At 38.9% G+C, this 207,203-nt stretch overlaps 7 protein-coding genes across 27 annotated transcripts; 2 read left to right on the top strand and 5 right to left on the bottom strand.

Annotated features, from left to right (window-relative positions):
• The first annotated feature begins 22,605 nt into the window (after positions 1 to 22,605).
• Positions 22,606 to 32,386, top strand: adrb3a (adrenoceptor beta 3a). 2 transcript variants are annotated; one of them, XM_078952206.1, is made up of 3 exons: positions 22,606 to 24,372; positions 26,482 to 26,622; positions 31,465 to 32,386. In XM_078952206.1, the coding sequence occupies exons 1-2, from the start codon at positions 23,117 to 23,119 to the stop codon at positions 26,489 to 26,491; spliced, it is 1,266 nt and encodes a 421-aa protein (XP_078808332.1). In that variant the 5' UTR covers positions 22,606 to 23,116; the 3' UTR covers positions 26,492 to 26,622; positions 31,465 to 32,386. The 2 variants fall into 2 exon arrangements, with proteins under 2 accessions (XP_078808332.1, XP_004072718.2); XM_004072670.5 differs by lacking the exon at positions 26,482 to 26,622.
• Positions 32,387 to 53,650: 21,264 nt separating this feature from the next.
• prlhr2a (prolactin releasing hormone receptor 2a) lies at positions 53,651 to 59,112 on the top strand. Its single transcript, XM_004072671.5, has 3 exons — positions 53,651 to 53,955; positions 55,148 to 55,636; positions 56,259 to 59,112. Exons 2-3 carry the CDS (start codon positions 55,176 to 55,178, stop codon positions 56,893 to 56,895), a joined length of 1,098 nt encoding a protein of 365 aa, XP_004072719.3. The 5' UTR covers positions 53,651 to 53,955; positions 55,148 to 55,175; the 3' UTR covers positions 56,896 to 59,112.
• A 372-nt stretch (positions 59,113 to 59,484) lies between these two features.
• rab11fip1a (RAB11 family interacting protein 1 (class I) a) lies at positions 59,485 to 72,497 on the bottom strand. Of its 3 annotated transcripts, XM_011479343.4 has the most exons (6): positions 71,629 to 72,394; positions 65,909 to 66,348; positions 64,848 to 65,772; positions 62,019 to 63,722; positions 61,131 to 61,236; positions 59,485 to 60,716 (listed from the first exon to the last, which is right to left on the bottom strand). In XM_011479343.4, exons 1-6 carry the CDS (start codon positions 71,976 to 71,978, stop codon positions 60,513 to 60,515), a joined length of 3,729 nt encoding a protein of 1,242 aa, XP_011477645.1. In that variant the 5' UTR covers positions 71,979 to 72,394; the 3' UTR covers positions 59,485 to 60,512. The 3 variants fall into 3 exon arrangements, with proteins under 3 accessions (XP_011477645.1, XP_011477646.1, XP_078808913.1); XM_011479344.4 differs by lacking the exon at positions 62,019 to 63,722 and having other exon boundaries at positions 71,629 to 72,497; XM_078952787.1 differs by lacking the exons at positions 64,848 to 65,772; positions 65,909 to 66,348; positions 71,629 to 72,394 and adding an exon at positions 64,017 to 64,163.
• A 1,390-nt stretch (positions 72,498 to 73,887) lies between these two features.
• On the bottom strand, positions 73,888 to 115,621 carry adgra2 (adhesion G protein-coupled receptor A2). Of its 2 annotated transcripts, XM_011479347.4 has the most exons (20): positions 115,386 to 115,580; positions 114,635 to 114,998; positions 95,590 to 95,661; positions 86,540 to 86,611; positions 84,588 to 84,659; positions 84,412 to 84,483; positions 83,979 to 84,142; positions 83,043 to 83,256; positions 82,783 to 82,947; positions 82,492 to 82,690; positions 82,254 to 82,403; positions 82,004 to 82,165; positions 81,611 to 81,808; positions 80,863 to 81,052; positions 80,567 to 80,775; positions 80,353 to 80,480; positions 77,014 to 77,137; positions 76,780 to 76,928; positions 76,035 to 76,124; positions 73,888 to 75,891 (listed from the first exon to the last, which is right to left on the bottom strand). In XM_011479347.4, the coding sequence occupies exons 2-20, from the start codon at positions 114,910 to 114,912 to the stop codon at positions 74,493 to 74,495; spliced, it is 4,107 nt and encodes a 1,368-aa protein (XP_011477649.1). In that variant the 5' UTR covers positions 114,913 to 114,998; positions 115,386 to 115,580; the 3' UTR covers positions 73,888 to 74,492. The 2 variants fall into 2 exon arrangements, with proteins under 2 accessions (XP_011477649.1, XP_011477648.1); XM_011479346.4 differs by having other exon boundaries at positions 114,635 to 115,621.
• A 3,926-nt stretch (positions 115,622 to 119,547) lies between these two features.
• Positions 119,548 to 157,344, bottom strand: pdlim2 (PDZ and LIM domain 2 (mystique)). 5 transcript variants are annotated; one of them, XM_004072489.3, is made up of 10 exons: positions 157,079 to 157,344; positions 149,628 to 149,750; positions 146,176 to 146,327; positions 143,986 to 144,055; positions 143,452 to 143,591; positions 140,685 to 140,748; positions 128,497 to 128,615; positions 123,084 to 123,232; positions 121,970 to 122,081; positions 119,548 to 120,926 (listed from the first exon to the last, which is right to left on the bottom strand). In XM_004072489.3, exons 2-10 carry the CDS (start codon positions 149,718 to 149,720, stop codon positions 120,743 to 120,745), a joined length of 1,083 nt encoding a protein of 360 aa, XP_004072537.1. In that variant the 5' UTR covers positions 149,721 to 149,750; positions 157,079 to 157,344; the 3' UTR covers positions 119,548 to 120,742. The 5 variants fall into 5 exon arrangements, with proteins under 5 accessions (XP_004072537.1, XP_078808923.1, XP_011477651.1 ...); XM_078952797.1 differs by having other exon boundaries at positions 123,084 to 123,229; XM_011479349.4 differs by lacking the exon at positions 157,079 to 157,344 and adding an exon at positions 151,448 to 151,557.
• An 848-nt stretch (positions 157,345 to 158,192) lies between these two features.
• sorbs3 (sorbin and SH3 domain containing 3) lies at positions 158,193 to 180,885 on the bottom strand. 13 transcript variants are annotated; one of them, XM_078952789.1, is made up of 21 exons: positions 180,712 to 180,885; positions 170,608 to 170,677; positions 169,764 to 169,946; positions 169,517 to 169,589; positions 169,041 to 169,174; positions 168,888 to 168,951; positions 168,493 to 168,525; positions 168,323 to 168,410; positions 167,744 to 167,852; positions 166,060 to 166,113; positions 165,820 to 165,927; positions 165,145 to 165,200; positions 164,151 to 164,215; positions 163,674 to 163,735; positions 163,540 to 163,586; positions 163,297 to 163,411; positions 162,699 to 162,824; positions 161,527 to 162,030; positions 161,324 to 161,409; positions 161,139 to 161,245; positions 158,193 to 159,422 (listed from the first exon to the last, which is right to left on the bottom strand). In XM_078952789.1, exons 2-21 carry the CDS (start codon positions 170,617 to 170,619, stop codon positions 159,361 to 159,363), a joined length of 2,088 nt encoding a protein of 695 aa, XP_078808915.1. In that variant the 5' UTR covers positions 170,620 to 170,677; positions 180,712 to 180,885; the 3' UTR covers positions 158,193 to 159,360. The 13 variants fall into 13 exon arrangements, with proteins under 13 accessions (XP_078808915.1, XP_020561709.1, XP_078808916.1 ...); XM_020706050.3 differs by lacking the exon at positions 180,712 to 180,885 and adding an exon at positions 180,110 to 180,470; XM_078952790.1 differs by lacking the exon at positions 180,712 to 180,885 and adding an exon at positions 180,110 to 180,470 and having other exon boundaries at positions 158,193 to 159,329.
• Positions 180,886 to 182,735: 1,850 nt separating this feature from the next.
• On the bottom strand, positions 182,736 to 185,335 carry LOC101171339 (E3 ubiquitin-protein ligase NEURL3-like). Its single transcript, XM_004072490.5, has 4 exons — positions 185,189 to 185,335; positions 183,740 to 184,249; positions 183,463 to 183,624; positions 182,736 to 183,361 (listed from the first exon to the last, which is right to left on the bottom strand). The coding sequence occupies exons 1-4, from the start codon at positions 185,217 to 185,219 to the stop codon at positions 183,189 to 183,191; spliced, it is 876 nt and encodes a 291-aa protein (XP_004072538.1). The 5' UTR covers positions 185,220 to 185,335; the 3' UTR covers positions 182,736 to 183,188.
• Positions 185,336 to 207,203: the final 21,868 nt, after the last annotated feature.

Genomic DNA, 207,203 nt, shown 5'->3' with positions numbered 1-207,203 from the left:
TCTGGCATCGCATTGCGCCCGAGAAGGACTGGTCTAATGAAAAAAAAAAAAGTATAATTAAGGATTTGTCTGCGAGCCACATGTGACCATCAAAAGAGCCATATATGGCTCGCGAGCCATAGGTTCCCGACCCCTGCTGTAGATCATGAGAAAACTACAAGATTGCATCCATCTTTATCCCTTAAAACCCCCATATTAACAAACTCAAGGCCATGGCTGATAGAGGAGCAAAAAAACCTTGTTTTAAAGAAAAGCAGATTGCAAAAAAAAGGACAAAAAAAGAAAATGAGGTGGAGCGACCGGCTGCCATGAGCAACAGAAAATGTGAAAACCAGAAGAGCAACACATTTAACAACAGCAAACCCCACAAGGTCTAGAATACCTGCTGTGGAAACAAAATGAAAGAAACAAAGCCATCTATTGTAATGAAATGATTGGGGTGAAGAAGAAGAGAGGTGAGAAGCCATATGCATTTTTTGAATTCCTGCAACCTAATCTTATAAGAAGCGTAACTGAAGAGATGGCTAAGAGTCCCTTAGACTACCTCTAAATACGATCTTTGTCAAAAAAAAAAAAGTTTGAAGTCTAATCTTCAAGGTAGTCATGGTGTCTGTCTTCCAAAACCCAAGCAAAATATATGATTTACGGTATCACCCAAATGAACACATTGCTCTTTGACCGCCTGTTAAATGTTTTTGGAAACACATAAGTGCTTCTTTGTTAACAATAAGAATTTTCTTGCCTTGAAACAATACATTTGTGTAAATTGTACAGAAAAAAGCTTGATCATTCAGAGCTTTGTAATTAAGGAAACAATTTCTAACATCTCTGAAGTCAAGAAATTTGGAAAAAAGCTCAACCTTTAGAAATGTAACCTGACTTAAAGGGTTTTTAAATAATTTTTGATGTCACATTTTGCATAATTTACAGACATGCCAGACTTACTTCCAGGCTTTTCTATGCAGCTCCCACAGCTTTTGCCTATGGTGAACCTTTCTCAAGTCTGATTTACAAATTTGCAGATTTATGAAGAAGAGAAGTGTGAACAAAGACAAATATCTTAAGATGGCACAAAGCACAGAGCGGCACTGCAGACTGAAGATCCTTTTTACGTGACTTTAACACAGCTAAAGCAAGCCAACAGTTATAAAGTAACCATTTTTAAGTCTTGATAATCATCAAATTGGTCTAAAATTGGATTGAGAATCAGAAAGATTGCAGGTAAATTAAACAAAATGAAATCATTTACAAACTGCATTCACTAGATGTTGTATTTCTAAATATAGTCAACCTCACACAATTCAAACAATAATGGAGCATCATCAATCCCAAAAGCCCCACTTTCAGTGCAGTGCAATTTAAACTTCCCATTCTATGCGGTTCAACAAAAGATTTTAGCATTTTAATAGGTTAAAAGCATCACAAATAATGATGTTTATAAAGTTGGTGTAGTAGTATAAAATGAATAACAGTGTAGAAGTAGTTCCAAAGGAACAATCCATTAATACATAACTAATAGACAAGGAATCATTTTATTTGAAGAAAAAACATTTCACTGTTATAAGCTCATAATTCTTATTTAATAAAAGTATTTCTGTATCTACACCAGAATAGACAAATACAAAGCCCCCCTACTGTTATCTAAAACCAGTAACCATGATAAATACCTAAATGCCTAAAAGCCCAGCTGGTTTGATATTCCTAAAGCAGATAAGAACCTGTACATTTCACATGTTATTAAGTTAAGAAGAATTTTTGGATAAAGCTGAGACTCCCATCCTGTACAGTAGACTCATCCTCATTCAATTGAAGCAAGTTTGATTGTATCCCACTTTTTACTTGAGGGTTTATACACAAGCTTTGAAATCCTTGTAAATTAAGAAAAGGCCTTTTTTAATCCCAGAACACCTTGAACTGTAAGGTTTTAAATAAATTGTTTGACAGAATGAAACAGTACACTTTTCTTGTTACAACAAAAGGCAGTCTGACTGAAAGTAAAATCATTTGGATCATCAAACATGTTTTGCTTTTATTTAACAACATCATTTCTAAATACAATCCAACTTAAAGTCTTTCAGATAAAAAGAATGTATGAAGAAGAGTTGTAATGAGTTGCTGGGAAAACCTAAAAATGGACCTTGAAGTGCTTGAAAAGTCTTTAACTTTCACTTGAGGAAAAAATTCACATAGGGTTTGATGTAGCCTGCATGCATTTGATGAAAAGTCAAAAATAAAAATTGTATAAACCTTTCAGTCAATTTGTTCAATTAGAAAAATGTACAAATGCTATTAAGATGGAAAATGTATTTAGTGTTTCAAAGGCTGAAGTACCATTCACAAGTTCAAAGACACAGTGGCAACACTCCCCAGATGTGGGAGATTATTAATTAGTGCCACCAGATTCCTGAGGAAACAGTCAGTCAAAAGCCCTTCAGTGACTACAAAAGAGCATGACTTGGTGTCAGCATGCACTCAGGTTTTTGTTTTCACAGGAAATCCAAGGAAAAAGTGTATTCCAGCGTGTGAGGATGCAGAAACTTGCTGAAACTTTAAAGCAGACTGTGATCCCAGTACTTCACAATCCAACAAGACCATTGTTCAGAAGAGGTCTGGGTTGATATTTCAGACAAATTGTTCATTTTGTGGTTCTAGCACCAACTTTGGCATAGATGTACATTAGGATCCCCTCTGTCAGAAAAGCACATTAGCCAGGAGAAAAATCCAGACTGGTGGTCATTTGTAAAGATGGCGGCCATACACATTTAATTGTTACAAAAAATTTCAATGTCTATTTGCCTCAGTCTCAGCAATATTGGCTGTTCATGCACAAAATGCACTCTTTAAACTTGAGGGGTACCTACAGAATACTATTATACATATATTTTATGTACTGTATATATATTTCAAATCTTGGATTTTCTCCTGGCTGTGTTTTTCTGAATGAGGGGACCCTAAGGTACATCCATGGAGAATTTGGTGCTTGTACCACAAAATGCACGATTATTTTAATAACTGGCTCTACTAGTCCTAATGCACTCTGGACTAACATCATTTTGATTTGACTTGAACCCTGCTGGTGAGATTTAGTTTTAGTATCCATTTGCAGTAGTAGTATCCATTCTCAATTTATGGTCATTGCAACCAGTTAAACCAATAGTTACCTGAAATTAATATTTTTGAAAAATTTAAGCTTTTAATCAACTTTTAACCAACCCTAACTCTAATCCTTCAAACACAATTAAAATAATGTATATATAAAACACATGAAACAGACAAATTAAATAAATCATATTTTAATTGAAGAAAATCAACCTGCTACTTCACATCAGACCGACTTCCACATTGTCTCTCTTAGGGCCTTCTCAAAAACTTTTCTTTTGGGTTATAGTACCAAGTAAAACAGGTTTTTTATAATTATATCTTTATTTACTTATTCATGTTTATATTACTTTGATTTAATCACTTATAAAAAGTTAGATAGGAAAAGATTAGATTCGATAAAACTATAAACTTTCACAATAGTAATTTTGCATGGTTACTACAAAAAAGTTTTTTATTAAATTTAAAATCTTCGTTCCATCTTAGCATAACAAAGTCTTGCATATTGAACTATTTTGATAAAAAAATACAGTAGTGGTCAGGTACTTAGGTAACGATAAAAAGTATTGTCTTACTTTGCAGTTATTACTTGAGCTTCAATTACATCAAATACATCTCATTCATGCACCTTCACACTGCTTCATAGTATTATTTAATATTAGCAAATTCATTTTTTGTCTTTGTGGTATGATATAATTCTGAGCCATCATTTTTATTTAACAAAGACATGTGCATGCATTCCAAAAGTTTCTTTTAATATTGCTTTAATTTATGATGACTTGTTATCGAACAAGAAGCTTTTTTAAACGTTATCATAAATTGTAAAAAATGAAACAATGTTTTGCCCTAAATAAAAGATTTAATACCACAATTGCACACAATTTATAATCTGCCAGATGTGTATGCACGACCCTTAGATCGGTAAAAAGCTTTATGTTGCTTTCCTGGGTACTGCAGAAAAAAACTATGATTTGAGTCAAAGTTAAAGCTGGTTAGTGTCGTCTTCAGCTTTTTCCACTCAGATTGGTAGAGCTTTTGGCAAAAGACATGAATTTATCAATCTAGTAATGTTAGAGCAATAAACAGCATGGTACTGTTCTGCATAGATGCCAACATGACTTTTGTTTGTTTGGTTTAACTTTTTTGATTACATCTTGATATAAGACACATTCTGTTCTTGTGTCAACATGACTGATTATATTCCCAGTGTGTAGTACTGTGGGACTTTTGGGGTACTACTGATGAGATTTCATTTAGGTCCACCAACTGGATAAAGGGTCGCTGGCAGAATTATGAAAACAACATTCAGCTGAATTTTCGCACAGCTTTTTTTAATTATTTCCCAGCACACTGCTGCTGTAATCTGCTAAAAATATGACGTGAAGTACTGCAGGCTACAGCACTTCAGTGAGCCAGTTGAAAATGTATGCATTTTGCATAAAGTATCTTAACAGAGAATATTAGAGAGGCCAGACTTAGATGGTTTGGATTTGTCCAGAGGAGAGACAGTGAATATGTTGGATGAAGGATGCTGAGTCTAGAGCTGTCAGACAAGAGGTCTAGTGGAAGACCAAAGAAGAGGTTTACAGTGAACGAATACGTCAAGGTAGCTGCTGTTAGAGTAGAGGATGCAGAAGACAGGGTTAGATGGAGGAAGCTGATTCGCTGTGGTGTCCCCTGAAGCTAAAAGCAGAAAGGAAAAGAAGAACAGAGATTGAGATCAAGAAACCTGATGGTGTTGAAAAAGAACTTTACCTGGCTTATACATTAACAAAGTATTTGTTAAGATAAAACAATTACTTTATACTTTTCATAAACTACATTTAAAAGAAAGTCTAATAATAGGAACCTTGCAGAGCTCTTCTGAGTAAATTTTTATTTAAGAGATTACTACATATACCGATATTAACATTACTCCATTAAAACAGGGGTTAACCAAAAAAGCCATGAGGACCAGACACTGAACCACAGGAACCAAGCTGACAAAATAATAAGGGAATTGATGATGACAAATGAGGAACAGCTGAGAGACTGAATAACCCATTTGCAAGAGTGACATGGTGACATAAAGCAAACACAATGACAAAGAACATTTTCACATAAAAAAGTAGAGAATCATTCAGCATTTTTAGAAGCTTTAAAGTGAATTAAACAAATAAAGTTAAATCTAAAAAAACGTTAAATTCGTTTTAAAAGAAAATGTGCCAATCTTACACCACACTCATATGAGTGAGAGGCACATCTGCCGGTAATGAAGCCTCCTAAGGAGATAAACCAGCTCTTCTTACTTCAGTTTGCTTTATAGCAATAAAAAGCACAAGCAAACACAGTAAAATGTCAACTGTGATGAATTGCCTATTTGATGAACAAACTACCAACATGTAGAAAATAATTAAGTCAGTACTTTTACAAAGTGGGGCAACAGTTTTTTCAGTTTAAATTATACTTAGTTTTTGACCGCATCTTTAAACAATAACAAGCTTCTGTGTCTGCTCCAGATTTTCAGTCATTTGAATAAAGAAATACTCAGAAAAGCAAATTTAAGTTTAATTTTCTTTAAATATGTCCTCGATTATGAGAAATGTTTTAGAAGAACACTAAAAATATGCTAATTATTTATTAGAGTGGGTCTTTATAAAAAAGAAAAACACATGTTTTTAATCCTTTTTATCAGTTCATGCAATGTCAGGTTTCTTGCAGGGGCTCAATGCTTTCATAAACAACTTGAAGTGTAGGAAAGATTAATAATAACAATAATAATAATAATAATAATAATAATAATAATAATAATAATAATAATAATAATAATAATAATATTTAATAATAATAAAACAGAAGTATAAAAATGTGTGAATAAACACCAAAAAATTAACAATGGATCTAACCAGGTTTGCATCGATTTTCCTGTTGCTCATTTTTACTAGATAATCAAACTGTAAGCCTAAGTGCCAGAGGGCTTTGACTGTATGACGCTGAAGTAAAAATAAATGCAAACAATGACACTCAATTTAATCAAATATTTGACTAAAATGCACCAGACTTCAGTTGCTTCTCTCCACCTACACACCTGAAATTTTCTGCCACTATCTTTTCGTGTAGGTATGTTTTCATTTACACAGCATGTACCCCTGAGGCAATGTACACAGTCTGTTCATCTAGCTTGTGTGTGTGATGTTGACGTATTACAAGAGGAGGATTGATTGATTATGTAGAACTCCTTTTCTCAAGGGAAAGTAGTAGGACTTAGCCTCTGTTTCCATACGCAGGAATGGCCACACTTTTTGACTTGTGGGCCACAAAGTGTTCTACATTTGATAGAGGAGCCAGACCAGGAGTAGTTACATGAAACGTTTTGCTGCCAATCCACCTCATAAGATAAAGAAATGACATGAAATGAAATCATGCTTTCATTTTGAAAATTAATTTAAAACAGAACTTTTTATAGATTTCATTGTAAAACTTTTACTTTTGTTTTCATTATGGTGCCAATTGCACCAATGGGTTGATTTTCCTCTGGGGAAAATGCAAACTTAGAGAAATTCTGCATTCATGTGGTATCAGAATGATCAAAAAATGGCTGTTTCAACACAAATGAATAAAACAAAAAAATCTATACACACCACATGAATGCACAATAACTTTCTGCACCTAATCAAAGGTCTATGCATTTGTAATGCACCAACCATGGGGAGAAATCAGAATTTCTTGGAAAATAGTGAAAATAGGAAAAAAATGGTGATTAAATTATTAAATGGGCCACATATGGCCCCTGGGCCGTGGTTTGCTCACCCCTGCCATAGAAGGTACTGCGTTTTTTGTGAGACATTCTTATTGAAGCATATTGGTCTCAGTGATGGTTGCAGAGCTGCATTCACATCCTCTATTTAGACTTCCTGAACGTACTTCACCTAAACTTTGTAAATGGTCTTATTGGTTTCCATTGCTGGTGGCCATATTGGCCATTACTTTCAATCTGCTCAGGCTAATTACTGGGTCCCAATAGCTAATTTCAGAGTTTGATTTGTTATGATATCTCCTCTCTGACGTGTCATCTTTGCTCCACCACATTTGTGCAGTCTCTCTTTAGTCTGTACTTGAGAGTGTTAGACCTCTGGCTACCATATGGGTTTTTTTTACGTTGTTCCCGCATTCTCTTCATATAACCCTTCTCACTTGGGTAACTGGTATAAAAGTATTCCAACAATTAAATGTTCTCATCTCTTATCGATGTTTGACTAGTCAATTTCTCAACAACATGCAGCTGGATAATTCATTTGGTTAAGTGCAGGCCCGGTGCATGGGAAATCAGGGTTTGATTCTCAGGGGGGGTGATGGGCTTCATCCAGAGCGGGTGCTTGGGCAAGACCCTTGGTGCTACATCCAACCTGTGCAGGTACACAAGGAAGTCAAAGTCTGGGTACCCCTGTGACAGTCCAGGCTGGAAATTTCTCTACGTTCTTGTTCTTCATGATTTCAACATCACTTGGTATTGCCACAGTGGCTTTTCTGTCATTAATCCACCAATGTCTGATTGGTTCACCATTACCATCCTATCAATCTGTATGTGGAAGTCCCACAGGATCTTGCTTTCTCATTTTCTACCACTTTAGAGGTGTTTCCCACTTTGACATTTGGCTTCCAGTATCTTTGTATCTTTACATCTATGGTCTGTATGTCATCCTTTGGACATACTATTGTTTTTTCAGGTTTCCTGAACAATTGCAATGTGTAGCTGTTGTTGCATGGGCCATGTGTATGTTGAATGGGTAAATTTGGGTACTTTTTTGTTTTTCTTGTTTGCTTCTTTTTACATTTTTCTTATCAACATCTGCTTCATCAAGTAGCTTTTCAGATGATAACTATCATGCAAAAAAGTTCTGATTTCAAATCACGTGACCTCAGAAGCGTAGAAAAACAAAATTTACGACTTAAGACCCTAAAAATACGATAAATGAATTGGTGTGTAATAGCAACACTTTATTAAGGTGATGTGGTGTGTTCAAAATACAACTTGCCTTGAAACACTGTAGCTAGGCATGTTCACATGGCAAATGGGTGGAAACCTTTGGGTTTTACACTATGTTCTTTGAGCATGCTGGCCAATCAAAGGGTGCTCTGTACACTCATGTAAAGACTGTTTATGTGCTTTTCACTAAAAAGATCTAATTAACTCCTGCTTAATTTCATTAAGCAGAGGATTCTGGGAGTTACAACTTGAATTCTTAAGTGTACCCTAAAAGGGTATACAAGGATGGACTTTGTGAATGAATGGCAATCTCTCCTTCTTTTAGCAGAACTGCTAATCAGCATGCATGGACAGAATTACTGTTTTTCAAGTGTTTGGATAAAAAGTTAGGATTTGAAAATGAAGGCAAACTTCCTATTCTGAATCAGAACCAAATGTTCTTGCATGCAATTGAAAACCAAATAGTCTCAATATGCACATATGTGAGTGAATAGGTAAGTTAAGACAAATAATTCTAAAATTTAAAAGGGTGCAGAAGGATGATCTCTTATCTGAGCTACAGAGATTGTGTGGAGGATAGAGATGACTAACCAACATTGTTATTCCTAGAATAGCCCATATCTTCAAATCTGGAACTTAATGTTCATAAAGCAGTTCAAACCTGTCTCAGTTTTACAAACCATTGCTAGGAAAAGAATTTAACAGCTGATAACTCAAAGCACACATTGCAGAGGAGCCCTGAAGTCTAAAGAATTAAAAAAATCCGACATAAACGGGGTATTCCACTTCTTTTCAATTTTAAAAATGTAATAATCATGTGTCAATTGATTACTCTTTGCCTTTCCTATCTCCAAGATACGATCACAGTTTTTCCTGTAAAGAAAAGGGATATAGTTTGCTTTCAAATAAAACACTGGAGTAACAAAATAAACTGTTTAGGTTAGCTCTTTTGAATCTGAAAGTCCTTTTGTTGGTTTTCTTGGCTTACAATTCTTTCATCTGTCAAGATAAAAATAAAAATCCACGCTTTTTGCAAATAATCTCATATTATGTGTGTATGTGTCATGTCCAGTCCATGTTAGACCACCGTCTTAAGATCAATGCACACAATATTTAGTTGCGGGTCATGAAATGGAACAATGCAGAGACTTTTTATATTGTGGTAATCCTACTTTCATACAATGTATTTTTATTTGTATAGCAGTGTTAGCATGATCAATTTAAGGATCGCAAGTCTCAGCATGACCTTCCTATTAGAAGGGCCAAAGCGCTGTACAGTCACAGTCCCATTCAATCTTTCACACATTGCCGAGCACTAACGTCAACCTATAACCATCAGGGGCAATGAGCGGAAACTGAACCTGCAATCTTCTGATCAGACGTCGACCACTCTAACCATCAGAGAAATCAAAGAAAGACAGAAAATCAAATGAACTTATGGTTACTTGAAAATGTATTCTCACAAGTGGTGTACTCTTGTTAAACTGTTAATCTGTCTTAATAGTTTATGTTTCATATGTAATTTCTTTCAACAGGCATTTTCAGACCCTAAATGACTTCACCCACCAGAGGATCTCACCCCACACGGTCAAAATGTGAAGTGAAATCACGACAAGTAATAAGGTTATCCCAATGATGTCATTAATCTGTCTGACTGCAGATGGTCGACATGTTGGTGACACTATGGGTGATTCTTGCAGAACACCAGAAACCTTCTGCTTCTGTCTGTCTGAATCTCTGCGTCTGGCGCCAGCTTCCGCACCCCAGCTACAGAGTGATCACAGCCAAGATGTAAGATAAGATATGGAGCCAGTGTCAACCCTTTGTCACTAATTTATTGTTTGCCTTGAAACAATAACATCCGAACTTGTCATTGTAGGCATTTTTGATGGTGCGTTGTAATGACCAGCAGCATCATAAATTCACTTGTGCTGACCTTCTACATCTGGCCGAGGGTTTTGCAACTGTGAACACAAACAAAGGCTAAGGTCACCATTGTTTCTGTTTTAGTGTTTATCAAATAACTGCCAGTGTGGTTTTCACTCCAGATTTGTCGTGACAGAGCCTTGTTTTCAAACCAACCAAGCAAGTTACTTCATTACAGCCTGCTGCGTATTTCCTGTTTTGTACAAGGTCACTACTGATCATTAGAGGCGGTGTCCTGTCTGAGCATTTTCAAAGAAATCAAAGCTTCCTGCACATTGAAAAATGAACAATCACATGACTGCTGTGAAAAAAAAGAAGAGAGGAATTTCAAGAATTAGGTTAATGATGGGAATACAGGAAACCAATAACAATAAAAGCCTGAATGTATGTCCATATTTCCCTTCTGTTGACGTAGTCTACAAGCATAAAGAGACTATAGTCTGAGTCACGAAGTCAAGAAAGTTGACATCATACAAGTAAACTACCACCACCTTGAATACAATGAGTGATTAAAAAAAAAAAAAACAGGTGGATGCACTTCATGCAGTCTGGGTGTCTTCCAGATGGATAATTATAGAAGAACGGGGGCTTATGATGTAATCAGAACCGAGGACCGTTTTTATAACAAGACAGTAGGATGGACTTGGTTTGATTGGGTGATAAACACTAAAAATGATCACAAGTCTCATTTGATTTTGTTTACTTTCACACACCTAGAGGCAGTACTTTTCTCATAAGAAAAAAAAAAGGAATACAAAACAGCAAGAGCTAGACTGCAGAGCTTGTCCTATATTTCATTTGGATTGATAAATTGATTAGCACCTACACTCCTCACTACTATTGTTAAGACGAAAAATGGCGACTGAATTGACTTCATATGGTAAGAACTGGAAGTAAGTAACATTTTTCCTCCTCCAAAGGGGGTGAACAAGAGAAAAAGTTTCAGAACCACTGCTATGAGCCACAGACTCAAACTATACTGCCAAGTTTTAAATTGACGCACTTCAGCAGCACTCACTGCTGTGGCTCCAAAACTCAGATCCGAATGCTTCACCAAATCTATAACAAATGTATTCTTACCTTTACCAGTATTTAGGAACTGCTACAAACAGAAATCCTTCTTTCCTGAGTTCACTAAAACCTGGAATGAACTCCCGCAAGTCATCAGTACTTTAACATCACTAAGACTATTTAAAAGAACATCTATATTTTATTTAAAAGGCAGATACAGCTGCAACCACTGACGTTGCTTCTATTAGCCCCTCATACTGTCTCTTCTTGAACTGTTAATAATTGAATCGGTTAGTTCAAAAGGGGCCCAAGTCCACAATTTTTCAAAATAGAGATTTTATATGTTCTATGGTCTTCAAAGGAAAAGCTATCTGATTTTGTGCAAAAAAGTCCTAAGTCCATTGTAATGTATTGACTATGCTTGACATTTAAAATGCATCAAGTGCAAAGTTCCTGGACTTGGGCCTCTCTTGCATGAGTTTAGCTTTATCCCATAGATGGCAGCACTAGTTATCCAAAATGGCAGCGCCCCTGTTTAATTCAAGAAGGGCCCAAGTCCAGAGACTTTTGTTTGCTGGTCCTCTGAAATTATAAAAGTAAAGTGCTTCTTATTATAGCATTTGTAAGCTATGAACTGGTGCTAAAACTGGGTAAAGGATTAATCATTTGGTGTAGCCTCCCTTTAAGAAATGCAATTAAAATCATTTCCTGGAAAAACAAACCTCTTGGACTTGGGCCGCCTTTGAACTAACCAATTCAATTGTATGATTTTTCTGTTTTGTCTAGATTTGTACGATAAATGTCTTATGGTAATTGTTTTGCAGAGAAGGAACCTGCTAAAAAAACATCACCTTGAGGTGTTGTCTTTATATGAAAGGTGCTTTAGAAATAAAAATTAGTTTGAATTTGAATGAATGAATGAATAAATGGTCTGTCTCACAGCAGATTGCGCAATACCATTTAAAGTGGGTTTATTGTCGCTTTAGCTTTAGCCATTTAAGTAATACTTTATTAGTTTTTTTACAATATATTATGGACATTTGTATAACATATCCTCTCTTTCCATTCGAAAGGCTATGTAGGGTGACTATGGTGCAGTGGAAGAGCGGTCGACCTCTGATTGGAAGTTTTCGGGTTAGATTTCCGCTCTGCCTACCCATGTGTAAAAGTGTATTTAGGCAAGATACTGATCCCCACCTTGCCTCTGGTGGAAGGTTGGCGCCAGCATTCGGCAGCAAAGCCACCATCAGTGTGTCAATGTGTGAGTGGAACAGAGACTGTAAAGCGCTTTGTGCCATCTAAGAAAGCACTAAAGCGCTATATAAGTATTTACCATTACTTTGCATTTGTTTGTCGTTTATTCTGTGTTCTGGGGGGTATTCCAGGAAGCATGTTTAAACTACCCTGACTTTAATCCTGAACTCTGGCTGAAATCCGCCTGAACTTGCTTACTTTGGGTATGTCGGTTCCAAAAGACCAGATATAAGTTAGCGTAACAATATGAATTTGCAGTAAGAATTCATGTACTATTTCCTGGACTCTAACTTTACACCAAAAAGCAGTGAGGGTGCTAAATAAACTCATCATCATCTCCCTCCCTCTCACTGATGGTGATGAAAGAATTAAACATAACAGGACAAATAACAAGGCAAAACACAGTAAAACAGCTACAACTTAACACATTTGGTCAAAAACCCACACTTAAACCCAAATCCGTCCAGACAGGCAAAGGGAATGGTATCCCACAATCCTTTGCGGTGCCGATCTGACAGCAGCACCAAAGTTACACCCACTTAATTGAATTCATTTGAATGAAAGTAAAATAACTGTCTGAAAACTACGTGTTATTTTTACGTTGAATGAATTAAAAAAATAGATTGATCTTAACTGAAGCAAATAATTAAGTTAGATCAATGTAAAAAAGTTTATATTTCCAACATCCATATGTGGTCTTATCCCCCTCTCACGGTGGAAAAAGTTTTATCTGAGCTTCTTCATAGGACACACCATGCTGCTTCACCTTTCTTAAAACAAACTAACCTTCAACTATACCTGCTCCAGACCAGGTTATGTTCAGATGAGTTGCTATGGCAACTTGACATACCCATTAACATACCTCCATTTTTGGAACCGAAAGCTGAGGTTATCCGCTTCCTTAGCTTCAAACTTACCGTGGGAGCTAGCATAACCTGCTTTCTGGAATACCCCTCAGCTCTGACGTGAAGCTGCGCTAAAAAGACAGAATGAGGCAGGCAACAACTGTGCTTTTTGTGATGTTAAAATAAAATAAACAGATCATTTGTTTTATGAATATGTTTTTGGGAGGATTAATGCTAATGGTGTTGCTTCAATTTTCTTTTTAATACACAATTAGAAAAACACCAAATACTTTTTGGAGTAATCTCAGGTGATTTCTTTTTTTAATGTTTAATTTAAAACTTAGAAATTTTATATTCACAATAACAGACTTTTGAAATTGAAACTCCTCTTTATTATGTTTCCACAATGAGATTTGCTTATATTTTACCTCACCTAAATTCATAAAGAGTAAAAATAAGTACAGTTTCTACTTTTGTTCATGATAGGCTAATCATGAACAAAACTGTTTGAATTTTATTTCCCTTTCCCTTTCTTTATTTTTTCATGTTTTTAATTTTTTTTTCTGCTTTTAATATTTGGGAAAACATGTTGCCATTAATTCATTTTTGGCACTGACTTAATGCAAAAATTGTGGATCGATGCAATATCATTTTCAAAAAAAGTGTTAAGAGTTGGACTTTTAATCAAATCAAGAAGTAATACACAATTACTGCTAATTATGGCTAATAAATTACTGATTCATATTTTTGCCATGTTTTTGTCGGTCTAGTGTTTTTTGGATGCCCTTTGGCCTGGAAAACTATGACTTTATCAAGCAACACAGAATAAATGTTGATTCGAAGAAAATTTTTAAAAACTGGCGTATCTCAGCCGCTGTAAAAACAGGAAAAGGCAAAGAGAAAGCAAGAAATTTGTTGCCGTAACTATCCTAGGCACAGTGCGCTGAACCTTTTTCTTCAATAATTTGTGATCTTCACTGGTGTCCATGGATTACATGAAATCTTTCCACCTTTATCCACCTTTGTCATGGAAGGGAGAACACGTCAATGTAAGGGTGGGGTCATCTAAGATAGCACAAGGGTTACAACTAAAATGATTGGGAGACAGAACCCCCCATCCCTGTCCTACCCACTGCGCAGGACGCCCTTGATGCTGTTAAAGGGACAGGTGCGTGTTCTGTATGCGCAATCTCGCTGTTCGAAATGAGAAAAATAGACAGTCAGAGAGTAGTTTGTGTGGCCTTCCAACGGGAATCCCGTGTGCACTTACGGATCACGTGCATGTCCTGTGTGTAAAGCATTTGCGCGCGGTCAGGGAGTCAGTGCCAAAAAACCTGTTTAATCCCGGAACGGGTAACTAAGACTGAAGGGCCGTGCACACCGGGACGAATATCGGCACACGTTATTCGCCAGCGTTTTTCAACACGTTTTGTGTGTTCACAACCAAGCAATTTTCGCTGATGATGAGCAGAGTGAACATGCAAATTCATTCCCTGACATTAGATGGCGCTTAATGGAAAACAGAAATACCCCTGTACACAAGGTGGCACTGCGCAACTTTACGCTTCTTAAACTCACTTTTCAATCAGAAGAAGAGAGCAAGTATTTACGCGCTTGTAAGATTCATACAAAGAAAACATAAATATTTCAAGCACCAGTAGCTCCAGCGATGAAGAAATTATTGATCTGTTGAATGATGAAAGACGCCAGCAGTGTAGACGCTACTTGGCGTATATCTTCTTCGCCGTGACGTATGTGTGCTCAGCAAGACAGTTTTGTGTTTGAGCGCCCCCAAGTTTTGTTTTACTGTAACTTCAGAAGCTCCACACACGTGTGCAAAAGCGCCATTCTCATTGGTCGTATAGTTTTTGACGCGGCGCGTCAAGCCAAAAAAATGAACCCGAGGCGTTTTTAAAAAAATGACGCTTTTATGCCTGCCGTTTTTCGCGTCGGTGTGCACACTCACATTGGTGCCCTTTGTTTAGTCACGGGGCGTTAAACGTCGGCGAATATCGCGCGCGAAATTCGTCACGGTGTGCCTTAAGGCTTTAATGACCAGTGTTTTGTGGGATAAAATATTATCTGTGTTTCTACGTTATGTTAACAAGATGAAATTAACGTTTTTAAAATATGTAATTAAAATGAGTAAATAATATTTTGAACTTTTAATACTCATACTCAAAATACAAACATGGAAAAAGTGAAATCAAAATAGATGGATCCTTGTTGATATTTAAATTGAGAATGACAATCACAGTTGTAGATTGCGCACACACAAACAATGCGTTTACATAAACGAAGAATCCCAGTTATTATAATTGACAAATCAATCACCACAGGCTCTGCGGGCCAAAGTTATGGATCCTGCGATTGTTGCTTCAGCCTCAACCGATTCATTACTAAAAAAGGAAAATCAACTAGAAAAAAACAACTTTTAAGTGTATTCCGGCGTGAGAAATAGAAGTGTGGCGTGACAGTGTAAGAAATCAATCAAATGGGTGAGTCTCACGGTCAACGCCTTTTTATAATGAGCAAGAAAAGCCCTTCTACTGCCCCTAGCGGAATGATGATGAACTTCAGGACCGAAAACATGGACCAAATTATATACAATGAGTTTTTAAGAAAAGTTTGGATCATGCTATTGAGACAGGGGTCAAAATCAGGATCAGTTTGCAGATCCTGATTTTCTGTTGGACGCTGATCCGCTCATTTGGTGGGTTCAGGTAAAAATGACCAAAAAACAATAATGAAGTGTAAAATATAAAATGGGGAAGTTTAGAAAGCTGGCCAGCATGGAGCCACACTTCCCAGGAGACAAAACAATTCCTCCAGATAACAAAAGTGGACACAATCCAGTTTTGTAGTAAAACATTTGGGCACTTCAACAGTCTGTAGTTTTAATGTTTAGTTTAACTTGATGAGTGCCTTTATAAGGTTTTTGGGTAGATGCTTAGAAAACAGACAACAATGCAAAAAAAATAAATCAAAATCTTGCCAGATCTTTGTCCTGGAGCAATGCCATTTGTTTGGCCTTTATTAACCACCGGTAAGCTTAAATAGTGATCAAAACCAGTGAAACACACACCTGTGAGGGCTGTACCAATAGTCTGATAGTATGTGGAATGTCCCAAATCCAAAACAAGATTCAAAGAGAACAAACAGGTTCTTTGCATTGATTATGCATCAGCTGGATCTTTTGATGAAACTCAAAGGAGACACAGACACTTCTAGTAATATTTACTTGTGTTATGTTTCCAATTTCAACATTTTTTTTTATTGTGCTAACTGTCAAAAGGCCTACTTTTAATTTGATTTTTTTCCAATCAGGGAAACAAATATTAAGCGTAAGCAAGAAGCACCTTACCAAGCTGTTACTCAATTTTCCCCTGCACTCCTTTGCAGTAACCCTTGTGCTATTCTATAGGGTCAAGATGACCATTGACGTGTTCTCCCTACCATGACAAAGGTGGATAAAGGTGGAGAGGATTTCATGTAATCCATGGAAACCAGTGAAGATCACAAATCATTGAAGAAAAAAGTTCAGCGCACTGTCTTGTAGGGTCTAGATGACCCAACTCCCAATGTCAAAGTGCCTAGGATAGCACAAGAGTTAAGAACGCATGCTTGAGATTTCAAGCAGCTGTATTCATTCACAGGGGTTGACAGAATGAAATGCTTAGAATGGTTCCCAAAATAGTCATTGATCTGGGACATCTCTCCTGAGAGCTCTTTGTATGAGAGGACAGAGGCCATCAGTGCCCATAAACCCAAAGTATTCCCTGTATAGATCCCTTGGAAACCTAAGCATGTGGTTCCACTCAGCCCATAACGGGTGTGATTCAGTCACAACAGGATGAGGAGCTGCGGAAAAGCAAGCAGATTTGTTCATACGCCACTATCCTCTTACCTACAAACACTGAGGCAAGACAGCTTTTTGCCGTGCCAACCCACAACATAAAAAGTGTGAAACGTAATCTTCTATCATTTCCTCTGCAAAAAACGGAGTCATGCCAAATGTTACTTTTGCATTACATAAGGCATACATTTCTCCAAAAGATAAAGTCGAGCTATCATCACTGCCTGAGAGTCTGAAGTTTTGTTTTGTTTCTTGTAGCCACTCCTACTAGTCTTGATTAGCTTCTTCTGCTAATGGAGAGTTTCCTCTGAAGCATAAAAAAGAACAGAAAAGCTACCAAACAAAGTTCCAGGAAGTATTTTTGAACATCTGATGTACAAATAAATCACAATAATCTAAGCTTTGGGTGAGGAAGAAGAACTTTGTGTTCAGGGAACAATAAACCTAAATAAACTTTAAGAAAAAGTATGTTTTTGGTGTATTTAACGTGTTTTTATGGCATTTTTCCCTTGATGGAGGATATATATATATATATATATATATACCGGTATATATGGAGAGAGAGAGAGAGAGAGAGAGAGAGAGAGAGAGAGAGAGAGAGAGAGAGAGAGAGAGAGAGAGAGAGAGAAAATTCAGATTAAAACTGCATTTCTGAGGATTTCTCCTTATTCAAATTGTGTTGAATCAGGAGCAGATGACCAGTGGACGACCAGGTCCATGTACGTCGTTGTTTTCCTCGACTGAGCTGGCATTGGGATGAAAACTGTACGGCTGGATAGCTCTGATATTGCTCGCTTTTTTTGTTGCACTGATAATGTTAGGTTGGGGGTATGAAGGGCTGTAAGCTAGTGGGTGCCAGAGTTAAGATAGAGTGTAAACAAAGGCATGATGGGAAATGAGGGAAGGCTTACTCCGCACCAAAGGTCCCACCAACAACTCAGAGATGGATTTCTGATGTACTCCTTCCCCTCTGCAGAAACTTTGTCCTAAACAACACAGGCTTTTGATTTAGGCTAAAACAGCATGACCATAGTTAAAAGACCAAATACAATAGATCAAAAGATGGATGGTGCTAGACTTAAAGAGGTCCACATCGAATTACAACAGCAGCACTTTGTGATGGAAATAGAAGAAACAGCATATTTCTTTTTTGACAAATTATACAATACTGACAAGGATCAGATGAACTGAGAAGTAAAACATGGGTCCACATGACTGCCATGGATCCAGCCTGACCTTCATGTTTTCACATGTCAAAATACATTACAGCTTTTTGATGTTTACATGGAGTCGAGACAAACATTCCCCGCTTGCAGTGTTTGGAAACTTTGTAAAACTTAGTCCCTGTTTTGATGACCATACTGTCAAATGAACAGTTTTGTGAGCATCATGATTTCTGTTTTCTTTTAGATTAAGGTACGGTTAAAAAAGCAAAACTTTCCACTGTATTTAACTTACATAAGGTAATGTTTGTGATGGCTAGTTTTGGAAACAGGAAAACCAGATTCTTCTCAGGCCAAACTACTTGGTTATGTTTTTAACATCAAGTCTTAAAACATTAAATTTCTAAATAATCATGAAAGCACCACTTCAAAGAATATTTTAAGGTCTTTTTTTATTTAAGATGTATAATTACTTAAAACCTATACATTGTTCTAAAAGTGCAGGCACATGGGTGTCACGCTACACAAATCTATTGTTACCATTGCAGAGCTGTGTATGTTATGGTGAGAGAACCATCATGCTTGAATTCACTATCAACAGCTGTCCTTGTGCCATCTGCCAGACCGGACTGGACCAGGGCCAAGTCCAGATTCACCAATGACATCTTCTCACGCAAAGACAAATGAGAAGCTGTCAAGCTGTCAGTCCCCTCACCGACGTTCTGCAACAAAAATGCCGTCAGATAGGGTCTCTTAGTCATCAAGTTCAGAAATGCACCAGGATTTAACGTTTCCCTGCTTTTTCTGGTTCTAAATGCACGGCAACCTCCTAAGTGATGAGTGACAAAATGACCAACACAAAGACAAAGAAAAACAAGCTATTTCCAACTATCAGGAAGGAAGATGTATGCAATGGGAGCAAAATAAACATTTGCTTAAATACAAAAAGACAAAAGCTATTTTAAAACCCAAGTCTTTGGAAAAGATCATCAACAGGTTAAAAAAAATACATAAATGTAAACCATTTGTGTGCCAAATCCTTTTTGACGCTATTTTGAAAGGTAGACTTTTTGAATTGAGCTAAAACGGTTCTGGAACAAAAAAGGAAAAAGCAAAAGAAGAGCTTGTGATTAAAGACAAAAAAATGTCTGAAAGAGAAAAATAGGAGTGGCGGAAGGTTCAATCTCAGGCTTGACTGTCACTGAGTCCTTTGCCAAGACACTTAACTCCAATTTCCCTCTCTTGTGGGAAAAAGTTAAAAAAAATCTACGTCTTTAATTCTTTTGGGATACGTCAATTTTCAAAACAACTAATGCAAACGTAGAAAGAACCACAGTGGCATCAACCTCATTTCAGCTGAGAGTAAAGTGGTCAGAAAGATCACACAATCAAGTCTGTTTGAAGAATAGCCAGCAGGATTTGGAACACAGCAGGTTGTATTGGTCAAATAAGAATTAATCAACAGTGGTAGAGACTCAAATAAAACTCTTTGATTTCCAACAGTTTCAAATCTGTATTTGATTAATTGATTAATTTGGAGAAAATCCGAAAATTTGAATTTGCTGCAGATTATCCGCATATTCACAGTTTTGTACAGCAATTTAACTGTGCTGATTTGAACTTAAAGTTCCACTCCGATTATCTTTTGATCTATTGTAAAAGCATTCCATTAGAATTCTGTGTTTTTTAGCCCAAATCAAAAAACCTGTGTTTCTGCAGAGCAGCAGGAATTCATAAGAAATTCACATCTGACTGTTGGTGCAGAGCCAGTCTTCTGTTATGATCCCTTTGTTCACACTTTCCCACTATCTTACAGCCCCTTACAATCCAACCACTTAAATTACCGGGGTAACAAAACTGCTGAGCAATATTGGAGCTATCCAACTGTATAGTTTTGAGTCAGATTCCAGCTCAGACATGGAAATTGAAGAAATGGATCTTTAAATCCACAAGTGGATGTACTGGAATGGAGGGAGCTTGAGGCATGTTGGACAACTACAAGGTTTTTCCAAAAGCATTTATTTTATCTATTACATCACTTTCAAATGGATTTTAGAAATACTGAACAATTTAGTTTTGATGTTAACTTTCTTTATAAAGGTCCTCCATCATGAAAAAAAAATGCTAGACCATGTGACCATGTTAAAAACGCAATTTTTATTGGAGTGGGTCTTTAAAGTTGGCATATTTAACCCTTGTGCTATCCTAGGCACTTTAACATTGGGAGTTGGGTCATCTAGACCCACTAGACAGTGTGCTGAACCTTTTTTCTACAATGATTTGTGAACCTCACTGGTGTCCATGGATTACATGAAATTTTTCCACCTTTATCCACCTTTGTGATGGTTGGGAGAACACGTCAATGTGAGGGTGGGGTCATCTAAGATAGCACAAGAGTTAAACGGGAGAGAGAAATTGCATTTTTCCTGCTTGTCTACATTGTTAAGGAAGCATTCCAATACAGACACTAGATGATGTGAGAAAGAAACACGTACTATTATTTGGTTTTTAAAAAATGGTTGATTCATATTTACTGATAAAGATAAAAAACAATTAGTTTTTTCCCCCACATTGCCCCGTCCCATGGTTTAAGGGTCAATAGGAAGAAGATCATGTATAAATTACAGAGCATAGCTGAAAAATATAATTGGTTCAGGAAAAAAAGTTGCACGTGCCACAAAATAAACTCTATGATTGACAAGGTTAGAGATGCGTTCTTCACCAAATAATGCCTTTGGAAGAAGGCCAACATCTTTACCTTCTTTGAACAGTAAGACTGTTATTCAGAAGCATGGACTTTGCTTTAATGAGACAAACAACAGCTCTTCAAATAGAATGCCTACGGCAATACCGACAAGGTGTCTCCATTAACTGAGAAGGTGAGGAAACATCTGTAGAATCTACAACTGAATTTCCTGTTGGCAGGAAAGTAATGAGAAAGCAGCAAAGAAAAAGTGAAAATACTGACAAAACATAAAAAAATGATCATCAATGACTAAAAGTGGCGAAGTGGACGTGACATAAAATTTCAAGAACATTGAATTTGGCTGCATTAACATTATTAGATTTAATGAGAGTAAAATCTGCTCCAGCTAAGAACTATAAACAACAAGACTCACAGGGTGGTCAGAGATTGCTATGCAATCATGCAAGTGCACAGAAAATTTGAATGCATTCTTTTTTTCAATTTATTTTTTCTAGGAAAGTTAAATTCAAAGCATGAATGCAAACATCAGCTTCAGACATTAAGGCTGAGAAGTGACAGCTGAGCAGAACAGCACTGCCCTTGATATCTAAGTAGAATCGCATGTCAGGCATTTGCCTTGATTGTTCTTCTCCAGTGCATCGACTTGTGCAACAGCCCGATAGCCATCTATTATTTTTTTCTGCGCTAAGTCAAAGAGAGGACAAATCCTTCCTGTTCTGAGTGTCTGGGGATGCCTCGTTCCTTGTGGTCTGCAAAGGCGACCGCAAACCATGTTACAAAATAGCCTTTGGAGATTTATAAAACAAAAAGATGTACAGTCAGAGCTTTTCAATTAGGTTATTGGCAAGTGTGTGCATTATATCCATGTCAGAACTTTTTCTCAAACTTTAACTGATGTTGAGTTAGACACAGTTCAACATAATTGCACATTCATTCATCAAGTGAAACAAAAAATAAAAGAATATTCACATGAACAGCTGAGAACAAAAGCTCAGGGTTGTGATGGTAAAAGTTGAGTTCAGTAGCCACTTTAATGGGAAATTCATTAGATAAGTGCATTAATTTGGACTGATTAAATGTGGAAAGGGACTCATTGTTTAGTTTATCACACATAGTTAAGTTATGGCGTACTTTGAACTTTTTCAGAGGTTACAGAATATTTTTATTTCACTTCATTTGAGAAGGTGACAGCTGTAGTTGCTTTTAGAATGGAAAACTTATGTAAGAAAAAACACATATAGAACAATTTAAAGAGACAGTGTTCAAGAATTCAAAATGTTGACATGAGTTGGCTTGCAAAACATCCACATGTGTTCACAGCTGTCAGATGTCTATTAGCTGCTGAAAACTCAACTACAAACATATTTTCCTGTTAATGCTTAAAAAACACTTTTTTGTGTGAGTTTTAAACAACCCAACTACATGACAAAACAGCACAAATATCTATAATTACTTCTTTATTCTGCTTTATCTTTTCTTTTCATTTCTTTTTGGGGACTTAAACGTCCCTCATGCATATTGTGCATACAGCAGTGCTGAAGTAGTTCCTTGTTTTTTGCCAGCAGTATGAGTGTAAAATAGATTTCTGTGTGGTTGTTCACATCTGTAGAAGTGTTGATTCCCATGCGACTATACAGCGCACAGTGTAGCTCCGCCCCACTGCCTTCAGCCGCTGTGGGATTACAGCCAATGCAATCTTGAGCAACCTGCTCTGACAGAAAGAGAGAGAGAGAGGGGGGGGGGGGGGGGGGCAGACCAAAAGAAAAAGTGGGCAGTTCCTCTGGTGCACTCTGCTGGTTCCTGTAACAGTGTCACTGTTTGCTTCAGCTGCAAACAGTGCAACTGCTCCAGATGCATGCTGTGAAAGCTCTTCTTGACGGTGATACATTATTGGACAAAGCTAAATTGGGCATCAAAAACTTTTTTTTCATTAGATCCTTGAAGCTTTTTTAAATTTCGTTTTTTGTTTTTTGGGGGGGGGGACTCGTGAAAGAACTTTCAACTCCGTGGACAGTTTGGATAAATCTTTTCAGAGAACACCTTGATGACTGCCAGAGCATCCACAGATCACCGCGTCGTTGGTAATGATGAAGAGTCACTGCTTTGTTCTGAGAGCTGCTTTAGAAGACTTTCAAAAGGACTGAAAAGTTTTTTTTGATGAGGAACAAACTCAGAGATCTTCATCGTGAGCTGACAAGTCTCCATTATGTTTCTGGAGACTCAAGGTTTTTTAGGGTCATCGTGAAATTTAAACCTCTTCAGCTTGAGGTTTACTAAAGCAAGTGAAAGATGGATAACACGAACACAGATACTTACTTCCATCCTCCAGCGGATCCCTGGATCCTGGTTGTGTTGGTCAACATCATATTGATCACGGTGGTGGGAAACCTGCTGGTGATAATTGCTGTGGCCCGCACTCCTCAGCTTCAGACTTCCACAAACATCTTTATCATGTCCCTGGCTTGTGCGGATCTCATCATGGGAGTTCTTGTTGTCCCTCTTGGGGCTAGTTACGTGGTGATAGGTAAATGGGAACTTGGAACAACGCTGTGTGACATCTGGACTTCTATTGACGTTCTTTGTGTGACGGCCAGTATTGAAACACTTTGTGTCATTGCGGTGGATCGATACATAGCCATCACACGGCCGCTTAGACACAAAGTGCTACTGAGCAAGTTGCGTGCTAGAATAATAGTTTGTTTAGTGTGGCTTGTGTCCACCTTAATTTCATTTGTACCAATTATGCAAGGGTATTGGCATTCCAGTGATCACAAAGCAACAGAATGCTACGGAAATACTACCTGCTGTGACTTTGTGACCAACCCGTCTTATGCTATTTCCTCCTCTATAGTGTCTTTCTACATTCCTCTGCTCATAATGATATTTGTATACACCAGAGTCTTTGTAATAGCAGCGCGGCAGGTCAAGCTCATAGACCGGAGCAGGATGCGCTTCCAGAACGAGTGTCCTGCAGCTCAGATTGGTGCCAACATCTTGCCTTCGGTTTGTTTGAGCTCCAGCATCTGCAACAGTGCAACGAGGAAAAAGAGCACCAAGAGGAGGCCATCACGGCTAATACTTGTCAAGGAGCACAAGGCCCTAAAGACTTTGGGCATCATCATGGGGACATTCACTGTGTGCTGGCTGCCATTCTTTGTGGCCAACATCATTAATGCTTTTAAGAAAGACATTCCCGGGGATGATCTTTTTAGATTGTTGAACTGGCTGGGTTACATCAACTCTGGCCTCAATCCCATCATCTACTGCAGGAGTCCAGAGTTTCGCACTGCATTTAAGAACCTGATGGGCTGTCCTTGGTTGTCCACCATGTGGATAAATGCTTTCTATAAGGAACTGAGGACCCGCTGCTCCTGCTTTCTGTGGCAAACAGACTCAGACACAAACGGCTCTTTGCACAAATCTCCAAGTGGCAGAACTGAAGGCAGCAACAGTCTGGGCAGCCGAAGTGAGGAGGTTTCCCTTGGTCATGTGCAATCAAATGGCAGCACGCAGCTGAGTGACATCTCAGAACCAGAGCCCACATTGTAAGTTTTTATTCAATTACCTTTTCAACATTTAACTAAGTTGTCATTAGGAAAAGTTTTGTGTTGTTCTTTTTTCTCTAATATAAATATAATATAAATGTCTAATATTCCCTCTCAGAACAGCAGATTAAAACCAAAATTCAGTTTTATTGTACTCGTGATTTAAATGACCTGTTTCAATCAAAAGTGTCTGATGAAGTTCTTATTAGATATCACTGAAACAGAGAGAAGTCAGGGTGTGTTTCTTTTTGATTTTGGCTTCTGGTTTGAAACCCATCCTTCCTACTTTCTCTTGCATCAACAGTATAACATGTGACTGGAGGGAGTTCCTGGCAGGGCAGAACAGCTGTTAAAGAACAGAAAACAGTGAAGGCTGCAGACAATCAGTTTCAATTCCTTCTGTGTTTGCTTTTTTAAAAATGAAAACAGAAAAAATGAAACCATTACTATAAGGTTTTAAAAGTGTTTTAAGTTTTAAAATCCTAACATAAAGTTTTCACTGGAGGACCACAAAACAAATCTTAAAAAGTCTTATAGATACATAAGAATGCAAAAATATGTTTATTGATTATTTAAAGGTCATATTTATTCTAAAAAAATAAATTAAAGTGTTTAAGTCCACATTTGCACCCTCTGTTTGATTAGTCAACGGTGGTACAATTTATTTATAGATTCTTATAACACTGCATAGCTGATTATATTATACTATAATTTTCAGCTTTTAAAACACCAAATTCCACTATAAAGTAATAAAATGTTAAACACACAAGTCATGCTATATGTGCTGAGGCTGTAGTCAAAAGCAGTCAAGCCCTTACTCTTACAAGGCTGCACAGATGTGCGGAGGGAACCAGTTTAATTCCTAAAATAAGAAGTAGAAAAAGAGGAAGTGACACAAGACAGCAAAAAACTAAAAAGGACCCAAAGATTTTTTTAATGTAGAAGTTTTAGGGTTGACTTGATTATGATTGATCCTCAGAATAATATATTTAACTTTAAACTTCCACAACCTTTTCACCAAATTTTACAGAACATTGTAGTCAAAGTATTCAACAAATGTAGAAATACTTGCCTTGTTTTTTATTTAAATCAAGTATATTTGCATATATAAAAGCAGAACTTGTACTGATAAAATGGGGTAATGGGTATTTATAGATTAAAGGTAAAAAAAAAACTATGACACAGATCTGACCTTTTTAATAATTTCTGATTTCTTAATCTGAAATTGTTTGACATATTAGAAGACAGTGTTCTGTGATGTTAAAGAGGGAGCTAAATATTCTCTCAAGGTGCACCATGGGAAATGTTTAAGGTTGCATTGGCAGTCCTTATGACACATTCATGCTTGTTGCTAAATTTTGTCAGTCTATCAGTCTGCCTGTCAGTGGGCCTCAGTGCGCCCTGCCCAGCACCCCCTGCAGCAGATAAATCTTTATCACTCATGCTCAAGACTTCCCACAGAGCTAGACAAACTGTTTACAAGATTAACAACCAATGAAAATGTCGCTGGGTAGATTGGGCTAAGTGAGCCCTGATGACAGTACATTTGATTCATTACTGTTTTTATTCAGAAGCTGACAGCATAACCAGCTTTTGAACAGTGGAAGTGATCGTGTGATATGATGGCCACAGATTGTGGAATAACTGTGCCACTTATATAACTGTAAAACTTACCATGAAAATAATCAATTAATTTTTCTTAACTGCTAAACAGTTTTTGAAAATTAAAGAAAAAAGCATTCCAATATTTTTTACTTTTTTTTAAATAAGTTGCTTTAGCTGTTGATATTTTTAGATATTTTCTGTAGCAAAGAGTTAAAGGTTCCCCGGTTAAAAAGATTTGTACAAAGTCTTTGCTTGATGCATTTTTAATTCCTAAAACTCAAATTAAAATCAGTAAATTATTTGTGTGTTAGATCTTTAGTTTGATCGCCTAATGTTTCTTAAATGACTTTTTGATATCACTATTGGAGAGCTTAGTCTCAAAAAGCCGTTACACTGTCATGCGCACCCCCATAAAAAATCTAGTTTTATGGACAGAGGAAGTGTGGTCTTAAATATTTACCTCACAAGCTATATGTCTCTTTTTTTTCTTTTTTCTTTTCACAGACATCAATGAATGTACGTTACAAAGGATATTTAAAGGTTTCTAAATGTCTTCCATAAAAGGAGAGTGGTGTGGGCTGCTGTAAATCACCCCAAGGGGAAGGCTTAGCCGGCTCACCCGGCGCTTTAAGTAGGATAACAAATGTAAGTGAGAGCTGGCCTTTAAAGGCTGACAGGTTTAGAGGGGTAAATGAAAGGAAATGACACGTTGTCACTTTGGAGAGCCAACATTGCCAGCTTGAGCAGCTGGTAGAGGAACTCTTTTATTCATTTAAATATTTATTTACAGCGTCTGATCACATAAAAGCACAACTGGGGACTTTAAAGACTGATACAGCACGGGATAGCGGGGTTGTTGAGCCACAAGCTAAGGAATTGCTGGGCTGATAAAGTGAGAGATCCAGCCACTTAGATAAGTAGTAACGAAAGGAAGGGCTTCCTCGCTCTGTGAAGTACAGACCAATAGTTACTTTGGTCTCATGGAGTTACATGCTGGCACATCAGCACTGCCCTTATCAACATCCAGAGTAACCTTCTGCTTGTGTCACGCACATGCCAGGCCAGATGATATTCTCAGTTCTTCCCCTCACAGTATCCCCTTCTGCATGAATGCAAGTGTGTTTTTGAGTCAAGAATAAACATCATTAATCGAAAATTTTCAAACGTGGTTCGTGTTTGCGATGTTTTATGCCACTCACTAATCAAGGGGAACCAATAGTTTTATTTTAAAGAGTAAAATTGTCCAGAATATAAAAAAAGTCTGATCAAAGCATTTATCAGATAATTTCGTGTTCTTGCCTAAAGCTAGAATAGTGTTCTGCATCTGTCTACTTGAAAAACTGGAGCGATAAAAGCATAAATCAGTGAGTTCATGATTACCAAGCTCAACATGAAGTGAAAAATAGCATCACAGACACACACGTATCAGAAACAACCTATTAAAGAGAGTTAAAGCTATGAGTCTTAATGTTACTTAGTAAAAAATGTTTAGAAAAGCAAGACATTTAGTGTCTGTGAACTGGCATTATTATATTTGTTTTTTAACCCATAAGAACTAATGGTGACATCAATGTAATGCTACGTTCCCACCAGGCATGTGACGCACATTCAAGAACACGCTAAACATGCGTTCTTGAACGCGCTTTCAGCATTGGGTGTTCACACCAGACAAAGAGGGGGGGGGAGAGGTTCTTCTTCTTTTTCTTTTTTTACTGTTTACTAGCGCATGTCTTCCACCTACAGTTGGAAGACGCTTGGTGTGAAACGTCTAAGTGGTGCAAATCTTGCAAATCTTACTCCAGGCTTTTTCTTTTTGAAAGACTTGGTGTCACAGAATTCTGGTCGGACACAAACCACATTTATTAATTTCTCCTCCATGATACATTTTTAAATGGTTGGCACTTCTTCAAATTAAAAAGGACCCCACCCATACATCACTGCCAAATCTGAGGGGCCACTTGGTCTGTGGTATATCCCACTTAATTCTCTTTTTAGGAAAAACTGGTCTGGGTTCTTATGGGTTAAAATAGAAATTTCTAAATAAATAAAAGTAAACAAGCCAGTAGTTCCGGTATCTTTCATCCTGTCAGCTTGTGTCCCTGATGTGAATTTAAATATAAACTGATATGATTATGGAGAGTGATGTGGCAGGAAGACATTTGCAGTGTTAATGAGAGTTAAAGCATTAGGTTGATGACTTCTAATAATTTTTTCCAGTCAAATAATAACACTTCAAAAGTATTCAGCAGGAATGTGGTCTTAATAAACTTGGCATCATCAGCTTAGGCTTTGAGTGACTTTGCAAGGACAAGTTGTGTCATAATGTGAGCTAAATAAGTACTTATAATTGCATTTCCCCCTCAAGCATGACATATCTTCCCAGAGGGCTTCATTAATGAAGGTTTTGTTAAGCATAGAAATAACAAACAAAGACACTTTTAGAAAGTTTTTAATTGTTTTCGAGCCACTTTGCATGCAGCACAGGTTGATCTTGTGCAGAGCAAAAATGGTAATTTGTAAAGTGTTCGCTGCAGAGATAGCGAGTGACAGGTTTTTTCTGCTGTGCAACACTAAATTGCTGCTGAAGACGAAAGGGCCATGTGATCTAAACAGCAGCAAGACAGAGAATGTTCTGCACTGACCATATGTAATTAGGCACGCATTAACCCAGCTCTGTGTTTTGAATGTGTGACAGGCTGCTTCCTGTGCTATAAACTGTTAAATCTGAAGCATTTGTTTGCAGTAGGCTTGCGGTCCTTGCAATGAAGCTGTGAATGTTACCTTGTGAACCAAGTCATCACTTAGCTTAGAGTGAAACACACAAAAAAGGAGCTAAACAATGAATTGCACAACGCAAAACATAGAAGTGCTGCAGTACTTCCCTCCATGTTCAAGTGAAAGGGCTTGAGCCAAAACACTGAGAGGAACTTTAACCCTTGTGCTATCTTAGATTACCCCACCCTTACATTGACGTGTTCTCCCTACCATGACAAAGGTGGATAAAGGTGGAAAGATTTCATGTAATCCATGGAAACCAGTGAAGATCACAAATCATTGAAGAAAAAAGGTTCAGCGCACTGTCTAGTGGGTCTAGATGACCCAACTCCCAATGGTAAAGTGCCTAGGATAGCACAAGGGTTAAGCACAGGCACCCAGAGGCTGACAAAAAAACTGGCATGGCACAAGTTTGAGCTTTTCATGTTTACACAGATTTTTTTTTTAAAGCAAAATAAGTATAAACACTAGCCATCCTGTAGCTAATATTAGCAGCACATCAATTGTAATCTATGAGGAACAAGACTGTGAGTCAAAATATAAAACAATGTGATTCACTTAGTGATTCAATAAAAAAATTTAAAACAAGTAAAAAAAACAATTTTTCAAAAAAAGTTGAAAAAAATGACAATTGGTGAAATAGAATAATTTAAAGTAAAACTATTTATTTAAAATATTTAACAGGAAATTGTGGCTTAGATTAATTTCAAACTTTCTCGAGAGATTTGTTTGCTTTTTGAATTTTTTTTATCATCACATTTACTTTATCTTTTTGTATAATACAAAATTATTAGTTATGAATGACTTATACATAAAGTTTGTTTACAGATCTTGCCACACAGTTTCACTTTTAACTACATCAGGAAATATTTGACCTACAAAACTTGTTTATAAATTATTTTAACAGAGTATTATCCTTACAATGCCCATGCCAACTGATTTTCCCATCAGCTATAAGAGGTCAGATTCCAGAAAACAATAGAAATTCTGATGAAAGCACGGTACAAATGCTTTCCTGCATGCTCTTTTCCTACACACATTTGAACTTCTGTAAAGCTTACAGTTCAAGGTAGTTTATGTCTTCCTGTACAGACATGCAGAGTGACTGTGATACCATCAGAATGTGTGTCTCGTTGAGAGCAGATTTCACACAGAAGAGAAGGATCAAGGAATATTCTATAGTTAACAGAAAAAAGGGGAAAACTGAAGCAGTGATGCTCACACCGCTTAACACACATACGAACTCTCTCTCAAACACACAAACAGTTCCCACAAACAGTTTGTCAGCCAACAAACTGCGGCTGTTTGTTTATTTTTATGTCTGTTTGCTTGTTTTAATCTGATAACTTCTGTTCAGGGTTTGTCCAAGACATGCCACAAGATACAAAGTAAAGAAACTTGACACTTGATGTCGCACCCGACACCAGGAGCCCTAGGCCTATTTATACATGCACTGATATTTTTTGGGAAACTAGGTGAATATGCAAGAATGGGTTTGATTGTTCTCTTCATACATGATTGACTGGGGATAATAGCTTTTCTCTACGTGCAATGCATGAATACCATCCAACAGGTAAACCTGCATTTTACCTGTGATAGACTTCAGATCATTTACACAGCTCTAAAAAAAGAACTAAATAAATATACAAACTTCCTGGAGGGTGGGGCAGAAACTGAGTTTTGACCTGGACTTTGGGATTTCCACCCAAATTCTATTTCTGTCTAATACAAAGTTATGACAACCCTACTTACAAAAGTTTATGTTAGGCTTTATCTGCTTAATTAATGGACCATATATGGTTACATATATCAGAATCAGAATCAGAATTACTTTATTGATCCCACATGTGGGAAATTTGTTCGGTAAGTAGCAAATGACAGCATTGTAAACATAAGACCAAAAAAAAGAATAAGAATAGTATAAAAACAAAAAAATATAACATAAATGTAAAACAATAAGGTGGTATAATTTAAAATATAAAAAGCTATTTACAGACAGTGCAGTTAAATTATGTGCACAAAAAAATGTGCAAAAAAGAAAAAATGTGCAAAGGTTATCTGTTGCATTGTGAGTTATTGCACAGGGTTTTTGTATTGGGTATGAATGATTTCTGGTACTGGGCAGTTTTGGAGCGGAGCTGTCTGAGCCTCCTAGAGAGGAGCTCCACTGTTTGTCCAGAACAGGGTGGAGAGGATGCTCTTGGTTGTCCATGATGGATAAGAGCTTGTTCAGTTACCTCCTCTCCATCACTGCTTCAAATGTTTCCTGTTTGCAGCCAATTAGGCTCCTGCATGATGGGCTAAGGTGTTAGAGAGTTAGACTTTGGTTGGTTTAGGTTAGAGTCAGACTGCATATGTTGTAGTTAAAAGTTTAATGAGATGACTGCCCAAACATATATGTGTATGCTATGTGCCCTGAAAAGAAAATCTCCCACGATTCTTCAGCAATTCATGTTCCTCTGGAACCTTGGAAAATAACCATCCTTCTGCCTAAAAAGGCAAACATGTGTGAGATGCTCACATCATTATGAATGCTATTTTTGTTTGTTCCTCACATTAGATAAACAAATGTAAACAACATAGACAGGGCAAAAGTTAATTTCTCCCCACCAGTTTAGGAATGATCCTATGACAATGATCCTATGTACAAAGTGTATTTATATATTTGTCTCCATGTTAGGACGCCCTGTTAATATTTTGGTCTCTTTTCAGTTACATTTTACAAGAAAACCACGGATGAGCTGTAAGATGGACTTCTTCTCCAGAAGACTGTGATTCCTGCAAAGTCTGACGCCAAACAACAGTGAACAGTGAAGACAAGCTAAAAGACACGAATCCCAATAGAGAAAGACATTTAAGCACTGTGACTGCCTTTAATATTTTTTTTGTGGACCAGATATGGAATGGTTCTTTGCAGACATTTAATGAAACCCTGTGAGCGCCTCAGTCATTTACATATTGTTTACAAAAAATGAAAAAATAAACCCTTTGTAAGAAAAATGCAAATACTTTATGAGTTCCTGAAAATGCTCAGATGAAATGTACAGTGTGTTGCTTTCGGTTTCAAAAGTTTGTTATCGTGTAAGAATATATTATCTAATAAGTTATATATTTATTATACACTGAATCTGTAGCAAAGTACAAAGTTTGACTGGGCTGTCTTTAACTGTTGGAACCTTTTTATGTATTTTCAGTGTAGTAGTCAAACGTATGTGCTATTTCTTTAAACACTCTCTTACAATCTATTCAGTTCCATGTCTGTTTAAGCCAGGGCTGCATGTACGCACACACAGCTGATCTTCAACCCCTTTCGGGGCTTCATATACGCACAATTCATCTTCAACCCCCTCTGGGGCTTCATATACGCACAGTTGATCTTCAACCCCCTCATCTATCCTAAATTAAAATATGGCTGGTAGAAAACTGCTGATGAAATTTAAAGCTAAGACACTTGTTAGATAATATGGACAAGAGTTTGTCGTTGTATAGAATAGAACAAGGTACAGTATTCTAAACTGCAAGAACATGTATGAAAATGAATTACTTTATGCCATGATGTCAAACTTTTTGTGCCTTTTGTAAAGCGACTATATAAGCTCCATAAGACACTAAAATAAAGTAAATATAAAAATTAGTGTTTGTCTTTCAAGCTACCTTTTTCTGCAACAACGTATCAGATTAATGATTTCTTTTTTGAATATTTCTTTTTCTTCTTTCAGTTATTTTATATTTTTATTTTAACTAACTGTGATTACCTTACACAGGTCACGTGGAAAAAAATTCACTCAGGAAGTAAATTTTGTCTAAAAGGACTGAAATAATAAATACAATGACATTTTTTTTGTCAATTAAAAAAGACAATTGGCTTCAAAAATAACAATTAAATCAAATAACTAATTTACAATAGTTATTTGAGATTTACTAGTGTTAATCTCAAGTGTTTAAAGTTTACATTTACCACTTAATGTTTTTTTCTTATTGTTGTAATTTGTTTTTTTCTTGAAATTTTCTTGACACTGATTTAGAGAGAGCTGCAATTTGCAAGTAATACTTTTTTCCCTTCTTTAAAAAGAAGGGATAAAAAGAAGGAGGACAAAGTAATGAGGATTGTGTACCTTGCTTTCATTCCTGCTTCTTATCCTTAATGACCCCTTGGATTTATCTTGGGAGGCCCTCAGGAGTCCCGGATTGCACACCGGGAGCCACTGTTCCACAACATTAAGTTCCATAAAACAGTTCTCCATGTGAGTGCAAGATATTAAAGTGTCTGTTGTTTTTAATCACTTTAAGTAACCAGGACCACACTGGAATTACTCTCATCGCCTGTGTTTGTTTGGGGAGAAGGGATAGTCTTATATTTTAAGAAGAATTCATAAAATGTAGAACTCTACAAAAAGTAAACCACGACCAGAATACCAGACGTTTGAAAATAAACACTGACTGAGCTCAGCGCAGCCAGATGGGAGCGACTACACAAAGATCATCCAGCACGAGGCCACAATAACTTCAGAGTGGAAACAATTATCCTGTCTGAAGTAAGGCCGCAGTCTTATCAGCTGATTCCTGCTACAATGCTTGACAAGAGTACAAGTAGATTGGAATCAGCTTTTAATGTTTGTTTCAGGAAAATAAAAGATGGGATTTGATTTGCTATAGATACAAACTGTTGGTTGTTTTGTTTACATTTAATTCAAATTCAAATTCAAATTCAACTTTATTTATATAGCGCTTTTCATGCTTCATAGCATCTCAAAGTGCTTACCAAAGGAAAAAAAAACAAAAAAAAAACAAATAAGATAAAAAAATATATATTTTAGTTCAAATAATAAACAAAGTAAAAAGAATGAAAAAATAATAAAAATAAAAATAAATGCAAATAATGGAATAAGGTCTTCCTCCTGTGAGCACATGGGGTATGCTAATGGGGTATGCTAATGAAAATCAAAATACGTTTTTCCATTTTTCTTTCTTTTGTAAAGTTTTATTTAAAAATCCAATCCAAAAATAAATTTCAAACAGCAGCTTTCTTTTTTTCTTTTTTGGGTGGTGGTGGTGGTGGGGTGTGTGTGTGTAACCCTTGTGCTATCTTAGTCACTTTAACGTTGGGAGTTGGGTCATCTAGACACACTAGACAGTGCTCTGAACCTGTTTTCTTCAATGATTTGTGATCTTCACTGGTGTCCATGGGTTACATGAAATCTTTCCACCTTTATCCACCTTTGTTGTGGTAGGAATAACACGTCAATGTAAGGGTGGGGTCATCTAAGATAGCACAAGGGTCAAACCTCCTCAGGGAGGTGCAATACCCACTTCAACACCACTTCTATTTTGCTTTTCAAAATAAGAAAACATGTGAGTTCTTTTCAGGTTATCAATGCGATGCAATCAATCACCGGGAACCAGAGCAAGAAAAACTTTTTGCACTTCAAGTTACAGTTTATCAGTGTCAAGCGTGTCAAATAAAAAAATTGAGACTTCAATTGCATTTCTCACTCTGCTTTTTTATTTAACTGTTCTTTTTATATAAAGTAATGAAAACAAATGTTTCTAGGTTGTATTCTTAAGTGCTTTTCTTTAGAATTTCTTTGTTCTAAATATCTTTTCAGGTATCTGTTTTCTCATTGTATTAAAACCAACGTTTTGCAATAAAAAGCATTAAAAACACTAAGAATAAAGAATATTTTTTAAAGTAAAAAATATATTAAATAAGGCAGAAATTAATATGAAAAGTGATGAGTAACTTGGTCAACCTGATACTTAAACCAGTTAACGATTTATTTTTTTCTGAAATGTCACACAAATATAATATTTAAATATAAATAATAAAGGTTTTAAATATTTTCTGGGATTAGAAGAGGATTTTGTTTTTCATTTCTGTTAAAACCTCCAAATATTTTTGTTGTTTCATTATTTGAATCAAAGTTTTAAGCTCAACAGGAGAAACTGGAAGAACAGACACAACAAAGAGTCACAGCTCAAGCCTCAAGTAAATCATAAATCCCAACCAGCTTTTTTTTATTTTTGTCATTTTCAATCCTAATTAAAAAACAATAAAAATAATCATGCATGAGCTTAAACCTGAATAAATGTATGTACTGTTGTTTTACTGAACACTCATCAAATCAAAACAAGGCTGAGAAAAAAATGATGATCACTCAATGTCTGAACTGTTGAGACATCAGGGTAGACGAAAATATCGTTTGTTTTCCTTCATAAGTAACAATGGCTGATTCATGATGATTTCATGCAGGAATCAGTGTTGTGTACCATGGAGACCTTTTGCCCACTATTCTCAAGCTGTCTAATCAAGGTGGTTTTATGTTGTTGCTGTACACCTAATCGATTATGATTTACAGTGAGCCTCAAACTGGTCATGCATATGTTACATGTTATAAACATGTATGAACATTTTTGTGAGCAGACAGAGTTCTGCTCAGAGAGGCTGGAAGGAAAAAAAAAAAAACGTGAGTCTGGAACAAAGTTTTCCGTAACTGACATCCCCTTAATTTGGTTGCAAATCAATTCACCACTGTAGTAGCGTGCGCATTAAGATTCCTAAGCAATGATTTATTCAGTCTGATCTAATCACGCTGATAAAGACTTGATTAGTTCCTAATACAAGCATAGGAAGTCTGCAGTTTATCTCACACTAATCCATGCATTAAAAGTTGTAACTTTAATAAAAATAGTCAATGATTTTCTGGAAAATCTTTAGTCTTTTTCTTCTTTTCCTCGTCTTGTCTGTTCATGCAAATCTTACACTTGAGTAAATACAAATGTCTGTCTAATGCAACTATTTCAAAGGGATCTGAGCCTCAGATTTCCCACACCATCTTCCTCAGTACACATGTTTTTTCAGAAAACATTTTAAAAGAAAATCGTTTAACAACAGACCAAGCTATCAAATCCAGTGTGCATATTTTCTATTAAATATTTTATTTCTAGTTGTCAGTTTGTAAAAAAAAAAAGCACTTAAAAGCATTTTTCCTGCAATCAGAGAAATGTTGTTTTCCCTCCTTTGGGTAGTACCTTTTAGGACATAATGTGCTGCAGTGAGCAGCTGTGAAAACACTACATGTCTTTATCTGGAGCTAAAAAGAGTGTACAATCATCAGCTCAATGTATTTAAGCTAAAACCCATAATTCTGAGCTGTCACTCATTAATCATAAATAGAAATTCATGAGTTGAGAACTGTGTTAAAAGAGCACAATTCAAAACACTTCCCTTAAGAATTTGTTTTATTTTAGGAAAGGGTAAAATCAAATATCTGCTAACAACACTGACACCCCAATTCCCAGAGGCCTGCTCACGGTTGTCAGGAGCACAGCAGACAATACAATCTGATTAGCTGATTAATTCTTTCTTTTAAGACTCTTCTCCAACTAATTCATTCGTTCAAGTGGCAGCTAGACACAGCCATCTACTGCCACCTAGTGTAGTCATTTCTGAATCCCTGCTTCACACATTGAGGTAAAAATGCTGCTCTCTTTTTTGTATCAGAGCTGTGAGGTGTTAAATTTGACTTCAGATTTCCATCTACTGTGAAATTGCATTTCCCTTCTTATTAATTTGTTGCCCAAGTGGAAAAACTGAGCAAAGTCTCAGAAACATCCTGTCAGGGCTCACATTGTGTGTCAAATGTGTCTTTATTCAACAAGGAAAACTGCAATTACTTGGACTAACAAGGGAAAGATATTATTTTTGTTATCTTAAGTGAAGTAAAATCCTTTGTAATGAATAAAAAGCAGATTTCCTTTCTTTAAAATGATGCAAAGTCTTTGGGGGAAAAAAGCAGCATGTGAAGGAAATACCAATTTTATCGAGCTCTAATGCACATGAAGAAAACAAGGAGTTACAGTTTGGAATTTTGACTCTGCCCACTCCTTATTTATTATTTGTTAATGAGGAACCTTCAAACCGTAATGAGGACAGGAAGAGTTGATTATACAAATCATCTCCTGAGTCACCTGGACTGTTTTTATGTTCAATGAAATTGCAAACTAAAGCTTTCTTTTACAATGGCCCAACTTATCTATTGATGGGTCACTGTGAAAGCCAAGGTAAACTCACCAGAGCCACAAATTTACAGAGTGACAAACTTATCTGCCATCGTTGCCTTGGGGACAGTTTCCCAATACGTGCTGTGGCTTAGCAACAGGGCCTTTACAAAGACACGGCAGCTTGCACGCTGCTCTGTTTAACTGGGTTCAGCATGGGCTGACCCAGCAGCAGCCCTAATGAAAAGAGGGTCCTCCAAAACTTAGTCTAAAGAGACTGTCCATTCATGTTTACCATTAGTAAAAAACGAAAACAAAAAATCTAGGTGGCTGTCTACTTAAAATGAAGAATTCATGCTTGCTTCTCTGGTAGAGAGACATGAGTCTGCCTGTTTAATTGTGCAGTCATCCTTTTAATTGTATAATCAGGTTTTATTTGTTTACTTGGTTTCCAAAGAAAAGATGTAGCCTTATTGCAGTGGTTTGAGGTTGGGTTTTCTACCACAAATGCTGGGGCCTCCTGGTTTGCAAATAACAGATTATTTTCATTAAGGCCTGCATGAGAATGAGATGTGCTATCCTACATCCCACCTGTTCCCTATTCCCACTGCTGCAGTAAAGTTCCCACTGAGACTGAAATGACTATTAGAGGCAATGTTTGCAAGTGGTATTAATATTCATGAAACCCTTTATGTCCACAAACTCTATAAAGACTGATATATATTTAAAGACGGCAAGTAATAGAGTTCCGAAAAATCTCTTTTTCAGCGACTGTTCTTAAAGAAAATCTGATAACAATTGTACATTTGTGGATATTTCATCTATTTAAATATTACATTTTCATATTGAATACTGCTTAGATGACTTAAGTACAGTTGTGTCCATCTGTTCAAAAAATGATTATTTTCAAATAAAAGTGAAATTCTTTGAAATAAGATCAAGATAAGATTTTATTTTTGTAAAAAAAGGACTATCAGTGGTACGATTTCCTGTTCTTTTGTTTCATAAAAACATTACCAGGTAGAACTCCAGTTTCTCTTTTCCTCCCACAGTTGACGGTATTATAAAGGTTTTATAGGATCTGTTACATTGACAATAAAAGTTTGTTTTGTTTGTCTCAGCAATGCCCCCTAATGGATTGGTAGAACACATCGCCTATGTAAATTAAAGTCCACTGACAATTAAAGTTCCCTGACTAAAAAAGAAGTGTTGCCAAATTTCTAAAAGGTCTATTGCATTGTAGAAAAAAGGGACGATCTGATTTCCATTCAAAGATAATGTTTAAAAAGTAAAAAAATTTGACTTAAAAGCGGAACTTCCTCACAAAATGTGAAATAAAGACAAAAAATGAAAAAACAGATTCATGTTGTTTGAAGTCTATTTTTGAAGATGGGATGCTTTCATTTTCTAGTTGGTTTTCATTCATCTGTGCAAAGAACTCATGCCAAATTAATTTGTCAAATGAAATTAATAAAAAATACGCTGCCAACAAATTAAACTGTTGTTTTCTTTCTTTTTGTGCAGTGTGAATGTACTGACCCTCTATAAAACAAATAATATCTCAAATGTACATCATGCAAGCACAGTCCTTTACATCTTTTAGGTTTTGGGGAATGACTTTGTAAAATTTATTTTTTTTCAAAGCATATTCTGCTAAATGCAAACTGTTGAGCTATTCTAAAGTAGTTTTCTATGAGGTCTGATCTAAATCTTTTTGAATATCTAAGGAGCTGAAAGATGGCATCTAAAGGTGGTTCCCTTCAAAACTAATCATTTAGCAGTTTGCTCAAGAGAAGTGGACCACAGTATCTCCTCACAGTAGCAGAATTGTCATTGGTATCAAAATTACCAGAAAAAAAATATTGCGTATCTTAAAAGCTTTTGGAGTGTTTTTTTTTTTTTTGTCAAAGTATGTAAGTTGCGGTCTGTCAAACAATATTGAAAAACAATGTCTGATTTTATTTGGATGAGTTTCAGTTAACTTTTCTAATTTTTAAGATATTTCAGCAACAATTTTTACAGGGGGGTACCAGCAATTTGGAAATCTTAACTGTTCACTGGAGATATCAACAAGCTGAGACGTGTTGACATCCTGTGTATGACTTCATCGTTGTCAAGCGAATTAGTAAGTTAAAGTTAGTTTGAATTTTTCTGTAGAATTTATGAGTGCCATCTTTCCTTTTTCATTACATTTTTCATCTACTTTGCTAGCTGATGCACACTTACATGCCAGAAATAGCCACTTACCCAGTTAAGTTAATGAATTCTAATCACGTCCATGGCTGCAGGTGTTTGCAATTATGCACCTCTGCATGCAGAAAACATTTCTGAAAAACTGCCACGAAGAGCTAAGACTGAGCTGGGCCTTCTCGTGCAACACCAGTATCTAACCTCACAAATGGGCTTCTGGAAAAACAGCCAGCTACTTCAGGAAATGCATTTCTAAATCTACGGAAAGGAGGATTTTTAAGAAGCATTTTTAAAATAAACATTCTAACAAATAAGCATTTGGACTCTCTTTTTTGTTTCTTAACATAACAATTGTTGCTTTATATTTGTTTGCGGCTCATTTGTTTCTTCATTCCACCTCTGTTGACGTTGGCCGTTTTGGTTCAGCTGTTCCACCCAGAGGACAGATTGTATTCAGACTGAGGAATCTCAGAGGGAGCCAAAGCCCAGTCTGATTGGAAACAAACCAAGACCACCTCCAAAATGGGTTCGAGGGCCTTTCCTGGCCCCAGACCCGGGTCCACCTTGGATGTATTCAGACTGAAAATTTGTTTTGGATTATCAGGGGAAACGAACTCTGGTTCACTTTAAGTGAACCAAATGTGTCCAGTCTGAATACACCCTGAGTCTAATGCTTGCTAATATAGAAGTAGATCTGTCTTAACATCCAGAAACATGTCTTTTTTTTATTTCTGTGCTGCTTTACATTTTAAGATTTCTAATCTCTTAGTTTGTTATAAATTTGGGGTTTTTCCCCCCTCATTTTTTCTGATTTGAAGATACATTCTAAAAAGCATGATCTCATCAGGCCTCACCAGATTGTGACAAATGTTCTAAAAGAAGTTCAAAAATGGCTGAAAGCCTTTCAGGGGGTTGTCCTTTTTAAAATGAGAGTTGAAATGCACTTATACTGTCTCCATTTTAGAATTGAGAACTTTACCAAAACAATTTGTCATGACTTGTTAGACTAGATAGACCCAGACGCTGGAACCCGGAAGGAAGATACAGGTAAGTTAAGAGGGAAGTAATGGAGTTTATTATCTCTGGTGTGGTTTAGGAGTTGTGGTGGAACTTGATGTTGGAGGTTGGCTTGCGGCGAGGCTGGAGGTTTTGCTGTGGCTCGTGATGTGACTGGACGTTCTGCAGAGGCTCGTGACGTGGTAGGTAGATTCCGTGAAGAAATACTGCTCGGGTAGTCTGGAGACTCACGCGTCCACTCGTGGTTTGATAATCCTGACGACAAGGCAGAATGCAAATTAGACGAGAGCAAATACATGATAACTAGAATTACTAAGACAACCAGACTATGCACCATCTGGGGCAACGAACTGGCGATGAATACTGGTTGTGGATGTCCTCATGAAGGTATGATGAGTTGAGTGGACACAGCTGAGTCGTATCAGGAACCAAGCAGAGAGGGGAGGGGGAGGAGAGCTGCCAGAGGCACCATGACACAATTCTTCTGAAAGTAGTCACAAAAGAATGTCAAGCTTGCTTCTGTAATGAATTTAGATTTTAGTACATGAATTATATGAGAGAGCTACATGGGGACCCAGTGGTTAGCACATTCACTTTACAGTGAAAAGGCTCCCCGGTTCAAATCCCAGCTGGGATCTTTCTGTGTGGAGTTTGCATGTTCACCCCGAGCATGTGTGGGTTTTCTCCAGGCACTCTAGCTTCCTCTCACAATCTTAAGAGATGCTTTACGGGTTAGTTGGTTCCTCTCAATTGTCCCTGTTGGCATGACTAAGAGTGTGTCTGGGTGTGTGATTGAATGGCTTTGTCTGTCTGGTGACATGTCTGACAGTAGCCAGGTTAGGCTCTGGCAGCCGGTGACCTCGGAAAGGATGAGAAAACGGATGGAAATGCACGAGAAATCCGGAGCATTATTGATTTAATACTTTGGATGATTCATTTTACCAGTTTATTAAAAACTGTAACTATAAACTTTTACAATCTAAGGTACTTAAATAATAATTAATATTGGTCAAAGTGTAGTGACAAAACATACAACATAACAGCATGACTATGCTAATTGTCATATATGTTTTAACATAGACACAACAGTATTGTTTTCTAATCCCATTAATATCTGAGAATTTTTACAAACACAAAATGATCAGTTGTAAAATGTTGTAATTTTTCTTTCTTGACACAAAATTATCTAAAAAAATGGCAGGAGGGATCACTGCATTGACTTCTTGACAGATTAGGTAATTGAACTGCAGCATGATGTAGATGCAGCATGATAGCTGCAAAGAAGTGGTTCTTATCAGCATCACTTTCTTTTCTCCTTCACCAGGGGAAGCTGCTGGACGCGTCGCCTGCATGTTAAAGCACAACTCCCTTCTGTTGAGTGTTTTGTCTCAAGCTGATAAAAAAAAAAGGCCGGGTGAGACTTCTGCAGGAGAAACAAATGTTACAGCCAAGGAGCTCAGTAACTGAGGGCCAAGATGTAAACCTTAATTAAAAGACTGCAGTTTAAATGTTTTAGTCCGCAAAGGACTGATAAAAGGTGCTTTTCTTCTCGCTAAGTAACCACTTAACAGTTGAAGTGGTTGTGGGACAGGCACTTATCAAAAAACCCATGTGCAATCGTACATCTTCCTCAAAGCCAACTTTGTTTCTTCTTTTATTAAAATGTCAGTAACTGCACAAAGTAGAAAGATTATAATACTGAAGGGAGATGGATGTGGTTTATAGACAATATGAACAGAACAAATTATGACTTAGGTGATCTTCTTCAGATTAAAAGCATTATTTAATTCAACAAAGTGGCTTTTCATTTCTGCATCTATGAATGATGAGACAAAAAAACGGGGAAGTGAACCAAATTACAAATCAATAAATAAGTCATAAAAGGATACGATCCTATTGTATTTCCAAGTTTTTTGTGAGACTTTGCATCATCCTGTTGTAAAATATTCTTTGAAAAAAAATTGCGAGCCAGATCAATGTGTAAAGCGGTTTCCTACATGCAGTGACTAATTATTGGACTTAAATGAGTTTTCTTTGCTCATTTTGCAATAGCAAAACTTAATCTCAATATTATTAATAGCAAAACTATTTATTTTTCATGTTTTCTTCAAAAGGTAATAAGGTCTAGAGGAAGTTTTTTCAGTGTTCATGTCATTATTGTTAAATGTCAAATATTTGTCAACGTTATGATGACCTTTAACATACTGGTGTGAGATATTAATAGAATCTCATTCCAGTTAATTCATTTCATGGAATTGGGTCAGATCTCTGTTAGACAGAAGGAAGCTGCTTCCTCCTCTGACTGTCTCACCGACAGCACAGTCGGAAGCAGTGAACTCAGGTTCAGTAGTTTGCCTTCAAATACGACTAAAAGGACGTGCCCAGCTAGTGTATTTATATAGTTGATAAAACTTAAACATCAGAACCTTGTGACAATATATTTTCCACCTTCGCACTCAGTTCATTTCAATTCACTAAATGCAATATTTCTTTTTTTTTTTAAAAGCTACAAAAAGATCCTTTTTGTTTGCTTTTTTCTGCAGTACTGTTGTAACATTTGATCATATTATCACAGACATCAAAAGAGGATTCATTATGTCAAAGCCCCTCAAAACGTATTTCGCCAAAGTGACTCTCCTACAGCTGTAAACTAAAACAACAAGCCCAGCATAGAGAGCAAGGTTGGAGTGTTGCCGCTGCAGGATGATCAACATGCAGGTCACCTGTGGAGGAAGCTTGCAGCTCAGGCCACGCCCAGACAGCGCAAACAGAGGCACAATGGCAGAGGAGAAAAGGAAAAAGAAGGGAAGAAATAAAGGATATTATGTACCTTTATTTTTTTGCAAAATCCCACTCACAGGTGCATTGAATCTGTTTTTTTTGTTTGTTTTTGTTTTGTTTGAATAAAATACAGAAATGAATGGCACACATTTTAAGAGATTTTAAGAAACATATTATCGCCCTGACTAATGTGTTCTGGTTGTGTGTTCTTGCTGTAATTACAGTGGGATGAAAAACAAGCGCAGCACCACCAAAGCACAGCATTCTGTTTGCTTTGAATAACCTCTGATGCATTTGCTGCTTCCTCCCACTTCTCTGTTTTCTCACTTGTTCTTAATGAAATGACCTAAGACCGGCAATGACTGTGTGTGTGTGGGGGGGGGTATGGAACTTTTTACCTTGCTTTACCTTAAAGGCAAATTTTTAAAGTAAAAATACAGCTACTTTAAATGAAGTGAGCTGTTGTTAATTATTTTATTTTTTTATGCTGTTGCTTTTTCCTTTAAAATCCCACTCCAATCATATTTCGATCTATTGTAATAGTGTTCCCAGTGGGCTTTTAATTGTGATTATGATTTGTAGTTCAATTAAAAAAAAACTGAAATTTTCATCTGAGTTTTGGGCAGAGAGTAAGGCTGCACTTATTTCCCATCATCTCTTTTTTTTTTTTTACACCTTTTCCTGCTAGCTTACACCTCACACTCCCAACCTAACATTGCTGGTGCAACAAAAATGGCAAGCAATGTTCAAACTATCCAGATGTACATGCATCAGCTAGGGAGACGGGTTCTCCCTACCATGACAAAGGTGGATAAAGGTGGAAAGATTTCATGTAATCCATGGACACCAGTGAGGTTCACAAATCATTGAAGAAAAAAGGTTCAGCGCACTGTCTAGTGGGTCTAGATGACCCAACGCCCAATGTTAAAGTGCCTAGGATAGCACAAGGGTTACAATGTTCCACCCAAATGTTTTTGATTTTTGAAACCATAAGTATTTTATCTAATTCTGAGAGTAATTTTCTCTTTTCTTCCACAGAAAATAAAATTCTTTTTGTCAAAACATACAAATAACTTTTTTCTTAGGACAAGTATTTTTATTTGAAAGCTTCTATTTCTGGTATTATAGCTTTTAATTCACAAGAATGGGTTGTGACATGGTATTTAATGGAGGTAGTCTACTCGCTCTTTTCATTCGAGTGACCCAGAGCAAACAACTGAGCTAATCAGCAGGCGCCACCAAAAACGTTCACAGCCATTTCAGCCATAATTTGCATCTTAATGTGCTGGCATATATATGATGTCGCAGTCGTCTGTTCACGCTGCAGATGTCAGTTTCAAATGTAAAACAAATGTCCTTCAGTGGAGGATTTTCAAAAAGCACAAAATGCTATGAAGGTATGCTTTAGTAACTGAAATTAAGAAGGATTTTAATAAATAAGGAGGGCTAATTATAACATAATGAAACTCAGAAGCAGCACAAAAAGTCGGGCCAAATGTAATGTACAATTTGATCAATTAACCTAATTCACCAAAAAAATAGTTAACTAATGCTATTTTGGAAACTGATAATAATTTGGTTTCTACAAATTTGTGGACCTATTCTTAATTTAATCCATTTATTTTGAAAAAAAAACGTAAACAATGAAGAATAAAGCCTTTTTAGGCAATTTCACTCTGTTGTAATGAGCTGCAGAAGAGAGTTTTTTATTTGCAAGTCTGCAAGTAAAATCCGAGGTCAATCTCCTTGTGTTTCCATGCATGTCAGTGCAAGCATGGCTTTTTAGAAAATCTCCAGAGAATCTCATCAGCATCATGATGTGACTTTTAAAGCAGCACACTTGAAATTTGATATTGCTCTGTAAGCAGGTATTGTAGGATAAAAATTAAAAATTGTTTTGAAAAAATATTTCTACGGGTGAACCCTGCCTCTTTTAACGCTTGTGCTATCTTAGATGACCCCACCCTCACATTGACGTGTTCTCCCAACCATCACAAAGGTGGATAAAGGTGGAAAGATTTCATGTAATCCATGGACACCAGTGAGATTGACAAATCATTGTAGAAAAAAGGTTCAGCACACTGTCTAGTGGGTCTAGATGACCCAACTCCCAATGTTAAAGTGCCTAGGATAGCACAAGGGTTAATCTTGTCTAGTAACCTTAAACAAAGCAAAGGTTTAGGAAACAGATGAATGAATCTCCCATATTATGTTAGCACGTCTATTTTATGGCTATGAAGACTAGAAAAAGAATAAGAATAAGAAGTCCTTTATATGTCCGTCAGTGGGTTAATTGCATTGTTGCACAGGCGTAGAAAGAAAAAAAAAACAGTACACACAATAGGCAACATATGCCAGGATCTTCTTGAGATGGGACATTAAGAGCCACTGGCCTAAAACTGTTCAGGTCACTAGCCTATAAGGTGGTGTAGGTACTGGTTCTACACAAGAGGTTTTACAGAGGTGAGAGTTGTGGTACCAGCTTTAGCTTAAGGCTCAGGTTACCGTAAATTCATACTCCATAGCCTGACATAGTTTCTTTTTTTTCTTTTTTTTTTTACACAAGACTTGAAGAGCCTGGAGCAAATGCCATCAGGTCCACCCCCTTTTCTCATCTTTATCTTCCTCAGCTTAATATCTTATATAATAATAATAATATCTCTATGATAATATCTTGAACTTCTAAGTCACGTTGGGGATTAATGACGTTTCTTTAAATTGAATTGCATTGCAGTAAAACACGATTCCTTAAGAGAAAAAAGAGGAGAAAGCAGAAATATATACATTTTGGGTTTAATTGGATCACTGCTGTTGCTCCATTGTGTTTGAAAATTTATGTTCATGGAAAAAACAAAGCCATTCTTTATAATGTTACAAGAAATTTCAGTGTATTGATTCACTTAAGATGGCAAAAATTGCAGTTTTCTGTCATGCGTATGTTGTCCCTGATGGTCTCATTTCTGTGAATTCTTTCTCCAAGCACTGCATGCATTGATAGCCGTCTGTTGCAGCTAAGACCATGACTGCACTTAGACTTGTTTTTTTTTTTTTTGCTAATTCAGTGGATGCTTTTATCCAAAGTAACTTTAAAAAGAGAGCCACAGTCAAGCTCTAGGGACATGTGATGGAGATCTATAGAAAGTAATGTCAAGTAGAGCAGGGCCAATTTTACAGACAGAACGGTAAAAGCAGGATCACAGTCTCAATGTTGAAAGCAACTTTCTTTGTCAAATATGAGGGCAGTTCCACGTACATCATGATTATAGTCAAAGAATCAAAGTAAAATGATGATTTGTTAATAAAATGTTAATTTCAAGTAGTTTCCTCTTTTGTAGTGTAAACACGGCAATGTAATAATGACCTAGTTTTATCTAATGTTTTTTGAAGAAAAGATGCAGCTTGATTTTTTTTCAAGCAATAGCATTTCTTTCAATTGTTGAATTTTATCCGGTTATCATTGCATTGCAAAGCACTTTTTCCAGTTTTTATCATTCTGTAACTATAATTAAAATGCATTCTGGCTAATTAACCACGAATTATTTGATTTCTTTGTTGACTAAACTGAACTCTAGTAATTAATATAATATTTCCAACATTTCTGAGTTAAACAAATGAGAAAATGAAACATCACTTTTGCCAGATTTGAGTATTATTTGCAGTTGTGTTGTAGCTTGGCATGGGGCGCTCACATGGAGGACAGCAAGAAGAAGCAATTGCTCTGTAAATGGATCGAACAATTGTTTAACTATAGCTGTAGAGAAAAGTGTAGAAACCAAAATGCATGTGACCAGGCTTACATTGGCAAAGAGAGAGAAACCTACAAAAAAAGTAATATAAAAACTGATAACCCAATAACACTGAACTGAAAACCAGACGTTTACATATGCTCAGAACAGACTGGCTAAATGGTGAGAATATTATTAACGTGACTGACAAGGGAAAAGCACAAAAGCAGAAAATAACAGGAAAATCAAATGAAAATGGTCCAATCCCCACAGTTAAATAAAGTCGTAACTGCAGGAAAACATTTAGGAAATGCTATATGAGCGCTGCAGGTAAAAAGATTTATTTCCACCAGGGTATTTACCTTTATCTGCTTTCTCGAGGAACAAAGCCCAGACAATGATGTGCTGACAGGCAGCACAAAGTTCAGCAATTAGCTATGACTCATGTTCACTATTGAATAAATGCCATTAGAAAAGGGACTATTTTACAGTCTAAGTGGCATTTACTAATTGTCCTGCTGTATCACAGTCTTCCAGTGGAAGATGAACAGCACAGACATTTTCTGAACGGTGCTGATCCCTGGAAAAATGCAACGATAGTAATTAGAAACATGCACACCATTCTTCTGAACAATGTCGGCTAACCGCATTGATCATGATTAAATCCTTGTAATAAATAATCTTTTGATTGGCTGTGAAATAAACATTTGAAGGAATGCCTATTAACCACAAAAAATAGTTATATTTTGATGAAAAAAACTGGATCTGTTGTTTTAGAGGTGTAAGAAAGTTCGTTTGGAAAAAAAACAAATGACAAAAGCTTCATTTTGTTGTTGATTTTGATCTCTGAGATAGAGTCCTAGGAGAAAAAAAGTCCGTAATAAACTTAAAGTAATAAACCTGTGTGTTGTCCCTGTCACAGTCACACCAAGTTCAAGTTGTCAATTATCCAGCAGTCTTGATTTAATTATCTTCAGTGTTATTCATGTGTCTGGTTTTATAGTTCCCCATATTAATTATGGAGTCTCACACTATTCATAATTCAATTAATAATTAGAATTGTGTCATTTGTAACAAAGAAACCAATAAATCCCTTTTGAATATATAAAGAAATGTCGAGCATGAAATGGTGAAATAATTGCTCACAATTTTTGAATGACTGTAATATTACAGCATTATATTGAGAAGTTATTTAATGGTTAATTTATTTATATGAAAAATTTCTATTCATTGAGTTTTTTAAGTTTTAGTTCCTTTTGGTCCATCAAGCTCAGGCTTCTGCATTTTGGATTCTTCACCAACTGGTCTTGAAAGAGACAATTCTCTAAGCGAAGAACACAATGAAAAATAAAAAGTGTCATTCTTGCTGAATAAGACATTCTGGTTTTGTCCTTTGTTGTGTACTTTCTGTTCAGGCAGTTTGCAAAGATAATCTGGATAGACTGATCCCACATTTTATCCTTACACAGAAGGGTTCTGGATGATGACAGCACTGGTAACAAGAAGTCTGTTTGTAAATGATCTGAGTCACTTTTACAACTTAAGCAGTCACCATATAAGTACTGACAACATTTTACCTTATTCAATTTCTCCTACATCATTTACTTTTGTTTTATTTATATCATCCGTGTGGATGTGGATGTTCAAAAAGAACAGCTTCTTCCCCCAAGGCGTCACTCTGATAAACTCCTGACCAGTCACAGAGCACAAAACAGAAACACGAGAATTTCACACCAGAACTACTGTTACCTTTATCTTTATTTTATTTATCCTTATATTTATCTTCATTTTTTTATTTATTATTATTTATCTGTTTTGTCTTTACCCTTTCACACCTATTCTATACCTTGCTTGGTTTGCACAAGAGCATAAGACACCGCAGCCAAATTCCTTGTATATGCACTGTACTTCAATAAAGCTGATTCTGATTCTGACAAATACTACTTGAAAACCTTCAGATAATTAACTATTAAATGTTTCATGCTTCAAACAAGCTAAATCTCATCTTTGGTCAGAGTCTACTAAAATGAAAACAGATTTGCCTAAAGAAGTAGAAGATTGTATGGTTTGTCACCTCATAAAAGGTGACAAATTTTCCACTTGCGAGTGGATTCAAGCTATGCTGTCAGCAATATGGAAGCAGTTGATCCAGACAGGATTGTTTTGTCAACTGTCTGAATATTAAATCTCTTATTTATATGTTGTGCTTTCCTCCTGGCCACCTTTAGAGGTATCTGTGCTGTTTTGGATCTTCTGTTGTGTCTTGGTGAAGTTGTGTCTTTGTCATCTAACTTTTTTAATCAGGTTACCTTCCTTCCCCAGGGATGCATGGGAACCTGGAGGGCCGAGAATCCAGAATCTCCTGTGTTAATGTCCTGCTAAGGATAAATGCAGAAGCGGCTATTTATAATATCATCTTTGGCACGAACAATTTAGGTGCAAAACAGACAGTATACACTTCAGAAGATTCATGCAGTAAAAGATAATAAAACTCTCACTTTGGCCTTTTGTGTGGAATTAAAAAAGCAACTTTTCAGAATGAAATCTCTAAGTCAAACCTGTTTAGGTACAAATGAAGGAGAGGAGGATCAGAGATTGTCTACCCCCTGATTTTTCTATCCTTACCCTGTAATGACTCACCAAGAATGAGATTCTTAAAAACCATGAGATGAAGAAAGTTTTCAGCTGTAACAAAAGTTGTGGATATCGTATAATAAATGTCATGCTGAAGTTTTGTTATGAGACAATATAACAAGACAGTTGATTCCAAAACAATCCAACTGAGCATTTGTTGTCATTAAATGTAAAGTTAGAACTCTTAAAGGACACAGATTAAGACCAGAAAGGAGCCATAAAGAATCAGCACTCTTGCTTCACAGCAAGAAGCTTCTGGTTCAAATCCCAGCTGGGTCATTTCTTTGTGGAGTTTGCATAATCTCTGCATGCATGTGTGGATTTTGCCCTTGCACTCTGGCTTCCTCGCACATTCCAAAGACATGCTTCATTGATGATTCTAAATTGCACCCATAGGTGTGTGACAAGCTGGTGACCTGTTCAGGGTGTATCCCACGCTTTGCCCAACAGCAGCTGGGTTGGCTCCAGCAACCTTATGATCCCAAAAGGGATTCTGGTGGTTTAGAAGATGGATAGATGGACGGATGGCATAAAGTATCAAGTTATTGATATGGAGCAAAGGATTAGGGTTTAGACAGCAAAAGGGAAATAACTTGGGCATGGCCGTAAAAATACACCTGAGAAAAAGTTTCCGTAACTTTTGAGACAGCTGAAATGTTACACAAAATAGGTTGAAAGGAAAGGTTTCAAAAATGTCCCTTTAAACAGCACAAAGGGGAGCTACACGTTTCCATTTGAACACTTTGTTCAAAATTCCCTATCAGTGTCCATCACCTCATACATGTTCAGGGCCGGAAATCAAGCCAATGTGAGTGTGTATTGAACAAATGCAATTAAAATAAATTGGACTAAATTAAGATAAATTATTAGAATGGAACATAACTATTATATCTAAATTGGATTTCTCTAATTGGATTTTTATTTCAACCTTTTTAGTTTGTCTGACAGACGCCCTGAGGTGACTTTGCCAGTGAGGAAGCGCTGTATCATTATAAACGAATTGAAGGAGAAACTGTTGAAGGATCAAATAAAAAGCTAGAGATGCTCAGGCAGTGGAAGATCCTGCCCAGAAATCAGGAGCTGTGAAGCTTATCTGACCTGAACCGCAACTGAAGTAATCTCCACCATAAGAGCATGGGTGAAGGAAGGACATGATGGCGAAGAGGTCATGGTATTAAAAACTAAATCTCTGAAAAAGCGCCCACTGTGATGCCGACAGAGTCTGGCACGTGCTCACAGATGCATGCTGAGAGCTCCATAAATATATCCATATAACTGAATCTTTTTACATTCTAGAACATCACAGATACCAGAACTGCAATTATGTAATTAGAATGCATTACCCATGATTACCTCTGTCAAATATCTCTCAGTTTCCCTCTCTGTTCCTCTCCAGCCCCTAAACCACAACCCACAAGCATCATGTTAACCACATTACTAAGAATTATATCTATATCTTTGCAAATGAGAAATGTTATCCCAGTGGTAATGATAATGTAATTTCTTGTTTTTTTTTAATTAATCTACTGCTTCTTGAAGATATAACTAAGTTTCCGATGCAAAACCTTCTAAAATCTAAAATCAAAACCCTAAATTGTATGAGCATTGATTTCTCATCAGTGCCTTCTTTTTTTGTTTGAATTTTTTTATAGCAAAATTGCAATTGCAAATTAGAATTCCAAAGGTTCAAAACAATTTCTTGGTGCCAATTCTATCCCCAGGTGGGGACAAATCAACCATGGTGACTCATCAAATCAGCTACTCTTTGATTGATAGTTGGAGCAGAAATGTGTTTTTTTTTTTAACATTGGTATTTTGTTAAAAGTGGATGCAAAGGCAGAATTAGTTTAAAAAACAAACAAGGTGTTTTATAGTGGATTATTTGAATGGTTTTACTGATTGGCATTGAGCTGAGCAATCATTAAGTCAAGTGTTTGTTTCAGAAATGTGTTGGTATCAAAGGCACATTTGATGGCGCGTGTGCCACGGCACAACACGAGTTCCACATGCAAATTTTGGTTTTCCTGAAGAGTGTGCCTTTAATACTTTCAAGAGTTTGACAAAATAAACCTTACATAAAAATGTTCTTTAGTAAATGTCAAACATGTCATGGTTGTACATTTGGAACCTTTTTAAAATGTTTTCTGGGAAAAATTGTCGTCTATCAGAGAAGGCACAGATAACAATGTGACAACTCAGCTGTCTCTGAACATTTTTCAAGGCTTTTCTTTTCAAAAGCACATATGAAAGTTAATCTTTTTGCCTTTCACTGGGTTTCTAACCTTTAGGTGTTTTTTTTATGCAACCAAAGTATTTCTGTCTGCCTCTAGGTTTGGGTTGAATGTAAAGCGATGAACTCAAAGGTAAGGCAAACAGGTTATTTCTGAACATGAGCTGAATTCCCCATTTTTAGGGTCTCAGTTACTGAGACATGACAACAAAATAATATAAATAGAATTGTTGCAAATAATTATGAGTGTTTTTACCTGTCAGTTTTTTATTTTATTTAACAATAGCAGAAGACAAGGATATTTTGACACATTGCAGAGCTCCCTGCATAAAACTTGTAAAGCATACTTTTGGACTGTGGGAAGAAATTGGCGTGCCTGGAAAAAAAACCATGCATGATTGGGAAGAACATGCTAATTCCACACAGAAGGGTCCCAGCCAGGATTTGAACCTTGTCGCTGTGAAGCGAGAGCACCATGCAGCCCCAGCATTTTTCCAAGTTCCTGTATCTGAAGAAAAACAAAAACACAGCTTCAAAGGTTATAGTAAAAAAAAAAAAAAAAACAGGCTGGTTTAACCAGGTCTTACATTTAAATAAACCCAATTTTACATCAACAAAAAAAAAAGACATCCACAGCACAGAAAGATCTTTCAGGAAACAAACATATCCCGTCTGCAGAAAAAAGGTGTGAAAAACAATGTAGCATTCCCGCTTTCTGGAAGTTGACAGAGTGATTGCAGCAAGGTGCTAATGGCCGTCACAAAGTCTGTAAAGCTTTTGACATTTTGCTGGTCTCTTCAGGGATGTTAAAACAATCCAAAGTCAGAAATTCATCAGCAGTGAACTTCGTGAGTTCTGGCTGTCGATCAATATGTCAGGATAAAAGGGCAAAGAAAAAGAAAAAAACTTGCAGCTAATTTTTGGAAGAAAAGTGGAAAATACTTGAGGGGCAATTTTAATCTTTGCAGAGTCAAACGTCTAAAAAGAAGTCTGCTCCAAGATTAGAATTGTAATACTCAAAGGAATCATCGAAAGTCTTAAAAATCCATCACTTAGAATTTTAAAGGTTAAACTATCAATAAAAATGTAAAAGTAATTTTTTATGAATTTTTCTTTAGTTCAGTCAGATAAGCAGATTTCAAGGTATAATATCCTTGTAGAAAAAAAAGTAATAAGGGCTACATGGTGGAATAGGTGTTAGCAATCTTGCCTCACAGTTAAAAGTCCCTGGTCTATGTTTTTTCTGCATGGAGTTTGCGTGTTTTCCCTGTGCATGTGTGGGTTTTATCTGCGCACTTCAGCTTCCTTCCACAGTCCAAAAACAGGCTTCAATTGGTAACAGAAAAATTGTTCCATGGATGGATGGATGGATGGATGGATGGATGGATGGATGGATGAAAAAAATCAATATAGAAGACCATATCATTGGAATTGTGAAGATGAAATAAATTTAAAAAGTCCATAAATCTTTTTCTGGTTGAGACAAAAGCAGAAATCTTTGTTCATATATGGACAGTACTTGATGAAAATCAAACTCTGCATATGAGCACTAACACCGGGGGAGATGATTAAGGCTTATTTGGCTCTCTGTGTGCCAGAGCGTCTTTAAGTGAATCTAAAGTAAGTTCCAAAGTACTGCAGAGTCAAATAGGAGGGCGTATAAGGCTTTAAAAATAATGGAGACTGGGTCGAACAAAAAATGGACAAAAGAACAGAAGTGGGAGCGACTGCATGCAGACAGAAACGTGAGACAGATTTACTTCCATCGATAACATCTTAACAGTTGGGTCAATAAATGTACTAAAACCTCCACCTAAGATCCAACACCGACTGTGAGCTTTACTCCAGCATCAAGCCTGAGCATGTTAGCTTCACATGATCAGTGTCCAGAATGGGTCCATCGCTGACAACACACAGCCACACTTGTCTTGGCTCACTCCTATCTTGTTTTGGAGCAAAAAATAAAGTTAGAGTTGATTTTTTAATTAACACCCTCCCTCTCCTTCCAGCCAACGTCACCTGAAATGGTCCTCAGAAAGGTCACCTATTTGATTTCATTTTCTTAGGTTTGTTCCTGTGCACTAGAGCCAGCCCTTTTGGTCAAGATTCATGGCTGATTCACGCAGACATTTATGGTTCCTCTCCTGCTGGTAAAGCGAGGAATAACTACGGATGTATGCAAATATGAAATGATAAAAAAAATGCATTTTTTCCATTCAGCTTGCTGCATCAGCATGTTCTGGGTTGCAGTCTCAGCCAAATACACAAGATTAAAGTGTGGATTTTTTTTTCTTCACTTGTGGGGGTGTGGAGCTACTACCACACGGTTGGACAAAGGCAAGCACGCGCCGCAGATGGACCCCCCCCCCTCCCGAGCTGTCAGTCAAGTTTAAAGCAGCTATAAAAGACAGGGGTCTACACCAGGCGGACCTGTTGATCTCCAACAGCAGGCTTGGCGCCCCAGCGACAACAAAATACACAGCAACAATGCGTGCTTTCTGAAGATTTACGCGCGCTGATGGAAGTGTGAAGGCGGTGCGCGTGGCTGCCGCTCGGAGGCTCGTGCGCCTTTACGAGAAGCGCGCATCTCAGAGACGCGCGAATCCTGCAGGAAGCTCCCCTCAAACGGTAAGCCCGTGTTTTGGTTGAACCAAATATCTGAAATATAAAAACGGAATACTTCCTAAAGAATTGAATTTACGAATTGATTTAAAAAGAGTGTAAATTGTTTCTAATTGTTGGGCATCAGGGAGACTTTCATTTCATACTTCAACCACGGATTGTTTTAACCCCCCCAAAAAAAACTCAATTTTGGCGATGGTGTGTGATGGTGATGGTGTGTTGGACTCTAGGTGTGTATTTGACGGCATGTGAAAATCAGGTTCTTTCCTGCTCACTTCATTCACAGTGAAACAATTCTCTAATATTGTGGCTGCAGCAGCCTGCAGGACTGTTGAAAAATCTGGAGATAACAATAGTAACAATTAGTAGAGAAAAAAGAAAGCGGATATAAATTACTGGCCACATAACATTTAAATTGTCAGTTTTAGATTTTAATACATTTTTAAGTTAATGTGCACATTTAGATTAATTTATGTTTCTCGTGTTTTAATTTGACTTATTAACAATTACTGCATCTCACATATAAAAGATGTGTCTGCTAAGCTCAGAGGTCCTTCATTAGATGATCTAAAACATGTTTTCTTCCCATCTTTAATCTGGAGGACTGCTAAATGTCAAAAGAGTTTCATTGTTATTAATAATTGTTTTATTAATCCTCCTCACATGTCTCAGAAATCTCCTTGAGACTCCTTAGTTGAGCAGTTCGCCTTTAAGCAGCATCTTCTAGACAGCATGCAAACACTGTAATTCAGTCAAGAGCAGACATGCATCACAAAAGCTTTAATGTATTTTTTGATGTAGCTAAAAGAGTGCGAGTGGCTCAAAAAGACATTTGTGATGTCAGATTTATCCTGTTCCCTTTTTATCTGAATGCATTTTGCCATCAAATACATTCAGGTCAGATACTGAAGTGAACTTTTTTGAGTGGGTGACAGCAAGTTCTCAAAGAGGCTAATTTCCAGAAGACTGAAATTAACAGCAACGTATCCGCCAAAAAGATAATTGGACAGGAAAGCTGCTGTGTTTACAGGATTGTTGTCAAGGAGTAAATTATTTTCCCAATAGACTTACTACATGGATAAATGAGAACCTTCACTGATACTGTATGTGGATTTATCTGTCATTTTCTGCAAATAATCTGTGTACTGTTGAGCTATGTGGAATTATTTTTTCATTTTTTATTATGAACTGATTTCAGCTCTTCAGGTTGACAACACCCTGCCTGGATGGAGTGTACAGCCAGCGGTTGGGGGTCTGAGCTCAACACCCTGTGTGCTATGCATGACGGTGGCGGGAACGACTCTGGCCCTGCATTTGAGGTAGAACTGCAGAACAGCTCCTCGAAGCGCAGCGCTCAGTTTGTGGGAGTGGAGCTGCTGCAGTCTTTCAAGCTGCTCATCATCCCCTCCTACACTGTCGTGGCTCTGGTGGGAATCTTTGGCAACTACCTGCTCCTGTATGTCATCTGCCGTTCCCGCAAGATGCACAACGTCACCAACTTCTTCATTGGAAACTTGGCTTTCTCCGACATGCTGATGTGCGCCACGTGGGTCCCCTTCACTCTGGCCTATGCCTTTAACCCCCACGGTTGGGTCTTTGGCCGTTTCATGTGTTACCTGGTGTACCTCATTCAGCCAGTGACAGTGTATGTGTCAGTATTCACCCTTACTGCCATCGGCGTGGACAGGTGAGTCCTTTTTTCTCTCCGTGATCTTCATTTCTATCTTTCACAGCAAACTTGAAGGCTTTCGACTGGTAATATTAGCAAAAGGCAGTTCAAAATATGACATAAATGAAAGCCCGGAATAAATTCCCCAAAGAATGCCTACAGAAATCAAAAGGTTCACATGCATGTCTAACAAGATCCAACAGTTATTAGGTGCTTTTGAAAAGAAAATCCATATACATAATGGAGTTGCGGTTTACTGTGATTTAGGGTTATTTGCCTCTAAAAGAAACATAGAATATTTCAAAGAATATTGCTTTAAACACAACAATAAGTTGCATTTCTGTCAGCACTCGGATTTCTCATAAAGACTACTTTTGAAAAGGTTTTTTCTGCTGTTCCTCTCCAATTGTACTGCTCTGAAATGAAACTACCCACGAGTCTCACCCCTTTGGTTTGTTTGAATTCGTTCGAATGAAAAAGCAGACAGAGAGAGAAATGATTTACTTTTTCCGCTCTATCTGGATTTTTGGGACAAATATAATTATATTTTTTGTAGAAAACTGTCATAAATTAACCTCATGCAGGATTTTAAACACAAACTCATTTTGCCATCATATGTTAATAACCTGCTTCCTCTCAGATACTATGCCACCGTGCATCCATTGAAGAAGCGCATCTCGGTGTTGGCGTGCACCTACCTTCTGTCTGGGATCTGGCTGCTGTCCTGTGGCCTGGTGGCTCCTGCTGTGGCCCACACCTACCATGTGGAGTTTAAAAATGAAGGCTTCACCATCTGCGAAGAGTTCTGGATGGGCCAGGAAAGAGAGCGTTTGGCTTATGCCTACAGCACTCTTCTGATCACCTACGTCCTTCCCCTATCAACCCTCTGCATCTCCTACCTGTGCATCTCGGTCAAACTGCGGAGCTGTGTCGTACCTGGCCACCACACCCAGAGCCAGGCGGAGGCGCAGCGCATGCGCAAGCGGAAGACATTCCGCCTGGTGAGCCTGGTGGTGGCCGCGTTCGGTGTCTGCTGGATGCCCATCAGCGTCTTCAATGTCCTGCGTGACATTGACATCGATTTGATCGACAAGCGCTACTTCCTGCTCATCCAGCTGCTGTGTCACCTGTGCGCCATGAGCTCGTCCTGCTGTAACCCTTTCCTCTACGCCTGGCTTCACGACCGCTTCCGGGCAGAGCTGCGCAAGATGTTCACGTGCCGTCGCCGCATTGGCATCTCAGCTAACAACTGTGCCACAGCCAGTGTGGTGCTGTGAACAGTTCTTAGGATGAAGTGCTTTCATCTCCTTTGTAGTGGTTTTCCAATCACACTGAGGTGTAATAAGAATAATGGTCATCCGTTTATCACTCAGTCATTTGAGTTACTGTGTGTCAAGCATTCACCAGTTGTTGACCACAAGGGCTGCTCTGTGAAAACTCTGCACAAGCTCACTATTCCTAAAATAGGTTGTTTTTCCCACTATCACAGTGTATCTGTCAAACCGTGGAGTTTGCATTGCTAACACTCAACCCATTCGACGACAGCCTGACTGACTCAGAAACAGGAGAAGGTGAGGAGCAGCCGCAGCTGACATAAGCAGACACCAGATGTTCTCAGAACATCCTCAGCACTTTTCCCCAGCCTGCCAAAAGGTACAAAATACAGAAGTCCGCTGTAGCTCCGGATGGAGAATTTTTCACATTACACCGTCACAAAATGGACCATATTTTATCGTAAACAGACGATTGATCAGGCAGCACAGACACATGTGGGAGTTTCTCCAAGACACATTTTAGGGGACAAAGCCCTTGCTGAAAAGTGATCGCCTCCTACTCAGTTTTCTGCTGCCTGATGGCAAGAGTTCAAGGTGTTGGCCCTGCGAGATGCGTTACAGCTCTGTGGTTCAGCTCCAAACAGTCCAGGATGAGGTGGTTGATCTTGGATGAGACTGTTGGGATTTTTACAAGTGTGTTTCGACTGGTGGATGGAAAGCATGGTGTAAACACAGTGTGGAGAATTTTACTATTAAATAATCAAAACAGAAAGAATGGAGCAACAGAAAGAGCACAGTGTTTAGTGGAGGATGGATCTTTGCTGAGAGCATTTTTGAATGTCAGTGATTGTTAATCAAATCATAACGTCTGACTCGATAGTATTTGAAACGGTTAACCTGATGAAGTGCTCTGTTGTGGATGGAGATAGGCACCAGGCCAGGGGGTGGCGAGCCTGCAAAGTCTTTTATCCCCATACAGTTCCAAGAATTTGTCAAAACACAGCTGGGTCAAATGACGTACGAAAAGGTCGAAACCGCTTGTGCCACCAAGCAATGCAAGGATCGCAGATTTATCTCAGTATGCTGTAGTTGTAGGAGAGCTGATGAAGTCAATGGTGGGATGAGTGAATAGAAAAAGGCAGAGGACACCTAACTTACATGTGTAAATGTTTGCTAAAATGAGGCCATGTCATTGTGCAGAAATTATATTTTAAAGTTAGGGAAATGTACTTACATTGCAAACTCAATGTTCTAAAGCAAATGACAAAAATGAGAGAAGCTGCAACCGTATTTACTACTGTCAAATAACACATCGGAGTCTTTTTAGAACAGGCCATGCCTATTTTGCCTTTAATCTGCTTCCGTTTACTTGTGCTCTTAATTCAAATGTGGCCAAAGTGTTTTGTTTACATGCTCAAATACATCATTTTTTTAACATTTGTATAGATAGACCTTTGTTGAGATTTTGTCAGTTTGTCAGTATAAGTATATGCAGTGGGAGTGAGCATTAGTCTGGATTTCTGCACTTTTCTAACAAAGGGCAGGAACATCGACAGGATCAAAGTGTCAACGGCAGGTCCAACAGAAAACTGATAATGAATACGACAAAGATGGATATACATTTTTTTTTATATTTCAATTGCAACAACTAATGTAACCAAATGTTTGCATACGTGGAAGAATCATCAGGAAAGAAACTATTTTTGTAAACATGAGTCTTATTGTGAACCTTTAATCAACACTTGTGTGTGGACAAAACTGACCAAGATTTCACCTGTGACCACATTTATGCTATTAGTAGATAGATGCTTACCACAGGGGGCCATTAGAGCTCATTATTTTTCCCTACATTTCAAGATCGTTTTAAAATGGCAAAGATGACAAAACAACTGTTTGATTTTAAAGGTTTTCCGCTCCCCGTGGAGCAGAAAAGGCATTTTTTTCCACTTGTTTTAAGAAGTCATGCTCTGACTTTAAAAAATCACATAAAAATCCCAACATGGCAGATAAAGATTTATGTTTTGAGTTTGTGATGCATTTTCCAAAAGGCTTGCCTCTTGTGAATAAATTGATTTAATGTTGATATTTTTAATTGTCTTTCATACCAGTTGATTAGAAAATTTGATGTGGATTTTCTTGAATGTAGTGAGTGATGGAAAATAAACTGCATCCTTATAGTTTTAATAGTTGAAATTTCTAAATAAATTAAAGTACTAAACATGAAATCATATCCTGATTACAAAGTCATAACGATTGTAATTTTTAGCTTTTTAAAAGACTAAGTTGCAGTCAATTCCAAAAAACCTTCTTTGCCTTCCTTCTTGTTTGAAAAATTAAACTCTGTACAGTAAAGGCTGCAATGCATGTTTCCATGACGACCTCTACATATCTCCGATGCAGGTATTGTGTGACAAACTGTTTTATCTGATCCTCTATCGATGCGACAGCTGGTCACTGAAAATGAAGCCAGCCCTTAATGAAGAAAATGAATCGTTAAATGAGGCAATTTGAATTTAATATTAATTTTGAGTTTCATGAAGAAGAAGAAAAAACACTTTATTGAACAAGCAGTGATTTTCAATGCAGTCCATCTGGTGTCATATTTAGTGTGTTTATTTAAAATAAAAACAAACCAATTATACATTTCATTAACATGCATCATCTGTAGGTGATCAAGCTGGACATTATTTCAACTTTCACTCCAGTAAAAGATGAGGCCACACATTTTTAATCAAAGGTTTCTAACACCAAAACACAAGGCTGCTTAAAGGCACGGTTGCACAGAGGAATATTGCTGTACTTTTAGTAAGGCATTAGTGTTATTTAGACAAAAAGCAGCATAAAACACTTCTGACTAAATATCATTAATCTTTCTATCCTATTATGTACATACACAATTATGTAAATGCATTACATTTAAGTGATTAAAATCTTAAATGCATCTTAAAAACATTGCATCATGCAGAAATGCTTCATCATTTTATTCTTAACTGATGGGATGCAAAATTAAATGAAGGCTGAAGATTCTGCACTGATTTAAGCAAAGGAACACAGCAGAGAGGCTGCTTTTCTCTGCTCTGTGCTCTAAAGACACATTTTTACAGCAGCAACAGACAAATTCAGATAAAAGACATGTGGAATTCCTTTGTGGCCAACAACAAAAAAAACCTAAATAAAATCAGTTAGAGGGAAAAAAAAAAGACTTTAACAGTGAAGTAAAAAGAGTCGCATTGTTGAGAAATGTTTGTTTGATATAAAATATTGGAATGATGTATTGGGCAGCACTAAGCTGCAGCAAAACTCAAGGAATAAAACAAACAACACAAAAAAACGACTTAACTTATATGAAATAATATTAAATAGACATTCAGCCCAATTTGAAGTACGAGATATGTGAAAGATCAAAATTCTGAATAATATACCTAAAGTTAATTGCAGTACCTTAGTGTCAAAATGCGTACGATTCCCCATAAATGTAGGATTCTGAATATTTTGCAGCCTTTTCAAAGCTTTCCGACTTTGAAACTGAAAGTGCTCAACGCACCGACATCACTTAAAACATGTGCAACCTTCCCTCCCCAGCCTTAAGGAGAGGCACTCTCTTTCTAACAAGCATGCGCTCAAGCTTGCTTGGCAGAGTTGAGGGAAAACAGGATAGTGGGTTTCTCCTCCATCACACGGACAAGCAGATTGTCTATATACTGCTCCAGCTCACTGATCTTAGCATCCTTCTTGGAGAGGTCAGCCTGCTGCTTCACCACCAGCGAAATCAGCTCCTCTTGTGTCAGCTGACCATAAGGACCACTTGACACAGAATCAGCCATCTAAGAAAAGTAAAGAGTTGTGAATACATTATCTATAAAACACTCATTTATTTCAAGTAGAGGTTAACATATTCAGAGTTTTGGTCAATGCTAGAGAAAATAAACACTTGAAGCATTGGAAGCAGTAAGAAAATTTGATTTCCTGAAATTAGCTCATGTGGGATTTTTATTCTTTCAGCCAATGAAAAAAACTAAAAAAACATTCATTTTGGAGCTACATGAGTAAGATTTTTGGATTTTATGAACAACCTTTCAATGGACTTTCACAAAAATAGCCACCAGTAAATAACTGAGTAGAGAGATGGAAAGACATTTAATTTTATGCAGGTCTGGGTTTGTCCAACAAATCCAATTAAACCGCTTTATTAAAAACCTGGTTATTTTAAAGCTTATTTTTATGCCAACATAAAGTACCTTCATTATTGCAGGTGCACTGCTCACCACCTTTATTTCCTTCACAGCAGGAGGAATGGTGGGTTGCTGGATCTCCGGTGAGCTCATAGGCTTCACAGGATGTGGTCTGTAAAAAAAAAAAAAAATCAAAGTATAAATCAAAGTAAAGTTGGGGGAAATTAAGTCAAGAAAGGAGAAACAATAGTAAAAGTAGTCATGTTAATGTGTTAGTTAATTTGTATGATATATATTTGTGCACAGAGTGTCAACTAAGTTAAAACAGCCCAAAATCAACACCAAAGACGATAATTCTCTTCCACAGTTGCCTGAAAAGCCTCATTTTTTGATTTTCTGATATAAACAGCGTTTAGTCTGGCACGGTTTAGACAAACAGTTTGCACTCACAGTGCACTATTCTGGCTTAATTAAGTAACCATCAAGCAGTTAATCAACAGAATGAGGTTTTTTGAATGGAAAGGTCTTAAAAAAAAAAAACTAAAAAAAACTAAAACCAAGCGTTTCAGACAGAAGCCAACATCATAGTAACAGAACTGCACCACGTGGGAAAAGTGAAGAAATAAAAGGGAAAAACAAAAGGGAACTCACATTTATTTTAAAGCATATATCAAATAAAAGTAAGAAGCAAGAAATCACCAAAACTATCATATTTCAACAAATAAAATTGATTCTTTTTCCATGTTTTGATGGATTCAACATTCTTAAATAATAAGCAGAATACAGAAAGTTCCCAGGAGTCCAAGAATAAAATAAAATCTACCCCCCTCCCAATCTCAAAAATGTATTTGCATTGAACCAAAAGCCCATCGTGTTCCAAGATTTGTGATTCATGTGTAAATCTGGACTAAAGATCCAGAGTCGAGACTTTGGAGGTTGCCCGCTGAATCTCACCTGCGAGGAGTTAATGCTAGCCCACTTCCATTGCTATACTGAGTACTGACAGGCTGGGCTTCAGAGGGGGACACCCACGCTCTCAAAGGTGTCTTTCCCCCCCATATATTTCCAGTTTGAGCTTCTGGCTCCTCTGGGACAACTGGGAGGGGCTCAGAATAGGAAAAAGCTGAATGTCCTTGAAAAACTTCGGTTTGATTTTGATCCTTTGCCGCATTAAAACTGCTTTGTGTTCTGGCATCATACTGAGACTTGGGTTTTACGGAACCATCGACAACATCTCCTGAGGGCAAGTCTGGCATCTCATTAGATGCTGATTCTTGCTGAGACATGAAAGTTTTGTCGTCTGTGAGACTTCTCAGTGGAAGATTCTTCTTTGCTCTTTGTGAGTTTTTTCGTTGAAAAGAGGGACTTTGTGGCATTTGTTCCTCCTCTTTCCTGCTCTCACTCGTCTTTTCTGAATCACAATCATTTAGGGCAACATGATCAGCAGGATTTTCAATGCTAAAATCTTTTAAATAATCTTTTCTCATCAGTAGTTCCTCGGATTTCTGCTGCCGTTTTTCCTGCCTGCCAGTGAACAGGCCATCATCTTCTTGGTTCTGCTTTAGGTGTCCCGGTCCATCTTTGGACTTATGCTCCGTATAAGGAAGCTGATCCAACTCTGCAATGTTTTTCGTTGTTTTGTTGTCCGTTTTGCTCACACTAGACAATGTTTGGATGCTACTGCTCACAGCAGATGGCTCCTGCTGTGCAGGCTCTTTGGCACCAACCCTTTGTCTGGGTTTAGCTGTGGGTGGTTGTTTGTCCAAAGCAACTTGCACAGACCTTTGGTCAGCTGCTGGTGTTGGATCAAAAGTCTTCTGACTCTGTGGTCGGTGTGAAGGTGCGCCTTCGGTTGATGCTTTTGCCACATTGCCATCTCCCTCTCTGAACATTCTGTTGCTGGGGGAGCCCGTTTTTCTAAATGGTGGGACTACAGATGGACTATGTCTCGTTACAGACTGGGGGGTGACATTCTGTCTGTGTTTCTGGCTGAAGTCTACACCAGAAGATGCTTGTTTTGGTGGAGCAGGAGCGGCCGCTTTTTTTGACGACACCGGTTTCGTCGTAGGCTTCTTCTCAGCAGGAGTCTCCTGTGGCATGTGGGATTTAAGACTTGATGCATATTCTTCTGGCCCATCAACACTCATTTCAGGACCCACAAGTTCAGGTCCCCTGTCCCTTTGTTTCTGGTTGACCTCAGCAACTATATGATCCCAACGAGTTTGCCCTTGTACTCCATGTCTTCTCTGAGGAAAGAGGCTTTCATAATCAGGAAGTGGTAAAGACAACTTATTTCCTCGTGGAGGTCCATCTTCTTCTACATACACTGGATTTTTGACAGGAGCCAAACTTTCCTCAGTTGGGGTCCTATGTCCAGAATATGAGGGTGGTAGGATGGCTTTTCTCCTTTGGTCTGCCATAGCAGATGATGATGATCTCCCCAATTCAACAGATGACAAATCCTCTGTACTGCCACGGGGAGAACCAGGCCGGCTTGGGCTCCTGTTTGGTGGAGCCAACAGTAGGTGTAGATTGGAGAAAGCCTCAGAGGACTCTGCTGGGACTCTAGTGAAAGTGGACTCAGACCTGACTGAGAAGGAGTCTAGCTGAACCGGAGATTGACAGTCAGGGGTTTCAGACTCCGAACTTTGAGAGAGTCTGCCAAGAAGCGAAAACAAAAGGCCTAAAGGTCAGTGTGACCACAGTCACTTCACAACATAAAACCCAATCACCAATCTAACTGTGTAAACTATGTCCATTTTTTAGCCAATATATAACTATTAAAACACTATTTGAAATAGTTTCCTTTACAAAAAGAGTAAAAAATAAATCAGTTATGCAACAGAACTAGATTCTGATCAAATCCTTTTATTTTCTAGCAAATTCTCATCTCTTCTTGTTTTACATTTCTACTGATGGGAACAGAGACATTGATAACAAGAACAACCTTACCATCATAACAGAAGTTAGAACTCAGACAAATCCACAAAAAAGAAAAAAAATATATATTTTTAAAAAGGTAGCCACGCTGAAGATCCACACACACCAACACTGTGTTTCAGTCTGTGCGAGCTCTGTTAAGCCAACAACTTGTTCCACAGCATTTACCCAGACGCGCCCAGGTTTTCAGCAGCATCTAACCAAACAGGTCGCACAGGTCTGCCGACATGTGAGAAAGTAAAAAAGCTAAAAAATGCAGAGACTGCCAAATGGCAGAGTCATTGCAGGAGAGCAAAAAACCAAACATGAAATAGCTGAGAAATGTCTTTTGTTTTTGCAGATGGTTTTGACAAGAAGCTTAGACAAATAATGCAAAAGGGCAATGTTCAGAGTAAATTCGTAGTAGGAGATTTGTGGTAGTGGGTTACTACTGTTTCCTCCAGAGGAAACCTTTGTAATGTTAGAGAAAACAGACCAAGAAAAACCAGCTGAAGTAAACCAAACCGAATGTCAGTGTCACAAAACTGACAGATTTTGTTCAGATGCATACATTTGTGTATAATGTGCTAAAGGAACTCCAGACTGGTTTCAGTTGTGGTTCCACAACAGTACAGAGCAGAGAAACCACCGTCTGCACTAACAGACGTCAACATGGTTTGTTCTGTCAGCTGTAACTGAAACTAATGGTTTATTTAGTTATTGTGCTGCCTAACCACTTTGTAATTGCATGTCTGTGCTGCAGTTTCTTAAAACACTGGAGTTTGAATCTTGTCCTTTACTTTTGGGATTAAAGTGTCTGCTGAGTGTATCATGTAGGAGTATTCAGAGGAGACAAAGACATACCTGGGTTTGACGGCTGACACTTTAGCAGTCCGGCTGAGAAAAACTGTAGCAGAGGGGGCTTGTGGGTTGCGGTTGAACTTTTGGTTAGCGGCTGAACTTTCACTGTCGACAGTTGAAGGACCAGAGGTGTCTTCAAATGGGTTAGTGGAGTGATGGGACACGGACTGAGTGGGTGCTCCTGAGTTGGTGCGAGTTGCCGGGGTGGGGTGCTGCTCCACAGGAGCTTGCTGTTGTACATCTTCCTTTTTCTCCTCTTTCTTTCGGATCATCCCGAACAAAGACGTCAGCCTATCGCTCATGGAGGCCTCCTCTTGGCGTTTGCGCTCCTCTGCTCTTCCACGCTCGTCTTCAAGCCTTTGATTTTCAGCAGCTTCCAGCACTTTTCGCTCTTCTTCTCTTCTCCTCTCCTCCTCATTTTGTTTCTTCCTCCTTGCTTCATCTTCAATGACACGGCGTCTCCTCTCCTGCTCTTCCTGCTGCTTGCGCTGCTCTTCCTCCTGGAGTTTCTTGGCCTCTGCCCTGTATTTCTCCTCTTGCTCCAGTCTTCTCACCTCAGCAAGACGCTTCTCTTCTGCCTGCCTTCTTTCTTCTGCCTCTTGGTGGCGCTGTTGCTCTAATGAAACTTTATTGATTGGTTCAGATTTGAATGCAGGGACGTTTATAGTTTTGGAGGATTCTGCAGGAATGTCAGATGTGTTTTTGCGGATGTCCTCCAGGGAGCCTTTGCCAGAGCTGTTCAGACTCAGCGTAGACCCACTCTTGGTCTTTGATTCCTCAGTGTACACGTGGTTGCCATTTATGCACAAGTTGTTTTGGTCGTTTATGTTCTGCTTGGAGCGGCCCAGAACAGAAAAAGGACCAAGAGACGTTTTACTGTCAGAGCTTCCTGATCGCTTGTGTCCCAGAAATTTGAATTTCTTTTTACCTGTGGCAGGGAAGGTAGAGAAAGGCCGTCATTGTCGAAATACAAAACAACATTTTCTTAACTCAAACAGCAGAGCAGATAAAAGTCAGAGCCGTTAGTGTACGGAACACGCCAAAAAACACAAGGATGAAAATACCTTCAGGAGAATCTACATTGAGGCCAGAAGAGCGGCTGCCGCTGAGAGAGGAATTCTTTTCTGGGAGCGTTCCGAGAGTAGACATGGACTGTGAGATGTTGCGTTGCAGGTTTGACTTGGGGACAAACAGGGTTTTGAGCTTGGACTTCTTCTTTGCTCCAGGAGCCTGATTAAGAGACTTTGCGTCGGCGTCCTCCTCACTGTCTGTAAGGTCTGTCTTACTGACAGAGGGAACAATAGCTGAAGCAGAGTCAGAGAAGCCATCTTTTTTCTTCCCACGGACTTTGTCCTTCAGCTTGGAGATGCGAGATCGGGGTTTGTCTTGCATCGAAAGGTCAAGCATGCTCACTGACAGGTTGTTTCTCATAAACTGGATATCAAGCATCACCTCGCCTCGCACCTTGTCCTCCTTTCCATTTTTGTCCACTAGCTTGTACCACCTGAAATAAAATAAAAACAGAAAAAAAAGAACTTTTTAGAAAGAAAAGATGCCAGGATTTTACAGTAACGCTAATTAAAGGCTTTTATTTTCTTAATCACAATTACAGTATTTCCGCTATAAATACATATAAATATAGACTATATACTAAGCAGAGAAGATTCAACAAACTGCAGCATTCCAGATTTAATCCACTCACCATACTTTGGTAAAGATCAATCATTTAAATCTTAACTTTATTTAAAAAAATAAATAAACTCACCAAAAATACAAATCTATACTATGCAATAGCTATCAACTCAGTAATATTTCTGCAGACATTACTACAGTAATCAATCCTAAAAACAACACGTAAAAGGGCTTTTATCCACATTTTTAAAAAGTCTTTCCTTTAGATCACCATATGTTACTGTTTAAAGCGTGTTAATCTGTCTTTAATTGGGATTACTGAATTTAAACATTCTCAAATGTTATTATGAAGGTTATTATCCGCTGTTGTCTTAGCTTTGCACAGGGAAACATAGAAGCTCTGCATAAGATTATTTCTGCTACCACTAAATTTCTGTTCGTTTCTGCAAACAAACTGAACATTTCTATCAAGTATATTTATTTTATGTATATACACACTTTTGCACCTATTTATCCAATATCACTAATATGTTTAATATAGTTGCTTTTGTCAAATAAATTCTTATTGGTAATACTGTTGAATAAAGTAGATTAAAGTTAACATGATTAGGATTCACTTTTTTGTCAACTCTTTCCTAACAAAGCTAAGCTCAAAAAAAAGTGAAGGCTTTTCCAATGACTGAGTACTTCTACACACAATAAAGTTGTTTTTGTAATGATTCACAGTAATTTGTTACATTTCTAATGTTATTATAGCAGGTAATCCAACACACTGTCAGACCAACAGCAAAGCATTGTGGGTGGAGTTAAAAAAGCATACAAGTAAGAAGAAAGATTTTCTGTACATGCGTCCCAAATAAAATTTACCTGGTTTGAAATAACCATGACCAAAATATAAAAATGTGCTTCAAATGGGTAAAAATGAACTATATTTTTAGAGCTAAATAGGGACAGGTTTGTGTATCAGATGTTCTTGTGCTTAGATAACTGCAGCAAGAGTCAAGACAATAACAGGACTCTCATCTTATCGTCCTCTCTGCAGGGTTCTGCATGGCCTTGTACACACAAACTAAAACAAGCAATTTGGACCATTACAAACAAGCCTTTTGTGTTGTAATTTCTGCCCTTTCCCTCTTAAACCTTTAGTTTCCATGCCTGCAGCTGATTTACTTCTTAAGCAGTTTTGTTATTTAAGCAACACTGTGATGAAACTGGCATGTCATTTTGAGCTAAAAGCCTTCGATATTTTTTTTGTCTTTAATTAAGAACATGTAAAGACTTCTCAAGTTTGAGTATTGTAGCAAGAAAGCACAAAAATTGAGTATTTGCCAGTGTTTTCGTCAGTTCCTGAGCCTTTTACTCCGCAGGCTTCACTGTTATTTGCTTTTTAAATCACGGAGCTGACATCAGGCTCATCTGGGGATTCAAGGCAGGGAACAAGCTTGGAAGCAGGCAATTATTCTTCAAAACTTTGAAAGCCTTCAGGGAGCTGCTGTACAGAGCTTGATGTAACAGGTTAGGATTGCACAGAATCTTCTTTAAACATTCCTTTATCTCCCACCCTGAACAGAGAACACACTCAAACCAAAGCAGGTTAAAGAAAGATAAAAATAAAAAAGACAGGTTCTGTAGCACATACTTTTTGTAAAAACAACAGAACGGTGTGCACATTGTGACTTTAAAAGAACAAAGTCATCACTAATAATGATTAAGGTTATTCCTGTTCTGTATTTTCCTTTAACAAAACAAAGCAATACTTCTGATTCAAAGGGGGACAGGTCCTGCTGAACAAGTTTCCTCTGTTAAAAAGGACAAACACTTCTGTCTGGCATGTACTGTTTAACACCAGAACCCGTCTCTTTTTGTCAGGAGCAGACTGCGTGTGCTTCTAAGTCAAGTCAATAAATAGTTTGAAGTAAAATAGCAGACAGATGATGATACCTCTCACTTCTATGTGCCACACACTAACCCATGATTAAGTATGAAAGCTTTTTCAAGAAGCATCACACGACAATGACAAAATGATCTAAGGAGACCTGCTGTGCAGAATCCAGACACTGTTGGGTAAATACAATGGAAAAAGATTGTCACTGGAAAGCCTCACACCCCTACATTTTGTTTAGAGTGCAATAAAGGTGCAGTTTAGAGGAATCAGATACTAGAGAGTGGACTCTTCTGTAACTACAACTATTCCAATGGTTTCCTAAAGTCTCTTAAAAATTAGAAAAAAATATGATATACTGTAATAAAAAAAGACACTCTTGAGTTGAAAGGGCTTAAGATAATTACAGTCGTACAGTATGGAAGTTAACTAAATGAAAGCGAACAAAAGAAATTGTTGATTAGCTAGTGACATCATTCCGTGGTGCATTCACCAAATGCAAATAAAAGAGGCGAGGTGAACTGCAGCGCAATGGAAATACATCTACAGAACCGGTTGGGTGTGAGTATTTTTTCCATTGTGTTGAGAAAAAAACAAATTATAATAAATGGAGTACCTGGAAAGAAGGCCAAACTGTTTACAATTGAAACATGGTAAATTCTTGTAAAAGTTTCAACTAAAAGCAGAACTAAGTTTTTTTCCCAACAATGTTTAATATTGATGTAATCTACTGCAATACAGTACATTCTATGCATGCAGAAAACTTCCATCTCACAGATTTATTCTGTAGGATAAGTCGTTTTAGAATTCAATTTAACTTTAGTAAACTTTAGTAGTCATTATTTGTATTAATTTAACCAATTATTTTTCAACTAAAGTTCCCTTTTTCTTAACAAGTTTCAATGTGAATCACAAGCTCAAACTAGCAAAGCAGAAAATAAACCAGAACCAAAAACAGAAAAGTAGAGCAAGATCATTGACTCTTGACAAAAGACATTAAAGAAATATTGAATTTATACATTATAAATTTATACAGATGACAATTTAACCTATATGCCACATTTTTTCTTCTATGGGGACAAAATAATCTGTAAATTGGGATACCACTACAAAAGAATCAACTAAAAAGCAGCTAAGTGGCTGTAAATATTTGATTCTGGACAATAGAGACAATGGTAGCAGACTAAAGATTTGGTTAAATGAAATAGATACAATGAAAAGTGACATTTAGTATGTACTGCAAGACCATGCAAAGGTTCATTAAGAAAATGAATTATTGTCATTTGTAGTCAAATAAGTTGCAGTATATTTGCAGCAGAAATAAACTCTGGAATAAAGGTAAATATTGATTCTGACTGAGAATACTCCAAGAAATTTAAACACTAGTATACCAAGGCTAAATGTTTGCTTACTGGGGTTTATACAATTTTTCTAAGATTGACAGATTAGAATAAATAAAAATTAAGACATGTCAAAGGCCAAACCTCTCCCTCAATTCACACATTTTTGTTAGAGTAGAAATGCCTTTCAGCAACAGACCAGTCTTTAGTATCAGTCGGTGTCAGCACACCAAGGAAACAGGACAGTAAACCAACACCAATGACGTGACAGTGAAAAACAAAAACTTCCTATACTCTTTGTGCATATTGAATTCTAACACAGAGTAGGAACAAAAAAAACAGGAGCATCAAAAGGGTCCAACAAAAAAAAAAAACACAGACACCCTGAAAGGGAAAAGCTATGAGGCCGTAACAATAAATTTCTCAAACACGGGATAAGATTCCCGATATGCTGCAACAAGAAACCCACGAATGAGGTCATTCTAACACACAACACAACTTGTTGAGCGATTACAGAGCTCCCAATCTAACTTGGATTTTCTAAAGGTCAGTTTAGAAATCGATGGTCCCAATGACAGGTTTGACCAAAGTAGACCATTATTGTTTGTGAAATTACTCAGTCTAAAATTAAACAATGTGTGTTTTTGACTCGTGTTACACCCAAACCACGCCCATGGTTTCTTTTAAACTACAGATTGCTCATGTAATCCTCTGCGTCACATAACAAAACTGGGTGGAGAAGTCACTTAGTCAATAGATGAACAGCCTGTGGGGCAAACCGTGGACTCATATTTGCAGCAGAGCGAGAAGAGATTTCCAGTTGCAGTCAAGCTGCAATTTACTGTAGACTATCATTTCAGACTCTCAAACACTTATTAGGTTGGCCAGTATAACAGACAATAAAACGTAAATTAGGAAAAAGTTCCAGTGTCTAGTAGGGCTGCAAGGGCAAAACAAACCTGGACAAGACAAAACATAGTCAATAGGAAGATTGGGCAATTATTTCATCAGTAAGACTGTATATTTTGGATAAGCCAAGAAAAACAGGGCAAATGGGTATGGGTACCTAGTACGGGTGTAAAAAATTAATTGATGAATTGATTTCTACTCCAACAATCCAGTCGTTCATTAATCTTTCTGAGGCAAGTTGTTAATTGAATTGAACTATACCATTAAAAAATTGTTTCAATATTGGAAAATACCATTTGGATTAAAACATAGTAGGTTTATTTTACTATATTGCAAGAACAGCCAAGTGCATCACAGCGGACACTACACAAGTGGTGACAGCCAAAAAATGATCGATCCATCATTCCCAGTCCAATGTGTGGAAACACTGAATTTAGTAAAGACATATGACCATAAAATGTGGTACAATGTTCTAATACTGTTCCCTTTGATTTGTGTTTAGGTTTAAAAACAACAGTGGGCTAAATTTTATGAAACTAAAATGATAATGGATTTTCCATTCATTCTCATTTGAACACTTGAACATGTTTAATTTACACTTGATCATCTTGCAAGAAATACAAGGAATCTGGAAAACTTCACCTGAACTGTTCAGTACCAGGTATTTTATCTCGGAGTCACACTGGTAGAAGTTTTGGCTAAAGATGTCCTGAATCGGTTTTAGGTGATTCGGATAGTTTAAAAGCGGATCAACAACAACCAATTATTTGTGATATGAATCGAATCGCTGCTAAACGAATCATCACACATGCAGAATAGTAATTAAATAAGTAAATGAACGAGTTCAAACCTATCCTAGGTCTAATCGAAACCTTTTGGTTTATTTAAACAAGCAGTCATGTGAGTAAGGTATAATAAAACATGGGCGGAGGCCTGGCTATAAAAAAAATAACAACAAAAAAAGTTTCAATATGTTGGATCAGGAATGTGAAAACAGGTGAAGGTCCACGCGCCCACTTACTGTGTCTTTTTGCGCGACTTGTCGTCATGGAGTTCCAGCAGGTTGATCACGGCCTGGCCCAGAAACTTGTCGAGTCCCACCTGGGCTCGATGCATGACGATGATGTACAGAGTACAGCGCTCGGCGTTTCCCGGGTGGAAAAGTGGCAGGTCAAACGAGGCCTCCTCCTTCCACACCGGGGCGACGCTTTTTTCCGCCACCGAGGTGGAAAACTTATCTTTGGCCACCTGCATGATGGCATAGGCGTCGTTGCCGCCATTCTTTCCCTTCACACGGAGGTTCCGAGCCTGGTGCACCGTTACCTGGACACTCGTGGGAAACAACTGCTGGCTCTGGCCAAGCAGAGACATTCTAAAGTCCTTTAAGGTTAACTCTACAACGTCGGTGTTCTGGTTAACCTCTTATCCGACCTCCGTGAGAGTTCCGTTCCCTTTTGGTGTCCTCTGCGGTCGCTGGCTCTACCCAACAACCACTTGACTTCAGTTCAGGAAGCTCAGCTGGATGATGTCGTAATTCTTAACCCTTCACGTCGAACGCGTTTTCTGACGGTGACACTCGTTTGCGTTAAATTTAACCCTCCGTTAACTAGTTCACCACTTATACCAACCCGGATCATCTAGCCATAGAAGTCACGAAAGTAAGACTAACGTATTTCTTCGTTTACAACAACGCAACTCATTCGAGAAAGACTTCCACCAAGTTTCGCAGTTGACTTCCCTGATGTTTGGCTCTCCCACCCATACTCTGTGACAGATGCTGACTGATTGGCTGACGAGGCTGTCAGTTTTAAAAAGTCAATCGCTGATTGGACGGTTGAAGGTGACACGCACTGACGGTCCCGGACCGTTAATTAGTCCTACAGACCAGGGGTCAGTATGCAGCGGTGAACAAGATCGAGGTTTGAGGAACACAACACGAACCTGTAGCATTTTTTTTCTGTAGAGGCATTCTCTTCCTATCAATATTCGAATTTAGAGTTCTAAAAGATAATTCATTTCGATTTCTTATATTTCTTATAATATTTTAAGGCGATTAAAATAATGATGCATCTATTGTTTATGTCAGGGTAGAAAACATAGAGCGGAGGAATTTAAAAAAAACAATTTCAACATTTTTTTTTACTTTTTGTTAATTATTTCATTTTAATAATATTTTGTTAATTTTGACTCATTATAAAAACAATCAAATAGTAAGTTCTAGTCCACCTCAGCAGGTTTCTTTCATTTCAGTGAGTTCCCCCCCCCCCCATCTTTTTATATCCCCCAAACTCTTCTTCTTTTAGTGTGCAATGGAAAGACATTGACACAATTAAAACATTAAATTAAAGCTAATTTTAATGCAGGTTGCTGAAATTTTTTATTGTTTTCTAGGTATAGGGGGAAAATACCACGGAGAATGCCCTATTAATTGAAAAAAATTAAAAATTAAATCAATTAAGTTTTTCCCCAATCAAATTGTGTGGGGAATGTCCAAACAGCTGAACCACCAATAAGAAACATTCATAATTGAGCAGAGAACTTATGCTACATAAAACAATTTACAAATCTATTCTTAGGTTTGGTAAAGTGTTTATGAGTCATCAAGTCTGTGTGAATCATTTCCTGGCTAAAAGAACTTACAAAACATTTGAAAAACATACTTGTTGAAACACCAAACAGTTATAGAATTCTGGCTTGAGGAACAATATTTAAAAAACCCAACCTAAAATTAGTTTTATACTAGAAGTATTGTTCATATAACTTAACCTGTAGACTCAGTATTTTATAAAAACATAACTTTTTAAAATAGCTTTTTCCTCATTCTGTTTTTATTCTCTTTGTTTTATTGTAAAGCACTTTTTGATTTTTATCTTAAAAGGTGTTATATGAATAAAGTTTATTATTAATATTATTATTATAACTTCCGGAATTGGAAGTACATCAAAGCATTTAGGAGTTATGCCTAAGTCTTCTTTAAACTCACTAAAATATAATAGTAGTTCTCTTTTGTTTTAAATATTAGTAGAGCACTTAATAGAAGAAAATGTTCATTTTCAGCCACTTGAAACAAGCAGTTGGACTTCAAACTTCCAAGATCTATTTTACTTTTAAATGTCTTCAATTTGCATCACTGCACCATTTCAACTCACTTAGATGACAGAGAATTTTCCCTTTTGATGAAGGGCAAGGTCATTTAGCCATTAGGACGGGAAGTTGGATCTTCAGTTGGATTGTCAGTAAAGTAATTAAAAAAAAAACAATGTCATTAAAAAAAAAAACATTGTATGAAAAAACTTTATCAAAGATAATTGAGTACACAAAGAAATTGCAGCATCTTTTATATTTAAAAGTCTCACATAGCCTTTTTTTTTAAATCCCTCTTAGATATTTTACAGTTACACACATGCATATCCCCCTTTATGTTTGTAGATTTTCACACATCCATACATACACACAAAAGCCATACAAGTGCATACATTTGCATATATAAACAGTCCCTTGAAGAAAAGCCTGAAAGCTTGCTCTCAGATTAAATGCATATGCTATACTTTTGAAATGGTTCCTTTCATGTTCCATTTTATCCAATAGTTGATATGCATAGACAAATGGCAGCTAAAACAATAAAGCTTTTCTTAGACACTTAAAGTCAACATTATTTACATTTTTGTTAAGTGAATAAAATAAATGCTTAACTTTAGCTCAAAACGCACAATTAAAAAAACCTGCCTTAGTATTTCACAGCAAACTCTTACATTGCTACAGCAGCAAGAGTGCCAGTTTAGTTTCCTGGATGCCTTCTAGATAATAAAATCTTAAATTACGTATTTTTTAAGAGATCAGTCATTTCATTGTGGTAATGCATAGATTTGTGATTGTAATTACAGTTCACACAGTGGTTTCACTTTTCCACAAACCACTCTTTATTCCCACAGAGCTCTGGGACTGGTCTGTGCCACTCATGTCCGGTTCGAGCTCTAGCACTGAGGTTTTCAGGTTGCCATTGACGGCAGCAGCCCCAGGAACAGTGGTGGTGACACTGTTCAAAGGGTAGGAGCAGCGCTTTGCTTCTTGCTCTGCAGATGCTACCACCTTCATATTGTCTCTGCTGGAGCATCGTCTTTGAGCCGCATGCATAGCTACGGAAGGTGGAAGTGGAAAAGGTTTGCGACTCCCACTGCTACCTCCATCACTTCCTTCAGAGGGACTGGTGGCCACTGACTCTCCTAGCCGCTTCCCATTTGTCAGTCGGCTGGCCTGGTTTTCTGATAGACTGTGGTGGATGCTGCCATTCTCACTTGTGGCCTGTTTATAAACAGCATGCGAAGAACTGAGGTGCTCTAAACTTGTGGGCCCTAAAGCTCCAAGACTGCCTCCTCCTCCAGCAGTCCTTAGAGCTTTGAGACGATAGTGTCCCCTGCCTTCACCCCGATGGTAATACTGAGTGCCTCCTTGTTTAGTCCTGCTGCTAATTTTCTTTCTTTGGGGGTGAACCGGTGCTGTTGAGTTAATTAAAGGAAGAACATTGTTCGTTGGCTTGGTGATGGGGTCAGTGCTGATGTTCGTATTATTCCCTGTGGGGATGCTGGTAATGTTTGGATTGTCTTGGGTCACCTGCAGGAGGTTGGTGAGCTTGCAAGGTGCATGGCCAACACTGCTTATTGCACTAGGCGTGGACGAGGACCTTGCAGATGAGTTGTGAGAGTCAACAGATGGATGGCAGTTGATGAAGAGCTGAGATCCCTTCTCAGAATTTTGCATGCCACTCCCAGCGGTGCAGGTATGTGTGTAAGTAGCGATGGGGTGGGAGCGACGATAGCCTGGGCAGCAAGACAACCAAGACGCCTGTACATCCAGACGTCGGAAGCAGTGGTGCACCACCAGAAACACCCCCAAAACTATGGCAACTATTCCATAGAGACAGCTAAACAGCAAGCTAGAGTGGCCTGTGAGCCACATTGCCATGGCTCCAAAACACCACATAACCACAAAAAGGAAGTGGGTGGCTACCAGCACAGAAAATTGTGTCTTCAGCGAGTACTGATCTTCGGGAGACACAGCCGGAGTGACAGGTACCACAACTGAATCGGTGGAAATTAGACTGGTACTTCCTTCCAGTGCAGGGTGGCTCTCAATCCCAGTAGACAAAGTAGTTCCTGTGCATTCTTTGGTCACATGGTGCTTCAGGCGAAACACAGTGCACAGGAAGTAAATCCAGGTCACCAGCACGACCAAGCTAGCTGGAACAAAGAAAGAGCCCAGACTGGAGCGCCAGATCAACCAACAGCTGCAAAAGACCAAAAAGATAGAGCAATTTGTGCAAAACAAAGACGTCTTTGTATATTGAACATATAACCATTCACCTCAGCATACAAGCAAATAAAAACCCAACACCATGACAAGAATTAAGAATAAAAGAAAAGCACATACTAAGGAGTGTTGTCTCCATAGTTGTTGACATTAACAGCCGCAGTGATCCCACAAATGATGAGAGGAACTCCATCAGCTATCAAATAGAACCTGGTATGGGAAAGAAAGGCATGTGACATACAAGTTCTTCCATACTAAAAACATTTTATCTTTCTTTTTTAAATTGTTCCCGTGTGACTTTCTCTTTCTAAAGCAGTATTTGCTGTCTGACATCTGACCAGAGCTTCAGGATTAAACACTTTATTAGAGAACAAAAGGGATATAGGTCAGTAGAGATCTCATAGGTCAGTCACTTGCTGGAAATTGAACCCTTGTTACTGCAACAAAGGACTGAGTGGAGATCCAATGAGGTCAGGGATATGCCATAATGACAGCAGTTTTATGATGACTGTCACAGAACAGCATAGAGATGGACTGAACACTCAATAATTGTCCTTTTGAATCCCTCTGCTTAGATTGATGACAACCCTTTTGTGCTGCTTTTAAATTTGTGTCACACATTCTTCTCTGTTCTAAATTCATTTGGCCATATGGGTTTTATGTACTTCAGTAAACCCCCAGCCCCGCCACCAATGTTTCCTAAACAGAAGGACTTTAGTTGTTGCACACAATGAGTGCCTCTGATGGTTGACAGTCTGAGTGGGTGGCCTTACACAAGAACTCCCACATTTGTCTTACACATAAACCATATTGACAGCAAATACCAATCTCCTGATCCACCAAATGGGCCGTTGTTCCAACTGACCTGAGCATGGGTCGCTGCGTGGGAGGAGCAGGAGTCTCTCCCTCGGTCTGTTGAGGAATTCTCCAGACAGCCTCTTTGTAAATGACTCTGGCACTGACTCCAATCCACAGCAATGTCGAAAGCGAGGAGTAATGCAGAGCAATGCCCACCTGTTACGGATCACATTCACATCAGACAGGAATTTGGAGCAACACAAGTTGGAGGAACAAACTAAACCTTTTATTAAATACTCACAGCCCGGCAAACCACAGGATAGCTAGTCAAGCCTATGCCCCCCGCATAGATTGCTGTTGTCATGGCGATGTGGAAACAGGCATTCAGGAGTGTGTGCCAACTTTTTCTTGATATGTGAATTGAGCTAAAAAACAAAAGAAGCAATTACGAGAATGGAAAAGTTATCAGAAGCAGAAACATGTACTGTATCTGCCACAGGAATCTAGCCACAGGGGTTGCAAGCCAGTAACTTCTGTGCCGGTCCCAAGCCCGGATAAATAGAGAGGGTTGCGTCAGGAAGGGCATTCGGCGTAAAAATTGCCAAAATAACCATGCGAATCATCCACAACACTTTAGACATACCGGATCGGTCGAGGCCCGGGTTAACAACGACCGCCACCGATGCTGTTAACCTACAGGGTGTCGGTGGAAATTTGACTACTGTTGGTCGAAGAAAGAGGGGAGGCAGAAGGGTCCGTTGCCAGAGAGAGAAGGGAAAAGGCAGGAACATAGGTTTGAGAATAGGGACTCTTAACGTTGGCACAATGACAGGGAAAGGCAGAGAGCTTGCAGACATGATGGAGAGAAGGAAGGTAGATGTACTGTGTGTGCAGGAGACAAGGTGGAAGGGCAGCAAGGCACGTAGTATTGGAGGAGGATACAAACTTTTCTATCATGGTGTTGATAGGAAGAGAAACGGGGTAGGAGTGATTCTGAAGGGGGAGTTTGTAAACAGTGTTCTAGAGGTGAAAAGAGTCTCAGACAGGATGATGAGCCTAAAGTTAGAAATTGAAGGGGTGATGGTGAATGTAGTCAGTGGGTATGCGCCACAGGTTGGCTGTGAGTTAGAAGTGAAGGAGAGATTCTGGAGTGTGTTGGATGAGGTCATAGAGAGTTTTCCCAGAGGAGAGAGAGTTGTTATTGGAGCAGACTTTAATGGGCATGTTGGTGAGGGCAACAGAGGTGATGAGGAGGTGATGGGCAGGTTTGGTGTGAAGGAAAGGAATCTGGAGGGACAGATGGTGGTGGACTTTGCGAAGAGGATGGAAATGGCTGTAGTCAACACTTACTTCCAGAAGAGAGAGGAACATAGAGTGACATACAGAAGTGGAGGTAGGAGTACTCAGGTGGACTACATCCTATGTAGACGAGGTCATTTGAGAGAGGTTAATGACTGCAAAGTGGTGGTAGGAGAGAGTGTAGCCAGACAGCACCGCATGGTGGTGTGTAAGATGACTCTGGAGGTCAGGAAGAAGAAGATAGGGAAAACAGAAAAGAAGACCAAGTGGTGGAAGCTACAGAATGAAGAAACTTGTGAGGAATTTAGGCAGAAGTTGAGGCAGGTCCTGGGTGGTCAGGATGAACTTCCAGATGACTGGGAAACTACAGCAGAAACTATCAGGGAAACAGGTAGGAAGGTGTTAGGTGTGTCATCTGGAAAGAGGAAAGACGGTAAAGAGACTTGGTGGTGGAATGAGGAAGTACAGGACTGCGTCCAGAGGAAGAGGTTGGCTAAAAGGAAGTGGGATGTAGAAAGGACTGAGGAAGGTAGACAGGAGTACAAGGAAGCGCAGCGTAGAGTGAAGAGAGAGGTGGCAAAGGCCAAACAGAAAGCTTACGATGAGCTTTATGACAGGTTAGACACAAAGGAAGGAGAGAAGGACTTGTACAGGCTAGCCAGACAGAGAGACAGAGATGGGAAGGACGTGCAACAGATAAGGGTGATTAAGGACAGAGATGGAAAGGTGCTAACAACCCAAGAGAGTGTACAGAAAAGATGGAAGGAGTATTTTGAGGAGCTGATGAACGAGGAAAATGACAGGGAAAGAAGGGAGGAAGATGTGGTTGTTGTGGAGCAGGAAGTAGCAGAGATTGGAAAGGATGAGGTTAGGAAGGCTCTGAAAAGGATGAAGAGCGGAAAGGCCGTTGGTCCTGATGACGTACCTGTGGAGGTATGGAAGTGCTTAGGAGAGACAGCAGTGGAATTTCTAACAAGGTTGTTCAATAGGATTTTAGAGAGTGAGAAGATGCCCGAGGAATGGAGGAGAAGCGTTCTGGTCCCAATCTTTAAAAACAAGGGTGACATGCAGAACTGCAGCAACTATAGAGGAATAAAGTTGATGAGCCACACAATGAAGCTGTGGGAAAGAGTAGTGGAAGCCAGGCTTAGGAAGAAGGTGGAGATTTGTGAGCAGCAGTATGGTTTCATGCCCCGTAAGAGCACCACTGATGCCATTTTTGCTTTGAGAATGTTGATGGAAAAGTACAGAGAAGGTCAGAAGGAGCTGCATTGTGTGTTCGTAGATTTAGAGAAGGCGTATGACAGGGTGCCGAGGGAGGAGCTGTGGTACTGTATGAGGTCGTCTGGAGTGGCAGAGAAGTATGTCAGAGTAGTTCAGGACATGTATGAGAGAAGTATGACGGTGGTGAGATGTGCTGTAGGTCAGACAGAGGAGTTCAAGGTGGAGGTGGGACTACACCAAGGATCAGCTTTGAGTCCTTTTTTGTTTGCTATGCTGATGGACAGGCTGACAGACGAGGTAAGACAGGAATCTCCCTGGACAATGATGTTTGCGGATGACATTGTAATTTGCAGTGAGAGTAGAGAGCAGGTGGAGGAACAGCTAGAGAGGTGGAGGTTTGCTCTGGAAAGAAGAGGTATGAAGGTCAGTCGTAGTAAGACAGAATACATGTGTCTGAACGAGAGGGATCAAGGTAGAAGCGTTAGGTTACAGGGGACTGAGGTGAAGAAGGTGCAGGAGTTTAAGTACTTGGGGTCAACAGTTCAGTGTGATGGGGATTGTGGAAAAGAGGTGAAGAGGCGAGTGCAGGCAGGTTGGAGCGGTTGGAGGAAAGTGTCAGGAGTGTTGTGTGACAGAAGAGTGCCAGCAAGACTCAAAGGAAAGGTGTACAAGACAGTGGTAAGACCAGCTCTGCTCTATGGGTTAGAGACGGTAGCAGTGAGACAGAGACAAGAGGCTGAGATGGAGGTAGCGGAGATGAAGATGTTGAGGTTCTCCTTAGGAGTGACCAGGTTAGACAGGATAAGGAACGAGTACATCAGAGGGACGGCTCACGTTGCCTGTGTTAGCGACAAAGTCAGAGAAGCCAGACTGAGATGGTTTGGACATGTTCAGAGGAGGGATAGTGGATATATTGGTAGAAGGATGTTGGAGATGGAGCTGCCTGGCAGGAGGGCAAGAGGACGGCCAAAGAGGAGATATATGGATGTCTTAACAGAGGACATGAAGTTTGCTAACGTTAGGGTAGAAGATGTTCATGATAGAGTGAGGTGGAAAAGGATGATTCGCTGTGGCGACCCCTGATGGGAAAAGCCGAAAGAGAAAGAATCTGCAATACCTGTGATGTACTATGTGTGTAATAACTATTGTGAAGACACAAAGGAGGAGGACTGCAGTGCAGGCGTAAACCACAGGGTGGAGCATCCTCACAGAATTGGTGTTGGTGTTGGGGAATTCAGGCACCTCCTAGAAAAAAAAACGTAAACCATATAGCCTTGTGATTGAATTCTTCTAATCATGGATGAATAAATAAATACTGATGCATGTCCAACCTGCAGTACAGCATAATTGCTGAGCAGAGTGCAGCCCATTGTAGAGGTTCTGCTGTCACTGTGGACAAGGCGACAGCCTTCCGGGCTCCATCCTCCTTGCTTCTCAAGTTCTTGAAGGCTCCATTGAACTGGCACCGCATCACTGCCGGGAGACAAGTGGCGCAGGGACACCCAGATAGGATCGGAGTTGTTCCACATGCTACAACCATCTTTTAAAGACCAAAAGAGTTATGTTGTAGATTTGACAGATAAACTAGACACTAATCGCTTTGATTTTATCTTTGGTGTTTTCTCACCGAGGCCAACAAAGATGACAGGACTATTGACAGTGCGTTTGTGGAATTGTTCAGAATTCCTGTTTGAGTTGGTGGAAACAGGAAAGAAGCTGCCTGTTCGAAAGGCAACAAATTGCAGCTTACAATCTGAAGCAGCGTCAGGGGGAAACAGGGTAGGTGGAAGACTCACAGAGGCCAAGGCTTCAGAATTCTGGAGCATTAACAAAAACAAAACAGGCAAAGGAATTACATTTTTTTTGCAAAAAAAACTCCACTAATTAACTTTAAATAAAGACATCATAGATACTAGCTGGTTTCAGTTTGCAGAATCTATGTGTATGTAATATGAAAACAGAGAAATAGATTTATGCTAATTTATGTTTTTCTTTCACTCATGGTCTGTACCACTGCAAAAGACAACCTAATGGAGCAAAAGCGCTGTTTATGAGTGAAACTGTGGTTTATTTGTCTTTATTTAAATTATCCACACCACAGAATCGTCTAAAGGTTAAAAAATACTTATCTATGGCTTGTATTTGTACAAGAGCCATTTTCCACAATGACCAATATTTGGTGGAGTAAAATCTTAGTTCTATTGATAATATGTCACACCCAAGAATAGTACTGTAAATTACTGAGAAATAAACGACATTTACAAAAATATATACTCTTTAACATTAAATGAAAATGAAAACATGCAACAAGAACACATTAAAACACTAAAAAAGCGATTTTCATTGGAGTGGGTCTTTAAGAGCTAATGGCTCACCTTAAGGGGAAAGTTGTTGAGTGAAGTGTTATGAGAGCCAGCCGTGCAGCGGAAATGAAGCTGCTGTTGGTGAGAAGGCTCCGACACATCGGCTCCCTGGCCCACTGACACTCCATGACGCTGATATACAGTACAAGTGATACCAGTGAAGTGAGCTGGTCTTATTAGGTGGGCCTCCATCACTATATTCCTAGAAGTCTGTGTAACACACACACAGCAGGGCATCACTGGCAATATTTGTTTTCATATATAATCAGATTAATCACAACTGAACAGCATGATGAAATACTTCATGAATTTATAATAAGATTTTTTACACATGCTAGGGTTATGAGAACTTTAAAATTATTTAAAGATGAAAAAAAACAATAGAAAAAGGGCAGTGCTACAAACCATAGAGAAGTCTTGAGCATGACTGTGTAGCTGAGGCCAGGCCAGCGTCTCTAGAGAATAGATAATCGAACTACAGGCTCTCTTTTCTTTCTGAGCTATTGTGAGGATCTGATCATTCACTTGCATTAGGTTACTTCCCATCTCCACCATCACCTTTGACAACTGGAAGGAAAAAGTGCAGAAATCAATAATGTAAAGATCATACTTCAAAGAATTAAGGGTTCATAATGGGACAATTCCTGTTTCTCACTTCTCGCTGCTGTGTAACATGCTCCATGAGTTTGTCCATAATCTCTGCCACATAAAGCATCGATACTGAGTCGGTAAAACTTTCAGCTTCTAGAGTGTATGTGCACACTTGACGCGCCACAGTGACAGCATTGGATGCATTGATGGGCCTCTAAAAGATCAAGAGTGAAGATGTTGAGAACATAGGTTTTAAAGAACTCCAGGACTGCATTGAGGCTTTGTTCAGTAGTTCCACTGACCAAGATGAAGGTATGCAGAACACGAGTGATCCCGCTGGTGTAGAGGCAGTTTGAATAGTCGCCCTCTTGCCACTTTCCAGAGCGATCACAGTATCGAGAGGCTTTTTTCTGCTCTGATCCCCCTTCTACTGACAAGGAGGGGTAACGCAGCTGTAGGCAGTACTGATGAGAAGTTATACCTGCCATTGTTCTTGGCCACCTGCAGGAAAAGTCAAACACTGAGTGCTGAAACTTTAAATTACATAAAGTTTATTGTTTTTCGATGAATTGCATCCCTCATCTGAGTCTAACCTAAACTCCCCACGACTGTTGACAACTTTATCTTCTGGGCAGAAGGGGGCGCTGTTCTCCAGCACCACTATATCCACACGATGAGAGGTGTTGCCCCGCCCAGTTGAAACCACACACTCCCACTCTCCACTGGCCTCCACATGGACATTGAACAGAATCAGCTCACTGAAAGAGGACATTTTTGACAGCTCGTTATAAGACGGTACTAATTTACAATGAAATTGTGAAAATAAATGAATATATTTGAATTTGACAGTAACCTTGTAATTAAAGTGCAGTCGTGCACAACATTATTGCCTAACTGGACTCCCATTTCTGGATTGGAGGTCACCTCTTGACCATTGTGATGCCAATGTAAAGCAGTGATGTTGTCCACCATAGCTGCAGTGCAGTGGAAGGGTAGTTGGTCACCTTTGAAGACTACCTGTCCTTGTGACGGCAGCAGTAATAAGGTGTGCAGTTCCAGGGGACCATCTAAATAGCACAGAAAGAAAAGTTACAGAGGTGGCCAATAGGGATGCCGTAATTCTAGATTTAAAAGCAAACTGTATGTTGCATCATTGAAACATATCGTGGGGAAAGTGAATGGTTGCATCTGTAACACATACCAGAATGTTTACATTGAAAGAGTCCAATGTGTGTTGTGTTAAATTTAAGAAGCATTTACTGTTTGTCGTTTTGTTACATTACACCAGGCTTACGATAAGCCAATTTAAAGGTTTGTCATCATTGTTGCTTGCTTTTTGGGAAATGGACAAAATGATTTTTCTGAATGTTTAGCTTTTTGTTGTTGTTTTGTATAACACAAAATCATTTATCAAACCAAAACAAAACTATGACCCAAAAATCGAAGCTTGAACTGAATCGCGGGGAAAGTGAAGCGTTGCATCCATAGTGGCCATTATGGAAACATAGCACTCAGACTTGTTTCCGATTGTCTTTCACTACTTGGTGTGAGGTAAATTTTTTAGAATAAGTGAATATCATCAACCAGCTTTTCAAGGTTTAGTGGTATATGGCAGCAGACTGCAACATATGAGTTATATCATCAGCTTATACAAATTTAAAAAAAGATCTCTGCTAGGCTACTAAGAAAGAAGATCTATTTTTTGGAACACAGCTACTGCCTACCACTGGACAATGATCTCTAAGCTAAAATGGCAAGCCATCTCATTTGTGTGAATCAATGCTCTCACCACAGCTCAACTGGCTTTCCTTCAGTCTGTTCAGTGGTTCCCTCCTTAAGGTGCTGGGGTAGGCACACAACGTTTCAGACCCAATCTGCACCGACCTGCTCTGGAGGAAGTTTGGAACCCAACGAAGCCCACAGTCACATGTCAGGTAGTCTGAGTTGAAGTTTCTGAAGATAGAAATAATTGTCATTTAACAGAATAAATCTCAGTGTTTCTGCTGCTCTGCTTGGGCTCTGGGTTTTCATCAGCCTCCTATACCATTATGGAGTATTAAAACACAGAAGTTCTTGAGCCCTTTCCACTTTTAGGTACAACCTTTACTTTTACCTCCTTGAAAATAAAGTGGCTTACTTGTTTTTTCGTTTGTTTGTTTGTTTGTTTTCACAAATGGACAGTATTGCTCCCAAAAGCAAGCTCACTTTTCTTCAGTACTCACACCCGCTTGAGAGACGGCAGCTCCTCAAACACTTCAGAATCCAGGGTGGAAATGATGTTGCCAGATAAGTTCCTAACAGAATGCATACGTGAGTCATGAACAAGGTTCTCTTCATGTCTTCACCACAAATCAAAGAACACAACAGTTTCACGGACACTAATCAATCTGTCTCTTACAGTTTAGCCAAATTTGTCAGCCCCTGGAACATGTTTCCTGTCAGGCAGCCAATGCGGTTGTTGGAGAGGTCGCTAGAAGTGTGAAAAAACAAATTATTCACAGTTACTTCTTTTCAAATCAAAACTTGTTTTAACTTTTTGCAAATAGAGAGATCATTTTTATTTATCACTTCCTCTGTTTTAGTGATGCCAGGACACATACTTTATGAATCTTACATAATATTCTTAAAAGCTTTATTGTCCACAGCCCTGTCACAATACAGTTGATTTTCTATGCCCACTGTGTCCTGAAAAGCCACTTTGGGCTGTATGATATATTCTCTTGAGACAGTATATTGCATGCCAGGTAAAATTCATCTTACCAAATGTGAGAAACTTCTGATGTGGTAAAATATTAATGTTATCGGATTTTTGATTTATTGCATGAAATCTGCCATTTGTCTATTTTATACACTTGTTTAATTCTGATCAGGGTTACAGGGTTGCTGAAGCCTAACCCAGCTACTGTCGGGATGGGGTGGGCTACACACTGGACAATTTGCCAGTCCATTGCAGGGTCACACAGAGATAAGCAACCACTAACTCACTCAGGGACAATTTAGAGTCACCAATAAACTTATCAAGCATGCCTTTGGTTTTGAAGAAGCCAAAGAAAACCAATGCATGCATGGCCAGGACATGCAGAATCCACTGGGTAGTGGCATTGCTAACCACTACACCACTTCCCCTTAACGCACAACATATAAATCTGAATATATCAATTTTCCTTTCACTTCCTGAATGTACATAGTGCAAATATGTGAAAACCAAGTCCTATAACTTGATTTTCAATCGAGAGTACCAAATGTAACAGTTCCTTAAATGCCCACTGGGGGGCTGGTTTCAGAAGGGAGCTATCAACCAATTTTCTATTAATTCCAATTTTTAAAGGTCTAACTTTTTATCAAAAATAGATTTGTGTCAAAAAACTTTTGATGTTTTTAACTTAATTTTCTATTCATAACAACAACAGCTTTCAAATAAAGCTGAAATGTTTTGAAATTATCTGTAGTTTTCAATCCAGTTCATTTCAGAATGTCAACTGTTGCCAATTTGAAAGTATCTCAGAGCACAAGGGCCTTTGTTTATATATTGAAAATCTATGAGCTCCAGTGTCTGACACTGGGGACCTGAAGTATGTCGAGCACTGCTCTAAAATCCAGAAATCTTCTTCTAAGCTTACCTTATAAGAAAGTGTAAGACCTTCTTTTAACGCAGTCCAACTTCTCCTGATTTAAAGTTTCAAACCAGCCAACAAAAAGCCTCAGACACTTTCCCTTTTCAGGATCCCAGAGGATCCAAGTAAAGGTTTATCATCAGCGGGATAAAAGCAGGGCCCCTGTTCACCACTGAGCATGATGTATGGCTGTAGCCAGAAAGGATCTGCTCTGTTGCACCTCTGACACCACCCAGCAGAAAGCTGTCCAGAGCATGTGTTTATCTCTCCCTGTTTGTTTTGAGAAGCCCCAGACTTCGCAGGGAAAATACAAGTACAAGGAGGAGGGATGGGGAGTCATGTGGTGTGGCGCAGACAAACACTTTCGTCTCACTCTGCAACAAAGCCTTAAACTCCAAAAGCACCAGGAGAAAGCAGCTAGTGGCTGCAAACGTTAGTAATGGGTAGCCCCTAAGTTACAGTAGTAGTCGACAGGCCTGACACCCAGGAGCTTCCACAAATGTCGGCAGAAACATTTATCTGAGGAGGCGTCTATGTCATACTGTCACCAGGAGCTCAATATGATCTACTGTGAGCCAACAAAACACTGTTACCGTGACTCATTTACTGTCCATCTAGTGAGATCACACAAATAAACTGGAATCTGTCATCACATACCAATCATTTCAAGTCCACTAAGTTTGTGTTTGTACTTTTTACACTCAGCAGAGCTGCGATCATATCACGATCTACTTACAGTCTCCGAAGCTCAGACAGGCCTTGGAAGGCTCCTGGCATGATGGTGCTGATTAAGTTGTGCTTGAGGTCTCTGGAAATAGAGAGAGAAAACTTTGAAAATGTATGCAGGAGTGTTTATGCTGGCAGAAATACAGCTGTTTTGTAACTAAAGTTCATCTGGATTCCCTACCCCATAGCTTCAAGATAACTGAAGCCAGCAGCCAATTCATTTACTAGTTGTTCAAGAAAAAAACTGTTTGTCAAGGTCTGCACAAAGCAAAGACAATCTTGAAAAAAAATCACAGAGAAGCTACATCTTGTTCGCATGGAGGCTAGAACCAGTTAAAAAATGACATCAAATTGACAAAGTTTTAAACAAAACAGCTTCCTCAGATTTTTATGAAAGGGTATGTTGACACATTTTTCAAAAGCTGATTCCTGTTGTGGGACAATGCACAATAATTCTTCACAATCATAGGAAATCTCATTCTCCCAGCGCCCTGGATCTAGGTGTAGAAAAAATGAATTTCTTAACCAAATTTCAAAAAATACTTGGGCACAAAGAAAACATAGAGGCTGTGATCTTTAAATGTTTTTGAAGATCTAATTTCATAGTCTATAGAGCTAATATCCTTTTTTTTTAAAGACGTTCTGCAACCACTAACACATGTTAAACAACTTAAGCAGATGCCTACATGGATCCCATATTTTCTCTTTTATTTGTCAGGTGGGAATAGTAATACAGGTCAAAAGATGGAAGGCTATTAACAGGACATGTGATTACATTCCTAAAGCACAAAAAAATGTGTTCCTGTTGGAACTGTCACAGAAGACGTTTTCCTAGAGGGATTGGTAACATGAATGCAATGATCCTTTTTTAAAATCTCCTTTTATTTGCTGTGCTTTTGTAAAATGGACACCCTTAGGCAACTTTATGCTCCTTTTTCCTTTAAAAGACAGTCTCTCATTGCTTTTCTAGATGGTGCTCCGTTATGCACTGTATAACCTCAGGCGTTTCTTCACCATTGTGATGTTTAATCTGCAAAAGCCAAGCTTTTTTTTTTCTATTCTGGTCAACATTGGACAGAGGCATTGTTTTATAAAATAACCCGAAAAGTATGGAATGGCTGTGATAAAAGCAAAAGAGGGTTCATGTCGATGCAACATACCTCCAGGACACTCCTCATATTTGGATTGCTGACAGATATTAGGATGGAGCAGCAGTTTTCTAGCTTTAAATCAGTCATTCTGAAGTGTGTTATGCTTTTGTTAATGCATTTTTGGATAGCTCTAGCTATTTGACAGAAAGCTTTAGACAAAGTCTTTTTCAACCATTTCAATTTGATTAAAATAAAGGTACAATTGAAACTTCTCATACCCACAAGTAAGAAAGCAAAATAAAATAAGCTATGTTGGACAGAAAAATGCTCCTGGGTGTTTATGTCTGGAGTTTCTTTCTGTCTGTCTTGATGCATGTGGTAATTGCTGTGTCCTGAGAATGCATTTGTGTCTGTGTGTCAGTAGTGGTGTAGGAGCTGTTGACCAGTGCAAAAAGGAAAAAAAAACTGTTCTTTTGCTCTCAGTCTGTGTGCCACAAAGCTCATTAGTGTGGTGCTGAAAGACAAGGCGCTACCCACCATTTCCTCTCTCTAAGGTCTGTCTCTCCCACCCTGTCTGTCCCTTTCAAAGACATAACCAAGATCTGATGTGCAGCACTGACCTAAATGTGTATTTACACTCAAACATAACATTTTAGAGGCTTTTTACATTATATTTAGAAGAGTAAATATCCTTAATAAAGCTCTGCAGAAATTCCTTGTGCAAACTTTTTTATTTTTTTATTACAGACTGCTTAATTTACATTTTTTTTAATTTATAAATGTTTTCTTGAACAATACATCTGCACATGTATCTTGCTCGTAATATTTTAATTACATTTTGGTCAATACTGTTCTTTACAACTTATCACATATTGCACACCCAAATATAATAAATATTTCAAAATGATGCGGAATACCCTGGACTGACTAATTCTTTACAGATACATAGACAAACAATAAATTAATGTGTACAAGAATTTTTTCTTTTTTATTTGTTTTTGCAATACCATTTTAGTTTAACAAAAAAATACAGAATTACTAGAATCCTTGTCCCTCTTTTTATTTTTATTTTTTCATTTTTTGTTATGTGTTTTACCTGACCTTAGTGACGCTGTACTCAGTGCAGGGCTATAATTTTCAGCATTGGCTTTCCCAATGTTCAAACTTGGCTCATTTTTTCAAGTACTGCTTTCAAGCAATGCAGCATGAGTAAAAGAAATATGGTATTTGCTGCCTTTTTTTGTCAATTTTCTAGTATTTCTTTTTAATAGAAAAATAGTTAAATAATTTAAATGTTGATGTATCTTTTCCCATTATTGCTCAAACTTTGTCAGTACTAACTCATATTCTGCATTTACACATGATTAGTTCATCAAAATTCTAAATATACACTGCAGTTTTGAAAACATGAACCAATAAAGGGCTACAGTAAACCAGTAAATGTAACAGAATAGATTTATAGCACCAATTTATAATTAATATTCATCCATTCTCTTACTGTATGATGTTTTATAAGCAGATTTTGTTTTTGCATTTGTGCTAGAAACAAGAGACCAATCTAAATATGCTTGAAAAGTATCCTCAGGTTCTCATGGAGGTGCAAATGATAATGAGTCATGCACAGAGTCACATGTTGACGCTAAAATTTTCTAAAAGTAATGTTGTTTTTAGAATTATTACTATATTATATCACCTAAAAGAGCCTTTTTAAATTAACTAATGAAAGAAAAGTCTCCTTTTATTATTTGTCTTAAATGTTTAAAATGTCACATGTGGTTTGGCCCAAGAAGTAGCAACTATCTGTATCAACCAGTAGATGATACAATGTCTTATCACAGAGCTGTGGAATTTGAAGCTATTCACAGGAGAAAACATGACTTCAAGCACGAAAGCATTTCACCTTCCTGCAGTTTGTCTGTCACCATCACCGTCAAGGCTAATCTTGCATCCCCTTATCAACAAGCTCTTCACTTGCTAACCGATTTATTTAAAATCCAGCAACAGTGTCTATAGCCGGCCTAAAATCCAAATTAAAAAAGAATATTTTAGCCTCTAGAGTTACTGGTTCCTTCCCTGTCAGCAGAATGCCAACTCTGCACTCCACACCGATGAGAAGAGCTGTCACCAAGGAGGAATCTTTTTTTTCCCCAATTTTCTTCATATTGGTCTGTTTGTTTTATCATTGCAACCATGACCTATTCTGCGCTGTCACCTTGTAAGCGTAGTGCTTTCATCCCCTTACCTACATGTGGCTGGGGTCACAGGTTGGATTGTCACAGGCTTAAGTTAGCCCTGACCATTGTCTGCTGCTGTGAGGGCTAACACCAGAAGTTCCCATTAGGGATGCCCTTTTTCTCTCACAAACTTCTCCTCATCAATGGCCGCTGGTTTTTTGCCATTTTAAAGAGTCATCGCTACGTGGGTATGGAGGATGAGCACCTGGACCCCATCCAGACTGGAGAGGAATGATGTGCTTGTAGGGCTAGAGGGTCATAATGAAGACAAGCTTCTCCAGAGTTGGAGTGCTCCATTATAAGGAGCGCCCCAGCAGGGACTGGAGTGCCGACATTGTTTGGGCCTTGGGCTGGAGGAGAATGATGAAGCCAGAGAATGGCTGCTCATTATCACTGGAGAGAAATCAAGAATTTCCTGTTGTTGTTTTTTTGTTTTTTTATTTTAAGGAAAACAAGGCCTTAACGGACTACTTTGAATGAACTTTCCTCTTGATGGAAACCAGACAGGACAAACATGTATTTCCTTGAAAAAAAGAAAGGTATGTTAGAAAAAAAAACATAAAAGTAACAAGCACTGCAGTTCCTGACAGGGGTCATTAGTCACAATTTTTGCGCTACGTGTCATATCCTGTCTGGTTGGCGTCTCAAGCAGAGACCCTTGCTTGTTTATTTTTACAGTTTCCTTTTTCTCCTTTTTTTTACTAGCTAGCTTTCCCCTGTAGGGAGGGGTACGTGAGGTACAAACCAAGCAAAACTGTCCCTGTGTATGGCCTTGTGGACCCCACCTCCTTACTCTGCAACACACTCACTCACAATGGGGGCTCTGTAACACAGGCCCCAAACACACTCTTGCCTTCCCCTAAAACAGGAAACCAGGATTTGCAGAGATCTTGTTTTTCTACTAATTTCCTGCTTTGCTGCCCCTTTCCCAGATTATTTTCTTAACTTTGTTCCTCTTCCTGTCAGATTGGATACACCTGACAAACTTCTTGTCTGCTATCATGGAACAATTGCCATGCAGTTAGAAGGAAGCTAAAGGTTGAAAAAGATTAATTTTTCATTTTAGATTGTTTGCGGAAATTGCCTTGAAGCCGTGTTGTTTCAAAATTTGACAGTCCACATATCATCATTAATCACTGACAAACCATAAACTGCAACAGTTGTTAACAGGATGCACAGATATAGCAACATGTTATTTAAAGTGTAAAATTTCCTGCGTTCATTATGTTTCCATAATTTGCAGCAAAAGGAGCTGGAGGCTGCACTGCCAAGACAAACTGTGGAATTTCTACGTAACCATTTTTAACTCTGGCTCTGGCTTTTCGAGCAGCCGAGGCCAGCGGTTTTCACGGGACCTCCCAGCAACCAAAATAAGGAAAAAAATATGAAAGTACGTCCATAATTATAGAGCAATAACTGCTATCATGCTGATGCCATCCACATTTTTCTGAGTCAAAAACCTCTCTGTTTTGTAACACTCTTCCTTTAAAAAAAACAATAATCAGCACACCAAAATGGCCAGATGGCCATCAGGTAGTTCTATTTGAGGGAACATATAGACGACTGACTGGCAGCATGTTTAGCCTGTAAGGCACAGGAGATGCAAAGGGAAAATACAGAAGGAGAGCAAACGGAAGTGACGTGGGTGTGTGTGTGTGTGTGTGTGTGTGTGGGGGGGGGGGGGGGGGGGGTCCAGGGAGGGTCCAGTGAAAACTCAAGTTCCTCCAGAGGAAAATAGGATTGAAACCATATCAAGTTTGTCCAGAGTGTGTGTGAGTGCGTTATTGGCATTTAAAGCATACAATTTGGTAATGGGCTTATAAGGGGGCTCGCTTTGCTTGTTTCCATAAACCCCCAGAGCCGTGACTGAGCTAGGCTTGCAACACAAACACACCCCATTCCTTGAGTTTATCTGAAAGACACATCTGGAGTCTATCAACTGCAGCAGCACCCCCTTTCTGTTTCCACTCTCTAGCACGCTTAACCCCTTCCTCACCCGCTTCACCCCTCGGCGCTATGCACTCCCATTAGATGAGTGTTGCCCAACCATGAGCCAATCAGTGGCGTGTGCGGGAAAAGTGTTCTCTGTGAAGCGGAAACACAACTCCCATGTGGAGCCCCCCCAGCTGCCTATTACTTTCTCCAGAGTGGTGGGCCACTTTCAGTATGAACTTTGTCCTAACCAGACTGGTCTAGACAGTAGGGCTTCATGCCATGTCTACCCGTTCTCTTGCGTTTTTATGTGGGCCATCTCTAATCTGCTCGTCTATTAGGGCTCCTTGGAAATATTGGTGTAATCCTGTAAAGAAAAACAATTTAAAATTTACAGAAAATGAGATTAGTTTTCATCCATCTCTTCCTTCTTCTTTCCCCACTTGCCACCCTCACGCCATCTTTAGTCATCACCACTCCACTTCCCCTATGTCAGAAGGTGTACTTGTTGGAAGCGGAGCGTTTTTCTTGCCATAGCTATTTAGATTGATTGAGGTGATTTTACGTTTTTTTTGGCAGTGACTTAAGCAATATATGGTCTTTCTGGCCGTCTATACAGCATTGGATATCAAAGAAAACTGTGTGAGTTGTTTTCTAATGTCAGAGTTTGCCACTTTGTGTTCTATCCCACAGACATTTTTTGGGGAAATAAGAGCAGCTCCCCATTTCTACTCTTGATTTTGGTTGAAACAACTTATTTAAAAAATTGGATCATCTTGCATATTTCTGCTCAAGTCTGGTGCGTGGTGAATTCGGAGCAGATTCACCGTAGAGGCAGCTTCAGACAGACAGATGTTGACAAAGCCGAACACACTGCCAACACCTCAAGCCGTCAGACATTCTTGACCACAGGCCTCACTCCTGCCTCTCAGACCTGTCCACTACAAACGCTCTGCTGCTCCCTCATCCATCATCAGAACTGCCCTTTGCTCCCCCTTCTTTTCTCCTTATTGGATGAACAGACCTGTTAATGAGGGCCCCTTGTGCCCTCCCTGTTTGTCCTGTGTCCCATGGTGCAGTGGGGCCCAGCTGGACAAGAGCCAAACTGCTTCAGCTCTCTTTGCTCATTATTCTCATTACCCTGCTTCAAATCAGTGTAGGACAGGCTGCTGGGATCTGTCCACAACTCATAAAGTTCTTGGCTCATTAGTGTTGTTGCCAGTGAGAGATCCAGCCACAAAGAGTGTGTGCAGAGGCAGAGGTAGGCAGATAAGTGCAGCACGGCAGAACAGCGTTGGTTGCCTGATATGAATATGGCTTTTCTGGCACACAGAAGCTACCTCTACACAGACCAGGCATGGTTCAGCTAAAGTCTTTATGCCCAGGGCTGGAATGAGAAGATATTCCAGGACTCAGATGTAGCTGTTGGACAGCAAGTCTATTTAAAAGAGTTACAAAAACACAGAAGTCCAGTAAAATGGCAAAAACAAACAAGCCTAAATGTCTCTTCTATGCTTGGGCGGTTTGGCAAGTTTTGAAGGCACCAGTGGCTTTGAGGAGGTTTAAGCCCAATGAAAGGGCTAACTGTGTAGAATTTTGAACTGTTTGGCCCCAACCCAAATTCTGCAAACAACAACAGATCTGACTGCGTTCAAGTCTGAATAGATGAGCGATTTGACACTTAGTGTTCCTACTTGGAAAGTAGACACCTTTGAAATGACTGAGCAGCAAAAAAGGCCCATACTAGGAAATAAACACAGGAGTTACACTGGAGTCTCCTCAGAGATGCTGTCTGTGTATGAGAAACTATGGGAGATGAGCAAACTTTGTTTATCCTTGTCAAGCCGGGGAAGAAATGCAATGTAATTCCCTGATGTGTGTTTACTCAGCTTCAGTGGGCTGGCGTTTGATTACAGCACTGACCACAAAATATGAGTAAGTGTTCACTACTGCCACAAATGACAAGCACATGTAGACAGCGCGCTGGAAAGACTGAGAGCACCTGAAGAACTCCACGGAAGGCTGACGAGACAAAACAAAACCGATATCTCTCAGGAAACACAGAGAAAAAAAATCACTACCAAGTTTTTACTGCAAACTCACATCTCAATTTGTACCATCAAACTTTTCCATCACTGCGACTGTGAATTTCACTGTGGCATTTTTTACAACAGACAGCACATTTCCCATGAGCTCACATGTAATTATAAGCAGTTTGGGGGCTGAATTAAAGGTTGAAGAGAGAGTGAATAGGCCACCGCTGTGTGTCAGAGAGCCAGGGGAGTTAAGAGGCAAAGGGGTAAAATGAGGCCTGCATGATTTACGTTATGTCCTCTCATTACACCAGATCCCTACATCTTCCACAGTGGAGCGTATACATGCATGCGTGTGATTGCCTGCTTGTCATAAGACTTTCTCATAAGTCTTCTAGTAAAGCTTAAACAAGTACTCCCCTCCCTCATAAGTTTTATCACTGCCTCAGGTACAGAGGCCAGCAGCTGCCTAAGTTCAGGTTACCCGACTCTTTGACCTCTCGTTACCTTAGGGAGGCTTGTCCACGCTTTTAAAAACAAGCAACATGAGCTCATTTTACACATGTCGTGACACCAAGCTTATAGTCACATTTCTAATATGTTTTCACTTTGATCTAAACTTTGAGATCACATGTATATCCTGTCCAAAAAACATTTCTGTGTCCTTGGTGCAAGACTGTTTACATGAGAACTTAAAACTTGGCCTTGAAAGTTTTCGCCCCTGGTGTTCTCATGCTAGACCATAGAAAACCCAGCCATCTCAGCAAACGAGGCTTTTGTTCTCAGTCGGTGCGTCTGGTGGAAGCTGCAGTAGGTAGGCACAGACGAGCAGACAACTGCAGCAAATTACCATATTTTTCTTTCTTTCAACATTTTTGAGACGCTTGTTAGCTTCATGGGTGGCAGCGCAGATTGACATGTGGAAGCAATATCCCTTCAAACTCCTCCACACACACACATGCAGAAACACAACAAAATAGTGTCTGGAAGACTACAGTATCCACATAGGATCGGCACCACATGTGGTGTTCCCATAAAACTTTATGGGGATGTTTTTTGTAATGGCACACCTTACAAAAGGGTAAGAATTGGTGGGAAATGTGTTGAAGAAGTTGGTCTTATATCAGTTAAACCGTAGAAGTAGTAGCTGCCTGTAACCATCACTATTTTTGACTAAAACATGTTTTATATGAGTGAAAGAATGAATGAATTTGAATATTTAAAACAAACTGTAAGTTTGTCCGTCTTATCTTGGGAGTTTAAGACTGAAAGACTTTAAGTATCAATGTTCATACAAGGTATTAAAACATAGATCATGACATAGCGCAGAGCATCATTAGTTCACTTTTAGGTGTACAAGGACCAAATTAAATTCCTACCATAATTCATCTACTTTTTGTCACCAGGAAGCTTGTACACATAGCTACCGAGAAGTTGCCCTGTCCATCACTTGTTTCACACCCCATTCAGTGAATTTACGACATTATGAAGGAGTGCCAGACTGTCTGAAAGCTGCAGAGGAAGCTGCCAACATGCATCTCCTGCCAGAGATCTCTCTTATCTTGTCCAAAGGAGTGGGACTTACCCGATAAAGAAAGTCTGAAGTGTAATTATGCGAAGTTTTCAACAAACCCTTTGATACCAAGTCTGAGTGTATCATCCTCCCTGCTGGAAAGAAGCCCACAACTGGATGCTGATGGACTAGATGTACATTGAGTTAAGGTGCACAACACTGCTAAGTGAAAAGATGGTAGAAGATAAGATACTTACAGCCTCTCTAAAGCGGTAAGTCCAACAAAGGATCCATTCTTTAGAGTCTGGATTTTGTTGTTGCTCAAAATTCTGAAAAAGAGGAAAATATTATTAGTAAAGGTTTTGGGGAATGATGCAATCAATTGTACATCAGTGAAGGAATTTCGGATCTAACGAAGACAATGTCAATAATAGAAAGAACTATGAAGCCCAGAGAAGTGGCAGCTGCTTGAGAAAATAGAGCACACGTGTCAAACCCTAGGCCCGTGGGCCAAATGTGGCCCGCCATGTCATTTTATGTGGCCCACGGGAGCATCAAAGTTTTTAATTTCTTAAAATAAAAATTGGTGTGTATTTATTCATATCTAGGGGGAATTGGACTTGAAATATCGGATTGGGCAACTATACATTACGACTTTACCACTGTCCATTTAACCTAACCTGACAGAATCAAATTTAAAAGGATTTATGCGAGACTAATAAGCAAACATGTGTTTTCTATGCAAGTGTCACTTTAAAAATTTATAATAAATAAATAATGAGTTATTTAACATTAAGGAATAATTTCGTTTATTTTTCATTACATTTAGTTACATGAATAAGTTATATCTGGCCCTTTGAGGACAGACACTATGATGATGTGGCCCTTAGTGAAAATGAGTTTGACACCCCTGAAATAGAGACTTAGTCCAAGGTGTTTCCAGGAAATATTTAGACAAAAGGTCTTTGGAATTAGGAGGGACAATGGGATACTTTTGCCCAAAAACTATTTGTGCAACAAAATTTTCTTCTTTGTTTTCTGGCTGCTCCGTCGTTGCCTTACATCTAATCATCTGCATTATCCTCATTCACACCAACCACCCTCATGTCCTCTATCACTATGTCCACCACCCTTCTCTTTGATTTTCCTCAAACCCTTTTTCTTGGTAACTCCAACTTCAGGATCGCTTTACCAAAATAATCACTGTTCCTCCTCTGAAGGTCTTCAGACCACCTACAATACATCTAACATGAGTTGTCCCTCTGATTGATTTATTCCTGATCCGATTCATTTTCAAGAACCTCAATATCTTCAGCTCTGCGATCTCCAGATCTGCCTTCTGTCTCTTTCTCAGAGCCACTGTCTCGAAACCAGCATTATGTCCGCTCTCACCGCAGTCTACACCTTTCATTTTATACTTGTTAACACACTTTTGGCACACATCACACCTGAAACCTTCCTCCACCTGTTCCAACCTGCACACCTCTTCACCTTTTTCTCACATTCTCTGCTGGACTGTTGAACCGTAACCCTTTTGCTATCCTGGGCACTTTAACATTGGGAGTTGGGTCATCTGGACCCACTAGACAGCGCTGAACCTTTTTTCTTCAATGATTTGTGAACCTCACTGGTGTCCATGGATTACATGAAATCTTTCCACCTTTGTCCACCTTTGTCATGGTAGGGAGAACATGTCAATGTAAGGGTGGGGTCATCTAAGATAGCACAAGGGATAAGTAGTCCTTTGCCTCTGCTCCTTGTAATCTCACAATCCACCTGAGTGAAATGAAGCTATTGCTTTATTTTACATCAAAATCATTTCCATACATGTTGATCAGGCAAATGTTTTTTACTCAGCATAATAATGAGCCTTTCCTTCAGGTAAAAATCTTAAAAGACCATGCAGAAGACAGTCTTGTATAAGTGAAGCGGAGAAATCTGTTTCTGACAGGGACATGTTGCTGCTTCATGACAGTGTCATAACCCCACCATTACAAAAGACAGAGAAGGGCAGACTTTAAAAAAATGATTTAATTATTCAAGCCATATTAACAGCTTGCTTGAAGTTACTGCCAAAACACTAATCCATTTTAATTCACAAGATACAAATTTAATTTGACTCTATTAAATATTTTTTCATAATTTCTATTTAAAACCAGTTCTATTTCACATGACTAATCATTTAAAAAACAAAAAGTGGAATTTTCATTATTAAAACTGTGAATTTTTACATCGAAAGCCAACTAGCAGATGGCAGTTTTTTGGCTGAAGCAAAATACAGGAAAATACTTCCAAGAAAAAACAATTATTAGAATTGATGAATTGATATTCACCTAACCCTACTATTTTCTTTGGGGTCAATATGACCCCAATTCAATGTTTGTCATTCAAAAAATGATTGTTGACTTTTTTGTTTTTACTTCATATTTGATGACTTTTCCTCATTTGATAGGGACAACTGATTAAGCATAAGATTATCATGAAGATATTTTTTTCGTCGTGCTAAATACATTTTGCATACATTGGTGTTCCTTTGGGGTGAATTAGCCCCAGGCTGTTTTAGCTGTGTAACACAGCCTGTCTGTGTGTGACCTAACATCCCCACACCTGCAGGTACAGAGTTGATACATAACAGGGGGATGGGAAAAACAACTATTTCCACGAGAACTTTGATACTTCTCGTGGTGTGGACATTTGGGAAACAACATGACTTGTGAACTCCTGCCAAAATGAGAAAGCCAATGTAGTCTTGTGAGTTGATCACGTCCAAGTTTTTCCAACTACACATGCCTCCCCTCTAAAATTATCATCTCAATGTCCTTGGGCAGGACACTCAACCCCACCTTGCCTCTGGTGGAAGGTTGGAGCCACGGAGCCGCCACGAGTGTGTAGATGTGTGTGTGACTGGGACTGTGACTGTAAAGCGCTTTGGGCGTTCAAGAAAGGTAGAAAGTGCCAAATAAGTATGCGCCTTATTTTTTTTAACATTCAAGTAAATATTTTCGATTGATGGTTATATGAAGAGCTCGAATAATGACTTTGTCTTCAACATGGCTGACTGTATGTCTGGTGGGACACACTCTTAGCAGCACGTCTATCTTGTTGTTGAAGTGAGTATAGGGACCTTAATTTTCTATTCTTGGTGCTAACGTGACATTAGGGAAAAGGGAAACAATATTCTCATAAGAACTTTCCCGCACCGTGGGCATGAAGTCGTGTGTGTCTGTGTGATCTACTGTAATCACACCTGCCGGTTCCAAGCCCGGATAACAAAAGAGGAGGAGTGAGTGAGACTTTATGGTGACCAACCAATAATATGTTACAAAAAAGGAGATACAAATAGGTAAATAAATATGTTTATAAGAGGAAAGGGGGGGTCACCAACATAAGTCAATATGCTTCATTCTATGGGAGTCATGAATGTGCACCCCAAATTAGAAAAGATTTGGATGAAAGATATTCAAGATACACTAACTCTAAAACTGAAAGTTCAACCTGTTGGTGGCACTACAGCAAAGGTCATATCACCAAGGGGTTCACACTCTTGTGCTCATCAATGTTTTCAGTAAGTTTGAGAAGATTTTCAAGATACAATAATTCTAATTCAAATGTTTTTTTCTGATGGTGGCGGTAGAGAACAGATCAACCCACTGATTTGTTTCATTATCAAGGGGTTATTTATGTATTCAACAAATAAACAATGTGCCTGACACAAAAAATTATATGTAAATCGTTTTCTGGAGGCAAAATGACCCCAAGGGGGAAATGTGCTAGTAATATTTGAGGATAATATGAGGGTTAAATAGCCCGGTCCAAGAGCTTACTAAGTCCTCACATCTATCCAAAGTCCCACTTTTTGGTCTTAATTTTGTATGGTCATCATGATCTGTATTTTAATATTTTTTTTGCAACTTTTGTTTTAAAATGTTTTTCATCTTTAACGAAAGTTCAACCTTTCAAAAAAAAAAAAGGTGATATAAATAGTTCTAGGCTGTGTCCAGATTCTCTCCCTACATCCCAACCACTTAAAATAGTCCAGGACAATCTAGTTCCCTGGATTCTTAACCCTTGTGCTATCCTAGGCCCTTTAACATTGGGAGTTGGGTCATCTAGACCCACTAGACAATGCGCTGAACCTTTTTTCTTCAATGATTTGGGATCTTCACTGGTGTCCAAGGATTACATGAAATCTTTCCACCTTTATCCACCTTTGTCATGGTAGGGAGAACACGTCAAAGTAAGGGTGGGGTCATCTAAGATAGCACAAGGGTTAAAGCCATTTGGATGCCATGCTCACTCCTATTTTCTTTTTTTCATAAAATCAAATATGACCCCACCAATTTCTCAAAGTTAAATCCTAATAAATGCAAACATTTTACAAAAGACTTTTTATGAATCGACTTTGCTCTAAAAGTGAAAACTTGGATGGTTTGAAAAAGTAAATTAAAATACTTTTCACATAACAAATTGTTCACAAACAATGCATTGTGGTCTATATTCTATTAAGCATCAATGCACACTGGTTTTTCTGGGAAATTTCTAGAACACTGGATTTTGAAATTGTAGATTCAGAAAGCCCTACAAAATAGCCCCCACAATATATGAGTAGTAAAGAAATTTGGACACAATCTTAGTTTTTACCGAAATTTTGCAACATTAGATTTAATACTGGGGATCAGAATTACTGCTAGAAATCAGTGCTGATGTTTGAATATTCATAACTAGCAAAGCCCATTATCTGTGAAGCTCCAACATAATATCATATAACTGTCTGATCTGCAGAGCTGTTGGAGCCCCGCTGTGGCAACAGGCCACCGCCATAAACACACCCCACAGCTTCACATCATCTTCACTCCTACCACATGTTGCCTGATGGGCTGTTTGTGACATTAAGTATGTCCTTATTGGGCCAGTGTAGCTGTGTGTGTGTGCGTTTAAAAAAAGGAAGCTGACTATGAGAGTCTTTGAAATGTACAGATTCAGCAGGAGCAGTTAGCCCCCCCCCATTTCCTGTCACATCCATAAAAACAGTGGCTTAAATTCCCGCTCCTTCCAGCGTAGCAAACAACCAGATTAAATCATTAATTCTTTATATATAAGAATAAAATGGCTGAATTTACTTCATCACTGTAGCACTTAAAACAAAAAATAATGACAGAAAACCAACGAAGAAAAGAAATTATCTTCTGCAACAATCAACCTGAACACCTTAATTATTGTTATCCAAGAGAGTTATTATATAAAATTTGTACAAAAGAGTTTTTGTTTTTAGAGTAGGTTAAATCAGGAAAATTTAAACACTCAACTGAAAATTACTGTAATTATTGTGTCTTAGACTGATTCATTAAGCTATTAAAGCCAAAAATAACAAAAACATTATTTAACTAAAATAATTATAATCACAGGAAACACACTCATATATACTCCAAATAAGGACCACTTCTAGCTTTGAGAAAACAAAAACTGTAAGTTCTCAGGTGCTGTTGAGATGAATTACAGTATGAGTGGACATTTTTAAGTCTGTGTCAGAGGAGAAAAGTCCTCCTGAGGCATAGCCTGAATTTGAACCCATGACTTTTTCAGGCTTGAGGTCTACTGCTCGACTTTGGGCACAAAACCTCTTCGATAAATGGAAGCAGACCCAAGATGAAAGCTACAGAAGATCCGGAACTGTCTTAATAATTCAATACAGATATGAGAGGAGAAAGTCACATCTGGCAAAGACACAAGCCACTTAATTGAAGACAGATAGTTTAGATAGTGATAGTTCCTTTTTGACTAAGCACATTAAGAAAAAAAAGATTACTCAGAGAATCAAACACATGTTAGCATTGGGTGTGCCCATATCTGCTTGGATTTGAGGACTAAATCCTGCCTCTCTTGTTGGAATAGAAACATTTTCAAAAATCTTTTTTAATAAGGTAAAGCATGCTCTTTTATGTGATGATCCATCTCTATTATCTTAAAGTTATAGGATTATTACAAGGACTTGTCTTATCAGTGCACGTCCGGCTTTTACAAATAAACAAAGAACACAAAATGAGTAATCTGAGTTCAACCAAAGCACATATTTTTAGGAACACATATGGGCTGCCGAGGCTGGATGCTAACGCATACTGTAATCCCCTAAAGCCTGAAGTTTGGAGCCCAGTTGTAATGAAGCACATTGTTCTTTCATAAACAAAACATGGAGTACAACTTTGAAAAAGAGAGGCAGGCAGAACTCTGTAAACAGACCGAAATAGTCAACGCTCCCATCAGGCTAAACAGGAAACCCAGCCAATTAGATGTTTATTCAGAAACCAGTTTCAGAGGTCAGGGGTTGTGGAGAGAGCACTTCCTGGACAGCTGTCACACAAACGTAGAAGTGTCCAGGGGCAGGTGACAGCTGAGGCCTACTCTCTTCATCGCTGCAGCATACACAGGTTGACAGGACTTTACAAGAGAGGAAAATGAAGGGAAAGAAAGAAATCATCTCAGACAGAAAGGTCCACAGAGCTAGAAGCTCAGCACCAGTTTGGATCATCTAAACAAGAAAAGAAAAGTATACAACTTTGTTTATTTCCTTACAGTGAACATTTGAAGTATAAAAAAAGACTTGCAGTCACATGTCAATATAAAAAAAATGCTGGCCAATACTCACAACTTATACCTAACATTTATCCTTAATTTTCCTTTATTGAGGACACACTATCAAATCCTTCCCAATTTTTTAATTATTGGTTTATATCAGTAGATCATAGTGGTTATATAGCCAAAGATGAAAAATAAAAGTGATTTTATTTGGCTAAAATCTTATACCGCCAAAGGTAATACCAATGCTGCCCTGATTTTATTGTGGAGCTGTAGAATCAATTATTCAGATGTTACAAACAAAGACATTTTAAAACTAGTTTTTCATTATTAATCTCGCTGCAAAAAAAAAGGTGTAGTAAAACTTCTAAAACATAAAAAGCTTCAGTAAATGTAGCTCGTTGCTGAATCACCTCTGGATCTAAACTCCATAAGCAGCTTGTTTCTCTGCCACAAGTGACAAATTAGCTGGCAGACTAACTTAATCAGCTTTCAAGAGCTTTCAGATGTATGCTGCACAGGCTAATTCAGACCAGATATAGATGCTATCTCCAAACTGCGTTTATTATCTTTCATCCACTTAACCCTTTCGGAGCACAAAGGCCTTTAAGAACTCAGGAGAGTTAACGGATTTGATTTAATTATCAAGAAAGAGGCCAGCCTCATGTCATGGTTCCAGAGTCTCAATCTGACATTTAATGTAATGAATTTACTTTCAAGATCAAATAGTGAAAGGTCACATTGGAATAGATGGGTCAAAAAGAAAAACAGACAGCAGACCTCCTTCTGTGGCGTTCCCATAAATCACAAGAGCTAAATACAGGGAGCAAAAATAAATAAATGCTCTAATGTCAAGGCGGTCCTCAGCTTTGCACTATTTATTTTGAGCAAGTAAATGTTGAATAAATATTGCTGAGTGGTGATGATGAAAGACAGGGTTTTCAGAACTGCAGGGCACAGTGATAAATTACATGAAAATGTTCAAAAAACAGGGTTTGAAAATGCTTTCTAGCTTTCCGACTGACCGTAAGGGGGAACATAAAACAAGTGGAAAGTTTAGGAGGCTCACAGCTGATATGAGATGAAATTGGCTTATCATAAACTTTATTTTAATGTTTTCATGAGGTTCTGATGGAAAAGTTTCCTTAAATTATTTATAAAAGATATACCAAAACACTTAATGTATTTGCAGGAACATTTGCTGGTGGCGTTGAAGGGAAAAAGCTCCACATTTAAATAAAGTTTGCATGCAACTGGCTTTCTGTCACACAAATGTGAAAAAATCAAGATGCACAAGTTGATAAAGCATTCTTCAAGCTGAAGTTACCTTCATATAGTTTTGCTGTCCGCGTGTTTCCCGAAATTTTAGAAAAAGATTAAGAATACTGAATTTGTCTGTTAAAGTTGACCTTTTTATAATAAAATCTTAACAAAATTATGATCATAAAGTAACAGATGGCTTTGTAAGCACAGGTATTTTAGCCCCTGACTATACCACCCAAACTTGACCAATTTGAGGTAAAAGTAATAAAAATAAAAAGCAGCAAATTATTCAAGGAAAAACATGAAATTTAGCTTACATAATTTGACTGATTTTGAATTTTCAACATATACATTTGATGAGATCCACAAAAAGACCTCTGAGCTTTTTCCATTCTTTGCACTTATCTTTTTTATCCGTACCAAGCTGCACAATGTCTGTGAGTACCCTGTGAATAAGGCACAAGTTAGACTCAAACTAAAACTGTCTGAAACTTTTCCTGTTGAGGTTTTCTAGTTGACGATAGTCATCTACCTAATACATTCCCAGAGGACCTGCCTGTGTTTGAGTCTGGGAAAGTTGGTGGAGCATTGTGCACCACAAAAACAGATTACAACCTATATGTCAGTAAGAATAGATTTAAAAAAACAAAAGCCATCCTTCCATCTCCTTTCCTGGCTGCAGCTGTTAATCCAAACATGTTCTGTTTGCTGGTCCTAAAACTCTGGTGTCAATCTGCTTTCACTCGACATAAAATGAAAACAGACAAAAACCTCTTTTTTTTCAACAAACTTGAAGCATCTGCAGGAAATGCTTCAGACTGGTTTGGCATTAAGTGCGGGATATGAATGAGATCCACTTGAGTAAAAAGCATTGATTTTGATGGTCCTCTGTTGCCTTGTAAATATTTAGCTGGATTCAAATGATGAACTCTGCACGACTGCAGGTCTCTGCTGCCAAGTAGAGGCAGATAAAAGCGAAATATTTAGACTTAATGAGGTTTCATCTGCAGACCAAGCTTCCAGTTGTCATTAGCTGCAGTCTTGACCTACAAAGAGCCAATTTGGGGCTAAGTAGGAACTCCACCTTCTTTCTCACCCCTGCTTTAAAGTTGCCCACCGTGGCTAAAAAGGGGCACAGGTTTAGTGCAACAAAGATTTAATACAACCTATTTAGTCACTATGTAAACACAATTTAAGTCTAAATTGGTCTCTTACTTTGGAAGGCTGCGAAGCGAAAGAGAAGAACCCTCCACAGAGAAAGGTTACGTGGCAGAAATCCAGTTCTACTTATGAGACCAACAGGAGCCAGATAATGAGAGATTTCAAATGAAGCCTCAAAAAGCCATTAGTGAATTAAGTCCAGTTCAGTTGGCATGTTGACTTGATAAAACACAAGCTGGCCTTTGTCACAGCAGTGCTTAAATGCATTTAACTAAAAATTACACTAAATTGAGGCCTCGGAGTCTGAGCTTGATTCAGCTCATATGTGAAAAGGTGATTTTTTTTGTCCCCCTTTCTTCCATTTTTCCACATTTATCACAACACAGTGTGAACGCTTTCATTTTTTTTTAACACCTAATAACTATCCAAACCATTTTTCTAAGGTATCTTGCCCTGTGTTTCGGACATTTTTCTTACACGTTTTAAGAGTTAAATCGCTTCTTAAAAAATAAAGTCATAATCAAACTTTTTTTTTCTTTTTTGATATGCATCTGGTTTCAACATGTCATGGAGATTACATTATAGTTTAAAAAAGTTAGGTGAGTCCTTCACACATGTGGTGTTTCTCTCATTTAAATAGGATTTAACTGTGCATATGTTAAAGTAATAGATGTAGCATCTAATTACAAATTTCAATTAGGATTTCAATAGGTTGTAAATATTCCAACTGTGTACGCTTTTTGTTCAAAAGAAATGACTAATATGTTATTTGCTCTTAAAAAAATTCTAAATTATACAAATAATAATAATAATAATAATAATAATAATAATAATAATAATATTGTAAACTGTGCTAACTTTCATTTGACAATCACATTTGTCATAAACCATATTAAACAATAAAAAAGCTGATTTTTGTAGATTGTTTTCTTTAAACAAAAGGTTTTTCTCTCTCGTCAGCTGTTGCCTTTTTTCTGGTTTATGGTATTCATAATTCTCTTTCTGTTCAGCTATTGCCAGCTACAGGATAGTATTTAAAATAAGCAAGAAGAAATCATGCAGATGGAAGATAACATGTTTTGAATAAAATGTTTAATTTTGTCTCTTATGTCTGAGGTTTGGCCAGACTCTATGTGGCTTCTGCATGTTTGTGTTCTTAGGGAAGAAAATTGACATTTCAGGAAATGCGACTGCACAGGCTGTGGAAACAAAGTAAAAATAACGATTTTACATGTCAACCCAGACCCACCAAATGAGCGTGATGGTTTGATTGGGTTTTGCAGTGGAATACGTGGATATGCAAAGTTTATAGCTGGTCATAACATTATTTCAAATTTACCGAAATATCTTACTGCTGTTTTTATGGAATGAAAAAAAGTTGAATATACTGACAGTTTACTAATCTAGAATAATGTACGTTTGATGTTTGCAATTTGCTTCAAAAACTTGCACTGTCCCAACTGGCTTTCTGTATATTTCTGCCACTTCTGCAAAAACAAGAAGAGCATGGTGGATGGAGGAGTGATCAAAGAGAGCATGAGCGGAGGGATCAGTCAAGCTGGAAGCTTGTTGTGTCATCATTGTTACAATAAGCACTTTATGAGAGGCCTGTACACTGATCCAATGCATGGGTCCATCCAAAAACCTTCAACCCTTTCGTTGTGAAAAGACGGAGAGCCACCTAAGCCAGCAGTCCCAGAAGCCCCCCTTGCAGACTGTCTTTAGAGACTCATGAAACTGAGTGCAACAGCGGGACTGAAGGCCCTTGAGCACGACAGGCACTTTAGCAGCAAATGCTTGTCAAGGTTTGAATGTGCCCATTGTGTGTGACCCACTGGAGGGCTTGTAGCAGCCACCAGGAAACCCTGCCAAGCTGCAAGCCCCATTTACTGGCTGTCATGGAAAGAGCATCCGTGTAATTGCAATGCAAAATATTTTTTGCCAAATTGTTATTTTGCAGACACTAAATTAGAATTTCGTCATCAATTCTTAGGAAGACAGAAGCCACACGATGGGGTGGAGTTCACCCTTGTCATAAGTGCCAGTGACAAATTTTGCATTGCTCCATTCTCGCTGGTGTTGGTTTTACTATGATAGTTATGTGCCTTGAGGTTCAGTTCTGGAAGCGTGCTCCTGCATCTGATATGTGGAACCACTTATTATAGATGGCGCTGCATTGTGCTGGGGTTAGCAGGCTTGGCTGTGGAGTTTGGCTTTGTGGCTTGTGGGTCTGTGTGTGGGTGAGTGTGCGTGCACAGATTTAGACACACAAGTGTGTAACCTATCAGATGCATTTATATGGAAAGTGTAGGCGTGTGTGCGCGGGTGTGTGTCCATGCAGTCAGGGTCCAAAACTACCAGTCTAAAATTAAAACCTGGGTTTTTGAAATGTCTCTAATTAAATAGGGGAAGACTGAAAACCTATTTTCAGAGTTGTGGCCGTGCACGCCCTTCCCTCAAAAGTGTGCACAAGCAAACAAAATAACACACACTAACATTTACCTCACTTAGAATAAGTCTGTTTAGATCATTTTATAGATTTTTGATAGACAATAACTGCCCACGAAGTGCGTTTCAGCACACAATTTAGTACTCTAGAGCAACCAGTGAACTTTACAGACATAAACAAGCAGTCGCCTTAAATATTAAAGAGGGGATACAAGCTCAAACACAACAGTTTTAGTGCAGTGCTACAAAAATCGTTTAAAGTCAAAGACCTGACAAAACTAACCAAGTTTTAACATTTATGGCCACAACCCAAAAACACAATGGTCAGTTTGATCACAGCCTAAAGTGTTTTTACACTTTTAATGAGGCAATTTTGTGAACTTAGCTATTTGAGACAGTGAGTGGAATGTGGTTTATGCCTGGCTAACATGGTCTCATTGTTCTGTCTCATAACTGGCCTCTGTTTTCTGCTCCTGAGCAAAGACAGCTGGGAAGTCGGGCTGATTTTGAAAAGAACTGGCTAAAATCATGCTGTCCTCTTCAAAGCAAATATATCTGACAGATGCGCACAGATCTACCCAGCATTGGTTTCACATTTATATTCTTTTGTATTTCTTTCTTTTTCCTAAAGTTACAATGTTTAGACCCATTCCAAAATGCTTTTGACACTTTTATTGGCAGAATGTTTTTGGCAGAAATGCTCTCCAAATTAACAGTAGTTCAGAGTGTTTACAAATGTCAAGCAAGGACTCATTCCTGTGTTTTGTCCACTGTTCATTTAACTGATGACCAAAAATAAAAGACACTGAGCAGAAAAAAACATAGCAAATAATGGGTTCTTAGATTTTGTTGGCTTTTAGAGTAAAACACGGAGCAGTGGTTTTGATTAATGGGATTTACTAAAGGGAAAAGGGCAACACAAGGCTCTATATAAAATTAAAGGACCACTGTGCATGGCATCTCTTTGTCCACAGATCAGCAAATGTTAAAACAATGTGCTCTGTTTCATCACTGGCCTCTTTGACAGTAGGGCAGAAAATTTCCAACTTTCAGTTTTATTAATTCATGGCTTAATTTTTTTTCCATCAGCTTTAAATTGACCCCATGCAGGATTTCTGGACTTCTCCTGTTTGCAAAGTGAAGACCGGTTGTTGTGGTGCGCTTACCATGGGAAATTGTTTTGATGTCATGTCTAAAGTGGTTTCATGTCACATTTCCAATTTATTTTCCAATTTATTGCAAAATAAAGATTAAGGGTCCAGAACAATTACAGGAAAAAATTTAGAAAACAACAAATTTTCGGCCAACACAGAGATAGCTTATTGTTGACCTGACTGTGTGAGTAAAACCTGATTACCATTGGTGGGAATAAACAGTGTGAAAACAGTGCGATTGCCATGTGAAACACAACAATGCACTGGAGTCTTTTAGGATTCCTACAACAAGGGAAAAAAACAATCCTAATAAACTTATATTGATTGAAACTCGTTGCTATGTGCTAATATTACTTGAACACAACACTTTACCTGAGACATCCTTTGATTTGAGACAAAATTGCATTCAGGAGGTCGGACGGTTGCACAAATACTTGCAAATAACTTTTTTAAATTTGCAGAAAAAAAGATTAGGCTTCTGGGGAAATAGTCTAAGAATTAAAAAAAGATTCTACAATATTATAGGTCAAGGTCAAATTATATATGCAAATATAAACAGTTCTCTTTAGTCCTGTTTGAAAAGATTATATCAAACATGTCAGTAAACTTTGCTAGAATTGTTGAGAAAATAATTGTTGTAATAAATCTAGCCTTAACCATATATGTTTTTATCATTTGATCTATTTTTGCCTCAAATATAATTACCGTAACCCAGATTTTTACAATTTTGATGTCAAATCTCACATTCATATCAATAGAAAATTGAATTCAGTAAAAGAGAGAAATCTAATACTTTTCAATATTCTAGAAGGGATGTCAGAATCCAGGCCTTGCCAAATCGACAGTTTCAGATGCATCTTCTTTGGGTTTACATCCCTTTTTTTAATTTTGACTTTGAAAAAAACTGATGCAAGTGGGTCCACTTTGTTATAGCACAGATGACACTCACCACAACCCTCTAAGCAGAAAAGCTTTCAAATGTTCTTGGAACCGGCATAGTTTTTGCAGGTCAGAGGCAAAGTCATTTTTAAACACACAATGGACCAGGATGCACCTTGGTCTTCCTCACACCTTTGCTAGAGCAAAGTCTGAACCCTGCCTCAAAGGTGCTAACATGATGTCCTGAAAGATTCTTCTGTAAGGTATTAACACGTTTTTGAAAGGAAATGATCCATCATATCAGTCTGGTTGATTGAACCTAAGCTACAACAGACCGTGGCTGGTGCATGGTTCATGCAATCACCTCCAAGAACTGGCTCCTAAACAGTTACCAACAAATTTTTCCCACATGTTTTTAGGCACACCAAGTCAGCTGAACAGAACTGTAAAATAAGTAACTGCTGCAGCATATGGAGGTTAGCTAGCACATGCAAAATGCTGTCCACATCATTTGTTTCATATTTAGCTTTATCTTTTCAGTAGTTATTGCAAGAAATCTCAGCAAAAGTACTTTTTTAAGTAGTCCAGATAGTGGGTTTGTCAGATAATGTTGTATCTTCAAAATAAGAGTTTATCAAAGTGTAGCTCTATTCAGGAAATATCTTTAAAATATCTGCTGTTTTCCCATTTGGTCATGAAAGGCTGCTTTTTCTACTAAGTTTCAACATATTTAAGTGCTATTTTAATAACCAAAACTGGGCTGTGTCAGCTGTGCAATTTAGATCATGGCTAATGAAATAATCTTTGAATATGTTTAATATATGCTGATAAACTAATGTCATCTCTATCGAAATGTTTCATCAGACTATACTACGCTGTTTCTAACAGATTCCCACACAGTTCTCTGTGGAGACCTATCTGAAATGTTCATCTAAGTATCTCATATCTGAGAGCTCTTAAAATGCTGTGAATGAACTGCTGTTGAGGATTATTTTTGTAAGAAGCAGCATATCAGAAACACACACTCGTACAAAAGCCACAGGCATTCCCGCTACAGACACACATTATCTCCATCTGTATCCATGTGCTGGCGACCCAGAACAGGAACTTTGGGGGCCGCTGCGGTCAGACACAGGGAGAGGGAAGTTAGCGCTGGCAAAGAAAAGCCAGAGTCAGGCATTTTTGGAGTAAGATAAGAAGAGAGCGGCAAGAAAGGAAAAACTAAAATAATATGAAAAGCCACTTGGGAGTATGAGATTACTATGAAAACATAGCACTGCGTTTGCCAGAGACTGAAATATTGCAGGCTTTTAATCAACAATCAAAACAAGGTGATAAATGAAAGAAGCGCTGGTGATTGAAACAGGCTGCAGTGCAGTTCAGTGCACATGTGCAGTTGTCCTGGTGAGGTCCTGCCACCTTGACCTTCAGGCGCGCAGTGAGGTCCAGAGCATGAGGGGGACTGGCAGGTGCTGCAGCTACAGTCTAGAGCTCCAAGTATCCAGTGTCAGGCCTTTGTTTGCTTTTTTGATTTATCTCTGAACACTGCCCCACCTAACATGTGTGGAGGAGAGACAGCTCCCCCCTTCTCTCAACACCTTTCCACACATAAATAAACCATTTCGCTGCTGGAATGCCCGGAGTTCAGCATTCTGCCTCCAGCTGGGACTCTCCCCTCTGGATAGGATAATAGTTTGGGACTTATTGTCAAAATCTTCCTGCCTCAGCAAATACTCACTTCAGAACCAGACACATGTGCTGGGCCGTCAGAACGCATGTAGTCCAGGAGCGAGAGCACGGCAATGCTTCAGAGGACTCATCAGATGCAATAATGGATGACAGACTACATGTTGGTCAACAGAGCCAATAGCATTCAGAAACAGTCAGACAAGAGTGGGATTAATAAACAGAGCTGTCTCCTTAGATGTAAGGCTATTTTCTAAATCGCTGAAATGTTTGGTGTGGTGTATTTAGACATGGTGGGGTAAAAAAATCAAGTCAGCATTTTCTCATTTCTCATTAGCACTGATGGATTTTAGATTTCAGGGTATTGTTACATAATTGTGGTGCAAAAGCTTCAAAATTTCAATAAGATGAGTTTCTTTAAATGCACAATGAGAGAAAATGTAGCTCCACTGCATGAAGTAAGAGCACTCTCATCTGGTAGATTTAGTCCAAATCAGACAATACAGGCCGTGTCTAACAGTAAAATTATTAGCAAATTAGCGTAAATGTGTGTTTCGGGTTGCTGCGTTCAATGCTCTTGCGTTGAACATTGAAAGTTAAACCAGTTTGAACTTTGACCAATCAGGGACTCGGATTTGGTAGTGACATATGGATGGCGTCCCATTTAATTCACAAAAGAGGCAACCGTTTGAAATTTGTAATTGCAGTTTGGGTCCGGCCAGAATTGTATGAGACCAAGTTTTTAAAATATAGAAATATCAGAAAATGCCTGGAGCAAGATTCACGAAACCGCTTTGACATTTTGCATCAAACCTCTTCCAACTGCAGTTGGTGGACATGCGCTAGTAAACAGTAGCAAAAGAAATAGAAGAAGAAGTCAGCTCCCTGCTTATCCAGTGTGAACACCGTGGGCTAAATGTGCGGTCAGACACACAATAAACACATGTTCTTGAATGCGCGTCACATGCTAGGTGAGTCTGTAACTTGAAACATATTTAAATTGTAATCTTTCTATGTAGAACAATTAAAAATGTGTGTGTTTCTGATTTTTGTTTCTATTATGAACAGTGTGGAATTAAGGTTTTCTTGTTTAGTGAGCCACACTGATCAAAGGAGTAAAAGTGGAAACGCATGGATGTTTGTTTCTTTGTTAGAACAAGATAGAAACGGTCAAACATCCAGTTCTGGTGATCGCGGCTGGTACAGAAAACCACTCCAAAGACGCAAGAAGATGAACCCCTCAGTTATTTACAAAAGACAAATGTTTGGGGTTTTATATTAGTTTTGATATGCATTTAGCGATTGCTTAACTTAGCCTGGAACGAAACAAGAAATAAAATGGCTTTCATTGGAGTTTTGAATAGTTATTGCAAATCTCAGTAAGGTTACAGGAAGATCTTTGCCTCACAAACCGACAGGCCTGATAACCTGTTTCCTGGCTTTTAGCTACAACAGTTCTCTGTGGTCTCTTATCTACCCCAAAGTCATGACAAAAGACCGCCCTTGTTCAAGAACCGCCACTTCACCTTATGATGCACATCCAATCCTGAACTCTGAATATTTTCAACCTAAACATTTAGCCACATCAGCAGTAATGTAGGAATCTCCTGCAGCTGTCTTGAAGCAACAGGCATATGTGTTAAGGCAGGGCAAGCTGACCCCCCACCCTAAACATCTGTGCCCACTCATTTAGACCGTCACCCACTAAAGCCAAAGTCGTAAGTCTCTGACGATGATGACAACACAGGAAGAGGACAGTTTTCCCTTTGGTAAAAAACAACAACCACTAACTATGAAGCATAAGCAAGTTCACACATTAACTGCCACTGTAATTCTCTTCATTTGCCTGTTATCCATTAAAACATTCAGACAGACACAGCTGCTACCGCGCAGCTTCGCTTGTGCAACTACATCCCCATGTATTCAGGGAAATAGCCTGAACACGCAAGGCATGCATTCATCTGCCAGGTTTTATTTTCTTTTTAGATGTCAAACGAGTGTATTTCCATCTTTAAGGGACTAAAACAGCTGGACTCTTTGAGGGAAGTTGTGTTGCTACAGAAAAACCTTTCCTTGTCCTCCTCCCTCCTGCCCCAGTATTGAAGCTCTGTCAGACAGGGGCAGAGGAGTTTTCAGTCTCCGGGGGCACATCCCTCTGAACCGCCTGCCAAGCTTCTCCCCTCTCTTTTCCTTTCTGCTCATCCGTCATTCTTCGTTCTATTCTTGGTTTCTTCTCCCCTTCTTCTTCCCTGAACTTGCCTACTATCAACCCTTTTATTTATTCCTATATTTGCCCCCAAACATTTCTACTCCTTCTCCCACTCTTATCTGCCTATCTGCCCTTCCATTCCTCTTCCATAGGTCCATCTCCGTTGCAACCGTGCATAATTAGGCCTAAACACAAGCCTGTGCAGGCTCACATCTGGAAGGAGTTTAGACATGGCAGTTTCCTACCGAGACGGCTAAATATTTAGGTTGAGAGTTACTGCGTGTGGATGAACTCATGATAGGGGAGAGAAAAGGGGAGCTGGACATAAAAAAAGGGGAAAGTGGGGCAAAGATCTGGAACTTAAGGAAAAATGTACTAGTAAAGTAGTCAGGAGTTTAACAAGTGCTTATTCATAGCACAGCTAGTATAGCCAAAGGAAGAGGTGATAGTAATGGGAGGACAAGGTGCTGCTTTATGGCTGGCAGAAGCAACAAACAACCAACTAATAATTTTAATAAACAAATCTCCATTGGGATTTCCCATGAGGCTAAGAGGCCTCAGCTGGAATGTTCATAGGGGCCAGCTGTTGTGCATTACAAGGAGCAGCCGGCCCCAGAAGCTTCGGACCTGATGTCCTCCAGCCTTCGCCTGCTCAGCATGAAGAAGAACATTCCTCCAGAGGAAGAGGCGGCTAGGCCAGCCTCTCAGTCCAGGCATGGGGAAGGCTCCTGCCGCTGCACCTAGAACACTGTCTGCAGGCTCTGAGTGGCCTGAAGAATGTCAGGAATAACACAAATATCAACACAACTTCCCACATTCCACATCTGGAGCTAATGTCATGAGCAAGGCTGGGAACCGGCGCACGAAGAACTCGACGAAGCATCATGAAAATAAACTTTCCAAAGCCCAAAGTTATTGGTGTAGGTAAGGAAAGCGGCGATTGGAATTGTCTGCGCCTTGTAAAGGTTGTACAGAATGCCAAACATCTGCACAAAAACAACTCAACCAAAATTAGTATGTGCAGGAATAGAAGATTATCTTCAATCACCTAAACCACTGCCACCCAAGCCATTTTTCCCTCCATTTTTCAGCAAATGTGCTCCCCAGATGTTTATCCTGCTTTTATTAACAGGGACCTATAAATGGCCTGCTGGCTGGCTGGTTTCAGCTCTCCTGGGGTATAAATCCCTTCTCCTTTAGCTCATGTGCCAGTCGCAATAAGACACTTAAACATGGTTTTTCAGTGGGGTTTTTTCCACTGTGCCCGAGTCCAGCTCAAATTTCTCTCTGTCTTTCAGAAAAAACTAACATACTGTGAGAGAGATCAGCGTCAAACTGAACAAACACCTCCACATATGGACCAGCATCTGCCATGAATGTTGTTGTTTTCAGCCCATGACAAAGCCTTATGAAGTTTGCTTCATCCAAACATCACACATAGGTCCCTTAAAAGTATTAAAAAGTGTCAAACTCGCTAACATAAGGGCGTTGCTGTATTAAAATTGTGAGTCAGAATCAAAATTTTAAAAAACGCGTACATAATAATTCCAGCTCATTCAGGAACGTGGGAGTACAGACTTAGATTTGAGGTGACAGGGTTGTGTCAAGGAAGCAGGTCTTGGTGAGGATCCCGTATTACTAATACTTTGCAGAGTTCAGCTTTGCACTAGCTAGAGTAGTTCAAGATGTCAACTTCTGACCTAACAAGGTATATTACTGCAACAAGTCGTCAGAACAGTTAAAACTCAGAACATCTGGCTGAGGGCATCTGGTATTTCAGAGGGATCAAACTTTCTGCAGCTTACTGAGAGTGAATTTTTAATCCTGTATTTCACACACAGGATTAAAAATTCACTCTCAGTTATTTACCTTAACAAATTCTCCAAGTTTAATAGTAATGAAATGTTATTGAAAAACATGACAACTTACAGACTGACAGTGTTGCTGGGAAACAAACTAGCAGCCGGAAGTTCAAGCAGCTCCTCCTTGCTGCAGTTGACCTTTTTGCCCTCATTCTGGACGCTGTGCGGCTTGATTTTTTCATCCTTGCAGCTGCAGCCGCTGTTGCAGATTTGGCTGGGCTCGGAGGCAGACAGCAGGAGCAGCATCAGTACCAGACGCCCCGGCAACAGCAGGATGCCAACGCCGGGCGCAACCATTGTCCCTCGCCTGGGTCTCACCTCAGCTGCACCGCCGCCTCCAGTCATCCCATATCTCCACCCCGACACTCTCAGAGGGAGTAAGGAGAGCTGGTATCACGGGCTTATGGAGGACTATAAACGTTGGAAGTTGTCTGCTCAACAGAGAGCGCCAATCATGCCAGAAAAAAAGAAGAAAAAAAGTCAGCTCCGCGTAATTTCCAGAGGCTCCGTTATGTCACGGCGGCTGGAGCGCACGGCGCTCTTTGGAACAAAATGGAAAAACTTTAAGTATTGAATGCTCATTCAAAGTTCATAAAAACTACAACAGCCGTGCAGTTTCTGAAGGAAAAACAAGTCCTTAATAATTATAAGAATAGATTTATATTTCTTTGGAGTCTTTGGGGAGTGTCCATTGCTGCTAAAAGTCCATCTGGAGTAATAAGACTGAAGTTCCACTCATAATATTTACAGAACCGTTCGGATAAAGAGATAAATAATATTAATAACAAAGGAAAACGTGATTTTCTTTCTTTCTTTACCCTCAGTTGTTTCGCTGTTCCCACAAACTTTTCTTTTAGTCTTTTTCTCAGATCCGCCGGGTCCACCACAGAAGTAAAGCTTCAATTTCTATGTCAGCAAAAAAAGTGCTAGAAGTGACTGGATCTTCAGCGGCTCCTGTGTGGAGGAGTTCTCAAAAATCAAGCGGTTTTGCCCCGCTTGTCTCTGTCACGCTCAAACTCACTCACGACCCCAAGTGCGCCCAGAAAGGTCTGCGCCTGCGCTCTGCTCCCCGCGGTCCTAGCGCAGCCGGATCAAACTTTCACACGTGACCAGGAATAAATCCACCTGATGGATCACTTATTATTCTCTTTTTAATTTTTTTTTTTCTAAAATGTGATCTTAGCATAAAGTAACGGTGACTTGCTTTTTTTTATTGTAGTGACGAATGCAAACTATAAAAAAAAAGGTTTAAAAAAATACAAGCAAATGCTTCAAAAATATTGAAATCGTTTGGTAAAAACAAAATCCAAATGTTGGCATGGCCGTTTGTTCTGAAAGGTCCGACTGGAGGATTTCAATGAGCGTCTGGACAGGGAGAATTAACTTAACTTATGAATGAATGCTGAAACCCCCTTGTGTATTGTGTTGCTCAGCAGATCAAAGAACTTCATTCAATCAGCGGGAAAGAGAGGAAGCAAACACTTTTATGGATAGCCTAAGTTTAGTAAATTCTATATTGTTATTGCAGAAAGACTTTTGTTTGTACAGAGGAGTTTGATCGCTGAAGGAGCTGGCATATTGTGGGTGATAACTATGATAAGAGTTGTGATTTATTGGTGCTCCTTGAGGCTCAGTGTTACACTTCACTTTGACTGGACAGCAAGCCAGTTTTTAACGAGTCAAACAAAGTAAACATTAACAAATCAAAGTCAATCGAGTGTTTTTCTTTGCATACCATGTGTTTATACATGGATGAAATGTGGCCGCACAGATCTTCTAAATGTGCTTGCACAATCAAATGCTGCGACCTGCTCAGAGAGAGAAATAATATTCCAGCACTTAAATCTTTTCTTAGAAAAAAAAAATATTGTAAATTGCCCCCCCGATAAGTATGCTTCCTCTGGGTCACTGGTACACTTTCATCCTGCCTATATAGAAAGTTCCCCAAAATATAGTAAGAAACCACATAAATGTTGATATAATCTGTGTGAGCACAAGAGAAAGGAGACTTTGATTCCATATCTGGAGAATATTTCAGCACATGAGATGTTGAAGTATTGAAGCTTTTGAAATGGGAATTTGTGCAATTGGCTTTGACACGTATTCACTGACAAACCCAAAACTGCAGGCCCTTCAGTCATGCAAGCAGCCTGGCAATATAATAGCTCACTGTGCTGTGACCCTCACAGCAGCCCCCCGGTTTGTTATTCCTGTATTTGATACTGTACACCAGAGCGGTCTCGGAGACCCTGCATGACCATTGAAAGAAAGCACAAGCACGTCTATGGGCGCCTGCTCAGCAATGAAACAGAGGGCTGTTTATCCAAGCTGTTAAATAAGGCTTCAAGTACAACACCCCCTCCAACCCCACAAGGCCAAAATCTCTCTCATCTGGTGAGCACAGTTTCCATTTTAGATGTCACGTCCCAACTGCACATTACATCAAATTGTACATAATGGCATCCAGACAAACTTTTATGTCGTTCCAACAGTTTCTCTCCTCAGCCCCCTCACATCTTATAGCTTAGCAAGCAGTCTCTCCTTTCCCTGTCCCACATCTGGACCCCATTCCAGGTGAGGAACGGAAAGGGAGAAAAACATGAGGAAAGACGAAAGAGAGCACACACGTATCCAGGCAGAAAAGTACAGATTTCCTGCCTTTTACAATGATTTAGGTATATTAAACCAAAAATGAGATAACACGAGACGGTATGTTGTGGTTCCTCTTTGATAAAAGAAAGTTTACATTGACTTCCAAAGAAAAACTAAGGAAAAGGATTAAACCTGAATAAAAGTTTATGTAGAAAATTGAGAAAGCATTTCAGGTTAGGGCTGATATAAAAGCAAACATCAAGTTTGTCTGAGTTACAGTAAACTAAAGCAATCTTTAGGCTTGGAAGTCCTCGGGTTTTGCTGTGGAGCTCATGACACCTAGTGGTGAAATCAGTGACAACTATTGGCTCCTGTGAGTTCAAAAACCAGTGACAGAGAGGAAATTCTAAACTATTAAAGTACAAATAGTATTAATTGGCACTAACTGGGAAAAAGCTTTTCCACCATGAAGTGTGAGGCTACTTTTACAGAACAATAAGTATGAGTCATAAATGTTCCAGAAAATGTGTTTTTTTCTTAGAAAAAACAAACGAATAAGAAAATGGAAGTTTTTCTTTTGTTTGGTGATACTTTACAATTTCATTCAAGACAGAGATGCCCTGGGTGGGGTTGGGGGGGACTCAAGCATCCCTTAATGGAAGGACAATTCAACTGCAGAACATAATGTTAATTAAAAAAAAAAAAATTCAAACGTGGTTGCCTTTACAAAAGCTGTAATACAAAATTTTCCATGAATAAAAGTAAATGAAATTACTCTGGGTACCAAGTCAATTTACCACAATCAAAATAATTGTTCATTCATTGATCATTACCATCTGTTTGACAGATGACAACTGCTTAGAGTAGCATCCGTCAACAGGACACCATTAGAAAGCAGAACAAACTAAAAATAAATAGCCAGGATTTTAAAGTCCAGACCTCAAGGTCGTTAAAGAAAGAGGCATTAATGAGCAAATGTCTGCAACCTCAGTGAACTAATCCAATGCAAATGATAAATGTTCTTTGGTTTAACCCTTGTGCTATCTTAGATGACCCCACCCTTACATTGACGTGTTCTCCCTACCATGACAAAGGTGGATAAAGGTGGAAAGATTTCATGTAATCCATGGACACCAGTGAAGATCACAAATCATTGAAGAAAAAAGGTTCAGAGCACTGTCTAGTGGGTCTAGATGACCCAACTCCCAACGTTAAAGTGCCTAGGATAGCACAAGGGATACTGAGGATATCTGTTTAGTTGTAATGTAATGAGCCGAAAGCTTACACTCAATTAACTGCCTCACTTTTTATAAATATTTTACTGGATTATTTTTTAAATGCTCTATTTTTTTTACAGATTCTTAAATATTTTTACAACATGGGAGTTTTACAGTGACATTTCAGGTAGCTTAAAGTGTGAATTATTTCCTAAATTATAGGTTTGAACCTTTTTTTGGAGTGTAATGTTTTTTTCAATACTATACTGAAATGTGAACTTATCTGACCACAAATGACTTCTTTTCGTTTGTCTCTTTCTGGGTGCTTAAATTAGTTAAAATGCGATTTCATAAAATGCATAGAGAGCTTGAGAGACTCTGCATGCATCAAATTTGTTATGAAAATTGCTTTTGTGTAAGATCTTCAATATCCTATTTATATGCACTATAGATACTAAAAAATATTCCTGGACTTAATTGGTATTCTTTTGGACTTCACAACGTAGCAAAAGAAAACATTTTTTGAAAAATTCTCCTTTCCTACAACAATTAATTTTAGGTGGACTATTTTTTATCCCCAGTCTGGACAGCCTCACTTGTTACTACTTGGCAGTTGTAAGATTGTAAAAAGAAAGTTTCTCAATCATATTTCTGAAACATACACTTTCTTTCCCCTTTAGCCTCCAAATCTTTTTATAACTCACTTCTGACATGTAATTAGTGAAAAAAATAGGGCTGAATTTCCAGCAAATGCCCTCTTCTTACAAATGTTCATGTTAAAAGGTCGCCACCTCCTGGTAAAAAGTGTGAACTACACAGATTCTTTTAATTAAAGGTTTTGGAAAAATGAACAAGAATGTTGATACTTTATTATGGGCTTTTTTATCCAAAAATTGATTTCCTTTTTATAATTTTAATACTTTTGTTAATTTCATTAATAAATAAAAAAAGCATACCAATGTATTTAATGGCATTTAAAGTGAATGAAAGACTTTAACACTTTTGCTCTGTAAAACAATCAGAAAGGAAAACATTTTATTTGTAGGTTGATCATTGTCTTGCAAATGTAATCTAGATATAAATATTAAATCCTAGTGCATGTCATGTCAAGGAAAAAATGATATTTACGGTCAGAACAAGTTTTCCAACACAATAATGAGACCTAAAGAGCTTCAGGATGTGCTGTTTATTAAGTGCAACATGAAATATTGGAGTGTACTGATGTCTCTGCACAAGTGGGTAGTCAATTCTTTTACTAAATTCTTGTCCATATTTTATTTATATTTATGTTTTACAGCATAGAAAAAATAGCCATCACATGTATTTTTTATATTAAATGAATCTCCATTCCTTCAAAAACTACGAAACATCTAAACAACTGGTGGGCTGAAATTCCCTCCTGCCAATCACCTGTAGACTCCTAAGCTGCACTGCAGGGTGCTGCATTGCTTCACACCAAGAGGGTTTGTGTACAAACTTTGCAAGTTCTCCTCAGGCTTGGGCGGGTTGTCTCAGTGTAATTAAGGCTCTTCCCACAGTTCAGAAGGATTTTAGCATAATATTCTGCAGCTTGACTAGGAAAACATTTGCTTATTTGTGTGATTTTTTAACCCAGCATTCTGTCCATGTGAACCCTGCCTCTCATCTTCTGTCAGCTGAGACTGCCTGAGGCCTTTGTCAGACCCTGGACAGAATGCAAAATGCACTAAACAACTTCTACTCAAACTTAGTTTAAAAAGAAATGCAAACATTGGCTTTTTGGTTTAATCATTGCAACTCTGATAAACTCCTCAAGTCCAAAGCAATTCATGTCATTTTCCTTTCTCTGATGTACGTATGCTCAGAACTAAAGGAAAATATACCCAAGGCACCACGCTCTTGCATGTAAAAGCATGCATCCACACACACCCACACACACCTGTCTGTGTTCAGTATGCAGCAGGGTAGGATAGAACTTGATCTTTTTGTGTCCGCATCACATTTAGTTTGGGATCCTCACTTTCAGAGTCAGCGGATACTAAGATCACTTCAACCAAACATGACCTTATTACAGTGGGGTGATTAATTTTAATCAAAGCTGTGAATTATTAAGAAAAAATTAACCCATGAAGTACAAAATATCCAAGCTGTTCGAAGCAAACATCCACAAATAACATACATTTACAAATAAAGCAAGAAGGTATGTCGCAATATTGCAAAATATGGTTAAATGTGATAAAATTCATTAATCTATTGTCAAACCCCATGCAATGTCCAAAGTAAGTAAATGAGTCAAAGGAGAAGTTTCAGACAGAAAAACAGCATTCCTCGTCCACAGTGGGGCAGATGTGGAGTGGCTGGCTTGATGGGGACGCCAGGACACTGGCTCACTGGCAGGGTGCTAGCAGTGAGCTGCCAGGACCCTGGTAGCGATCTTTGGCATGCTTCTCGCAATACATCACATTTCCAGCCCAAAAGTGGCCTCTCATTCGAAGATTAAGGCCACAATCTGGGCAAGTGTAGCACTCTGGGTGGAGGTAGTGACCATCTGTGATGCGCACCACCTGGTTTCTGTGGACAATGAGCACAAAAACATCCGATTACGTCAAGAGTTTTCTCACACAAAAAACAAACATTTTCTTAACAACTAACAAGTTCAAGCATGCGTGCCAACTGTAGTCAACCTATACATGTTTAAAAGCCTATACTTGCTTTTTAGCTTGTTTTGGATCATTACGGTTCAGCTTAATGCTTTAAATTTTGTGATTGGTGTTTTTTTATTAAAGAACCACCCCGATGAAAATCTTGTTTTTAATATTTTTCTGATGATGGAGGACATGTAAAAGTATTTCTTTCTTTAAAATCGCTAAAAAGTGCAGTTGGAAAAAGCTTGTATGTAGAAGCTACAATCAGCATGCCACAGCCTCCTACTCCGTTCCATCATCATCCATTCATCCAGTGCTAGACAACTAGATCCATGTACGTCTTAAATTTCCTTGTCTAAGATGGTATCTGGCTCAAAATAAACTATGTTGGTGTAACTTAGTTTATTTGATTTGATTTACTAAATATTGACTGTAGGTTCTTTTTGGTTGGTCCAAGTTCCCATCTTCCAATACTAAATTTGACAGGAAGTGGGAAATACTAAAATGTAGCTGTTCTTCAAACAACCACTGACAGTCAGTTGCTGAAGGGAGATAATTTCCTTTGACTTTCATGTAAAAAATCTTTTTTTTACTTCTTTAAGTATTTGGACTTGTAAAGTATTTTAAAGACAAGTATCTTACACATTCAGAACAGTTTGGGGAGGGGTGGAGTTAAAAGGGTTGTTCTGATTATCTTGAGGCTAAAATCGATTCACATTTAGGGGGTAATTTTTTTTGATTGGCAGGTGGGTGGATCCAATAGCGCTTCAAATTTGATTGCATCCTGTCTGATTGCTGTTTTGGAACCTCCGCTTCCAGCTTTATTTACACAGAGCACTACCCAATGGGTCACCCGCCAATCAGAGATTATCGGGCCACAATAAGGTTCTTACTAGCATTCACATGAGCTTTTACACATGAAAAGGAATCGGACCATTAGGACTAACACGCAAGCATCAGAAGACTTACAAAATGCTGCTGCCACACTTTGCACAGGTATGAGATTTGCTGACTCCTCCCACTGATGGACCTGGTTTAGGTGGGTTGGGTGAAAGCTTTCCTGGAAACCGCAGAGCTGCTTCTGAAGACAAACACACCAACAAAAGTGTAATTCGTTTTCACTCCCTTTGTGAGGGAAGCTTGCTTTTTTCCCAGCCAGTAACTAAAAGCTCAGCATATTCAAAAGAAATGTGGAGAACAATTATTGGATTTTCATAAAAACCTTTTTTCTCTGGGTTCTTTTTCAAACAGGAAAATGGAGAAGGTAGACACATTCAATGAAAGGATTTTCTAACCAAGGGATATTTTTTTCCAATCCAGTAGAGAGGATGATATACAGAAATAAAGGACTTTTACTGCCGCATTTAAACTAAAACACAGCCAATGGAAAGGTTTAACAAATAAGTGCCAGAGAGAATGCAAATTATGTTTGTATTTTACATGGAATGTAACTACATCCTGAAAACAGGGCACTGGGTCATGAAAAAACCATTCATTACAAACTGGTGGAATACCTACAGGTGGAAACCAGATGCATGCCCATATTCTCCACATTTTCCATCTCTAAGACTTACAAATACTTTGACAAATGTCTAATGTAAGTTTCAGCACAATGACACAGAAATGTAACACTTTTTAGTGTCACACCACAGCTTTAAATGTTTTAACTAAGGCATATATATTCATCTGTAAGCCCTGCACAGTGGTATAGCGGTTAGAGATCTCGCTTCACAGCCAGAAGGCCCTGGTTGAAATCCCGGCTGGGTCTTTGCTTCGTGGAGTTTGCATGTTCTACCTGGGGACTTCAGCTTCCTCCCACAGTCCAAAAACGTGTTTCATCTCTTAAGTGTCCCTACGTTTGCATGTGAGTGTTTGGTCCTGAAACTGACAGTATCCTGCCTTCGCCCAACAGTAGCTGGGTTGGTTCGAGAAGCACTGTGACCCCAAAAGGGATTCAGTGGGTACTGAAGATGGATGGATGGTACATAACCATAAATGACCCACGCTGATGACATGTTGGGCTAACGTCAGGTTCTGAAAATGGTTAGATAGATATTCATGTGTAAAGTGGAAACCCTCTAACCTTTTTCGTCCGCCTCCAGCACCTCTTGTAGCATTTTGAAGGTGTTGGACTGTCGAGGAGTCGTGCGGGTCTCCTTGTTCTCCTGAATCATCTTGAAGACCTCAGAGTCCCTATCGAATCTCTGCATTGCAAAGTCAGAACTGGAACTGCTGCAGAAAAAAGCCATGACGAGGTATCAAATGATAGTGTACAGTAAGTTTGTGCAAAAAATGTAACTGCTCCATAAACCAGCCTGCAAAAACCTTTATGAAGCATTACTAAATGTTTAACATACAAGATGTGCAGTAAATGAAAAAAAAAGAATCAAGCAGAAATGACTAACTAATTTAAAAATGACACCATTAATTTTAAATTGGCGTCATGAAAAGCTCAACTAAACCTCCACATTTAGAAACTATGCTTCTACATGGACAGATGTGATATCATGCTCGAGTATTTACCTAAAGAGACCAGAGAGTATTTGCTGTTACAGTGAACAGGTTGGCCAAGCACATACCTGTTCAACCAGATTTTCTGTGAGGTCTCACACAAGTTGTTAAATTGTCAACTGAAATTAGTCAACAGAACTAAACTGGTTTCAGTACACATCTGACTCAACACTAAAACCAAATGTACTGTAGTTCAGTATCTACCAAAGACAAATCACACTGATATACCAAAAATCCTATTTTGGGAAAAAAATATTTTGGAGCTTGGTAATTTTATTTAGCTCTGCTGCTTTCGAAGGACAAAAAATGCTGCTCTGTGATTATTGTTTCTGATAAGTGATAAATGTGTTCTGCATCACTGCATAAGAGATCAGACACAAAAGCTATGATTAGAATGGTTTATACAGAGAAGTTGTTTTGAATCATCTTCATTTCAAACTTTGAAAGTTTATTCCCAGTACAGAACCATAAATACAACAACTGTATTTATGATAATCAACAAGTTGGTTCATCACAGAATTCTAGAATCATTTAGAAGCTGGAGTTAACAGATACTATGAGTCAGGAACTTTTCAAACACCTCAACAAAGAGGAAACACAAAATTCCTTTCTTGTTACATATTTCTTAAATATGGGCCAACAAAACTTACCAGCTTTGGAGCCCCTTCACTGTTTTACAGATCAGCCAAATCAATTCAAGTTTCCATATTTTCATTTATGTCTGTTTGTGCCTTTTTCCTAGCACTCTATTTAAGCAAATTTGTTCTCCACTACAGCAATCAAACCAAAACAAATCAAATCAAATGTAAAAAAAAAAGATTCTCATTCATTGCAAAGATAATTAAGATATAAGGATTAAGATATGAAGTACAAAAAGTATGTGAACAAAAACTACTGCCAAAGACCTTTTCACTCCATGTCAGCAAGCATGGTTCAAATTGAAAACAGACTTTTAAAGAACAACCTCCACTTTTTCCACATCCTCTGCTCCACCCTCAGAAACTTTGGAGCCCCCCCCCCCCCCCCCCTTTTTTTGAATTCCTGACAAAAAGAATGGCATAAGAAGAATAGCCTGTACTTAAGAGAGCAGTCAAACACTCAGACATCAGTGGTCAAAGTAAAATCAATGCTGTCAGGGTAGATCATTTACAGTTACGTAAGCTGTGTTTGGAATGGCCTCTCATCTACATCCATCTACATGTACTACAAAATTTGCTGTAAGCGTCTAATCTAAAGCTATTACTTCTTGGATAAGAAAAGGAAAAAAAAAATCAGCTTAAAGCATGAACTCAACCTTCATCAGGTCAAAACACATCCTAGAGCTCAGCTTAAGATCAACTACCTCTCAGAACCTGTTAAATAACAGTTAAATATATAGCAGTAATGGGAAATGAAAGCTTCCAATGACAGAACTCACCTTAGAAATAAAAAATGGAACAAAGGAAAGGCAGCGCAACTCCAAAGAATGTCGTTTTTCTCAGCCTCACACAGGAAACACGCAACTAATATCAGCACATACACAAACGCAGAACATGCATCTCTATCTGAGCCAGACCAGACAGAAAAACAAGCGCTGGAGTGAAAGGTGTGCCCCTGGGCTCACACTCATTGGCCACACAGTAAAAGGGGTGGGGCAATGGGTGTCACTTAACCTGTGATTGGCTGGAAAAAAACAGGGAGAGGGTTAGTGAACAAGCTGGGGGAAACAGACTGGGGACCCATTGGGGGGGGGAGAAGTAATTATTCTTTTTTTTGGGATACAGGACTTTTGGACTGTAGCTGCTGACACGTAACCCTACAGGCTGTGGTTAGTCAAGGAGAGACGGAGGCCAAAGTCAACCATTCCTGACTGTGAAAAGAGACACCAACACAAAGTCTTATGAGAAGAAGAGAAAGAAAAACTTTCATATCTGTTGAGACTGAATGCATTCCAACTGAGCTGAAAGGGCAGCACCTGCATGCTGTGGAAGGAGCTGAATCAAGGCAAAAGCATCTGGGAGAGGGTGAGGCAGGGCATGGGACACTGCAGCGTTAAAAGATAAAATGACTTTACACTTATGGACTCTGTGTGTATTTAAAAATCCCCTCAAAACAAGATCAGCTGCACCACAGCAGAGCAACAGTTTTGTTATGACTATAAATCAGGGGAGTCCAAACTTTTTGCAAAAAAGTGCCAGATTTGGTGAAAATGTGTAAAGGCCAACATTTGAGGCTGCATTCTCTGAACTATTTAAATAACAATAATTGGAAATAAACGAATTACTCTTTTTTACCAGGCAATGGGATACTTATTTTTGCACATAAAACAGAACAAATATTACTGTGAATTTCATATTATAAGACCAGAAAAGAAATTTAAAAAAAAAGTTAGGAGAAAAACCTTTAACATTAACATTAAGATTTAACATTAAATCTGGGTTCATATGAAATGTTTAAGTAGCCACAGGTTGTTGATACGGGTTTACAACCGCGTATAACATAGATTAGCCAATCACAGTCAAGAAATCGTAGTTCTTAGAAAGTGCTGGGGGCTGCATATTAATAATTTTATGACAGGAGCCTGCAGACTGGAAGACATTTGAACATGGGCCACATTTGGCCCTAGGGCCAGATTTTGGATATACCTGCTATAAATATTTAGAGGAAATAATAAGGATTGGTTGGTTAAACTTTTCTTTTGTGTTTTATGATTTCATGATATCATCTCTTGGACTGATGCATGGAATCCTTGATGTGTTTACTACAGTGATTTTTTTGTCTTTTTGATGGCCTGTTGTCATGTTCACACTTGTCCAGGTGCTACTTTGGTAGAAGAAAAAATATTACCTCCTCCTGTCTTGTGCATGTGCTGAAAATCTAAACTTTGTTGTCATGACAACCTCTTGTGTAGATGCATGAAAACATTTATGGAGACTCAAAAAGATGAAGATGTTTTGGATGACAATCTGAGATAGAATACAAGCATGAACTTAGTTGTGTCCATTAAAGTGCATAACCGTATGTGTGTTTAAAGCATCCTTTTTTACCAACCATTTTCCTGAGTGCATAAAAATGCGACTACAAGGAAGCCCAATCCAGTGCTTTTGTGTGCTGATAAATGCTGCCAGGTAAACGCAGTATGCTGTGTCAGAACATTCAGGGTAAAGCCAAACCATTTATTCAAGAGGAAGAAGGTGGGTTTGTAAACATAGAGAGAAAAGGAAAGGCAGAGATGTAGGACTTAGAGTAGACACTGGGAATGTAAAGACTTTGACATGGTTTTTCTTTGGTCGACATGATGGAAAGACGAAAGTTGAAAGAAAGATGGAAAGAAAACGAGGCATATAGATTGGGAGCAGGTTCAAACTGATTTATCATGGTTGTAAGGAAAAAAGAATGGAAGGAGTGATCCTAAAGAAGGAGTTTGCTAAGTACTGTATGTTCTGGAGGGGAAGAGATAGTGTGATGAGTCTGAAGCTGGAAGTTGAAGGCATGATGTTGAATGTTGTCAGTGGTTATGCTCTCCAGGATGTGAGCTAATGGACATAGAGAAAATCTGGAGAGAGATGGATGAGGTGATGGAGGGTCTCCCTAAAGACAAGAGAGTGGTGATTGGGGCAGACTTTAACAGTCATGTGAGTGAGGGAAGCAGAGGTGATGTTGAAGTTTGGTATTCAGAGCATTGATGCAGAAGGACAGATGGTGATGGACTTTGCTAAAAGAATGAAAAGGGAGGAGTAAATGTTCATACATTTTTCCAATGTCCTTCAATGTACTGGTACAATACAGGATGATCCTATTCAGCAAGAAAGCTTGTTTATTTTGTGGGAAGTACTTGTTGATACTGCTTCATCATTAAATCACTGATCACAGTAAGAATGATCCTACAAGTTGATTACATTTGGTGCAGATGTTGTGATCGTAAAGAGATCATTAGCTGAGGATAACCACAGCCATTGAGAGCAAAGTGGTAACTGAAGAGATTGTAGTCAGGAAGCATAGGATGGCGGTGTAAGGTCAGTAAGAATGAAGTGAGGATTAAGAGTGGAAAGGCAGTTGGTCCTGATAACATACCCGTAGAGGTATGATAGAGTTTGTCTTAGTCACATGCACTTGTAAGGGGGGGTTGACCCCAACGGGTGCAGCAGGCGACCATAGGTGTGTCTCGCAGTTACCTTGAGGCTCATGTGGCCACCTTAACCGACATCATGAAAATGGTACGTACCATTTTCAAGCGTGTGGTAAGTATATCATGAAGTATTTGCAAGAATAATGAAAGCTACACGCACTTATGATGTACAGGTGATGCTGTTGTTCGATGCCCTAATGCCAAACTCTAGTCATTAGTAAGACACACGTACTGGCTCCATAATGACTGTGTGTAAATGCCGCAGTCACAAGGTTTTCACATGTTATGTACGTGCCCGTAGGATGCACACACAAACTACCCTGACTGAGTAATTTCCTAAATTCTAACAGTTCGGCTGCGAGCATGGAGCACACACTTATCCCTTGAACAGTAATAACAAGCTCCACAATCAGTGTGCAGGATTTAAGGGGGTTGAAAAAAATGACAAATCCCTACAACTTGCCTGCATCTCACCTACCTCACCTTACTTACATGTTGTTTAAGAGTTCATTATGACCTGTCGCCCACAGTATGCTAATAGAAAAAATGTGCAGTAACTTTTTTTTCCCCAAGGGCTCCGAGTGATCTATGACCTTGGTATTTTGCCCGGACCACCTGCGTGTTCTACAAGTTTACCCATTTTTTCCCGTGTCTACCATTACGAAAGATGGGAGGGGAGTTGCTGACTGGACTGTAAACAAGATCAAGAAGAGAGGGAGGATCCCTAAGTAATGGAGTAAAAGTCCTGGTGCCAATTTTTAAGAACAAGGGAGGCACACACAGTTCCGTGTAAAGAGGTGTGTGCAAGCAAGTGGAGCAGCTATAAGACAAAGAGGAACCCTTATAGGTGCATAGTTTACATGAAAGGAGGGCATACCTTCGTCTGGGGGACATGGGCACATCCCGGTCCACAGGACTCTGTGGCGAGGCGCGTCCTGGAGGGGTTGGGGTCCGGCTGGAGAAGGAGTTATTTCTGAAATCTGAGGTGGAGAACTCCTTGAGGAAAAAATAGAAAAAAACAAACGCGACTGTTAGTGGGTATGAATATTCTATGTTTCACAGCTTCAGTTAGATTACTCCCATGATGCAATGCGATTGACATAATACAGAGGAGTTATGTTCAGTCTAGAGGCAGGAATTCCCTGTCAGTGTCTGAGGATTACTGTTTTAGAAAACAGGGAATGGGTAAGGAAGAAAGGTGACATCTGAAGCTAAGGAAGCTCTAAATCTGAGAAGATTACAAGCAAGGCCACATGGAGTTGAAGATAACCAGTCAAGATCAAAACAAGAGAGATTTATCAGAAGCTTAAAGGCATAAATGGATGGTTGAGCAGTTTCAGAACAGCAAAAAGCATCAAGTTTATAAAAATAAAAAAAACAGAATTGTTGAGATTCAGATTTCAAACACTAAACTCCATGTGACTGTGCAAACTATCCAGAGGTTTTTATCACACAAGTCACACCCAACATTCCTCTCTTTCCTTCTGGCCAGTTTCAATCAACATGTGTTTAAAAACTAGATAACCAATGAAAATCAGAGAACTGGGCTTTGCAGAGCTCACAGAATTCAGATGTTGCACAGGTACAAACAGCATGTCTGGCACCAACTATGGTGTTGGTTTGATGGGAAACGCAGAGTCTATCCTCAATAGCTTCCAGATGTTGTTTAAATTCACAATTAGTCATGGTGGTCAGTTTTTCCTGTCTAGAAAATGAGAGAAATTACAACGTTTTTGGCCAAACATAACTCACTGTATACATTCTAAAACTAATAAGTTTAAAGTTATACATAGAAAATTACGACAGAAGAGGGCGCTATATCACAACTGAACACAATTAGCTGTACTTTTGTCTGGGCAAGTAACACTAATGACTGGAAAAGCAGACATCAGGAGTACCATCACTACATGCAATGACAAAATTAAACTAATTGGTTTTGTCATAAAAATACATTGGTGACCAAAAAGTGCCAATAAACACAAAAAAACATGGATAACTGCACAGCACATACATCACGTGTGACACTTTTACCGTCAGGGTTTCCACAACACTGTCTGTCATCAATACATGCTTACCTGTAAAGCCAGTTACCTACTTTTCACAATATCTAAATAAGAAAATGGACCTATTTGCTTCCAAAAAGAAGCCCAACTAAAGACTTACTAAACATGGCTTTACTTTTTAATTCAAAGAATGCAGTTCTTTCTTCTGCAGTTCATAAACTAACTCTGGATGTTAAAATGCCCTGCAGGCGGCTCAAAGAGTGCAACTTTTACAACAGGTCTTGTGAATTTTCTCCTTAAACCGTCACCACCTGGCACTGGAGTCACACAGGCTCCATCCAAAAGAAGGATGGCTTCTCCAGACTCTGAATCACTCTGGGACTTAAGTTAAAGCTGATGCGCAGGCTTGATGCAGACAAAGTGGCATGGACAGAGCCAAAGATTTGTGTTTGTAATGCCAGCACCCGCTTCCAATTCAGCAACTCTTTAAACAAAGTTTCTGTTCTCAATTGAGTCCAATTTTCCCTTTCTTTTTCCTCAGTGAGTGGGCAGATTAGTGGTGAATGCCAGGAAGCCTTTAGCAGAAACGATCATTGGGACTGCTCCACGCAGTTCCTCCCAGTATAAACCCAGCATAATAACTTGGGGTTCATGAGATCATGCTCTTCATATTGTCAGAATACAACAATAGGTGGGCATTTCCCTCCTGCTGTGAAGCAATCTAAAGGGCATATACCGCATGGACATATATGCTTTACAGATTCTTTCAGGTGGGTTGGTGAAAGCCACACATTATGTGCTCGTGAATCAAAACTAATGCAAACCAAGCATGTCTTAGATAAGTCTGGCATGTAACCTGGATCTTCATGCAATCCAAAAGCATAAGAATTTATGGATAAAATCACAACTTTCAGCTATGAGGCCCAAGCGGAATGCAGTAGATTTAACAAAAACAAAGGCGGAGGAAAAAATAGAAAGAAAAACAGCTCCACTGTACGCAGCTGTGACTGAGCTCGTCTCTGGAAAAGGGAAAAGACATGCATAAATGTCAAACAACACTTATAGAAGCAGAGCTGTTATCCACCCTGCATGATCCAAAGCTAGTTCTCTTACTTCAGTAACCATGGCACAGCTGGCACAGGCACTGAACTGTCAAAGCTGCACTTTTGGTTTAAAGTCATTACCGTTCCAAAACAAAGCATCAAAAGCTCCTTACAGTTCATCTAATCCCTACAATGCATGTAATAAACTACATCATGGCAGTGCCAACAACATCCACATGTTATATACACCAGCAAATAAAGGGAAGGAGCACAGCCGAACTGAGAAATACGTATTATTATGAGCGGGGTATAGTGACAAGGCCACAGATAGGAGAGACTTCTGTGGAATATCAGCCAGCTTTCAGTGGTTCCTGTGGCTGCAGAGAGGAGGAAGTTCTGATTAAAGCTACACTGAACTGTAATCAGATGTTCATAGTCAACAAACCCAAGATCATTAGGGCAAGTCGCTGGTATGCTGCACTGGCTAACGGGTGCACTTACAAAAACAGATTCATCTACATAGTATTCACTAAATGTGGGAACCTCCCAAATGGATAAATAAAGTTGTCTATCTAAATACCCTAAAAGAAAAAAACTACTCTTAAACTTTTTTGCAAATTGTGAGCTCATGTGAGCAACATTACAGGTTTAAGGGTCCGTATTGTTTTTGCTGGCTGGGTTTTATAAGAGCGTTCACCAATGTAAGGAAAAAGCTACAACTCCATGTCTTTATGAAACCAACAGAGACATAAGAGCATGTCTTTTGTCATCTGGATACTGCTATTTAACCCTGATGAAATTGTTTATTTTAGAAAAATTACTGGATTTGGACATTTTTGGTTCGATTTACTGAAAACACCATTTTATATGTAGGGTTATTTTTATATGGGATGAGGTCAAAACGCGAAGCTCTGAATTAAAACCCCAAGATCTATACAGAATGATTGCATGTCAAAAATTAAACATAAGCCCCTTTGTGACCAATGTATATTCTTAGAAGACAATGCCAAGCTTGGATGTAACTTGTGGAAAAACTGTGTTGGAGGATTTAAAATATTTTCACACACAATCTGGTCACCACAGAATCCACATTATAGCGTCTGACAGTCTTAAGATAATATGTTAGATGTAATTATCTGCATCATCAAGTTGCATCATCTGGACTTGGCTTCATTTGTCTCTTAGATGACTGATGAAACGACTTTGATAAGTAGGGAAAAATAGTGAAACATCCCTGCTTTTGTTTGGCGGCGTGCTCTTGAACCAGGTCACAGAGAGGAGAAGAAAAATCATAGTTTTGGCCAAACGTAACTCATAACTAACACATTTGTTTTAGTTTAAGTACATGACAAAAGTGCATGGTACCATATGTAAAACATTACTACTAAAGATTAGTAAAAATTATAAATGCAAGATAATTATATAAAAGCACAGACCTTTTTCTTTAAAATGATGCTTTCTAAAAATGGGGTCTTTGACTTGAGTTGCACAAAAGTTACAGCTGAGACTTGACTTTGCTTGTCACCAAATACTTTAGACTAGACTTGTACTCAAGTGGAAATACTTCAAACTTGACTTGGGCTTGCGAAAAGGGACTTGTGAGAATCTACAACAACAAAAGAAGAAAAAACAAAAAAATACATCTAAGGTATGCTGTATCAAGCCAAAACTGATGGGAAAACATTCAAAACAGTGCCAGCAACAGTCCTGAGATTGACTTCAAGCTCCTAACTGCATCATCATTACCACCCTGCATCTTCAATTACAGGGCACTGGTCTGCAGCGCATACATCATATTTTAGGAAGCTTGGTGCTGCTGTGAAACTGTGTCATAACTGCTCATTCTGTCTTCACCACAGACATGACTACTATATTACAAAAAGGCATTGGGCACCCAGCATGTTGGGCTGGGTAATAATCAGAGCAGCGTTCAAAGTTTCATCATCTGCTGCTGTGCTCTGGTGGAGGTTCTAAGCAGTAAAATGATGAGAGCTTCCTACTTGTTAGGCACCACCCTGACGGATACTGCCTTGTAATTTCATCTGGGCACTGGAGCATTACTGCACCTACATTCTGCATTTAACAAAACCCAATATAAGGCTGAAACTGGGACATAATCATGAAAATTGGTGTTCTTCATATCCCACTGACACTGCTTCATGAAAAGTCCGAACCACAGTGCTGACTGCTATGATGAAGTGACTAGAACAGTGTGTTCACAGGAGCGTGGTGGTTAATCCACAACAGTGTTGTGTCAGCACATGGGAATGATGCCGCATGCATAATAATTCCTGGAATGAAGGAGGGTGGGGTCAAACCCATCAACATTTGCAGTCAAAAAGATACGAATCCCAGAATCCAGCAAACAAGCCTGTGCTAACTCTTCAAGTTTTGATGCTAAAACAACAGAGAGCTGTTCTACAGCAAAACAAACTTTCAAAGTGTGTCATTTGCAGAGCATGGGGTGCATGAATGATGCTCATAACAGCCAAGTGAATAAGTAAAGAACACTAAAGCCATTTCAAAACATTTTCTTTGACTTGCAAATTTAAATAGTTGTGCATGTTTATTATTCGTTTTCATGAAGTTTTTCCTGCATAAACACAAGTACACATCTCTACACTCCACTAGATGAAAGCAACTTAAGACGTCTCGCTCTTCAGCTCTAGACTGTATTCTTCAAATGAATTTTATGGCACAGTGGTCAATAATAAAGACTTAAGTCAGAGAGATTGTCTGGACAGCACTTGTACTGTACTTCCTCCTCCTCCTCCCCAATCCAAATCATTCATGGCCACACACAGTCTAAATGCCCCAAATATGAACCCCATGCAAAAGATTACAGGCCAAATGAAAAAGAGGCACAAGTGGCATCGACAGACCTAAATATGCAGTAATTCACTTTGTGCCACATTATAAATTAAATAGGAAGAAACATTACTCCCCAAAGGGAAACAGAATGATTTCTTTACGGTACGCTTTAAATCATACTGGCTTGATGGCAAAACATTTCATATTTCTAAAGTTATTAACTGTGCAAGATTTAGTGAATACTGAATGAACTTAATTATTTTTTAAACCGAAGAAATTGTTTTTAAAAAAAATGCACCTGAAGGATTAAAAAAGTAGGCAAAATAAAAATGAACAGCAGCATTATTTGATCACTATAGGTGGTCTGAATAGCAGGCACACTTACACTGCTACCACATTGGGATGGAGCCGGAGGGTTTATTTTCCTATGGAGAAACACATTTTATACCACCATTAAAAACACTCAATAAACTTAGCTGGAGCTGCATTTTAATCCCAAACATCTGCATTTCATTAGGGATGAACAAAATCCCACTGGACTGCAAAGTTTATCAATTCATCATCTTCTAATTTACACAGAAATGATCAGGGAAATGAAAAAGTTTTTAACTGTGTTCAGATGGCTTCACTGAAGACCTTTCTAAGAACAGAAATGATTCAGTGTCTGCTATTTTAACATTTGTCTGTCTATTAAATCCATGCAGTCAACTTGCTAAAAAGAAGGCAGATTTGTCTGGAATGCTACTGTGTCAACCAATAATCTCTTCTTCGAACAGCAGCAGTCCAAGACAAAAAAATGCTCCCCTCCATCAAGACCACTGTTGTTGCAATGAGATCTTGTGAGACCCAGACTATAAAGCCTTTGCTTTGACTAACCATCGGCTTTCAATAAAGGTCAAATATAGTCTGATAAATACAATATCTGTCTTACTTCTTGGTCTCTGAAGGAAAATAAATAACCAACTATTATGTTGGAAGGCAAAAGGTTAAGATCTTGATTAAATTCCAGCTCAATGTTTGTCGTAAATCTTAAGCATCAAAAGGTTATAGATTAGCGATCAGAATTATTCCAGTTTAACTGTAAAATGATATAACTGTAAAATCTTTTCTAGCTAAGAAAAAAATGTCTGCCCAAAATCCCACGCTGTCGAGGACAACCCAAAGATATAAAGTAGACACTGTTTTATAGAAAACTAGGGAATTCTAAATATATTGTCAATATTTGCTGGCATGATTACAGTGAAGGGCAGTTATAAACACTGTTCCTTTGACAACATCTTCTGGAATGTTGACATACTGCTCAACCACCTTCATAAACTCCACCGTCTTGTAAAAAGAACCATCTCTCCAAGCCAACATTTCCCCATAAAACTTTCAGGGTCCACGGTCCCCAAGAGTGCACCCGGAGGCCTGGAAAGCGCAGAATCAAAAGTGTCTCAGTATGCGTTTCCACGCCAGAGGAAAGAAAAACAGACAGGCTGATCAATCAGCGGGACGGGGGAGAGGCGTGCTGCCCGTGGGGAGGCCGTAGCAGACGAGAGGCTTACAGGATGGCACTTTGTGTACTGTCACTGAGCTTTCTGTGCAGGGAAGACGGAAAAAAAAAAACTTCTCTCCACATAAGCCACAGTTAGCTGCGCTCCTTGAACACTGGCTTGGCTTCACTCTGCACCAAATGTGCCAAAAAAATAAACAAGAAAAGACAAAAGGCCTACTCCTAAACTCTCTTTAAGCCATCTTGGTCAAGTACAGCATGTGGCTATACCTACCAAGTCACTACAGTTTATAGCCACATACCTGTTGAAGTTTTTACCCACCATTTTTAGATTTTTGAATGGTGACACCACAAATGGGTTTTCAGTTCAGAGCTTTGCATTTTGACCTCATCTAATATAAAAATAACCATTTTTTTCTCTCCAGTCTTAATTTCTCCAGAATTGTGGCCACAGATTTGCAATCCAATCCACCACAACTTTAAAAACAGAGGAAGAATAGACAGAATGCTTTGAAAGCTGGCCAGTTGTGAGGGTAATAGTGGACAAAAATGTCCGGGACAGAAGCTGCATAGATGCATTCTGGTCTTGCCCGAACTGGAGGCGAAGCTGGGAAATGCGTTTGGTTTTGTAGGCCAGTCCACCCTTTCTTGCAGTTCAAAACACTAACAAATATCTGAGTTTTTGTAAACAATCAAGAACTTTACAAAGGCAGCATTTCTTAATCTTGGTCCTAAGGCTTTTTTCAGAAATAGCATCATGGAAATAATGATACCCAGACTGCAGGCTGGTCTTCATTACAGCTTTAGGGTGGAACTAAGACATGCTCTGTCTCTGAGCTTGCAACAACAAATGAGACTATCTAACAAATTACACATTAACATGGATTGATTTAATTTAAGCTGCTAAATCTAATTTCTACATTTTAAATTTGAACTAAATAACTAGTGTGTTCGTTATTTAGTATTTGTTAACTTATAATAGTTCAAGGCTGAGCTTGATTTAAATTTGGAGAATTCAATGAAGAGGAACTATGGTGTGTTTTATGTAGCATGACCAGCTGTCATAAGAGAATCTCTTTGACAACAAGTTTTTAAAACAAAGCACCAATCAGGCTGTTGGTGACCTAGACCAGTGGCTGGAGGCCATTGTGACTTCCCGATCTGTAACTGCTACCCGATCAGTCTGCGCATGCGAAAATATTACATCACTTCCTTTATGTGGCCAACATCGCGACAGTCAAGTCATTTGATTTATATTCACTCCAGTAACTTCTATATTTTTTATACATTTGTTGTTTCAAGATTGTAAAAAACCTTGTAATTCATTATCAAAAAATGTAAATAATTTTTTGTTTAAAAAGATCAGCTGCCGGTAGCGTTTTCCAACAGCGCTACCTCCTTTACAACTGTCTGAGCCTTTTAAAACAGCAATTACAAGAATTGATGTTGTCCTCAACAAATGAGAGCTTCCTCTGACTGGATTATAGTTCCGAAAAATAAAAAAAGTCGCCTAAAGGAAACACTGTATGATCTGTAATTTTTGTCATCTCAGATTATGAAAATCTCAATGATATGTGACTGACAGTCACACGGCTTGGAGTCGTTCTACCTGTTAGGTAGAACGACTCTGACTAGGCTGTTTTGTTTTATGTATATATGTATATATATATATATATATATATATATATATATATATATATATATATATATATATATATATATATATATATATATATATATATATATATATATATATACAGTATGTGGCAACAGCAAAAGAGAAATGAGCACATTTTACTCTGAGGAGATGTCAAATTCAAATTACTTTAATTTATGTAGCACCTTTCATGTACAAAACAGCTCAAGGTGCTGTACATAAGAACAAACAAAAATGCAAAAGACACCAATCCCTATTCATGCAATAAAATAATTAAATAAGCCCCGCACAATAAAATACACAAAAACAAACACAAGTAAAAGAGAAATAACTAAAGAAAAAAAGGTAAAGAAGAGAGAACCCAGAAGGCGCCGTCTGCCTTGTCTTCCTATTGGCCGGTGTGTCAGCACAAACATCCCAGGCAAGGGTGAGAAAACACTCGTAAACAGTCTAATTTGGCTAAAATACATAAAACACATGAATATGTGTTAAAATATCATACACAATAGAGGAGCAAAGATTTCTATATTAAACAAATATGTATTTGATAAAATATCATAAAATATATAATAAAAATTATAGATTAAACAAATAAAATGATAAAATGATGTCATAAAGAAAATCATAAAACATAAAAGGAATGAAGAATAAAGAAGATATGACATGAAATCTGATTAAAAGCTGATTAGTTTACCAAAGTTATGAAGTTTATGAATCTGGCTCTGCAAAAACAAAAGCAAAAAACAAAGTTTAGCTATTCTTCATTCATAATTATAATCATAATAGGAGCCATGTACTTTAGATATTATCCTTGTTTTTAATCAGAGAGCTTTAAGCTTTTGTTTTTCCTTATTTGAGCTTAGAGATATTATCAACTTACAGTTGGGCATAAAAATAAAATGCACTCAGCTTAAAGTCAGTGATTAATTGTACATTTAAATTCCAATTCCCATTCCTGTGCGGTGCTGCAAATAGTTTAAAATCTCAATGAAACAAAAAAGAAATTCCTGTGATTGAAGGATGTCTGCACTGTGTAGAATAAGAAACGTTTTTTTATGTACATTTCGGGCTCCTTCATGTTCGTTTTGCAGCAGCCCGACTCCCTCCCCGTCCTGTTGTAGCTCTCATCACACAACAACAGGCTTTTTGACAAGAAGAAAAAAACTGTGCACCAGCCTTCCACAACATCTGCCATCACAGCCACCATTGTATGGGGTCTTTTCTCAGGATACCCAACACCACAGCAAAACGGGGGATCCTGTTGCGCATCCAACTCTCTTAACTCAGGAAGCCAAAGAAGGGTTGAAAACCTAGCTTTTAAAAGTTAAACTGATCACCTGATACAACAGCACTCTGGACTTCTGAGGGAAGACTGAGGGCCTTGTCATAGATGTTGCATTTCGCCACTGACTAAGCTGGTGTGTTCCTGCCAGCTTGAGCAGTATAATGGACAAGGTTGACAATAAGCCAAAAATCAGGCCTCTTCCCAGTCGTTTCCCCGCCAAGCACTTTGAAAGAACTCCCCTCACTGCACACCGCATTACTTTACATTTACTTATACAGGGAGGCTCATCACCACTTTGAAGCCAACAACCCTTAGAGTCAGACAAAAGCCAAACTTCTTGTTTTTTTTGCAGAGTTTTAGTCTGACGTCTTCACAGTTGGTAATTTGTAGCTAAACAAAGTTTCTAACTAAGTAATAAATATAAATACATTTTAAAAGGGAATGACGATAGAACAAGTCAACTTGATAAATATCTCAAGCATGCCAGCCCACACCAACATTAGTGGACTCTTATGGGAGAGCTAGCTGTTGAAGCTTTTCATCAGAGCACAGATCCTCAATGTGTTGTTTGGTAGCCCATTTCCACTTCAATCCTTCATGGGTTTTTTGGGCAGTCTCATAAAGCTGGAACTCTACAGTGGGTTTTTCAAATGTGGCTTCAAATGCTAAAAAATAGAACTCTTGATTTCCTGGTGGCTTCCAACGTCTTTGGACCCACGGAGCAAACTTTAATGCTGTATCCATAAATTGTGAATGCCAAAGCTGAAGGACAGGATGTAAACAGAAAGCTTGTTTAGCTTCTGCCTGAGCTACAGAGGTCAGGACACCATGACTTTAACTTTACTCTTTATTCCTAAATTTAGACAGTTCCAAAATATTTTACAACTGTTTTTATAGTTAAGATCCACTTCTTCATCAAAGTGTTTCAAGAATGGTAAATTAAAACAATGGTAAGAATAAACTTTGAATAAAGCATTTTTTGCATACCTTTTTAACAGTTAAGAAGAAAAAAAAAACTAAAGTGGCTAGTGTCAGTATGTAAACTATTCAAGATGTCAGTGTTAAAAACTAGACCTCATTAAATAAAGCCCACGCTAAATATGTAATGGGTATTGAAATCTGATTGTCAATAAGTAATTTGGTTAAGACTATAAGGAAATCCATCAACCACTCTGCGGTTTAATATCATGTGATTTGGTGCCATCTTGCAACACATTTGATTACACAATCCTTAAATCATAAATCCAGGTGAAAGAGGAATGAAGCCTTAAGCATTTGTTTTCATATTACAGCCATATTGAATAGGGCATGTACTGAAAACGTCTTGCACTGGTAATTTGCATCACAGATTCATATAACATTTCATGTCAAAATATGCATTTGCATAGCATAAAAGTATCAGCTAAAGTTGTTTTTTTTATCATGATAACAGAGTCTTCATGCAGACCTCCTGCTATGCAATGATCCAAAACAACTAGGACAGAGACAACTTTCCACATGGCTTTGAGGTCTTTGAGCAGATTCTATCTTACAGTCTCAAAGATTAGGCTGTGCTGGAGCTGGCCTCTTCGAAAAAGGCTTAGATTTATCTAAAGACTAATCAAAAATATTCATAAAAGAATAAAAAATCCAGTACCTTCTACAGACCCCTTTGGAGTCAATAAAACAGCCCAGCTCAACTAGGTCATCTTCATATTGTAAAAAAACAAAATCATCTTGATTAGAGCCAATCGCGTTTAAGGCTTGACAGAGCTGTAACTGATGAAACTGAAAACATGCAAACATAGAAGATAAACTTGCAGCAAAGCTTGGATCTTCTCTTACATCTGTATCTGAAAATGCTTGAATGCATTTCAGGTCAAATCTCAACATATTTTATCTAACATGCAATTACAAAATGACTGGAATTCTTTGTGCCACTACAAAAGGTCCTGTATGTTTGTCCTGTTCTGTCATTTCACATGTTCCTGCTCCAGTGGGATCCATGCATCAAACAAAGTATGTAAGCATAGCTGAAATAGCTATGATGAACTTTCCCACAACATTTCTGTCCTTAACTCACTGAAGTCTTTCCAGATGCCCTGGTCTATCCTTCAGGATTTGTTGCTGGAAGGGTAAATAGACCAAGTGTTCAGCAGGGGTCTTAAAACCTCAAGTCTGTATTTTACTTCAGAAAAGAGTTTCCATACGACCACTAAAGGTTAAGTTATTGTTCCAACACAAAGTCTCCTCTTTTGTCTCAGACAATGTCTGATTTAAATGGCTCCAAACGGCTGTTAAGCATAACGCCAAATATTTTCAAAGACTGACCTTTGTAGCTTGTACACTCCCTGCTATAAAAATGTCAACGTGCGTCTTTACCGTGCAGCACACCAACCCTTTCTCGGGCACCTTCTGTGGCACCAGAAACTAGCAATTCAGCAGGGAAGGGAAACTGGGCCATTGCGGATAAAATAAATATAATTCAAAGAGTCAATTGTACTGACAGATGGAACAACAATCTAAAACATAAGGAAGAAATGCACGACTGACTTACCTTCATGGAATCTGTATGTGCTTTAAGCACTCAGACAATAATCTCCATGCAGAAATAGAAAGAATGGAAAGACTTTTTCCCATGTGAAAGTTGAATAGATGAGCACAGCAGATTTATTCTATAACGGCTATTTTATCCAGTTCAGCAACCATTTATGTTAGCTACTATTTTGAAAGGTAGATATAAGGAGTTTGTTGCATCAAAAACTCAAAGTAAAAGTTTTGACTTGGCCAACCTGAGAGAGGGGTCTGGATAGCCGATTGCTTTTTTCTTCTGGTGACCATGAGCGCAGCTGGACACTGTAACATGCAAATTAAAATCTGTCAGACATTTCTATACACAAACTGTAAAGCAAACTGTAAAGCAAACTTAAAAAAAACATTTAACTATATAAGTTCTTATTTGGCCCTGCGACAAACTGGGGATCTGTCTGGGATGTCCCCAGCCTTCGCCCACGAGTGGCTGGGATAGGCTCCAACCGCCCCGGGACCCAGAAAAGGGACAAAACGGGTTTAGAAGATGAATGAATGAATGAATGTTTATATTCAACTTTTGTATCTAGATATATTTTCAGAACCATTCTAATACATGGATACACAGAGGCAAAAAAAACCTGTGTTACTGTTTATATTAAGAATTTTTTGCAGTCCTATAGCCGCTTTTTCCAAAACTAGCTACCTGATGGTCTAAGAAATGCAGTTTCTAATGCAGCCTTTTTAAATCCCCATGAAGATAGGCTTAAACAAAATATATGTATTTGTATTGATCTATTGTTTTAACATAGATTTCTAATTCCTCACTACTTGTGCTTCTTTTTCTGATAATTGTACCGTGGTGGCAATTTTTTAAGCACATCAGTACTGATCTGTGAACTAAAACGTAGTAACATAGGACCAGACGGTGGGGCAAAAAAGTATTTAGTCAGCCACCAATTGTGCAAGTTCTTCCACTTAAAAAGATGAGAGAGGCCTGTAATTTCCTCATAGGTACATCACAACTATGAGAGACAGAATGAGAAAGAAAATCCAGAAAATCCCATAGTCTGATTTTTAAAGATTTTATTTGAAAATTATAATGAAAAATAAGTATTTGTTCATCTAGAAACAAGCTATATTTCTGGCTCTTACAGACCTTTAACTTGTTCTGTAAGAGGATCCTCTGTCCTCCACTCGTTATCTGTATTAATGGCACCTGTTTGAACTTGTTATCTATACAAAAGACACCTGTCCACAACCTCAAACAGTCACACTTCTCACTCCACTATGGCCAAGACCAAAGAGCTGTCTAAGGACACCAGAACCAAAATTGTTGACCTGTACCAGGCTGGGAAGTCTGAATCTGCAATAGGTAAGCAGCTTGGTGTGAAAAAAATCAACTGTTGTGTAGTTAAATTATTATGAAATGAAAAACATACAAGACCATCTATAATCTCCCTCCATCTGGGGCTCCCCGCAAGATCTCTGCCCGTGGGGGTCATAATGATCAGAAGAACGGGCGGCAGTGGCTCAGGCGGTTAAGCAGGTTGGCCAGCGATCGAAGGATTGGCGGTTCGATCCCCGCTTCCCCAGGTCAACTGTTCACTCCACTTTCCCTGCCACCAGTGTTGCTCCAGTGGTGTGTGAATGCGTATAAATGTCTCGGTGATGGTCAGAGGGGCTGTAGGCGCGTGCTGGAAGCCACGCCTCTGTCAGTCTGCCAGTATGTATGAGGAGTCAACGAATACTGGACACATTGGAAATCTCCAGATCTGCCCCCAACGCTAGAGAGCAGGGGGGCGCAGGGGGTAAAAGGTGCAAGCCCCAGCCGGACTCGTAGAGCAGCCCTCCCACCGTGCCCAGGGGGCCCAACGAACCAGATCTAAACCGCTTAGAAAATCTTTGGACAGAGTTGAAAGTCTGTGTTGCCCAGCAACAGCCCCAAAACATCACTGCTCTAGAGGAGATCTGCATTAGTGGAATGAACCAAAATATCAGCAACAGTTTGTAAACAAGACCTTGTGAAGACTTACAGAACACGTTTGACTGTTGTCATTGCCAACAAAGGGTATACAACAAAGTACTGGGTTGAACTTTTGTTACTGACCAAATACTTTTTTTTCACCATATTTTGCAAACAAATTCTTTAAAAATCAGACAATGGGATTTTCTAGATTTTTGTCCTCACTTCCTATGTATTACCATAAATTACAGGCCTCTCTCATCTTTTTAAGTGGGAGAACTTGCTCAACTGGTGGCTGACTAAATAATTTTTTGCCTCCAATGTAGCTGCTTTCCCTTTCTTACCCACAAGGGGAATCATTCAGTCCAAAGTTACCATCATTTAACTGTGGAATTGGTAGAGTTTGAAAATGAATACCTAATTTTTGTTAAAGTTAATTGAAAAAACTTTCAAGCAAAAAAAACAAAAAAAAGAGATCACTGTAAAAAAGAAAAAAAAGTGGGAAAACGCCTAAAAAAAAATCTTTGTCCATCTTGTCTAGACAGATAATCTGCCCTAAACTGATCCAGTAACAGTTGTGCAGAACCATGAGCGAATGTCCACACACAGAAACCTCTGGTGAATGCTCTACATTCTGTCCTTTGTTCAGGTGAATGCAAAGAGAGGAATGTGATATCCTGTGCATGTTCTTTGTCCCAACAGTAGAAGCCCACAGCTCCACTCTGCTCCTGTGATTCTCTCGTTTGTATTGACCTGCCTGTTTTGTTGCTCTCTGTAAAGATCTGGGCCTATTTATGCTGTGGGTGTTTGCAAGAGACTATTCAAAGTTAAAATGATGGACCTTTACAATTTCTTTTCAGACCATTTTGATGTGGGCAGAATGTCTTGTATATCTGTTATTTCACAAGTAATGAAACAATGTCTTAGTTGTGTTTATTTGCAGAAAAACCATCAAAATGGTGCAAGAGAATTGGCTTAAAAACACTGACTCTTATCTTTGTGTTCAAACCAATAATATTAAAAACTACAAATATTATGTATCTGCATTAAGTATAGAGTGATACCTTTTGTTAATGGTTGGAGTCAGCCTCCCCCCCCTTCCGTTGGGGCTGGCAGGAGACTCTGGTGAAAACAGTGATGTAGGGCTTGAGACTGAGTAATCTCTGTAGTTCTGGTTCTCATCTTGCCTCATTACAACTACATCCTGCAAAACAGAGAAAAAATAAAGAAACAGTGGAACATTTGTGCCTGTTTAAAGTAATCTGATCTCACACACGCAAATGCAGAAAAGTACAGTAAATGGATGAAGTAGAGAGTAATGCAAATTCTGGTTTGGGATTTAGGACCTTAATTAATACAAGAAAGATTTTTGTTGTGCTTTCTGTGTTACTTTTGCAAGATAGTTAAATTAAAGAGGATTATAACAAACAGATGTACCAGTAGATTCTTTTCTAAATAAAAAGCTGCTTAACGACAGTGACCGCAACTTTTTCAAAATAAGATCACACTTCAGAAACTTCACTTTCTCCAGCTTTGACGTTGTTTAATCATGGAACATTTTAGACAGATGGAAAGTCCCACAGAACTTTAGAACCAACCTGGAAGCGTTCAGTAAGCTGTTCTGGGGTGTTCATGCCGTTGGTCTGTCCAGGACTGGAGGGCTCAGGTCTTTAAAAGTCAGAAAAACCACAAGATTAAACAGAGTTCAAATAAAATTAATATTTTAGTCCAAAAGTTTCATTATGCATGCATCTCCTTGGGTTACAATCCTATCCCATTGATGCCGAATTAGGAAAAGTAATTTCATTTAAAGCAATGCGGATATCAATACAAAAATAAGGAAGGCTCGACTTTAGAAGCAAGACAAATACTTTTTAGCTAGCTGATGCTTTCTAAGACATTACATCAGAAACAAAATAAATCAATTTCCTAAAAACCACAAAAGCAAATGAACTTTAACTGAGGTGGAGTATGGTTTCAATCACTCATATTTTGAGAACATGTGTTTTTCACGTTCCTTCTGTCAATGCTCTGATGAACATCCCTTTTATTGTGGTTTTTAAATTATGTAATTACTCTACGAAAAAGAGAAGAACAGACTTTTTCGGCGTCTCAGCTTCTTCCCTTACAAAATAAAAATGAGATACTGAGGAAGCATATCACAAGACTTGAGAGGAAATTATGATAAATCTGAGTGCCAATACAAACACACTGTGCACCCCCCCAATCCACAGGACAAGACAGGTTCTCGGTTGAGCTCAAAGCAACGAGGCATGCAGGAAGGCTGACATGATAAATCACGTAGAAGGCACGACTCTGGTGGCCTAGCCTCTGAGCAATCAAAAATAGAGAAATAAAAACAGCAACATAATGAAAATGTATTTTGATTCAGCATTCCAATCTATTTAAATTATTTACAAAAAAGCAGCTTCTTTTGATCATCTACTTGATTTAAATCCTAAACATAAAAACAGCAGATGTTAAAGAGCACATGTCAAGGCAGAGGTTGAACCAGAAATGATTTTAAGATAACAAAGTTACAAGTTTTCATTGTAAAACAAAATCTGACTGTGCCATAAATCTGCAGTCAGAAGTCGTATGAATAAAAAGCATAAATAGAAACTAGATACTGACCAGGTGGTGAGTGGAAACTGTCCAAGCAGAAATCACACATGTGGCATTACTCTGTGGTGAAACTGTGCTTAGAAGCTCTTTCATTACACAGCAACTGAGTCAGTGAGTGACAAAAACTTTGGTCAACAACCCCCATATGTTCTCAGTGAACTGTGAAGACTAAACAAGGACAAGAGACTTCAAACATTTAAGGGGAAAAATCGTTACACTCAGGTGGTCTTGTGTTTTCTTACACCTGAAATGAATTTCATGCACGAGATGAATCAATTTTTATTTCTCCATTTTGTTATGACAAGCTGTGTTACTTTAAAACAAATTGTTGCTGAATTTCACCTGATTTGCTTCTGTGGTTTCACTTCAAGAAAGAGGAAGACAAAAACAACAAATGCATGCCACCCAAATTCTTTCCTTAGAACTAGCAATCCTAAAAAGTTAGAACAGAAATGTGGTGATACATCAGAGTGCTGGAGGTTAAAAACCAACAACAAAAACAAAAGCAGACTAGAATACGCGACAGAGATCTGCAGTGGCACTGTACTGGAAGTAATGGCATTTCTGATTTGGTCTGAGACATGAGGTCAGAAGGGAAAAATCCACTCACATGGACATAGGACATCCGCGGAGGAAACGTGTGCACAGGCGTGTCTGTATGTCTGTGTGTTCTGCTTATGCAATAAAATAAGAAGACTTAACTTTACAAAAACAGAGTGGTGGGAGAGCCACATTAAGCAGATAAGAATTTAGGGAGGTCCTTCAATGTCAGCCAATGACCGTTTTAAAAAAACAAAAGGAAAATGAGGCCTTTCCAGAAGCCAGCTCCTTGTCATGCAAACAGGGTCTTCAAAAATGTCAAAACAACATTTTTATAGGAGGGACAAGCGTTCATACATGCTGGCATTTCCCCTGATTACAATCGCTTGTTTTGTTTGTACAATCATTTTGGGAAGAATGTAAAATGACTGTGGCCTTGGCACAAGCAAAAAAAACATGAATGTGGGGGAAAAAAAGAAAATGATTTGGGATACTTAACCTGCAGAGGGTTGGATATCATAAAACTGCATTGTGATAAGCTTTTTTTTTTTTTAATCTTTTTATACATGTGAATCATTAAGAAATCTTTAAAATAATGAAGCAGCACATGCATGTGCACAGACCTCTCCACCACTAGCTGCAGATGAGTCTTGGAGTTCTTAATCTTGTTCTGGGCCTCCACATTCAGCATGTCCACTGTGTTTTCACCATTGATTTCCAAGATTATGTCACCAGGTTGCAGGTCAGCTTGCTCTGCCTTGCTGCCTCCGTTGACCTGTTGAACAGTGAAATGAGATGCGGTTAAGTCTTACGGGTACCAAAGTCCTGGATCTTGGTCATCAGCACAGACTTCAGTGTCTCATGACTGCCCGGAGGAGTCCGACAATGATTGACAAAGTCAACGATCAGATGTGCTGAAAGGTTGTCTCACAGCGCTTGCCGTAAATACCCAAGCAAAACACAACCTTCCACCCACAAATAGACTAATAAATCAGCACAGATCAACTAAGGACAGGCTCATTGTTCTCCTGGGGAGATGTTAGTACAGATGACACTCCTAACCTCATCACACCTCAGCACACCTCAAATTCCAGTTTCATGCCAACAATCAGTGGAGTGACCTCCTCCAACAGAGTAAATATCCTTCCTAACACCATCAGCTCACTCTCTGCAAAACAGAACGGACCCAGCTAAAACAAAAGCTAAGTCAAGGAGGATGCTAGTGCTGTTTAGAGGGAATGAAGACTTACACCACAAAACTCTGCTCTCAATTAAGCAACCACACAATAAATTTAAAAAGAAAAAAATAAGTTTCCGTTGCAGTAAGAATACTAATCAACAAGATGTTTGTTTGGCAAGTATGAAGGCAGAGGTGTGGTGCCCTTTCACTTACTCGAGGAGTAAACAAAGACTTTGTTGTGGTGACACAAATAGTTTGTGACTTTTCTGTTTGAGGCATGTCTGAAATTACACAAACATTGCTCAGTTCTTCAGTTTCTGTAGTCTGTCAGAATTAAAAAGAGGGAATATGGGAATATGTACATTTATAAATGTATATACAATACTCAATACAATTAGGGGATACTGTAAAAAATAAAAAATAAAAAAAACTTGGTGGATGTTGTATACATGGTGTTTGATTCACTTCACAGTTTTCCACATAATGGTCTCAATGTGGCCTCAATCTCTACATTCTGTGAGTATTAAAAGCTGATTTTGCCAATAAGTCGTTCCAAGTTCATCATTTAAACAGACACGAACACACAACGTGGCTAAGCGGACGAAGAGCGCCACACATGGCCGTAGCCCGCCTTCGGGTTGATAGTAAGCAGTCAGATATTGCAGATGGACTTGGCAAGTCTGAAGTGTGTCATCGGCAGACTTGCATAAAGACACGGAACTACTGGCAGAGTTTGTGACAGACCCAGGAGTAAAGCTCCAGGAGTAACACAACAATGACCAGTATCTAGGGCCCTATGCACTCAAACATCGTTTAGCAAATCCCACACAGCTGGAGTTCTGTTTATCAGATGTGAGGGGTACTACGGTTTCCAGACAAACCATCCTGGAATGACTCCACCGCTTTGACTAGCATGCCAGATGGCCGTTGCAGGTGACTCCACTGACACCAAGACACCGTCGTGAACGTTTTCATTGGGCACATGGGCACAAGATCATGTGACCTAGACAATGCAGCAATGGTCCTGTTCACTGATAATGGCAGGCCGCCTTCCACAGAAATGATGGTCGTCAGTAGGCCTGCACAATAAATCGGAAATGTATCGTTTTCGCTATATCAAGCAGAGCAATACGCATATTGCAAAAGTGGGCGAAAATTCCGATAAATGGTAACCTTAAATGTGCTGAAACAATCTTAAGGCAGCTTGAAGTATTTAATTAATCAAATAAATCCCTTTATGCATTTGACCAATTGGATGGACTCCTTTACATCATTAACCAATCGGATAGAGCCCTTTTATGTTAGATGTTCGCCTCCTAAGTAGATGATGGTAATTTGGAGTGTAGTTTAAGTTGTGTTGACTCTTATTTAAATTAAACTGTTGCAGTGAAATGGAAATAATGTATTTAGTTATTTTGCTATTTGTTCATGTATCGCAAGTTATTTCGTCATCGCAATCTTGATCACTAATATTGCAAATCGCAAGTTTTCCTCATATCATGCAGTCCTAGTCGTCAGCTTGATAGAGAAGTCAAGGGGAGTAATACACCCAGGTCAACATGGTTCTGTTAAGTGAAAGAGGTGCAACAGTCTGGACGGGTCTCACCAATCAGCGCAAAACCCATTTGGTTATTGTAGATGGCCCAGTCACTGCAGGTTCTTACCTCAAAGACATCATAGAATCCATCATCATCCCCCAATTCCACCAGCACACCCCCAACTTTCTGTTCATGGATGATAAAGCTCCACCACATAGGGCCAGAACTCGACTTTAGGAAGTCTGAATGCCTCAATTGGTATGGTATGTCCCCATGCCACATGTCCCTTGAACCCCATAGAGCACATCTAGGGCCAGATGAACCAGAGACTAGATGATTGTACCCCACCCCAAAGTGACCTGGCAGACCTGCATGTAGCAGTGGAATGCATTACATCAGAACAAAATCATGAGTCTAGAGAGGAGCATGAGATGTTACTGTCCCGCTTTCTTTATTTTTGTCTTTATTATGTATTACCCCATAAATTAACTAATGAAAATGATGTTTTTTTCTTCTCATTCATTGCTAGTTATATCAAAGCAAACTTTTATGTATTTCATTAAAATTCAGACCAAATAGCAAAAGCACTCATTTGAATAATAATGTCCCTAACTTATTGTGAGTAGTGTACACATATGCAATGTTCTAACACTATAACTTAGCGGTGTAATCTTTAGCAGCTTTAGCCTCGTGAATTCTTGACAGGTGTTAATCCCTGATAAAGTGAGATTAGTTTTTATTTCTACTTTTTTATTTATTTATTTTTTTAGAAGACCTGCTTCTACTTTTTCACTACATGACATCTGTTCTTTAATGCACATGATGTGAACTGTATCCATAGGCCAGTGAGGAGAAAAGACAGACGAAACAAACTAAACTGATGTTATCACAGCAGGATGTGCATTGGACAGGTCAGGGTGTCTCTGGCAACTGTGAGTTGGTCTGAACAAGGTTTCCTGACTGTGTTTACTGCACACCGTGTGCCTTGAACTGCTAACACTCAAAAAATATTTCTCTTTTACTTCTCCTCTGACCATGACAGGATATTATCCCCGCCTGTGTAGAAGCACAAGAAAACTGCACTAAAACACATCAGGAACCCCTCACTTTAACTGTAATCAGAGGTTTCCTTCAATGCCGTCTACTTCCACTCTATTCTAGCAGCGTCAGTAGTCAAGGAAATACCTACGACACACCAATGGACATAAACAAAGAAGAGAGATGGAGTGAGGAAGTTTACATTCCATGGTATGCCATTACAGACTGTGTTTTGAGGAAAACAGAGGGTACAGTTTGATAAGGCGTAAAAAGGCCTTTGTTTAATCTCTGTGTTCGGCGTGCTCCCACGACAGATTACCTTTGATATAGTTATGGCCCTCTTGAAGTCCCTTCCTCCAAATATCCTAAAGCCCCATGGTGAAGGGCCAATCAGGTTCACCGTTAGCGCCATTGGCTGATCAGGTCAAAAATCCAGGCTGACCTAAGAAAGGGGATAAGGGGGAAAAGATGAAAAGTCCTCATTAATGTGGACAGAAGGACGACTGAAACCAAAAAGAGGCCAAGATCAAGAAAATTCTAACACAAACAAAATAAGGAAGTCTGTTGAAGAAGATCAGAAAAGCTAATGTGTGTAATGTATATGAACTAAATATGCAGTTGTTTTCTGTGATTTGGCCTGCATCGCATATGGTAGCTCTTTATAGAAACAAACTCTGTCACTTCTCAGCTGGTCTGTTTAGAAACCTGGTGAGGCTTTCTGTGGTTATTTACAGATTTTTCTTTCCACAAAATAGGCTGTGTACATCTGGCTGAACACTGTAAGTCTAGAGTTTCCATTCAGAATCAATGGACTTGGAGAAGAGCAAAGTCCCATGTAAACAATTCTGTATTTCTTTGGATTTCTGAAATAGTGATTCAACAACTGTAAAAAGAAATATTCCGGAAACAAAAAGGATTCAAAGGATTTACCGGTAGTGAAAAAAATGGCAAATACAAGATCCTGTCCGTTTGTGCACATGAAACTCTCACATGTGAGGTTAGAAGAAAAATGATCTTAAACACAAGCAAAATCCAAGCTGCCCATCATTATAAGTCTTCTGCAGTGTTAGGACCCAATAAAAATTCATTCTGTATTAGAACCAGATTGAATGGATCCATTATTTACATTTTCTACTGTGAGAAAGAGTCGAGACCACAAACATCCACAAGACACACAAACTGCCGAGAATAGATTAATCCAAATGCCACAAACATGCAGCATTGCAAAGGGATGTGAATGTGTGATGCACACCATCTGCACTTTTTACAGACGTTTGTGAAACATTTTATAGATTTGTCACGATTTTCAAATATGGTTTCTTCAAAAAAGTACGAATTTTGTGTAAATTGAGTAAATTGGTGTTGCTTTACTTTTGATTACACAGCATCACATGAATTTACGGGTGAGAAGTTGGCCTAACCATAAACAGATGATAAAGCTGCTATCACCGAAGTACAAAAGGTTAATCACAAGTGGTTACATAAGAATTTATTGATCTACCGAAGCAAAATGTTCTGTTTTATGTGAAGCAACTGTTTTCCAAGATGGCATGTATAATGTTAACTCATGGCAGTAGAAGCACGGTTCAGAAAATAAAGAAAAACACCACCTGCTTAACTAAAGCACCAACATTAGGCAGTTTGTGCTCATAAATGACTCTATATCACTACGTGTTAATCATAGGTGCATTGGGAAATTATGCAATAAGGAGTTTTAAGTACCAACTGTTTTATTTTTGGGTAAAATCTATCATGTTTAAGCTTTATTTTAAATAAATACAGAAACAGTCATTCAATAAATGGCATGGATTTGTTTTAATGTGACAAACGAACCATTATTTTAACAAAAATAAAAGTTCAGAACAGTAAAAGTAGTTTTTCCATCTTCTTAATTAGTGTATTTAATGCCTATAGCACAGTAGGCCACAATCAGTAAATGACCATAATGTTAAAATAGAGCCAAATTTAAAAAACACTGCTCTCAAATATGGTCATTATAAAACCCCAGAGAGCCATGCGCTCTGGCCAATTATGCTGAATGTGTTCGTACATAAAACAGTAAAGGCTCGTCAATGATCGTATTACAGTCATGGGACATCATGAAAATATCAGGTGCAAGCAGGATAAAGTACGACAGACCTGACGAGCAGAAATCCAGGACAGCAGTCACAGCGTTTCTTTGCATGCTGCAAACTGTGGCTACAGCTTCATTGTCTGCAAATTCCACGAGTGTTTGGGACAAACAGTGCATACCTAGTTACTCATTAACAGTCTGCTCCAATTAGCAGGGTTTCTTGGCTCGCCATCATTAGAGCTTTTTAATTGCTGTGGCCTGCAAAAATAAGTGAACTTGTGATAATGACAGGGAGAAGCCGCCTCAAACTCTCCCAGTAGCCCTTCCTCTGGTGTAACCATTTACCCAGTTAAAGTTCACCGTTAGAATAATAAAAAAGCCTGTGACAGTATAAAAAAGAAGATATAAGCATGTAGGAGAGCTCCCTGCTGGGAGAAAAAGTAAACAATTGGCAGTTCAGTTCAACAAGCCCAGCACAATGACAGGAATGCCAGTCATGAAAATATTTATATGGCTTGAATTTGAGTATCAGCAAAACAGCTTGATGAGAACTGGAACAAAACTGCAGTGAAGCAAACACAACTTTCTACATACCTAGTTTGCAATTGTGCACACTAAAACAACATTACAATGTTTTTTTTTAACAAAAGCTTTGCATTTAAATGAAATTTTTAGTTTTCATTTCTAAGGATTTACATGTAAACAAAAAGCATTTGGGAACTTTTAAATATAAAAAATATTACATATAAATTTTTAAATCACAACAAGTGGTTATTTCAAAGAGACATAAAGTTAACTGTAAAAAAGTTTCCTTAAAATTGTGTAAATTCTATTTAGCTACACGATTCAACAGCTTGCTGTTTTTTTGTTCTTTTTCTATTGGTCCGGTGTTCAATAACATTATTGAGTATGTTAATTGAAGCATGAATATTTTCCAGCTTACATACACATCAGTTCCAGCATTTCCATTCATTTGTGATCTAAACAAAACCATTGTGCCAGTGTACCAGGCCATGTGCTTTTACAAAATATCTCAGAACAGGGCTGAGCGTCAGCTGTCAGACAGATGACCCAATGTTTTCCTCTGAAATACTTCTGTATACAGAGGATTTCATAGACACCTTGGAAAAGGCAGTGATTATGGTGAAACATCCACACTTTAGTCTTCTCTGTAAGGAACATCATTCCACAGGTCTTGTGGTTTGCTTAGATGAAACTATGCAAAACTAAACCACGTTCTTATTTTTGGAATAAAGGAGCTGATTTCCTGGCAACCTGTCTACAGACGTCCTTTGAGTTCTTTCCCAAATATTAACATGTTAGCAGCTGTAGACTCTAGGAAGACTTCTGTTCCACTGTCATATAATTCCGGTCAGGCACAAACTGCAATTGTTAATTTCTCCTCAGTGATCAATTTTTAAACAGTTGGCACTTCAGTGAATTAAAAGGGATCCCATCTATATCTGGGTCCCTGATTGGTCAAAGTTCAACCTTGTTCAACATGCATTTATTGACGCCTGTTTTTTTACGTAGAACTCAAAAACCTAGACTCTTGTATACCAATGTGCAAAAGCGACAGTTTTGAACGCGGAAGCCCAAAACACACATAGAAGTGTGTTTACATACACTTTTCACTGGAAGTAGTTACTTGAAAGTGTGTTGTTGAGGGCGGTGTGAACATAGCTTGAGATCAAAAACTCTTTCCAATTAAAACATAAAATCTGATTAAATCATTTTATTCAAAAATCATCAATTTAGCATAATATTATTACAAAAAGTTTAATTGTGACTGCCTCAGTTTTACAGCATGGGGCAAGGCGGCACGAGGAATTCTGCTTTTGTATAAAAGGGTGTGGACCAATGTCACTGTTGCATCCAACACACCCTGGAGTGACTCAATAGCTGCAGCTCATGCAGCAAAGCTGCAGGCTTCTGCTACAGTACAAGGAGTGTAGAGAGTGAACATCAAGGCATTTTAATGTTTAGGAGCCTTTTGTGGGCAGCTAAGAGCGTCACGTACCAACCCACACAATTATTAATAATAAAACTATTATTGGCGGGATAGTCACGATTCTTTTTCATTGTCTTTTCATTACTAAAAAAACCAAACACACAATGGACTATTGTTGCACATGGTTGCTCATGTTGGCCCAAAATCTGGAGCAACAAAATGTATAAATAAGTTTAAAATCAAAGCTATGCTGGTTGATTTTTGGGAGCCTTGGATATCTACAGGACTGTACACTTTGGATGCTGCATCCCTTAAATGTGAACACAGCTCTGACTAGTTCAGCTTAAGTGGAACTGTGTTTTCTTTTAGCAGCAAATTGCATCTTTCAATTCATTTTCCCAAACACAATGAATCCCTTTGGGAGTCTGTGGTTTGCTGGAGCCTATCCCAGCTACTGTAAAATAAAAATCAAATTTTGTATTAGAAGAACTGACCTGCTTCCTTTCCTTAGATAAGATGTTTTTTTGTTTATAAATCCTTTAGACTCAACAGAGAAAAAGCAGAGACACTGCACCTCTGGCTACAGGTTTGATTGAATGTGCTCTATGGTCAAAAACCGTTTTTAGTTCCCCCTTGACGCCTTAATTTGTCTTTTTCAGCTATGACAAAGAAAATTCATTTCTGTTTTTCTCAGAGGTAGATGCTAATTTAAGGTAATTTGGGAGCAGAAGTGGTTTGATGCATATTTGCATAGAGACATAAATGGGCCTAGCTATTGATTATTCTATTGAGTTTTCTAGACAAAGACCAACATGTACTTCCTAGATTTTATTTCAAATGCAGTTTTTTTCTTCTGTTTTTCAGTTTCCACAAGAACATTCTTGCTCTCTGAGTAAAAGTTCAAACCTGCCATGTCAGCGCTCAATAATTTGAAAGACCTTTTGCCACTTGTCATGTATGAGAGATTTTCCTCACAGGCAAACACAGAAAGTAAAGAGATAATGAGGTATGAAGGAGTAGGAAAACGAGGGAAACTTTTAAAAAGACTGAATGTCATGTAAGAGCTCAGATACACCACTTCAGACTGCACTGAGTCTTTAAAAAGACCATATTTCTTTCCTGAAACTGCTTTAAAATAAATATTTCTGCAAAACAACAGCGTTTCCCTTAATATTGTAGAAATTGCGCAACACTTACCTGTCATATTGTACAACTACAAGCTTCCCCTAACACCTAGTTTTAGACTAAAAGAGAGAAACATGCTAACAAAAGTCTGAAAAAACATGTAATTTACTGGAGACTAAAATGATGATGACTCTCCCTGAGTCACCCAGTGGTTGGCATGACACCACAACAACATCACGGCAACCGCTGCTCACACTTGCAGTTAAATCTGGGTGGGAAAGTATGTTAAAGATACTTTTAAAAAACACTCTAGAGGAACAAGCTGTGATCACCAACCTGTAAATGCACAGTAAAACTCCCACGAAACAATCACCACCTTCTTGTAAGAATGCCAGCCCTAAGGATTAGCGAATCACTTATTATAACAACTAAAATGTGGAAAAACCAGTTGATGGCATAATGAGATCGTCTGGTAACTAATATAGAAATAGATTTTAATTATTGAAGGGCCCGCCTGCTCTTTAAATCCCTCTCTATCCCCTGACTACTTAACTAACACTTTTTCAATCCTTGAACTTGAAGGGTTTGTGCTCTTAGTCAAAGCACATGCAGGCGTGATGAGCCCGCATCAATTGTCTGACATGTTCCAACTTAAAATAATATTGGAAGACAATGGACGCACACAGACTGTGAGCTCTGCTGGAGCTTTAATGTGAAGAAAGCATTCTTCTAAATGAATTAGTGTGGCTTTAGGGCAATAGTCTCTGCATGAATCACGCACTCTGCGGCTCTCGCTGGTCGCGCAAAACATCAGAGGGGAGCTCTCAGAAACCATTGCAGCCGGCTGCTGTTGACTCGAGGCTCCGTGTCACGCAGCACACTGACAGGTTGACATCTATCTGGACACACGCCCTCTGAATAATACGAGGAATGCCAAAGTAAGCCTCTCCCTGGACTGAAAAGAGTGAAGTTATTGGATGTGCATTCACCGTAATCACACCCAATAAATCAGATATAACTGGAGTCACTAAGGAGATGAGAAAATATCAAACAATAACAAACCATTTATGTATGCACTTTGGTAGTAATTACCTGTAATTGCCAATAAAAATAACATACTGTAGTAAAAATTTAGTAATTTGATATTCCTTCCCCTGGCATGGTGGGCTTTATTTTAACACATTTTTTCTGCTTTAGTGCAAAAAACAGGGATAAAAATGCCTGTCTTTAATTATCTTTTATTTGTTTCCAATAGTGTGGCAAGGAGTGAGAAATGCTGGCTTTACATCATCTTTATAAAGCGTGGAGCGACACTCACTCTGATCAGATGTGGAACTAAACTACTCAAGACCCAGATTGCCGGTACTTCACCACATCCTCTGAAAATGCCAGTGCATTTTCAGCAAGAAGCAGCGAAACACAGCGGTGCTCAGTGCATGCAAACCCTGCAGAACCAAAAAACAAACAAAACATACAGATCCTTGCTAAAAGTCAACGTCGGAAAATGATTTCCTCTTTACAAAACCTTCTGCAAGACTTTAAGATTAAAGGAGTCAAAACACACAACACAATGGTTCTGCCTCTGGCAAAACTGAAAAAGAAAAACGTGTGTGATGTAAAAAACAAACTCCCGTCCTTCAGACTAAACACAGAGTGCAAACTTCCTTCATAGATGTGCATGGCAGGGGAAAAAAGGGCTTTATGGAGGCCAAGGAATATTTAAAAGTTTCATAATCTGATCTTTTTAAATTTGTTAAAGTAACACCAGCTGGTGGAAAAAATTGGCTCAGTTTCTTTCTTTGTTTTTTTAAATGCTACTGCTGTCTCCTGTGCAGAGTTACAACAGTCTGCTTTTGATTGCTTGGATAACTTCACTCTGAATGCTTGCTAAGTGAAAACGGGAAAATAGCAAAGCCAGCAGGAAACCAACACGCCGAACCAAGACGAGGGTCGATATACAAAAATCCACTGACACATTTAGGGAATGCGCTCAAACAGCAGGTGTTGAAAGTTGGAGAACATGATGGGTTTCAGGGTTCCCTTGGGTCCTCACACACCTCAGGTGATTTTTCCTCATCTGCTAAACTCATTCAAGTTTCTAAACAGAAGCAGCTGCTGCTACACCATTTAGGAAGGAAATGAGAGGAATTACTGCAGTTTTTAGAGAAATGGACTGAAGCAACACAAAAAAATGAGAGTTGAACACTTTTGGGAGGGTTCCAGCTGGCCTCTTGTTTAGTGACCCCTGTACACAAACCCCTCCACTCAGACATCATCCTGAATTTGCAAAAAATCTCATTTCCAGCACCTCTAGTTGTTGGCTACAGTCAGTGCTGGACATTTGCAGTAAGAGGGGTCTTAACTGGTGAGACTTCCTTCAGAATCCCACCTCTATCTTCCATCATCAATCACAGCAGTTCATTTACTGTACTGTAAACATGCAGAGGTCCATATTTTATAGCTCCTGTTGCTTTTTATGACACTACATTTACCAACTACATGCAAAGTTGTAAATCATTTAAAAAACATCATGGGAACAAATGATGAAAAGTACATTTAAATTTGCTTTTTTTTCTCTTTTTAAATTTAATACAATTTTGAACTAAATGTATCCACTTACCAAGTCTGAACTCAGGTGAACAGCAGGTCCACCTTCTCCAAAACACGAACAAAACGAAACAGGAGGAGGACGTCTTCCACAGAAGCTGCTCTGTCTGTAGCGCTGAAGCCTCTCCTCGTTCAGTCTGGTGTTAGGATGCCACGCACTGACGCAGCGTGACCGCGCGCGCTCTGCCACCGCTGGGACGAGCTGACTGCGCCGTCACCAACGCCAGAGACCGGGGAGGGGGGCGGGCCGCTCGGCGAACGAGGGAGGGGACGACAGCCGACGCTCGGATAATTGAGACGTTAATTTAGGAAGTCTGCGCTCTGTGCACGTGCGCCACCTGTTGATCGATAGAGGCAGCGGTCTGCTGCTAGTTGGCTAATTGACTCACTTTCCACCTGGATAAGCAGGTGCAGGGACGCCTGGGGGGCACAGCGCCCTCTGCAGTTTGAAAGTGGTAGTTCTATTATTTTCAAAACTGCAATCTTCATTTAGTAGTCTCGCTGTCGCTAAAAATGGTAAAATGGCAAAAAATTAAAAACTGTAATTTCTATCCATCCATCCATCTTCCTCCGCTTATCCGGGACCGGGTCGCGGGGGCAGCAGACTGAGCAGAGATGCCCAGACTTCCCTCACCCCAGCCACTTCCTCCAGCTCCTCTGGGGGGACCCCGAGGCGTTCCCAGGCCAGCCGAGAGACGTAGTCTCTCCAGCGTGTCCTGGGTCTTCCCCGGGGCCTCCGCCCAGTGGGACATGCCCGGAACACCTCTCCAGGGAGGCGTCCAGGGGGCATCCGGGCTAGATGCCCGAGCCACCTCAGCTGGCTCCTTTCGATGTGGAGGAGAAGCGGTTCTACTCCGAGCTCCCCGCGGGTGTAATTTCTAGCTTTTTGAAATTCCAATCATTACTATTCGATGACTGGAATTTCCTTTTTTTTTCCTTTTTTATCAAATATTCAATGATTATAAAAGCAAATGAGCTACCAATAGCACACTAGACATGCATGTACACTTTGTGAAAATGCCTAAATTGTGTAGTTTTTTTACTAATTCTCTATTTTATGCATAATTCCTCTAATTACAAACTTGATTGTGTTTGATTGTAATAATATGATCAGAATAACAACCAAGTCACTTTAGATATCACTCTTTATTGTTTATTTTTTATGTATATAAATTGTGTACCATATATATCCAATATATTTGAAGCAAATATATATATTATACTTTTAATTTTAGAAACTGTCACAATCTGTACAATCATCCCCAGTTTCTACAAAATAGTTTGAAGGATAATCATGCATTTCTCATGTAAAACTCCAAAATAAGACTTACAATCAGGCTTTCAAGTTCTTCTCTATATAAACGTATCAAAATAGTTGACCAGCACAGATCTGGAAACGTTTTCAAATACTGTTTTTTAAAGAAAGAACATTAGTTTCACAACCAAAAGATGAATTCTAAAGCTGTAGCAGTAAGGAAAGAAATAAACAAGTAAGAAAGAAATTTTCAGATTGAATTCTTTTTTTTGGCATGAAATGCTAGAATTTTTTTAAATATTCACTAAAGAAATCTTTCTGAAAAGACATTTAGATTCTTGCTTAGTCCAAACAGTTTTTTTTTTATTATTTATAGAGGTGAAAAACACCAATATTCTATAACTGCACCATATATGTCCATTTTTACTTTGCATTGGCAAACTACTCCTTAAAAAAAAAAAAAAAAAAAAAAAAAAAGTTAAAATCCCAACAGCAATAAAATGTACAATGAATGTCCACTGATCTTATTCTGTCTGAACCCTTATGTGCTTTACACTTCTGCTGTTTACAGAACTCTGTGGTGTTTCTTTAGACCTCCTTCAGGTTTCTCAAAGATCTGAGGAGCATATTTGAGAGAATCATTAATACTCTAGCAAAAATCTATGAACAATCCATACATTTCAGTACTGAATAGTGATGGCACTGTGTAGAAAAAGCTGAATGCATAATAGAGTAAGATCTGAACCAGTGTTCTTCTGTGGAAATATTCTACAGCTGTCCATAGCTGTCCATCATTAGTGTTCCAAACAGCCTCATCTGTGTTCATTCTTTTCAATCGGTGTGCGTGAATACACCCTTTAAGTCTGTGCACCACAAACACACACATTTTCTGGATGTGCGCGCACACACGTGCAGGAGGTGAGAGGGGAAGCCATGGAGGAGCTCTTTTATGACAAAGAGAGTGAGCATGCAGGCCCTGTTGCTCCGTGGTTTGGGAGGGGGAGTGAGTCTTGATGGGTGTGCACAAGTGATAGTTAAAGTTAAACAGGTGTCACATAATTCCCAGGAAAAGTTCCAAAAGTATGAGTCCGTTCTGACGTACCTACAAGAGAAGAACACACGAGATCACACATAACAAAAAAAAAAAAAAACAAGACTGTGGTTAAAACATCAAATGATAATTTATTTCTGGCTCTACAACCTGTAGTGTTTCCCTTTGTCCACTAGAGGGGAGCATAGCGTGTGAAAACTGAGGAGGCGGTTAATAAGTCCTATTCACTTATGGCAAGACACTAAACTCCACATTTCCCCTTAACAGTAATAAACGTGTGAGACGCTTTGGATAAAAGCTAATAGCTAAAATGACAAAGATGAAAGGTTTTCCAGTTTATGGATTTAGATAGGTGAAGCAGGAGTCCTGTCGAACCTGGCGGCCTAGTAGGACTCCCAAACAAGCTGATTGGGCAGTTGCAGAGGCAAAAATCACTGGTCTGGGAGGAGTCAATGAGACCATAGAGAAGGACTTTCAATTGGTTTTAAAGAAATTATGGCAAACTATTCAACATGGAGGAAGTTCAGTATATTGGGGTCTTGTTCACGAGTCAAAGAAGGAAGAAGCATGAGATTGATAGGTGGATCAGTACTTCCATCTCTGTATCTGGCTGTTGTAGTAAAAAATAAATAAATACATAAAACAAGATTTACAACTAAATCTACGTTCCATTCCTCACTTATTGTCATGAACTTTGGGTCATGACCAAAATAATTAGATCCCTGATAAAGACACCTGAAATGAGTATCCTATGCGTGGTGGCTGGGCACCCCCTTCCAGATAGGCAGAGGAGCTCAGAGATCCGGGAGGAGCTCAGAGTAGAGCAAATACTCCTCCACATCAAGAGAGGCCAATTAAAGCAGATTGATAATTTATTTCGGATGCCTCCTGCACACCTCCCTGCAGAGATATTCCCATTGGGAGGAGTAAAAGTCCTATTAGTTGTCACACACCTGGGGTTCTCCCTTTTTAACCCAGCCACTGGCGAAGTAAGCATTGGGTCCGATTTTTAAAGTCTTTGGTAAGACTCGTGTAACACTTCTACAAGGAAATTGGTCTTGAAGACCAGAGGTACTATGTCTCTCGGCTGGTTTGGGGGCACTCTGGGGATCCCCTGGCAGAAAAGAGACTGTTTCTGTGGAGACTGAGGTCTGGCAAGCTGCTGCACCTGTGCCTTTGCTCTAGATTAACAGGAGAACACCTGTGCCTTTGCTCTAGATTAACAGGAGAACACCTGTGCCTTTGCTCTAGATTAACAGGAGAACACCTGTGCCTTTGCTCTAGATTAACAGGAGAACACCTGTGCCTTTGCTCTAGATTAACAGGAGAACACCTGTGCCTTTGCTCTAGATTAACAGGAGAAGATGATGGATTTTTTAGTGCCTTTGGACATAAAATACAAATACATAAACACATCACTAAAGCTTTTTTACTATATAATATAGACCAAAGACATTATTGCCATTTTAGCCTTTTTTCCCGTCCATGTCAGATGTTATCATTTTAGACAGTTCAGCTGGCTGGCTGTAGGACTAACACGCCAGAAGCCTGGGTTGGCTTCCCAGGGGCGCAGAGAGCCCCTTTTTGCAATTTAATATGGTTTTGTTTTTAATTTACCCGCTTTAATCTGAATTATTCATGTTAGGTCTTGCACACGTTTGTTTAGATAAAAGGTGACCCCAACCTTATTCCTAAAAGTGGCTTCAGTTTTTTTTTTCTTCACAAATAGAAAAAGTAAATTAAATGCATTTCAAAAAATAAACTCACCTACAAACCATCCATCATCACACTTCTCCATGACGTGTACAATATCTCCTTCTCTGAGCTCCAACTCATCTGAATTCTGCGGCTTGTAGTTGTAAACAGCTTTATATCTAAAATTGGGAGGACAAAGAAATCAGAGACAACAGCTTCCGACAGACGGTTTGAGAACTGCAGACAGACAGACGTACGGTTGGTGTTGCGCTGCAGTTGAACTGATGTTGTTCAGTGAGGAGACAGGTGGATTTGAAGGAGCAACCTGGTTTGGGATGGCACCCTGAGGAAAACGGAAAATTTGTCAGAAAAAAAATGTTGTGATAATAAAGTGATGAGCAACTGTCAAGTCAGCACAGACAACGCAGGCGTGAACATGCTATGTGACAGTGCAGCAGACCTGTGAGCCATCAGAGTGTCTGGATGCATTTGTTGACAGAGCTCCTGCTTTGTGCACGTATGCTGGTGACTGAGTGGAAGGAGACACAGCTCTCACTTTGGAGCTCTGAGAAGACCAGTGGCTGTTGTGGTTGTTGGATGGAGCAGCGTTGTACGTGCCGTAGGGTGTTCGACCTGGTGAAGGGGTCTGTATGGGAGAGTGTGACTCAGAAACCGGGGTGCCACACGGAACAGGTGAAGATGGCTTTGGGCTCAGCGAAGTGGGGGAGAAATGTGACAACGGTGATCGCGGCGAAGGGGAATGCAGTGGTCGTCCTGGACTCTGTGGTCCAGTGGGGATGGGAGAGGTGGGGCCTGGTGTGTAACCGTCCAAAGAGAATTTGGTGCGAGGCATCTTGTTGACCTGGACATAGTTAGCTGGGAAGATGCCGCTTCGGTTTGTTCCAGAAATCCTGCCTTCAAGCCACTTGTCATCAACCTGTCTGCTAATGCTGATCACCTCACCCTACAAAAGAAAAAACAAGACAAATTTAAAATGATTCATTTTCCAGGCTCCGTTTTGTCTCTTGACAAAATAAAGCTTTTTTTGATCGATCTGTTCTTCATTTTCCATTCCAACACAACAGCAACTTCAAAAAGTGACCAATTTTAAACAAAAACTTTAACAGTAAAACAATGGCACTGGCCAACAGGCTAAATGAAATTTTCAATTTTTGGTTGTGGGATCTGTGAGAAACTGTAAATAAAACGAAAAATGCTCTTTTTCTTATAAAACCAGAATTTTGCTTGTGCAAGGTTACTTCCAGAGAGCTGTTGGTAAAGAATTTGGCATATTTCAGATAGTGTTCAATCAGACTCAAGGACAGAGATCACTGAGGACAAAACGAGACACTGGGTTATTAAACTAAAGAAGTCAGTCTTGCTGATGATTCAATTTTTCATTTTTATTAAAAATGAAATAAAATAAATACAACAAAATCAATTAGATCCACCAATAGCGTCAGATAAAACGTGTTTAGGCTAATAAAATAGGGACATTTCCTGGGTAAATAAAAGGTTAAATAAAATGTATAATAAAGTCAATCACTGCAAGAAAGTCTAGCTTAAAGAAATGAGAGGCACCTTATTCTGCTAAGTTTTATTATTTTTACAAAGTGGGTTTGAGCTACTCACCTTCCGGAAAGAAAGCTCAACGGGTAAGTCAGCGTTGAAATTATACAGAGCCACAGCTTCCCCATAGTCCAGCACCTGAATACTGGGAGACCTGATGGGCGTCGGCTTCTCTGTAGGAGGCAGAATCTAAGAGGAACATGTGAAGTTAACATTATAAATATATATGAAATGTCATCCATTACTATTTGTTTTGTTAATTGGGATTGAAACGATATGCGACCAAGAACAATAAATATTCTTTTGCTTATTGCACTGAAATGTATAAATAGAGGAAACCCATTTCAACAAGCATGGAAAGACTTAAACAAGTTGATATTATGGAAAATCTAACTGCTAAACTCCAAATGAAAATGGGCTTATTAACACAAAGATGGACTCATGTAACCATGTACCTAGGAAAAAAATAATGTATCAACCCTTTGTCATAAATGTTCTGATGTTTGCTATATTATTGTAACGCATATAATTATCTGGCACATTCGATTACAGTGTCCATCTATCCATCTATCTATCTATCTATCTATCCATCCATCCATCCATCCATCCATTAATTGTTGCGACTATCAGGTGAGTAGATTTATCAAAAGTAGAAAATCACCTCTACATAAGATGTGGGGAAAATGCCAGCTCTTCCATGGTGCTCGCCCTCAAACCAGTTGGCATCTATCTGCCTGCGGATGTAAACAATGTCCCCTTTCTGCAGCGTCAGCTCCCTGAGCAGAGACAAAAGCTCAATCGAGGAAAAATCCGGTAACAAAAAAATTTTAAATATACATTTTCAATCCTACAAACAAATAATCACGAGAATATAAATGACGTGTTTTCAAATCAGGCAACTCACTTGGGTGATTGAGCCTGAAAATCAAACCTGGCTCTTGCAGCTTTCATCTGTAAATACAAAAAAGTCATTAGGAAAAACTCTATGAGAGCTATTTAACGAGATTTGTGGTTTTTAGATCATTGGCAAACACACACCTTTTTTTCTTCTTTTTTTGATGGAAGCTCCATGGTTTCATTTGCTGATGAAACGACTTCTGCTGAGGAACACATGGACAACGATGAAAGAGGAGGTTAATGCATCTTCTCGCTTGTTTCCCCCCCCCCCCTGAACATGAGTTGCTAAGTTTCAAAAAAATAGTCAACACATCAACTGCAGCAGCTTAAAAGGGGTGTTAAATTCTCAGGAAGAATAAGTGGATGAAGCTAATCTTTAATCAGTTCTTTCGAGTTTCCCTTTCCTATTTTTGTGTGCTTCCTCCCCACCCATCTACATCTGTTTCTATAGGAAAAAGGCTTCACAGACTTTCCACATGCTCAACAACTGCTTGTGGTTGTACCAGAAGGACGTGAGAAATAAAGGGGGAAACTTAAGACATATTAGGGCAGAACAATGTGAGTAAAAATGAGCCTCATTGTTTGTGTTTAAGTAAAAAAATATATATATATTCTTACCATACGCAGGAGAAGGCGTTGACGTTGCACCAGAATACTGGAAATGCTGTGCTGAGGATGAATTGCTGAAAAAGTGAAGAAATAATGAGCTCCCTGTGTGTTTTTATTACTTTCAAAGTGCCTCTTTGTTAAAACAAAAACTATTAGAAACATCTGGTTCAAAGATATTGTTTAGAAATAATGGATGGAAGTGTTCGAGTCAAGGAAATGTGGAATTTTATTTTTATGAGTCATTCATGATCACAGGGATAATTGAGTGTTTTAAAGTTAGAAATTAACTCAAAACCCAACTAAAGTTAAGCTTCCTTTGAGCTCGTTAACATTTTTTCCACAGTATTTCTCAGTACATAGCCGGGCAGCTTGAAAAAAAAGCAGCTCTGCATTTCTTTCAAACGTCTCAGGATAATTTCCTCCAAGATTTGAAATGGTTTTAAATCTTCAAGCTCGGTTTAGCACACAACAGAGAGAATCCTGCAAGAATGTCCAGCACATGTGAGAAATGTCTGATGTTTGAAAGAACAAACACCAAACTTGTTAAATTTAGAGCTTCTCCGCAGTGCAGAGACCTCCTGGATCACCTGACAAGCACTTTTTCCAAGTACTGTATCAATGTTTGCTGGAATTCCTGAACCAGCAGGGAGAAAGCAGCAGTTTCTGCTATGCAGTGATGTCATATGAATGAGCTGCTGAGCTCAGAGGGGGTCTGTGTGGAGATTGTTGTTTAACCTGTCTTAGCATGTGTAGCTTTGATACAGTCCACCAACTTTCAGTTCACTAACAGCCCAACACTGAATGTGCCTGTCAAGATGAAGCAAACGTGTCGGAATAAGAGTGGCACAAGCTGTTATACTACTTGTTCTACCCAAGTGTTATGCAAAAGGTAACATGGTTTTTTTTAGTAAAGTGAAGAAAAATATCCCAAAAATCAACTTAAACAACAAATATAGGATATGCAAATTAATTCCTATGACTTTTTTCACCGTTGTTGACTAACCTGTGGATGGGTGCACCAGTGTTCGGAGCAGCTACTGGATCCCTGGATCTGGCCTCCTGAAAGTAGAGCAAACACTTACCACAGTCGCCTCCCAGCAGCCCTCTCTCTCAGTAGCTTACAGCTCAGAGGAAATCTCACAATAACACAAAGTGGAGGTGCTGGCCACTCCCAGAGGAGCTCAGAAATCTCCTGGGTCCTATTCTCCTTAGGCCACAAACAGCACTGCATGCTGATCTGCTGCAGCTGTCTGTGATTTTTGTCAATTTGCAGCCCATGAGGTACATTCAGTGACAGGAATCAGTAAAAGCATGAAATGTGTTGTTATTGGCAAGCAACTCAGGATCTGGAAGTGGAAACGGTATCATACAAATCAGATTCAAAGAAAGCCCACAATGATTTTTTGGCAGCCGGTCTGTGCTTGCTGTGCAGAGCAGGAAGGTGTGTGATTAAGGAAAACGGGCCGTTCTGAGTGCAGGGCAGGCAGTTCTGAGGCAGTCAGCTGTGTCAAAGAAGGGGAAGATGGAACGAATCACAGCTAAAGAGGCTGAAGCATCTGACTGACACACAGCTTTCATTAAGAGCACTATAGAAGGAGGGGTGCGGTGGGGGTTTGTTTTGCTAAGCTAGAAGGAAGGAGGGATGCTTCAGGAGAGAATCAGGAGGGGGGCTCAGTACCTCACCCCAGCCTCGACGCTGCTTCTTCTGCGAAAGTGTCCTCTCCAGACCCAGAATCTCCGAGTCCAGTTCAGCCTCAAATTGACTCAACTCGGATGCCAAGCTGGCCTAAGGCCCAGCAGTTATGACGTTGGAATGCAAGATTAACACAACTACTTTGGGAGCATATTGAGTCCCTGGCAAAGATTTCTTTTTAAAGTATGAATTTTGATGAAAGGTTGATGAGTTAAAGACACTCACCTCAATGGAAGGAGATTTTGTTTTCTCTGGCTGCTTTCTTGGGGATAAAAGATTCTAGAGAAACAAGACAAGAGGAAGAAAAACAGACAACCAAATTGTTAAAGCTTTTTTCTTAAAACTCGTCATATGAGAGGAAATGCACCGCATGTGTAAAAATGTTTAAGAAGCAGTTATTCCTGTTCCTTAAATTGTCATGACTCATCTAAAGTGTCAATGTAAGAAAATGAAACAAAATTTACATCACTATTTTTCCAAACAGAATTAATTGACCAGCAATTCCCATTCCATATCAAATATTGTGAAATCCTTCTTTTATTGGCATGGAGAAGACTAGATCATGTAATTATGTACCATAGATCATGTACTAGATCATGTAAGATCGTGGAATTCTTGTAATAGTCAGGCCAAAAGTTATTTAGGCCCATTTAAGATTTTAGCCAGACCTAGAGATAAACTACATAAAACATCCATAATGTCATTTCGGCACCAGGTATGACAGAATTTTTAAGCTGATTTAAAAATATGAAAGGGGGGTGAAAGTTTGAGGGGGATTTAGAACCAATTGACCAACCAAAAAGACATTTTTCACTTATAAAGTTTATCGCTAAATGTCTGAAATTTTATAAATGTATTTTAGCTCACCAAAATCAAGCAAATATCAAAAGAGATGAGAAAATTAGTCCCAGATACTTAAAAAGAATCATTAAAAGAAAAGTTCAAATGACCTTGAACATGTTAAACAAATTTTGGCGATGCTGAACAAACCAGCATATTTTTTCCTTCAACGAGCTTGGCAGATACTTTTAAAGGCTCACTTTAAAAAAAAAAAAAGACATTAATTGCAGCAGATTCTATCAAACAATACTTTAAAAGGCCCTGCTGGATTCCTTTTTTTTTAAGCTGTTGGATGAAAATGTGAAAAACCTGTCGTCCCACCCAAGTTGTGAGCGGACCTCCCGCCTATTAGATCATATTATTGCAGTGCAGCTGAACAACACCTGATATGGTCTGCGAGCTGCTTTTCCAAACACTGTTCAGGACATTCAGCATCGGCTACTGTCATAAAAAGGAAATTAAATAAGTCTCCATGCTGTGAGGCATTATACACCACAAGAGGTTAACACCATAATGCGAATCACAAGGCCCACATCAGCTCCCTCAGCGGAGCGGAAACAAAGATTCCTTTTCTTCACAAGTGTAGACACAACACAATAACCACAGCAGATCTAGGACATTGTTTTGGGAGCCATTCAAAAGGCAGCAGCTTCTGAGGCATAACTCTGCAACTCAAACCACCACATTCTCAGTCACACAAGACCCTGAACCATCCAAGACTAACAGGATCGTGAACGAAGATCCCCAGCAAAGCACCTTATAAATCGTTGACTGAGTGTGTAACCAATGTTGGTCATGTCCTTTCTTGTCTGAAAGGTTGAACACAAAAAATGTCGGAAATCCATTGCAGTAACAAAAGGGATCTCAGCCAGAGCTGAATGCTGCCTTGACTTAAGTACCTTTGCGTGAGAAGATGAAATATGAGGACTTAGCCTCTAATCCTTAAAGAAAAGGGGGCTAACCTGTGCATGAGGTCCTCACAGGGAAAACAGACTTTATAGAAGTGTAACATTTTCAGAGCCTGCAACAGTTTTCTGTCTGCCCCGGCTGTGGCTGCATGAGGCCGTACCTGGCTGTGGCTGTCCGAGGTTGAGCTCTTTCCTGGTTCAAAATCAAAGATGCTCCGTGGTTGAGGTTGAAGCTTCCCTGGGTCTAACACTTTATCAACATCCTCGCTCCTGAGTCACAGCATGGAGACAGACACACATGAACAGCAGCTTCATCATGGCAGCAGTACATAAAACAACACAACCAAACTTTTCTGCCCCACTCATTTTCCCTCCCCTGCCCTTGACTTGAGTTAAACCTATGTTTTTAGCAAACTTAGCCAAGCAAACAACCTGGATCTTTAATCTCTACAGGAAACTTAGGTGAGAAATCTGCCTCTCAGGAAAAAGTTCATATTACAATGTCAGCCTTTCTTTAATGTTGATTATTACTTCAGCTTGATGTTGCATCACGGCAGACTTCAGAGGTGATGTCGAACTAAAGAAGTATTTTCTTAAAATGTTCTGCAATGTTATTGAACTTCATTTCCTGCTGCTTTACTTGTTTGTTTGTTTTTTTATGTTTAGAGTCGTATTGGTTTAGGTTGACAACTTTGTTAAACCGCCCAAGGGTGACTCAAACTTCAATTGTGTAGACTCACCAGTCTGGCAGAGCTCCGTGAGGTGTTAGTCTGAACAGATTCTGGTCGTCTTTATCGTTTGTCTCTGTGCTGCCAGACCACCGTAGGCCTGTGGATTAGTGACGATTAGAATTCAAATGTACTGTGCAGCCAAGCCCTATAATGATGTGGAATCTAACCAAAGCACTTACTTTCAGACGACCAGGGCTCAGAGTCCTCCAACTCTGGTTCCAGCAAGCAAAAGACAGATTTTTTTTAGACAATTTGCACACATTTAGTTGAGCATTGCAGCTATTATCCATGTCTTAAAAGAAACCATTTAGGATCAAATTGTTAGGCAACGAGGTTGTACAACACAACCCATTATTCAGACAAATAACCTTAAGCTTGAGGAGGGGCTAGGATAAAAAGTTGGATTATTGACAGAGCTCATGACACAATGCCTTCGTGCTCTTTCATCATGGCCTGTGCTGCTTCTGCAACACGCTGTTGCTGCATCACCTCAATAGTTTCAGGCATATGGACACACAGGAATTCATTGTGCAGTCGAGCGTGGGAAGAAAAAAAGGAGGAGCAGCGTCCCTACCTTCTGGCTTCTTGTGGATCTGTCTGAACATGCTCCTGTACCAGTCTTTGGGTTTGTTGACACTCTGGTATAAGAAAAGAAGGGGGGTGCAGAAAATGAGTCATCTACACCAAGAAGATAAAGGAGTTTTGTTTTTGTTTTTTTGGGTCTTACAGATCTGGAGGCGATGGGCATCCCGCTCTCATCCACAGGTCCTATCCCGGAAAACTTGATGAATCTCTCTTCTCGAACAGGTGCCCAGCCTCTGGGTAGAGTGGAAGCACTGCGGTCTCCATTAGACACTCTACCTGCAATACCGATAACACTTTTCAGAACATTTTTAATTAGGGAAAACAGTCTATCTCTGATAAGCATACATTTTTTTAAAGTGGTCATGGTCTAGTTAGCTCCTACTTGGCTCTAATTTCTTACATAGTTTAAAATGTAATTGACAAATCCATCTCAAAATCTCTAATTTAAAGTTTCTCATTCATAAATTCATTCATAATTTTCAACAGTTTTTACACCAAAACAGAAGGTTAACTCATCCGATTTTTTTCTTTTGAGATATGTTAAAGTCAGTTATTTGACACTTAAAACATGATCTTAAATATTTTGCTTTTTCTTTATAATGGAGGGGGGGGTCTTACTTTGTGTTTCTGAAGGTCCATAGTATGATCCAAAGCTAAGAGCTGATGGCCCTCCTCCATTCATCTCTGACCCCTTGATTAGAGAACATAAACAGAAATGACCATGAATTTTAACAGATTATCATGTTCACTTTTGTCACATCTATCAGGCAATACTTGATTTTTCCACATGGAGGAGCCCTTCTACACCATTTTCCTCTTCCTCAGCTTCACCAGTTAGAAACACAACTTAAAGGTTATCACATGCCTTGACTTCTTCACCCATCTTCCTCATAGAGGGGCTCAGAGGAGAAGTAGGAAGTCCGGGGGAGATGACCACCTCATGGGTCAGCTCAGGAGAAGTTAGAACATGCTGGTTTGACGAAACTCCAGGCTTCCCAGAGAAAACAATCCCAGAGCCATTTAGACGGCCGACCACTTCTGCACTTTGCTGAACACAGAGGAAATGAGATGTGGATGAGCAACAACAATGTGTGAACTTTGCTCCTGCCATGTTTTTCTGACAGCCTCGCGTAAACAACGCTCTCTGTGGGAAACCATGTGAGCACAGCTATTCTCCAGAGAATAACGGGCCTCTTTTAGGGGGAGCCAGTAATGAAAAGGCCCCTGATTCAGGAGTGGGAATCAGTGTTTCTCTCTTTCTATATCATATCTCTTCTGACACAAATGTGGGAAGAACTCACTTGAGGGACCAGTGTGGGGCACCGAGGCTGCAGAGGATCGTTATGAGACCATTAACTCCCCACACTAGTCTTTCCCTGTCAGGGGGAGGAGCCGGTGTCAAAGAAAATGGTAAGGGGTTCTTAATGTCAACCTTAAACTCCAGCAGTCTCCATGGTTATCTTTGTCGTCCTCGGTCAGCACACAATGGCAGGTCTAATTCTTGTATTGGAACGCTGTGTTTTTGAATCAGGTGCTTTCATCCTGTCTGCGTGGTTGCTAGAGGTCATGGGAAAGACCTGTGTGCCTGTTAGTGACAGTTCAGCCGCTATCTTCCACACAGACTTGAGCTGTTGTTGTTCTCTGGGATTTATGGCCGATTTAAAGTTTGAAACTTTTATGCAAACGACAGCACATAAAAAGGGCCTCACCTGAGTCTGCATGTGTTCTGTTCCAATCGGTCCGTGATTTATCAAACTCTCGTGCACAGCATAAGGTTTTCTGCAAAGACACAAACATTAAGGGTTAAATGACACTGTTTTTTCAAAATTTAAATTCCCCAAAAATAATAATTATCATATAAGAAGCCACATAATGAAGAAGATCTAAATAGGATTATCATATTTTTGTTTAGACATAAACTATAATTAGGGAATGGAGCGATATATCAGTGCCAGTATTGGCCAATATTTGCAAAGTTTGAGTTTTCAATATCGGTAAAATATAAAAAGTTTTAAAGTAATACTTGTTCATATGAGATCCTTTGCTGTATGTTAAAAAGGTCAAGTACAATGTGATTGTCCAGTAAAAGAAAAGTTGTGCATTTCTAATAAAGTAACAAATAGAAAATCTAAACTTTGTGTTACTGTAGACACTTAAGTATCGGTATCGGCAAATATTGGCCGGAAAAACTATTATCAGTCCATCCCTAACTATAACGTATCAACCAAAATCCAACAGGCTTTTTAATCAAATGTGTATTGCTGTGACATTGACAGAACCCACAATGTTCCACTGGTGATGTTTCTTTGTAAAGCTTCATTTTCAGCACAAAGTTCATGTTTGCCTCTAAAAATCAAATTACTTTTCACTGTGACAGGAACGTTGAAATAATATTAAAGAAAAAAACCACAAAATACGTTGAACATTTATCCTTGCATATCAAATCCATATATAGCTAAATTTAATTTTTAAGGTAATATTTGCACTGCAAAACAGGCCCTTTTGAAATAAATCAAAAAACCCCATTGGTAGGTTGTTGTTTTTTAAAGAAGCACATTAAAATAAACAACAACAACTTATAATGGGGTAAGAAAAATGGTCTCACCAAGAATTTGAATTTTTTTAAAAATATAGTCACTAATTTCAATTTCCATATAAAACTTTATTGATAAGATTATTTTTCTTGCAATACAGAAAATAACCTTTTTTCTGAACAGGGGTCTTTTTACTTTCTTGAGTTTTTTTTGTTTTTTTTGTAGTGTGTCATCTGAAATACGAAATGGGTTTCATTTTAATATTTTAATGTGTAAAATGTTATTTACTGTGTCACTCATCTCTGTTCCGACTTTCCAAGGTTCTACAGAAAACTTTCTCATCATAAAAATTCCTATTTGACCATCAGACAGTCTGGATAATTGCTCCATTATCCTATTCGTATTCCAAATAGTGAGCGCATTTTCACTGTAACCAAGGAAAAATTGACCAAACAATGAGCGTGATTCACATTTCTGTCTCATTTTCCCCAGTCTTACAATGGCATAATCAGCTTGTCTTGAAGGGACTGGACAGTGGACAGGATCAGAAGCCGAAAGCAGAAACCTAGTCGTAATCATCAGTCTGCTGTTTCAACATCAAAAGTGCGCTGAAATATGTGTGTGTGTTTATGAAAGGCTACCTTACAATAGAAACCAAGCATCCGAAAACCCTGAAACCAAAACATCTTTAGGAAGTTGGCAACTGATTCCAACCTTATACCAATATAAACAACTGAGCAAATCCATGACAAAAAATAAAAATAAAAAAGCAACAACCAAATGTGGGGAAAAGCGTTTCTGGAATAATAGCAAATCCTTTAATGAGTTTTCCAGGAGGAATTTGCTGAAGACTACTAAAACCTCTGCTGAAAACCCCTCAACTTCTGTTTTCTGTCTCTGTATGCAGTATAAAGCCCAAGCACTGACAGCATCAATGATTCAGTAACCAGACAACAGTGTCAGTCATCTGAATAGTCAGAAAATCTGTGTTACGAAACAGGAAAAAGAGATGGGGAATTGTGACAACAATCTAATTAATGGCCGTCCATGACAGATGGTTGAGCACCAGGATCACATCCAGATGATGAGTCATTGATCAGAGGCAATGTTAACAAACTGCTTTCGCACTGTTTGACTTGCTGATCTGCATTTCCATCTGATCTCATCTGAGCAGGAAACTTTTCACTAGAAGTGGGCTCAAGGTGATTACCATAAAACTAGAGTTATTTGTCATTTTCCTTTTAGGGAAAACAAAGGATCTATTATTTTACACAAGTTAACTCCAAAAACAAAACAAATATTTTACAACAAGTTTTCTTTTTACACGTTTTTTTTGCCGAAACTTCCATTTTTTAATCCACAATAACACAACACTGAACTGTTTAAGACTAAACCAATTTGGAAATATTCATGTAGCCAACGTAAAGGTTCTTATAATCTAATCTAAAGTTACCTGATCAAGTGAGGCATTTAAAGATTTCCATCAGAAGAACAAAACACAACCAGTGAGGCAGTTCAAACATAGATATGCTAGAATACATGCTTTTCTTTATGCTGTTTGTCCCTGCATGGTCTAATAATGAATAACCATCCTGTGTACGGCTGTCCCTCCCTCACTCCCTGACAGCTGGGACGGTTTCCAGCACCTCCACAGCCCAGAAGGGTATAGAAAATGGATGGATTGAAGGCGTAAACCTTTGAGGTTTGTTTAATTTTTTGAAGCATTGAAAGGAAAAAAAGTCTCCTTTTTCCAAGAATTTTTTCCATGACTTAAGCCATACCATTACAGTAACTCTGTGTCATATCACAGCAGAACCAAATCAAAAAGATCTACTCATCTACTCCACACTAAAAGCTTCAATCACAGTCTAACCTAATAAGGCAAATCCTCTGTTGATGGTTAGCAAAGGAAAGCCCACTCCAAAAGTTTGGTTCTTTGTTGGTTTGTTTTTCATGCTCAGTGCGCTCTTATGTAATTGCTGAGCCTCAACACAGAAGGCAGCTCTGAGCTTCCACATAAAGATTTGCTTTTAGAAGCTCCTGGATGCTGTCTCTGTGAAGCACGTTTCTTTCTGCAGGCCTGCACCCCGTCACATTTGGGGAAAGGAAAGCATGACCTTAAAAAGTAATTCACCTTCATTCTAGAGTTGATATCCTCCTTTGGAGATGCTTTCACAATGCTGAACTGACAGGTTTTGTTTGCTGCTTTACACGTGGTGACATAAACTCAGCATGGCAGAATGCAACTGAGGATGTCTAACATAGGAATCGACGGATTTTGACTTGGATTTTATTTTTGTCTGTCCCCAGGAAGTTCAAAGAATATCTCCAGGGAAAGAGGCAAATATTAACTGATCCAAAAATAAGTTAAAGCTAGAAAACAACAGGAAATCCAAACTGCGGGGTGCTGAGACAAAAATGTATGTAGACCACTTCAAATTAAACAAAACACAGTTAAAGTCATCTCTCTTAGAAATTGTTGTTGAAACTTAAAATAATAGACAGTAAAAAGAGAAAACATGATTCTGCACTGATCTGTCACTGTAACATTTGTCAGTTAGACTGGAAATACAGGGATTACAAAACAACAATTGATGAAGCTGATGACAAACATGCTTATTTTAAGTGATTTTGCAGATTTAAAGTTGTGCAAATGTGTGTAAGTAAGGCACTCCAAGTCCACTCTGTGAATTGTAGATTCAGGTTTAACAAGAGAAAGTTTTAGTTTGAATTTCCTCTTTCCTCTTGCTTAAATCTGACTTTGATTAAAAATGTGTTCATATAGCTGTGGAGGCATTTCCATACATATACAGGTCTCCTTAAGTCTCATTGAATTTGAACCAAGTCTGAGTTAGGACTTTGATTCTTTTCTTTTCTGTCATTGAGATTAGTGACATAGACCTCTGACCAAAGTCCCAGGATAAAACCTGCAGAGTTTCACCCATGCCAAAATTAAGCAAGGCACTTGTAGTAACCAGGGAGCACTAGTCTGGGCCCCCCATGCGTACGTCCCAATCCCAGATAAAATACAGGGTTGAGTGAATAAGTGAAAGCTGATTTGCTGTGGCAACCCCTGAAGAGATATGTCGGAAGGTGAACAACAACTTTACCAAAATTGCTGAGCGATGGCCACAGGCAAATCTGTGGTTGCACTGACTGGACTGGGAAAAGGGAAGAACCTGATTTAAAAAATGCTTTTAAAAAGACTTTTATCTCCTTTTCCCTGAAAACCTGGGTAGATGGAGAGTTCCTGGTCAGCTCCAATCATCAATCCTAAGAGAGAATCTAAAGAGATCCAGTTGACATATTTTATTGGATTTTTTTGCAAATGAGAAGCCATGAATTTCCCCTTTATCTTTTATCATCCAATTTCCAAACATTTTTCTCTACACAAGTTTGTTCAATCACTACAACTTTGCTGCAACACAACACTGAGATAAGTTGATGAAAGACCTAATGATTTGCTGATAAAGCTGTGTAAACAAATCACTAAATGTACCATTTAAGGATATTTGCTCATGTCTAAAAAGAAGTGTTTGGTTCAAGTGATCTTTCTAACTGAAACAGCTGTTTTGCAATAATTCTGTGTTGAATTTTCAGATTCAATTTAAGAATTCCTAAATTAAGGCTGGGTGGCCAATGGTCACATTTCACTTGATTGTTTTTCCTCGCCAAAAATTTTTTTTAACAAGACTAAAATAATTCATAACATGGTAAAAATGTAGTATTTCAATATGAGTTTAATGCTGTCTATTTGTTGGGGAAAATGTTACAAAGCATGTCCCTATTAAGTAATTGTTCAAGTTTTATAGGTGCTATTGCACAATATGACAAAAATAAGCTTGATTTTAAAATAAATCACCATTTAATTAGGAATTGTATAAATGCAGGGGAAAAACAGCAGCTTTAATGTCCTCCCACAGCCGTGAACTGGAATTTATTATTGAAAAATATCAACATTTTTTGGAAAGACTGTCGCAAACTACAGTAAATATTTTTTAAGCACAGCAATTATCAAAAAGTCCTGGAGGCACTGAGATGACAGACACTGTAGTGTACGTGTCTCCACAGTCCTGCCTTGGTTTGGCTCTCAGGAACAGAAAATAAAGAGATGAGCTGATCAGTTTGTTTCCCTATGGAAAACTCCATCATAACTTGGACATCATAGCACTCTTGCTAGTTAAGTTTGTTGTCACAAAACCAGTGCCCCATCTGTGACAGGTTAACATGGGGGCCTTGCTAAATCTGGCTTTGGACCCTGGCAGCTACACCGTCCCCTTACCTCCAGTTTTCAAGATGACACCAGTGATTATAAAAAGAACCTAGAAATAAGTTATTTTAGTTGATCATACTCATATTTTCCCTCTATGCTGTACGAAAAGTTGGCAGATGACATCATGTTTGAAAGATGCTGAGGAGACCAGATCATCTTAAAAGACCCACTCCAATCAAAATTGGGTTTTTGCTGTTTTTAACCCGTTCTTTTGCCATTTTTGTTGAGATGGAGGACATATATAAATAAAATTAAGATTAAAATCGTGTTTCTTTAATCAAATCATTGTGAATTTTCCAGGAGAGAGAAAATGTTGTTACATAAAACTTGTAAGTGTGATATAGTTACCTTCTAGAGTCCATAGAATCTATGGTGAGCAACAAGCCCCCTGTTCTGCTCCATTGTGTGCATCCACTTGCAGACAAATAGATCTATGTACTTCTTTGTTTTCCTCGTCTGAACTGACATCTTGCTCAGAACTGTTCGGCTGGATAGCTTCAATTTGCTCGCCATTTTTGTTGCAACTGTAATGTTAGGTTGGGGGTGTGAAAGGCTGTAAACTAGAGGGAAAGTGAGTAAACGGATGGATGATGGGAAGGGCGAGGGCTTGCTACCACATCCACGGTCCCGCCCACAACTCAGAGGTGAATTTCTGATTAACTCCTGCCGCTCTGCAGAAACTGTTTGCTGGACAACGACACAGGATTTTTTGATTTTGGCTAAAAATGGCTTAATCGTAATTAAGAGACCACTGGAAACACTATTACAAAAGAGCAAAAGATGTTGTGAGACTTTAAAGCTACAAGAAGCTCAATGAATAGCTGAATGAATTATACTCAGACAAAATCCGACTTAGACAGATGTTGTACTATACTGCAAAAGGAAAACGGGTGTCATGTATATACTCATAAATCCTAAGATTTCTTCATCTTCATAAGAAGGACGTGACAGGTCTTCTTAAGGGACTTCCTCCACACAGAAGGGGAGCTTGCATTGCTCTTCACACTGACAACTCTGTCAAGGTAACAATACATTCTTCAACAAGAACACGGGGAGGGTTGACCCTTGAACTTTTGTGGTTGTCATCCAGGAAAGTTGTTATTTGTGGTCAAGGGAAGGATCTCTTTTTCTCAAGGAGAAAGATTTGATTTCTAGTCGTTGGCACATCCTCTGTTTCACAACATGGGAGCTGTTGAGGAGCATGAGGTCAAGGTTTCTTTAACATAAACATAATTTCCACATTTCATGATCTCCACAAAGCATTAAACGGCTTTGATTCATGATGTGCTGCTCTCCTGGATATTAATACATCTGATGATCTTGTGGTGACAAAGCAGTCATGTCCAATCATTTCCCGATAAACATTACATTACAGCTGCTCAACAAATTACATAAGCAGCCAATAAAACCAAAGAAATCATGGCTTTAAAAGTGCTGAGGTGCCAGTTACAAGCAGTTTGAGTGAATAAAACAGACATTTTATGGACACATTATGTGAGTCAGCATGCTGCTATGTGAGAGGTTAGCTGTGTCAGGATGATCACACAAGCATGCGGAGCAGATGTGTGGACAGAGTCCATACAAGGTCCTGCAGCAGCAGGTTTATGATAATCAGTGATTGAGGGGGATATACACATTTATCACGGAGGGAAGTATTTCACCTCCTTGTATGGTGCTCCACCAGCCTAGACAACAGGAGGAGTCTGTGCGTGTTTCATATCAATGGAGAGTTCAGTACGTTCCAGCAGAAGCTTCAGGCCAGTAAATCCCAGCCTTTTTTCCCCTCAAGAGGACCCAAGCTCAGAGTCGAAGTTGATTATTCTCATCAACAACATAAAAGAAATTCAATTATTTTCTTCAATGTGTTCAATATACCGTCAAAGCATAAGAAAGTAGGTGCGGGTAAGAGAAAAAAAATTTCCCAAATCTTCCTGCCTGTCATCTTGCATTTTTAAAGCTGACTGTAGGCAGTTGGACCCACAGAAACGTGACAAAGGGAGTCTGAGCCAGCTGTGGAAATCTCCCTGACAGTCAGGGGGGTCTGGACAGTCCAGTCATTGAGCTCCTTTTCAGAATGAGGGAAGCAACACGGCTGAGTGACATGTTGATCTCACCTGGTGTACACATAGCCCCTGAACAGATATTTAGAAACATTGCCCTCAGTGTACTCTGTGTGTTCATGCTTGGATGCATGCATTATTCCACTTGCTTAGTCAGTAAACAGTGGTGTTGCAACACTGAACTTCCATAGATTAAAGGCTTCATTTTGCTGTTAGATTCTTTGTAAAGATACATACTTTCTGCAGCATTTAAAACAAGGTAAACACTGTGTACACCTGAGCAGTCAGACTGGTTACTCAACACACTTGCTAAACAGCCATACCTGAGTTTCTCTGCTCTCGATTGTGCTCCCTTTCTTTACGAGTCCCCTCACCTTCCCGCTGGGGCTGATAAAAACCTTCCCCCTGACTGAGTGGGGCATGGAATCACCTCTGTCGGCCCTGAAGTTTCCCTTTTCTGACTGCTGAAACTGGCCAGGTCGCCTCTCAGACACCCAACCCTCACACCGCCTGCCTCCGAGAAAGACTTCCCGGTTGACAAGTATTACCATGACAACCCCTTTCAACCTGCGTTTAAAAGGCACCCTGCACTTGGCTTGTCAGTTCAGGGGCACCTCCTTCAGTGAAACAGCCCCATTGTTGTGATAAGGAGATAATTCACAGCACAGGGTTAACCAAAGGGGAACACAAACAGTTCATCACCTCTGCTGCCCGAACACAGCCAGGCGACTCCATGATGTCTCCTCCTAATTATCTTTTCTGTGATTATTTTACATAAAGAATGTGTTTGCATATTGTGGACTGAGCCTTTTAACTACTGTTTTTCTTTCCTTCATACATACAAACATGTGGAGAAAATAATTTGACACGTGATAGATATCTTAGCAGTGCAAAGGACAATTATTCAAATTCAGATGAATACTTCAGTCAAATTCGTGTGTCGTTCTTGATCAAATCACAATGCAGGTAAACCCCCAAAAGGACAAAATGCATACATGCATTCTGCTTCCATGCAATTCCTGCCTAACAGCCTGCCACAGGTAGACTGAGCTACAAATTCCACAAATAGTGACGGCTCCAATTCTCTGCCGGCCTGAATGGTCTCACTCAAACTTTCAGTCAATCTGCATATTTGTTTTAACATCTTCATGCAAGCCACTTTCCTCCTGAAACTTAAGGCCTCTGCTCTGTTTAATAATTCAGCGGTCTGGCTATAAAACCTGGGGGCAGCAGCTCATTCACTGAGCCTGTACTGCTCTCTGGGTTGTTTTTGGCCAAACGGTGGAGCTCCCAAACTTAAAGCATTACCCAGGCTCCTTTCAGGAGCCTTAGTTCTTAATTAGTGCCATGCAGGAACAGACTTTTTCCTTCCTGGTTGCACTTCTGTCATTATATTATTCTGTTGTTAAATGAGGTAATCGTACAAACAACTGGGTAAAGCCACAACCAAACATCTTTCCTTCACCCAATCCAGACAAAAAACACCTATTTCTTGTAGAAAAATAAGCCAGAAAAGGAGGCAAGGTATGCTCTTTTCCTACGTGATTCCCCACTGTTGTGGAAAGTTTCCAGCAGATCTTTATTGCGCTGTAAAGACCAACCACTGCCCTTTCACATAATGCCAGTACACTGCAGAGCCTCATTAAAAGGATAACAGCCAAAGATTCCAGGGAGAGAATTTACCATGACATAAGTGGATTATGCAATGAAAAACTACATCATCTTGAAACCAAAGTTACAGGTTTTTCTGGGTTTTTATTAGCGTGATTTTTATATTTGACTTTTTCTGAAAGAAGAAAGACAACCGCACTAAAAAAGTCTAAAAATCCAGTTATCATCAGTTAACATGAGAGAGACAGTACAACTCTACAGGTTAAAGGTATCATCAGAAACATGGAGGCTTGAGATAAGAACTACTTGTCGTGAAGTGTCACATGTGGGAATGTCTCCTGAGAACAAACACAAAGTAATCTGGGTTATCCTGGCACTAAAACAGCTTATTTCGGTTCGGGACTTTAAATTTAACTATCGTATCTAGAAAAAAGACTTAAGTTTTCCAGAAAGTTAATCAGAATAAAATCTGACAGCTCAAAGTTTGGGGAGAACCATCACTGTTATCAGCTGTAAAAAAAAAAAAAGTACAATAATTTTGAAGTGATGAAAAAACCCCTGTAAATATCAAGTGTCTTCATTCATAAATGTTCCTCCGGCAAACTGAAACTCCTGTTTAAACAATCCCAAAGTTCTGAAAAATCTTTCTGCACTGTCAACTTTTACTTCCTCGTCACCCACGCTGCTCTCATCTCACAGTCAGAACAGGAGGCACAAGTAGTACAGTACTTACAGGCTGCGCAGTCAGATCTTCTCGGCACAAAAGAAGAGAGGAACTGAATCCAGAAGGAGGAGGGAACCACCACTTCTCCCCACTCGCTCCGTTCCCTCCCTTTTCAGTCTGAGGACAACAGGGTGGCTTTTATCTATAGTGAATGATTCAGCGTGGGCCTGAATCTTTCCCTGCCTGTCTGTAGGCGTGCTGGCATGTGTTTGTTTTGCGACCATTCACTTTAACGCTCATCAGGGAGACAGGGCTCCGTAATAGTTTCCATCCACAGCTGGAAATAATAGATTCCCATCCAGTCATGAGCTAAGCAGAACAGCTTGTCAGTGTTCTAGGTGCAAAAGTCGATTTTTCTTTTCAGAGAAGAAGCATGGGTAACTCATGTTGTGCAGCAGTTCAGTCTGTTTACTGTCTGCTGTTATCATCAGATGGGTCTGATACATTTGTTCCTCACACAAAAGGCAGTCTGGGCAGCTTTTTATGTGAACCAAGGGGTTAAGTCAACGCGCTTCACCTGTTTCTCACAGACATAAATGCAGACGCATACAGGCTGACTACCTCACACACATGCAAGAGAACATAAGGCTTCCAGAACTAAATCTACTTACCTTCCTAAAATCTGAAAAATACGACAGTTCAACCATAAGAAGTAGTGCCATGGATCTGATTCTAGAGCAGTGAAGCTGCAAGATTCTGACTGGATTTACATGTTTATTCCCACGGTTTCTTATCCCCAGAAACATATGTTTGGTAGATTCCTTCACTTTGTGATCAAAAGCAGTGCAGTTCTGCCATCCAAGATAAATATTTAACAGGTAGGCTGTGAGATCACAAACCAAAGGTCACACCTTCAGTCTTTTGTCTAGAGTCCATCCACATGTCAAGACAACAATCCAGAACTTCACCGTAGTGAGTCGGAAATGTTACATGCGTATATATAATATATACTATATATATATTAATATATAATATAATAATATAATTACAATATATATATAATATTAATGCATACTTGGAGTCAAAGATCACACAAGTGTAATTACAAATAAACAGTTGTATTTTTTTTCCCTTCAAATATAATTTTTTTAAATGGATGTCAAGGTATCTAAAGATTTATTTCTAAACTATCTAAAAAATAATATTGATACCTGCAACAAGCCTCGGTTTCACTGTCTTGAACTCAAAGAGTTTTAAGAAGTAAATCTCTATTTAGGGAGTTATTGGTTTTTCTCATAATAAATGGAAATATGCTGCCCCTCAGTGGTTATAAAGGGCACTGCTGGGTTTGTGCTTTTACATGTGAGCAGAACTGACAGATGTTCCCAGAGTTGAAGACTCATCTAAACCAAAACAAAACAAAAAGTTTAAAAAAAGAAGCATGAATCCAAATTCAAGTCAAATTAGTCCATTGTTTTCTAAAAAAAAACAAAAAATAATGTTGGACAATGTTTAACGAAAATAGAACCAAGAAAAAAATTACTTGGAGGCATCAGATTATGACCACATTTTTTATACAAAACAGATTTCTCCACAGATGTCCTCAGAATAATGTCCCAGGGAGGGAAAATTAATGAATACCTATCCAACAGAAAGTTTATGTTTTACTGCTTTAGACCCACTCCAATGAAATTGGTGTTTTTGCTGTTTTTAACTTTTTCTTGAAGCATTTTGCTTATGGTGAAGGACATTAAAAAATTTAGAATAAAATTGCTTTCATGAGTATATTTTTACTTAAATGGTTATGAAGCAGGAGTACATGAAAAAAATGCAGATTGAAATATGTTACGTTATGTGGAAAATACAATGGGAAGGCCACTACAACAGTCCAGCTCACAACTCACAGGTGAATTTCTAACGAACTACTGCAGAAATGATGTCCTGAAAAATGATTGTTTTGCTTTTTGTGGCTAAAAAAATGGCAAAATCATAACTACAAGACCACTGGGAATGCTTTTAAAATAGATCACAAGATGATCGGAGTGGGACTTTAGGAGCAACCAGTTATTTTCTGTAGAAGCAATAGGAACAAACGTGCTTCTTGATGCAGATGGATTTTAGTTTTTCCTGCATCAGCAATGTTTGGGCTTTTAAGGTTAAACTACAAAAACACTTGCCAGCATTTTGCTTCATTCACTCCTTTGCCATGTTAATCATTTACAACAGACAAATCATTTAATAATACCACTGATTTGTGTGGACAATTATACCAGAGCTGTTGCATTAAAGACAGAACAGGTGAGCATGGATCCAGATGACGAACAGAGGAGATGCGGATACATAATCAAGTACACTAAATGTTTAATTTATATTAAAGTCTTAAAAAATACTGCAGATCATTTATTAACTAATAAGTTTTGTTTTCTATTTAACCACAGCAATGATTTGCAGGTTGCACGTTTTTCAGTTGTGCAAGAAACATCTCCACTCTCTGGTATCTTTCCAGCAGCGTAAAACACACCCATAACCAGTTTCAGATTACACAATCTACTGCATCGGCTTCTGCATTTTAAACAAAATATGTCTACTCCTTTGAAAAATGAGTCATTTTTAGATTCACGACAGTGCTGGGAAACCAAACACTCCGCTTATTTAGATACATATCTCAGGATCACATCAGACACATCAACAAGAATAAAAGTCAGAACGTCTTTATATCTTTCCTTATCTTTGACATTCTTCCAGACAAGTGACTTTTTTTTTTACAAAGTAGAAACATGTAAAAAGAAATTACAGTTAAAAATATGTGTAAAAAACATATAAAACAAATTCTTATACACAATAAACGCTCATGTCTTTGTCAGCAACAGATATTTTGGCTCCTCTTCTTTATCTAGAGATTACAAAGAAAGTGCAAAAGAATGACATTTTTCAATTTACATTTTACAAAATACATTTATGCTCATTGGGACTGGTGTCAGCTTCATAATACATTTTCTTTGTCTCACAAGGTTTTTATAAAATGTAAGTGTTTCTGGAGTGTCAGATTCTGTGGCTTCAACAATTCACGTCAGCCACTTTTCATTTTCCTCACTACAATTACAAAAACAGTTCAGGGATTATTTCAGGTGGAATAGCATTTCAAGGCTCAGCCAGACACCCCCCTCCACTCTATTAACAGAGACCTGATGTCCTCTCGGCACAGCGGGCAGGTTCCAAACTGCAGCAAGACTCTGGAAGTGCATTGGTAACACAAACACTTGTGGCCACAGGGCAAGGCACTTTCGACTGTTCTCTGCATGCACACCACACATGTTTCATCTGGAACCAGAAGACAAGAATCAAGGTTATATTCCTGGCATCACACAGACAGACTTCACTGTGCTAAATAAAAAAAGAACCGCTACAGTGACTCTTTTTACCTGCTGACATGTCCATTTCAAGGTTGGAGACGCACTCATCACCGTATCTTGATGTTGAAGCGTTAGCATTCAAATGACAGCTGTCATTGGGTGAGATGGGAAGCTCAGGTACAGGAACAGTGCAGGACTTTCTTCTATAAAACAATCTCTTCATCTCAGAGCCTGCAGCAGGGAGGTCACAGCAAAGGTCAGGGACAGAAAGACCATGATCCATGATCATGAATTTGAATAGAGAATAAGACAAAGAGGAGATACATTGTGAATGTGATAAACATACCAAGCAGAAATATGGAGCGTGTCTGTCCGTAGATATCTATCATGGCCCAGAGGGGCTGACCGAGGTCCACTCCTGAAAGAAGTTTGTCCCGCGTGTTGCCGCATTCTACATATATGTTTCCACCAGCAGAGACCCAGAACACCAGCTCTGAACCTGCAGAACACTGGGACTCAGGCACAGGAGCAGCCCAGTGGCCCGGCTTTTGGGTCAGATTTGGGATGGCCATCCTGGGCAGAGGCAAAGATCTGTCTGAAGGTGGCACGCTGGTGAAGCCGATCCGCATGGCTCCCTGCCATTTAAACAGTTCTTCCTTCTGCACTCGAACATGAACTCTCTCCTGGACCCTTACTGGCCGGCTAGTGAACACTAGGCCATCTCTGAACGTGTCCCCTATCCTTTCAGCCTGCAGACCATCCGGGCTCAGGTGGATCCGGTCTCCAGTAGCCCAACTGTGGAAGGTCAGAAGTCCGAGGCAGTGACGGCTGCACTTATTTGTTACCACTGAGCCAACTGTTGAGGAAAAAAAGAAGAATTTTATTTGTGGAGTTCTATAAATAGAAGTAAGAGAGGATTCAGTTCCACAAAAATGTCACAAAGCAAGTTTTTAAACCTTCATTTGTTGCTTGAGACAACTAGCATACAAGAGATATGGGTTGTTTTTCAGGCAGCCTTATCTGCTGCTCTCTTTTCTTTCAGATCTCAGCCTGGCCTCCACTGACTGATTATCCACATTTAGTGTCACTCCAAAATTTCGGAAAAACAAGGGTCTGACAAGACGAGACTTATGTGTTGAAACCGGTTTTAAGAGAACCAAAAGTTCATTCCTGCTCACTGCTGCAACCAACTTGGAAATTTTCTTTATCCAGTGCTGCCATGATCTAAGAAAAATTGCTGTTGTCCATCCCACTGCAGTATAAAGGAATTCCAAGAAAACCTTTATGACTATTTGCCGAACTATTTAAATCTTTTGTCAGGTTAATCACTACAACAAGTTAAGTGTGCCTTACGAACCTTGTGACACACCTAACTATACTGATCTTATTCCTGGAACTGCAAAGATGAAACAAACAATAGCTGTTGTCAAATTTATTTCAGGAATGTCTCCTCCTGAACATTCTAGTGCATCATAGAGATGACCTCACAAGACAGAAAAAGTCAACTCCCACTGAAGATTGACTGTTTTTTAGCTTCTTTGGCCCAAATAAATCTTTAACTTTCTCTTCTAACTGACAAAACAAGAATTAAAATATAAGATGTATTTAAAATGTTTGCTTTTTAAGAAATGCAAAAAAAATCTCTAAGGCAACACATTTAATTGTAAAGCTGCATGAGTTTAAAGTTTCAACAAATAAGAGTCAGCCAATAATAATTTAATGACTGAAACTTTTTTGTTATGGAGATTTTTACTTTTACATGAAAATTCAACGTATAATTCGATGAACATCTCACCAAAGTTATTGTTGCCGTCTTCTTTCACCATCTTAAACAAGAACTCATCGATCTTCTGTTGCTCTGTGTTTTGCTTTGCTCCTGTGATTCATCTGCCCAACAGTGTTGTTGGCCGCCTTTAAGGCAGAAAGCATGTGTGATTCGAAAACGGTGAATCCCTGAGAAAGGGAGGCGGGCTTGAGGGAGGGACCAGACGTGGGAAATTTCCCCAAAGTACGGACCGTGTGCAGGCATGTGCAAACATTTCTTATTTTTAGTTCCAACTGTCACTGGCTTGTTGTTTTCTGGGGAATTTAAGAGCAGCTAAATTGAAATAACAAGACAAGAAAATAATCAGGTTTTTCTTGTGTGTGAATGTCTTGAACCTCCATCAGTTTTGCTTTTCTTCTTTAAAAAATAAAAGCAGCACACATATTTTGAGAAAATTAGAAGTATTTCTTCTTCAGGGCTGCATGGTGGCGCAGTGGTTAGCGCTCTTGCCTCACAGCAAGAAGGCCCCTTCAAGTCCCGGCTGGGGGACATGAAAAACACAACATCAATGGGGGACCTTTCTGTGTGGAGTTTGCATGTTCTCCCCATGTATGCGTGGGTTCCCTCTGGGATCTCCGGCTTCCTCCCACCGTCCAAAAACATGCTTCATAGGTTGATTGGCAACTCTAAATTGTCCATAGGTGTGAGTGTGAGAGTGAATGGATGTGTGATTGAGGATATTCTACCCTGCGACAGACTGGCGACCAGTCCAGGGTATCCCTTGCCTACACCCAAGTGGCCGGGATAGGCTCCGGCAACCCCGTGACCCCAAAAGGGAATAAACGGTAAAGAAGATGAATGAATAAAAAAAAAGAAGATGAATAGAAGTATTTCTCTTCACATTTCTGCTTCTATTTCTTCATTTACAAAGATGAACCTTAATCTTTTTTTTAAAAAATCCCCTCTAATATGTGAAAGTGTTGACATTTTGCATGATTGAGACAAACATAAATAGTTTGAAGGATTGAAAAGTGTTTTTTTTGTGTGTGTTGCGATGGGATTTAAAAGGCAGAAATCTGAATAATACATTTTGATCATTTTCCCACAGCTCTGTAAATTTACTGAAACTGGTCGGTGAATGAAATGAAGCACATGCTTTCTCGATTCCTGTTGGTCATTGCCAAAGATTTTTTTGTTCTTACAGAGTGGACGTGTGCGTTTTTACCCCATCATTATTGGTCATATCCTTGCCATATAAGGCAGTGAAAGGAAATCCAGCTCAAAAAGGTTTTTGCTTGCTTTTCTGCATCCGTCTGACTTAAGAAAACCTCACCTATGAATTTCTTTGTCAATTCTGCCTTCCAGATATTGCAAGCCATATATGAAATACTCTCTGATGTCATCTGCAGGTTTGTAATGTTACATCACACTCCACGTACATATTTGACGGTGTTTATTGTTGCACTTAAAGTTTTATGGTATATATCAGTTACAGGAAAGCAGAGTTGGTAAAGGAAAACGGATGCAAAGCTGTTGCAACACCTCATAAAAGAAGCCTGTTTAAGATAAAGATTCAACACTTACACAATTCACATGAAATCTTTACAGAGGGGACTTCCTGTGAAAACTCTTTCATGTTGTCAGATTATTTCCCAGAAAAAAAAGACAAAACCAGAAAGCGGACTGACTCATTTGTTTCAGACGTCAGATAAAAAAGTGAAACTAATAAAAAAAAAAAAAAAATCAGGTCAAACTTTAATTTTAAAACTTCGAAAATAATTGCACTGACTGAACAGGCCCCTTAGAAATAAGAAAGAATTCCAACCCTGTTGGCAGATTTTCTTAAGCATACATAAGCATAAAAATCTGACAATGGGAAAAGAAAAATTGTCTTACAAGTACTCTTATTTCAGGAAAAAAGTTTAGTCAATAAGACATGTTTTCTCCAACTAAGATTGTTTCACTTTTAAAAAACTTTCTTAATAAGATTATTTTTCTTAAAAGACAGAAAATAAGACAAATTTTTACTTATACTTTCCTAAGATTCAGTTTTTTCAGTAGTGCAGCTGGAGTGACCCATTTATATTCTTTAATGAAGAAACATTTGTCAGTTGTTCTTTTCTCTGTAACTTGGTTTGCCGCTCAGACGTGAGCACAATGGAGTTGGCTTGCAGGAACCTTGTCTCAACAAGCAAAAAAAGAGGAGGACAATGTAAACGAAACAGAAACTAAAAGATTGTTTGAAAAGGATTTGTTTTATACTCTCAAACCCCACAAAAAGCTTTAATGTGACCTTTCTCTCAGTGATTTTATAAATCTGATCAAAGTTCTGTTAAACATTTGCCTTTGCAGCGACACTCACTTGTGCATTATTTAGAAACTGTAGTGCTTTTAGTGCCAGCCGGACTTATTCAGAAGCTCAAAACAGGTTTGAGAGCTTTGGGTGCCCTTTTGTTTGGTTAGCTTTAAACTGAAGTTTATTTAAAGTTTTTAAGTTGTTGCCATTATCTGGTTTATCTATTATGGATCTTTCTTTGCTGGTTTCTGACAGCTAGAGACAGTTTGTCAAATAGATTTTAATGAGGTTCCAGTTCTTCCTGCTGCACCCTCTGCTTTGCCATACCTTAATAGCACAGAAATAATGAAAGAATATCAACAGAGAGATCTCAGCAACTGGAAGGGGAAGGGGGTGGGCTTACTCTAAGCCAATGGTCCTGCCCAAAACTCAGAGAATAATTTCTAATGAACTCCTGCCGCTCTGCAGAAACTATGTCCTAGAAAATGACACAGGTTTTTGGATTTTGCCTAAAAATGGCATAAGATCAAAGACCACTGGGAATGCTTTTACAATAGAGGAAACGATGATCGAAGTGGGACGGTGAAGGGTTCACCACAGGGCCAATGAGAATCTCAGCAGATTCCAAACAACAAATCGGAAGAGTTTTCAAAGAAAACGATAGTTTGTGATAGTAACAATCACAAAGGACTATGCATAGGAAATGAAAGGCAAAGACTGCATTGGGTTTTCCGGTCTTTCATTTTAGTCTGTTGTTCTTGTGATTTGTGTGTTGGGGCATCACTGTTTATTTTTAAACCACAGTGAATTACAGGTGGCATCAAGTCTGAAAGCTTTATTTGACTGTATAAAGGTTGTGATTATTGTTAGTCCACATAAACTTGTTGATAACCTACACTATTAGGCAGAGCTCTTTGAGTTGTTGGTTTGATTTTGGTGATTTTCCTTGTCTTTCCATATTCAAATTCCTTCTGCTTTTTAAAAACACATTTCTATTTAAGGGTTATTTTTTGGACATAAAATTAAATGTAGTAAATGCAGTTTAGTTTTTAAATGAATTAACAGAAAAAGAAAACTACATTTGACATTTAAACCTCAACTGTGTGTTGAAACCTCAGTGTTAACATTATTCTGAACAGGGGACTTATGATTCAAAGCTGAGAGCTGCTGGTCCTCCGTAACCCTTGTGCTGTGGGGTCAAGATGACCAATGACGTGTTCTCCCTACCATGACAAAGGTGGATAAAGGTGGAGAGGATTTCATGTAATCCATGGACACCAGTGAAGATCACAAATCACTGAAGAAAAAAGTTCAGCGCACTGTCTTGTGGGGTCTAGATGACCACACTCCCAATGTTAAAGTGCCTAGGATAGAACAAGGGTTTTAATTTAGCCATGATCCCCAAATGAAAAGCCTGACATGGAAAGGAGTTTTGAGTATCTGACTGAAAACTGTTAGAGAAGTTAAATAGTAAACGTTTACACACTTGATGTGCACAGCATGCCATACTTCATTTTCCCACTAGAAGGAGCAATTACTCTTCCTTAGCTTCATCAACAGCCATTAACATTACCTCTCACTTTTTTCTTCCTCCTTTATTTTTGATTTTTTTTATTTGTTCCATGGCTTATGTGTTTTGTTTAAATTTACATTAGCATTTATATATTTCTTTTGTAGTCAGAAAGACTTCAACTAGAGGCCAGACTAGTTGTTTTTTTTGTGCATTGTTTTTTATTTTAAGGCTAGGAATGATTTTGCTGCAGTGATTGTGTGCTTTTGGTTAACCCTCCTGTTATGTTCATTTGTGAGTAACAGAGATGATGTTCATGTTTTATTAATTAAATAATGTCTGAAACCCAAAAAATCTTAACAAGCAGTGTGAATATTTCATTTCTAACTCCATTAACAACTATTCTTTCAAAAACTTAGTGAAATGGTGTTCCTTACCTCTAACAGGTAGTGGTTCAATTATTAGATAATTCACTCGTTTTTCTTAAAAATATACATGTTCTAACTTTATTTTTATTTTTCACTGCTGTATTACTTTTGAAAGACTAACATATAAAATACAATAGTTTTAAATAACATTGAAACATAATCTTGAAATTTTGTTTTACATACATGCACTGTGAACCAGAAAAAAGCAAAATCACAATACAACAGATGAGCAATTGCAATATGAAGTTGTGTGTGTCTGTACATATATACAGCACAAGAGTGTCCAGTCATTACACTGCTTTGTGCAAATTAACTTTGCACATTTCGCACAGGTCATGCTTGTCTTGACCTGGATCCTGTCTCCGGCTCATCTCGCGCCCCTGGCCGTCCCCTCAACTATATCTGGATGAAGCTTGTCTGCTGGACTTTAAATATGAAGTTGTAGTGTTAGATAAACTAATTCCTCTTTATGAGTTCTGGTACATCGCCTGTCCCTCCTGGGGGAGGATCCCTCCTTTATGTGGACACCCCTGAGGTTTCTTAGTTTTTTCCGGAATCCGTTTTTTTTAATTTTTTTATTAGTTTTTCCTTACCCCGAAAGGGGATCTAAAGGCATGAATTAGCGTTTAGTTTAGTCTGTTTAGTTTAGTTTATTTAGTTCAATTTATTTTTTTCCTATTGAATTCTATGTATTCATGATCCTTTTTATTTTATGTTTTACTTTTTCAATTACCGATACGAAGCCCATCGAGACAACAGTTGTGAATCTGGGCTATACAAATAAAATGGAATTGAATTGAATTGAATTGAGTTGAATTGAATTAGATTGAATGAATTGACATGGTCACTGCCATCCTAGTGGGCCCTGGCACTGTCTTTTTTATGTTTTCTGCAGACAGGTTTGTCTGACGCATATTTGGGGATGAAGACCAATGTATTTCACCATTCTTTGATATGAATGTCTTGCTTGGAGGAAAAAGAATAGCAATTCCCTCATCTGGTTCAAAATCAGAATAATTAGAATCAGAATTTAGCTCAAGATAGTCTTCTTCTGATCATGATCAGTGATGACTACCAGAACCTCCTGGACTCTCATCTTTCTGCTTCTGCTGCTCATTTTCTAAAAGGTCTGCCTGTGTAATGTTGGAAGGACTCCCATGCAGAGAATCTTTTATATGTTTTGCCCCTCCCCTGTTGAGTGTCCACTGAATGTGGGTTGAGTTTTCCCGCAAGAACATAAATGGTTCCTGTCAAAAATCATAACAACTACGCACCTGTGTGTGTGTGTTTGCGTGTGTGTGTCTATGTGTGTGATTGGAGTGAAATATGTCTCACAGCTGCAAATAAAGGAAAACTAATAATTATAAGACATCCTTGTACCTCCAGTTATGCAATTTTTAGCCAAAATAAAGAAAACCTGTGTCGTTTTCTAGAACTTAGTTTCTGGAAAGTGGCTCATTAGAAATGCGCCCCTGAGCTGTGAGGCAATCCCGACCCCCTTCCCTTCCCCCATTGTGGAACAGAGTTTTTCTATATAACAAAAAACTCTTCAAAACAGCATTTGTTTTTCAGTTGCTCCTGATTCACAATAAATTTTATGAAGAAATACTCATAAAAGCACATTTTAGATTAATTTTCTTTATAAATGCCCAAATAACATGCTAGAAACACTATCTTTATCTGAGTGGGTCTTTAATTATGGCCCGCAGCACTCACAGAGTGCAAGGACCATATTGTAACTGGTACGAGGGTCGAACACTCAAAAAGTCCAAAACGTCAAAAAAATGCGTCAAAACGCCAAAAAATGGGGTCAAAAGTCGGCCAAAGCACAAAACAACACGACAATTGTGTAACGCAACAAAAATACACACACACACGCACAACACCAACGCAAAAACGTAAAAACTGTAGTCGCAAAAATGACGACAAAAACACAAAAAAGCCCCAAAAAGCCCTCAAAAGACAGGTTTAAAGCCAAAAAGACATGCCCAGCCTATAGTAAAAGACAGGCCGCATTGAAATACATAGGCCACCTGACTGCAAAAACTTCTATATTGTTTCTGCTTCGTTTCATTATTATGGCCCGCAGCAGTCATAGACTGCAAGGACCATATTGTAACTGCTACGAGGGTCGAACACTCAAAAAGGTCCAAAACGTCAAAAAAACGCGTCAAAACGCCAAAAAATGGGGTCAAAAGTCGCCCAAAGCACACAACAAGACGACAATTGTGTAACGCAACAAAAATACACACACACACGCACAACACCAACGCACAAACGTCAAAATTGTAGTCGCAAAAATGACGACAAAAACCCAAAAATGCCCCAAAAAGCCCTCAAAAGACGGGTTTAAAGCCAAACAGACATGCCCAGCCTATAGTAAAAGACAGGCCGCATTGAAATACATAGGCCACCTGACTGCAAAAACTTCTATATTGTTTTTGCTTCGTTTCATTATTATTCTTCTCGTTTCTAACGGCGTCTTTGAGCTTAAATTTGACCCCCGCCACATACCCGAAAACTCACCAAAATTGGCACACACCTGGGATAAATTGAAAATGAATTTTCGGCAAAGAGAACGTCACCCCCCCGAAGTCGATGACATCACAGCGAGCGTTCCCGTCAAAAAAATGAATGGGCCGAAAATCGCTTATGGGGCCAAAAAAAAATATTTCAGGTGAGAACAACGAAACCAAAACACGCGTGTTGGAGATATCCCAAAGAAGTTATGAAATCATTATGGGATGGCCACACGACCTACGGCTTGGCGGCCATTTTGTGGCGAACTCAGAGAAATGGCGATTTTTTGTGTTTTTTCACAATATGGGAAAACGAATCTTTTGTTCAAGCGATTTTCACGAAATTGCACACACATGGCACAAACACGATTCTACAACTACAAAAGAAGTTTTGTTGACCTTTGACCTTGGGAATGGGCGGCCATCTTGAATTTTCATAAAAAAGCACCTTTAGTAAGGTATTCAAACGAAAACTCGTCCTAGGGATTTTTTTCGATCTCTTTCAAACTTCTCGGGCATCAATGGCAATCAATTGTGGACAAAATGTTGGAATTAGAAGTTGTAGATTTTGAAACGCGTGCGTGTGGCGAATTCGCAACAGTCGCCATTTTAGCTAACTCGCACATATTTTATCGGAATAGCCTGAAACTGAAATATGCGATACCCTGGCCCACACTGAACAAAACGATATCACATACGACAAAATCGATAAAGGAATGTGGCCGTGGTAAACAAAAAACCGTCGCAAAAAAAAGTGCTGACTCGGCAAAAAAAAATTTTTTCGGATTTTATTTTTAAGAATCGGCTAACGAAACCCAGATAACTCTGTCGGGTATATACAAAGAAAGTTTTGAAATCATTACGTGATGGCGACCCGACCTACGGTTTGGCGGCCATTTTGTGTCAAAATCTGCCATTTTGAGTTTTTCGCGTTTTTACACAATATGGAAAAATGAACTTTTTTTCGAGCGATTTTCACGAAATTTGACGCGCACGTCCGTAGCGTAAGTCTACAATCACCTCTGGAGTTTCGTCGACCTTTGACCTCGGGAAAAGGCGGCCATCTTGAATTTTCTATAAAAAACACCTTTACCACCAGATTCAAACGTAAACTTGTCGTTGGAATTTTCATCGATTGTCTCGAAACTTTTTGGGCATCAATGGCAAGCTACTGTGGAAAAAATGTTGGAATTAGAAGTTGTAGATTTTGAACGGCGTGCGCGTGGCGAGCTAGCAAAGTGGCGCACTGTTATAACTCCTATGTTTTTCAAAGGACTACTGTGAAAATTGAATGCATGCATAAATGCCTGAAACTGAATACATTGAAAAACACTGGATATGGACATATAAGGAATGTGGGCGTGGTTAGCATAAAACCCCTGTTGCTAAGGACAACAAAAATTTTACTTGTCCGATTTGTCCGAAACTGACGTCAATCTGTTCGTCTTCCCGAGGGGACCAAAACACAAAATGGTTGCTATGGAGATAAAATCAACAGAAAAGCCGCCATTTTGGAAAAAGTGGTTTTTTTTTATCAACTTATGACATATAGCTCTCACCAATGGAGGAATGTGTTTTTCTGAGTCAGTTGATGATGCTGATCGCTATGCTAGCACTTTTAGCTATGTTAGCATAACTTGCATAGTTAGCATAATTAGCATTTTAGGTAATGTGTTTTTCTGAGTCAGTTGATGATGCTGATCGCTACGCTAGCACTTTTAGCCACATTAGCATAGCTAGCATAGTTAGCATAATTAGCATTTCAGGTAATAAGTTTTTCTGAGTCAGTTGATGATGCTGATCGCAATGCTAGCACTTTTAGCCACATTAGCATAGCTAGCATAGTTAGCATAATTAGCATTTTAGGTAATGTGTTTTTCTGAGTCAGTTGATGATGCTGATCGCTATGCTAGCACTTTTAGCCACATTAGCATAGTTAGCATAATTATCAAATCCAGCCTTGACTAGCTTTTCATTTGTGGACGGTGAGGGCGGCGAGGGCGGCGGTGGTGCGTAGCGTTGGGCGTGGAAGGCGGGTTGCGTCTGCGGGCCATACAACGCCGCTTGCGGCTTTAATTATGGCCCGCAGCAGTCATAGACTGCAAGGACCATATTGTAACTGCTACGAGGGTCGAACACTCAAAAAGGTCCAAAACGTCAAAAAAACGCGTCAAAACGCCAAAAAATGGGGTCAAAAGTCGCCCAAAGCACAAAACGACACGACAATTGTGTAACGCAACAAAAATACACACACACACGCACAACACCATCGCACAAACCTTAAAATTGTAGTCGCAAAAATGACGACAAAAACACAAAAAAGCCCAAAAAAGCCCTCAAAGAACGGGTTTAAAGCCAAAAAGACATGCCCAGCCTATAGTAAAAGACAGGCCGCATTGAAATACATAGGCCACCTGACTGCAAAAACTTCTATATTGTTTCTGCTTTGTTTCATTATTATTACGTTTCTTCTTTCTTACGGATCCGTTGATCGCAAATTTGACCCCCGCCACATACCCGAAAACTCACCAAAATTGGCACACATCTGGGATAAATTGAAAATGAATTTTCGGCAAAGAGAACGTCACCCCCCCCATGACGATGACATCACGGCGAGCGTTCCCGTAAAAAAAATGAATGGGCCGAAAATCGCTTATGGGGCCAAAAAAAAATATTTCAAATTAGAGCAACGAAACCAAAACACGCGTGTTGGAGATATCCCAAAGAAGTTATGAAATCATTATGGGATGGCCACACGACCTACGGCTTGGCGGCCATTTTGTGGCGAACTCAGAGAAATGGCGATTTTCGTGTTTTTTGACAATATGGGAAAACTACCCTTTTGTTCAAGCGATTTTCACGAAATTTCATACACATGCCACAAACACGATTCTACAACTACCAAAGAAGTTTTGTTGACCTTTGACCTTGGGAAGGGGCGGCCATCTTGAATTTTCATAAAAAAGCACCTTTAGTAACGTATACAAACGAAAACTCGTCCTAGGGATTTTTATCGATCTTTTTGAAACTTCTCAGGCATAAATGGCAAGCTACTGTGGACAAAATGTTGGAATTAGAAGTTGTAGAATTTGAAACGCGTGCGCGTGGCGAATTCGCAACCGTCGCCATTTTAGCTAGCTCGCACATATTTTATCGGAATAGCCTGAAACTGAAATATGCGATACCCTGGCCCACACTGAACAAAACGATGTCACATACGACAAAATCGATAAAGGAATGTGGCCGTGGTAAACAAAAAACCGTCGCAAAAAAAAGTGCTGACTCGGCAAAAAAAAAATTTTTCGGATTTTATTTTTAAGAATCGGCTAACGAAACCCAGATAACTTTGTCGGGTATATCCAAAGAAAGTTTTGAAATCATTACTTGATGGCCACACGACCTACGGTTTGGCGGCCATTTTGTGCCAAAATCTGCCATTTTGAGTTTTTCGCGTTTTTACACGATATGGAAAAATGAACTTTTTTTCAAGCGATTTTCACGAAATTTGACTCGCATATCCCTAGCGTAAGTCTACAATCATCTTTGGAGTTTCGTCGACCTTTGACCTCGGGAAAAGGCGGCCATCTTGAATTTTCTATAAAAAACACCTTAACCACCAGATTCAAACGTAAACTTGTCGTTGGAATTTTCTTCGATCGTCTCAAAACTTTTTGGGCATCAATGGCAAGCTACTGTGTAAAAAATGTTGGAATTAGAAGTTGTAGATTTTGAACGGCGTGCGCGTGGCAAGCTAGCAAAGTGGCGCAGTATTATAACTCCCATGTATTTCAATACAATACAATGAAAATTGAATGCATGCATTAATGCCTGAAACTGAATACATTGAAAAACACTGGATATGGACATATAAGGAATGTGGGCGTGGTTAGCATAAAACCACTGTTGCTAAGGACAACAAAAACTTTACTTTTACCGATTTGTCCGAAACTGACGTCAATCTGTTCGTCCTCCCGAGGGTATCAAAACATAAAATGGTTGCTATGGAGAAAAAATCAACAGAAAAGCCGCCATTTTGGAAAAAGTAGGTTTTTTATCAACTTATGACATGTAGCTCTCACCAATGGAGGAATGTGTTTTTCTGAGTCAGTTGATGATGCAGATCGCTATGCTAGCAATTTTAGCTATATTAGCATTACTAGCATAGTTAGCATGATTAGCATTTTAGGTAATGTGTTTTTCTGAGTCAGTTGAAGATGCTGATCGCTATGCTAGCACTTTTAGCCACATTAGCATAGCTAGCATAGTTAGCATAATTAGCATTTTAGGTAATGTGTTTTTCTGATTCAGTTAATGATGCTGATCGCTATGCTAGCACTTTTAGCCACATTAGCATAGCTAGCATATTTAGCATAATTAGCATTTTAGGTAATGTGTTTTTCCGAGTCAGTTGATGATGCTGATAGCTATGCTAGCACTTTTAGCCACATTAGCATAGTTAGCATAGTTAGCATAATTAGCAAATCCAGCCTTGACTAGCTTTTAATTTGCGGGCTGTGAGGGCGGTGAGGTCAGCGGTGGTGCATAGAGTTGGGCGTGGAGGCGGTTTGCGTCTGCGGGCCATACAACGCCGCTTGCGGCTTTAATTACGTTTCTTCTTTCTTACGGATCCGTTGATCGCAAATTTGACCCCCGCCACATACCCGAAAACTCACCAAAATTGGCACACATCTGGGATAAATTGAAAATGAATTTTCGGCAAAGAGAACGTCACCCCCCCCCATGACGATGACATCACGGCGAGCGTTCCCGTAAAAAAAATGAATGGGCCGAAAATCGCTTATGGGGCCAAAAAAAAATATTTCAAATTAGAGCAACGAAACCAAAACACGCGTGTTGGAGATATCCCAAAGAAGTTATGAAATCATTATGGGATGGCCACACGACCTACGGCTTGGCGGCCATTTTGTGGCGAACTCAGAGAAATGGCGATTTTTGTGTTTTTTCACAATATGGGAAAACGACACTTTTGTTCAAACGATTTTCACGAAATTGCACACACATGCCACAAACACGATTCTCCAACTTCGTAGGAAGTTTTGTTGACCTTTGACCTTGGCAAGGGGCGGCCATCTTGAATTTTCATAAAAAAGGACCTTTAGTAACGGATACAAATGAAAACTCGTCCTAGGGATTTTTATCAATCTTTTTGAAACTTCTCGGGCATCAATGGCAAGCTACTGTGGACAAAATGTTGGAATTAGAAGTTGTAGAATTTGAAACGCATGCGCGTGGCGAATTCGCAACCGTCGCCATTTTAGCTAGCTCGCACATATTTTATCGGAATAGCCTGAAACTGAAATATGCGATACCCTGGCCCGCACTGTACAAAACGATGTCACATACGACAAAATCGATAAAGGAATGTGGCCGTGGTAAACAAAAAACCGTCGCAAAAAAAAGTGCTGACTCGGCAAAAAAAAATTTTTTCGGATTTTATTTTTAAGAATCGGCTAACGAAACCCAGATTACTTTGTCAGGTATATCCAAAGAAAGTTTTGAAATCATTACGTGATGGCGACACGACCTACGGTTTGGCGGCCATTTTGTGCCAAAATCTACCATTTTGAGTTTTTCGCGTTTTTACACAATATAGAAAAATGAACTTTTTTTCGAGCGATTTTCACGAAATTTGACGCACATGTCTCTAACGTAAGTCCACAATCACCTCTGGAGTTTCGTCGATCTTTGACCTCGGGAAAAGGCGGCCATCTTGAATTTTCAATAAAAAACACCTTTACCACCAGATTCAAACGTAAACTTGTCGTTGGAATTTTCAGCGATCGTCTCGAAACTTTTTGGGCATCAATGGCAAGCTACTGTGGAAAAAATGTTGGAATTAGAAGTTGTAGATTTTAAACGGCGTGCGCGTGGCGAGCTAGCAAAGTGGCGCACTGTTATAACTCCTATATTTTTCAATGGACTACTGTGAAATTTGAATGCATGCAATAATGCCTGAAACTGCATACATTGAAAAACACTGGATATGGACATATAAGGAATGTGGGCGTGGTTAGCATAAAACCACTGTTGCTAAGGACGACAAAAAGTTTACTTTTACCGATTTGTCCGAAACTGACGTCAATCTGTTCGTCCTCCCGAGGGGACCAAAACATAAAATGGTTGCTATGGAGATAAAATCAACAAAAAAGCCGCCATTTTGGAAAAAGTGGGTTTTTTATCAACTCATGACATATAGCTCTCACCAATGGAGGAATGTGTTTTTCTGAGTCAGTTGATGATTCTGATCGCTATGCTAGCACTTTTAGCCACATTAGCATAGCTAGCATAGTTAGCATAATTAGCATTTTTAATAATCTGTTTTCCTGAGTCAGTTGATTATGCTGATCGCAATGCTAGCACTTTTGGCCAAATCAGCATAGCTAGCATAGTTAGCATAATTAGCAAAAGCCGTTTTGACTAGCCTTTATCAAAAGTGGGCAGTGAGGGAGGCGGTGGTGCGTAGAGTTGGGCGTGGAAGGCGGGTTGCGTCTGCGGGCCATACAACGCCGCTTGCGGCTTTAATTATGGCCCGCAGCAGTCATAGACTGCAAGGACCATATTGTAACTGGTACGAGGGTCGAACACTCAAAAAGTCCAAAACGTCAAAAAAACGCGTCAAAACGCCAAAAAATGGGGTCAAAAGTCGCCCAAAGCACAAAACGACACGACAATTGTGTAACACAACAAAAATACACACACACACGCACAACACCAACGCACAAACGTCAAAATTGTAGTCGCAAAAATGACGACAAAAAACCAAAAAAGCCCCAAAAAGCCCTCAAAGAACGGGTTTAAAGCCAAAAAGACATGCCCAGCCTATAGTAAAAGACAGGCCGCATTGAAATACATGGGAAATCCTAACCGCAAAAACTTCTATATTGTTTCTGCTTCGTTTCATTATTATTATTCTTCTTGCACACTAACGGCGTCTTTGAGCTTAATTTTGACCCCCGCCACATACCCGAAAACTCACCAAAATTGGCACACATCTGGGATAAATTGAAAATGAATTTTCGGCAAAGAGAACGTCACCCCCCCGAAGTCGATGACATCACAGCGAGCGTTCCCGTAAAAAAAATGAATGGGCCGAAAATCGCTTATGGGGCCAAAAAAAAATATTTCAAATTAGAGCAACGAAACCAAAACACGTGTGTTGGAGATATCCCAAAGAAGTTCTGAAATCATTATGGGATGGCCACACGACCTACGGCTTGGCGGCCATTTTGTGGCGAACTCAGAGAAATGGCGATTTTCGTGTTTTTTCACAATATGGGAAAACGACACTTTTGTTCAAGCGATTTTCACGAAATTGCACACACATGCCACAAACACGATTCTACAACTACCAAAGAAGTTTTGTTGACCTTTGACCTTGGCAAGGGGCGGCCATCTTGAATTTTCATAAAAAAGCACCTTTAGTAACGGATACAAACGAAAACTCGTCCTAGGGATTTTTATCAATCTTTTTGAAACTTCTCGGGCATCAATGGCAAGCTACTGTGGACAAAATGTTGGAATTAGAAGTTGTAGAATTTGAAACGCGTGCGCGTGGCGAATTCGCAACCGTCGCCATTTTAGCTAGCTCGCACATATTTTATCGGAATAGCCTGAAACTGAAATATGCGATACCCTGGCCCACACTGAACAAAATGATGTCACATACGACAAAATCCATAAAGGAATGTGGCCGTGGTAAACAAAAAACGATCGCAAAAAAAAGTGCTGACTCGGCTAAAAAAAAAAATTTCGGATTTTTTTTTTAAGAATCGGCTAACGAAACCCAGATAACTTTGTCGGGTATATCCAAAGAAAGTTTTGAAATCATTACGAGATGGCCACACGACCTACGGTTTGGCGGCCATTTTGTGCCAAAATCTGCCATTTTGAGTTTTTCGCGTTTTTACACGATATGGAAAAATGAACTTTTTTTCGAGCGATTTTCACGAAATTTGACTCGCATGTCCCTAGCGTAAGTCTACAATCACCTTTGGAGTTTCGTCGACCTTTGACCTTGGGAAAAGGCGGCCATCTTGAATTTTCTATAAAAAACACCTTAACCACCAGATTCAAACGTAAACTTGTCGTTGGAATTTTCATCGATCGTCTCAAAACTTTTTGGGCATCAATGGCAAGCTACTGTGTAAAAAATGTTGGAATTAGAAGTTGTAGATTTTGAACGGCGTGCGCGTGGCAAGCTAGCAAAGTAGCGCACTGTTATAACTCCCATGCATTTCAATACAATACAGTGAAAATTGAATGCATGCATTAATGCCTGAAACTGAATACATTGAAAAACACTGGATATGGACATATAAGGAATGTGGGCGTGGTTAGCATAAAACCACTGTTGCTAAGGATGACAAAAAGTTTACTTTTACCGATTTGTCCGAAACTGACGTCAATCTGTTCGTCCTCCCGAGGGGACCAAAACATAAAATGGTTGCTATGGAGATAAAATCAACAGAAAAGCCGCCATTTTGGAAAAAGTGGGCTTTTTAGCAACTTATGACATATAACTCTCACCAATGGAGGAATGTGTTTTTCTGAGTCAGTTGATGATGCTGATGGCTATGCTAGCAATTTTAGCCACATTAGCATAGCTAGCATAGTTAGCATAATTAGCATTTTAGGTAATGTGTTTTTCTGAGTCAGTTGATGATGCTGATCTTTATGCCAGCACTTTTAGCCACATTAGCATAGCTAGCATATTTAGCATAATTAGCATTTTAGGTAATGTGTTTTTCTGAGTCAGTTGATGATGCTGATTGCTATGCTAGCACTTTTAGCCACATTAGCATAGTTAGCATAGTCAGCATAATTAGCATTTTAGGTAATGTGTTTTTCTGAGTCAGTTGATGATGCTGATCGCTATGCTAGCACTTTTAGCCACATTAGCGTAGCTAGCATAGTTAGCATAATTAGCATTTTAGAGAACGTGTTTTTCTGAGTCAGTTGATGATGCTGATCGCTATGCTAGCACTTTTAGCCACATAAGCATAGCTAGCATAGTTAGCATAATTAGCATATGCAGTTTTGACTAGCCATTATCAAAAGTGGGCGGTGAGGGCGGTGGTGCGTAGAGTTGGGCGTGGAAGGCGGGTTGCGTCTGCGGGCCATACAACGCCGCTTGCGGCTTTAATTATTCTTCTCGTTTCTAACGGCGTCTTTGAGCTCAAATTTGACCCCCGCCACATACCCGAAAACTCACCAAAATTGGCACACATCTGGGATAAATTGAAAATGAATTTTCGGCAAAGAAAACGTCAACCCCCCCACGACGATGACATCACGGCGAGCGTTCTCGTAAAAAAAATGAATGGGCCGAAAATCGCTTATGGGGCCAAAAAAAAATATTTTGGAATACAGTTACGAACCCAAAACACGCGTGTTGGAGATATCCCAAAGAAGATTTGAAATCATTATGGGATGGCCACACGACCTACAGCTTGGCGGCCATTTTGTGGCGAACTCAGAGAAATGGCGATTTTCGTGTTTTTTGACAACATGGGAAAACGACATTTTTGTTTATGCGATTGTCACGAAATTGCACACACATGCCAAGACCCTGATTCTACAATAACCAAAGAAGTTTCGTTGACCTTTGACCTTGGGAAGAGGCGGCCATTTTGAATTTTCATAAAAAAGCACCTTTAGTAACGTATACAAACGAAAACTCGTCCTAGGGATTTTTATCGATCTTTTTGAAACTTCTCAGGCATCAATGGCAAGCTACTGTGGACAAAATGTTGGAATTAGAAGTTGTAGAATTTGAAACGCGTGCGCGTGGCGAATTCGCAACCGTCGCCATTTTAGCTAGCTCGCACATATTTTATCGGAATAGCCTGAAACTGAAATATGCGATACCCTGGCCCACACTGAACAAAACGATGTCACATACGACAAAATCAATAAAGGAATGTGGCCGTGGTAAACAAAAAACCGTCGCAAAAAAAAGTGCTGACTCGGCAAAAAAAAAAAAATTTGGATTTTATTTTTAAGAATCGGCTAACGAAACCCAGATAACTTTGTCGGGTATATCCAAACAACGTTTTGAAATCATTACGTGATGGCCACACGACCTACGGTTTGGCGGCCATTTTGTGCCAAAATCTGCCATTTTGCGTTTTTCGCGTTTTAACACGATATGGAAAAATGAACTTTTTTTCGAGCGATTTTCACGAAATTTGACTCGCATGTCCCTAGCGTAAGTCTACAATCACCTTTTGAGTTTCGTCGACCTTTGACCTCGGGAAAAGGCGGCCATCTTGAATTTTCTATAAAAAACACCTTAACCACCAGATTCAAACGTAAACTTGTCGTTGGAATTTTCTTCGATCGTCTCAAAACTTTTTGGGCATCAATGGCAAGCTACTGTGTAAAAAATGTTGGAATTAGAAGTTGTAGATTTTGAACGGCGTGAGCGTGGCAAGCTAGCAAAGTGGCACACTGTTTTACCTCCCATGCATTTCAATACAATACAGTGAAAATTGAATGCATGCATTAATGCCTGAAACTGAATACATTGAAAAACACTGGATATGGACATATAAGGAATGTGGGCGTGGTTAGCATAAAACCACTGTTGCTAAGGACGACAAAAAGTTTACTTTTACCGATTTGTCCGAAACTGACGTCAATCTGTTCGTCCTCCCGAGGGGACCAAACTATAAACTGGTTGCTATGGTGATAAAATCAACAGAAAAGCCGCCATTTTGGAAAAAGTGTTTTTTTTTTTTATCAACTTATGACATATAGCTCTCGCCAATGGAGGAATGTGTTTTTCTGAGAGAGTTGATGATGCTGATCGCTATGCTAGCAATTTTAGCCACATTAGCATAGCTAGCATGGTTAGCATAATTAGCATTTTAGGTAATGTGTTTTTCTGAGTCAGTTGATGGTACTGATCACAATGCTAGCACTTTTAGCCACATTAGCATAGCTAGCATAGTTAGCATAATTAGCATTTTAGGTAATGTGATTTTCTGAGTCAGTTGATGATGCTGATCGCTATGCTAGCACTTTTAGCCACATTAGCATAGCTAGCATAGTTAGCATGGTTATCATTTTAGGTAATGTGGTTTTCTGAGTCAGTTGATGATGCTGATCGCAATGCTAGCACTTTTAGCCACATTAGCATAGCTAGCATAGTTAGCATAATTAGCATATGCAGTTTTGACTAGCCATTATCAAAAGTGGGCGGTGAGGGCGGTGAGGGCGGTGATGCGTAGAGTTGGGCGTGGAAGGCGGGTTGCGTCTGCGGGCCATACAACGCCGCTTGCGGCTTTAATTATTATTATTATTATTATTATTATTCTTGCACACTAACGGCGTCTTTGAGCTTAATTTTGACCCCCGCCACATACCCGAAAACTCACCAAAATTGGCACACATCTGGGATAAATTGAAAATGAATTTTCGACAAAGAGAACGTCACCCCCCCGAAGTCAATGACATCACAACGAGCGTTCCCGTAAAAAAAATGAATGGGCCGAAAATCGCTTATGGGGCCAAAAAAAAATATTTCGGAATACAGTTACGAAACCAAAACACGCGTGTTGGAGATATCCCAAAGAAGTTATGAAATCATTATGGGATGGCCACACGACCTACGGCTTGGCGGCCATTTTGTGGCGAACTCAGAGAAATAGCGATTTTCGTGTTTTTTGACAATATGGGAAAATGACACTTTTGTTCAAGCGATTTTCACGAAATTTCATACACATGCCACAAACACGATTCTACAACTACCAAAGAATTTTTGTTGACCTTTGACCTTGGGAAGGGGCGGCCATCTTGAATTTTCAAAAAAAAGCACCTTTAGTAACGGATACAAACGAAAACTCGTCCTAGGGATTTTTATCAATCTTCTTGAAACTTCTCGGGCATCAATGGCAAGCTACTGTGGACAAAATGTTGGAATTAGAAGTTGTAGAATTTGAAACGCGTGCCCGTGGCGAATTCGCAACCGTCGCCATTTTAGCTAGCTCGCACATATTTTGTCGGAATAGCCTGAAACTGAAATATGCGATACCCTGTCCCACACTGAACAAAACGATGTCACATACGACAAAATCCATAAAGGAATGTGGCCGTGGTAAACAAAAAACCGTCGCAAAAAAAAGTGCTGACTCGGCAAAAAAAATTTTTTTTGGATTTTATTTTTAAGAATCGGCTAACGAAACTCAGATAACTTTGTCGGGTATATCCAAAGAAAGTTTTGAAATCATTACGTGATGGCGACACGACCTACGGTTTGGCGGCCATTTTTTGCCAAAATCTGCCATTTTGCGTTTTTCGCGTTTTTACACAATATGGAAAAATGAACTTTTTTTCGAGCGATTTTCACGAAATTTGACTCGCATGTCCCTAGCGTAAGTCTACAATCACCTTTGGAGTTTCGTCGACCTTTGACCTCGGGAAAAGGCGGCCATCTTGAATTTTCTATAAAAAACACCTTTACCACCAGATTCAAACGTAAACTTGTCGTTGGAATTTTCATCGATTGTCTCGAAACTTTTTGGGCATCAATGGCAAGCTACTGTGGAAAAAATGTTGGAAGTAGAAGTTGTAGATTTTGAGCGGCGTGTGCGTGGCAAGCTAGCAAAGTGGCGCACTGTTATAACTCCCATGCATTTCAATACAATACAGTGAAAATTGAATGCATGCATTCATGCCTGAAACAGAATACATTGAAAAAGACTGGACATGGACATATAAGGAATGTGGGCGTGGTTAGCATAAAACCACTGTTGCTAAGGACGACAAAAAGTTTACTTTTACCGATTTATCCGAAATTGACGTCAATCTGTTCGTCTTCTGAAGTGGACCAAAACATAAAATGGTTGCTATGGAGATAAAATAAACAGAAAAGCCGCCATTTTGGAAAAAGTCGTTTTTTTATCAACTTATGACATATAGCTTTCACCAATGGAGGAATATGTTTTTCTGAGACAGTAAATGATGCTTATCGCTATGCTAGCAATTTTAGCCACATTAGCATAGCTAGCATAGTTAGCATAATTAGCATTTTAGGTAATGTGTTTTTCTGAGTCAGTTGATGATGCTGATCGCTATGCTAGCACTTTTAGCCACATTAGCATAGCTAGCATAGTTAGCATAATTAGCATTTTAGGTAATGTGTTTTTCTGAGTCAGCTGATGATGCTGATCGCTATGCTAGCACTTTTAGCCACATTAGCATAGCTAGCATAGTTAGCATAATTAGCATTTTAGGTAATGTGTTTTTCTGAGTCAGTTGATGATGCTGATCGCTATGCTAGCACTTTTATCCACATTAGCGTAGCTAGCATAGTTAGCATAATTAGCATTTTAGATAATGTGTTTTTCTGAGTCAGTTGATGATGCTGATCGCAATGCTAGCACTTTTAGCCACATTAGCATAGTTAGCATTGTTAGCATAATTAGCAAATCCAGCCTTGACTAGCTTTTAATTTGCGGGCTGTGAGGGCGGTGAGGTCAGCGGTGGTGCGTAGAGTTGGGCGTGGAGGCGGGTTGCGTCTGCGGGCCATACAACGCCGCTTGCGGCTTTAATTTTATTTTATTTTTTAACTTGTCCTGTCCAACAGCTGGGCAAACAGATGAGAGCTGAAGGCCTCTTGTGTTGGACATATTTTAACCTAACAACAGGGGTTATGAATCTTCTGACACACCAGAAGTATGTCTGAATAAAACCCTTTTGTAATCGAGGCCAAACTTTACTCATTTTAATCATATTTGAAAATCTTTTGTGTTGGACCAGACGGAAAAGGAAAGAAGGGAAGAAGAGAGAGGGATGTTAGAGGGGGGTAGGAGGGTGATAATAGGAGGGGGTGGGGGGTAAAACCATGAAGCAGCATAAAGCAACAAGCTACTGGATGTATTACGGTAAGGTTCAGATGTAATACAAATCTCAAAGGGCGGGGCCTGTCCTCACACACACTCAAATGTTATAAACACACCTGCTGGCTGAAAAAAAAAATGTCCACATGTCATCATGTACACAATACAGATAATGCAGCCAGAACCCCCCAACGCCACACGGCAGCAGGCGGAGAACAACCGCCCCCCTGTGCCTCCTTGCCAGAGAGCAGGGAGGCAGAGGGGGACAGGGAGCGCAGCCCCGGCCCAACCAGGAGAGCAGCCCCACTGCGCCGGGAGGGCCCAACGCCGGGCCCCACCCGAGAAGGGTGCCCACAGCCCCAGAATAGCACCTCATCACCACCCAGGAGTTCTGGGCATCCCCCCGCCCCAACCCCAGGTACGAGCCAGGACCCACCAAGGGAGACCCGCTCCGCGCTCCAGGCAGCCACCCACCCGGCCCATGGTTGCCTTAAAAAATTTTCATATAAAAAAAAAGTGAGGAATAAAATACTAAATGTTTGCATTGTGCTTGCTACCAGTCATCAGTAGAATCTTCAGTGGGGAAGGAAATCCCCGGCAGATGGAGTTTGTTTTTCCTGCATCAGCAACATTTGGGTCTTAAAGTTAAATTACAAAACTGCTTGTCTTCATTTTGCAACATTTCACCCTGCAGCCCGCGTAATCTTTAATGACAACAATGCTGTTGTATTTTTGATTTGGATGAACCAGGGGCAGAGCCACAGGGGTACAAGGGGGGCAGCTGCCCCCCAAACAAAAAGCTTTGGCACCCCCAATTACCCCCACAATATCTGTGTTAATATTAGTATCATTACAGACAAATATGTAAAACCTGATCAATACGAGCTCTTTCAAGCATTAGTAATAGCTCTTCAGCTAAAAGAACTGCTGGAACAGAGGAAAGTGTGTTTTGTGCTGTCATTATCAGAAAGCAGGCAAGTTATTGGTTAACTTTATATGATAAACAAGTCACAATGAAACTGAATTTATTTGAAACAATAAAGCAGGAAATAATCATTAACTTGTAGTTTTTTGTCTTGCTGTTTGCTTAATCCTTAACCTTTATTTGCCGGATGTGTGCTTTCTGAGAAGGATACTGTTTCTCCTAAATGTAATCTTTCTCGCACTTCTGAAAGTCATCTGTGACTAAAATCAATCAATCAGTTTGATCGCATCACATCTCCTGCATCTGGTTCTGCTTGATGTTATCTGTGCGGCTCATCAACCCTCTTCAGCAGATGTAGATGGGAGCTCATTGACCTCTTTACTACCATGCAGCTTCTCTCAGTTCAGTGCCATCATTCAGCACGCCATGATGATGGGAAAATTCAGCTATAAGGTCACAGCGTTTCAACAATCTTGAAACCACAATCAATGATTACAGAATGTTA

This window comes from Oryzias latipes, chromosome 9, assembly GCF_053564925.1.
Source record: "Oryzias latipes strain Hd-rR chromosome 9, Olatipes_Hd-rR_3.1".
In the NCBI taxonomy this organism is placed as follows: Eukaryota; Metazoa; Chordata; class Actinopteri; order Beloniformes; family Adrianichthyidae; genus Oryzias; species Oryzias latipes.
Note: the sequence above shows the minus strand (reverse complement) of the source record. Positions and strands in the feature narration are given on the sequence as shown.

Coding starts and splice junctions, on each gene's coding strand:
- LOC101171339 (XM_004072490.5), bottom strand. CDS start 185,219: ATGGTGAAAGAAGACGGCAACAATAACTTTG. Junction 183,625..183,739: donor ACGCTCCATATTTCTGCTTG/GTATGTTTATCA, acceptor TCCCTGCTGCAG/GCTCTGAGATGAAGAGATTG. Junction 183,362..183,462: donor TGAAATGGACATGTCAGCAG/GTAAAAAGAGTC, acceptor TTCTGGTTCCAG/ATGAAACATGTGTGGTGTGC.
- adgra2 (XM_011479346.4), bottom strand. CDS start 114,912: ATGACTGGAGGCGGCGGTGCAGCTGAGGTGAGACCCAGGCGAGGGACA. Junction 95,662..114,634: donor CCCAGCAACACTGTCAGTCT/GTAAGTTGTCAT, acceptor CCTCTTTTTCAG/AATTTTGAGCAACAACAAAA. Junction 84,660..86,539: donor CTGTCTGAGCTTCGGAGACT/GTAAGTAGATCG, acceptor TCACACTTCTAG/CGACCTCTCCAACAACCGCA.
- adrb3a (XM_004072670.5), top strand. CDS start 23,117: ATGGATAACACGAACACAGATACTTACTTCCATCCTCCAGCGGATCCC. Junction 24,373..31,464: donor TCAGAACCAGAGCCCACATT/GTAAGTTTTTAT, acceptor GTCTCTTTTCAG/TTACATTTTACAAGAAAACC.
- pdlim2 (XM_004072489.3), bottom strand. CDS start 149,720: ATGGCGCTAACGGTGAACCTGATTGGCCCTTCACCATGGGGCTTTAGG. Junction 140,749..143,451: donor ACTCCAACCATTAACAAAAG/GTATCACTCTAT, acceptor TGCATGTTACAG/TGTCCAGCTGCGCTCATGGT. Junction 120,927..121,969: donor AAGTGTGGCAGCAGCATTTT/GTAAGTCTTCTG, acceptor CATTGTCCACAG/AAACCAGGTGGTGCGCATCA.
- sorbs3 (XM_078952789.1), bottom strand. Junction 163,736..164,150: donor AACGCCTTCTCCTGCGTATG/GTAAGAATATAT, acceptor TGTGTTCCTCAG/CAGAAGTCGTTTCATCAGCA. Junction 161,246..161,323: donor ACTGCAGCGCAACACCAACC/GTACGTCTGTCT, acceptor TCCCAATTTTAG/ATATAAAGCTGTTTACAACT.
- rab11fip1a (XM_011479343.4), bottom strand. CDS start 71,978: ATGTCTCTGCTTGGCCAGAGCCAGCAGTTGTTTCCCACGAGTGTCCAG. Junction 61,237..62,018: donor CTAGCATTAACTCCTCGCAG/GTGAGATTCAGC, acceptor TTTTTTTTACAG/ACCACATCCTGTGAAGCCTA. Junction 60,717..61,130: donor GTGCACCTGCAATAATGAAG/GTACTTTATGTT, acceptor TACTTTTCTTAG/ATGGCTGATTCTGTGTCAAG.
- prlhr2a (XM_004072671.5), top strand. CDS start 55,176: ATGGAGTGTACAGCCAGCGGTTGGGGGTCTGAGCTCAACACCCTGTGT. Junction 55,637..56,258: donor ACTGCCATCGGCGTGGACAG/GTGAGTCCTTTT, acceptor GCTTCCTCTCAG/ATACTATGCCACCGTGCATC.